Genomic DNA, 282,705 nt, shown 5'->3' with positions numbered 1-282,705 from the left:
TCCCTGCTCCTCAGGGCAGGGTGTTCAATAATATTCTTCATCTTTTATCCTCTAGCCCAGCACAGTGACCGTGCTTCTCCTTTTTCTGCAGAGAAAACATTTGCAAAAACAGGAAGGCAGTAAGTAGTACAGCTTGGCACCAGAAATACTGTGTATATAAAACCTGGCATTGGGAACGGAGAATAACGAGAAACAATAAATACAAAGAGAGAGAGAGAGAGGAATGAGGAATACAGGAGTTTAACACGGGAGAGGGAGCTGAAGATTTGGTAGTCACTGAATCAGACAATTCGTTTACTGGTGCATGGATGAGTTCAGTGACTGATATCCTGCATTCCTGGGGAGATTTTTGCTGTATGAGAATACAGCATGGTATATAGCTGAATTTCTGGGAGGATTTACTGAAGGTAGGAAGCATAAATAAAACAAAGAACAAATAAGCTCTATCAATACAGCAACAGAAGCTCTGTCGGTGCAGTATTCCATCTAGCAAGTACTGCTTAAAGATGCTGGTCTCTGCGAGCAGGTATTCATAAAGCAGCAAACAAGCTTCAGTAGCACTTTCCTTTGGAAGATTGCAAAAGGATGGACAAACATGCATTTAGCATTGTAAGCAGCCTTGCTTGGCAAATCAAACTATTCACTTTTTGCAGACTAAGTAGTTAAGGGCCTTGCTCAGTCTTAGGGCAGAAGCTCAGTGACAGAGCCACAGGAATATCCTGAAGCTGGCACAAATATTTTCACCAACAGCAAATGTTTTGCACCAGGTCTGTTTTCCAGCCCAAATGAGGAAGAAAAAAAGAATAATAAAAAAATGGAATGACGGTGATCAGTGACTCTGAGAGCTGAAGTCAGACATGTCATAGTCAGACATGAAGTCAGACTAGGAATGGGGCATACAACTACAAAGAGGTGACTAGTCATTGTACAAACAAGGAAAATGGCAGCGTTTCTATCTCATACCTTTAGGAAAGTTGTTTTACTCATTGAGATCATATTCTGCCCTATCACAGACACATGCAGACTCCACTCTTGCTAGTTTCAGAAAGACTCGCAGACATAAGAAGATAAAAATGACTCCTAAACCCCCAGTCCTGCAATGCGATACGCCCTGGCAGTCTCTGAGCACATCTGAAGCCTTGCTGATTTCAGTGGTGTTCTGTGCAAGGACAGGGTCTGCCTGTGCTCATCAAGGTGCATGACTGCAACCTTGAATGTCATTAAATAAGCATAAGCTTTTGCTGCAATGCTGAAAATGTGACATCGTGTTTTAAAGCAGATAACTTGCCTGTTGCTTTTCAGCAGCACACACAATGCTGTTCTAGGCAGATTTCTGCAGCACCAGGAATTTTTCTTGATCCTGGTAAGAAAACAGATCTTCATTAGTACTAAATCCATCCATCCTACTTTTAATTTTAATGCAGACTTGAGCTCCATTACTAAAATTATTTGTACCCACTCACAGCTTTACCCACAGGAATACTTCAAATGACATTGGTGAAACCAAGCTTATGCATTAAGCTAAACATGTGAAAATTTGTGTGTAGACTGAGATTCTAATTTTAGCATTTTCTTCTATCTTTCATGAATATAGCCTTTAAAAAGTAATTCTGCCTCCGTATCTAAGTCTGCTTGAATCGCTGAATATATATGAGTCTTGTGTGAAGGGAAAGGATCTGAAATTTTTGTATATTTGGAAGAGATGTAACAAAACAATAGACAAAGGATTTACAGGAAAGGGAGCTGGAATCCTCTGGCAGGATCCCCTGCAGCAAAACCCATCATTCCATAGAATGAGGTTAATTAACTGGCAATTATTTCTGAAGTGCATCTGAATCTAATATATTTGCCACAAAGATGTCATTAAAAGAGTATCAAGTGACTGCTGGAAGTCAAGACTACTTAACACTCATGCCCTCACCACAACTGAGCTGCTACATGACTGAAACTGCTAGCCTCTCGTGCTGAAGCACCTTCAGCCTGGATTCACCCGGAGAAATGTGCTCTTCGCCCAGCACCCTGGTGCTGCAGCCTGTTTACCTGTCATCATGCACTTCAAGACACACCAGTCACACACCTGGAGGACTCTTCCACTGACTTGTAATCATAGAATCATAGAAACAAAAGGTTGGAAAGGACCTACAAGATCATCTAGTCCAACCGTCCTCCTATTACCAATAGTACCCACTAGCCTACTAAATCATATCTCATAGCACCTTGTCCAGGCGCTTCTTGAACACCACGAGGGACGGTGACTCTACCACATCCCTGGGCAAAAATAATATAAATGTCTCTTCCATATAAAATCATATCAATCATACAAATGTCTCCTCCAGGATGGTAGCTCTTCACAGGCTTTAGAGTTCCAGCAAAGGGAATTTCACTTATCAACCACTTGGAAGACAAATACCATATACACATCATCCTTTGATTCCTGTGACTTCCTCCCACTCCAGCAGAGCTGGTTAAGTGGGAACTGTCCCTCCTGACACAGTTCACCTCAGCCTAAAAAAGACAAAGATAGGTTCTAAAAGGTGAATAAAAGCATTTCTCTCTGTTTTTGCACATATCGTGGGCAGGCAGGCTGGCAGGGTTGAGCAGGGAGATGAGGGCAGCCGGTCCCATGGCAGTTGCCCCCACCAAGGACTCCCCAGGCATTTTTCTGGAGATCAGACCCTAGCAGTCACTCCATGCCAGCAGAACAACGTGCCACCTCCTCCAACACTTTGGGGCCAGCTTTTTGAAGACCTGAAGCTGCAGAGAGGACCAAACCAGGCTCTGTTCAGCAGTGCCAACTGCCAGGACAACAGGCAGTGGGGCACAAACTGGAGCACAGGAGGTACCCTTCCAACACCAGGAACCACTATTTACAGTGTCGGGTGACAGAGCACCGCCACAGCCTGCCCAGCGACCCCCCCCTGCCTGGAGACCCGAACATGGCTGCCTCCCCTCAGCGCCCTCCCCCCGCCGCTAGGCGGAGGCCAGGCCGGGGCTCGGGAGGAGAAGGGCGGGGGGAAGGAGGAGGCCGCTGCTGCAAGATGGCGGCGCAGAGGAGGAGCCTGCTGCAGAGTGTGAGTGGCGCCTTCCCCCCTCCCTGCTCCCGCACTCCCCCAGGTGTGTGCGAGGGGGGACCCGCGCCTCCTTCTCGCCCGGCCCCACAGCGCCTGAGGGGGGGGCCCGGGGGCCGGGAAGGTCCCGGTGCCGGCGGGGAGGTGGGAGCCCCCCGCGCTGCCCCCGGTCCCGGCTGGGGGAGGCCCTGTTGGGCTCGCAGCTCTGCTTCCCGGCCGGCCCGGGGGGCTTAGGGGGCGGCTGGTGTTGGTAGCCCTGTGTGAGGGGCCCCCCGTCGCTGTTGGTGGCCCCAGGAGCCCCCCTGTCCCGGGGGAGCGCTGCCAGCCGTGAGGGTCCCATCCGGTGCTGTGCGGTGCGGTGCTGTGCTGCACCCAGGGCAGGACCCGGCTGCGACTCTCGGTTCGGGTTTCTTGCTAGCAAGAGCCGGAGGTGCGGCCGGAGCTTGGCCTCAGAGGGAAAGGCGGTGGTAAGTGATCCAGTTCTGCAGCGAGGGGCAGGGAATAGGGAGTTAGTGGCTGGGGGGTGCGCTGCCCTGTTAGCAAAGGGGTGAGAAGAGGGTGGGCACGGACTTGTAACCCATGCTCAACCAGCATCTTCAGCCTGCTTGGGGTTTACGTGGTCTCTTTCCTCTTTCTGCCCCCCAGGAACAGCAGCCCAGTTGGACAGATGACTTGCCATCCTGCCATCTCTCCGGGGTGGGCTCAGCTCCAAACCGCTCCTACAGCGCAGATGGCAAAGGGACAGAGGGTCACCCCTTGGAAGATAACTGGTTAAAATTCAGGTGAGTGGGTTGTGCCTTGATCACGGATCCCTGCAGACACAAGGGCAGGTGAACGTGATGTTTAGCTCCTCACAGAGGACTCAGACAATGCAGGAGGTGCCTGGAGGAACTTGTTACATATGTCTTTGTATCATGGCCATCTATGACCTCTTTGCTTTTGCTGTCTCTGATAGGAGTGAGAACAACTGCTACCTCTATGGTGTCTTCAATGGTTATGACGGCAACCGAGTCACCAACTTTGTGGGTCAGAGGCTCTCTGCTGAACTGCTGCTGGGCCAGCTTCACGCAGATCACAGTGATGCTGACGTGCGTCGAGTCCTGCTGCAGGTAAAGCGGCTTCGGCTGGGAACAGCTCCTGCTTCTCACACTACCCACCTCCTCTTTTTGCTACCAGGGGAGCAGCATCTGGTTTCTGAGGGGCTTGGAAACATCTGCCAATGGTTGTGATTGTACTCATACTGTGAGCAGCTGTAGTGCTTTGTTTCACTCCCACCTCATACCCATCTGTCCCCCAGCTCTGTCAGCACGCTGCTGAGAGCTCTCCAGGAAGCTGCAGCCAGTCTTCACTGGACTTGTAGGAACAAGTCAGCCTGTAAAGGAGATGACGACGAGTGAAAAGGAGAAGTTAATGCGTGGGGAGATGGATTTGCGAGCACATTTTCTTGAGTGATAGATAAGTTTTTACAATCAACTTACAAAATCAGATAGGTCTCTGACATTGCTGTGATTGTAATTTGTATGTTTTTGTCTCCTGTTTTGAGTAGTAACAGATTGTTTTTACAAGCTGTTAAGTAGCTTCACTAAAATAATTGCATTTTAATATGATGCTGTGATCTCAAGTGTCTGTATGTATAGCGATCAACCACTTTTATGAACTGATCTTACAAGAGGTGAGGATGGGTAGCCTCAGAGGTCTGTAGGTGCTGGATAAATGCTCAGTTTCTCTTATGGCCCTTTTTAGGCTTTTGATGTGGTAGAAAGAAGCTTCCTGGAGTCCATTGATGATGCTTTGGCAGAGAAGGCCAGCCTGCAGTCCCAGCTACCAGAGGTAATGTGGCCTTAAGAATGGAGATTTCTGGAGGTCCTACTTTCCAGACTGCTGGATGGGACGTTAGTCAGTCTGGTCCGAGGGCAGCTGTAATTGAAAATTGTGTCCCTGTAGTTGTCTTCTGGGAGCTTGTGGGAAGTGAAGCAAGTGTCTTGGTCCGCTTCCCAGAGTTCCCAATGTTCTTACTGGCACTACGTAGACACATCATTGGTTTTCTTAGTAAAGAACTAAACGTATTGTGGAAAGGTGTTCAGCCCACGAGGTGTGGCTCTTCCAAGGACAAAGACATGATGTGGGTGAGAGGCAAGGCGTCAAATTTGCATGGCACCTGGGCAGATGTGAATTCTGGTCTTCAGGTGAACTGGGCTGTCGTTTCCAGAACCTTATTAGACCCACGGGATTTGTTAGGATTGAACAAATAATTGTATGTCTTACATAGTCAGCTTCAGGGTTGTGGACTGTGTGTTTAAGCCTCCTCCATAATCTTGGGTTCCAGGGTGTTCCTCACCACCAGCTGCCTCCTCAGTACCAGAAGATTGTGGAGAGATTGAAGGTTGTAGAGCAGGAGATCTCTGGAGGAGCAATGGCTATCGTCGCTGTTGTTCTCAACAACAAGCTCTATATCGCCAACGTTGGTGAGTTGTTCTTTGTATTTCAGCGTTTGTTCTTAGCATTTCAGTCTAGGCATTTCTGAGGATGGCTGCAGCTCTAGGAAGTGAAAGAAATCAGAACGTGGGGGGCAGTTTCTTTGGTCTGTGGCTGAGGAGCGATATGCTTGTTACTTGTAGGCCCAATTGAAATCAGTCCGGGTGATCATCTCTGCAGATATTGACAGATGCAATGTGTGTGTCCAAAGAACAGGGGAAAAATGGGTTGAGAGGCAGTAGTGCAGGTTCGCTGAGGAGTGGAGAGCTTGCTCGTGAGGTGTTGGCTCAGGCCTAAGTGAAGAGCTGCCTAACAGGCCTAGCATGCTGCGGGCAAGGCTACTTCTGGGAGATGATGAAGAGAGAGTACATGAGCTTTTCTCTTCTTTTCTGTCCTTATTCCCCTCTCCTTTTCCTTTCCCATTTGGATATGTTCTCCGTCTTAACGCAGAGCTATCTGGTGCCTCATCTCGCTACTCCCGCTGCAGGTACCAATCGGGCACTGTTGTGTAAGTCCACGGTGGATGGGTTGCAGGTGACTCAGCTCAACGTGGACCATACGACAGAGAATGAGGATGAACTCTTTCGCTTCTCCCAGCTGGGTGAGTGCTTGATTTTTGTCTTCTTATCTGAGAACATCTCGTGCCTCAGTTTATCTGGGGCACCAGGAATGACTCAAGCCACTGGAAACAATAACTGACCACAAAAGAAGCTCCCTGTGGGCTGTGGTTTCAAATTACGAGTTCAGTGCCTTTTTCTGCATGTCTAGCCACAGTGAGGCTACAGAGTGAGTAAGTTCAGCTTGCTGAACCTACAGAAAACTATCTTTTTTCTTTTTTTTCCCCCTCTTTGTTCATTTTGAGACTTAGTTTCATGTCTGACTGCCAAACTGACATTGATTTGCCCTCCAGCTGTGCGATTACTAGAGTCGATAAGGAAGGCAGGAGCAGAAGCACACAGCCAGAGGGCAGAAGCAGGATGGACAGTAGGTGACTGACCCTCTGGAGGCAAACCACAGTTATGCTGGTTAGGTTCTGCCACACCCTCAGGATGGTGCGTTTCAGTACGCCTTTGTACAAGCTGCTACTGCAAAAAAAGCAGGTAGACTTCAGACAGAGTCAGACCAAACACTGATGTTTACTGCTCTCACATCAGTAACCATTGAACTCTGTCTAATACTGACATCTTGCTTCTGGCAATTTCCCTTTTCCTTTACAATGCTTGGCGTGTTTTCTTTCTTTGTCTAGAACTAGCCCAGGCCACTTGTGTGACTGTTAGCACCAGACTCTTCTTGTTGAGGTACTTATGTTCTGTGCCTTTGCTTAGGTAGATCTAACTTGGCATTCTTCATGAGGCTCACTTGGTAGTTATATTCATATCTGGTGAGGCTGTCAGTGTGGTAGTTTTCTGCTGATAGGTCTTGTTTCACTCCATTTCTCTTTTTTTTTTTTTTTTTCCTTACTCACACTTCTGCAGTAGTGGCATGTGCTATGAAACAGAGGACTGAATACAGGAATCTAGGGAAAGAGAGCCTTTCTACTGCCAAAAACACTACCTAGAATTTAGCTGTGGTCCACGGTGGAGCAGGAATCTGCTAGATACACTGACCTTAATCCAACGCAGCAGTGGCCCTCCAGCTGGCAATCCCAACAGAAGGGAGAGCCAGTAGGAAAAAGCCAATGTGCACAGGGTTTTGGGGGCCCAGTGCTGATTGTTGTGAGGCTAAGTTGAAGCACAGTGATAAATTCTATCCCCCAAACTTTTTATCATGATGGTGCCTGTGTTACACCTGTCCGGGGGAAAGGGAGAGAGAGGCCTTACGCCTGTGTGGCTCTTCACCCAGCACATTGCAGCTCGCTCAGTACTCCAGGAGAGTCGCTGTGATTTCGACACAACCTCTCTGGCGTGCTTGGAGCTTCCCCGTGTTTGTGTCTGTCGATAGCTTGTATCCCCCTGCCAGGAGCTGGCAAATGAGCCAGGCCATGTTGATGAGTCAGCTTCGGTCTGCAGCAGATGGCAGAGTTGTGTCTTACTGCTGGGGTAGGTGTGGAGCCATCTGCGCGGTGAGGCTTGGTTTGACTCAGAGGGAGAGTTTCAGTTGGACCCTTGCCTTCACCTTGTACTGAGGACAGTCATCCCTAGATTAAAAATCTCAAAATAACATTTTCTGCCTGTTAGCTCCAGGTATAACCAGGAAGGGGGAATTGCCAGGACAGACCAGGTAAGTGGCTCGTCTGCTCTGAGTCCTGCCTCACGTAGCAGCTATCCCCAGATGGTTTCTGGTAGGACTTTCTTCGAGATGTGATTCCTTCATAGTCCCTACCGGACATGAGTTATACAACAAAGCAGAGGTATATCCCCTAAAACTTAATTAAACTAAATACCTGTTTGTGGATTATCCTTGTTTTAGGAGTAGCTAACGCCAGTCTGAGCACTTGAGCAAATTCAGTCCTTCTTGCAGACAGTTCTCCGTTTCTCCTTCTCCAAGTTAGCATATTAGTGAATTTGTCATATGGAATTTAGGAACATGGATCAATAACAGGGTGGAAGAAAAAATAAGAATCCTTCACATATGTTTTCCCCCTTCCTGCTTTCCTCCTCCCGTCACGCAGTCCAGAGCTGACAGGCGCAGATGTTCCACTGCCTTTTCAGCAAATGCCTGTGCGCTCAGGCCAGCTGCTGCCGGTGGCTTTGGACCAGGGCGTGGGCTTTGTCTCGGGGCCAGCCACTGCATTCGGTGTGAGTGTCGGGCTGTGCGCATCTCTCTCCTCTCTCGTTCCCAGATTACAGCTAATGAGAAGGTGTCCCTTGGAACGGAGCAAACTGCTCTTCCTTTCCTTCCTGTAGGGAAGAAAGATCGTTTGGCATCTTGCTTCATCTTGCCGTTCTCTTTAGCTGTGGATATTTCTTTTCTCCTTCCTGACAGTATGACCACAGGGAGTCCTGCAAGTTTCCCAAACTTTGTATTTTTTTTTTAATCTGGCAGGTTTGGATGCAGGGAAAATAAAACAAGTGGGAACTATTCGTGGGCAGGAAAGCACTCGGCGCATTGGAGATTACAAAGTCAAATATGGCTACACTGATATTGAACTACTCAGGTCAGAAAAACTTGCTTTGTGGTTTTAGTCCCTCTTCTTCATGACCCTCTGTTCTTACCTAGTGTGGCAGCAGTGATTATTAAAAACCCTGTCTCTTTCCAGTGCTGCTAAATCTAAGCCCATCATAGCAGAGCCTGAAATCCACGGAGGGCACTCGCTGGATGGAGTGACTGGCTTCTTGGTGCTTATGTCTGAAGGGCTCTACAAAGCTCTGGAGGCAGCTCACGGGCCTGGGCAGGCCAACCAGGTGAGTGTGCTCTCACAGGAAATGTTCCCTCAGCTATTGACCTCCTGCAGGGGTGTCAGCTCTCTTGCACAGGCCGTCCTCCACATCTGTCCTGTGAGTGCTGCCTGGGCCGGCCGGGTGCCTGTGCCACCCCATTCCAGCCTGTAATGATGGGAGGGCTGCTTTGCCAAGCCAGTTCTTCCAGGCAGCTTCCTGCCCCTTTAGGAGGAGCCCTTTAAAGGGAGTGGGATGATTCTAGGCACAAAGCACATATCAGCAAGTGAGACTGGCAAGGACCCTAGCTGGATAAGTTGCCATAAAAACTCTTAGATCGCTTGGCTGGATAAGATTTCCTCCAGAATCTCCTAAACATCCTTCTGCTTTTTTTTTCCCTCTCTGCCCAGGAAATTGCAGCCATGATAGCCACAGAGTTTGCCAAGCAGACTTCGTTGGATGCTGTGGCCCAAGCAGTGGTGGACCGTGTTAAGAGGATCCACTGCGACACTTTTGCCAGCGGTGGGGAACGGTCCAAGTTCTGTCCCCGGCACGAAGACATGACGCTGCTCGTAAGGAACTTTGGGTACCCCTTGGGTGAGATGAGCCAGCCCACGCTAACACCAACACAAGGTATGCTGCGGAGAGAAATAAACAATAGAGGGTGGAAGATAAGTCCTCTTGATTTGATCTGGCATTGACCTAATGTTGGGAGAGGAGGTGCTCAGTGTAGATTTTTTTATTAAAGGGGTTATTGGGTTCTGAGGTCTAGAGTCTGTAACAATTTACATCTAAGAAAGGCAGTTTGATATAAATTCTTCCCTTGGGATCTTTGACCCTTCCTTTGACCTTTCTTTGACGCTGTGCACCATCGGTCACTGATGTCTCACCTGCGTTTATAATTGTTTTCTCCCTTCGCAGGAGGCCGCGTCTACCCAGTCTCCGTGCCATACTCCAGCTCCCAAAGCACAAGCAAGACAAGTGTCACGCTGTCCCTTGTCATGCCTTCCCAAGGCCAGATGGTCAACGGTGCCCACAGCAGCTCGACTCTGGATGAAGCCACCCCCACCCTCACTAAGTAAATATCCCGCCCTCTTGATACCCGCAGCCCCCCGTACCTCACACTGGGTGAAGTGGTTGGGAAGCAGAGAGATACCTGTCAGTTACCCGTCACTCATTCCTTTATCTGCAGCACAGCCCTCCTGGCTGCAGTACTGACAGCCAGCCGAAGTTGTTAGCTGGAGAGCGATGTGTGAGGAGTGGGAATGAGCAAAGCAGGCGGCACTGAACATGCCTTGGGAGAAGCATCTGCTGCTGTCACCGGAGGGCACTCTGGCAGCAAGCAGCTCTTCTCTTTGGATGTTGGTTGCTAAGAGTGTTGGGTGCTGTGCATGGAGGGCGTATGGGTGCCCTTCATTTTTAATAAGGAAAGGGGGTTGTGCAGGAGAGGTGGTGCTGCACAAGCTGGCTTCCTCAGAGGCTGAGGCCAGGGTAGAAAAAATGATAAAGGTTAGACCTGGATTCTGTTTGGATCTGCTTTGCAGGATCGTACTCGTGGCTCTGGCTTGAATTCAGCCTTTGGCACAGGGTGGAGTGTGTACAAACAGAAAAGTGAAGAAGCTCTATGGTTATTGTGTTCTGGTAGCTCCAAAAACAATGAGGCTGACACACCAGGGCTGCTTTGGCTCTAACACAGGTCATGCAAGAATAGCTTTGCTGCTTCCAGACTCTTCCCGTAAAGGTTGTTCTGAATGGGTATGAGGAGGCCAGCAGAGTGCATGCCCCTTCCCCCTTCTTTCCTTTTTCCCCCTTCTTTCCCCCCTCAGACGTCTGGTTGTACCTAAGGTTGTCCAGTTAAAGGTGAGGCACGTGTCTTTGGCATTCATCAGTTCCACACACTTCTCAGCATACCCAGTACTCTGACAGAGCAGGAGGGCTGCAACTTCTTTTACCTGTTTACAAAGGATAGCTTAATCTGTGGAGAACCGGCACTTGTTCTGGTGCCTTTCGTGTGCAAAGTTGCAGATGGGGGGCAAAAAGATGCCTGTGTTCTCTCTCTCCACAGCCAAAGCCCCACTGTGACTCTCCAGTCTACCAACACCCACACGCAGAGCAGCAGCTCAAGTTCGGATGGGGGTCTCTTCCGCTCCCGACCCACCCACTCACTCCAGCCCGATGAAGACGGGCGCGTAGAGCCCTACGTGGACTTTGCAGAGTTTTACCGGCTTTGGAACATGGACCATGGCGAGCAGGGAGCGCTGACGGTGTCCTAATGTGGAAATGTGCCTCCTCCGACCACCCAGCGCTCGGCTGCGTGAGCAAAGACTGAGGCAGGGATGAGAGCGCTGCAGCTGAGAGCTGTGTTCTGCCCAGAGTTAACTCCTGTCTGGGATGTGCTGAGCGCTGGGCTGGGGAGCGTGTGCTGCGCTCTCGAAACACGTGTTGCCTGGGCCATGCACCTCGTCCTGGCCAACCTCTGCCCCTTGGAAGCCCTGTGAATAAGGGAAGGGGTCTTGAATGCAACCCTCGCTGCAGGTTTTTACAAATAAAGTTGCAGAGAGGGCTCCCTTCTGGATAATGCAAGAGTAGGGGCCTGTACAAAGGCTGTGTGTGCGCGTGGGTAGGTGTACGTGCGTGTGCCTGCGTGTGTGCGTGCTGTCATAATGTTTCCACAACTCGATTCATAATGCTGTGATTCCAGTGTTGAACTCCATAGAAGATACCTCTATTTTGCAGAATAAATAACTTATAGCTACACTCATTGGCACCTGTGTGGCTTGCTCTCTTCCTTACATCACCCGTGGGTGGGTGTGACAGCTCTTCCCAGTGAAACCCTCTATTCCTCCAGCCCACGGGGTTGCAGCTTGCAGCGAGCAAGCTTCTATCATAAAAGTGGTCTGGGCACGCGTAGGTGACTTTAAAGTGTAAGGTCTTCGTCCCGTGCTTCCTTGCAGAGCTTTGGTGCTGGAGTTAAAATATAAATTATTGGTTTTGGTAGACAAAACGCACATCTCTCCCCTTAATGCACTTTCACGGGCTATCTGTGAGGTTGTAGAGGGCAGGAGGAGAGCTTGACGCATTTTTTGAACTGCTTCTGCTAAGGTTCGTGCTGGCTGAACCGAAAGCCATAGCTGCGTCACGATGTGGCTGCCTCGCAGACGAGTTCATCCTCGTGTCAGAGCAGAGGTGGGCAGCGAGGAGAGGAGGTCTGCCGAGTCAGCGGAGGCCTGGAGGGGCTGGCAGAGGTGTCGGTATCGCAGCGACCTTCCCCTTTCAGTTCAGGCTTCTGACGGCAGGCGGCAAGCGCGCCTCTTCCCTGCCTGCTGCAGCCTCCTGCTGCAGCCTTCCCAAAACCTCGCAGCTCGCAAGCGGCACGGGGAGGCCTCTGGGGTGACCGCGGTGCCTGGTGGCTCCCCGGGGAGCTGCGATAAGGCGCTGGGCAAAGCGAGACGGCCGGAGGTTACGGGTGAAAGGACGACGCTTGGGTTCCTGCCCTGATTTATTGTCGTGTCGGGCTGGTCACCTGAGGAAGGAGGGGAGTGGGGAAGGAGCAGGGCATGCGGCAGCAGAGGCCAGCATTCAGCCGAGCCCCGGTGTCTGCAGGTTCAAGGCGCTCGTAGCGTGCCAGCCTTGAAAGGGGCGGAGGGAGATTTATCCCTTCGGATAAATCAAATAATACCGAGTGCCCCGAGGCAAGATCTGAGTTTGCTGAGAAATATGTGGGCAGGATCAGAGCAGGGAGTAGTGCTCGCTTCTCGGGAAGGATTCCCTTGCGTGCTTGTGGGTGGCTGTCCCCTCTCCCTCCCAGGCCCTGCTGACACAGCTTTGCCCCACGGGGCTTCTCGTGAACCGGGCCGGGCTCTTGGCTGCTGCAGATGCCCTTGTTTCTCTGCCCTCCTCGATTCCCAGGAAGTGTGGGTGTGCAGGGCACGGCTGGCGTGCTGGCACGGGCAACCGCCCTGGCGCCCGGGGGAAGAGGCAGCAGAGCCATGCAAGGTTTGGTGCCTTGTCCCTGCATCTTCCCTGCAGGGGAAAGCATTTCTCACTCATCCTGCCTCTGCCCGGCCAAGAGCAGGGAAATCTTGAGCCCAGCCTGGTCTTTCTTAGGGGCCTCACTGAAATGTTGTTTGACCTGGGCTCCTTGTCCTTTCCTCCAGACTGTTGCATGTCTGTTTAGAAGGATGGTGCAATCCTGACATGGACTAAAATGGAGTTGAAGAGGTTTCATCCTCTTCTGCGTTCTCTGACCTGGCACGGATTTCGATAGCTGTATAAACAAGTCTTTCTCGCTTATTCCCCCATCCCATTTATCTATGCTATTTGCTAAATTCTACCAGGAACACTTCAAGTGGGAAATATTCCAGCATGCGGATGCTCCAGACAAAGTTCAAGAATTGCCAAACACACTTATATAAAGCAGATCACACAAAACAAACTTTTCCTTTGACATAATTGCTAGTTTACTAAGTATGAAAAAATGAAGTGGGTAGGAGCGGGTGGATCGCACTAAGCTGTGTCTGTACAGCCACTGGAAAAAAAAGAGGAGAAAAATCACTTTTCTGTGCATGCTATGTATGCTTAGGAGTCCAGGTCAAAGAATTAATGTGTTTGGGGGAAAGAGGCTCATGAGCGCATGTCACTGTTTAATATTGTCCTTAGGGAGCTTTGAGAAGACGCAGGCTGTAACAACAGTGGAAAAACCCGCTCTCCCCTGTGCCTTTAAAGTGAAGTGGTGGATGGAAGGGGACAGGACCAGAGCAATCTGGAGAAACAAGAGCAGGGGCCTTTCTGCAGGGTGGTGAAATTCAAAACCACTAGAAATTTCAAATTCTGGGCAGAAAGGGACAAAGCCAGTGCAGCTATGTAGCACAAGGAGCTTTCTGCAGACCTCCGGAAAGAGGAGGTCATGTCAGGGGCTGGTTTCGCTAGGGGGCTGGGGCTCATGTTGCTCTGGAGCCAAAGCAATGCCTCCATCCCGAAAGCCATCCCCAAAAGCCTCCTTTTAGCTTGCTCATCCCCAAAATGCTGTTACCACCTTGCCAGGTGGATGTGCTGGCGTAGGTGATGGGGTAGCTCCCATCTGCATCTTTCTCATCTGCAATTTTCCATCCCTCCTTGCTTCCACGTGAGGATGCGGGGTCCTTGCCCAGAGCCCCTGCCCCTTGACTGCCATGCTCTGGGGAGGAAGGAAAGTGTTTCTCTGCCCTCTCCCCTTTTTCCTTTCACCACATTCAGCTTTTGAGTGTCAGGAGAGAGTAGAAGTTCTCGTGGCACAGCTGAAAAAAAATCATGTAGTCATTGGCTTTCTGTTGTTGTGGGATAGAGATAGTTGTAGCTGAAGGGAGAAACTGCCTGAAATATATAAATTTAATTCCCTAGCTAATAGATAGTTATTGATTGTACATAATAATCTGATTGCTCCTTCCATAGAAATTCTGAGGAAGGGCTTTAGAGTAATTCCGTGCAGTTCATTACTTGAGTAACTCACCTTTCTCTAGTTAAGAGCATCTCTAAAATGTCAGCACTGTTAACGAGAGTTGTAAATAAACCACTGGGGATGGGTTAGGTATTTTAAATCCTCTAGTTCTCACTGTAAGCGTAGGAATGCTATTCGGAGTATTCTGGCTAAAATTCAATGCGAGCACTTATATTCTGCCAACTCCAATCCCCTCCTGGAGTTTCAAATGGATGCGATATTTATCTTCACTTCCCATCTTAACTATTGTGTGTTGTTGCTGTAGGTTGCTAAACAACTGCTGTCTCATCGGTGGCTGTATTTTGCTAGTGAATAAAGTGATCCCCATGTGCATCCGAACCATAAAGCTATTTGGAGTCCTTGCATAAGAACCCCAAGGTACGTGTAAGCTGTTAATATTTATTATGTGAAGCTGAGAACATGACTGAAGATGGAGGGATTAGAGTAACCAAGTTCAGGCTGCTGAACGGGCAGGCAGAATGGAAGAGAAAGCAGATGCCCAGGAGGAACAAGCGCAGGAAGCACGAGGGCTCCTGCACGCAGGATTAGACGCCAGTGGAGCGTGGAAAGCAAAAGGCTGGGAAGGCTTTGCAGAGCGGCGAGGGGAGCCGGGGCGGGGAGGGCAGATGCAGCACTGCGGCTTCTTGCTCGGAGGCAAATCTAAACCTCTCTGCTTCCCCCAAATTGAGCATCGGTTTAACCACTGGCCGGCTGGGCTGCCAGCAGCAGGAGCCCTGCGCGAGGGGACTTGGCCGCAGCAGGAGGCAGCTTGGGCAAGGTGTTTCTGAGATGCGTTGGAGAGGGCTTGGACTTCTGGGCCATGATGCTTGGCCCTGTCCTCCTCTCTGCGAGGTGTTTGGAGAGTCTCCTAACCTGCTTTCTGCCTCATCTCCCAAGAACAGCATGACCTAGAAATCCTGCGTTTCTTCTGCTGGTTTTGCTTGAGCTGGGCAAAGAGCTTTTTTGAGCCTTGCAAAAGCCAAGTGGTGGTGGGGAGTGACACCAGCTCCTTTCTGAGCAGCAAGAAGCAGCTGCTTTGATTTCCACGATTTGACACGAGTCACCAAACACCTTTGGGACATGCTGGGTTTGACTGGTGCGAGTTGGGAGTGGGGCTGCCAACCCCACGCATCTCCATTTGGGAGCTAGGGAAGCGCTGCTGCAAGAAGCCCTGCTGGTTATTGTGGTGTTCAGGTGGCAAACAGCCACCAAAACATCTCAAATGGTTGCTGTGGTTGGTTTCCAAAAGCCACCACCAGCTCAGCCATCCAAACCCAGGTTCCTAGAGGTGGCCAAGCACTTCCTAACACGCAGCACAGAGCTACCCGCAGGAGAGAAATCAGGCAAAGGAGGCTGCCTCCGACCTCTGGTGGGAGCTGGTCGCTTTGGCAAGTTCAGGGCTTCCTTCAAAGCAGAGGGATCAAAGCTGAGCTGTTGGCGGTTTTGTGCATCAGCGCTTTGGAAAGTCCCTTGCTCCAGCCAACTGGCAGTGGAAGCAAAGCAGGTAGGTGCTGCTCTCAGTCATGGTCTTCTCCTGTCCTCCTCAGTGCCCGAGTCCTGTTCTGGCTGTGGGTGTGCTCAGAGAAGTGGCAGAAAACTTGGCACATCCATCACTGCCAAGGTGAATTTATTGACACCCCCCCCCAGTCCCACCAGATTCTGGAGCCAGCTCTGCTTTTCCTCCTTGCTCCCATCATTAGCTCTCAGCTGCTGCAGAGAGAAATCTCCAAAATAACTTCGCAAGGGAGTTCTTGCAGATCTGAAGACTTGAAAAAAAAATAGACTGTATGGGAAATGGAAAAGGTGAAGAGAAAAAAACAACAGGCAGTCAATAAAAGCTTTCAGGGAAGAGATAAGAGCAACAAAACAGAATGGCTTACTGCTAGCTAAAGGTGTGATGGGAATGAAAAGAGCTTCTGCAAATGTCTGGAGGGGAAAAGAAATTAGAAGAGAAGTGTATCCATTAGTAAATGAGTGTGCGAGTGTATTATTCATGGCTGCAAATATCTGAGCTGCAAAAGTGTGACATTTTTACTCCTATCTGCCTTTAGTGGCAAATTTAAGAATTTCGGATGGCAAGGAGGTAATTAAGACCTAATAAGGCAGCTTTTGGCTGCCGCTGCACCCGCTCGGCACACGAGGGAAGTGGCGGCACCCCTGCTGCGGCTCGCCCCGGTGAGGCCGCTGCCTGCTCGCAGAGCTGCAGCCCAAGTGGGCATGGGGAAAGCCAGGCAGACACAGCACCCTGACCCAGGCAAGGTGCCGTATTCAGTGATTTAGTTGAATTTTTAGTATCACCAGGTGCCCTTCACTGGGGGTCACTGCTTTTCAGCAGGTCACCGCGGCCCTGAGGCCTTGTGGCACCAAGGGGCCTTCACTGGTGCCCATGGAGGGAGTCAAGGAGGGCAGAGCCCGGCGTGCCTCCCGTTTGCGGCTTGCTGCCAGCACCACCACGACACGGGCGTTAATTACTGTGCTTGGCACCTCCCCGCGGCCCGGCCGCAGCCGGCGGGCAGCCCGCCAAGCGCGTGGTTCTGGGGAGACATGCTGTCGTGCTAATGGCCTTACACCGGGCCTTAAGTAGGCCGGGGACCTGCAGCTCTCCAAGCGGGAGGAGCGCTTCGCTCGCCTCTAATTAGAGCAATTTCTCCATCCAGGCATTGCAGCGGGGCTGCGATTCCTGCAGGAGGGGACGGTGCCCGGCTCTGCATCCAAAGCAAAGGCCAGCTGCGCGACCCGGGCGCTTCGTAGCAGAGAAATGAGGGTGGTTTCCAGAAGAGCAGCCACAGCTAGAGCAGATCCAGGGGATGAGAAGAGAATATGTTGTGACAAACTTCGTTCGTGAGGTGGCTGATGTTTATTGAACCACAGAGCGTGGCAGCTTCGATGGGGTATTTCAGCAGAGAGCATAACTATTTCGGTATTTCTGAAAAAAAAATTAAAATTGGCTCGGCTATAAATACTAGCACGCGAAAGCACGCTGCCTGGAGAACCCAGCCTGCAATGATAAATGACTGCTGAGTGCTATTTAGGGCACGGGGGCCTAAGTGCGTGCCAGGGAACTAAATATCTAGTTGAGCCTTGGCACCCTCACAGATGAGTTCAAAGGGGGATGGCAAAGGGAGCCGCCGTGGGCTGCCTCGCTGCTGGGGCTGGTGAAGTCCCCGTGCTTGAGAGCAGTGCTGGGAGCCACACCATGGTCACCACAGCCTCCTTAGAGGGTTTGTTCATTAAACCCCATCAAACAGGACATGGATGTGCGCAGGAGATAGCACAAAAGCCAGATACACCATGTGGATGCGGTGGGGACAACCCAAAAAATGTTAGGAAAACGTAATGGGCATCGAAAACAGAGGGTTTGCTGGGACACCCGGCATTTGACAGCCTGCATTGGGAAATCCCTGCTGAGCTGGGCTATCCAAACAGCCTGGCCCCTGATCTCTCCATGCACAAGTCCATCTCTTCACTGAGGTGGCTGTGCTCTCTTCCCACCACTGCTGCCCGCAGGCAGGGGAGGCTGCAGGGCTGGCAGGAATACGGAGGAGCTGAAGGGATGCAGCAAAGCTCATGCTGCTTTTACCGAGCACATCTAAAGCATGAGGCCAAATCGTTTATTTACGGTCTGGCTGATGTGCAAAACGTTGACCATGGTGAATGCTGCTAGAGAGAGAGCAGGCACCCTCGGGAGGGAGGCTGGCGCAGCGCCTCTGCTTGCCTTGTCCCTCCTGTACCCGTGCAAAAGCTGCTGCAGCCTTGCAGGAGCGGAGCTGCTGCACGCAAAAGCACAGTGCAAAACCACAACGGTCGCTAGCATGAGAAAAAGGGAACTGTGCTTGAAGAAGTGCTCTCGGTTATTTCGCGGGTTGACTGGGACAAGCTTGCAGGAGCTTGAGCCTGTGCACGTGTCCTGCCCCAAAGCATTGTTGCTTATTTTCAAATACCTGCAAAACACCACGCCAGGCCACTGCGTTAAGCAGATACCTGGAGGGAAGTGAGGAAGGTCTGCGTAAGGGGTATGTGGGTGGAATGAGGAGCCATAAATCCACCACCACCATGAATCTCGCTAATTTAGTTAAGCCCCTATATTTATTCAGTGCTCCGTAAGGCCTTGATTAGAGATTGGCTGGGGAGACATTTGTTTTAGATTACATGCAGCAAAGATCTCGTGCCTCTGAGAAGGCTCTGCTGTGTATCACTCCCAGGTGTTCAAATACCACGAATCAGATCCCTCAGTATTCTCATCTTTGGCTTAAAATAAGAAGAAAATAACACCAGCTCCTTTTCCATTTGTGTTTGGCTCTTGCAGCCTCTGAGGTACCTCGGTGGCCACTCCAGGGGTTGCTTTGCAGACCCCATGCTCTGAAGCACCCTGAGAAGCAGGAAGGGCAGAGCAGGGGTGCTGCATGTCACCCCCTCGCCCTCCTTCCCGGCTCATGTTGATGTTAAAGGCAACTCCTTCAGGCCTGAGCTTGTTCTGTCCTTGAGGCATCTGTGGTATTTCGGACCCACACTCATCTCCAGCAGCCACGGCTGGGGAACCAGCAGCCAGCAAAGACTTTTTTTCACTAGAGTCCTCCGGTCCCTCTTAAACCTGGAGGGAAGCCCTTCCACCATCCCTGCCTCCTTTCACCCACAAAGATCGTTCACCACAGGAAAAACAGGTTTAAATAAGCAAAAAGGAAAATAAAAGAGCGCTCAGAAGGGAAATAGCTCTGCAAATTAAGACCCAAAGAATCCCGGAGGTATTTGATGCTTGAGTGGCTGAATGAGATGCCAGGCAAAGCATTCGGAGTCACTTATTTATTTAAATTGGCATGGGGACACTGCTCAAATTTGCTGCCTGCAGCTATCCAGCAGAATGACGTGGGCATGGCAGGCTGGGGGGGCAGAGCCCCATCTCAGGAGGTCTAGGGTGCCTGTGCTATGGGGCTGCCCGCAGCCACCTGCTCCAAATAAATCTGGGGGAGGGAGGTAGCAGCAGCTGGGAGTGGGGGGTCAAAGCTGTCCCTCCTAGAAGTCCTACGGGGCTGTTTTTGGGGTTCTCCTCCAAATACCCCCTTGGAGGTCCCCACCAGCCCTCTCCTGCTCCATGACCAAACGCGAACACTGCAGCACAAAGCTGTCGAACACATGGGGCACGGAGCAGCAGGAAGCAGCGATCGATTGCCTGAGGTTTGATGGGTCCACATACAATCAGACCACCTCATTTTCAGCCACCAGCCTCTTCCTGGCCTCCTGCGGCTCAGGATGTAGAGAGCAGCCCGTGGGTTACTGCAGCCTATTGGGACTGACCTGCAGAAATTCAGGCAGCTATGTAAGCAAGGAGAATTTTGTTTCCCTTCCCAAGCTGGGCTTGAGCTCAGCTGCATTCAGAGTAGAGGTTTGTTGGCTCAAGGTGGAAATGAAGGTGATCTAAACTCAAGCCCAGCTTTGTTTAACTGTGTTACGCTCTGCTGGCATTGTACACTGTTTTCCAGACTAGCACCAGACTAGCATTTTGTGTGGACACATTCCCAATGGCTTTCCAGGCGAGGAGCTGTGATAAAAACCTAACCTATTATGTTGTAGGGCACTTCCTCTTTCCCCTCGCATAATCAGAGAACAGCATTTATTTGGGATATTTATGGTTGCAAGGAATGGTACCTGCGTCGTATGGCTCACCAAACAAAAAGGAAAACCCCACAATTAAAATGCAGCTAAAGAAAACACGCGAAAACCAAGATGTGGAACAAATCCCAGCTTGAATCATCTGGCTCCAAGACCTGCGTGGAGCCCATTGAGCTTGAGCTAATATCTATTCACAACATGCAAGGAGCAAAGACAAATAGGAATGGCCTGGAGCTAAAGTTTCACTGTGCCGCATCCGGAGACAACACCGACCCCTCTTCTGCTCTAGCACCGGTCGGGACAATGTTCCCTCCATGCCCTCCTCGTGCACTTCCAGGAAGGCCTCATCCCCTTTTTGCTCCCTTGCCTTGCATTTTGGGGCACACATACCTGCTGAAACCTTTTTTGCAAGGCTAATTGACCCCGCAGGATGCGATCTGCTGCCAGCACAACGTCAGCGCATCCTCCCGCTCCCCTGACCTGCAGGACTTTGTCACCATTGCAGGCAGCACGAGCTCGGTGAAGGAAACAGACAAAGTTAAGCCAGCTCCCATGAGCAGAACAGGTGATGGAGAGGATGCGTACGGCACTGAGCCAGATATTTTGGAAGTGCTCAGGAGGCTGAAGCTGCTGGCGGGGAGCGTGGTGGCGACAGGTAGCTGGGCTGGGTTACCTTTTAAATCTGCTCAGCTGCAGGCGGAGAAGATGCGATCAGACCTTTAGGTGTCATTTCCTTTCCAGCTCTCTGTTTGCTTCCTAATTTCGTGTTTCTGGGAATCCTTCCCAGCTCCAAAGATGGGTAAATCTTGGCGAGGGCTCTGTGAGCACCGCAGCTCCCCGGCAAGCTGCAGCCCCCCAGGAGCGTGCCCAGGCGCTGGGCAGGGCGAGCAGCTCGCTGCAGCGTAACTGCATTGGCCCTGCAATAAGCTGTCACTCCGAGCAGGGTTTAATAGCTTCGTTAGATTAATGAGCCTGGATGAACCGAGCCTGGGCAGTTCAGCCAGTGCAGCTGGAGCAAGCACCACGGTTAAGCTAACATAGCCAAATTTTGCCAAAGAGGCCGAACACTGATGGCTCTCACGCCTGTCCCAGACACATCCCCAGGAAACCTGACTCGTGGCTGTGCTGCTGATGCTGATCCTGCAAGTGCCTGTCACTGTCTGAAGTGGTATCTCTGGGGTGCTCTGATAAGCCTCCGCATCTCACAGGCACTTCAGAAAAGAGCAATAAAATAAGATGGCAAACAGCTCGCCAGCACACTGCCCCAGCCCCAGGCTGCCCCAGCCGGTCGCTGTTGCAAGGGATGGTTTTTGGGCACTGGAAGCACTCTCTGGTACCTGCCTCCAGCCAGAGCCGTAGCTATGAGAAAACCCTGTCCGACATCGATAACTCCCCTCCGCAGTGTTATCAGAGGCCTTATCAACGCACGCAGCTGGTGCCGGCTGCAATGAAATTGTTTTCAAGCCTGTTTTCTTTGCAATTCCTCAGCTGGACATGCTTGTATCAGTCACAGGGGCCGGGGAAATCGATCTGACCCGAGTGGAAGCGCATTCGATTGGCAGCATTTTAACTCATCGGGCTGAAAATCCCCCCTCCTGCTCTGCTTCCTACACAGGAGTAACCTCGATAGCTAAGCTTTGATGCTGCTGGTGAGCATTTGAAGCCCACCAAAGAGTTAAATCTTCTTGTGCCTCGCCGAGGCCACCGCGAGCTTCCTGACGTTTCTCCCTTCAGCGGTTTCTCACCCGCTTGCTGCAACCCTCTGAGAGCCGCCCGAGCGCGCTGCTTTCGTTGGGTTTGCAGCTGAACGGCCCCGTGGCAGGCCCACATGTGAGATCTGCCTCAGGGACCTGGGCCTCACGCCTTCCCGGGGAGGCCGTGGTGCAGCGCTGAGGTGGGCACCGGACCCCGGGGCTTCTCTTCCTCCGTGGGTGTTGGACCTGGCCGGCATCAGCAGCTCTTGGATGGCCCCAGAAGAGCCCAGTTGTCCTTCTCCTTCCCTCCCATGCCAGCACGGGGGCTCTGAGCCACATCTCGGTGTCCCCAGGCATGCAGCTGCCACCAGGCTGGACAGGCCTGTGGGGGAAGGAGGTGCTTCTCGCCCGGCAAGTGGCTGGGAGAGTTCAGACAGAAGGAGATGGGGCAAATCCCAGCGAGAAGACAACGTGGAAGCAGATGAGCTGGCCCAAGCACACACACTTGGGTTTTCCCCCCCTATGTTGTGATAAGGGGCCCTCGCCACGGATGGGATTATTTGTGCTGCCCAGCGTGACCCGGTGGTACGAGCCCATGCTGAAAATCGCTTTGCCTTTAAGATCGTCAGCTGAAAAAGAAAAACGAAACAAACAAACAAAAAAGCAAATGCATTTCAGGAAATAATCCAGGGAGCAGGGCTGCCAGAAACCCCTAAGTGAGAGCAAACAATCCTTATCTGGCAAAGTTTTATGTTACTTAACAGCAGCGCAAGTTTAAAGGCATTTTGTTGTTGTTGTTGTTTCTGTTGCACACAAGGCATCATTTCTGGGTGGATCCTGTTATTAGTGTTGGTCCCTGAGTATTTCTATCAGGGTGTTTGTTCATCTTCCCCTTGTCTCTGCTATAGCCTGATTGCTAGGAATGGTGATTGCCAGCAACTGTAATTTTTTTAGATCGGAGGCCTCAGAGCACTCAAGGAAGAGATAAATATCCTTGTCTTACCCTGCCGGCTTGGTGACCAATGACAGAAATGTCACTTTGTTGTTTTCCTCCCTGCCACCAGCAGCGCAAAACGAAGAAGGGCATCAGATTTCAGGAGCGCTTGGCTCAAAGGGGGACTTTGTTTGTGGAGTCGGGCTCAAAAAGGCGTTAAAAGGGCTGGGATCCCAAAGGGGGAAACCAAGATGACCTTTTGGTGATTTTCTGCAGAAAGGGCATCAGCGAAAGTTGGGCTCCACGGCCATTACCCGGGCTCTGTAGCTCAGTGCGAAGGAGTTAACCAAATGTCAAACTCCTTGCGCGCAGGGAGCCCAAGAACCACTTATCAGCAATGGCCACATGGTGGAAAAAGATCGCATAACAGCGGCGGAGCAGGAAGCATTTATAGTTAGTTCCCCTTCGCAAAGGGACATGCGGAGTCACCCACGCCTGTACCAGCAAGGAACAGCCCCTCGGATGGGCACCAGGCGTCCCGACAAGTGATGGAGAAGCGCCTGTCCTCCTGCCTCTAGCTGGTACGTCCTAGGGGTAGACCCTGTGGGGGTTTAGCAGTGGGGCTGGGGATTAAAGCCCAGCACCCACCCGACACCCTGCCCGGAGGAGCTTGCCCACGCCTCCCACCTTTAGCATTGCCCAAGAAGAAGGAAAACAAGCCCACCGAAATCTGAAAACACACATGAAAAGGCTTTGCCTTCAAAGCCTTGCACCTGGCTAGGCTCTAGCACGGGGCTGGGGGAGGCACAAATATTTGCGGGGCTGACTGCATCGCCGAGGAGTGCACGCTGCCTTCAGTCGCGAGCTCACAAGTTTCTTAGGTAGCAAATGAGCTGGGCTGAGGCTCAGCTGTGGCTGGGCGGTGTTTTATCTTGCTTAACCCATCGGAATTCATTTGCATGCAGAGGTTTGGATTTTAGACCATTTAAGGTTAACTCATTGCAATATGGTAATCGGCTTCTTCCCCCAGGAGCAGCCGCCGGGGGTTAGGGAACGCGAAGAGCAGAAGTTGCTCTGCGAGTGTGGGGTGAGAGGTTTCTGCCACCTTCGTGGCTGGGCTCGCTGCACCCCCGGGATGTCCCTGCAGCTCCCTTCCTGGCCCCAAACATCGTGCCCAGAGCTCAATCCCTCTCTCCCCAGCAGGAGAGGGGCAGGAAGCGAGCACACAGGGCACGCTCTGCGTTCTCACCCTCTTCCCACTTGTTGGAGAGCTCATCCAAGTCGCTTTGCTGAGAGATATCCTCCTCGCTGCCAGGTTTGGTTGGACTTGGCCGGTGGATTCAAACCGTATTGTGGGCGGCTGATAGACAGGCAGATAGACAACGTGATTGTGAGAGCTTCGTTTCTGTAAGAAATCGGACTAAAAATGACTCCTCATCCCGAGGGAGCTTGTCCAGCATGTCTCAGTCTGAAGTATGCAAAGCAGAGAGAAAACACTACAGAGGCAGCAATGGTTAGGTTGCTAATTCGAGACCCACAGTCAAATTTCTCCCCTACCACAGACTCTCCGATTGGTCTCCAGCAAATCATATAACTTTTCTAATCCTCAGTTCCTTTTATGTAAAACAGAGCCAAAGGTTTGGGGTTTTTACCTTTTGGAGGTGGTACGATGGCTACGTAAATTAAAAATGTTGAGGCGCTTGGATGCTACATCTAAGCCTACAGCCTCGGTCTGGTGCCATCAAAGCACCTAAGATCATTAAAATAATAAAAAAAAAAATAAAAAATACAACTTCTGCTGTCTGGGTCCACAACCCCAGACCCACATGGGTTTGGAAAGAATATGCAGGGTACCCGGGTGTACTGGTGGTGGTATTTCAGCCCACACTGCACCACTTCTGCATCGCTCTGGTCCAGGGTAAGAGTAGCAAAACCTTGTCTTTCCCCACACAAAGGTTGAAAGGAATGGATAAAATTTCCTCCCCCCCCAAGTCTTTGCAAGGGTGTAAGAGAGGTGCAGATGCCCCGGGGAGGCTGAGGGACCTGGCTGTGCAGTTAGGAGTGCTCGGTGTGGCAAACACTGTTTGTCACAGGACAGGGGAGCTGTGGTATTGCAGCTGCCTCTCCGCACGGGGATGCTATTCTAGCTCCCATTTGTGGTCTGATGCTCCTGAATATTTGCAGTCGCTGGGTTAACCCTTTAGTTTTCTTTCTGATTAACATGTAAAAGTACTGGCTGTCTTCAAACTGCTCAGGGAATAATATCTGAAGCAAGAGATAATGTACTGCAAGCTAAGGAGGTCCGAAACTGCAATGCTTTCTTCCCATCAGTGTCAACCTCCCCTTCTGTGATGGGCGTTTGCTGGCTGGGGGAAAGGAGTTGGAAATTGCTGCCCATCCCTAATGGGATTTGTGCTCCCAGAGCTGAAATCACCTACACAAGCAAGGCTAATGCCATCGCTTGCCAGCCCTCCCCCCCCCCAAAAAAAAAGCTGTCATGGACCCGACGCAAATTGAATCATGGCTGCCAAATTCCCCTGGGGCTGCGGGAGCTGAGGGCTCCCTCCAAGCCCAGCTTTCTGCTAGGGACCCCTGGCTGTCCTGGAGAGCATCCTCCCATAGATGAGAGACCTCGTCCCAGTCCCAGAGATGGGGATGTCGTCGTCTTTGAGGTGTGTTCCCACCAACATCACGGAGATGGAGCCTTTCAGGGTCCTCAAGGACTCGCACTGGTGTTCTGCCCCAAAATTATCTCTCTCATATGGTGAGAACTTCACTTGTTGTACCACTGTCTTCCTCCTCCGTCCTCACTCCTCTCCCGCAGTCCTTCTGCAATGCTCCTGAGGCACTTTTGAAGCCAGGTCACCCCCGGGTGCCTGCAGCCCTCCTTCCACCTGGGTTTGCGGAGGGGAAAATTCCCCTTCACTTCTGCAATCTCTTTGTGCGAGCTCTGAGACCGTCTCAACCTTGGCCTTAAAATTAGGATGGCCACTCCTTGGTGCTGGCTGGGGAAGATGGCGAGGACAGGCAGAAGATGGGGCCGTGGCGCCTCTTCTTCCTCAGCCATCTCTTGCGGATCCCCGTTGGGATCCCACGGGAGCGGGTGGCAGCGGTTGGAGAGCCGCTTGCACCCGCCAAGCAGCCCCAGCTCGCCCATCTGATAACCAGCAGGTTGGAGGGGCGTTGGCACCGCCGCTTTGTTTTTGAGGCTCTGTTTTTCTAAATTTCCAGCAAATCGCGAGGAAGGGTGTTCTCTGGCGCTGCTTCCTTTTGACCTTTCGTTAGCTCCCGGTCGCAGGGGGTGAGGTCCCACGCTTGCCTTTCGGCGAGTTCGCAGCCGTGTTGCCCAGCCGGGTTTGTTTTGGTTCTCCTTGCCTTTGTTTCCCTTTCCACGGATCGGCCCGACGAAGAAGAAGGCAGGGAAAAAAAAAAAAGTCGAATTAAGAAAAGGCAGCTTTTTTTTTTTTTTTTTTTTTTTTTTTTTTTGCGGTTCGGGTGCAGGCGCAGGCTCTATTTCTGGCACCGCTGCAAACTTCCTGCATGTCGCCGGGCAAAGCAGCTCGCACATCCCCGCTTCTCCTTGCCTCCTGCATAAAAATGATAAATGAAAATTAAAAAACAAACAAAAAAAAAACACAAACAACAAGGAGCGCTCCTTCCCTCCGCTCGCACGGGGAGGGATGCTGCCGCACCGCCGGGCTGGGAAAGGGGCGGTGGGGGACCGGCCTGCGGGGCTGCCCCGCATCTCGGTGTGGGTTGGGGAAGCCCCCCCGGGGGTGAAAGCCCCCCCTCGGGGTCTCCTTTGTGCGGGGAAGGAGGCGGGGGGCGGCCTGGCCGCTGCCCCGGGGGAGGGGAGCGGGGGGCGGTGGCAGCCCGGGGGGGGGGCCGTCGGGCGCGCCGGGGGAGGAGACAGGCGGGGAGGGCGGCACAAAAGGGGCTGCTGCAGCCCGGCTCGGCTCGGCATCCCCGGCCCCAGCCGTTCCCCGCGGCCGGAGGGAGGAGGAGGTAGAAGGAGGAGGTGGTGCCGGGCCGCTCCGCTCCCTCCGAGGAGGAGGAGGAGGAGGAGGAGGAGGAGGAAGGCGGCGGGGGGCTGCGGGCTCGCCTCGCCCCGTTCCGCCGCGGCCGGCTCCGAGCCATGCCGGGGGGCGGCGGAGGGGCCGGGGGCGAGCGGCAGCCTCGCCCCGCCGGGGGCCCGGCGGGCACCGACGCTGCGCCGGGCGGGGGTGAGTGAGCGGGGGGCTGGGGGACAAGGGAGGGAAGGGAAGCAGGGAGGGGGGGGGGTCGGGGGGCGAGCACCCTCCCCGCTGAAGTTGCCCCGGGGCTGCGGGACCCCCCCGCCCCCCCCAGCGCTCCCCTTTCCCCGCAGCCGCCACCTGCGAGTTGTGGCTGCGGCGTCATCCCCTGCGGGCAGCGCCGAGCCCCCCCCCCCCGCCCCCCTTCCTTCTCCTTATTTATTTATATTATCGTGTTTTTTTTGCTTATTTTTTTATGTTCCCCCCCCCCCCCCCCCTTTCTCATCTCCCTCCCCATAATCCCAGCATCCCCCGCTAGGGAGCAGCGGCGGTGGGGAGGAGGGAGGCGATGCCGCCGGCCCCCTGCCCGCAGCTGCCGGGGACGGAGGCAGCCTCCGGCCGGGGCACCGCAGCCCAGGCCCGGCCTGCCGGGGGGGGGCACGACACGGGCTGGGGCTGCGTGCCAAGCCTGCAGCAAGCGAGGAGTAACAGGAGTGCGTGCGTGGGAGGGAAAACACACAGACAAATACAGCGTGCGGTCAGCATCCAGCGGCCCTGCTCCGTCTCCCCATCTCCCCCCTGCTCCGTCTCCGCCTCAGACCCACTACGAGCCCCCCAGGGTGAGAGCTGGCCGCGAAAGGATGCGGGCACCCAGTTCCTCCCAGCTCGTGTTGGGTTGTTTGTGGGCTGGGAAGAGCTGCGTGTCCCCGCTGGAGTGGCACGGGCTGGCGCAGCTCTGTCCTTGCGAGAGTTTCGCTCCCTGGGCGAGCGTGACAAGGGTGATTGGAAACACGGCATCTGCTGCGGCTTGGGACTTGCTCAGACAGCTCAGCAAGGGAGGGAGCGGGATGGAGAGAGGCACCTCTCGGTGCCTCATCCTGGGGTTTTCCTCCGGGGGTTTCCACAGGCTGTGTTTCCATGAGCCTCGCCTGGGAGCACTGCTCCTTCCCAGCATCGAAGCTGGGGTCTTGCACTTCTCCTCCACCCCAGGGCAGCGCTCGGGCCACGAGAGAAGCCTGCACGGGCAGCTCAGTGTGGGTGCCGAGCACGTCCCCTCCCAGAGAATGGCCTTCCAGTTAATGCCAAATCCCTCCCTTCGAGTGGGAAGTTCAAGCCCGTGAAAACACTCCGTGGCACGGCTGCTAACAAGTACGACTTGAGTCACCAGGAACCCCCAGCCCTGTGCAAACTGAATTTCAAATTCCCACCTACTCTTGTTCCTGCTTGCCCCATCCCAGCAGGATGTGAGTCAGTGGGGACTTTTTGGGCCCCCTTCTCAAAGAGCAGCTACCGTGACCTGTAGGTCCCACCCTCAGAAGTGGTGTTCAAGTCCAGCTGGAGCCTGTGGCTTGTGAGTCACTTGCAAGTCCCAGTTGCTGCCAGCTTCCTCCAAGAAGAGCTGAAATTGCACAGGACCTACCATTGCTTGACCCTTGGACAGCAAAGAGCTGTCCTGGAGGGGATAGAAAACCCAGGGGCTTCCCACCCTCCAGCACACCTCCGGTTTCCAAAGCTCCCTGAGCACAGCTGTAGCACCTGTGCTGTATTTTCAGCCTCGGTAGTAGTGCTGGGAACATCATCTGAGTGAGAAGCAGTCCTGTGAGCTATTCCTGGGGAGCCTGCAGGCTCCCCGTAGCGATATAAAGCAGGCTTTGAACGAAAGCCATCGCGAGCTGCCCAACAGGAGCAAAGCGGGGAGTCCGCCACTGCGTTGTCATAAAAGTCCCTCTAGATTTATGGCCCTTCTATGCCCTCGGGTGATTTTGCAGCAGTGGTAAGCAATCCACTGCGAGGTATAACATTCCCTCCCCGTGAGGACTCTCAGTTATACCTGCACGGCTTGTTTATTAATGCCTTGGATACAGCAATTATATCCTTAGGAGAGGGGAGGGGTTTGGACTTGCTGCAGGTGCGCTTTCTTGCCTCGCTCCAAGTGCAGTTGCCCAGCTGCTGCCTCGCCTGCCTGCCTGCACCCCTTTGCTCTGAGGTGCCCAGAGCGTGGGGAGCCCGAACCAGGTGGGGTTTGGGGCCTGAGCCGCAGCATCCCTCTGTCCTTCCCCACAGATGTCGGTACGCTTGGGAAAAGAACGAGTTGGCTGTGCGGTGCGTGAGGATTGCCTCAGCAAGGCGGTCAAGGAGGGGAGGTAGAAAATTGGGGGTGTATTTGCACTTCAGGAGATGGCCACGACTGCGGTCGTTTATCTAGAGCACTCGTGCCCGACAGGGGACGGGAATAGCAGGTCTGGGGGCTGCTCTGCTGTTGCAGAGCCCGCTTAATGTACCCCAGGAGCGCGGCCGCTGTCTTTGGCGAGTTTGCTTGGGAAACGTCTGTGTGAAGTTTGTGTGCTTGTGCGTTTCCCGTACTCCTTGTGTTTATCCTTCCCCTCCCGTTCCCACGCACAAGTGGTTGCATACGGCGTGACTTCGTGGCCTGCCAGATGGGCGTCACATGCGTATTGCATGTCTTCAAGGGACGGTTGCGTGACAGGCTTAGGTGGGTGTTTGCTAGGTGCACACCAGTCCTGCTGGGTACGCTTACAAGAGAACACCCGCCCTTTTGTAGGGTTTATGGCTGCAATAAATTTGGCATGTATAAGCAGCCGCGGGTGCAGGAGTTGGGAGTTGGTCAGGACAGCAGGCTTGGGTGTTATTGTGCGTGTTCACTGCGTGAAGGACACCGTAGTTCAGACAAGCTCTCTATCTGTCCCTCCCTTGCTTTGACCTGTCAGCAAGCAGAGAGAAGCTCTGTCTCATGGCGGGGTTTATAGCTGAGTTTTCAGTGTGTTGTGTCTGAGCTTCCTCCTGTCTTGAGAATAGCATCTCTAAGGTGCACCTGCTATCAAAAAATTGATGTTTGTGTTTTCCCCCCCCCCCCCCCGTACACTGGATCGTAAAGGTGGAGGAAGGAAGCGAGGGAATTTGGTGATGGACAGATGGGGCGAGCTGGGCCAGCATTATTTTCTGAAGGCTGCTTAGGTTTTAGGTGGGGTTGCTTGCTCTAAAATGAGCCCTTTGTACATTGTTGGAATCCGTGACCCAATCAGTGGGAAGTAGCTGGAGGAGGTGGTGCTAACGAAGGCTGGTACAGCTGACAATAACTCCGGCAGAGAGGGCGGCGGGGGGGTACTGACTGGCACAAGAGGCTTCTTCACATCTTTAGGTCAATATAAGGTGCTCGGAAGGGCTGGTTCAAGTTATCAGCCCTGACTGGAGAGGTAAGAGTGTGTGGCTAGTTGTCACCACCTGCTTTCCCCTACTGTCACCCATCAGTTGTGTGACAAAGTCAGGCCACACTATTTGTTCCGATGACAGGATGGCATCTTGTGGTACTCCAATGAAGCTTAACAGTGGGGTCTGAAATCTAGGGAGGGCGTGTGCAGGGGGCAGTGCAATGCAAGGGGACATGGGGTGCATCCTAGGAATGCCAAGTGTTTCCACCCTGGATGCTCTCAGGGAGGTGGTGACACATCTGCAGCGCACATGTGGGCCGTGCTGTCAGGTTGGTGCTGCAGGCTGGCCGTGAGGAGCCTGAGCAGAGCTGCGTGGCGGGGCTAAGCCTGGATTGTGAGCGGTTCTGGGTCAGGTTTGGGGCACTTGGTTGGTTAGGGGAGTGTGGGGCTGGGGCTGGGCTGTGCTGCAGTAGCAGTGCTGCACGGGGTGCCAGGACCAGGTGCTTCTCCCAGGGATCAGGGCAGAGCTGCAGTCGGAGATGCTGAGCTCCCCCTTCTCCTGGAAGAGGCAGGAAGAGATGCTGCATGTCAGAGCAGTGGTGTAGGCTGTGCAAGAGCACCCCGTGCCTGTATCCCTCTGAAATGGACCCTGCTTGCAGCTCTCAGGAAGAGAGAAGCACGATTTCTTCACCTTCCTTTTCTGATTTCTTTGCGCTCCCTGCAGTGCAAACCCTTTACTTTCCCCAAGCTGCTTCTGAGCGCAACAGGTACCTCCAAATGCCTGGACCAGGGTGGGTATGTTCTTGTGCTCAGAAACGTGCCTGGTAGAGCTGACCGGTGAAAGGGAGTGCAGCTCTGAGCTCTCACCAGGCGGGCTGCAGGAAGAAAAAGCACGAAGGGAACTGGCTGCCTTACAAAAAAACAAGGGCTTGTTCTTGAGCCGTGATTTAGGAAGTGGTTATTCTCTGCTTGAGGATAGCAACAGTCACCTGAGCTGCTTGCTGTGGGGGCCTCAGCCTTTCATACCAAGATAACATTCCCCCCCCTGCAGTTGAATAGGCAGCTTGATGAGCTCGGTTAACGTTTCCTGTTTCCCCAGCTAAGGGAGTGTCCGGGCCAGTGTCTAAATAGGCTTTTTGCAAAAATCCTCCGTGACTGTGGTGTCTGAGCAAACTGAGCTCTGCCAGAAGTCTCTAAAGCAAAACCTGCAAGCAGTGGGAGAGGTGGATGTGACTGTCCGGGGCGGGGGGGGAGAGGCAGTGGGGGCAGCTCCTCTTGCTGAGGATCGTCTTGGTGCATTGCCTTTTATGACAAGGTTTCCTTCCAAGAGCCTCAAAGCAACCTGTTAAGCTTCTCTTAATTAAAAAAGCCCGTTAGTTGGAGGTAGAAAAGTGTTGCTTCCATTTCCCACCTAGGGAAACTGAGGCAAGGAACAAGGCTGGGACATGTCCAGAGCAGCACAGGTAGGGGCTGAGCACGAGAGCGATGACCGAAGCGTGGCATTTCTTGTCCTTGCTTTGCTGCCGGCCGTCTCAGAAATCCTAAAGGATACCCACAGGCTGGTTGCGGGTCCTGAGGGGTTATTGATAGCTTGTAGTCACTGCTTGCACCCTGCTGTCCTCATCACAGCTATCGCCTCCTTGATCTGCTGCCTAATCTATAATCCCAGCACCCTGTCATTTTTCCTTGGTGTGCAAATCCTTGCGGATTGGGCCAGGGTCAGCGAGCATGATCAGACTTTGTCATCCCTGTAAGGATTTGGGGTCATATTTGTCTTGGGGTGTTGCCTTGTGTGTGTTTTGCATGCTACCAAAGCCTCAGCAAGCGGGTTTGAAGCACGTTGAGAGACCTAATGCAAATGAAACCCACTGCATAACGTCTTCGGCAACTGTGAAACCTGTGATCTAAGCGCAGGTATCTGCCGTGCTGACTTTGTCTGCGTTAGGATCCCCTGTTTCGACATTCAGATACTGAAACCGCACAGAAAGCAAGCAAGACAGCGTGGCAAACAGGCAGGAAAGGGAGTCTCTCTCCTAGATGCTGAGCCCTTTAAGAGAGAAGGGGAAGGTAAGCTGGAGCCCTGAGATTTTAAGCGGGTTGTGCTGAGGCTGAAGAGAGGGCTATGGCAGGGCTTTCGGTTCGTGCTCTGCCAGAAGGAAGGCTTCTAGCTGGGCGCCAGGGAAAAGGAGGACAGAGGCCCGCGCAGACCGAGCATGTTGGGCACGGATGCAGCTCGGAGCCTGCGGGAGCTGGAAGAGGTAGGGGCTTTGGAAGGGCTCGCCTGCGATGGTGCTGTGTACCAGGGGGTCCTGAGCTCACTGAGCTGGCTGCACGGGGTAAATCAGGAGAGCGGCACCCCAGAGTGATCAGCACGCAGTTATCAATGACCCCACTGCTAAGGGGAAACCTCGTTGGCCCCGATTTTTGAGGGAGGCAGCATCTCCCTCAGGCAAAAAGAGCGGGGCAGAAAAGCGGGGAGGGGATTCCGTCTTTCGGCTCAGCCTTCCCCACGCGTTATTTGTGCTAGCAAAACTGTTTCCTCTTTGCTGCCCCCGGAGCATGTTCAGTTCCCTTTTCACCTGCCAAGGCAGCCCCTCTCTCCTCTCTGCCTTGCTGTGCCGACGCTGCACGGGCAAGTGGCACCACGCAGCCTCCCCTGGAGGGGACACGAGCTGCTGCTTTTCCCCGGGGCCATGTGAGGTCTCTGGAGAAGAGGTGGCTCAAAGGAATTGCTGTTTCCCCATCGGCCCGGTGTCCCCAAATACCTCCCGTCGTGCTGTTTGGTGCAGGTCTGACCGTAAGCGAGCGGCCATCGTGTTCTGGTAGATGTGCTGTTGGCACAGAGCCTCCGTGGCCTTGAAATCCCTGTGTAGCAGCAACTTTTGGAGCAAGGGTTGACCACACCTGCGTTCAGCCTGGCCGGGGGGGACGACGGGATTGCTTTTGCATAATTTAGTAGTCTCTCTTCAATTATTTATAGTGCAGTTGTGCTCTGGAACAGAGTCTTCTTGCTTCCCATGAGCGCTGGGGGGGGCGGAGGGAAGGGGAGTTTGTCAGGCATCCAGGCTCGCTCACTTCGTGATGAGGAAGTGCTGTGGGTTTCCTTTCTGCCCATGTTTGTCTGCCTTTGTGCAGCTGAGCCACCTCGTAGATGTTTCTGTTGAAAACAACAAAAAAATAAAAATGCAGTTTTGGTTTCTGCACCGTTCAGGTGTGTTGTTCTGCTGAGCATCTCTGTGGCTTGGGCTTCCTGAGTTCAGAGTGCTGTCTTTGCAGCAAAGACATGATGTCAAGCTGGAGACAGTGAATCTAGTCCTTGGATTTGGTCCCTGACTCAATTGCAGGGCTGTGCAATGGATCTAGGGCAGGGATCATCAGCACTGCTCTTCGAAATATTCGGAGGCTTGAGAGCTTTTAGTTTTTGAAGGCCCATGTTGTCCTGCCAAAAAGTTTATTTTTTTTAGCTTTGGCATGACACGGCACATCGGATTTTACAAGAGAACATCAGGACCTCTTGACTTGAAAGACAAGGTGATCGAGCAGCAACCTGTACAAACTGCACAGCTGAAATTCCCATCATTTCTCAGTTATTAAACCCTAAACAGCAACCAGTTGAAGGCAGAGGGGGATTGGGGTGGCTTTTTTTTTTTTTTTTCAGGCTCTTGCAGCGGAGGAGCATCACAAAGATGAATTGCTGCACGTACTGCATGCACTTCATCCCCTTTGGCCCTCTGCCTTGTGGTGGCAGGTTGCTGTGCCATGCAGGTGAGATAATCCTGCTCCTGCTTAGGTGGTCCTGGTGACTGGAACATGGCTGTGGTCTGCTCTGCATTGCACGTCCTTCCTCTTCACCACTGACTCTCATGGGGGGTTTATACACTAGCTCTTAGTGCCTTCCTCTTCTCCTTCATTTCTGGCGTGGCCGGGCAGCTGATTTGTCAGAAACAGAGTTCAAGATAAACGTTTATGTTATTGAAGACGTGAAAGGGGAGGGAAAGGGAAAGGAACTTGGCCTGTAATCAAGAGATGGTGGCAGTAAACCACACTGTCTGTCCTTCTGTTGAACAGAAATGCTTGGCTTCCCTGTTTTTGTCCTCATGCTGTTGGTTTGTGGCTTCTACATTTGGGAGAAGTTGGACGTATAATCACCAGAGGTCCCTCAGCCAAGCTGTGCTCTCCCACCTGACCGTGGCCTGGTTCTCAGCCTGAAACAAACCCCTTTCTTTCATTACATGGCTTTACTTGCTGTCAGGGAAGCTGGCTAAATGCAAAAATTCCTCCTCGTCTTTCCCCGAGAAGTAAGGCAGTGTTAGGGAAGACTGGGAAGAGAAGTGGTATCGAGGTCTGTGTGATGCCCAGGATGACCTGCTCTCAGTCCTGGGTGCTCAGCTTAATCTGGAGATCAGGGTAGTGCTTTGCCTAGTGAAAGGGGATGTTTGCACAGAAGAAGTAAACATATTGTTGAGACCCAGGCCTGCTGCAATGCCTGTAAACAAGATCCAGCCATCTGTGGGAGGCAGAAGAGAGATTTATGTGACCCTGAGTTAAGTGCATTGGGAGGCTTTTGATTTCATTCTGGGAAACTGCCCCTTTTCGTGGTGCCATATGCCTGTTACCGACACAGAGCCACTACCGAAGATTTGATTTGTGTGGGTTTAATCCGAGGGGCTGCGATGCTGCAATCAGGAGGATTACATAAGCAGGGGGCTGTGGCTGCACGCCGGAGCCCGAGGTGCTCTGCAGAGCCCCGTGCCCTTTGCCCACTCCAGAGGTGGGTGTCTGGGTTGGTTCGCTTCTGCCTTGGGGGAAGGCGTTGAAGAGCTCCCTGCCTATCAGCGCTTTCCTTCCGAAAATAATAACCAAGTGAAGCGGCAGCGGGAGATCCGGGCGGCACTGTGTCGAGGTCTTGCCTAAGTCTTGAAAGAGGAAATGAAGAACAAAGGCAGAAGAGACAAATAAATAAGGGTCTGTTCTTGGTCCAAGAAAAATTCCCGTGGGTTGGTGTAACGTCCTCGGGAAGATGCAGTGCTCCCAGGGCTGGGGTTGGTTTTTGTGAAATAAAATGAAAGGGGAAAGAAGGAGGGGATCAGGGGTGGGAAGGAGAGAGAGACACCTTAGGGAAACCTCTCAGCATGGAGCCAGGTTTCTCCGGCTGTTCCCGGTGAAGAGGGGTTAATGCTTTTTGCATGGGGTTGGCTGGTCACCAGGCATTCAGAGAAGAGGGGGACCCGGGGGCTGCCAAGCAGGACCCCTGTGGCCTGAAAGAGGGGGAGGAGGGGAAGGCGGAGTCTGGGAATGCTCTTCCAAACAGTAATAGATGGGCTACTGTGGGAAAATGAGAGCACTGCCAAACCCCAAGTGGTTGGTGATGGATGGGGGAGGAAAGAGGGCGGGGATGGAGGGCCAGCTCTTCGCTGTGGCCGCCAGGATCTCGCTGCTGCTCCATGGCCTCTCTTTATTTATTGTCTTTCTGGGGTTTAATTATTCCCCTCCTCGACCGAACTTGGAGAGCTTTTATCCCGGGGATGCACAAACAACTGCCACCCATTTCAAAATAGCTGGAGGCAACGTGGTTTCTGTCTGGGTCTGTGTGCTCTGCCCATCACTGTAGCATCAAGTGCTTCTTGCTTAATTCCTTCTTTAGTTGTCTCTCTCCAGCCTGCAGGAGATCAAAATCGCCCTCCTCTGGTCTGCTCAACCTGCACCTCCCAGATCCTCGGGCTGTCACCCGGTCCCCAGGAGCTCTCCTGCTTTTCTTTGCTCACTTGCATGATCTGGTGCACGTCTGCTGTGTGCCCTCATCCTCAGCTCCGAGTTTAATCTTGGCTGCTCGTTTTGGTGCTGTTCTCAGGATTCTTGACTTGTATCCCGCTTGCTTGACATATGTGGACTGCCTGCCAGGGTCTGCTTTGAAAGCAGTTGTCTGCTGCTTCTTCCAGATCCCTCCTTGAGATGTTCTTCTTCCCTGATGCTGCCAGGAGAAGTTATCAAGCTCACGGCAGTTGAATGGGAGCCTCAATGGAGACTTGGTTAGATGAACCATGCTTAAAAAATGTCCTGACTCTCTAAGTATCTGAGGATGTAACTGTATGATATGACAATTTTTGTGAGAGAAGTGAACCTCTGAAATCATTTAGGAAGTTTCTGCTGGTCAACTGCTTGTTCCCATCCCCAAGCACTTCTTAAAGTTTATTTTTAACTTAGATTGGCTGCTGATTTGGGCTTACAATGCAAACTTTGATATGATTGTATTGACAACTGAATGGCGGTGAGCTTGATGGTAGTGAGTGAGGGGAGAGAACCTATGAAACCACAGCCTGTGTTTCCACACGCATCACTTGGTCTCTGAAAGCATGATTTTCCTTTATCCTCTGATGCAATGGTTGTGTCCTGCCCAGCTCTGCAAGACACTGAAACTAGCTGGGAGTTCTTGCATACTTCTTTGATTATCCCGTGGACTGTCTGAGGACATAAGCTGCAGTTGCGTAGTCTCATTCCAGTTTCCTTTTGGATTCCTTGTCTCATGATGGAGCATTCTTTCCTTCTAAGACACAAGTCAGAAAGCAACAGAACCAGCAAGCTCCATTTTGCATTGCTATAACCACTGCACGCTTGAAGCAGTAGTACTGCGTTTGGCTGGGTTTCCCATCTTTGGAGGGTTTGTGTGTACATACAGAGTGCAGTGAGCAACCCCTCAGATCACCCTCTGATGTCCTGAGACCCAGTCTTGGGACCAAGAGGTGATGGAATCTCCAGAGCCATCGCAGCACTCTTCAGGGAACTGGGTATTTTGAGGAGGCAGTAAGCACAGTTGAGGAAGAGTCCTTCCAGGATATCAGGTGTAAGTGAAGGAGAAAAGAGGATAGAAGTGCTATTTTTCCTTCAGTGGAGAGTCCTTAGCATAGTGGTGCTAAGAAATTCAAATTGTGGCTTCTGAGAGCATCTGAAGGATCAGAGTGTACTGAGGCATCCCTAGAACCATGGGAATTCCTATGGTGGGACTGGCCTTGGATGGGGAGAGAAGATTAGTTACCAGGGAGCCTGGTACAGCTGAAGGACACTAAGAAGAATATTTGTTAGATTCCAGTGGAGTTAGAAATCGAGATTGAAGTTTCCTTTAGTATGCAGTACTATACCCTTGTGATGTCCAAGTACTTGGATAAAATTAAATTGTGTCTCATAGGCCCTTCTTGGATTTCAGTAGAGTTTTCTAGTCTTCTCTGAGCAGATCTTCTTTTCAACCGGGGGCTGGAGAATTATATAATTATGCTGCTATTAGTATTATGGTAGTTAAAGTAAGAACAATCTGTTCAAGTGAAGGGATTTATAATGGACTCTGAAGGTGTTCAGATGTTGGTTTATTCTGGTGACTTCTGGAAGGTCAGTCTTGAGACAGAACACTGTCAACAAAGATCACTTCATCTCCAGGTCTCATGTGCTCTATACTGAAGGTTAAGAGCTGCATCATCACAGAGCATGTACCTGTCTTGCTGTGGTTGGGGATGTGGCATCTAAAATAACAAAGGCTTACTCCACTGAAGAGCAGGCCAAGACACTTTTTGAGAACAGTCAAAACAGTGAAAGCTCCTGGAAGGTGTGGAATCCAAAGATATTGTTCCTTTACAAGGTGAAGAGGTGGGCAGCCATGGTACTTCAAAAAAAAAGGCGGGGGGTGGGGGCAAAAAAGTTGAGGCATCTGCACTGCATCCATCTTAGTTTCAGTATGTAGCGGATCGTAGCTTCTGGTGTGGAGCACTTTGGTTTCCTACAAAAGTGCATAGGAAAGGAGACACCTTTTTTTCCTCTTTGACCACAGATGATGCTGGTCAGCTGAGGCATTGCTAGGCCTTGGACACAAACCTGATGCTTGGAGTTGACATGATGTATGCAATGTGTCCCCCTTCAGTGGGAAGGGGAAGGCAATGCTTTGGTTTCTCGGTTGTGCTCTGGCCAGCCTCAGCATGGCCTAGTGTAGATTCACCCTTTAGGTTTTTTCTTCATCCAGCTTTCTTCCTGGCTTGATGACACCCATTGGTGAGCGAATGGCAGCTCTGGAAGTCATCTAGATGCTACGGCCACACCTGGTTGAGAGCAGTCACCGTATGTCTCCCCTTCTCTCCTTGTTGAAAGGGAGAGAAGATGCTTAAGACAGAGCCTGGTTCTCCCTTTGCTTGACCTTACTTGAAGGGTAATTGTACTGGATGTCTTGCTCCAGCTGATTGTGCTGGCAGTGAGTCAGTGGCACCTTGTGGTCAATTGCCTCAAAGCTGCAAAGGAAATGCATAGCATGAAGTACTTGCTGTTTTGCATTGGTGCTGCGGGCAGTAACTCGTAATGAAGGTGGTGGAAAAATAATGCGTTCCCTTCCTGAACCTTCCTGAAATTTGGTTGGAAGTCGATATGGACCTGCCTGTGTTCAAACCACCTTGTACTGTGACCCTCCCAGAGCTTCCTGCTAACATCCTCATAGCTTGCAATCTCTGAACATCCTTCACGTGAGAGAAATGCTGAGCACTACCTATGTTCTGGTACATCCTGCTTCTCTCCACTTTCCCTGCTGTTCAGCTTTGTAGGATAACTTTCTCTTCTTATCCTTAAGCAAAGTAAAGTTCTGCTGTCCTTGAGCTAATTACATTTAATTTGTAAACAAATAGTAGTTTAAATATTTTTCTTACTTCTGTGGGTGTTTGCAGATCAGAAGTAATTAGAGATTTTGGTGTGTTTTGAGATACTGTGACCTTGATGTATGATGTGATTCCTGTGCCCTGTGAATGGAAGGTAGACCTATCGCTAAAGAAGTGAAGGATCTGTTCATGTTTGTCTATAGCTAGAGCAGGGAGACGGTTTGGCCCTCAGTGTGGGATGGAGGATGGAGGTCATGCTGGATTTTATTCTGCAGTGTGGAAGTGACTCTGATTTGAATCATTGCATTGTGTTGAAGTGTCTGAGTGATGGGTGATACTGAATGGGTCTTAAGGGATAACTCCAGGCAGAGGAGATGGGCATTTCTGTACTGGGGGCGGGACAACACCAAAAGCTTCTGCTGTGACTTGTCCTCATAAGCAGCTTTTTCCCCTGTCACTACAGGAGAGGTCCTGAGAGGTTTGAGTCCTGTGCCCTAGCATGCCAGAGGCTAGGGTATCGTGCATCCAGCGGCCTCTTGCATGGCCTCTTGCCAGTGTCCTCCAGAAGAGAACATTAGGGTGGGTGACTTGCCAGCTCTTAGCTGCGCATATTATCTCATCTCATCGCATATATCTCTTCTGCTCCTTGAAGTCAGGATATGATTTCAGGATGGTATAAATTAACAGGTCACTTGATATAATGGCACAGTAAAACTGTAACAGGTGCTGGGGAATAAGTCATGTGCACTACTTCTAGCTATCTTCTTTGAAAGCCATTCCCCTGTATGGTAGACACATATCTTCTTCAAGCAAGGAAATATCAAGGGTGGTCCCTTACAAAAAGAAGCTTTCGGCTTCTCTTGCTGAGGCTGAACATTGCTGAAGTTGTTTATAATTGTATGTTCCCTAAAGAGCTTTGTCTTAAAGGAGCTGACTGTCCATGCTCCTCCTGACTTTTTCTTCTACTTGAACATAAAGCCAATGGGGGGGGGGGGGGGGGAAGCTTTAAACCTGACAGCAACTTGATCTCTCTACCTGAGATCAACTTTACTCTTTTTCTCTCCTCATTCAAAATTGTCATAAGGGAAATCTCTTCTTGCTGTTTTCTGTGTTCCTGGTAACTGATGGCTGCTTTGTGACAGAGCAGCTGGGGTTTCTTATGACAAGCTGAGATGTCTCCCTGACTGGTACCTCCTTTCTCATTTCAGCCACATATAAATGTTCTGGATGGGGAAGGTGGGTAATAACGTTTTCCTCCCCTGCTGGCCTTTGTCTCCAATTAGCCACCACTCAAAGACACATCTTTCGCTGCAGTGCTGATCAGAGGATATGGGAAGGGATACGTGACTGATTTTTAGCATCTCAGCCCACCCAAGGGTGGATGAGCTCTCTCTCCACTCCCTGTCAGAGGAATCCCTGGCATGTGAGAATGGAGTGGGTCCTAGGGAAGAGGTTTTGAAGAGGACACAGCTTCTTTGCTTCCCTCCTTTTAGGAGGGGGATAGGAAGTGGGTTCATGTTCCCACTCCCTAACAAAGGCAACTGAGCAGTACAAATTGCCTCCTGGGAAATGTCGGCAGCAAAACAGCAGAGGGTACTGCAGGGCCAGCTTGTTTTGGCAGAGCTGCAGGGGAGGGCTGTGCACACCAGCCCGGCTCTCCCAGACGCAGACTGCAATAGCAGGGAGACAACGCAGCCGTGCACGGGCTGAGTTTTGCTGGTGGGTGAAGAGCTGCAGAGCTGTGTGCTGAGCCTGACAGATAGTGATGTATGCAAATGTCAAGTGAGGAAAACATGCTTTACTTCCTAAAACTGTGCATCCTGCTATGTTGACATGGCACACCGGATCCCAGAAAGCGAAGCAGTTTGTTAAATGCCAGGAGTTAGAACCTCTGTCTGGGATTTCCTGTGGCATGCGGAGCATCACAGCCATCTGGGAAGAAGATGGAGACCTGCCGTGTTTGCTTCCTTCTGCACTCGTCCTCTGTGCTGCTCCAGCCCAGAGGATGCTGGTTGCTGTGCATTTGTGTCCCCCATAGGAACTGGAGTGAAGCCAGCACTACCTGGCAGCCACTGGGATTGCCTTAATAGAACAGGCCAGCTCTTCTTGCCTGAGCCTCAGCAACCTGATGTCTTGAGGTAATGCCTCGGAGGAAGCGCAGGACACCTCAATTGGAGAGAGCTGCACTAATGTACCAGCAAGGGATGTCTTCTCCTACTAGCCTCTGCTCGCTTAGTCTTTTCAGCTTCTTCCCCACACCTTGGGACAGCAAAACTGGTGACGTGCAAGGAAGAGGTGCTGGATACTCCTTGACTCTGAGTGATCTCACTGCTCCAGAAAGACATTAACTGAGCCTTGAAAATAAAAATACCCTGGGCACAATTAGATGCTCTTGGGGGGTGTCTGCAGCCTCAGTTCACCCTCATGAAGAATGGCTGACAGTGAGCACAAGATTGTCCTTTACAGCTTTGAACAAGGGAACTCAAGGCCCTCCATGGTAGGGTCACCACACAGATGGCTGCCCAGGAGTCGGGCTGTGGCAGGTGGGTGTGGGAGGTGAGGGTTTGCCCCAGTGGGACCCTTGAGGAGAGGCACCATTTTCTCCTCCCACCCCAGGCCTGACAAGATGGCTTCCCAGGGTGCACCAAGCCAGGATCCTGCCCTTCAGCCACCCTGTGCTGTGTCGAAATCTATCAGAAGCCTTAACAAACATTAAGAAATAGCAAAGCTGTAACTCCTGCACTGGCTTCAGGCTTGCAGTCCACCTTTTCACACTGAAACAACCCTGTTAACATGGGAGTCCTCATGCCACTGCCTAAGCACAGGGGGCAGCGCCAGTGAATGGCCTTTTCTCACTAAAAAAGCAACTGAAGTATCTAGAAATGCTTGCTGCTGAGCTGAAAGGCATCAATATGGACAACCCCTCTATCAAAGTCCATGCTGGAGCCCTCGGTTGGGAGCCCAGATATGTTTTCCTTTGGGCAGTTGCCATCTGTCTAATTTATGGCTTTTCACTTCAGCATTAAATTCTCCCCAAGTTAATCAGTAAACGCGCCTTGCTGTATTTCACTCGCTCCCCTCGTGTGCAGCAGGAGCGGGCCAGGCACTTCTCCCCACCATTCCCACCCAGGACACACATGGGCTGTGGGGAGTCCCAGAGGGGGCAAGGGGAGCGCCCTGGCTTAGGGCCAGGTGCTTGGTCTGCCTCTGGGTGCCACGCAGGGTTTATAAGTGATGGCACCGAGTGTGGCGTATGCATCGTGCGGACCTTTGGCCTGGAAAGGAGGTGCTGAGGCGTGCGTGTGGGCGCAGGACTGTGGTGGGGAACTGCTATAGAGGAGCACGTCATGTTGAGGAAGAACTGGTGGGTTTCTTGGGTGTGGAGGGAGCTCTGCCTGCCTCCACACGGGGAGTTTCGTGCTTTTGAGGGGAGAGGCAGCCTCTGCTTTGCGTAGGGCATTTAGGTCACCTTGTTCCCCTGCCTGTCTTCGTCCCAGCCTTCCCTAAACAGCAGAATGCAAATGCCTTTCCTTGTTCTCTGTGGTGAAGTATTGAGTGAGGTTGGTTTTTTTTCTTTTTTTTGTCATTTTTCTGGATTGTAGTATTCAATCATTTTTTCTGCCTGACAGCAGCTCCACACTCCCGGCATGGGCTGGAAGAAGGGAGGTGGTATAGGGAGAGGATGAAGGTTGTATTTCTTGCTGTTCAAAGGGCTGAACACCACTGGCTTCTTGCTGGCTTGACATGGATCAATCATGATGGCAGTGTATTACCAGCAGAGACAGCGAGGTGGTTTTTTATAGCTGCCTTGATCCAGATGCAGAAAAACTCACCATCTGGTCCATAGAAAATGAGAAGCTAAGGGAGACATCTGGAGACGTAGTGGACTTGAGAAAGAGGGGAGGAGAGTAAAAGCGATAATCATTTTTTTTTTTTTTTTTTTCCCCTCTCTGTTCCCCATACGGACTCGGCTAGCATTTCCTAGGAACAAGGATTTTTTAGGGTGTGTGTTGTGAGCAAACATTGGAGAGATCTGGGGAGTGTAGGTGTTTTCCTGGTCTTGGCAGCCTGGCTAATGATCTTAGTCCCTTAAGACTGCCTCTCTTATTCTGGTTGAGTTTCAACTGCGTTACCCTCTACTCCCTCTCATCCCTCTTGCTCTCTGCTCTCTCTTTATCTTCCCCTGACCTTCTGGTGATTCAAGGCCTGAGAAGGCCTGTGTTTGTTTCTGTCAACGGATGGGGGAAAATCTGCCAAGAGTGGTGAGTTCACTAGATTGTGAATTCTTGCTTTTCTGAATTTCCTGTCTCTCTAGCCCATCACCAGCACCTTTCCTGTCTTTGTGGGATTATAAGGCTCTAACTGATCTAGAAGAGGCTCAGCTTGGCATAACCCAGCCAAGGCAAGAGGCCCACTGAAGTTGGCAGAGGGTGGGGGGAGTTGTTTTGGATTCAAGTCTTGAAAGATGCATGCTGAGTTTGTACTTGCTTTCTGGCATCCCCAACCTGTCTTCCTATCAACGATAAACTTTTTGCACCCTGGTAATTACTGACCATGACTTTCCTTTTTGTGGCTTTTCCACAGGATGAAGATGAGACGCCATAAGCTCTTTCTGACTCTCTGCATGGCTGGTCTCTGCCTCATCTCCTTCTTGCACTTCCTGAAGGCCCTTTCCTATGTCACCTTCCCCCGGGACCTGGCTTCACTTAGTCCCAACCTTGTCTCCAGCTTCTTCTGGAACAATGCCCCTGTCACGCCACAGGTTAGCCCTGAGCCAGGGGGCGCAGAGCTCCTCCGCACACCCCTGTACTCCCACTCGCCCTTGCTCCAGCCCCTGCCTCCCAGCAGAGCCAGCGAAGAGCTGCACAAAGCCAACTTTGTGCTGCCGGAAGACACGACAGAATATTTTGTCCGCACCAAAGCCGGCGGCGTCTGCTTTAAACCAGGCACCAAGGTGTTGGAGAAGCCACCCACGGGAGGGCGGCCAGAGGAGCGAGCGGATGGCGCGGCCTCGGGGCGGCCCGCTCGCAAGCCGCTAAGCTCCCAGACCAAGCGGCGCAAGTGGGTGGAGTGTATGTGCTTGCCGGGCTGGCACGGCCCCAGCTGTGGCGTTCCCACCGTGGTCCAGTACTCCAACCTGCCCACCAAGGACCGCCTGGTGCCACGGGAGACCCCCCGGCGGGTCATCAACGCTATCAACATCAACCATGAGTTTGACCTACTGGATGTCCGCTTCCACGAGCTGGGAGACGTGGTGGACGTCTTTGTGGTGTGCGAGTCGAACTTCACGGCCTACGGAGAGCCGCGGCCCCTCAAGTTCCGCGAGATGCTCCTCAATGGCTCCTACGACTACATCCGCCACAAGGTGCTCTACGTCTTCCTGGACCACTTCCCTGCCGGCGGTCGCCAGGACGGCTGGATCGCTGATGATTACCTGCGCACCTTTCTCACCCGGGACGGCGTCTCTCGCCTCCGCAACCTGCGCCCGGACGATGTCTTCATCATCGATGATGCCGATGAGATCCCGGCCCGTGACGGTGTCCTCTTCCTCAAGCTCTATGATGGCTGGACGGAGCCCTTTGCCTTTCACATGCGCAAGTCGCTCTACGGCTTCTTCTGGAAGCAACCAGGCACCTTGGAGGTGGTCTCAGGCTGCACTATGGGGATGCTGCAGGCTGTCTACGCTACTGACGGCATCCGTCTGCGGCGCCGCGAATACTACACCATGCCTGGCTTTCGGCAGTATGAGAACAGTACAGGACACATCCTGGTGCAGTGGTCGCTGGGCAGCCCCCTCCACTTTGCTGGCTGGCACTGCTCCTGGTGTTTCACCCCAGAGGGGATCTACTTCAAACTGGTGTCAGCCCAGAATGGGGACTTCCCCCGCTGGGGTGACTATGAGGATAAACGAGACCTCAATTATATCCGGGAGCTGATCCGAACTGGTGGGTGGTTTGATGGTACTACGCAGGAGTATCCCCCTGCTGACCCCAAGGAGCATATGTATGCTCCCAAGTATCTGCTCAAGAACTACCAGCGATTCCACTACTTGTTGGAGAACCCATACCGAAAAGCGGAGGGGGCTGGGTGAGACTACTGGGACTCGTGGGAGATTAGAACTTTTACAACAAAGGGAAAGAGTCGGGTGTTTTTGTCTGTTTCTTTTTTTTGATTCCAGGTGGGGTGTGCTGTTTCTCCATGGTCTGCTCTCCCTTCCTCCCTTCTCCCTGGGTAATGCCTGGGGACACAAATTCCTCGGTCAGCTGAAGGGAGGCCTGGGCAGGAGGAGGGAGAGGTGCAGGACCTACCCTGACAGTAGCATAAAGACTTCCCTGCATCTCCTGGACCCTTCCTGCTGGCTGGGGGGAATCTCTGCATCCAGCTGGTGGGTTTTCCTCCAGGGGGGGCTGGGAAGGTCTGCTGGGGAGAGAGGGCAGCTGTTCCCATCCATCCTTGTTTGTTGTGGATCGGAGCAAGCACAGATGTGAGTCTGGGCTGTTCAGTGAGTGTGTGAGTCAGCAGGCACAAACTGATGTGAGTGGTCATGTGTGTAGATGCGTGTCACAGGCATTTTTTTGGATGAGTGAATGTGCAAAAGCATCTCAATATGCATTTATTTTTTTATATACCTCTATATTCAGAGTACTTGGGGGAAAGTAAAACCTTTGCTTCCAAGGTATTCTCCCCAGTACACAGCCTCCTCCCACAAACTTAATGCGTCTGTCCTGGGCTGTGTCTTGGCCTGATGCTTTACCAGTCCTGGAGCAAGCAGATGGGAAGCAGAGGAGAAAGCTGAACCTTTTTTTTTTTTTTTTTAAACTCCTTTTTCACCCCTGCCCACTCAACACTGCACTGGCTTGGCCCACAGGAGCTGAAGCATCTTCCCTGCTGTATGTGCTTCTTTCAGGGCTGGGATAAGCTGCAGGGGATTAAATCAGATGGTGGGAGTGTATGTTTACAAGTGCATGGTTTCCTATGTGCATGAGTGCTAACATGCATGGTTTTGGTATGCACGTGGGTGTTTGTTACCAGTTTTGGGAGGGAAGGGGGCATAGGTTGGGCTTGGGTGTGTATGTTTTCAGGAAATGGTGAGATCCATAAGCTGTGATCTGTCTTGGCATGGATGACATTTTGGGGAATACATAGGAGAGGTTCAGGGAGAGCATCGTCTCCGCATAGCAGAGTGTGACACGCAGAATTGTTGTGTGCCTCTTTAGCTGCCTCTGTAGCCTGTTGCAGGGCTGCTGTTTACACACGCTGGCTATCTCTTCTTGCCACAGGGGAAAGGAGAGGAGAAGGGCAAAGCTGAGTCAACAATGGGTGTTGTGGGGAAACACAAAGCATGTCAAAGCATGGGACCCATCTGCCTGCTCTTAAGTTGTGAGGGAACTCATGGAGAAAGGGGCCATGGGAAAACTCCCCCTGGGGCCAAAAAACTGTTCTGGGATGATCACGTAATCCAGAGAGCATGTGCAGCCCTCACTTCCAGGCTGGGCCATTCAAATGAGAGGGGATGTAGGATGATGTTACTTGCAGCTGGTGGGCCCGTGTCCACACAGAGCTTGCCACTGAAGGGTCTGGCCTGTCGCTGTATTGGATTGATTCAGCTCATTGAGGAGGCAGATTGGCGTTTCCACCCTTACCACCCTTCCTTAGCAGATGGCTTGACATGGTGCCCAGAGCCTGGTCTGCGGTGGGAAGAGGGTGAAAAACATGAACGTGCTCTGTTAGCCTTACAGTGGAAATATTGGCTCATCTTCCAAGCAAAGAAGTGAGGATTGTGTGGAGGAGGAGAATGTCATCATAAGGATGAATGACCCTGACATCAGGACAGCTGTGCTGAAGCAGGAGAGTTTCCATTGCCATTAATTCACTCCATCAGGGCTGTATTTTCTTGTTGTCCAGTCTGTTCCATCCCGTGTGCTTAAATCCCATCTTTGCATCTCTCTCCCTTCTATTCCCTTCTCTAGAGAAGGGAAAAACATGTGCAAAAATATCTTGATTCCCTAAGAAGACTGAGACTGGAACAGCAAGATGATGAGCATCTTTTTCTGATCAAACTGAGGCAGAGTTCGTCTTAGTTTCTTCCCCATCTCATGTGCCATAATGCCTCTAGAAGAACTGAGGGACCCTCTTTTCATTTGCTGGGTTTTTAATATAACTGCTCTCACTTCTGGCGAGTGTCTAATCTTCTGCACCTCCCAATCTTCTACAGTAGGAGCAGCCTCTCCCTTAGTACCAGCCCTTCCTGTGTACACGGACTCCTTGGGGACTTTTTAGTGCATTGCAAGTCACATTTTCATCGCTGGGGTAAGGCCTTTTGTCTGTTAGGAGCATCAGACAAGCCCACAGCTGCAATATCTGGATCTCCTGTTCCCAAGGTACTGCCTGTTCCCCTCCTTCCCCTCTCCTCCACTATTTGCTCCATCATTCCCCTTCTGAGGGAAGAGAAGGTCCTGCTGGAGCGGGGTGAGAGCAGCGCTGAAGCTCTTCTGCATGACTCTGGCCCTGTGCACCCCCTGGACTTCTTCACTTCCTTATTCTTAGGAAATTAAATTTAAAACAGGCTTCTGTTGTGGAGGGAGGAAGGGACTTTACAGCTGAGATGCATTCTTTTTTTTTTTCTCTTTCTCAAGAATTGTTTAAACATTTTTTGATTTAAGGCCAACCCAGTTAATGTTCCTGTTGTTTCTGCAATCTCTGTTTATTATCCTTAGGGAGTTAAAGTGCTTGGGATTAAAAATCCTCCGTCGCATCCCTTGAGGGATGGGGACTAGCGAGCTGACTTTTGCACAGCGATTTCCCAAGGTGGTGGCTTGCCCTCTGCGCAACTTTGCCCGGAGCATTGCATGGGCTCTGCTGGTGTGCAGGGCAGCCAACGAGCCTGAACCAGGCACTGAAGTTTGAGAAGGGAAGGACTGAAAAATCCCGGCCTTCCTCGGAGCTGGTTGTTATAGCCAGCTGCCAGAAAGGGATGGGCAGAAGAAACGAGGTGGTTTTGTGCCTGTGTGGTTGGTAGGAAGGACAGACACGCTCGAGTCCGGTCTTGCTGTTGCTTTCTCTGATCCTTGTGTCCTGCTGAGGTGTTTGCTGTTGCGCGGCCTGTTCTTCGTGCCTCTGTGGCGGATAAACGAAGGGGACCTCGTGGCCTCCGGGTAATGCACGAGTCAGGCTGGGGGAAGTGTTAGTGCAGAACGGGTATTGGTTCCCCCAGTGACTCTTTCTGGTGTCCTTGTGGGATGGCGGTGTCTTCTCCCCTCCCAAATGCCCCCCCTGGGCTCTGTCCCTGTCCCACTGCTCCTGCCAGCAACCTCCGTGGCTGCTACGCCTCTGCACTGTGAAGCCCCGTGTCTGGAGTCACTCCTGGTCCTGTTAGTGAACACTGGTGGTGAAGAGGGGAGGGATAGCTTGTCCTGGCTGACCTCAAGCCTTGGTGAAAAAAAAAGGAGGGAAGTGAGGGGTAGAATGGATCCTGAATCCCTCCGTTGTTGTGTTTACCCCACCCACCAAAAAAAAAAAAATTACATTTATATATACATCCCTTCTGATTTCTGAGGCATTGGACAAACTTGCTCTTTTTACAGAAAGAGAGGGGGAGCTGGAGGTAAGGGGGGTTCAGGAGGGGCTCGAATCCAGCATCAAGAAAGGAGAGCTGTTTCTGATGCAATACACTGACATTTAAGGCTTTGGGGACTACAGATAATGGTTTAAAAAGGGAACTGAAATACTCTGAAACTGAGAATTCAAACCACTGTTGTTTTTTTTCCTTCCTGTGAGGAGGATGATGCACTATCATCCTGGAGGTGGCCCAGCAGCACTCCCGAGGCTGGGGTCCACCTGGACCTACTGGTGGTGTTGCCACTGGGGTGGCCCCAGAACGCCCTGTTTTGGCAAAAGAACGCGTGGACTTGCCAAAAAAAAAAAAAAAAAAAAGTTAAGAGGAAAAAAAGAGCATCTGCAAAGCTCCTTTCCACTCTGTAATTTATAAACAGCAAGTAATAATGAACTTTTTGTAAGGATAAATCAAATGTACATTCTGAAATCATTTTCTCTGTAAATGGTTGGATTTCATTTCACCCTTAAAGGGATGCTTAAAAGGAGGACAAAATAAAAATAAAAATTAAAAAAAAAAAAGCAAAGTATGAAAGGAAACCAAGGCATGTATGTGTGGCAGCTTTTATTTCTGATTGCATGGCAGAGGAGGGGGGACACTGGAAAATGGAGTGAGGGAGGTTGCTCCTCCTGCTCAACTTGTGTGCCCAAATCAGACCTATTCTTCTGCACGTCAGGTGAGTATGAGCACCCACAGGGATGCGAGTTGGGGAGCAGAGCATCTGCCCAGTGCCTTTCCGGAGAGCTGGTGGCTGTGGGAGCCAGCATCGCTCACAAATGGTCCCTCACCACCATCTCCTCCCCATTGCATCTTCCAAATTAAGCTGTGGAAATCTTGGCGCCCCAACCGAAACCTCCCCCCTGCAGAAATGTTTCTCTGGTGGCTGACTTTCTGCACGGTGTGCGTGACCTCCTTGTTTTAGCTTATTTTTAAACCCACCTAATGTAATTTTGGCTGTTCCCATTATTCTGTATCAAAGCCCAGTCCTGCCCTGAATCCTCCTGAGCACCTGGCCTCAGCAGTATCTTTGGCGAGGGCCATTCACAAGCTCACGTGCAGTCTACAGCTACTTCATTTTTGTGTGTTTTTAAGTGTCTTGTGCTTCAGATTCATTCCTGGTCCCATTTAGAAGTAGCACCAATAAACATTATAGGTTAGTTTCCTTATAATCCTTAGACTGAGCCCATTCCCTCATCTTTTTCTCTTCCATGGCAGTCTGATGCCTTCAATGTCCCCCTTCTGGGAGACTTTCCATCAAAGTAGAGTTTTGCTGTCCGCAAGCAATGCCTTTCTTCTGCTGCTTCTGCCCCCCTTTCTGCAGCAAAGAGCCTGAAACGAACGTGCTACTCAAAATTCACAATTAAAATTTCCTATGAAGAATTTATAGCGTTCTTACTTGATTGCCTTATTTGTGCACTCTAATAGGGCACAATCTAAAAATAGACGATCCCTGAAATGTCTGTGAACTTGCAGTTTTTCAAAAGGGGAAGATAAGTCTGCAATCCTGGGCCGGTGGCGATGCAGCAAGACAGTTTAAGAAATGAGGGTTGACTTGGTCAAAGGTTCTCACTTGTATTCTTCTTGCCTTCAGTACCAAATCTCTTACTGACATTTATATTATTTTAAGAAGCGATGTAAATGACATTTCTTTGGTTTCCTACAAGGTTTTAAAAGAAGGCATTGACAGAAATCAAGACCTTTCTCCCCAGAAAGCACCGGTTTCTGCCGCGTGAGCTGGAAGAGCCTCCGTGAGCGAGGCATTAACTCTTCCATGAGCCGGTCTGCGGTGGGGACCCTTGTTTTGCAGGAGCAGGGCTGACGATCGGCTGGGCACGGGGGCACGTGGCTCCCCCACAAGCCTTGTACACCCTCCTACAGAGTCATCCCCCTGCATCCCTCTGGACACGTGGAAATGGGGTTGGATACACGCCGCGTACACCCTGGTTATGGATACGCAGCCTGAAGTGCTGTATCGAACCAGGAATGTGCAGCGCACGTGATGCTGAGCAAGCCCTGCGTGTTTTGCAGGATTTCAGTGTCCTGACAGATGTTGTACGGGGAGAGAGATGCACCGTGGAGGGGCTCTGATGTAGCCTGCCTGGAAATGAACTGCTCCCCAAATTCTCGCCACGTGTCAGGGATGCCCAGCGCCTACGGCGGGCGCCGTGCAGAGCTGCTCGGTGGGGAGGCGTGCTGCGGCAGCCCCTCCGTCTGGCTGGCTCCCGATCGATGCCTGCAGCAGAGGTTTGCTGATCGGGGGGACAGACAAGCTGTTTCTAAACACCAGGGTGCTTAGAAACAAAATGACTTCAATATAAACTTACAGCATCATTGAAAGAGCTGGAAAGTCAGGATACCAATGCCTGGCTCGCTGGCTGTTTGTTTTTGTTGCTTGGATACATTTGTTCCCTGTGGAAGGGCAAAGCTTAATACGCTGTTTAACAGGGACAGTTAATTTTTAATTATTAGTCTGCTTTTTTTTTTTTTTTTTTTTCCTAAGCCTCGCTGCTTTAGCAGCTGAACTGGGTCCACAGCCGGGTCTCATCAGCCAACCTTCAGCCGGGAGCAAGCTTTGCAGGGCTTTGCTCTGTCCCTGCAAAACAGTCTCCAAGGAGCTAAACAAAACTGTCCCGTCCAGGGAAAGGGCTCCGGGTCCCTGAAGCAAGAGGCTGACATGAGGACCGTAAGCTGCTGGCGCTGGGGAGAGGAGAGGAGAGGAGCCTGGCTGCAGGCCAGGCTGCCACGGGCTTCGCCTTTGTGGCATCTGCAGGGAGAAGCACAGCAGTGAAAGGGGAAAAGGATCAGCCCCTTCCAGCAAATGTTTGGGCCATTACTGTAAGCATCTCTGAGAGCCCCAAGCACAGACGTTTACTTGGAATTGAGGAAAATTGGGAATCTTGACATTTTGAACATTTTTTTTTTTAAAGCAAAGTGAAGAGAGAGAAATCTGTCCTTACTGTTGTTTGAAATACATTATAGTTACATAAAAAAAACGCAAATCTTTCAAGGCCATATCACTCCTCGCCCTGCCAAATGAAATAAAAAATAAAAACCCATTGTTTTACTTCTGCTTATGTTTCCTGTGCCTTATGGCTTGAACCATGAATCTCTTGGCTGAAATCCATTCCAGTAACGATTTAATTTGGGAGCCACGCTTCACCTTTCTAAAAATAAGGAAAACTGAGAAGAGCAACTAAGCTGTGACGAATAAAGATATAAGATAATATTCTCCAGGATCTCAAATTAGAGAAACTACGTTGCTCAGAGAATGCATAAAATCAAACATTACAAGCCCGCCTCGATGCAGCAAGCTCTTTCCTGGCATTTTAGCCCTATTCTACAGTCTGGACCTTTTCCAAGGAGAGAGCAACAAATCATCAGTCATATCTTTTTTTCCCCAGACGCTAAGAACCAGGCACACATGCAAAAATAAAGGAATGTAGAAAACATCCACCCACTTCTGTTTGACTGTCAGTGTTTTTAAAGCATTTGGCTCAAACCGTTGCCCAGAACCGGACGTCAAACTACTGCAAAACCCAAACCAGATAAATGTCCCTAAAAGGGACAGAAATAAATCTAACTAAGGACCCAGGAGTTAATGGGACAAAATGTATGTTAGGTGCCTGAACTTAAAGAAAGGAGAGAAGCAGTGTGGAACAGCAGCGTTGCCTTTCTCAGGCTGTACACGCATGTGGCAATCCAGGGCAGTCCAGGCTCCCCTTAGATGAGCTAAAACCCCACAGTTGTGCTGGGAGGACCTCAACACAGCATGCATCAGGTCAAAGGGTGCAGAAAGGCTGGGGTCAGTGTGTGCAACCCCGCTTGGGGGTCAATGCCAGCAGCTGCGAGATCGCCACGGACGCTGCCAGTGCAGAAAGCCCACGAGGCTGTCAGACTAATGCAAAATTTTACAGCTTACAGCGCTCACAAAAGCAGGATCTCCGAACAGCTCCGGAAACCTGCTGCGGCACACAGCTGGTGCATGGCAAAATAATTGGGAGAGAAATCCTACTAGCCAGGGAATTAAAAAAAAAGGCACCAGCAAACCCAGCCGCGGGGAAACGCGGCTGAAGGAACACAAGTCGTGCTGAGCTTAGAACAAAGGTATGCACGGACCAATTGTAAAAATACTCCAGCAGCATTTTTAATTTGTTAGGTTAAAGCTGAGCCTCCTCAGCCACCATTGGCACAGACCCTCGGAGTGGTGGCAGCTCGGTGGCCGCCTGCGTACCCCCCCTTCGGCTCCGGGGCTGGAGGTTGAGAACCTGTAAAGCTCCACTTCGGAAGCAGCTGGGCTGTGAACTTTTCGTGCCTTCCTCCTGGCAAAAACATACCCCCAGCGTTCCTCCCCGGAGCAGCCGGTTGCTCTGCCAAGCTGTGGCTAAAGTCTGGGTCTGGGCTGTACATCAGGAATGTCCCTTGAGAAGTGACTGCGGCGTACTGGCGGCCTCTCCTGCCTCAGCACCTGGGTTCTTTCTTGGCTGTGTTTGTTCAACATCAAAGCTGCTGGGTTCGGTGGAAAGAAGCTATCAGCAACAGCCCCAGCCATCCTCCGCTCCTGGCATATCACAGAAGCAGGAGTGAGATACTATTTCTGCTCTGTTATCAACAGGTTCCCTTTTTTTTTTTTTTTTCCCCACCAAACAGCAGAAAGTCATTCAAAATGCAGAGCCATGCAAAGCATCCATTTAGGGCCTGATCTGGCACAAATGCTTTTATTGCGTGCAATTGCTCGAGTAAAGATAGGGGTACAATAAAAGAGAGAACCGTTGAACTCTTCCAAGGTCTCTTTACGAGCAGATATGAAGGATATTATGCCCAAGCTCAGATGGCCTTGGCAAGTCGCTACCCATCTTCCCGCTTGTATTTAGGGATTGCTTTCTGGCTCATATAAAAGACCAGCCTTCTGTTTCCAGGTGCAGTCTTTCTGGGGAGAAAAACCCACGCTGCAGCCCCGCTCCAGGACATTATTTGCTTCTCCATGGGTGCCACTGTCACAGTGTGAGCAGCAGGACCAGTTGCAAGCATGAGAAGAGGCTCCCGGTGGGCTGGGGGGGGGGGATATCTGTGCTTTACACCTAGGTAACAACACGGGTTATTGTGCCCTGTAGCCCATGCTGCCAAGCTCACTTAGTCATCTGGGAAAACAAAGGTCATTATTGTTCTTCGGGCATACGGCGAAGGTGTGCTCCCTCCTCTCCGCCTGCATTACAGGGAGTAAATCTTTATTACAGGGATGCAGGCTTGGAGGTGAGGGGCCCCCAGCCCGCCGCAGGGCACCCCACATTCCTGGCAGCTCCATGAGGGGAGAGGAAGGGCAGAAAGGGCACCCTGGGCAGACGCTCTGTGGGTTTGCAGGCAGTGGGAAGACATGGGCCTGCACGTCCCGTCAGGGCAGCACAAGTCCACCCACACAGTGGGGCTGCGGGGGGAGCGAGCGGTGGGGTCAGCAGAGGAGCCGGCCGGGTTGGGAAGCGCCACAGGGGATGTTGCTTCACCGTCTGCAGGCAGAGTTCAAGTTCACAACCCCGGCCCCTTGTCAGCGGGCCAGCGCTCGCACGGATGAAGGGAAAGCGATGGCCGGGGGTCGCTCTGCCTCTCCCCTTTGTAAGGCCAGAGGGGCATGATGAATGTGGCGCAGGCACAGCGAGCACACGGCAGGCCGTGGGTGCTGCTCCAGCGAGGCGCCGGTGGGCACGGCGAGCCCCAGGGTGCTGGGGAGGTTGGAGGCAGGCTGAGCAGTGTGGCCAGAGGAGTCCACAATGCACGCACGCAGCTGTTGGCGAGGAGCCCGGGAGCTGGCGAGCGGCCTGGGGAAAAAAAAATGAACAAAACACTAAAACAGGCGCAACCGAAGGGGGCCAGGCTGGGGAGGGGCGCTTATGGAGGCCTGAAGTCCTTAGCTCCCATGTCGGGAAGGCACGGGGAGCCCCCAAAATCAGCCTTACCCAGAGCATTTTGCACATCCCAAGCAACTCAAAGCAAGGAGACGGCACCTCGGGGGAAGGAGGTCTTACTCCCGTGTGCCACGGTCACACTTTTGCTTTCACATTTATCCTTCACAGCAAATGCAGGGGGCTCTCGAGAGGAAGCACAGCTTGAAATCTTCTCTGGGGAATCCTCCCCGTGTGCTGGCACAAGGCCTGAGCACACCCAGTCCCACGCACGGCCCCAGCATGGGTCGCGATGCCCCAGGGGAGCGTGAGGTGCATATGGCCCGGCGGGGTGAAGGATCGGGGAGCAGGGCTCGGACCAGCCGTGTGGCAGCACTTAAAGCATCACAAGTGCCAAAGCTCACCCCCTTGCTCACCTTCTCACAGCCCGATCCCATTTGTAACACATACGGGGGCTGCTGCACGCAGCTGTGAATGTTTTCATCCAGACTTTGGAGTTTCAAGGACTGGATTTATCAGCGCACCTGTGCAGGGGCTACTGAGCCCTGTTGTGAGAAGCAAAGCTTTTCTGTGGATCAACAACCCAAGGAGGAGACGGGAAGCCGAGGGAAGAGTTCAAAGATCGATTTTCATTCTGGCAAAAGGTTAAGGGTAGGGAATATGGACGCTGCCTCTGAGGTCCTGGATAGCTTGGCGTACGAACGGATAATCTGGAAACAAAGATGAGCAATATGCTAAAAATTTTTAAGAGATGACTCAAAGCTATAGACTCTTGAGGAGATCAGAAAGGACTGTAAATAAAATGCAAATGTGGTAAACGGGCAACAACATGCATTTGCCAAGGTTTGCCTTGGTGCATGCCAAGGAAGAAAAGACCAAAAAGATTGCAACACAAAATTTATAAAGCTCCAGATTGTCTCCAGCAACTCAGGAAAGGGTCTGAATATCACACAAACCCTGGCTCTGTGAGTGGATACAGGTTAAAAAAAAATAAAATAAAATAAAATAATAATAATAATAATAATAATAGCATGCAGAGAAAGAAGAAGGGGAGAACAACATTCAAAATATGATAATGCTGTTATGTAAATCAGCGGTGTGGCCTCTCTGGGAATACTGTCTGCAGTTCAAGCAAGCCTTTCTCGGAAAGGGCTGATTAGGGGCATGGCGAACTCGCTCGCAAAGAGAGATCGAAAGCGATTCGGGGTTGTTTATCTCGGGAAGGAAATGAACAAGAGGAGATTGGCACGGAGCAAGGCGGACCGGGGCTTCTGCTTTTCTTCCCGTCGAATTCTATCAGTGTCATATCTGGTGCCACTGGGAACTGAGCGGGGTGATGTGGCTCTCCTCTGTCACACACAGCTTGCTTTTTCTCTCCCCCTCTCCCCCAGGGGAGGCAAGGCGTTATGTAGTTACATCTCGTGTTTCGTTAGGCTGCAGGGAGAAGGTGGCTGAGGAGGAAGAATGAATTCCCAGAGTAGGTTTGGAGTGGAGAAGGCAAGGATGGGAAAGGGGGATTAGCACCCAGGCGAGGGGGATTTGTGCCTGGAAAGGGGAATATGCCCCTGGAAAAGGGGGAATTGCCCCTGAAAAGGGGGGATTTGCACCCAGAAAAGGGGGGATTTGTGCCTGGAAAAGGGGCATTAGCATGCAGAAAAGGGGAATTTGCCGCTGAAACAGAGGGATTTGCACCCAGAAAAGGGGGATTAGCACCCAGAAGAGGGGGATTTGTGCCTGGAACAGGGGGATTAGCACCCAGAAAAGGGGGATTTACCCCTGAAAAAAGGGGGATTTGCCCCAGAAAAGGGGGATTTGCACCCGGAAAAGGGGAATTTGCCCCTGGAAAAGGGGGATTTGCACCCAGAAAAGGGGGATTTGTGCCTGAAAAAGGGGGATTTGCCCCGGAAAACGGGGATTTGCACCTAGAAAAGGGAGATTTGCCTCTGGAAACGGGGGATTTGCACCCAGACAGTGGTCCTTGTTTGGGGACTCTCCCTCCACCTCCCCAGGAGCCTGCCAGGTGCTGCTCCCCTCCTGCTGCCCTTAGTAATTAAAATTCCCAGACCATGCCCGGGTGTTTCATGACAATAAAGCCACAGAGCGTGAGTTTGATCATTCACTCTGTAAAAAGCGCTCCCAGCCCAAACTGGGACCCCCTGAGGGTGGTGCTGGTGGGCTGTGTGCGTGTGCTCCTCCCCGCCAGCAGGCGGCGCTGTGGGGGCGCAGCGTGGCCCTTCCCGCTCGCCGTCCGCCGGCTCCGGGCCGCCAGGGGGAGGCAGCTCCGCGCCTCCCGCTTCGGGGCCGCTCCTTCCCCGCGCGGCCCCGCCACTCTATGGTGTCCGCCCCCGGAAGCGGGGCCGCCATGTTGCCGGGGGACCCCCGGGGCGGCGGCAGGAGGGAGGCTGCGGGGCCCTGCCGAGGGTCGGGGCTGCGCTGAGGCCCCCGCCGGGAGGAGCCTGGCCCCCGAGCCCCGTCGCCGCGGCCCCCCGCAGGTTCTCCCCGCGGCTCCCCATGGCAGCGTGGTCGCGGGAGGCCGTCCTCAGCCTGTACCGGGCTCTGCTGCGCCGGGGCCGGGCGCTGCGCTACACCGACCGCGACTTCTACCGGGCCGCCGTCCGCAGCGAGTTCCGCCGCCACCGCGGGCTGCAGCGGCCGGAGGACAGGGAGCGGCAGCTGGAGAAGGGGCAGGCTTTCCTGCGGAGCGGGCTGGGGGGGCTGCTCTAGGCCTTCTGGAGGCTCCTCCTGCCCCCCCCCCCCCCCCCCCCCCCCGCCCTCTAATTCCCAAATTGTGCCCGGCCGATTAATGCTTCCTGCCCGCCGCCGTCCTGAAGGAGCCCCGAAGGTGCCTCCGCAGTCCCACCAGGACTCCTGTGCCCTGTACAAATGCTTTAGGTCACAGGTAGGCCGCTTACACACCTATAGCCCTGGTTTTTGTGTTAATAATACACTTAACTTTGTGCAAGCGTCTAATTTTATGCCTTGGGATGAAGAATGATCGTATTCCCTGCCCATTGAGACAGGAACAATCTCTTTGATGCTGTAGCCTGGTCTTAGACAAATACGAAGGTGGTTTCTATCTTGAGCCACGCTGGAAGAGTTTTCTGGCATCTTCATTCAATTTCAGTGAATATCTACCTAGGAAAGCGTGTTTTACATGCGTAGACGACCGCGGAAACTCTCTGGATTTAAAAATCAAGGTCAGAGGTTAAATAGGAACTGAAGGAAACCCACGTGCATACGTAAGGAGACGTTAATGTTCGTGTTATGCATAACTTGCATGGAAATCGACCCCGCCAGGCTTGAGGGCAGGGATAAACGTCAGGTGGAAGTGAGGAAGTTGTTCCTGTTGTGGTGCACTGTGGTTTCTAATGCTGATTCTTGGGTGGCTTTAAAATACCTGGGAGCAGCCTTTGTCCAAAAACTATCTCTTGGGAGGATCCCGGTTTGTCAGAGACAAGCACTTGACAGTCCCTACGTTGCAACGTCTGTGAGCGAAGTTAAAGCATAGGGTAGAGAATGAGAAAATAAACTGACAAAAAGGCCGTGCTGTGGCTGAGAAGCGCCAATTGAAAGGAAAAGACGTAAATGGTCGTAGAGTTTGACAAAATATACGGGATTTCGTTGCAAAGCGTTACTGAAGTAAATGTTACTTTCTTAAAAAAGCATTAGGTGATTGCATAATTAAATCCGCTTAAATGATTAGCGGCCACATCAAATTTGGGTTGTTTCCCTTCAGGTCATGAACAGAGCTGGAAGCAGTGAAACGCTGCCCTTGCAGAGCTTGGTCAGCGCTGCTGTTGTGGCGTGCCTGGGAATACTCGGCTCTGGGGGGCAGATAATGGCTGGAGGGGATGCAGGGTTAGGGGCCGCTTCCTCTGGCTCCGTACAAAGACCCTAAGACTAACGAACGTGGGTTTTTTTGGGTCGCCCTGTTCTGACCTTTTTGTTTGACGTCTTCCAGGTGAGATGGCAGGCGCTGGGCAGCGCAAAGGCAAGAAGGACGACAATGGCATCGGCACGGCCATCGACTTCGTGCTGTCCAACGCCCGGCTCGTGCTGGGCGTGGGTGGAGCGGCGATGCTGGGCATTGCCACGCTGGCTGTCAAACGGGTGAGCGTGCAGGGGGGTGATGGAAAGGAGGAGTGGGAAACCAAAACGCACAGGGCGTTGGCACTGGATGGGGGTGAAACGCAAACGTGTCGGGCCCGTAGCGGCTGAAATTGTGCCTGGTGGTGTCGCTTTAGATGTACGACCGGGCAATCAGTGCTCCCAGCAGCCCCACCCGCTTGAGCCAGTCAGGGAAGAGGAGCTGGGAAGAGCCCAACTGGCTGGGGTCCTCCTCGCGCTTACTGACCCAGGACATGAAGACTAACCTCAGCCGCTCCCTGCAGACCCTTCCCACCGCTCCTTCGGCCGCTGACGCAGGTATGGAGCAGTGTGACACTCCCGCGTTGCAGAATCATCCCGTAAACCCTGTTATTTATTCTAAAGAACATAGGAGAAGAGAATTTAATGTCTAGCTCAGTATTTTCATGTTTTTCTTTTAAGACAGTCTATTGATAGCTTCAACTATTAGAATTCAGTCTGGGAACTAGTGAATAACAGTCATCTGTTGGCACTCCTCGTTTCTCCATGACTTCATGGATTTAAATTTTACTGTCCCTCAGACTTTTCTCCTTCAAGCTGAATACTTACCTGTGCAATCTTTCCTCATAAAAAGCCATTCATTGAAGCTCTTTGTTGCTTTTCTTTGGACCATTCCAGTGTGTTTGCTTCTTTTTAAAGAGGGGAGTATTCAAATGGTGAATAACTAGTAATTTATTACAGTATTCCGTATTTTATTTCTATCATTTTCCTAATAATTCTTGTAAAACTTTGCCTTTTTAGGACTGCTAATCAAGCAGTACTGCTCACCAAGTGTTCATCAAGCTAAAGAGAGGGACTTGCGGTTGTCTTTCGGAGTGTGATAATAAGTAATTTAGAGTCCATCGGTGTTTTTTGTATGAGTTTGTGTTTTGTTTTTTTTCTTAATGGTTTTATATTCTAACCCATGGTCATTTTGGGAGATTCACGCTTGGAGAATTAAAACGAAGATCAGGGACCTTCTCAGACTCTGTGTTTGAATCTGCAAAATGACAGTCAAGCTTTGACTTGACTTCCAGATTCTCTGCAAGAAAGGCAGCTTCGGGATGGTGATGGATATTCTGCTGGGGAAACATTAAATGACTAGACAGCTGTGTTAGAGGGGGTCTAGATCATTTCATTGGACTCCCCAAAGATGAGGATTGAGGCATAAAACCTTTGATAATACTGCCTCACGTTCTTGGCTTAAAAAATAAATCAAAATTCAAGATAGAAAAGTAAGTTGTTTCATGAACAGGCAATAAAGTCTGGTTCCTTGTAGTTTTCTTGGCTGTTTCCTTTACACACAAACCCTGAAATCTGTCCAAAAGACCCCAGTGGGACGAGAGGCAGCAGCTGCGGCGTCTGGGTGAGATGGATCCGTGCGCTGCTCGGTCAGGCATTCTGCACGTGCTGTGTGGTGGCCGCGTGCCTGTTGCCGAACAAATGCGCGACAGCTGGCTGCCTTAACAGCGCCACTGCTCTGGGGGTGTCTCCCCCACCCGCCAAGTTCCACAGGCCTTCCGAAGACTTAGGATCCCGTAGATCTGTAAATCTTCCTTAATTCTTGTGAATAACTTCTGAAATTCTAGGTCCATGTTAAGAGAAGCTTGAAGGATAGGTGGGAAGCCCTGGCTCGTTTCTGTAGGAAAGCAGCCTGAAAAAGAGGGCGTTGGAGATATTGCAGGTTAGCTTAATAATGCAAACAGTAGCATAAAGCACTGTATTGCTGCTATACGCATAAATGTGCTCTCTGCTGCTTGTTCAGTTAAAGTTTGAGGAAGGTTTTCATTAGGGCTATGATTGCCTGAGCCCTGTTGGCCCCAAGATCCATCATCTTGCCATCCTGATACGTGGTGATTAAGGTCCTGACAACTATTTTATTTCCAGATGGCGTGATCTTCTCAGGTCTCTTACCCTGCTTAGAACTGGGTTTTGTTGATAATTTGTAAAAATCCATCATACTGTGCAAAACTTAATGAGGTAGGGATGGTTGTTCAAGGGTGTTTTACTGGTCTGCTGGTCTGGCATCGTGTTAAAAGCAGCTGAGTTCTTGATGAAATCGAAGTGAGGAACTGCCCACATAGCCATTAACATTACTTCATTGTACACGATGTGAGCGTTAGTCTCATTCTGGCTAAATTCCAAATCTGATAACTTGTTTTCATCCCACTTGATTCTCATAGTAGCTTTTTTCAACGATTTTCAACGTCCCCCTTTCGACTGATAACTGCGTAAAGCTTGCAAAATGTCTGCTGAAAGCTTTTTGAGATCTCGGAGGCTGCGCTTCTGCGCTGTAGACTTTTTTTTTTTTTTTTTTTTTTTGCAGATCACGGTGAAACACTGCGGACAATCCAAGTTTTCCTTCTGTCTTGCAGACTTTTTCCGACCCACAAAGCCCAAGCCATCTGCCAAGAGGAGTCAAGTGGAGCTGAAAAAATCCCGCCTTCGTCTGTCTCTGCAAGAAAAGCTCTTCGCCTATTACCGGAGGAAGGTAGCTATCCCAGCAGACGAGCAGGCCCGGGCCAAGCAAGCAGCCGTGGACATCTGTGCCGAGCTGCGCAGCTTCCTCCGTGCCAAGCTGCCGGACATGCCTCTGCGTGACATGTACCTCAGTGGCAGCCTGTATGACGACCTGCAGGTAATTCCTGGGGCCTCGTGACGGGGCATTATTCAGCAGGCTGACGAGGCGGGGGCATTTCGGGCGTCCCTGCCGGCGGTGCTGCCTCAGCACAGCATTCCTCTGTAATAAGGCTCTCGGTGTGGCGTTTCCCACCGCGGAGCCAGGCGTTGATTTCTGCAATGCCATTTGAACAGACCTGACCAGGCTGCTCTGGATTTGTCTGCCAAGCATTTGCTTTTTGCTATTTCGTTTCTCTGGGTTATCTTCGCCCTTCTTTTCTTCTCCTTCTTCTCTTCCTTTACCTGTGTTTCTCGTACCACTTTTCCACCTGTTTTCTGCCTGTCCCTTCTGTCTCCTTCCAAATACGTGATATTCCCTTAGAACTCCTCTGTATTCATGTAGGTCTTCCCTACTCTTTTTTTAATGCATGACAGACCTGGATTGGACAGCAGTCCCTGCTGCATATCTCCCTGATGGAAAGATGCCCATGGCTATAGTGAGTGATTCAGAGGCACGCTTTTTTGCTTTGAGTCAGAGCTCTGGAACGGAGTGTGGAGCGTCAAGTGAAACTGAGATCTGGGGTCTTAATCACGTTAGTGAAAAGAGATCTTTAATGACCGTTTTCTGAACAGCGTGGCAGACCAGGTGAGGGCAGTACCTGGTTGTAGCATGGGATAATTAAACCGTGGCAACTTAAGCTTGTCTGGAAACCTCATGCTCTGCCTCCAGTTTTAAATTATCACACGGTGTTGCTGTGTCCTGGGCCAGCTCCATCTCACAACTTAGAGTGATAAGAGGCAAAATGATTCTTCCGTATGCAGTCCATGTCAGGTCCTGAAGTATTTTTAAATAACCTTTAGATCTCAAAATAGCAATATCAGCATTAGCTTGTGTTATGCCTTGGCGTTATCCCACTGCTGATGGGAAACAGTCCTCCAAAAATGCCTTTTGGCAACGGGAGGCTGTGAATCCCATGCAGAGAGGAGAGTGAGGCAGCCGAATCCATATTCCAAGTTCCTTTGAACAGAAGGCTATTCAAAAGGTGGTGAATAAAGCCGAGTGCAGCGAGAGAAGGCTTGTTCTTACCAACTTTTCTCTTTTGTGAAAGGTAGTGACAGCTGACCACATCCAGCTCATTGTCCCTCTCATGCTGGAGCAGAACCTATGGTCGTGCATCCCCGGGGAGGACACTATCATGAACATTCCTGGCTTCTACTTGGTGCGTCGGGAAAACCCGGAGTACTTTCCCCGTGGGAGCAGCTACTGGGACCGCTGTGTGGTGGGAGGTTACCTTTCCCCCAAAGCTGTAGCAGAGACTTTTGAGAAAGTTGTAGCTGGCTCTATCAACTGGCCAGCAATCGGGACTCTCTTGGATTACGTGATCCGTCCGGCAGCTCCCCCGGCAGATTTGACGCTGGAAGTCCAGTACGATCCCGAACGGCACCTTTTTATTGACTTCCTACCGTCCCTGACGCTGGGTGACATCATCCTCGTGGCCAAACCCCACCGGCTGGCCCAGAATGACAATCTGTGGCGACTGAGCCTGCGGCCAGCAGAAACAGCTCGCCTCCGGGCCCTGGACCAGTGCGATTCTGGCTGCCGTTGCTTGTGCCTGAAGATCTTCAAAGCGGTCTGCAAGTCGAACCCAGCCCTGGGTCACCTCACCGCCAGCCAGCTCACCAACGTCATCCTGCACCTAGCCCAGGAGGAGTCCGACTGGTCCCAGGACGTGCTGGCTGATCGCTTCTTGCAGGCGCTGAAGGGGCTGATCCGCTACTTGGAGGCGGGCGTCCTCCCCAGCGCCCTGAACCCCAAGGTGAACTTGTTTTCGGAGCTCACCCCGGAAGAAGTGGATGAATTGGGCTACACCCTCTACAGCTCTCTCTCAGAGCCAGAGGTCTTGCTGCAGACGTAACGGGGCCTTACCTGGGGAAACATTGCTAGGGTTTAGCCAAGGTGGACTTGGATTACTGCGAAACATGTCTCCTCCACTTCTCTCTCTCTGTCTCCTTTCGGTTCATTATTATTTCCTGCTGTGGAGTTGGTGCTCCCGCTGGATTTCTTGGTGCTACCGGTCCGTTTCCACCATCTCTGCCCCAACAGGTACCCATTGGCTAGGGAAAAGAGGCTGAAACTGCAGCTCTAAGATCTTTGCATAAATTCTACTGATGCTCAAGCATCTACAAAAACAAACAAAAAACCAAACACAATAACTATGCACTTCTTTCTCCTGTAGTGTGCTTACTGCAGCGAGTCCACTCTGGTCTGAAGAAGGTGGAAGTGGGCTGGTGAATCCAGTGACAACTTTAGCAGACTTGCACTGAGGTTTCCTTTCCTCCAGCCTGATTTTGTCCTCACGTTTTTTTTCTTTGCTGTACCACACTGTCTCACTTTTCCTCCTCTTTTTTTTTTTTTTTATTTTTTTTGGTCACTTCGACCCAGTCATGCAGGGCAGGCTGAATGAGATGTTCTAGTTAGGGCTGCGTGTTGTGTTTCTGATTGAAATAATGATTACACTGACAGTATTTAGTGCTCTGGCCCTTGGAAGAGGGGAATGCCTGTGGCTCCTGCCCCTACAAAACCTTCTCATCCTTTGTGATCTGGGTGCGGGAGTAAGGCCTGAGGCTTGTCCAGTCTGCTGCAACAACCTCCAGTGCAGGCACTTCTCACTGATGCTGTCGCAGAGGAGGGAGAAGCTTTTGTGGTCTGGCTGTGCGAGGAAGCCAAAGGAGCAGGGCTTGCCATTCCTGCTCAGCCAGATCTGCTGGGTGGTGCCGGTGGGAATGGCCCTGGGAGTGGAAAAAGGACAGCTCCTCGGGTGTCTGTGGCCTAAAGGAAGAGAGGCTCCTTACGGGGGAGGGCTGGGAGATGCACGTGAGAACAGGGACTTCTCATCTTTTCCCTGGGAGCTTGTCCTGGTTTATAGGAGGTGGAAGCAGGACTGCGTGCCTCACACGGTTTTGTAATGAGCACGTGTAAGCCAGGTTCTGCAAGCCGGTGAAGCCGATAGGACTAAACTGGTGTCACCAGAAGGGTTCTGTTCCGTGTGCTGGTATGAGCAGACGTGTGCAGAGTTGGCATTTAGAGAGGAGCTGGCTTGGCAATCTGCTCTCCCTGTGTTTCAGTCCTTCCCTGTCACCCCAGAACTGAGGCCGCCTTCCCCCTTCCTCGTTCCCATGTGCTGACTCTCCAGTGTTCCCAGTTTGCAATTACTGCTGGAAAGCTGGTGACACCTTCCCATTCTGTCTGTCTGTACCTGTCGGCCGTGCAGTTCTGCCCACACCTGTCCACCGCTGCTACCAGGCCGTTCTCCCTTGGCTGTCCTCTCACCTGCTGCTGGACCATGGTGTGGATTTTGGGGTACTTTTGGTATCTCCTGCACTAGCCACGTGGACTCTTGATGCTGCTTTCAGCCTTTTGGCCTGCTGTCTTCAAAAAGGGGGAGGGAGGGTGTCCGGCTGGGGCTGTGGGCATCCCAAATGGTAATCTCAGCCATTGTTACAGAAACATCCCTGCTTTTCCCCAGCTTCAGCAGCTTTTTCCTCTTGCTGTCCAGCCTCCCTAGCCAAGAGAGGCCAAGTTTGGAGGGAGCAAGTATCCTTTTCTCTTCCGTTCCTCTCAAGACTCAATCCCCTTTGCCAGGGAAGTTTCAAGGTGAGTTTCAGGAGTGGAGCCACAGAGGGGAGTCTTTAGCCGTTGTTTTCTTTTCAGAGGCAGTGCTGGTGAGATGAGGGTGGGAGCATCTTTCTCGGACAATCCGTCCATTTTAGCCGACGTGTCAGATAGTGTTCCGGATACAGTGATAACACGACGTTACATTTTAAATTATTTAATCCTTAGCGTACTGGTACTTTCTAGACTGCCAGATGCATACTTCAAAGTGCGTGTGTGTGTATACAAAGTCTGTAGTGTATAAAAGGTTAACAGGAATTCCGTTTGTATGATTTTGTGTTCTGTAAGTTTTGCAGCAGTCACTGTTGGTCAGTTGTTGATTGCTCTTCACTCTGGTTCCCGTATTTTTTTCCCCTCTTCCTTTCCCTGCCCTCCACTGCCTTTCTGATGTCAGCCTTCCTACCCTAAAAGCAGACAGATGAGACTTGGAGCCCACGGGCTACTTGGGGAAATTCCCCTTTCTCCTAATTACTTGAAGGTCAACGAAAATATTAAAATCTCGGGGTTGTCAGGAGTTCCCCTTAGGTTCACTTCCTCAGTGTGATCTCACCCCTCACTTGGTGCTGACTCCAGTGCTGTGGTCTTCATACAGGGTTGAGTAGCAGCATGGTTTGGAATGCTCAAAACTGTAGATACAAAAAAAAAAAGGAGAGAAATAAGCAGAAGGAAGCCACTGTCTTGAGCTGGCTTAAGCACAGTTGCCCCATACATACCTGTTTATAGAATTTTTTTACATGAATGCTTTTCCTTCTTCCTGGCAACCTAATGAATTAATATTTTATGGCCATTACTTGCTGCTATTGAGCTCAGTTTGTGTATCAAATGGAGACTGAAGCTGCCTTTTTGCCTTTTCTGTAGACTTTGCTCCATTTCACTTGAATCACTACTTCCCTTTGGGTTTTTCCCCCCTCTGAGCTAGCCACAAGCCCGTTGTTCTCGGGAGGTGAACGCTCCCCTCCTACAGGCAGCCACCACAGGGGGCAATAGCTGCTGTGGCAGTCTCAGCAAAGGCCAAAGACGTCATGGGTCGCAGGGACACTGCAACCAGGAGTGTTGCCAGAGCAGGGGCAGGCACAAGGGGCGGCAGAGGCAGGGAAGAAGGAGCAGGGCAGCTATGCAAGCAATTTACACTAATGCTGCACCCAGCTTGTGGACAAAGGGACGTTGCGGAGCCTTTGGAGCTGGCACCTTTCAGTATTAAATGCAGTACGCAGGCTGACATACAGCCACGAGGGCTGTCTTAGAGGTGGGTTCCTGTCTAGTCGGAGCTGTAGCACAGAGCAGGAGGACCTGAAGACGAATGTGAATAGGGCAGCTCCTGGCCACCTTCCTGGCAGGGCAGCTCGGAGACAAATTGATTGTAAGAGGCCCAGGGCGTGCGTTGCCTGCTCGCTGCCCGGGCTCCTAGAATGCTGTGGTGTGTTCTGGTGTAACTTAACTCACACGAGCTTTCCATGAGACCGTCATCTTGTTCCCTGTAACTGCAGGGCGAGGACCAACTCGCTCAGCAGTGGGTTTTTGCCGCTGCCGAGCTCCACCGCTAATCCTTTGACTCAGATTGATTTCTTTTCAAGTGTTCAAAAGCAGTTACGGCACCAAGAGGCTGCTTTCTGCCTCCTGGCAGGCCGCCCTCACGGCCCTCGCTCGTAGCATGTGGGTACCTGCAGTGTGAAGTGAAGAGATGACGCCCCATCTCTCCCAGGCCTGGAGGCTGTGGATCTGTAAAGGGGAAAGTCTCAAGTGCATGGTCTGTGACAAGAGTGCGTGAAATTCTGAAATAAAATGACTTTCCACGGTAACCTGCTCGTCTCTGGTGTTTATAAACAACGGGGTGCCTCTCTGCTTTTCTCTGGGTGCACGGGAGGGGCAGCACCTTGCTGCTGACACAATCCTGCACCACACAGGCGCTCAGGGGCCCAGCGTGCCCCTTTGTTGATTCACTGCTTTGCCTTTGCGGCTCGGGGTGCTCAGCGCTCTGCAGCTTGCCTTGAGAAAGCAGCCAGCTTGGTTCTGCGGCGTGCTTGCTGCTGGCAGCGTTCGCACCAGTCACAAGATGAGGCATAATTACGGTGCTCTGCCTCCCCTCCTTTCCCTGACAGCTCACACGCCCGGACAGGCACCCGCGCTTGATGCGGTTCCCCAGACTTCACAAGCTTCCGTGCATCTTCTGATACTGACTTTCCTGCGCAGACTCCCCCCACCCTTGCTCCGTGGCACATTTGTTTCTACACGCCGATCCTCTCCCCTGCCAAATGAGTTCCTGTCTTATCCAGGCATCAGCCTCGAGGCGGTGAGGAAGCTGGTGTGCCGCGGTCTGGCGTGCTGAAGCTCTCTTCGCAGCAAAAACCAGTTTTATGTGCCTGCTTGGGAGGAGGGGGGGAAGCGTTCGACATAAAGAAAAGCACGAGGTGGTGGATCCCAGCTCCTTAATTCTCGGAAGACTTGCTAAAGTAAAGACAACCCATGAGACTCATTTTAATGAGGACTCAGCAATTAACATTTAACTAGCTTGGAGAATATATTATGTTAGAAAGGGAGTCTCTCCATCTCTATTTTTCCTGATGCCTCTTCTCTATTTTTTTTCCCTTTAATCTGTTCTGTGCTAGAGACAGGTGAGATCGAGCATATTTCACATTGTAAGGACGCTTATGGGAACAGCTAAAACAAGCAGCTCTGTGGAAGCTGTGCCAGGTATGACACCTCTCACACTAATGCCCCTGGAAAGCTTGGAGCTTGCAATACACGCTTAATGTATGTAGCAGTTTGCACCTTTGCATAAAAGCTGTCCTGGCATGAAGAGCGAGGAAAGATCAAAAGGTAGGGGTTTGTTTAACGTAGAGAAGAAATAATTGAGAGGAGTCATGATAATTATTTCATGTATGCAAATGGCTGCTGCTGCAAAGAACAGCATAAATGGTTCTCCAGGCTGCAAAGACTCCGCTTCTCTTTTGTTCTTAGCCTAAGGAACAAAGAGTTCAGGAGAGTGAATTTCGGAAAAAGCAAAATGTTTTGCGCGCTTTTTTATATAACCACAGTCCTGTCCTGGAAATGCATGTAGCCAAATTTACATTTCACTTTTTTTTTTTAATCTCTTCATTTTAAAAAAATAAATAAATTCCAGCCTGACTGTTCTGTAACAAATCTTAAGCTGGGGGTAGAGAGGGCGACTGTGCCCCAACTCTGAGATTATCATGCTGAAGTGTTGAACTGCATGATGAATACTGTCCTCCCCATAGACCCTCTCCCCCACCCAGTCACTTCTGTGGTTTTTCTAGGGTTTATTTTATTATTCCAAACTCCAGAAAAGTTTCAAGCAGCTGCTGCTTTTTTGAATTAGTTTCATGGAAAAAAAAAGGGGGAACCTCTTCCAAACGAGGAGTTTCTCTTCCAAGTCAGATGAAATATGTTGGCCCACTACCCACACTAGGTATGACTGAATGGCTCCAGCGTGGCTCGCTCAATCTGAGACTGGATCTAGAAATGTTGGAGCTTTACGCACAGATGCAGCAAGCAAGAGAAGGGAGAGTCTCCCTCCCACCAGTGAAATCTAGCTTTGGCTTCCATCCCTCATCCCTCAGAGGACTGCTGCAGTCTAGACACTTGGGGAACTGTTTGAGGTATCTGGATTTTTTCTTTTTTACCCTTGTCAGGCCAAGTTTTATGATCTGAGGGATTCAAGAAATATCCTCCCCACCCTTCCTCTTTTTTCCCTTTTATATTTTTGTTTTTTAAAGATTCAAAACCATTTTAAAATAGCCCTCATGTAACAAGTATGCCCTCTACACCATTAGGGATTGCATGGTGTAGAAGTTTTATTAGCGTACTCCGAGAAGGACAGCATTATTCACAAGTCACTGAGCCAGAAATGTGGCAGTGAGCAGGCTAATAATATCTTTATAGTATGTGATCCTGGGGAATAACCTTGCAAATGGTAAGACTAAAGAGGGTAGTCAGACCAAAGGGTAAGGACAAGAAGATCTGAAATCATTCCATATGTAGAAAGCATTCTTGTCATGTTACAGATAGCAGGAGAGCAGGAGATGGAGTTTGGTGTTTGGAACTCAAACTTTTCATCATCTTAAGCTTTACAAAGTACTCACGCAGAAGTCAGTTCTGAACAAAATCACTTTTAGCACACTAAAAGCCACGATTGATTTTTATTTTGCTGCCCTGGTTCAATTTCCCTGGCTCCAGTGGCTAAGTAGCTCTTTGATCTGTCTATTAACACTCAGTGCTAAGCTTCTCAGGGGAAGAATACATATATATGTATAAAATCTATCCACATTCTTCATGAAAAGCCTTCTCTATACAAATAATGGGAAAAAGTCACTTGCTTGAGTTCTCTGGGGTTTGTTTTTGCTTTTCTTTTTTTAAGGCAATGGTTCCCTCAGCTTCAACACAAGCCTACCCCTTCGTTGTAGAATCGCTGCTGTTCCACAGAAGCAAAGGCAGCGGTGATATACTGCCCCATTAAACATCCCACTCTAACAATCCTGGTCCTATACGACTTTCTTGTCTCATTCTGCTTGGCATTGCAAAGGACAGAGGTGTAACAGGCAACAGACAGAAGGGCATAGATGGCAAATGATGGAGTGTGTTGGCTCTTTACCTGTCCCGCGACAGACATTCCTTCAAAACTCGTAATGCTCTAGCAGGCTCCTTCCCCCCTTTGAAAGGCAAGAAGCAATCATTCTTAGAAGGAGTACAGCAGAGAGACGGTTTTGCTTTCAAATTCTTGAATTTATTTAGCACAGGGGGTAGTTACGGCCTTGGACGTAATAACTACCTTCGCTTACCTAGATAACATCATCTGAGTTATGTTCAGGCTCCCGGTGGTTTATAGCAGTGGCGATATGCTGTCAGAGGGCCTGAGATATGCCAAAGCAAAGATAGTAGAAGACGCAGGGATCCCACAGAGTCACGGCTCCCACGTTGCTTGTGAGGGAGCATGCTGGCAGGGGGCCCAGCCTCCTGGCATTCAAGCGGAGGTCGGTTTTTGCTGAGGCAAGCGCGTGACCAAGGCACAAATCTCTTAATTTCCAAATTACCGCCTGTGGCCGTGAGAGACCGTAGCAAGCATCTAGTCCAGTGCCTTTTTTTCTGAAGAATGAACTGGTGATTTGGGTTAAGAACTCCCCACCCACCCCTTTTTTTAATTTTATTTTACAAATTGTCATTGCTTTCTTGCACAAGAAGGGAAAGTTAGTAAGAAGAGAGATCCATCTCCATCATTTCTGCACTGCAGAAGAAGAGGCGTGGTTTCATGGGCAGACTGGACTCTCAAACCTCGTGGCTTGGGACAGACTCAGCCCTTTTGTGGTCAGACAGAGCCTGCCCTGCTCTGGGCAGACAGGTGTTTCTGGTCAGTCTCAGATCAGTCTCGCTGAGACAGCCTGACCAAGATGTTCAGGCATTACCTTCCTGAACAGCGCCTGCTCCTCAGACTCAGAGGAGATGTCTACCTTCATCACAATCCCAGGACAAGGTCTCACTCTCTGAATGCCAAAAGAGCAGGCCATCGATACCTCCCAGCAGAGGCTGGATCAAAGAATCTTCTTTGCAGCATCCTTTGACAAGTCTCCTAACACAGAGACCTTGGGAGGGAAAATGAAAATCATTCAGGAAAAGGTTATCAACTCAATGCCATCCTGGCCATGCTGACATCCGCCAATATTTTCTCTCTCCTTCCCTATAAACAAATACATATATTGAAACAGATTAAAGTTTGCTGCTAAATTCCAGCCACCAAGCAGCTGCTGCCTACAAGCAATGGAAAAATATTACTAAGTAACATCTGCAAGTGTTCCCTATGGAGCTGGGGAGCTACAGCCTCAACACTGATTTATCCCCGGATGAGTTTCAGAGCTTCACCTGATCTACCTGGTTTGTCAGTGCTCCTGCTCAAGCTACCTGACAGCTTCAGAGACAAAGAGACCTCACGCACACACAAGGTATCCCCAGGATCCTGTTTTATTTCATGTATAAGGTATACCCATTTACAGCCTCTCTTCCTGGCCTTGCAAGACCCTCTGAAGTTACACAAAGTTAAAAACAAATCCCTAGACTGAGCACACAGAACATAGTCTGGTATTACCAGCCTTTCATCATGCATCCTCCCTGCTGAGTACAGAGGCCGGTATAACTCAACCTCAGATAACTTTTCCATGTGCTTCAGAAAGCTGCTAGTTTAGGTGCCGGCTTCAGGGAGAGCCAGGTAATTGCTGTTGGACTGATGCAGCAAGGAGTCCTCACTGTGACGAGTCTAAGGGACACTGAGACGGAGAAAGTCGAACCCACTGAAGTGGTGATGGGCTGTTAGCTCACCCACAGGCGTCTGTGGCTGTCTGAGATGCTGCAGCCTCATAATCTGTACCTGCTTTTCAGGCCTCAGCTCCTGCTAACTTTGCACTGCTAGGGAAAAAAATAAATAAATAATAATTTGCATTGCCACTCTCCTTTTTATCTTTTTGCACAGGACACCTGGCACGCATGTGGCTTCAGCAGACGCTACTGATGTACAGCAGGCACCTTCACTTTGAGGGGCACTGAGCGCACACACATCTGCTGCGGGCCTGCATGAACTACAGCCCTGTGAAGAACAAGGGTTGTCAGGAGATATGTTTCTGTTCTTTTATTGTTTGGACAACTGGAAGGCTTTCGTTTGTGTGCTAAACTGCTCCCATATGTGCTAATACACATGAGGGATTATTCTTGACCCCTGAATCCTTTCATCATAATAAAACACGTCTGGAAGATGTGAAAACCAAAAAATTCCCCGATGGTCTGAACAAAAGTCAGCTCCCTCCCCCCATCACACATATTTTTTGCTAAACATCATTTTCAACCAGTTGTAGCTTTGCTCAGGAAATTCATGCTCAGGCAAGTTACAAGCTAAAACTTACCTCCCTCTTAGCAGGATTTGCACAATGTTTTTACTTGTAGCAGCTGGCCACAGCCTGGCTGATTCCGAGTAACTCAGCCTCTGGAGAGCCATATTTTGTGAGCTATCAGCATGTGCTTGGCATGCCCACGTTTGCTCGGTAAGAAAAATGTAGGTGGACAACCAGGATTGTTTCCATATCTGTCTAAAATAATTGAACTGTAAGTTGCAAATGTAACCTGCAGATTTAATCCTTTTTTTTTTTTTTTATTAGTCTCATTTCTAATGTCAGTGATATTTACATAACAGGATGGAAACATAAGGAAAGCGAGGAGGTGGGTAAGCAATGAATGATTTATTAGAGGTTCCATTTGGTGCGCTAGTCCAAAACAAACGAGGCACAGCATATGGCTAACTTATTTTTTGTTTGTATGTAATAAAAGATGGACACTAATACCTCCCAGCTTGATCCTTAATCACATATATTTGCTTCTCAATCTAGTTTTAAAGTGGAACATCTATAAAGCGATCCCTAAAGAGCTTACAATGAGAATCTGGCAGAAACAATCCTTCGGATATCTGTTTGTGCCATGTGAGGAGGGAAGCAACGAAGCGCTGTGAATTAGCCTGAGCTGTAGAGATTGTAGGTAATTCTCCCTTGAAATCTCGCAGAATTTCTAGGCACTTTGCCTCATTCCTCCTTTGTGTTTCCCTCAGCACTTCGTCTCCTGTAAAAATTCCTGCTGGCCTCTGGAAATTCTCTGCTCATTGAAGTGCAGAGTAAAGTTGTAAGCCTGGGTTTTGCTTCCTGTTGTCCTGCCCATCTGATGGACGCTTCAAAGGCCAGAAATTATCACAAGAATCCCCTCCGGGACTTGCCCTCACACTCATCCTCCTGGGAAGCAGGCAACACCCCCTCCTCCCCAGCCACTCCAGCAGGGCCCAGGGGCAGCCAAAAGCTCATCTGCCCATTCCCTGGGGTGTGAGACCCAGCGTTGCCCGCCCAGTGCCCCCATGGGGTTGTGCACCTGATGCAGTGTCTGCAAGCCCTTCTGGCTGTCCCAGCACTCCAGGAAGGAGCAAACGCCTCCATCTCCATTACTTTTGCTGGCTGCCTCTGTGGCCTGGTAATTCATGTCCCCGGTGCCCCCCCTGCCTTGCTTCCCTGCGATGCTGTGCCAGGAGTGCGTCCCTGAGCATCGTATACAGATGGGCGAGACTGTGTGAGGAGATGTCACTATGGAAACATTTACGTCTGCCCTGTCTTCTGCATGCTTAACAGCTGAGCGTTTGGCATGTTTAGCTCCTGTATATTTTCTGATAGAAGAAAACCTCTTTTCCTTTGCAACGTTAGCTTAGAAAGAAAGAGAGAAAGAGGGAAAGAGAGAGAGAGAAAGAAAGAGAGAAAGAGAGAGAGAGAGAAAGAAATAAAGGAAGGAAGGAAGGAAGGAAGGAAGGAAGGAAGGAAGGAGGAAAGAAAGAAAGAAAGAAAGAAAGAAAAAGAAAGAAAACAAAGAAAGAAGGAAAGAAAGAAAGAACAAAGAAAGAAAGAAAGAGCCCATATATTATCCTTCCATCTCAAAGAAGGAGCAGCATGAGTGGAGGAGTATCGGTTTTCCACCTCCTGATGCTTTCTGCAATGCTGTATTTATCTGGGCATTTCATCACTCCCCAGCAAGGTCACTTTGGCCTCTACCCTGCTGTGAGCTCTGCGTGAGCATCTCCTTTTGCCTGCGGCTGTCCCCTTGCTTCTGGATATGGATGGTTCTGACTTATTGCAGGAGCTCTTTTTGCTGAGATATGGTACCCAGGGCAGGAAAATAACATCAGCAGTGCTAAAGCTGTTAACATGTCATCAGGAGTTTATTGACCATACACACAAATTAATCTTCATTCAGGGGCCCCGTTTTTGTGCTGTAAATTCAATTTTCTTCAGAGCTATCAGACTTCTCTCCACAACGTCTGAGCTATAAATAAATATACTCTGCTATACTGGAAAGGGACATATGAGTTAGTGGGTAGCTAGTAGTCCTCTGCTTAGAAAATATTTTCTTTGTACAAAAATTCCCAAGGAATTGTTAATTGGGCTTAAAGAATTATCTTCTTACTCAGTCAAAAAACTCTAGCTACAAAGGAGAAACCTCTGATGTAAAATCTGCAAACACAGAGACACGATTTATAAAGGAATTAGAAATGTATCTCATTAAATTATGTAAGAACAGTTAATTGTGCAGTCCTTCAGAAAATGGGGAAAAATACACTGCTCACTAAATGGCTGGACTTTGGTTACTTGATTTCACTTCTAGGATTAGGGACTGTAGAAAAAAAAAATCTGTCTGGAGCTCAAAACGCAGACAAATTTCTGCATTTACACACAAAATGGAAACCAGGCAGCTAGGGAACAGGCAGATCTGGGTTAAGTTCCTCATTGCATATTTCATTTTTGCTTGCGTGATTCTTGCTCACACATACCCAGAGTCCTTTCCACAGGAATCTGTAATTACCTTTTCAAGATGAAGGATAGGGTGTGTATGTGTATAGCGTTTCTGTTTATTTAGCTACAATTACAGTCGTACAATCACCCTTTTCACTACAAGGAGGGGCAAGCAGGCAAGGTGGGGGATGTGAGAGCTCTCCTTTAGCTAGTCAGGACAGAGAGATGCTGTCCACCCAACCACCCATCCGACCCCCCACCTGGCTTCACTGAAAGCTGCTGCATCCTCTGAATTGTGCTTTGAAGCAAGATCTGCCTGCTTGTTTGTGCATTTGTCAGAACAGTCATCCTAAATCACTCAGTTGCTATTGTGGTGTTTTCTGATGTCGGAAGGCATTTTCCTCTGCTGCCTCCTCCACTTTAATGAGTCTTTTCAAAATCTGTGGTTGATTCCAGAGAAACAAAACAAAACAGAAATACAACAACCCAACACAGAGGAAAAATTGCCCTTTTCATTCAGCTGCCAGTGTTCAGTTTACAGAGGTGAAGTGACCTACCCTGATTTGTAGTGGTGATGGTAACATCTTCCTGCTAAAAGTAGAAACCGGGTCATGTGTCTTCATAAATTATTAGTCGAGCTGTTTAATAAGTTCCAGACAGTTACACCTGTACAAACTCAGTGAAGGCCATGGCTTTACACAAATACCACCGAGCCCTAACTGGAAAACAGTGGAGCCGTTTGCAGAAGTAGCAAGGAGGAGTTTGACCTACAGGACTATGATGTTTGAGCAAGCAAGGACCCACCTTAACTCTCAGAGCTGATGGCATGCTGTGGGGCTGGCAACAAGGAAAAGCAACCGTTTGAAGCTAGATGGCTCTGACATAGTGAGGGAACACATGGAAACTGATCTTCCCAGCTCACTTGAAGCTGTATTTCTCTTGGTTGTGTGTCATGAATGAAATGACGAGGGGACTGAAACCAGCAGAAAATTGTCCCCCTGAATTTTGTACTGGGTTAGCTAGCTGAGCTGGAAGAATTGTATAGGCAGGGTTGGAGGTAGAAGGGTGCAGGGCTGCCTTCTCACCTAGTTGATTTAGGTCAGATAAAACATAATGTGAAACCGTGCATTAAAAACTTTCCAAGGTGAGGCTACCTTTCACAGCTGTGAGGCTATGTAGGTGATCCATTAATGCTCACATGGGTCCCAGTAATGGTTGCACAGAGAAGAGGGAAGCAACTGCGTCAATGTGAGATGGGAGGGGAGAAAGTTCTTGTTTCACAGCTGGGGAATAACTGAATTCAGTGTTAGTTCTTGCGTAGGTTCAGTGCACTAATTAGACTCAGGCTCTCGGTTCCTTGGTAGCACAGCTCTCTTCACAAACCACCCCAGGTCGATGCTACGCCATAGCCGTGAGGATAGCAGTGTCGGGTCAGGGACATGCACGCTGCCACACGTGTGGACACACAACCCGTGCCCCAAAACAACCATAATCTTAATCTCAGCGCAGCATGCGGGGGCAGGCCGGGAGGGGAGGCGGCGCTGCCCTCGTCTCACGCTTTATCAGAGGGAACAGGAGGCCACGGCAGCATGCCACCTCCTCGCTTCACGGGAGCTGTGAGGAGGACGAGAGGGGCCATTAGAAATGAAGGGGACGGTGCTTGGAGAAACTAGGTCAGTGTAGGTTAAGGAAACCAACGAGAGGCACAATAGCAGTGGCATCATCACCTCCCCCCCCCCCCTCCAAGCGCCTCACGTCGCCATTTTGCCGCCCAGGTGCTCCTTCTCCTCCCCCCTCGCCCCCCTCGCCCCCCTCGCCTCCCCATCTGGCCTCCTTCGGGCCCCAGCCAATGGCAGCTCAGGGCGCACGTGAACGAGCCGCCGCCAGCCAATCAGCGCGCCCCGTGCCCGCGTGATGCCTGCTCGGCGAGCGCCCCGTCTTTGTTGGCGGCCGGGAGCGGGAGCCCCCCCCCCGACGGTCCCCGAGGGGAGGGGGGAGCGCCCTCAGCCTCTCCGTCACGTGACTTCGCGTCGCTTGGCGGCGCGGATGTACACCGATATAGTCCCCCCCATTTAGCTGCTCCGCGATGGGCGGCCAGCCCTCATCGGTGGCTCCCGCGACTATTTCATAGCAGGACGGCCGGAGTAGAAGCCCAAAAAGTCAATCTAGGGGCTAGCGGGCGCTGGCGAGAGGCAGGCGACGCTAGGCGGAAGGACACCTCACGTCCGGGTCTCGTTCTGCTTAGCGCGGTTCTATATAAAGGCGGCGGGCGGGAGCTGCCACCTCATTGTGTGGGTGCTCCTGAGGTGGCAGGCAGTGGCGGTGGCTGTGCGCGCAGAGCCTCCCCGCGCGGCGCCGAGCGGAGCAGCCCCCCCTCCCCTGGCCGCCATGGCTCTCTAAGGGCGGCAGGGCCAGCGGCGGCACCGGCCAGTGCACCAGGCGCAGCAGCAGCGGCGGCGGCCTCGGCACATCCCCGGCATCTGCAACCATGGCGTGAGTATCGGGTGTGAGGGGCGGGCGTTCCCTCCCCTGAGTGCTAGACCCCCTTTTTTTTTTTTTTTTTTCTCCTTAAAGTGACGTTCTGGGGTGGGTTTGTCATCCCTATGACAATGAACGATATCGCCTTGGGGGAAAAAAAGTAGGGATTAAGGCTTGAGAGAGGAAGGGGATTCCATCGTCCTGTGGGCTTAACCTGCGGGGATGTCGGGAAAAACAGCAGAATTTAAGAAGGAAATGGGGAAAAAATAATCATGTAGTTCAAGGAAAAAAAGCTTTTTAAAAGCTTATGAATTCCGCATTTATTGGGGGTCTCCGTGGGAGTAAGAGTAGTCCTTCCCAGGAAGGATTTCTTATTTAGCGTGGGGGAATGCTTTTGTAGGTGAGGAAGATGAGGCATCGGGTTTTAGTATAAGCCCTATCCTTGGCGTTATGAGGAGATAAAATGGAGCTATTAATAAGTCGGCAGCAGTACAATAATCCTTTAATACTACAGCTTTAAGTCCGTCCTGATCGTCGGGGGGTGGGGGTGGTCTATGCCATCTAGGAACTGCAAGGCAGCGTGAGGCACTCGATTAGTTTTCCCATCCCCTAGTTGGTAAGTGGGATTATTTTTTTTAAAGGGTTGTTAGCTCCTTCCAAGTTCTCTGCTGGCAGCCGCCCGAGCCACGCGGTGCCCCAGCCCCAGTGGAAACGTGGCAGGCACAAAATGGCGGCCGGGTGGGGAGAAGGAAGTGGCGCGATCGTGAAATGGCTGCGGCCGCCCGCGGGGGGGGGGGGGGGGTGAGTCACGGGGGCGGGGCTGGGCCGGCCCTGGCCATGTCTGAAAACTGCAGTTCTGCAAGTATGTACTGCCGTGCCCCCTGCAGTGACATTTTTTCTGTAAAAGCTGGCAGAACAAGTACTGATGCATTTAAAAAAATGTCTGTCTTGCAGGTTTTTCAAAGCACCACACAGCAGCACTGCTGTAGTCGACGAAAAGACCCTCAGCTTATCCACATCCTTTGACATCAAAGCACTAAAAACTGACCAAGATGAGCCTCTTGAACAACGAGATGCTGTTGGGGGTGTCATCCCCCTTCAGCCAGCCGTGTTCGGTGGCTGAGGAAAGTCTGGGACTCCTAGATGACTACCTGGAGGTGGCCGAGCCCCTCAGTTCGCATGGGTTCTCCAGCGACAAGGCTAAGGCAGTCTCCTCCAATTGGCTCGCTGTGGACAGTTTAGGCAACACCATAGATAGCAGCCAGGGTAAGATAATACTTTATTTGCGCAGGGTGCATCAGTTACGATTGCATATAATAAATTCTGGAACATTCTTATTCAGAAATAAAGTTGCAAGTCTTCTCATTTATGAGAAGGTAACTTCATATACATACCTTGGTTGGGAAACCATGTGTACAGCACTGCTTACACAACACAAAATTGCTAGTTACTGAACTGGCGTATGATAAAATGACACTTCTGTTGCCTTTTTAATAACATACCAACCGTTACAGTAGTCTTCCCTGGAAGAGGTCACAAGAAACAAGCATGGTTGTATGCTTCAAATGAGTTTGAATTCTTAGAGTATTAGAGTAAGAGGGATGGAATGTCAGAACAGCTTAGGGCTTACGTTGTACCCTGCAGCCAGTGTTGGTAATATAATCCTTTGATACTAATAAAAGAAACAAGGGAGGTGTTAAAATTACTTTTGTCCTAGATAAGTTAAAGAAACTTGACTATTGGTTGCCATTTTAATGAAAAGTGTTGTTCTTTTTTTACCCTTATCAGAGGATGCCTTCTCTGGCATGGAGTGGATGGTGGAGAAGATGGATCTGAAGGAATTTGATTTTGATGCCCTGTTAGGTATGGAACATCTGGACGCCACCGTCTCACCAGACGAGCTGATGGCCACGTTGGAAGACACGTGTGATCTCCTATTTAACCCTACCACCCAGGAATTTCACTGCAAAGAACCTCCACTGATCCCTGACCTAATCACCAATCTCCCTGAATCTCCAATTGGAGCAGATCCAATGGCCCCATTGGCTTCCCTCTGGACTTTTCCCCTCTCCCCAGGGTCTCTTACTTCTACTCCAGACCATTCATTTAGTTTAGAACTAGGTAGTGAAGTGGATGTTCTGGAAGGAGAAAGAAAACTGGAGGGGGGCCCCACCTTTGTGGTAGTGATCACTAAGTCTGAGAAGGAGGAGGAGAACCATTCTGATGATAGTGGAATATGCATGAGCCCAGACTCCTACCTGGGAACACCCCAACACAGTCCTACCAATTCACTTGGATCCCTCAATGACAACCAGTTCCCTGCAGATGCCAGCTGTGGCTCTGTGCGGTCCAAACCCTATGATCATCCTGCTGAGAAGGTAGTGTCAGCAAAGATGAAAGGAGAAAAGAAAATAGATAAGAAACTGAAAAAGATGGAGCAGAATAAGACAGCTGCCACACGTTACCGACAGAAGAAGAGGGCAGAACAGGAGGCGCTGTCTGGGGAGTGCAGAGACTTGGAGCAGAAGAATCAGGCCCTGAAAGAGAAAGCAGATTCCCTGAGTAAGGAAATTCAGTACCTAAAAGATCTGATTGAAGAGGTCCGGAAGGCCAAGGTCAAAAGAGCTAGGGTCCCTGAGTAGGGTAGTCAGTAGTTTCTATGTGCGTGTATATAAGCTTGCTGCTAAAGCTGTGTATTGCTGTCTAATAAATTATTTTATAGTAAACTTGCAATTGTGTGTGAGATAAATGGGTTCCTCTAAAGCATAACTTAAACCACATTACCCAGACAAGATAATTTGGGCTCCTTGGTTCATAATGCTGGTGTGGGTAACTGCGCTGCTTGTCCCACGCGAGGGGAAATCGATCAGGTGTGGAAGTGCCTTCAGGTTGTTCAGGCAGCGACTCATAATTCACATACAATTAAGTAAACACACAAACTACTGTTGAACCAAGGGAGATCATACTGTGCTAAACAGGTTTAAAGTAGCAAAGGCATGCTCAATTTAGGATCCTGTGGAAGAACACACAAGTTAAAGATGATTTTTGAAAAGGGGACTTCCAACGTACTTTTCTGTAGATGAATGGTGCATACAAGGTAAAGTGATTGCCAAGTTAGAAACAAAAAGCTTGCTAGAAGGCGATTAGGTATAACGGCAGCTTTGAGCTTTCTTGGTTTCTCCTGGTCTTGCAGTGGGTCTCCAGACAAGCGCAAAATACCTGCAGGGAAAGTTTTCCGTCCCTAGCCAGTGGGGTTTAGGTAGGAGCTGTCCTTGGGCTGGGTTGTCACTGGGCCAAGTAAGTGGGGTTACTCTGAGCACACTGGAAGATGGTTACATGCTTAAGTGTGAAAGTCTTAGAGGCCTCTTCGGGCAGACACTGAAGTGTCAAGTTCTGAGATGTGAACATGAGTTTAACTTTCTAGCATGGGGTGAGCAGATCAGTTGGGACTGTAAGGCCAGCTGAGCTCTACCAAAGCCACGCAGCTGGTGGAAATACCGATGTGCTGGAGCAGCACGTGGGCAGGGGCTGACAGGCTGCAGCCTGGCTCCTGGGCTGGCGTTTCTTGTCGGGGTCTGCAGTAAGCGAGACAATTCTCTGGTCCTGGAGAGTCAGGAGAAAAGACGCAACGGGGAAAATGTGCTGTGACAGTATCTGTTACACAAAAAAGAATGTAAAGATGGCAGGTAGGAGCCTGCATAGCGGGGTGGTTTCAGCCTGTAGGCATTACATTTATTAGTGTGCATACATTTATGGCAGTGTTAGGAAGTTTTTTGTTTGGTTCATTCTGTGAGGTTCTGAAATCCAGTAAGCTCCATGGTCAGTGCAGCTGTATCCTGCTAATAAGAGCTTCGGGATTTGGGACGTACCCTTTACAAGCATTTTGTGTGTGTGATTTTTTTTTTTTTCCCCACTGACACCCAGATGTAGTGATACCAGCAGACTCCTTAATCCCTGCTTGGCCTGCCAGAGGCAGCTTTGGCAAGTGGACACGCTCATCCTTCCCTGGGGAGTTAATATTCCTTCTCACTCGTACTGACATGACCCAGCAAGCTGGCCAGCTCAGGCGCCTGCACGTCCCAGCCTGGCTGTTGCACACACCCTGGGCAGTGGCTTCAGGACCAGCGCTGGAACAAGGGAGGGAGGATGTCTGTGTTACGTAAAACATATTTTATTTTTATTGTTGTCCTGCCTATTGCAGCCTTATGGGGTCCTGTTTCTGGCTCTTAAATCCTCAAGCTAGGACTGCAGTCCTTGAGCCCTATTAATTTCCCCATCCATTAGAGCTGGTGGTTGGGGATATTCAAATCACAAAGTAAAAGGATCCCCATTAGGATTTCAGGCTCATGCCACATGACAAAAGGTGTGGGTTAAGCCCTCACCTTGCGTTTCATGAACCAGTGAGTTCCTTGTTGCCTGAGCAGTCTCAGCTTCACGGGAGCATCTTTCCCTCTTCTCACCTCCCCAGCAAATGCCCTGACCGATACACGCCATACAAAGAGGAGGCACCACAAACTGGCAGGTCCACCTCAGTCCTGCTTTACGTGCCGCTTTGTTCTTCCAGGCCTTAGTGGTGACCACATGCAGGCAGGAGGGACTGCTCTGTTTTGGGAGGTAAAGCAACCTGATGGTTTTCCCTCAGATCAGCTGGGCCTGCGAAGCTGGGGATGGGGATGATTAGAGGCGGGAGAGCCCAATGAGAAGGATAATCTTGCCCTTGATGGGCCAAATCCTTAATGTGCTTGGGCTCAGCTGAGCCACAGAAAAAAAAATGGTAACCTGTATAAGCAAGTGGCTTCTCTCTACAGGGTAAATCCCTCCTTTCCTCCCCAAACCAATCCCCCTACCCAACCGCCTCCATTTCCCTTAGAGCCACTGCAGCTGCTGCTGAAGCTGGGCAGCAGGCTGGGTGGTGGGGGCAGCAGAGCTGCAAGCTCAGAGCTGCTTTGCTCTCTGCTGTGAATCCACATGTGCCTTTTACAGGACTTCTTGCAGGGCACCCAGAAACCTGCCCTCTGAGAGAAGTTGGTGGCTTTGTTTGCCCAGGCTCCGAGCTGGCAGCTCTTCAGAGGCAGCCAACATGGCACCCTTACGCAATGCCTGCTGGAACAAAGCTATGTTTCCATACTTTGGTAAGATTTTGCGCTGGCTAAATATCAGGGCTGACTTTTTGTGTTTTAATTCGTTCTTTAGAGGAACACCGAGGACACTGTCACATTAAAACCCCTTCCCACTGGGGGGAAGCTTCTGAGCAGCTGCGAGCTTCCTACCCGGTGACTGAGTTCAGGCTTTGCAGACTGTAGGCTCTGTCTTCCTTTTCTCACAGCCTCTCTGGACAACCATGCTTCAACCGAATCTTTGTGGTTACCATACAGGATGATACCACATCCAGAAATAGATTTTGGTGCATGTAACGGGGGCTTTATCTGGCTAGAGGAGGCTTACTCGGAAACAGCAGAATTTCCCCAATCTATACCATATAAAAGCTCACTATTTCTAGCTACCTTCCTCTTTGCCTTGCCTTTAGAGAGACCCAGGTGCTCGTGCTTCTCTTTGCGGACATGAAGAGGAAACCACTGCTGCTGACAACTTCATCGCTTGCCCATGTGGAGAACCAGGTGCACCCCTGCAGCACGCTTGCGAAAATAACCCCCCGGCTGCAGCTTCGGGGAAGGAAGAACGAACGATGATAAAAATCTTCTGAAGAGGTTTTGCCCTGGCAGAAAGCCCAGAAATAACAGCAAGGACAGGCTGTCCTTCGGGAGATGAATGCTCCCTCAGCGCTGCCGAGCTGGACTGGTGGAAAGAAAATGTAGGTTATTCCGGCCGAAACAATTTCATGGAGTGGTAGTCACGTCACAGCCTGCTCTGTCCCGGCCCCAAGGCCATGTCATCTCCAGCGATGAATCATGTGCCTCTTGAAAAAAAAATCTACTCCCTGTCTTGCCCATGTTTCCCACAGTCTCCTTAAGTATTGCCTCACCTTTTTATTTTATTTTATTTTTTTGTGGGGGGGATATGGTTCATCTTCTGTTCTTGGCATATCCATATACTTTCCCTGCATTGAGAAAGTGTACTCTCTCATCCCTCCCTGCTGTGTGGCCACCCTTTTTCTCCTGTTACTAAATCTAAGTCAGAAAGCCTTGGCTTTTGGTGGGAAATCTATACGTTTTTGATCAGAATAACACCAGTTTTATCTTTCATAGTCTTAGGCCTTCAGGAACAACAGGGCCTATATTGTCCTTCCTGTCCACTGTCCAACATAATTGCCATCTTGTGTGCACTTATTTTTTCTTAATACAATTCAAGCAGCTTCTGAGACAACCTACTTTCCTCTCTCCTGATATATTCACTGCCTTGCAGTGCAGACCAGCACATACAATCCTGTTACACCGCATTTCCCATGCAAAGACAGTCTTAGGATCTTACCACTTGCTAGGCCAAAAAAGCTCATCTTTGCTGAATTTCCCATTCAAGCCGTTTAGTCGAGCCATGTGAATTAACGCTGACCTAGACAATACTGTTTCGGCTACTCAGGTATCCCAGGTATGCCGGCTTTGCATTATTTTCAGTGCGCTCATGCAGTGTCACGAGCTTCCAAATGAAGCTCACTCTACCCACAAGCTCCTATTTCCATATTACATAGGTGCATGTTCTCAAAGTAATGGCTGTCTGCCTCTCATTTCTCCTTCAGTGGCCCTTTTTATCTCCTTCACGTGTTCACACCCTTCAGAAAAATGGCCGGGAGCAAGATCCAAGCACAGCAACCATGTCAGTTTAACTTATCTGGGGCAGAGTCTTCTCCGAAGCACAAGTTTGCCTTTGGGCTGCCTGTGTCACTCCTCTGCATCTCCACTGCACTGCATGGGCAGGCAGAGAGAGACACCAACCCCTTCCCTCCAATTAAAGGCAAGTTAGCCAAGGAGATAAATAACAGGCCTGCTTGGCTGGGCTATGGGTTAGCCCTGCCAACAGCTTATTCATTCAGAAAAAGGTGCATGTAACCCCGTAGACAGAGGCAGGACAACCTTTGTGCCTTTTATTTTCCCTGCCCCCAACAGTTAGTGGTTGGCACAGCTAATCCTGTTTAATGTAGCTATGGATAGTCGTGCAGACCTTTAATCCATCTCAAACCTACTAACCTTTCAGCCTGCGTTGGCTCGAGTGCCGTATTTTGAGCTGTAAACAGGCATTAGGCAGCTTGCCCCTTGTTACATTCCTCATGTTCAGTTGAATGGATTGTTCTTGTCTTGAAATGAGAAACTTCCACGTGCTTCACCTCTTATTTATTTATTTATTTATTTATTTTGTGAGTTATTCAGGGCAGTGCTGCTCTGTGCCCTTTTTGCAATAACCAGTCCCTTACCCAAGGCGTTTAGGAGCCCATCAGCATTGTAGGTGCTGACACCGGATCATCAGCAAGACCAAAATGGAAGTCAATCCTGAAAAAGTAGCCTAGGACTGAGATTCCCAAAAGTTTTTTAAGATCCCTCCCCCTTAAAAAAGAAGTCAAAAGGCTTTTTCAGCATTTTAAGCCCTGTTTGCTTGAGCGAGTGTGACGGGCTGTCTTGGTTTGTTTGCACCCAGGCTTGTTCTTGCTGTGTTATTTGAGGGAAGAAATTGCTTAGTGTCCCGGGCAGCCCCGTTTTATTAGTTTACATCTGCAGTTCGCACCCCCCCCCCATACACCTATACATTGATATCACCTGTTGTTGCTTTCCATGCTAAAGGAGCGCAGACTTGCTGATACAGCAGAGGCTGTGAGCCACTCGGCTTACACCAGCTTGTACCTGTCCAAACAGATTTTTCTGTTTGCTTTCCACTCACATAACAGAGGGAGCAATAAAGCCATTAACCGGCTTTGTGAATCTTACTCACAACAAGCCAGTCCGACACCGAGCAGCTGGGAACCATTCTTCCTCCTCTAAACCGCTTCCCTGGAAAGGTTCTACCCTATTATTAATGCTCCAGAGCCTGTATTTGCATTTATATTAAAGCTGCTCCTTCCCATCCCGACTCCCTGCTGCGTCTGGGTGGGGATGCGCTGTAAGATGGCACCCTCCCTCCTGCCCAGCTCAGCCACCTCCATTTTTTTGCTGCAGGATGCTCGGCTGGTGTCGCAGAGCTGGGAAGAGAGCCAGCAGCCCGATGAGCTCAGCCTCCCCGCGCTCACAGCTGCGCGGGAGAGAAATGCCGGTCCGAGGGCTGCGGCATCTTAGCTCCCAGACTGGGAACTGCCCAGGTCAGAGGCAGGGTAGGAAAAAAAATCCCTGACCCCCTCTTCTCTCTTCTGGGGGGCAGCAAAGTGTGGCTGCGAGCAACAGAGAGATGGCACGCGCTGCTCTGAGATAGCAACCTCCTGGGGGCCCCGCCTGGCTCTAAGCATCATATAGATGGTTGGGGTGTAGAAGATGCTTTGTTTTATCTTACCACCAGGCACATGCAACTGGCTGGTACCTATTTCCCCCTTTAGCTTGAAGATATTCCCCTCAGGGGCAAGTTCACATCCTTACCTACCTGGTTCGCAGATGGCACTGCTGTTCTTCTTTCCTAGGAGCTCCAGCTCTGTGAGAGAGGGGAAAAACCAAGTCTAGGACATGCCTGATCTTTGCCTTTGGCAAAGATGGTTGTTTATCTAGAACCACTCACTCACTCCTGCTTGCTTTTCCTCCCTCCTGCAAGATAAGGCTTAATTTAGTTGAGGATACTGTTGGCTGTACAACCAAGTTTGATTCCATCTGGCACAATCCGGTCTGACAGGTAGCTTCACCCTCTCAAGCAAGTACAACACCTTGTGGCATATAGCCACAAGTATGATGATTACTTGTGCTGGCCCTAATAGCCTTCCCATCCCGTAACGAGAGCTCCCCTTCAACTTTAAAATTCCACATATCTGGGTGTTGTTATCCTTTGCGAAAACTGCTCCGGGCCCCACTTTAAAGTTCCTCGTTGACTTTGAAAGAACAGCTTTCCTCTTTGCTTATGTTTGCAAGCAAACAAGCTGGGTTTTGTACAAACAGAGCGAACCACGTTACCCTAGTGTTCCTTTCTGTGACAGCAAAGCTTTTGCTTTCCTCGAGCTGCAGAGGGGTGGCTCAGCAGCTGAACAACCACGGAAACGGGTGTGTTGGAGGAGCTGGTAGGGGAGGTGCAGGGGGTGACAGGAAGCACCTCTGGAAGGTCAGAGGAACTGCTGAGGACACGCAGCAGCTGGCATAGAGGGCAGAGGTTTTAAAAAGACATATGCTGCTTACGTATTGTCCTCAACTACTTTTTTAGGCGTTCTATTCCATTCTACGCATCTCTCCATTTTTGGGAGTAGGAACAAAACGAAGAAGAGGGGAACTGGTCTTTGAACTGTTTTATTTAGCTGCAGATGGTTGAGCTGATCCTATTACAAGAAATCCCCTCCCACACGCTGTTACACAACTTCCAGTACACAAACATTAGTATGTTCACTATTTCCCCTGTCTGGACATTGTACAGCTGGGTGACCTTCCCTCTCATGCAAACAAGAGGGAAAGAACACAACAGAGGCGACACAGACTTAACAGGATGCACCAGGAATTACAATCAGATGGCAGGGAAGGGATAGCAAATTCCTTCCAGTGCTAACATCTGAGCAGCAGCTGCTCAGCTCAGCCAAGCCACTTGCAATCAATTCTGGAGCCTAACCAAGGCTTGGCATTAGGCCTTCTCCTTACCTCTGTTTTTTCCAAAGGGCGCACACTTCCCATCTTCTAAGGGGAGGGGCAGGAAAGGGCAGTGGCAGGAGCTTCCCAGAAGCCATTTACAGTGGTTCAGCAAGGAAGGGCGTCTGGAACAACACTCCCATCTGCTGGGCCATCTATTTGTTGCAGCAAGGAATTCAGCAGTACTCTTGATAGAAAAAAAACCATCCCTTCAGTCCAGCACCACCGCCTCTGGTTCAGAAGACTCGATCCTCTGGAGAACCGCTCCTGGCAGCACCCAGCAGCAGCGCGCTGCTGGGGCAGCTGCAACTTCAGTGGGAATGCTTGGGTTGAAGTATCCAAAAAGGCAGCTTTCCCCCATAAGACCTCTGTTTTCGAGAGGGGAGGACTGCGAGCAGGCAGAACAGGAGTCATCTCAGTTCCAACCTGTACTTTTTGAAGACCTGAGCATGTCAGAGAGGACTAAATACGAGTGGCAACATGAATCAGAGAGGGGCCATTCACACAACTGAGTCATCCCAACGACAGGGATGCCTGGATCAGAACAATGACCTGGTCTGTCTTCAGTCACAACCTGTCATAATAATCACTACCGCAAAGGCAAGGATAGGCAGCATCTGCAACAACAACAGTTTAATCATATAAAACATACAAAGTTTTTTACAGTGACAAAAAGCCTGACAGAGGCTGTAATGGTAACAGAAACTGCAGGACTATTTGCGTTTTAGCAGTCTTTCAAAGCAACCTTCCTTTTTCGCGATTTATTTCTGCTGGTCTGAGACATTCCTCCATTGAGATGGAGTCAGGCAGCAGAAGCCTTATGTCCTGAGGATGAGGAACAAGCTTCATTTTTGGATTGGTCCACCCTTCTACATCAAGAACACAAGGCGTGCTGGCTGGAGGGAGATAATTATCAGGACAACGCATTACAAAGCCAAGAGAACTTCCACGTCTCCAGCAACCAGCTCTGTACAGATGCAGTGTTTCCCTGCAAGTCTGACATTACAGTACTCGCTGACAAAGACGCTCATCTCCTGTGTCTCATCTCAAACACACAGAGGAAGCGGTCTGTCCTGTGTTCTGAGCGCTCAGATGTGGAAAGACTGGAGCTGCGAGAGTCCCTTTCACATTGTTTACAGTGTCCCGAAGTATTCTCTCTCAAATTTACGGAAATCTTCCTCTGTAAATACAGTGCCCTCAGGCTTCTTCTTCGCCTTCTTCTCTGGAGGTCGATCTTTGGACTTCCTACCTCTGTTCTGGGTAAGAACCTTCAAACGGAAAGGGAAAAACAACAGTCATTGTTATCCAGACCAAGTCACAAAACAGGGACTTTCAAGCTCACCTTCCACACCCTTGTTATTCTGCTAGTACCCTGCTGTATTCTGGAATGCCTCCACAGAGGAATGAGAGGCAAATACCAATGTTAACCAAAGCAGATCATGGGGACAACAGCAAATATCCATGTAGTATTCAGAGCCAAATACGGAAACCACTCTCTGACAGTAAACTTTTCTGAAACCGGGCTGCTTTTGTCCTGTCTAATCACAGGACAGCCCCAAAACCCAAGAAGTTTGTGGAATTTCCTCAATGTTTTCTAATATACCATTGTGGCCTTTTACAATCTCGTGCCTGAGAAACACCGGACTAAACCACTTCGTTTGTGTAAGTTAAAAGTCCCCTTCCCATAAAAATAGCACAATAAACAAGCAGTGTCAGCTATTTGCCTGTTTGACTCCTGGCACACCACTATCTTTGGGAAAGACCACTGGTTAAATTCTCAGGTTATGAGAAACACCACTCAAGATGCTATGAAATTCCTGCCACGTGAGTCAGCATCATACCTAGACCCTTGCCAAAACAGCCTCTAGCTACAGAGAAGGACACTTCAACAGTAAGGAGAACGTGTGAACCAGTACTTCTTTGCCAGCTGAAACTATGAAACACCTTTGGTAACTAAAAAAAGCCAACAGTCGCAGTAGATTTTAAGTAACATCTAAGAACACTGTAAGGAATAAGATAATGAGAATTTAAAGTTGTTTTGCCTGAGCACACAGAAATTCCTCAAGGTCACTACAAGCCAGACACTTAACTTTTTGCATAGGGTCTGAGCTGGATGATAAAGGGAACTATCCTGAGATCGTCCAGCTCAGACCCTACGCAAAAGAGTTAAGTTTCTGCCTGGTAGTGACCTGCACTCCTCAGGGGATGCAGACCCCTGCTGGCAAAGAAGTGACAGTCTTACTTGTTGGGTGACAGCTTTGTCTGCCACACATCGTCCACTCGTCATGTACTGCAGGTTTTCTCTCAAGTGACTCACGGCCTTCTTCTTGTGATACTCCTCTAGACCAGAGCACAGTGGGAAAAACACATCAGCATACGAGGACTGCTACGGGATGATGAGTAAAGCACCGAAAGAGACGTCGCTGCAGCTCGGGGCCAGGATCAGGCTGTGCTTAAGAGGAGGACACCCTGGAGGACGGGATGGGATGGGCACACGGGGGGAGCGGGGCGGGGGGGCTGGATCGCACCGGGACTCACCTATCGCCGACTTCACGACCCTGCCCTTAATCGTGGCCTTGCTCTTCCCCGGCCCAGGCGCCGCCTTCCTCCGCCGCGTCCTGGGGCCGCCGCTCCCCGGCTGGAGGCCGGGCGGGGCCTTCCCGCGGCCTGCAGAGGCAGAAGGGCACGGTTACTGCGGCCGCACGATGAGATAACCATAACCATAACCCCAGCCATAACCTTAACCATACCCATAACCATAAAATTAACCCTAACCACAGCCCCAGCCCCCAGCCCCCCGCCCCCGCGGCCCCACCCTGCGCCTCCAGCAGCTCCAGGCCCCTCCGCAGCAGCGATGCCGACATGGCCGCCCTCCCCCTTCCGCCTCGCCGCCCGACTTCCGCCCTCACCTGAAGCCGCTTCCGCTCCCCGCGCCGCCGCGCTTCCGCCTTCTCGCCCGGCGTGGCGAGCATGCGCGGGGAGTGCGGGGGGTGGGAGGGGGAAGGGCTGGGCGGGAAAGGTGCGGCGCCATGTTGGGGCGCCATGTTGTGTGGGGTTCCCTCACAGAACATGGCAGAGCCATGGAGCGCCCTGTTCTTGCTGGTGGCTCTTCCCTCTGTCCTCCCTGTGCACTGTGTGGCCTGGCAGCTGCCCTGCGGGCTCTCCATGATAAACCTTAACAGAGCTGCTGCTCAGAGCCCGCAGCTCAGAGGAACCCTTGCCACCATGGTGGTAATCACAGGGGAAATAATTACAGGCTGAGAGGAAAGGGAACAGCCAGGAGGGCTGTCAGGGTTTGTCTCGCTGAGGCCCCCCCCCAAAATAGATTTAACTCCGTGCCCAACTCCTCAGGCGCAGAGCTTCACTCTGCCAAAATTTTCATCTATTATTCAGTATTACTTCAGTCTATTTATTTAAAGCTTTCTTCCCCTGTTTTTGCCTCTCCAGAGACTGGATGCTAATATCTGCTAAATTTAGCTATCATCTGAATAAAGCTTATTCTATTATAGCCGATGCTGGCAGTAGCAAGCTGGTACTGGAGGAGAAAGGTTTATTCTCCCTCAAATATGTCCTGCAGGGAGAGAGAGAGAGGCAAGCAGCGCTCGTTGTTCTGCTCAGTAATGATCTCTAGTGGTGACTGATAACAGTTAAACTGGGGTTCATTAAAAGGCATCCATTCTTTGCAGATTGTTCTCCAGCCTCTGCAGATGTCACCTCAACATGCATCTTTTTTTTATTGTTAGTTCTCTTCTGAATCTCTGGGTGGTTCCTGGCATCTTGTGTCAGTACCTGGCATTGCTATGGTGCTAATACATCTTCCTGGACAAAACCTATTCGGTGCTTATTCCTGGGAAACATTAATCACCTACTTCCTATTCAGTATGTCAATTCTCACTCATGTTTTTCCTTTTACAGTAATCCAAACCATTTTATGATTGATTTGGAGGGACAGTCACTGGGTGTGTAGCGCAGAGCACTTCCCAATTTTCTTGTTTTCTACTAAGCCAGCGAAGACTGAGGTTGCTCAGTTCCTGGTTCTATACCAGGTTTGTCCCAACCAGTCACATGAAAGTTAGCAAATTTATGGGGAGACTATTGTACTTTTTCAAAGCAGATCCTGAGCAAGAAGTGATTTAATAGCTTATTGCTGAAATCAAAGACAGCATTCTATTCACTAAAATATTTGTCACTACTTGTATATTCCGAATCTCTTTATTTTGATCAGAGTGAGATAAATGATAGCTGCCAGTGATATTACTGTGGGGAAAGAATTTCCCCAAATACCTCGTCAGTCAAACGTTCTCTTTTATCCCCTAAAATACAATTTACAGGTTCTTTGTAAGCTGTTCATAGTTATATATCACAAAATATATTCACAATAGCTTATTCTACGGGTTAAACCCTACATTTACATCACTTAACTTTACCAGGCTCACCTAATACATTATGACATATGCTTAGTGTCAAAACTGTAACATCATAAATGTCTTATGAGGGCACCTGATGCAAAAACATCTTCATTACCACCACTGCAAAACACATTTACATTTAACAAATTAGTGTGGTACAAGCTGCACTGATTTATTATCTCATTGTTGGAAAATATGTGCCCTTTTTATCTCAAAAGTAAACCACTGCAAATACTATTGTATTTCTATTTCTGTTGTGCCGATTAATAACACTCTCAATTATGTAGGTCTCTCAGAAAATCTGACTCCCTTCTTATTAAATACCTTCAGGAGCAAGAAACTTTAATACAGACAACTCCTCTTTTGGCCAGCAAGGCTGAGCGCAGACCTGCTATGATTTTAGTCTGCAAATACCTGCAGAATAAAATTTAACAAGCTCACAGGGGTCATTTTGGTGAAAAGGGAAGGCTAGACACTTTCTTTAACTGCATTTACAGTCTCCTGCATCAGAGTCTGGTCAGGCTCTTAGAGCTAGTTAGTGCACCAAGAAGTTAAATGGATATGCTCGATGTTGTGTGTGTTCCCCGGGTTTGGATCTGTTGCTGCCCAAAAACTACGCTAAGATCACCGTTCAACACGGGCCACAGATTTTTCAACACTTTGCGAAACCAAGTACCTATTATTAATACATTATGTTTCTTCCACTCCTCTTAACAGGATCTGGCAGCCTTTCTCAGGGGATGGTCATTAGTGTTTCCCCTAACTGCATTCTGGCTTCAGCTGTGCTTGGTCTTGGCAGACACGGTTATAACAGCATCTGTCATGTCTCTGTCTGGGTGACTTTGGTACGGCTAATACCTGTCGTGCTCCTGCAGTCGCAGATGCAGGTTTTTCCCTTACTCTTTGACTTAATAGAAAATTATGCTTACACCATTTTCCTGAAGTGCTAAACGAGATCAGTTTATTGTCCTATTTCAGGAATGTACTGGATTTTGCCTGTGTATTATATGTCCCTTTAAACCTGTATGTATGGAGAATTTAGGCGTTTGGATCACATAATCTCATCTGCTATATGTCATAAACCATAAAATTTCCTCTGTTGACCTCAGATTAAGTTTGCTAACCTGTGTTTGATAAATCTGCTTTGTGCTGAGCACAGCATATAATATGCTGTATTTCTCTTTGTAGGCGCTTCCATGGCTTTATCACTCTCACAGTGAAGATATGTTCCTTTTTTCATCATGATATATACATTTAACTATCACTTTCTTTTACCCAAATCACTGCTGAGAGCAGATGAGCAGCCCTTACAAATAGCTTTTTCCCAGCTGGTGTGTTCTCTTAAAAATTTAATGTTAGGAGACTTTGTGTCTATGTCAGTAAAAAAATAAATAAATTGGTATTTCATTGTACTCTTTAAGGCCTCTGTTCAAATTAAAATTTCATCCAAGAAAGCTTAATCACTTAGTACTCCCTCAAAAATCACTACAGTTAGCTCTTCGAAACACTTTGGGGACAGAATGAATGTCAAATGGTATTCATTTAAACGTATAACATCCAAATAAATCGCTATCTTAGAGCCTGAATAATCTAACTTGTGATGGCAAAAACCACAGGCACAGCCTTTCAGATGGAGAATGTCTTTGTTTCTGAGAGTTAAGTTATCTTCGAAAGCTTTCTGCTGCTAATGTTTGTGTTTTATAGCTTTCTTTAAATCTCATGCCTCAGTGGGTACCCGTGAGCTAGCTGGCTTTTCAATTACAAATAACAGAGCATACAGATCGGTTTAAGTTTAAATAACTTCCTTATGTGGCTATTATAAGTTCACTTTCTGCTTTATTTCGTACTGCATTGAAAAATGGAAATTTTCCTTGTTTGAATGTGTTGATAGAGTTTCTGGTTCATCGTGGAGTGACTATTCTTCTCCCTATTATTCCAGGCTTTGGAGGATTTTTGAGATTATCATACATCTGGCCTGTGCCACCTTATTATTATGTACTAAGTGGTGACAAAGACATTAATGGTATTTGTGGTTAATCATATTGCTGTCTGTGGCAGCTCATAATAGCTGTTTGCTCTTTTTTATGTTCCAGCGTCTGGATTCAGGGGGCTATGTAGGAGTCTCAGCTTGAAGGAATGTTCTGAAGAATGTTAGAAAACAGAAGCTGAGAGCAGCTTTAGAAGTAAAATACAACAATTGCAAACATTCATTTAGTTTAGGAGTGCTTTTTAAACAGTCTTATGATTTTGGGAAATGGGATCCTGATGTTTGAACACTCGATATTGTCCATACTGACAAATACATCTGCATTTTTTTCTTTCAAAATGAATCAGGCCGATTTTCAAGCTGATTTATAACAGGTTTTCACCTTTGTATGTTCCTTCACACGTGGATTATAGAACGTGCTTTGCTTTAGACAGCTGTCCGGTTTCACCACGTCCAGTGTTCTGTATTTTCCCTGGAACTGCAATACATTATGAGGTCTTATTCAAAGCTCTTGTCATTAATATTTATCTGTGTTTGCCAACCTCTAGCGGTTTGTGTTGTGGTCACTGTTCCTACAAAGAACCATGGATCACTGCCTGCCCTGTACCTCAAGTACATAGGAACCTTTGTCCTTTAACTGTGTGACATGCCTTTGAAAAGTGATTTGACTTTCTGGTCTACTGTGTTTGAACAAGTGCTGGACAATGCTTTGATTCATGTCCTTGCGTGGGTAAGTTTTTAGCTACTGCAGATGGATAGAAAGTCTTTTATTCTGATTTTCTACTGTTTTGTTTTAATCCAGCGCAGACACCTACCTCTTCCATGCACTTTTCATCCTTTTCCAGGTAACCAAGAAACTGGCTCTGCATCGCACAGCTTCTGCAAATAATGTTGTCCCAGGCTGAGACTAAATCAGCTTCCCACTGTACTAGATGCTGCAGTTAGAAATGAACTCTGCCCCTGGAAAAGACAGTTGTTATTCTCCTGTACAGATGAGATAAGGAGGCACAAAGATTAAGCACCTCACAAAATATCTGAGGCTGGTTGTGTTCAAACTAGATCTTCTGAATGACAACGTGGGAGCTCAACCCAAAACGTCTTGTCTCTGTGTGCTGCTTTTTGGCTCCAAATGGGAAGACAGCCAGCATCAGTACCCTTGCTGAAGCTGTAAGAGCCAACATTGTGGACAGAGGTGATGTTTTTAAGAACATAAATGTTAAATTTGGGGAAAACAAACAAACAAACTACAAACATACAAGTCTTTCATTGGAGCTTAGAATACCAGGAGAAAGCACTTTGTTAGTAAATCTTGCAGGTAATAAAGACTTGGTGTCACAAGGTTTTTGTGGTGAGAAATAATGGAAGTTTGCATCCAGAATCACAAAATGACTGAACTTCCAGTGCTCTCCTACTCTTTATCTTTGCCTGAAGGTAAAAATCTCCTCTGAGGGATGTCTGCTGCTGCTTGCCTCCTAGAATGGCGCAGGCAAAGAGGTCTGCAGCTGGAGGTTAACCATTTCCCTTTCTCTTTCCCACCACTCTCCTTAAATGTCAGGAAAGGGAGGAAGCAGTAGAAGGATCTTGACGTTTTTCTTTTGTTTCACCTTTGGTTTGCAACTTAACTCTTTATTCCTCCCTTACATTGGTTGATTTGCTGTTCCTAGCTTGCTTTTGTGCATTAGTCAGAACTACAGATGTTCTGTGCCAGAATCTGTGAAATTTGCCCCCCAAAATATTCCCAGGTTCCCACAGCAAATGGGTAGAAATGGAAACAGGGATTTTGAAACAAGGTATTGAGTGTAACATCAGATTCCTTAACTAGAGAGATTTGTAAAAAGGCTGTAGCTCTCAATTCTGGAAATATAGTGGCCTTTTATAACACAAAGTCTAATTTCTTCCAGGAAGGATGTGTTTTATCCGTGATTACAAAGGAAATAATGATTTCTCATGTAAAGAGTATTAGAGCTGAGCATTCTTAAGTAACCCCATGCTGTGCAGATGTGAAACTGGAGACTGTCAGTCATTGTTGAATGTGTCTGCTTTCAAATAAGTGACAAACAGGTGGAAGGCTGTGTGTTTTGTTCCCAACCTCTCTGCTCCAGGGCCTTAAAATGTTTACAAGCCCCCGAGCTGGCTCTGGATGCAGCGAAGTTTAGCTAGTTATGCTTGTCACCTACCATTACGGGTTCGGAGACAGACAGGAGATGGGCTGGGGTTGTCACAGGCTTTTGCTGCCTTAGGCAGGCCTTGTTAGCTGATTTCTCTGCTGCTTGATGCAGAGCAGGGCTGCAGGAGCGTTGCTGGCTGCTGCAGCTCCTGTCTGCTCCATCCTCTGCTGGCACTAGTCCGACCTCCTGATGGCGGTTCAGTGTCCGAAGGTGTGGCATGTCCCCACTGTTCCCCAGTCCCTTCAGGCTCAGGAAGGAGCCACTTAAGAGATAGCAGGAAGAGCAGGGGGGAGCAGAGGAAGGAAGGGATCAGGAAGGTATGGCAGAGAAGAAGACGGCCCTGGCCAGATCAGTGGGTCCCCTCCTCGGTTGTCACTGGTGTGGGGACTGCGAGCAAGGCAGCATCAAGGAATCGGCTGCAAGCAGCAGGGTGGCTGCCTGCTTGTTGCCACAGTGCACACTTTGTGGTTTCCTAGTATGTGTTTTTTCTTTTTTTTGTTTATTTTCCAGAATTGCTCCAAACCACACAAAATTTCATGTCAGGCTTGCCCAGATCAAGGAGATGTTCAGTCCTGTGGCTGGCATGCTGCATTTTCCAGCATGGTGCCAAACCTCTCCTTTCACCCTGCTTTCACTATTCTTCCGCCTTCATTCTTCTTCTTTCCTTGCTTTGCTCTCTCTAGTAGCTGTATTTAGTCCTGCCTTATGTTATTCCCTGTCTCCCTGACTGCTCTCTCTTTCTAGCCCCCTCCGACCAGGACCAGCGATTTCAGAGGCCGTGGAAAGGTGACAGTTCAACCTGACCTTTTACCATTTGTCTGCGAGTCCCTGCAGTTGAGTCTGCCTAAATTACACGGCTGGGTCTCTCCTCTCCTCTCTTCCTTTCTCTCACTCCTTTCCTTCCCATTCCATCCAGCTCTTCTCCACTGAGTGTTACCGACCTGTGGGGAGGCGAAGGGCATCCCCAGGGAGCTCCTGACACCCTTATGCTCCTAAAACACTGAAAATCCCCCAGCGTGTGCTTGGAAGCCCCCTGCTTTTGGGATGTAGGGGCAATCCCAGAGGCACTGGGTACCAGGCGCCCTTCATCTCACCACACTGGACCCCCTGGGCCAGGCTGCCTTCTCCTCCAGGGCCACATCTCCTGCTCTGCCTCCGTCTTCCGATGTCCGAGGGGCAAAGCAGCGGAGCGAGGAGGGCAGGGAGGCCAGGCTGCCATTTCCAGTGCAGCTCCGTGGTGCCGTGAGGTCTCTCCTCACTAGATGTCACTGTGAGGCTGGGTTTCGCCTGCCTCAGGCGAGGTGGGTGCAGCGATGGGTGCTGAGCTCCAGGAAGGCCCTGCCAGGAGCAGGGGGAAGGCACGGAAGAGGTTTCCAGGACAAATGTCGAGTTGCTGCAGGCTTTACCCAACCTTGGCGAGTTTTGGGCACGGAAGCAGCAAGGTGCAGGAGGGTTTTTGGAGCGCAACTCCGCACCACCTCCTTGGAACACCCCAGCCTGTATCCGTGGGGATCGCCCACCGCGACTTTCATCTCAGGAGTGCTCATCTCCTGCCCGCTGTGGTACCGGTTTGGCAGCAAGTCCCTTGCTCGTGCTCAGCCCTGGCTCACTGTTCACCGTCCCCATCTGCCACCAGCCGTCCTGCGTGCACCTTGCGAGGCCTCCTCCCTGCCCTGGCTGCAGCACACCTCCCTGCAGCAAATGGCCGTGCCGCTGCCTCCCCGGTAGGGCTGCAGGGGGGATCCTTGGGGAGGCACATCTATTGGTGTGGTGGCAGATGCTTTCTAACTTCTTTTACTTCCTCTTTTTTTTTTCCCCTTCTTTCATTTTTTCATTCTTTCCTTCCTTCTTTCTCTCTCTCGTTTACCTTTTTCTGTCTGTTTCCCTCTCTTCTTGACACTCTCTTCTTCCAGCCCTTGCTTCTCCAACTAGGGTCAGTGATTTCTGGGAGGATGACAGTTCAACCTGACCTTTTATCTCTTGTTCTTGACTCCCAGCACTTGAGTTCCTCTAAATTACAAGGTCAGCTCTATATTTATCTTCCTCCCTACTTTTCCCTTACTCTTTTCTTTCTCCCTCTGGACTCAGCAAAAGGTTAGTGGGAGAGTGGAAATGCCAGCTCTGCCCTTCCCTGCCTGGCATGGTTTAATCCCCCAGTCCCTGTTTCTCCACCATCTTCCTAAAGCTTTATGTTGGGAACTGGGCCTCATGATAACATCTCCATCCTCTGAGGGGTCTCTTCTGTACAGAACCTTTACTAGGGGAAACCAGCTGACTGATAAATGCATCATGAACCATGTCATCTGTGCCATAAATGTTTTTTTTTTTTTTTTTTTTTTTTTTTAGGACAGTTATGTGGTTTTAGTTTTAAGTTCATCATGCATCTGCGTTGATGGTGTACAGCCAGTTCACTGGGTGGGGTTTGGATGGCTATAGGTAAATATGTGTATTTCTGTGTGACCAGGGTGTATGTATTTACACAGGCATGTGCATCGGTGCTGTAAAGGACGTGGAAAAGATTGGATGTGGACCCCCAGGACATGCAGCCTTTGGGGCTGGCCAAAGAGGCTGGGAGCTCCAGAGACTCCTCTGGCACAATCATCCTGCTGTGTTCTTCCAGATGGTGGGTTTTTACTCCCAGCAGCCGTATGTTGAAAGATGAGGGAAAGAGGTAGATGGAAAGGGAGAGAGAAAGCTTTGGGGAGGAGTGAACGAAGGCTGGATGCTGGGCATGGTCATGGAGGAGGAGCAGGAGGTTGTCTGAAACCTTTGGGACCTCGTGGCGCAGATCTAATGGAGAGGTCACGGCTGGTTAGCCAACGCAGATAGGAAGCTGCAGTGCTTGAAGGGGTTTGCTAACACCTTGGAAAGCTTTCCACAGGAATGAAGGCACAGATCCGGGCCACAGATGTACTGGGGAGCAACTCGTGTGTCATCTGCTCCATGCATTTGCAGCTAGCGGGTCAATGTCAGCAGTTCCCCTCAGCCGTGCCCTGCCAGTGCCAGCTGAGCAGGACCTGGGGCTGTGTGTGGGGTGGTGCTCTGTTTGGTGTGAGTTATGGACGTCTACTTTTATCATCCCAGCACTGCCTTCCTCCTACTCCTGTCTCCACAGATGCCACAAGCTTGTTGGGGCTTTGCTCTTCAGATGAGCCCAAGTCTTCTGAGCTTCCCTGTTGTGGATCCTCTACCCCCCAGGCTCCTGCTAATGGTTTTGCACCATCCAGGGCCAGTTCAGCAAACACCTGTGTGTTACTCCAGCTAACACTAATTAGCACTTTCCCGTTGGTGTTTCGGGCTTTGCTTCCACATCCCAGGCAGGTGGGATGAGGCTGGGGTGGCTCCATGCCCTCCCCTTCTTCGCAGAGCTGCCTGCTGTCCCCAAGGGCTGGCAGAGCCCTGCAGGGCAGGGGGAAGCTGGGCTGGGCTGGGCTGCTTTCAGCCTCTCCCCGATGTGATTGCCCCCTCCCAAGTAGGCATCATGTCACTTCCCAACTGAAAAGCCAAATGAAATTTCCAGGCGGTTTGCGGCTTTTGTGATGCACTTGTTTGCTTTTCTCCCTTTCTCTCCTTTTTATTTTTTAATTTATTTTTTTTCTTTCTCTCTTCTATCTCTATTCACTCTTGCCAGCTGCCTGCTTTGAATTTAGTTTGTATCAAGGGCAGGAGAAATTAATTTTCTGCTTTCCTGTTTGGTGCAGAGTGGATTCTCCCCCCTCCGCTTCCCCTCCCTGCCTGTTGCTGGAGTAGAAAGAGATGTCTTGGAAATCTTTCCTTTTAAAAAAAATCTCCTTATGCCCTCTTGTAACTCCTTGGCCTCTCTGCTGACAGCGTAGAACAGGTGCTAACACAGTACTCCTTTCCTGATCCAAGAGCTGGAGAAGAAACTCTGGGGCATATTGCAGATAACCAAGCGAGAGCATATCTCGCTACAAACCTAGCTACAAAGGGAAAAAAAAAAATAGGACATTTGGAGAGGGACAGGTTTTTCATCAGCTCTGGGAAATTATCCCTGCTGCTGGGTCCCTGATTGCTGCCTGGATACGGAGCATTTCTGGGTTCAGTGCTGGGACAGCAGATATAGCCTGACCCCGCTGGGACCTGCGATGGAAGGTATGGCACGGCGGCGTGGAGGCCAGGAGGTGGTATGGTCTGTTTGTGGTGGGCATCTGGAAGATCTGTTGTTTCACTCCGGAAATCAAGGTTTTATGCTGCGTACATGAAAGTTCCCGGTTAGGCACAAAGGACCTGAGAGCAACTTCCCAGCTCATCCAGCCCCGCGATGTATGGGCTCTGTGTGTGTCCGTGTACGCGCAATACTTGCAGGTATAGCATATTTGTGAGACGTGGCGTCTGTGTTACCTTTCAGAGAGGAAGAATCGTTTATCTCAGCATTCTAATTATGTCCCATTAAAATGCAAATTTGGGTTTATGCATTGAAATTGTCAGCGCCATTGCCATGGCAACTGGAGCTTGAGGGTGGGGAATTGGAATAGGTGGGACCATGCATCTCTCTCCGAATCCCTCTCAAATGCCTCCAGGTGACAGAAATCACAGCACCCTTCCCCAGGATTTGTGGCACTTTCCCACTGGTGAATGTGGGGCATCACTGAAGTTCTCCTTGAAGTTGTTATAAAAAAAAAAAAAGGGAAATCCTTCCCATTTTACCCCATGTCATGCTTCTTTGGAGGTGGCTGGTTGGAAGGAAGAAGGGGAGGTATGACTCCCACATAGCTCCCCATGGAAGCCCTTAGATGCTCTGCCCCTTACTGGAAGATCTAATTGCTCTCTGTGCTTTCAGAGCCACTCACCTCCAGAAGAACACCTGGCTGAGCTGTCTGTTGGCTATATCCTGCAGCAGTGAGCTCCCCTGGTCAATCATCCTTGGCATGGAGTAAGTAGTCTTCCCCATACCACCTTCTTGGTGGCTCCTTCCCATCCATTTTGCACGGTTAGATGACCTGACTCCGTGGCATCCTCCTCCCTTTACCGAGTGCAACTGGAACTCCTGGAGCTTGTTTCTCTCCTGTTCCAGAATCAAGTGAAGGGGTTTTAGGATGCTGGGTGGAAGCAGATGCTGAGAGAGACTGGGATACGACTGAGGAAATTTTGCAGGGGAAAAATGTGCATCTCTGTTTTGGCTGTTGACAGAAAATTAAACAATTTTGTTGATACATAAAGAATGATGAGTTAATTCCCAAACCACACTGACAGCTGGGCAGGGAAGACAGGACTAGAGTCTTTTTTTTCTGCCTCCCCAGTCCTCTTTAAGAGATTCAAAAAATCCTCTGATTCCTCACTGTGGTATTGCCAGAGGGTTGTCTTTACCTCCGGGCCAGGAATATTATTTACTGATAATAAAATATAGATACAGCCTTATGAACCTGGTGGTCCAAGCTGCGGTTTTGGTTAAGTATCATTGACTCAGAGAGCCGTGAGGCTGTTTACCGTCCATTTAACAGTGAAATAAAGAAGAGGGAAACATTCCAAACTGTTTTTATTTTTGTTCTGAGCTGGTTTTGCACTCACAGGCAAGGAGAGGTAGAGTCAGGCATTGCTCCCCTAGTGCAAGACATTAATTGGCAAACTGGAGTGAGTTCAGTGGAGGGCCATGGAGATGACTGGGAACTGGAGCACACTTGTGGGGAGGTGCTGAGGACACTGGCTTTGTTTAGAGTGGAGGAGGGAAATTTAAGGGGTGTGTGTTTGCTCGTTTCCACTAGGTAATGGGGAGCTTGCAGGGAAAATGGAGCCAGACTCTTTCTGAGGTGTGCACCAAGGAATTGTCTATTGAAGCAACATAGACAAGTTGCAGTGAGGGGAATTCCAAGTCTGTGTAAAGAAAAGGAAAATCATGAGAACGATTCAGATGTGAGATGGTGGCCTGGAGTGATTTTGGAGTCTGCATCCTTGGAGATACTCAAAACTCAACCAGGCAGGGCCCCGAGCAACCTGCTCTGGCTTTGAAGTTAGCCCTGGTTTGAGTGGGGATTTGGGCTGGAAGCCTCCAGAGATACCTTTCAACTCCCGGTGTTCTGCGTACTCCCACTGAGGGCAGGTTCGGTGACGCACGGTGAGGTGGGGAGCCCACACTGTTCTCTCCACTGGGATGAATCACAGCACAAGTGATCTGTGGGCTTCATTTGATGGAAAACACAAGACCTTACCATGGATCCTCAGCTTCTGCTTTGAGGGAGTTATATGTGTGCAGTGAGCACAGAATTGATGGGGACAGGAGCTGAGCAGATACCTAGATCCCATGAAGATGAGGAATAGATCACTTGCAACTTCCACACTAGGCAAGCCAGTAATTTGAAGAGATCGAGTTCCCCAAGAGTGACACTCAACTGGGAGTGAAGGATGGGACTAAAAAAAGCCACCTGCGATCTTGGGCTTTCTCAAGGAACAGATTAAAAATACATGACAGAGAATGTCCTTCCCCTCCAAGTAAAAAAGACGGTGAGGGGAGAAAAAGATCATATATGAGTTTCTGGGTTTGATGCGACAAGGAAAGGCATCCAAGTGGCCGGTACCTGAAAGCAGAGGAATGAACGACTGGCTTCAGTGGGAGAGACATTCACCACGTTCAATATTATCATCATTAAGCCGATCAGCTTCACCAGCAAGGAAGGTGCCAAGAATGAGAAAGCAAATATTGTAAGGGAGAGAGAGGAACAGGCATTCAGAATAGCTGTGCGCTAGAGAACACTTGCCAATAAGTGCTTGCCGAGGAAGAGACAGAAGGTGAGACGGAGACCAGAAGAGAACGTGGAGAGGAGAAAATGACAGGGTGGAGGAGAGTGGGAGAAAAGAAATTTCTTATCATTTCCGTAAATCTCTCCGTCCTTCTATGTTCTCTCACATGTGATTCCCAGCTCCCACCCTCCCCTCCACCCCCCAGCCTAGTCCTCCTCTTTGGGACAAAAGTTGTGCCACATCTCCTTCTGTAAGACACGGTGAGATGTGAGATTCCCTCTGTTCCTGGGCTGAGCTTCTACTGACTGTGAAGATTTAACCCTGTGTTTGGGTTGCAGTGGGGGATCTCTAGAGGAGACATCAGGAAAAGCTACAGGTAGTGAAACATGAGCCTGGATTACCTGGATGTGAGCTGGGGTCTGAGTTTTGAGCCATTGGTGAGGATTTGCTAACATCAGCAAGGGGAGGCTTCTGTCTCACTGATCTGAGAGAGAGGAGACAGACTGGTTGACCCCATGTGGTCCCTTGGCATCACCACGTGCTTCTGAGCTGCTGTGTGAAAGCAGCCAGCGAGCTTCATCCTCACCTGGCAGGTTGGCATTGCAACATCTCCTACCAGAGCTCACCTTTCTAGGATGAGATCCTCTAGCGGTAACCGTAGCAAAGATGCTGAGACCTCTAACAGATGGCAGAGCCAGTGGTGTGTTCCTCCATCGCTGCATTTACCCCATCCCTTCACCTGTAAGCCCTGCCCACGCACCAGCCCTGCCTCCTCATCCCTTCAGAGGACGACAACGCATGTACCCTCCTACAGCCCTTCCCACGCCCTCCCTTTCCCCAGATAAGGGGGTTCCCGCGGGCTGCTTCCCTCTCGCACCCTTGGCTGTTCTAACATATCCTCAGGGAAGGTGTAAGACTGGCTGTGGTGATGAGATTGCGATTTTTCTTTTTTTATATGTATATTGACAGTGGAATTTCCCTTGCCATTTCCAGCAGATCTAAAAAAAAAACCCCAACCCTTCACTGAATATTCAGCATCTTCCCAGAGCAAGGCAGTAGCTGGCGGGGCCCGCGGGTACCACTTGTGAGGGGATGACTCACGAGCCCCAGCTTGCTTCCTCCTCTGGCTGGAGGTCTGTGGGTTCAAGAGCCCAAAGCCCCCAGTTTGAAATCTCCTGCACAGATCTCCCCCAGCTCCCTCTGTCTCCTTGCAGTGCTTTTGGTTCAGGCTCTTTCCTGCCAGCACCTGAGCCAACACTGGCTCATTTTCACACAGCCTCCCATGTAGCTTGGTCATTGACTAAATTAAATTTCAATTACTTTTTATTTATTTATTTATTTATTTTTTTAACCATCGAGAGCAGCAGTGCTCAGTTGGCAGCAGTTGCCTGGCCTCTTGCAGCAGGGACAGGAGCCTGTGGGTTGTTTGGTGGGGACGAGGCACAGGAAGGTGAAGAGCCCCGGGTGTCCCTGCAGGGGTTGGGACGGACAAGCAGAAGGGCACAGGAGCGGGCTCCTGGCTGAGTACCTTACCCGGAGATGTAGGGTGAGCTGCTCTGCTCCTTTCCAAGGAGGGAGCCCCAAACCACCCGCTGGTAGCCCCTCACTTTGGTGGTTGCACCCCCAGCTCTCAGTTCTGGGGAGCAGAGCCTTGGCACCACCAGCAGTCCTCGCAAGCGCATCACCTTTTTTTTTTTTTTTTTTTTTTTTTTTTCCACAACGGCTTTCAGATGTTGCTCTCTTTCAGTTTTTATCCCAGCTCTGCTCCTCGCTGCCCATCTCTGGGAAATGCCACCCGTGACCTGAGCCGTCATACCTGTGTCAGCCGCGCTGGCTGGGAACACCTGGGGCCCCTTTTCTGCTGGTGACATCTTGCGGGCGCAGGCTGACAGGTAGTCAGGACTCATTGTCTTTCTAAGAAACCAGGAAAATAAGCTTGTGCTTGAATCCCAGGTGCAGAGGGGGCCTGCCTGTCACAGCCAATTCAACGCCGCGCTGCCTGGCAATGCTATTTTCTTTTCTACGGGCTCCTCTTCACCTTGCTCTCTTTTCCTTTTACTCGCATTCCCTTTCGCTCCTCTCTTTCCCTCTCCCTCTCCTCCCCAAGCTGCCTCCCAGCAGAGATTGCCTATTAAGCCAGCTGTGCTAGGGCTGCGAGAAGCACACAGGCATTAGGAAGAAATGCCATTTTTCGGGCACTTGCCTCTATTGCCGCAGCAGGGTGGCACGAATCTCCTGGCGCTGAGGCACATGAGCAGGATTGTGCTGGGAGAGCGTGCGACCTCACATGCAAAAAAGTGTGACTACCCTCACCTCTTGCACGAGCTACGATTTGCATCCTGCAAGCCGAGGTGTGAACCTGCACTGCTACACCTAAATGGATGAGTCCTTTAACATATGGGCACATGCGTTTCTTATACGGTCCATGGGGCAAGCAGCTGCTCTGTGTCAGCACAGGTTACATGTGGACTGATGGGGATGGAGGAGATTCCTGGCTTCCGCATGCTGTTCTGTCCCCAGTATACATACTGTGTGAACAGCCCTGGGTTCACCCCACCCGTGGCCAAAATTTAGATGCGGACGCACTTGTGCTGCCTGCTAGCATCGTGGCAGCAGCAGGAAGCCCTGGGAGCAGCGGCACAGGGGAAGCACTACAGGCATGGCTGTGTGTCACAGTGATGAGGGAGGTTCAGAAACCCTGGGATTTGGACTGTTTTCAGCAGCTCTCTGTGTTAGGGAGAAGAAGTAAGGTTGGGTGTATCCTTTTTCTCCTTCGGAAGTTTCTTTTACTTTCATTTCGCCTTTGCAGGTGCCCAGGCTGTAAAGGGTTATTATGGGGGCGATGCGTGAAAGCCTGGGCAAGCCTGGGCATTGCTCAAGCTACTGGAGGAGGGAATTGAGGAGGCAAGCAGGTTATCAGAGGAACTGACTCGAGTGGATTTTATAAATTCATTTTTATCAGAAGGGAATTAAATGTCTTGCCCAGATAGGCAGCAGTGCCCCGGCTGTGTCTAGCGGCCGTGCGGAGGCGGCTGTGGCTGGGCTGGCATCTCAGCACGGCGTGCAGGGCGCTCGGTGCTCGGAGAGCTGGGGAGGGGATGAGACTGGTGCTCGGCATCCTGTGATGGTGGCAGGCTGGGTGTCCACAGCCTTTCTCAGGGAGGCAGGACCAGCCGGGATGTGTTCTCCTTCTTGCCCCCAAGGGTCAGTGCCTGCTCGGCGTCTGTCTCTCTTTATGTTTATTCTGCTTACAGACCCTTTCCCCCTCATTGTGGCTTGTTTGTCTTTCAGAGATTTGCCCAGGAGTGGGTTAAACTTCCTCGTTAATAGCCAGGCAGATAAAAATCACTGGAAAAGGTAAATGAAATGCTGCTCTGACACATCTGATGCAGTGGGGGAGGCAGATCCTCCAGACTGGAAAGCCATTGTCTCCCAGGGGTTTTCAGATATCATATCCTTGGTGGAAGTGAATTGGACATGCCCAGATCCACAAGAGCATCTGGCGAGGTATTGTGGAGGGGAGGTACGGGGACAGCTTTCTCTTCTTCTTTTCTTTTCTTTTCTTTTCTTTTCTTTTCTTTTCTTTTCTTTTCTTTTCTTTTCTTTTCTTTTCTTTTCTTTTCTTTTCTTTTCTTTTCTTTTCTTTTTTCTCTTTTCTTTTCTTTTCTTTTCTTTTCTTTTCTTTTCTTTTCTTTTCTTTTCTTTTCTTTTCTTTTCTTTTCTTTTCTTTTCTTTTCTTTTCTTTTCTTTTCTTTTCTTTTCTTTTCTTTTCTTTTCTTTTCTTTTTTCTTTTCCATAAAAAATGATTACGGAAGTTTTCAGATACCTCTGGCTGTTGTTGTTGAGTCTTTGTAGCAGGTAGAGGTAGGACCAGCAGAAGATGTCCTGGCTGCTCCCGGGCAGGACATCCCAGCATGAGAACATCGTGAAGGAAGTGGTAGACCAGGGTTTGGAGCAGTTGCTGCTGCTGTGCACTTCTGAGTCTTCAACTCCTGCTTGCTTTTGATGGTGACAAATGGGCAATCTGCAGCACACCCCTCCCTTTGTTCTGTGCCTCTTCTGAACCTATTCATAAAGAGAAGGAAAAGAGAAAGAAAAGAGAAAAAAAGGAAAGGGGAATGGGAGGGGGAGGGGGAGGGGAGAGGAAGGGAAGGGAAGGGAAGGGAAGGAAAAAGGAAAGGAAGAAAAGAAAAAGGAAAGGAAAGGAAAGGAAAAAGGAAAGGAAGAAAGGAAAGAGGAAAGGAAGAAAAAAGGAATGAAGGGAGGGAAGGGAAAGAAAAAGAAAAAGAAAAGGAAAAAAAAGAAAAGAAAAAGAAAAAGAAAAAGAAAAAGAAAAAGAAAAAGAAAAAGAAAGAAAAAGAAAGGAAAGGAAAGGAAAGGAAAAAGAAAAAAGAAAAGAAAAGAAAAGAAAAAAGAAAAGAAAAGAAAAGAAAAGAAAAGAAAAGAGAAAAGAAAAGAAAAGAAAAGAAAAGAAAAGAAAAGAAAAGAAAAAAGAAAAGAGAAAAGAAAAGAAAAGAAAAGATAAAAGAAAATAAAGGAAAATAGAGGAAAATAGAGGAAAAGAAAAGAAAAGAAAAGAAAAGAAAAGAAAAGAAAAGAAAAGAAAAGAAAAAAGAAAAGAAAAGAAAAGAAAAGAAAAGAAAAGAAGAGAGAAGGGAAGGGAAGGGAAGGGAAGGGAAGGGAAGGGAAGGGAAGGGAAGGGAAGGGAAGGGAAGGGAAGGGAAGAGAAGAGAAGAGAAGAGAAGAGAAGAGAAGAGAAGAGAAGAGAAGAGAAGAGAAGAGAAGAGAAGAGAAGAGAAGAGAAGAAGGTGTTGAGGGAGGATGTGGTAAAACTGCCTTGGAAAAATAACTCCACTTTAATAAGGGAAAAAGTCTATCTTGTTTTGTTGGAGCAGATGCAGTTTAAAAGAAGGAACATTAAGGAACACTTTGGGGAAATCTTTAATCTGGTAGCAGCATCCAAGAGAAATAGCGTAGGAGAAAAAGACCTGAGGGAGATGAACGTACAGTGATGCATTAGCAGATAAATAACATGCAGCGGGCTCTGGGCACTTCCCCATAACTGTGCCCTGGTCGAGCCACCTGGGTCTTCCTTTCAGAAAGCAGAGGAAGAGAGGGATGCGTCCACCTGCCTCCCCATCCTCAGCTCAGCAGAGGCTTTCTGTTGACCTGGCTTCTAATCGTGGTATCCAGAGCTTGTTCCTTTAAGCATTTACACCTCCAATCAGGCCGCCAGTCCCACTGCCATGTGGAGCCATAAACAGGGATAAACAGTAATTAGTATGGTAAATAGCTTGGCCTTGTGTTTTCTGGTTACAGTATCATGGTAATTATTTCCGGCTCCCTGCCTGCGTACTCCTGCTGCCTGATTTTGTGCTCCGTACATCCTTGCCAGCCTGATTATCACCGGACGCATTACAATCCCCGATTGCTGCCTCCCATCTCCCAGCCGCTCCGCGGGCGCGCTGACCCAGGCCCATTAGGCAGAGGCAGTCGAGGATGGACGATTGAGGGGCGATGGGCACCGTTGCTGTCTTCTGGGGGCTCTCTGCCCTAATGGGCAGGGTGGGGAGCCCTGCTGAAATAACGCAGGACAGAATTTCCAGGGAGCCCACTGCTGGTCGGTTGGCCTTTGTGAAATGCGGAGAGAGAAATGTGTGGTTGGCTCATGCCTCATCATGGTCTCTTGGCCAACATCCCGAGCTTGGTTTCTCTGAAATACAGCGTGGATACTTTGGCGCATGCAGGCTATAAGTTAAGGTTCCTGAGACCTTCTTACCAGCTGTGGGTTCTTCTCTTCACTTTCTGAAGCAGGGCTCTCCTTTCTTTCTAAATTCCCCCCATTAAGAGACTGTTTTGCAACATGTGTTTTCTCCTTGTCCGTGCACTTCCCCAGAGTTCCCAACTCACTTTTTCCTTCTGGATGTCCCTCCTCAGCCACCCTCCTGCAGACTACAGCAGGTAAGTTATGTGTCTGTTGTTTTATTTGCATCCAACCCTTTCTGATATGTATGCGCACAGTTTGGAGGCACTGGAGGCAGCCTGTGGATCTGGGGTAATTGCTCATTCACTGCCTCTCTCGCAGTGGCCAGGATATTAGGGTGAGCAATTTGTTAGAAACCTCTCTCAGGTCCTGTTTTATTCATGGTCTTCTGGATGAAATGTCACCAGAATGGTTGTGTTTTCCCAGTTATATCTGAAGCCTTCCCTCTCCCCCTGTGGAGATACACTGCCTGATAACCCCTGTCTGCATGGTGGGCTGGACATCCCAGCACTGTAGGGTCCATAAGCAAATGCTTTGGCTGCTCCTGATGTACACAAGCATGTGCCTCGGCTGACCCATTTTTATTTTTTAACTTTACTGGAGATATATGAGTGTTATTATTCACAAAGCATTGCGAACATGCTGAGACTCTCAGGAAGACAAATGGGCATGGCTGGGGAAGGAAGGGCCAGGGGAGAGACAGCTGCTGTTTCTCCCCAGAAAGCACCTCAGCAGCAACACTTGGTTGTGACAGTGGCCACATGCCTTTGGGATTAGAGACCCACGGAAGAAAAGCCTGGCAGGGTCTTCAGGACATCACTGAGTTCATGTCCATCTCAGGAGGAACAATGCATGCAGCATTCCCAAGAGGTTTTGGCTGGCCTGATTTTGGAGGCCTCAAGTGCAGGATGTTCCCCCAGGTCCTCAGGCAGTCTGTGCACTATACCGTGCTGTCCTGACCACCAAATGCCCTGTACTGCAATGTCATCCCATTTCTTCCTCTTCTACCTGCTGTGGACACTGAGAATTGAGGACGATGCTCTCAGATATATGGTCTGATTTTTTGGGTGGTCCTTTGGGGACGCAGGAGTTGGACTCGATGACCCTCGTGGGTCCTTCCAACTTGGGGTATTCTATGATTCTATGACTCTAGCAACATTTTATGTATTTGAAGGCCATTATTGTGTCCCATCTCAATCTTCTGTAGTCTAAACAGTTTCATATTGCTTCATCCTTTTCTGGTAGTTCATGTTTTCTGCATCTCTGATCATGTTGGCATGATTCTCCTATCTGCAGGAGAGCTTTGCTCTCCTCCTCCATCACTCTCAGAGTGACAGCAGAAAACCTCTCCCTCACCCCTGGAACCATAAGTCTTGATGGAGACACACGTTATCCTTCACTCCTCAAATATAACTTTGACTACATGTCATTTTTCTAGACAACTGAAGTCATTCATCAGGTTTTCCTCACAGGACTTGGATTGAAGTGCCTTGCTATTCCCAAAGGCAATTAATTCTAGCTGAATCTTGGCTTAGATGTGAGCCAAAAGGGTGTCTAAAAAACTGATGTGTATGTGTGTCTGTGACTCCTTTACATAGTCTCTGTAGAGTTGCTCTAAGGAGTGGAGAACCCTTCAGTTTTTGCAGTGCTGTACCCATGCTGCTTGGAAAACCAGCTCTGCAGTGGAAACCAGTTATTGGTGTGGAAAGCCAGCTCTGCAGCACAGGGAGATTTGTGGTCAGCAGGTGGATGAGCTCTCCCTGGGAGGCTGCCTTTGAAACCAACCTTGGGGGTTGTGATTCTGTTTCCTTCATCCCAGAGTACAAAAGAGTGCACAAGAATGATTTGCCAAGATTCTGCCAGACCTTCCCCAGTTTTTACCCCTTGCAGCTAGGAGATCAGGAAGCCCGTGTGCCATTTGGGCTGGCAGAAGGTCATTGTGCTCCAACGTATTTGCTCCTTGCAGGTGAGACTTGAGCAAATGAAGGGCTGTAACCTGGTCTTCATCTTTAACCTTTGGATCCTATTTCTCTGCCTATCTGTCTTCTGCAACAGCTGAGGGGTGTATCCCTGTCCTGGACAAAGTCTTCTTCTCAGCCCCGGTCTCCTCTCCTGCTGGGTGTCATAGCTTGCATTCCTGAGCTCTTTAGCCACCACGTGCTTGGGATGTGTACAGAACACAAGAGAACAAGGCCTATGTACATGGTGGCTGGGAGAGCACTGCTGTTTCTTGGTGCCTGCTTCTCTCCCCTTGGTCCTGTGCCGTCCCTCGTCTGCCTCTGTGCTCCAAGTTCAGCCAGCAGGCAGTGATGCATGCAGAAGTACTAAGCATGTGCTTATGCTATATAATAAGCACTCAGCTCTCACGGGCTGCTCTTCAGCCTTGGACTCCCAACACACTCGAGCAGAAGGATGCAAATATCACCCTCGCTGTGCAGAGGGGCAACGTGACTCACACAGGGCTGCCCAGAGCTGGGACTAAGACACGGGCAGCCTAAATTTGTCTGATGCTTGTTGTCTAGTGAACGGCCCTACCTGTCTCTGGCTGTGCTGTCCAACCCACTAGCACCTGCCTGCTCTGCCACATGCCCAGAGCAGGGAAAGGAGAAGGTTTTTCCCCCACAGGCTGTCCAGCAGATGTACAGGTAGGGTGGGGAGATGCAGAGCCTGCTCTTGCTGCTGGGGATGCGCACTGCTCTGCTCGCCCAAGGCTCCCAGACACCCCCTGGGGATGTCTAAGGGATGCTGCAGCGCCGTGCAGATGCTGTCTGGGTACCAGAGCTTCAGCAGCACAACAGCCTGGTGTGGCTGGCATGCACGTGTGGCAGGGGCCGGGGCAGTGGCGTGGAGCAGTGGGGAGAGGCAGGCGCCTTGCATCAAACTCACAGGCTGAGGCGAAGCGACAGAGCAGAAAGGGCGAGCGGCAGGGAGGGCGAGAGGCTCAACCCGAGTGATGGAGGAGAAGGGGGAGGGAGCAGGTCGGTAGCCTGCCTGTGGAGCAGCGATTTTCATTATTGAAAGTAACCCCTGTCCCTTTCTAACCTTGCATCTGATAAACTGTTCTCTGATTTCATTTTGCTTTTTAAATTCTCCCTCAGGCACCGCTGTAGCTCAAGTGTGGTCTCCAATATTTATATCTTTCTGTCTCTTCTATTTTCTTTCTTATTTGGGAAATACACCCAAGAGGACTGTGGGACTTGGGGAGAGTTAGAAACAGAGGAGCTGCCACTTTGGATCAGTTGACGTGATCCAAGATCATCCTTTCTACTGATGCTCTATCTCAGCACAAAAGGAGACCAGCCATCCCAGTGAGAAATGCACCCATGCAGCTGTGTGGTGGAAATATCCTCCCCTTGCAGTATGAGGTTTGCTTTCTATTTGGTGAGATGTGTATCCAGGGGACCCCAGCCGGGTGCTGGTACAGGACTACCCACTGTGTGGGTGCTGAGCTGGGGCTGGGCAGCCCAGGCGTGATGTTGGATTGATCATCTTCTTTCTCTGGGCCTCAGGTTTCTCATCTCTGAGCGGAGAGCTAATTAGATCGGTTTCCTTCATCAAGTGCTTATGTAATGCCTCTCCAGCTGAAAAATGCTGGAGAAGATGCCTTGTTTTGTAGCTCAACAAGAGAAGAGAAAAGCACAACAGCTACCTCTGGACCTAGAAAATTCCTCACCGGTAACTTCAAGTACATGGGAGAGTGTATTCCTGTCAACAAGGGGAGCTGAGTGTGTGCTGTGCTTCAGGCAGAGATGCAAACAGATAATGCTGGGAAGAGTCACTGCAATGGAAAAGGTCCCTTTCAGCTTATGTCCTGGGGTCTGATCTTGTTCTGTCTTGCTCTGGAGCCCAGGACCAGGATCGCTGGATGTAAGCAGTCTTCACCTTGGAGGAAGGTGAATCTCAACCCCCCTTTTTTTTTTTTTTTGAGGCAGGGAGCTCCACAGGCTGTCCTAAAATGCTTGTTCTCCTTTTCATTCCTAGATTGTCTTGTGCCTTCAGTGCACAAGCTTCTCTACCACAGCGCATCGTAGGAAGGGAAAGAGTCTGATCCATAAGCATTTTCGGTGTCCCAGTGGAAGCTCTCTTGTTTGCGCTCAGAGTTAGCTACTGCCTTCCCCAGGCTTGCGCTGCTGTCAGCAAGAGCAGCATCTTAACCAAGTTGTGTCTTTCCTGAGCCATCGCAAATGTGAAGGAGCCTCACAATTTGTATCTCTTACTCTTATGGGCTCCCACCTTGGTCCTTTCTGTTCCTGCTTTCGTGCTCCGGGAGGCCCTTGGACCCAGGACTTCTTGGGCCAGGCTATGTTGTGCAAACCTATCACGAGGTGGCACCACAAGATTGCCTTTGTTGTTGTTTTTTTTTTTTTTTTAATTCTTTCTCCATTTTCTTTATTCACCCCAGCTGTTCCCTCAGTTTTCAGCCCGTTGCTGCTATCTGCCACTCAGCTGGCTGTGGACACGGCTGTTTTTCCTCCAAGGCTCCCCTGGGTCCAAAGCCATGGTCAGGGACCATGGGTCCAGGGTCTGCCGGGATAAAGCACCTGGGATAAACGCAGAGCATGGCACTGAGCCTCGAAGAGTTAAGACTGAAGAAGGACTGTCTGCTATCTGAGAGACAGCCTTGCTCTCTTCACTCTTTCAAAGAGCAGGGAAGATGCCTGTGAGGAGACCCCAGTCCAGCCCAGGGTGCTCTTCAACCCTTGTCTTCCTCCTCTGCACCCTGGAGGAGCTGCTGAAGGGAGGGTGCTCTCGCCTGCTCTGCTCTGGCCTCCCTCCAGCTGTGTGCCCCCTGGACAGTCTGTCCTTCTGCAATGGGCATTTGGCAAACACATGGCTGGTGCTGCCCTTCTTCAGCTCTCTGCCATGGTGTTGCGTACGAGGTTATCGGGCTGCTGTGCCCAGGTTCCCCACAGCTGCCCTTTACATGATCAGGTGAAGCAGATCAGAAGGGCTTAGCTGTGGTGCTCACTGATGAGCCGGGAAACTGGCTGTCTGGCCCTTTGGAGAGGAGGTGAGAAGGTTTTGAGCAAGGTGAAAAACTGGCACCCCATGGGTTGTGTGGGACAGCCCCTTAGAGACTGGGCCTGAGCCCATGGGATGCTTTGGGGAAGCCCAGAGCCAGATCCCGTGGATGGATCCCACAGATTCCCATCTAGAGAAAATTCACCCGGGGCTTTTGAAGACAATGCTCCTCTTCCCAGCAGCAGCTTGCCAAACTGTAGTGGTGAGCTTCCTTTCCTAGACTGAGCTGTTGGGTTAAATTGAATTCCATCCCTCGGAGACTTCTCCCTCAAACACACACACCCTCATTACGCTTTTCCTCTCTGCTGCTGTTTTTCCTAACACACCACCTTTTCCTGCATGGTCTCTGTCTCCTGTCTAGAAAACTGTCTGCCACCATACCTCCAGCTTCCCTTTGGGGGCAGGGATTCCTTTTTCCCTTGTGCTCTCTTTGTTTCTCTCCTCTGCCAGAGGGATTCATTTATATTTCCCCTCTCACCCCTTTCCAAGCTGTTCTCTTTCACTATCCCCTTCTCCACTTGTCTCAACCCCTTTGGGGTAAGGAGGGGAGAGGAGAAGGAGTGGCACAGCTTGCAGATGTTACCAGTTCACAGTGGCATTCAGTGCAGCCCAAATGGTCCTTCTGTGCTCCACCTTCTTCTTCAGCCTCCACTCCCCTGCCACATCGTGGGCTGTTTCATGCCCCATCTCCAACATTACACCTCTTAAGGGGCTTCTTCTCCAACATGTATGATGCTCTGCCTTCATCAAGCGATGGGGGCCATCTTCAACCTCCGCTGCCTGCAAAGAGATGCTAAGGACCAGCCTCTTGCTGTGGGTACCTTGCTTTATACGGTGGAGTCTGCAGTAGATGACAGGTAAAAAAAAGCTCAGCACTGAAGCAAGGGGATGAGGGACCTCCAAGAGGGAGCTGACATCCATCCTGGGAGCTGTGTGACCATGGGGATCATGAGCTGCGGATCTGATTGCCAGCACTACGGCTGTGAGGGAGTGCACGGCCAGCTCGGAAATGCTCTGGCAGATCTGTGTGAGGAGCTCTGTTTCAGAGCCACAACACTGAATCACTCCCAGAAATCCCCCGCCAGCCTAACCACAGACAGCGGGGAGAGGGGAAGGTGGGGAGACGTGTGGTGCTTCCATTTCCTACAACAAAGCGAGCGTAAAGGGGATTAGGAAGGCAATGCTAGGGGAAAGAGGCAGAGATTTAGGAGGAAAGGGAACATTAAGACTGAGAGGGATAATATGCAGATTGAAGCTGCTGGGCTAGAACAGAAGAACTTCTCAGTCTATATATTTAGCTCAGTGAGGTATATAAACAGAAACCTACAGCCAGCTCAGCCACTTCTCCCCCAGCGGAGTGAGTCATCAGCCCTTGGATCTAAAGTTAGGTTCACGTCAGAGCTTACACTCTCTCTCTCTCCCTCATTTTATTTTTCTCTTTCTATTTTGAAGGGTGTGGGAAAAGCTGAGCACCGTCTCCTGGAAGCAGCAAACACAAACCCGTGGTGGCAACAGATGCTGGACCTGCTGCCCCACCTGGGAGCGCCGTGGAAGAGCCTGCTGCTGCCTGGCCACTCCTCTTCCCTGCCGTGTGTCTGGGGATGGGCTCAGCCATGGCTGGTTGGTGCCCCTGGGGCTTGGCCATAGGGTGCCTCTAAATCCAGCGCTGCAGGCTCAGCTTCCCCTCTGCCCCCTGCCGCCTGCAGACCTGCTGGGCAGAGGGATGCGTCTCCTCACCCTGCAGCCTCTCTGCTTGGGTGATGCTTCCCCTTTCCTGCCCGTTCCCTTGCACATGGTGCCCTCTCCGGTGCTGTTTGCAGTGGATCTCATACTTACTGATCCACCAGCCAGTGCTGGTGGCCCAGGTGGTGAAAGGTGTGGGCTTTGTTGTTCCTCTCAAAAATTGCAGAGGAGACAGAGAGGGACCCTTGGAAGTGCAGTGGATGCACGTGTAGGACCAGCATGTGCCATGCTCACCTCTGTTCTGTTCTGTTCTGTTCTATTCTATTCCATTCCATTCCATTCCATCCCATCCCATCCCATCCCATCCCATCCCATCCCATCCCATCTCATCCCATCCCATCCCCAGGAGCTGGCAGAAATCCTGCCTGGTGGAAGGGGTGTAGGGATGAGGGCTCTGCTCTGGATTTCTTTCTGTGCAGGAGCACGAGCTGCCCTAGACTTGCTTTTTTTGCCACCAAATTTGTGATGGGATGCACAGCATGGCTCCATTTGCCAACCCAGCCTCTTTCCCTCTCCCCTCCTTCCATGCCTGCCCCATGTTTTTATGGATCTGGAGGGTTTGTCTCAGTGGGAGCTCAAGTGTTACCCGATCCTTGTGGTGTGGGTACACTGGAAAACAAACAGACATGGTCCTGGGGTGTGTGCATCAGCGATGACCCATGGGTTGTCCTTCTTACGTGTTTATGTGCATCCCTGTCCCCCTTTGCGTGTTCCCTGCATCTTCCTTCACAATTTCATTTCTTTTGCCTCTCCTCGGTGCCCTTTCTTCCTCCTCTCTCACCCTCTCCCTCTTTCTCCTGCCCTCCTCCTCATTCTCTTTTTCTCATTTGATATTCATGCATGAATAAATTCAATTGCATTTTTTCCCTGTTCCCCCTGAAGGGGCTTGTTGGTGAATTGCAGGCATCTGAAATCATATAATGCTCAGATTCATCATTTCGGGGACAGAATTGAAGCCCTTCTGCTTCCCAAGAAGAAATAGCAGATGCCTTTTTATGAGGAGAGGTAATGGCAAATATCCTGTGGCTGGTGAGGGGGAAGACAGAAAGCCAAGGGGATAACCTCTGCAACCAAGGTGGACTTATAGGGACGAGCAGACTAGAAGGTCAGCCAGCCCCTCTAGCATCTGTAGGGTTGGGGAAGGCACACGCAGGTGTGTATATATGGGAGTGTGAGTGCCTACATTGCCTGTGATAGGCACCAAAGCATTCAGAGTTCACCTCTGCCTCAGCTGACTTTTGGGATGATTACATGGTCCTGGTGGCATCACACCAAAGCTGGTTTGTCACAAAACCACATCCAGCCTGCACCTTGAGGGGCTTCCCGATGTGTACAGGAACCTGCTTTGTCCCTGCTCTTGCCAGGCAGCCCTCCAGCTGGTGCAGGATGGTGGGCTTGGACTCACCACGACCACCCCTGGTACTGAAGGAAGCTGGACACAGCGTCCTACACCACACAGTGAGAGACAAGGAGAGCTCCCACCAGCACAAATATTTATCCTGGAATTAAATCTCCCCCCACGTTGAGGCTGATGCATGTGCTTACTATATATCTGCATCCCTTTTCAGAAGCTATGAGAGGAAAAGCAGTTTTTCAGGCAGGTTGTTAATCAGATAACTTCTGATGCTTGCAACATTCCCATCATTTACAACACTGTTCTCTCTTCTTTTTTAGCACTCCTGGTGCACCTTAAGGATCCTCTGAGGGCTGAGTTCATCTTTCAGGAGAGGAAACAAGATTAGACACTCCATAAAACACAAGCCTGTTCTGCTGAAAGTGGGCAGCGGCTGCTGCCTCTGATCCAAAGGCAATTCAGGGCCTCGCGAGAGGCCGTGGCAGGGCCAACCACTGTCTTGAGGCTCGAGGGACTTTAAACCTAGGTGGCAAAACCAGCCCTGGGCTCCGTGGCTTCTGCTCAAGGCCTGTGGCAAAGCCAAGCCAAGCCATGCGGGGATGGAGGGTGGTTTTCACTCTAGATCGTGGCTTTAGCAGAAGGTGGGCCTGCTCCGTGTCCGTCTCATGGAGAGTTAACATCAGAGGTCCTGTTTCGCAGTCAGATCGAAGTGCCTGCTTTCCCAGCCATTTTTAGGTCAGAAGTGTTAATTACCCTGACCCAGCTATTCCAGCCGTGAGCACAAAGTCTGCGTCAGCTGGCGCAGTCTTCATCTTGGTGGGGAAGAGACGGAGAAGAATCTGTGTAGCCCTGAGAGGGAGCAGAGGAGCCTCTGGGGTGCAGCACATGTTGTACTGCATCCCAACTGAGAGCCAGGCATTTCTTAGCTCTTTATTTACAACATACGCCCGTGGCAGAAGCCACGTGGCAAGAACATCTCCATCTCTCCTCATATCTTGGGGTTTATTGGTCTGGGCAAGAAAAACCCATGATGAGCCTTGGGGGGGTGACTTGAGACTAACCCTCACTAAGAGGTGGCTGTGCTGGTGTGGGGCCAGGCTGCTTGGCCACGGGATGGGGCTGGTGGGAGAGATGGGGCTGAAGTGCTCCATATAGCCCTCCTATGGTGGGATCCTTGTGGTTTTTGTCCATATCTCTCATTTCCCCACAGCAACACAAAACACAGCAGAAAAGTAATTTTCAGCGAGTTGTGCCCACCCCTGAGCTCCCGTAGCAGTTTTGGGAGCAGGGTGGGGGGCTGACTTTGAGGGAGGGGGTTTGGGTTGCTGTGTTAAATCTCCCCAGAGGGTGTTTGCCCACTCTGTTTGCTTTGTGACCTGGGAGGGACACATGTTCACCAGTGCAGGCAAGGCAAACATGCCAAAGCCAGTGCCTATCAGGGAAGGGAGGCAGAGAGGGCTGAGGGCAGGGGACAAGAGGCTGTCCCGAGACCCCCTGCACCTGTGTGTGCGGGGAGATTTCTCCCCTTCCCCTGAAATCCCTACCTTGTGCGCCTCTAATTGTAGGTTTCCCCTAAAGACATTTGGTGTCACTGTAAGGACGGCGTTTCTCTCTCTCTCTATGCCCGTACAGTTATTCTCACTGTGCAGTCGCTCCGCGAGCCGCCGGTGAACATACCATAAGACACAGATAGAGAGAGGCAGACAGACAGAAAGCACACACCGGCCCTTCCTCCTTGCATCCCCACCGCCGACCAGCCGAACTTGCCCCCACCCACACCTCCATCGCCTTCCAGCACCCCACCGTCGGTTTGACCCTCGGGGCTTTTCGGGAGGAAGCTTCTGTCACTTCTTAACACCACCCGCCTGGAAAACACACACACACACAGCCACACGCAGCCCCCCAAGCCCTCCAGCGAAGGAAGAGGTCCTATTTGTGTGTTTTTTATTTATTTATTTATTTTTTGGACACCGGAGCTTCAGACTCCAGCCTGAGCAGCCACAATTTCTTAACATGTATTCTCCTTTTAAACCATCTCCTTCCTGCACACGCTCAGTACTCGCAGCTCCGGATCTAACACAACTCCCCGGTCCTTGCCTGCAGGTCCTTTGCTCCCCGTCACTCAGCTGATCCTCATCTTTTTCTTTTATTTTCCCCCCCACCCCCCGGGGTGCTGAGGTGTGTGTGTGTGTGTGTGTGCCCGTGTGCAAGGAGGGGGGTGGGGGCGGGGGGGGCTTTTTTTTTTTTTTTTAAAAAAAATATTTCATTTTATTATTATTATTTTTTTTCCCGGTGGGGAATTTTTCAAACCGTCTTCGTTAGTGTTTTATTTTGCTCCTCTGACTTGGACACTTCTCCCTTGGAGATTTCTTTTCCATGCAAAGGTAGGTGAGAAGCATGCACACCTGGCTAACCTTATGTCTGTCTTGTTTCGCTCGTTTTTGCTTCCCTTCTCGTAGGGGACTTGCGCCCACCCATGTACCTGCATCATCCCTCTTTGCTTTCCTACCTGTTTCCTCCCCGGCAGAAGTAAAGGCTCGGGGTAGACATTTCTGTAATGTGAACAATTCTGGCTTTCCGGAGAGGAAAGTTATTTCCCTGTGCATGCCCAGCTGTCCGTGTGTGTCCTGTCCATGTGCGGTGCCCATGTATGTAAGGCTGCCTCTGTTTACCCAACAAGTAGCAAGAATTGATTTCGGTGTGTGATCTGGGCAGGGGTGGTGGAACGAACGTGTGGCCAGCGATTCACGTCCACGGACAATTAGAGGAGAGAACGTGTTTGTCACACATTTCCAGCATCTCTTTCTACGTGGCTATAAATGTTACAGAGAGCATGGATAATCCCAGGAATTTAAAATTGAGCCTTGCTTAGTTTGCGATGTTGTGATGGGGAAGGACGGTGGGAAAGAGTAAGGGTTACAAAACCTCCTCCCTGGAGAGGTAACTGTCTGAGACTTGTATATATATAACTTTTCTTTAAACCATCTCACTGGTTAGGGGCTTCTTGGGTTCGGGATTTTTTTTTTTTTGTTTCTTTGCCAGGTGAGAGTTGGGCCGAGGATTTGGGCTTCATAAATTGCCTTTCCTTGGTTTGTTTGTGATTATTATTGCGTTTGAATCGTGTGTGCAACATCCAAAGTGTCTGAGAAGGGACAGGGAATAGGATGTACTTTAATATAGCAAATGCATCATCTTCTGTACATCACTGGAAGCTGTTGGCTGGAGTCGAGGTGGGGGGGGAAGAGAAATGGAAAATTAAAAAAAGAAGAGAACCAGAAATAATGTCAGACATCGGTGACTGGCAATTATCTGGCATATTTTCTGCCAATACTGTTTTTTGTAACACTCTTGATGGAGACCTTTTTCTTCTTGGTAACAGCAGCTGTGTGAAAAGTACCAGGGGCTTTAAAAAAAAAAAACAGCAGAAAGAAAAAAGGAAAAACAACATGCATCATTTCCTTGCAAATTATTACAAAGAAAAATGGTAAACATCAAAAAGCAGAACTTGCTCTGCATTTTCTCTTTGCTAATAAGGAGTGTTTTTCTCATTGATCTGGGGGTTGCTAGTGGTTCTGTATCTCTGTCGCATGGAAGACTGCGATGTTAATTGTCAGTTGTTTCTGTGTGCTGTTGCAGAGCTCTCGGTCTTAAATTTGGGCTGGTGATTAAGGGTTTGTTACCTTGGGAGAAGGGAGGGGTCTGCAGACCCCCACCTCTTGCTGCTTTCCCTCCAACATGTGAACTTCTCTGGCAGGAGAAGGAAACCCGCAAGCTCCTCATCTTCTCAACACCCCACCTGCAAGAAAACTTTTAATTCAGAGCCTTGGGAAGGTAATCGAGGAGTCCCCTTTCTGCCCCTTTCCCCCTGACATTTTAAGGACACCTCCCGAGCATCTCCCACCCACTCCCTCGGCAGGAGGGCAGCCACCAGCAGGAGATGGCTCCCCGCTGCCTGCAAGGGCTGGTGCTGCTGGGCTGAAAGCATTTATTGCTCTCTTGCCATTAAAATAACACCATAGCTTCATGGCACGTGCACCATGAGGCTCCTAAGAGCAGCAGCAGTACTTGCCTGGTGGTGTGGTGCCACCATTCTCTGACCCAGGGGAGCATGTGGGGGTCAGACAGGGGCTGGATCCGGCCTCTGCCTTGGGTTCCCTTCCTAGCTGGCAGGGAGCGTGCCCTGGCTGGAGGCTGGCAAAGCAGCTTCCCTGCAGATCTTGGTCTGCAGATCACTGGGATGCACACATCTCACCGGGAGGTCTCGGGGTGAACATCCCAGAGGAGAGGGAGGGAGATGATGGGGGAGATTTGATCTGCTGGTGCCTCGTTGGTTTGCCTTATGGAGCCTGGATGTGCCATGATGCAAAGCAGGGGTTGTGCCAACTCACACAAAGTCTCCCCTGGCTGCTGCCCTCAGGGGCTCGGGCAGTGGACACAGCTGGAGCAAGGCCAGCGCCGCTGCAGCTGTCAAGGAGAAGCGCCGCGGGAGGGGGATGCTGATTCACCAGGAGCTCGCTGCTTGTGTGGGTGTTTCTGGATAGGCACAGTGGCCTCCACTGTGACATGAGGAACGTGGCAGGGCTGCTCGTGTGCACCTCTGATGCTGGGTGAGCTTTTCTGTGTCCCCATCCTTGTCCCCTCCAAGAGCTGCGCCTTCCCCACTGGTCCAGCCCCGAGCATCCTAAAAGTGCTAGCAAAACACCTGTGCCCTGAGCTGTGGCCTCTCCCCTCCTCCTGACTCCTTCCACCCTTTCACCAACCCACTTCAGAGCTGGCTGCATCCCTGCTGCCTGGTCTGGGCTTGGAGGATCCCTGTGTCCCTCCCCAACGTGACTCGGTCCTCACCTGCAGCCCTGCGTCGTGTTACAGCCCTGTTCCACCCCGCAGGACATCCCAGACCAAGGGTGGCTCAGGCTGAGCCCTTCCCATCTTTGATTTTGGGAAAATCTTTCAATTCCAGGCTCTGCTGCAAATAAGCCATTTGCTTGGTCAGCTTTTTTTCTTCTTCTTTTTTTTTTTTTTTTTTTTCTGGAGAAAAAATTGTTGAAACCAATTTCTATTCATTTTCCTCACAGGGAACAAGTATCTACAGCTGGAAACTCATGAAATGCACACGCAGTGTTGGCTCTTTCAAAGAGCTGGCCGCTGATTTAAAGTAAATTTGATCTTTTATTAAATCCAAGTTCTAATCCTGCAAATTTAACCGAGCAGGTGAACGGCTGTACTTGCAGAGAGCCTTACTAAAACTGCTGGGTCCACCGATGGGCTCAGAAATCAAGTAGCGCAGGTGAATCTGCAGGATCAGATAGTTCCCTCTCTTGGCTGTTTATTTTTTACAGCCATAAGATGGAATAACATAGGGGGAATTTTACGAATGTTTAAGTTGTACAGAACCCCAGCCTGTTATTGGAAAGTAGAGTGTTGTTTTTTTTTCCCCAGCTATGCAGAGGTGTGTGGTTGTTTGTAATGACCTAATAGAGTCAGCTAATTCAGTTTATTCATCTGTGTCTGAAATGCATACCTTGAAGCCCTTCGAAATCGCATGGTGGCTTGAAAAATGTCTTAGACCAATACCAAATGTATTTAAGCCTTCTAATCATAACTCAGACCACATAAATCAACCCACTAACTTGGTAATAAACTCCTTGCTTTCCTGGTACTCATCAGCCCACCGTGTTTGAAGCACTGCGGTGTGCCCTGAAGAGCAATCAGAGCAGTGCCTCAGGGACTAATTGCAATGAGGAGATCTCAGAAAATGCCTCAGTGCTTGCCTGAGATGAGGGGAGCACAGGAGGGAGCTGGTCCCTTGGCCAAGCCAGGCTCTGTCATAGGGGGCTTTGCAGGTCAGAGCCAGCCCGTGGGCGAGCGTAGGTGCTGGTGGTGGGAAAAGCTGCTCGCTGGTGTTCTCGGCAGCAGCTGGTGCTGCAGGATCCTGCTCTGCTGTTCCCTGATGTAAAACTCGATGGGGCATCCCGGGGAGGGTTAGCGAGTGGCATTTCCACCTGAGACCATTGGAGGTTGGGGTTATGGCTGTGGGGTTGGATGGGATGGAGAGGAGCTGCCGAGCTCTGTGGTGGGAAGCTGGGGAAGGGGATTCTGCAGCTGTGATGTGGATGCTGAGACTCTCTGTGTGGTGTGATTGTTAGAGGGGAAGGGAGGTATTTTATTTTGTTTCTCTGAAGTGTAAGAGTTTGGCTGTGGCTAGAAAAACAGCCTTGTACAGGGAGCACAGGTGGGCTTAGCAGTGTTAAGCATTTCCCAGGTGTCGCGTTAGTGTGCCTTGCTGCCAGGCTCGATGAAATCGCTTGCCATGATGCAGGTTAGGAGCAGACTCTCCTTCAGGCCAGGCTAGCAGGGATGGATGGGACCCTATTCCTTTTGGTGCACTGTGTGCCTTTGCATGTGCAGGGTGTGCAGTGTGTGCTGCCCAGCACCGTCTCTCCTTCCCTCCCAGCATCAGGACTTGGGGCAATCTTGAGGCCCTCAATTACCTGTCTTCCTTGGGCACTTTTTTTTTTTTTTTTTGTATTCTGCCTCCAGAGTTGCTCTAAGTTGGCAGTGGGGGTGGTAGGAAATTTGGGAAGGGGGAACACTGTGTGTTTATGGACTTTTTAGGACTGAGTTTTCTTGTAGGGCTGCCTGCTGTAGAGAGGGATTGGACTTGGACTACAGGGGTCAGGTGTGGCAATCCCTTGCACTGGTGTCTTTGCTGGTTTTCAGTGGTTTCTACTCAAGCAGCCATCTAAGTTTTTATTTTATTTTTTTCCTGGTGCCGGCAGGGAGAGAAGAGGACTTTTAAGGCTCATAAAAATGAGTAGCAGAGCCAGCAGTGAAATCGTGTGGGATGTACAGAGCCATCATAAGGTCTGCCTACTGACCTGCAACTGAACAGCCCATAGGCCTTTGCAGGAAGGCTGCCAGCATTGTCTCCCCTGTGCTTCCAGATGATTCCCATCTTCATATCTCCATTCTTCTCCTGTATCCCCTCTCTGTTCACCAGCAGACGCTGGGGTGTCATAGTACTGCACATAGCTTCAGCTCCCTTCCTGTTTTTGTTTCTTGGCAGAGTTTGCTCCAAATGTGCATCTGGGTTTATGCAGAGTATCTCCTTTGGAGGCAGGAGGGGAGATGGTAATTTATAGGGAAGGGAGAGGTGGAAGTTAAAACTGACTTGATGCTCCCCAAATCCCTTAGTGATGTGTTCCCTATAGATGAGCTCCTTCCTCTCCCCACCTGCCTTTCCACCCTGGAGGGTGTCCTTTCCAGATGTGAGCGGTGGTGTGGGTTGGAACAAAGCCTGGTGGTGGGGCAGAGTGGGAGATTGTGTCCAGCACAGCGCTGTGAGGGGGAGCAGGGGGTCTCATGAGGTCTTCCTGCTTCTTGTGCACTGCCTGCTCACTGCAACATGTCTTGATGGCATGCTGAGGTGGGTTGGGCACTGGGAGAGGGGCAAAAATTTTTGATCCAGGATGGGCAGAAAGGGCAGAGCTTATCTAGCACTGGCCACCACCTGTGCTTGCATCAGCTGCAGCTCTGTCCCCCCATCCCACAGGGGGAACAACCATGGGGGACAACCAGAATATGTGCACATTTTGCCTCTCCTGCAAGCACTTTGTATTCCAGCTCAAGGGCTCGGGATGTGAGGAGAGCTCTGAGGCCATCACTGCTGGGAGCCCACAAGGGTGCTTTCTTCCTCTTCACCATCCTCATCAGACCGATCTTAGCTGAAATCTTCATGGCTGATGTGGTTTAAGTGAAAGGACATGATGGGAATCCACTTGCGTGGAAAGGGCCAGCATCACAGAGGAGGCATTGCTGCAAGCAGGTTGTAATGGGAAAAGCTTCCCCATGGATGGGTCTGCTAGAGTGGGGAGTCTTCTCCAAAAGGTCATTTTTGGGTGCCTGTGTATTTGGGACTGTGCTGCTCCCATGCCTTTTCTTCTTCCATCTCACCAGCAACGCCTTAAGCGACCTCTGCAGCATTTCCTTCAGGCTTGGCCAAGGGTGCCCACTTTGCTGTGGCATGGACAAGGGCCCAAAGCATGGCCAGGACAGGGCTCTACTGGCCATGTGAGGCAGGGATCAGTCCTGTTGGTAAGGGTGGGAGAGCCCAGGAGGTCTGGGCTTGCTCCTCCTGCAGGGCACCATCTGTGGTGCAGGCCCTGGGAGACGTGTTTCGGGCAGTGCACAGGCCCCACAGTGCAGCAGGCCTGCTGGATCTGGGCACGGTTTGAAGTGATTTCTGCTGAATTCTGCCACGTCCCTTTGCATGAAGAGGTGCTGTGAAGACAGAGAAGTAAAAAAATATCTTTCAAATCTTTCCTCTTTCAAATCATGGAGACATCAGAAAGATATCATTAGCCACATGTGGGCTAACTGCTAATAAATCGCCCCGTTCCTCACTGACACGCACACAGATACACCTCCATGCACACATGGGCAGAGGAAAGTGGGCTCTGCCTCCTGTGAATAGGCAGAGAACCATGCAGACACCAGACAAACATGAACACAGAGGGAGCTGTGTACAACTAATTACACTGAAATGCTGCAAACGGTCAAAGTGAAACCTGTAGGCCTAACGCATCCCCACAGCCAGACCCTGGCGTCACAGGTAACACAACCAGTGCTTGCCATCCACAGCAGCAACCAACCATGGGCCCACAGCCAGGTACAACTGACCACCCTGAGGCACATCCACCCGCACTCATAAATACACCACGTGCTCAGAGATGTCCTCAAGTGAGGGGCTTGTGGGATGGTTGGAGCCATCCCGAAGGCAAGATCTGGAGCATCGTAGTCCTGTCTGGTCTTTCCAGTACCTTCCTTTAGCTGGCATGAGCCCTGTCCCACAGTGCTTGTTTTACTGTGGATGTACCAAACTCATCTCACCTGTTTCTGATTTGAAATGGGCTGAAATATTGCAGCAGGTTCACCCTGGTTGCTGCATGGCATGGGAAGGCCAGTAATTGCAGTCTCAGAGAAATGTCAGTGTTGCGTGAGCTGCAGCTTGGCCAAAACAGCAGAAACGTCTCCCTCCAACCTCCGCCTCTGAGCTGGTGGTGGTGAGGACCACAGATCCATCTCCAGCAGGAAAACCTCTCCTTTGCCCTTTTTAATCTGAGACAGGAGGACTGGCTCTGCCTAAAAAGCTTGCGAGTGCCCCACTGCTTGGGTTTCCCCTATCCCTCCTGTGACCTGGAGTATAAGTCCTGCTTAAAGCAGGCAATATACCCTGATCACAGCCTCAGAGCTGGTTTGGAGCAGGATGTAGTCTCGAGAAGGAAAGGGGCAGCTGTCATTCAAAGGCTGTATTTAGTGTCAGGACTCCCAAAGGGATTCACCTGGCTCTGCATCCATAGGACCTCAAATGAGTCACTCTAGGCAGCACAAATTGGAGCAGATAAACTGCTTGTGATGTGGCCATTGCCTGATTTGTGTGTGTGTGCTTGATCTATGATGATCTGTCAGCCCATGCCTTTCTCCACCAGCCACCCCTCTTAGAGGTGGTCTCGTCTGCTGAGGTGCCTTGGGCAGATTTGCATCCCAAAATCCCAGCTGCATCTGGCAATGGTGAGATGGAGAATCAAATGTTTGCTTGGAGGCAAAGCAGGGAAATGCTAATGGCGTTGTTTCTCCCATTCCTTTGCTCAGTTGTATTGTTAATTATGAAGCTTTGTACATTGCATTCTGGAATTGTCATGCCCTCGTCAGCGTGGATGCTCTGAGCACTGTAATAAGTCATTTCTCCCGGCTGTTCCTGCTAACCTTTCTCCTCTGTGTTGTTAATGGGAAAGAAGCTGGGCTCAGCCACAGCATGCTAATAGTCTGCAAGGGAGCCAGCTCAGAGCATGTGATGGGGGGCTGGTGGGAAAAGGGAATGGGAAAAGCGGTATGAGGAGTTGCATGGGTGCTCAGAATTAAAATCCTGGTGAAAGCGAAAACAGAGGTGCTGGATGATGGGAAAGATGTGTTCCTGCTTTTGTCAGAGGGGTTAAAAAATACAATCAACATCCCAAAGACAGTCAGGAGACACTACACATGTTTCTTTCCAATAGCTGCAGGCCTTTGGGGTAATGAATTCGAAGCGTCTCAGTGCTATCCCCTAAGGGACACTATGTCTGCTTGCTAAACCTCTGCACTTGCTACTCTTTGTTCTGACAAATACCAAGCCTCGAAGAACAAGCAAAGCTTTGGATCAAAGTGCCTGTGGGAAGCAGGGGGCCCAGGGAATAGGGTGGGCAGAGCTTGCAGCGTTTTAACCGGGGATAAAGGAGGACTGCAGCCCACAGCAGAAAGATTGGCTGGACCTGAGGATGGTCATGGAGAGCCCTGGAGATCACAGATCCAGCAGGGTGGCCATGAAAGGGGTCTCAGGCTGAAACATCAGGAGTGCAGCAAGGCAAGCCAGAGCAGCACCAGCAGAGGTACATGGAGGTTGTGTGATCCTGAAGTGAAGAAGACTGAGCTGAGTGTCTGGGAGGAAAACCTATGGCCAGGTTGTGGGGGCAGAGAGTGATGAGATGGGCTTTGTGCTGTGGGTCTCAATAGGGACACATCCTTTCAAGCCACTGGTTGTCTCATTCTGGTTTGCAGTGTGTCTCAGGGCTCTTGTGTTGTGTTTAAACCTGTGTTTGTAGCACGGGCACTTGAGAAACTCTGAGCATACCAAGAGGGCAAAAGGTAGAAAGCACCCCTCAGGCCACCGTTGTGCAGATCTTGGGCAAGCAGCCCCTAAGAGTGTCACTGTAACACCCCTCCAAAGCCAGACCCTGGAGTTTATTTCATTCCCCTCACTTTGACAGGCCACTTCCACTGTGTTATTTAATGGAAAAAATTTGGCTTTGCATTTTCCCAGAATAAGGCTGCTGTTAAGTGCACCCAGTCAGCAAAATGATGTTCTTCAGCTCAGGCATGGTGCTCTGCAGCACATAGATGCCACTGACTGAGACCTGTTCTGCTCCTCCTTCACCCACCAGCACTCTCTGACCTTCCTAGTTAGCTGAATAACTTTTGCAGCCCACCTTCCCATTACTTCTACTGTTCTGGTGTAGGAGAGCTCCGCAAGCTCCAGTAAAAGGTGCTTAATGTATAATTCCTGCTTCTACCTTGCATTACAGCTCCCTGTTTGAATGAGTACCTGTTCTGTATGGTTTTGACATATATTTGCCAGTCTTGGTCTGGAGGAGCCTGCTCAAAGCATGCTGTAGTGCAGGGCCAGCCCACTGTCCCCAGGGAAAGGGCATGGCTGGGGCAGCAGGGCTGACGCTGGGGCTGGGAGGATCATCTGAAGGACTGCAAGGGCAGGCTGGCTGTGGTGTGTCAGGAAGTGTCCACGCCACTCCAAAGTGCCGTGCTCTGTTAAGGTGCTCAGGCTGGCTCCAAAGAGTGGACACCATCACCTGAGAAGGACCATGCCAGGGTATCCGAGAGGCTGTGGGGAAGATTTAAATAGTTCTGGAGAGGAGTAGCCACAAGAGGCTTGGCAGAGAAGCGGACTGGCATGTGGTGCCCTGGTTGCTGGTTTCTCATGTGTTTCTTTTCTCTTTCACTCCTCCTCTCCAGGGGTTCTCGCTTGCGGCGGGCATGGCAGAGTACATCCCCCAGCCTCCCTCCACCTGGCCCGCGGGCCCACAGCCCCCCAACGCCTCCACCACCTGCCCGCTGGAGCCTGTGGACCTGGGGGTCTCGGAGCAGCGAACGCCACCGGAGCAGCCCCCATCCTTCCCGGAGCTGGGCGAGGATGAAGAAGCCACCTCCCCGCCAGATCCTGACGTCCCCTACCCTGACTTGGCCCCGGTTGTCTTCTTCTGCTTGAAGCAGACCACCAGCCCTCGGAACTGGTGCATCAAAATGGTGTGCAACCCATATCCTTTCCAAGCTGCCTCTCCTCCCGTCTCACCTCCCGCTCCCTCCTGCCCCATCCCTCCCCTCTCCCTGCCCACCCAGGACACCTGCCAGGTAAGCAGTGAAGTTTCCTTCATATGTAATGAATCGTTTTGTCCATGGCTTGCATTTAAACAGAACGTCAGCTGTTGCAATGTGTGTTCAAAAGAAGCTGCTTATGAAAGAAGGGACTTCAGAGAGAGCTGCTGACAGCCTGGATCTCAGAGGGATGGGTGGGGGAGAAGGAGAGATGGGGAGAAATGCTGTAAAAAGGCCTTGTCTTCCCCTTCCCCACACACAGAGACAGAGAGAGGAGCTGCTGGCCCAGGAGCTTTTGGGCAGGTCACCATGAATGGACAAAGCGTCCCCCTCCTTTGGGCATACCGGGTTAGTAAGAGTTGAGCTTGTCCTTGGTAAGGAACCACCACTCCTGGACCTTGGTTGCAAGGTACCACGGTGACCAATTGCATTTCCCACAAGCAAACATCGTTGCCCTGGAGAGGTCTCATCATGATTTCTGGCCATGAATGAAGTGGAGGACATATTAACAAGTGTGGTGATGAGCCTCATACATCCTTTGGGATGTGATTACATCCTTCCCTTGCAAGGGAGGCCACCAATCACACACATATGTCCCCACTCAATCTTGGTGCCTTAGCTGCAAGGGGAGCCCTGCAAATGATAGGCACCTACACAGCTAATTAGTACCAAGGCCGCTAGGTAGTAACGATATAAAAAGCAGGCGGAGGGCAGTTGTTGCTCTTTGGATTGTGGGACCCTTCAAAGTGGGAGGAAGTGGAGGAGATGATGAATCATCAAAGAGGTTGGTCTGAAATTTTACATAAACCTTTTTCTGGCCAGAAATCTCATGTGGTGGTGTTTTTTTCCCCTGGAAATTTCTTAGCTCTTAGTTAGGTGGCTGTTATACATAAGGATGGTTTTTGTTTTTGATGCATCAGCTTCTAGGTTAAATCTGAGTGTCTGGTCACACAGCAGAGACTTGCAAAATATTGTTAAGAGACTTTTCAGGATGAGGAGCTAAACCCCGAGTGAAGTCTGGAGGTACAGTTAGCAGTAGTAGATGATCTTGGATGGCTGATGAATCTGGAGATTTGTTTGAACTTCAAATGTAGTGAAAGGTTTGGGTTTCAGATCTGAGCTCTTGTCTTAAAGTTCAGAAGCCTTTAAAAAGGTTTTACAGTCTCAAGTGCAGGTTATGACTGAGAATTTATTGGAGATTCAGGGTTTCTGCTTTCCTTTCTACTGGTTGCTCCTTAAAATTTTGAAACTTCGTAGTGAATTATGCATTGCTTTTCAATTACTGCGTGGCTGTGCTAGCTATATGTCCTGGGAATCCTGTCCCAGCGTGTGGTGGGCTCAGAGTAAAGCATGAAAGATCAGTGTCCGTGAAAAGGCTGCACTCAGAAGATGATAGAAAAGTAGTAGGCCAGGTTTGGGATGATGATTTGCTTTTGGGGAGGGAGGCTGTTGGGGAAGAAAAGCATCCATCTTTCTGGCTGAAAATAAATCAATCTAAACAATCCCTGTCGTTTGGTGCATAATGTGGAGTTTGTTTTTAATATCCTGGAGTTGTGTTACTCAAGGAGCTTAGCACTGTATGCTTATATTAGCATTTAAGGGTACATACATGGTGTTTGACTTTGAAAAGGACTGTTTCATAGCAGATTCTACAGAGGGGAGGAACAAGCCTTGCTCGGTTGCCTGTTGATGACTTTCCACCTGGCCACGTGTGACACAGGTGTTAAGGGTTGTGGTGGGGCTGCTGGAAGCCTCTTGAAAGGATTGCTTCATGAATTTTCACCCAGGGTTGCTGGGTGAATTTAGGAGATTATTTGTAAAGCAGAGACTGAGTGGAGAGGATTCTGCTCCTCTGATTTTTGTCCCCTCTTATGGAGGACTATAAGAGGACCTTTGAATGGATCACGTACTAAGTAGTTCCCACATTTATCTTTTTTTAAAGAGGGGATGTTTCTGCAACCTCAAGTTTTCCTGCAAGTAAATATATGTTCTTGGCATCGCGCTTTTATTGACAGTACTGTAGAAATCATATGGTTCCATGATCTGGCTGCAAATCACTCCTCGTGGTCTTATCCCCATGGGGAAATGAGCCCCTTTGTAAGGGATGCTTCTATGAAAGTCAAATATCTTCGAAGAATTTCTGCCAAGAATGCCTGCTTTTTTTCCTATTCTGAAGTTTTTCACCCCTGTTATGTTGGGCTATTAACTCTCCGAGACTCTTGTGCCAAGCAGAGGCGGGCTGAGTCATCATCACAGAGCAACACCTGACCTTTCCTGAAAACTCAGCAGAAAAGGGGGGACATTAATTAAAAGCCTGTTAATCTTCTCATTGGCTTTCTACTAGGGCAGAGCTTCATGATGATTATGTTTGGAAGTACTGTCAATGAGACTTAAAATGGAAGCTCTGATCATTAAGGACTATGTAGTAATTTTTGTAAGCACAAGGTCATTAACTACTAAATTTCAATTTAGGTAATTGCATTCCACCTATTTAAATCCCCCTCCCCTGAAGATAATTTTTTTTCTTCCATGAGCAGTCCTGCAATTTTGTTATGTGCTATTAAACAACTGCCATGCTCCTTTGCTGCAGTGCAGTAAGAGGAAGGGGAAAAAACAAAATTGTGTCAGTGCTTTAAAGTCACTTCTGGTTGTGTATTAGTGTATAAATGTGATGTTTTGGAGGAAAAAAAAATAATCTTAATTTCATTTTAAGATAGGGAATTTGTTCCATGTGAAATTCGTGATGCTTGCTACCCATAGAATGTTTACTGGGCTTTTAGGTGATTACACGTTTCTGGGACGGTTTTATGTACAGTGTGAAAGAATGTTTGAATTACCCTAGCTTGCTGAAAAGCAGACTTTTTCAAAAAATCCTGATTAACCTTGTTAGATGCAGGTAACTGCTGTGTGATCAGCTGGGTGTGTGATGTGATGCTCACCTGGAGCTGGCCTGCTTCATGGTAAATGTGCCTATCTTTGAGGGGAGTTGGGCTTGCTGCAGCATGCTAAAAATCCATCCTGGTCGCAGAACGGTTTATTTAAGTTGATCTCTATTTTCTGTTTTGATGAACAGAAACAAGACTGGCTGCTCTGAATTGCAGATTGCGGGGCTGTTGCAGCCGAAATGTTAACAGTCAATATTTGAAATATGGCTTGGAGAGAGCAGCTGCAAGAATTTTTTTTCTTATATAAAACCTAAACTCCACGTCAAATAGGATTTCAAGCTGAGGTTGGAGGGGAAATAGGGTGAAAAGTGTGAAACGTGTTTCCAAAACAACTGTGTAGCATTTGTCTTATGAATTTATAAAATGTTTGGAACTAAATAAAGGCCATGCCACATGGTGCTTTACAAATGGATCCTGATGCACTTTGCAAATTATGAGAAGATTATGGGAGAGATGCTTGGAAATCTGCATCTCTGCTTGACTTCTTGGGGGTTCCAGAGAGACTTCATGCTTCACCCATCGTAGGGTCAGATGTGATAAATTCAGTTTGTCCTTTTAGTCTTTCTTTAAAAGAAACTCTTTCCAGGAGGCCTAGACCTCCCTTTGCGGTCATATCTATAATATTGACATGACAGCAAGAGCAAGAATGAAGTATGCCATTAAAAAAAATCAATGCTAAAACTGTAGCAGTAAGGAGATAGGCTCTGCAGCTCGCTGCTCAGTCATTTTCTTGTTTTTTGTTATATACCAGTCCCCTTCCCTCATTTGTGAGGTGTGTTGGTCTTTTGGGTTTCTGTTCTGCTCTCATGCAGAAAAATGTTGCTTCCAGTTGATTTCCGTGGTCTAGGAGCAGGAGGTCAGGCCCCAGTTATGCAACAGATCGTGTACACAGTTAACTTTTAGTACTGGTGTCTGTTTTATAGGGTACAAAGCAGGGTGACTCCTCAAAGCTGGTAGGACTGCTTATGTGTACTGAGGGGCTGTCCCATAGCTCATTAACGATTCTCCAAGAAGGGGCTTTGTTATCTTATGTATCTCTAAATCTTCTGTTAATAAGCTTCTGGGGCTACCTTTATTATAAGCTGTCACGGCAATTTTCAGCTTGAACTACGTGCTTGGTGAAACAGTGAACCAGCCTTGGGCACATTGATGGGAGAGCTGGGGAAACCCACAGGTTAAACCCCTGGTGCTGCGGGCATCATGTCCACACGAGCAAACAGAGTGCAAAATGGTTGCAGGTTGCGACAGCGGTGGTTCCTGCTGGTGCTGCCCTGCCTGAACAGAGCAGAAAATCAAATGCCAGAGGAGCAAAGGGAATGATGTGTGCGTGGGTCAGTAATTGGTACTTCTCCTGGAGACGTTAAGCAGGAGATGCTGCGGTGCATGGGGACACCGTTGCCACAGCCAGTGCCTTTCAGGTGACGCGTGTGGCTGAGGGGCTGACAAATCTTTTGCTTATTAATAAGCTTTGGGTGCATAGGTGTGTTACGTTATAGTTTGAGCAATTTGTTCTGTGCAAGGGAAATTTCATCTGCAGTTTCTGTAGTGTGTTGTACCTGTTTTTTGCCATAAGCTGTTGCCTTGTGTGCTGCTAAACCCTGGCTGCAATCTTTATAACAAATGGATGGAGGTAACTAATAAGCAAACACCTGCTGCAAATTTATTGCAACTCTTGTAAGAGTTGATGTCTGTCTTAAGGCTTGAGCTCCTGTAATCCTCTGATTAGGTTTACTTCTCTTTTTACATGTTTACTTCTATTTATATATGTGTATATAGACACTTAATTTTCAATTTTACATGGTTATATGTATACAATTTATATAGTTAAAATATTATGTACTTAATTTTTAATTATATATATATACAGACAAAAAAAAAGAAAGATTCCTACCTCTCTAGTAGGTGGAGGAAAGCTTGGAAATGTGACCAGAAGGTATAACAATGCATCAAAATTTGAGTGTCTTATGAATCCTGCTTAAAATTCATCATTCTTGAGGACCTAGGGATCATGGCTTTCCATTCCTGGGGTCAGCAATATCAGCTTTTATATGCATAGTTGGAAGGCACTGAAATGTGTATGTTATTCCTGCTACTCCATTTTAAAGACAGATGCCTCCTGTCTCTCCTTGCAAATCTAGCTCACAAGGCAGGTGAAGAGTCTGGCACGTATTTGAGGTCTTGGATAGCTTTGCATTGTTCTAGGTAATCAGGAAGATGCTGCTCTGCCCTCAGGCATGGATTGATTTCTGTTGATTACATTTCTCTGTAGACCTTCCTCCAGCCAACAGATAAATCTGTATACCAGAGAACCAACAAGTGCAAGATGCTTTTTTTTGTGTGTGTGACGTTTTGTGAAACCCCTCTGCACACCACAACGTGCTAAATCAATTTTATATTTGCTCCTATTGCATGGGAAAGTGAGCTGATCAGAGCTCTCCAGAGAATGTGGTTTTGGTGGCATCTGTGTTCCCCTGGGCATGCACTGAAGGCTTTCCAAGTTTTAAAAGGGCATTTCTGGGTAGTGGACTGAGCGCTTGCTGACTAGCACCCTGGGCTGCCTTTAGGGTTGATGCGCTTGTTCTTCCCAGATGCTACGGAGGGGAGGCAAAAGGGAAGGTTGGGAGATGTATTTTAGTGTTTCCATAACAAAATCTTGAACACAGACTTTCTCCTGGGGTAGAAACCCTGACACACAGTTGCAGTTTGTGGGCAAAAGCAAGAGGCAGGGGGAGCATTATAGTGCTTAGGACCCGCAGAGTAGTCGGGAAGGAAGCTGCCTCTGCAAAGCTAGTGACAAGGGAACATCATTAGTGTGGGTTGTTTGATGTGCAAGCTTGCAATGGGAAGTTTAGAGGGATCATTTACACAGTCAAATGTGGTGTAAATTGAATTTAAACTCCTGAATCGTCATTAGTAGCACACAGGGGATGGATATGCTTGCAGGGGATTTGAATGCTCGCAGTCCGTAAGAAATTGGCTGGGCTGCGTGCATGTGAGATGTACGAAATTCCAGGCAAGTGGGCAGATATAAAAGGCTGAGGTCTAAATTTGGCTGGCTTGCAAGCTGGCCATGTATATCTGAGCACAAATGCTGAGACAGGATATCTTGCTGCCTCCCATCCCTTCAGCTGATTCTCTGAAGGTTGTTACAGTGAGAAGTCAAAGACCGCAGATTGGAAGTGAAACTGAACAGCACAAACTAAATCAGGACTCGAAGCTCTAATGGCCATAGGGTCTGACAACCAGAAGCAAGGCTGGAAGAAATCGTTAGTGCAGATCTATGTCTTCATGCAAAGCTCCGCGCCTTTTGTCTGTGACTGGAGGATAGATGCCTATTGTTGGAGGAAGGACTGGCTGAAATATCGAGGTGGCTGGTTTGGGAGAGGGGTCATTTTTGCTGTGTGCATGCCCTACTGCCCTGCTTCCCCAGTAAATGCCAGGAGCAATAAAAGACCCACTAATGCTGCATGGCTGGGTGCTTCAGGAAAGTGGGGCTAGGGATCTTACTGCGATTTTTTTTTTTCCAAGCTGTCTCTGTGCAGTCCCTGGACTTCTGGTCAATGTAAGCGAATAGAACAGGGAAGCAGGCAGAGAGGAGAGGATGGAAGTCTTCTTGTATGTCATAAATCAGTGTTCTACTGCACCTAGTGAAAACAGACCGATTTACACCAGCCATTGCTTTTCAGATTAGCTTGGGAAGACTGGTCTTGTCATATTGCACAGTGCTACCAAGTGCAGACAGCGTGGTTGGTGCCATCCTGAGGGGTGTGTGGCAGCATCAGTCCAGAGGAGAGGGATGATGTCTTCTGAGCACAGGGATGGTAGCAGCACCCGCTGCTGGGGACCTCCCCTTCCCTCTGCAGAGCGTGCTGCTGAAACGAAACGCTGAAAGCCCTTCTGGAGCATATTGTGTTTATTCACTGGAATATATTTTGCCTTGGAGATGAGAACCATTTGCTTTCTGAAAAATGGTCAGTTTGCCTTTTCCAGCCTTCATGAACGCTGTAGCAGGGCATGTGAGGGAGCTGGATGGGGCTCTTGGTGTAATACAAAGGGCAATAAAAACACTCATTTTGAGTTAAGGCCTATAAAATACTCTGACCAGACCTCTAATTGCATGTTCTGTCATAACAATGAGAATTAAATAATACAATTAACCACTAACAAATTGACCAGCTGCCTACTTGAGGACTCAGTGCTCTTCCCACCACAGAGAGGAAAGGCTTGCTGCCAGTTGAATTTGTGTAACCTGAGTATAATACTTGATCAGAGCTGCTTCAGGTGAGAAATGGCTAAAAGTTGCATCTCTTCTGCAGCAAATAGCCTGCAGCTGGATGGTTAAGAGGAAAAAAAAAACTTGACCTGTTTCAGACCTGGAGGGAACATGAGCAAAGAATCTGCCAAGCTGTCAACTGCTAAGCTGGGAAGATCTTCATGGTCCTAGAGAGAAGCTGTCTTTGGAGGATGCAGGCGTAGGACTTCCCGCTGCAGGCCTGCAGCCTGGTGGAAGATGGACCAGGCTCAAGCTTGCATCCTCTTGTCCTGCACTTGCTTTGCCTACTCTTTTGGTGGCCCAGTGCAACTTAGGCTGTCCCTTTCCCAAATCCCTTGCATCGCCCTGTGCCACCGCCTCTCTGGTGCTTCACTCTGCCTGCCACAGGGAAAGGCAAGGGAGGCCCTGTCTGAAGTCTCTCTGAAATGGAGCTTGCAGCCCTCTTGTTGGTGGGGGCCATGTGAAGGGGGTTGAGAAGAGCCCCAAGGCTGTTAAAAGGGGCAGATCTCTTTGGTGGGTTGTGGTTGCCACTGCTCTGGATGGAGATGGAGAGATGCTTGTCCCGGCCTTCCTGGTCTCCAGCTCTCTCCCTGCCTGCTGTCAGAGTGGATCAGGACAGGGAAGAGGCTCCCTTGGGCAGGACGGCGGATGCAGACCTATAATGTGGGTGACCATCTGTCTGTCCCCTGAGACAACGGTGCCGTTTACACTTATGTACTGTAGCTTGTCAAAGAGGAAAGATAAATCTGTCCTGGCTCATGATACAAAGCCATACTCTTTGCTTATCTTTTCTTCCTTTATTTTTCTCTCCCCCGGTCTCCCCTCATCATCGCCTACTGTGCCGGAGTCTATAAAAGCTTGCTACTGTTGCTCCCCCTCCTCGAGTGTGACTCGGAGCTGCTGCGTCCCCGCAACTCCCCCGGCAGCCCCTCCTGTCACTAGCCACCCTGTCTCTCCCCTCTCCTTTCTCCATCTGTAGCAGTCTGTCATTTTTCCCCTCTCCTTTTTTTCCTTCCCTGGCTGTCATTCTCGGCTCTCGCTGCTAGCAGCCTGTCTCCATTGATCGCTGATGCCCTCAGATTGGCTTTCCATCCAGCCTGGCTTTAAGAAGAGCACTCTACAGAAAGGTGGGGATTGCTAAGCAGTGACCCAGGCTTGGTGGCTGTGCTGTGGTGGGATTGATGGCTCCTCACCCTCCTCATCCTCACAGGGTTCTTCCATCCCCAATTAGACAATCTTATTTCCAGCCTGGCTCAGCACCTACTCTCCTCTGCCCTCCAATGTGCGAGTGGCATCTCTGACATCTTCATCGCATGTTTGTGACCCCCAAACCTTTGTGGGAGCTGTTTTATCTTTGCTTTAATAACTTGGTATTGTTTACCACTGCCTCCCCAGAGTAGCATAAATGCTGAAATACCACAAGGGCTTCCAGATTGCTTGTAGCTTGAAGTAACTTGGATATCTTGAGGCAGAGTGAACCAAATGCACCTCTTGTGGGATTTCATTTCTTAGTCATGGATGAAAAGGGCTAACATCAGTACAAATTCATCCAAGAGAAAGCTGCTGAATCCAGTGCTTGTAATGCTAGCTATGAGATTTGCCTCAACAGGGAAGGAATGGAAAGAAAACACATGGTAAAATATTAACCTTCCTGTTGAAATGGGCAGCTCATAACAAACAGCATCTGCTCTGTTTTGTGGCATGGAAGAGGCAGGAGTTTAATAATTGGGGGGGTGATATTTTCTTCCATGCAGTGGCTGATAGTCTCTGAAGTCAGAGATCCAAAATCTCTGCTTGCCTTTCAAGCCCTGCTTTTCATTTGGGAGCACACTAACACACCATGAAGATGTACTTAGCAAATCTGCAGGCCTTTTATTCACACACCCTGAGAGGATGCTCCCTATGTTTACCTGTACCTTGTATCTTGCTTCTCAGCCCAAACCTCAGCACTCAAGTTCAGCATCAAATCCCCGTAAGGACACGAGGTCCTTATTTTCTATAAAATGTGTTACCAGCCTGACAGCAGGTGTTGTTATTAATAATTAAGCGGAACCATATTCAAATAAAGTACGCTTTGTTATATATTATCATATTTGTCATTGTTTCTGTTCATGTATTTATCGTCTTGTGATGTAACTTTTGCTGTGAGTGTCCTGGTTTTATGGGTGAACCTGGCAGGCTCTGCTCTGCGTGCGCGTGAGATTTAGGCCAGGCCTTGAAAGTGTTTGTCATAAGTGAATTATATTAAAAAAGACACGCTCAGAAGTGCAACAGTAATAATATATTGCCTTTGTGGTACTGCCTGATGTTCAGTGCCGCTGGCCAACTGTGATATTTCTTAATGAAGGATGTTATTTTTTTTTCCTCACGGCAATTTTTTTTGCTTGCTTTTTTTCTTTCCCCGTGGCTCCTTTGATTCATATCCTTGATGTTGCAGGATCCTTCCCTGCTTTGGAGTTTGCTCCTTTTTTTTCCTCCCCATATGTGTAACCCGCTGCTTAGCAGCCTCTCTGCTGGCAGCTGTTGTTGTCTTATCTGGAACCCTCTTTGGAAATAGGATTTTAGTGACTGGAGGGGCCCTAGATGGTAATCCACTCTCTTACACAGGAAAATCCTCCAGAGGCAGAAGTCTCCTCACTGTTTCCTTGTAGCATTTTGCTCTTCCCGTGCTACTGCTTCTTTAGTTTATCTCTTACAGATTGACCCTGTTGTCTTCCCCTGCATGGGTGACCTCATAATACATGTTCCTCTGCACCCAGAAAGGATGTTTATTCTAAAGTTGCCCAACTTTTCACTCTGTTTATCACTTAATTAAATTTTAATTTGAGGTCTGGGAGACAGGGACCAGGCAAAAGACCTGGGAAGGATGCTGGAATGGGGGACCTAGAAGCTCAGGAGGAAAATCAGTCCAGAGAGCTAAGGTGGGGATAGTGTGATGGGGGAAATGAGAGAGTAGGGGCTGGGGAGTGATGGTGTGAGCATCCTGGTGAGGGGACTGGGCAAGGCTAATGGGGTGGTAGGTAACTGGGGAGAGGGTAATTGGGTGAGAGGGAGCTGGCTGAGGAGGTGAAGGCTTGGGCAAGGAGCCTGGGGGGGCACAGCCTGGGTTCAGGTTGCAGTGAGAGGGGTGGGATGGGGGCATCACATATGGGGGTGACGGGGCCAGTCTGCTCCTGGGGTGTGTTCCTTGCCCCAGGACATGCTTTGCAGTCCTGCTTCTGCTTTTCTGCTGTCAGCAAACTTCTGTAAGACCTGCTGGCTAAATACTGCATCACTGTCTTCACTGAATGCCATCCCTCCCTGTGGATATCCTGTGCAAAAAACATGTCAACATGCAATGAAAGATCGTGGTGGAAAGGGAGAGAACTGAGGTGCCATATTTATCCTTAATTCTGATATCATTTCTTGGATTGAGTCGCAATGAAACAGCCTCTCCTGAGGATGTTTAAAGCATGATTTTTTTCCAATGGCAGCTGCTAATTTATCTCAGCATGGATTATTGCTGGATGAACAAGAGGTCTCAGAGGCTACCATGCTGCCCGGTACGAAAGCAGTATTTCAGAGAACCCAGCAATGAGTGCTAGTCAAAAACCAACCCACCCAAAACTTCTCGCGAATCCTGCATGGACAAAGCAATGCTTGTTTTGGCAACTGCTGAAATTCAACTTTGATTTCCATTATTAAAAAAAAAAAGCCACATCTTTTATGGAAATTTCAGCTCAAAGTGCCAGTCAGGTGAAGCTCTAAGCAAATGAGTGACTGCTGGAAGGGAGAAGAGCATAGGGTGGGATTAATTAAAATTAGTGTTATCAGTGTAGCTGCATACAGCCTTCTGCCATGTAGTTCAGCTCTAACTGAAGCCTTGCGTTCCCCCTACAATACAATGATGAGCTATTAAAGTAGGTACTTAAAAAAAACACACCCAACTTCTTCCAGAGAACCATGACCCAGGATTTTCTCTAAGCACAGAATTAATTGCATCGCTCCACAGTGCGTTTGGGGTGCTGTTATTTCTTTAACATGCGTTTCTAGCATATTGTGATATGTCACACATGCTTTAAATATCCAATAGCTTTTTAACTTTTAAAAATCTATTTCACACTTAGTGGCATGCCTGTAATGCATTTTTCTGGAATGTGTGGCAGATGTCTGGGGGAACTGTTTTCTCCCATATGGGGGTTATTTTACTGAAAAATGAAATAGGATTGGCACTTCACTTGATTTCCCTGAGCTGTCACACCAGGGATTCTCTGTCTGGGTGTGAGACATGAATTCAGATCATAGGTAGACTGCAGAAGGTTAAATGCTCTCCCTTCTCTGGGTGAAGGGGAACTTCCCATGGAGAAACGTGCTTCAGGGTTCCCCTCACCTTTCTCCAAGCACTGCAATGGGAGGAGGGCAGGCTAGGGAGGTCTGCACTGGGATATCCTGCTCCATGGGACTTTCTGCATGCTCTGTACATGCAGAAGTAGCATTAACTGGGTATGTGGACTTTCCTACGTGAGGAGGAGGAGGAAGGTGGTGGCTTGGAGGTTACTCAAACCTTCAGGGAAATCCCAATTTTTGTGAGCCAGGTGCCTGAGGTGGGAGCTAAGCTTGCACTTTGGAGTTGGATGTAAATGAATTTGACTCCTGGATGGAGTCATAAATGCTGGGGTTGCAGTTTTGGCTATGTCAGGCCATAGCTGTATGGGATTATGTGGTTTAGGGACAGAGGATCAGATTGCTGTCAGCCGACTGTTGTTTGCACGGGTCTGGTGGTGTGTTTTGATGCCTCTTCTTCTCTGCCCTGACTGAACGTTTTTTTTGTTTCCCTGTCCTTGCACTATGGTGAATTGTGTCCCTCTGTCGTCTTCGTGTTCCCCATGGACATGGACAGAGCACTGCACTTGGAGCAAGCCCCTCTGACCTTCTGTTTGCAACATGACAGGGGAAGGAGGCAGAGCAGAGAAACTGCTGCAAGCCCGCGAAGCTGGGGTTTGCGCCAATATCTCCCCTTTGAAATAAAGACCAGGTGTCTCTGGAGGAGTGGGTAAATGCATTGATAGTATGTGCTTTATGCTTGGGTAGCTGAGTTTCTTCCAGCTTTACATTTCAGATGTCTGCAATGCTTGGCCTACACCTCTCCTTGTGCTCAGCTTGGGATGAGTTTCTGGGCAATAAAAATGCCCAAGGCTTATCCTGCTGTTGTAGCAGCCTCACTGCTGCATGTGTGGACATGGGCATGCTGCTGTCAAGACATTTCTGGACAGCATTTCCACGGGATGGAGGAGAGTAGCCCTGGGCAAAGCCCTCGTTGAGGGCTGCTTATCACTTGAAATAGAGGTGTGAGTTGTGGGGCTGCTGCTTAAAGGCAAGGGTGTGTGTGGCCAAGTGACCTGGGACTCTCCGAGCAGGTCAGAGGATGTCTGCAGTCCCATCAGAGGGAAGCAGAGGTGTTAAGTTAGGCAGCTGTAACAGGAGAGCATAAAAGTGATTATCTCCTTCCCAGGCCACTTGATTACTTGGGATGTTTGAGTGTGATTAAGCAGACTAACGTTGTGCACTTGAGGCTTCGTCTTGTACCTGTGACATTACACATTCCTGTGCGTGTGCGTGAAAGATTTCCTCATCCATTGCTGTGACACCTCTCCACTGGACGCAGGATTATTCTTTTCTGACGCACTTAGCTACATGCTTGCATTTGGCAATTGCACGGAGGCCACAAATGCACTGTCACGAGACTTACATCTCAATCTCCCTCTCCACTCCTCGACATGCACGTACTGAGAGGCAGGCTGGGGTTAACAGGCGATGCTTGGAGAGCCAGCGTGGCTCTCAGCAGCAGTGTCTGCATGTAAGCAGCAGTCAGATGGTCAGAATGCATTTAGATTTGGACAGAAGAGTGCACAGAATCTTACCCTGTGTATATATTGCTTTTATGTATTAACAACTCTCTTTATTGATGATACATTCAGCATAAATGTATTTGACTAATAATTATACAATTACTACATAATAAATAATCTAAATGAGCTTTTTATTACTCCAATTTACAGGCATCTATATAAATTGGAGGAGTACTCACCATTCTCCTCTTGCCATCCCTGAAAGATACAGAAGGATTAGAAGACATTTGCATTGATGATGCTTAGGTAAATATTTGACCTGCTGGCAAGTTCCTCTTTAATTATCCCTAGGAGAGATGCACCGTGCCTTCCACCGTGTATCTGGCTGGGTGATGTGAGGAGATGCAGAGAAAAGAGGAGAGACCCTGTGATGAAATTCTAAAGTGGACCTTGTTAGTTTTGGACCTCATTAGCTTTTTTTCTAGAAGGTGGTGATTTAAACCTGGTGTTACTGTTCAAGGTGTAAGGGGGAGTGTGGAGCTATGATGGAGAACTGGTCGTCGTGAAGGATACTCTGTGGGATGGTGTGCACTGGGTCAGCTGGAGGCCACTGGTGTGGATGGTAGCGACCAAAGGGCATCAGATGGTTAAAATCAGTGGGCTCCCAAATGTGGCTTGGGTGTGTTGTGGTCCTGGTGTGGATCATCAATGCAAGGAGCTGTTTCGAAGGCAGCAGTAGAGCCCTCTCAGCCCTTCCTTGGCCACCTTGTGGCCTCACTTATTCTGGCAGCCAGGGAGGGATGTGAGATGTGATTTGGTTGAAAAGTGAGCTATGGGAGATAGGGGTTCATACGTAGGAAATGATCTGTGGGGAGACTGTTTTTTGGCAGAGGCAGGGGTGGGGCTGCACACAAGGTGGTCTGAGCCTCCTTGGAAGATATGGAGCTCAGGGCTGGTAAGGACTCAAGTGTGTGAGCTGTATCTTCTGTGGATAATAAACTGACAGCTTCATTGACTTCTGGAGAGCTCTGCTTGTTAACCCCAGCTCAGAGCCTCTTGGGTTTCTCAAACCAGGGTATAAATCTTACAAGAGGGAACGAGCTCTTTCTTGCAAGACTTTGTCCACCTTTTGTGTTCTGGTCAGGCTGAATATACCTTAAAGGACAGCCTTTGTCTGAGCTGTCTTCATGCACTATCTTCCCCAGGCATTTAGTGAAACAATGAAATCTGAGCTGGCAAGTTGGCTTTGAGTTTCAGCTTCGCTTGGTTTGTGATTTATTCAGATCAATTCTCCTTTCCCCAAAATGCTTGTGCCTCACACCCCATCCCCCAGACAGGGAGGCAGCTGTTGAGTTGTCATCTCTCTGCTTTCGGGAGGCCCGGTGGGAAGAGGAGACAAAGCAGAACATCTTCTGCCTTCTCCTCTGGCTGCGAGTGGGGAGCTGAGCTCCCGGAGGAGCCTGTGCTTGGCTGCTGCCTGCGCCATGGTGGGATGTTGCTCTGGGGATGCTCTCGAGGCAGGTGTTGCTAGAGGGAAAGAGAAAGGTCTAAGAAGAGGTGAGAGCAAGCCTGGGAGCTGTGGAGGTTTTTGGTTCAGGTACTTCACTGGTCCTCTGTGTACCCGTCCATCTGTCCATCCGAGGAAGAGACGTTAGGCAGGACCTCCAGGGACAGCCAGGTGAGCTGGAGCATGGAGGAAGCGCAGGAGAGGGGGACCTGGGGAATAAGACGAGGCAGCGTGCCTAGGAGCTGGCATGTCTTTAAACCTGATGTGTTGCCATGGAGTGTGCCTGGCAGTGAAGCTCCCTTGTTGCTTCTCTAATCCCATTCAGGCACAGAAGAGTGGCGAGGAGATTAAAAACAGAGTGAAGCCACCTCATTTCCTGCTGTAGCGTGCCCCCTGTGGCCTCCACACCCTCCACTGCCTGGGCATTTCTGTGACTTCTCTGGGTGAAACAGCCTCTCCGGGACTTCCATCCAAGGCAAATGTGTCGCTTTCCCATGTCGTGGGAGCATGGGAGAGCACCTGCCACTGCTTCTGCACAGATAACGCAGGGAGGGAGATGGGACCTTTCTGGGAAGCCAGGCGAGCGTGGGTGCAGGACTGGAGGCAGCAGAACTGATGGCAGTGCTCCCACTAAGGCAAACAGGAGCAGAGCTGGGTTGGAGGAGTGCTGGTGTTACTTAATACCCTCATTAACAACTGAAGAGGAGGCTAATGGTCCTGTAATGGAAATATCATAAGATCCTTGACTACAAGATATTATAGATAACGTGACCTAGAGAGGTTAGCAACAGGAAAAGATTTTGACCCTGTTTATCATCATGTTTAGCTGTGTGGTTCTTCCATCAGCTCTTCTCCCCATCTGCTACCTCCTGCTGCCTTGAGATCCACCTCTGGCTCTGACTCAGCCCCTCAGCAGGGCAAACGATGCTTCTCCCCATTGCAGAGTGCTGGGCACCAGCCCCATCAGATCTCACTGGTATCCTCACCTCTTGCCCCTCAACATCTGCTCTGGTTGTGGCCCAATGTCTGTCCCTACTGCCTGCTGTGGTCTTTTTGTCTGTGTGTATGGGAATCCCTGCACAGCCAGAATGTTCTTTACTCATCTGTGCCTACAAGCATCCTAATTCTCCATATGAAAAATGGCTTCCATTGTTTGGTAGTAAAACAGTTGAGCCCCAGCATGCCTTGAGCATCTCATGGGGGAATCTCTAAGAAAAGTGTGAAAGGGGGCAATGGAAATAGAGAGGGAGATGGTGCATCTGACCCTCCACATGATGGTGATCATCCTATGGTTGATGAGCTGCAGGTGAGGTGGGGTCCCTTCAGCAGGGTGAAGTCGGTGCAGGGGCTCCTAGGGGAGTCAGCCTCCACCTCTGTCTCCTCCAAGTGGTGCAGGAATGTGTGGTGGTTTTACTCGGGTGGGCGGCCGAGCTCCACCACAACTGCTCTCGCGCTCCCCCTCCTCAAAGAGGAACGGGGAGAAAATGCAATGAAAAGGGCTCAAGGGTTGAGATAAGGACGAGGAGATTGCACAGTAATTATTGTGATGGGCAAAACAGACTCAGCATAGGGAGATAGTAAGATTTATTGCCTATTACTAACAAGCTAGAGAAGTGAGAAACAAAGGAAAGAAACCAAAAGCACCTTCCACCCCCCCCCATCCACCCTCTTCCACCTCCTCCCCCCGAGTGGCGCAGGGGAACGGGGTGAATGGGGGTTATGGTCAGTCTATAGCGCTTCTTCTCTGCTGCTCCTTCTCGGTCACTCTTGTCCCCTGTGCTGTGGGGTCCCTCCCATGGGATGCAGTCCTTGCTGGACTGATCCGGCATGGGCTGCCCACAGGCAGCAGCTCTTCAAGGACTGCTCCAGATATGGGTCCGTACCATGGAGTCCATCCCTCAGGAGCAAACTGCTCTAACCTGGATCCCCCACGGGCAGCAGCTCCTGCCAGGTCACCTGCTCCTGCGTGATCTCTTCTCCACGGGCTACAGGTCCAGCCAGGAATCTGCTCCAGCAGGGGTCTTCCACAGGCTGCAGTCTCCGTCGGTGCAGGTCCACCTGCTCCACCGTGGTACTCCATGGGCTGCAGGGGGACAGCCTGCTTCACCCTGGTCCTCACCACAGGCCCGCAGGGGACTTCAGCTCTGACGCCTGGAGCACCTCTCCCCCTCCTTCTTCACTGACCTTGGTGCCTGCAAGGCTGTTCCTCACTCCTCTCACTCTCCCAGCTGCTGCGTGGCGCAGCGTTTTTTTCCCCTGTCTTAAATATGCTCTCACAGAGACGCAAAACAACATCACTTATTGGCTCAGCTCTGGTCAGCAGTGGGGCCCTTACCAAACATGGGGCAGCTTCTAGGTCCTTCTCACAGAAGCTACCCCTATGGCCCCCTGCTACCGAAACCTTGCCACGTAAACCCACTACAGAATGAAGCAGTTTCTCAGGGTACAGCATATTGATTGTTTTAGTAAGCTGTTGCCTCCCCAGGGAGAGGTTCCTTGTCCCATGCCAGGTTCACTTTCACCACAGCCAGGAATGCTCCCCTCTTATATTCAGGGCCCTTTTGAGGGGGGTGGGGGGAAAAACCCTTTCCCTTTTGTGCTTGCAGGGTTCAGTTCAAACACCCTTCACTTGGGAAAACCAGGACTTGAGCCTGGCTACAGGTGACTTGCTCCAGTGGAGTCTTTCTTGGGGACCCTGCCAGCCTCCTGTAGGGTCCCCGTGCAGCTTTGCCGATGGGTCTTCTGCCTGCACATCTACCTGCCAAGTTCCTTGTGCCCACACACGATTTACTGAGGGATTAACACGTGTCTGAAGTGTGGATTATTAATCCTGACCTCAGGCAAGAATGAAGAATCTTTTCATTAAGAATGAAAATAAAACAGAAAATGAATAAAAAAGGAAACGAAGAGGCTGAAGGTTGAAAAAAAGGAATCCGGAGGAAGTGTGGAAGCAGAGAGAAATAAATTTGGTTTGGGACTTGATTTCTCTGTGGGCAGAATGGAGAGAAGGGAAGATGGGAGGCTTAACAGGGCAGGAGAGGAAAATGAAGGGAGGTGGACTGAGGGAACGGATGGCCAACAGAGCCCTTGCTCAGGCAGGCTGCCAAGGGCCATGGACCTGCTGAGATTTCGGCAGGGCTGGGCTGAAGCAGATGGGGAGAGAAGGATTGCAAGTCTGAAGGCTGCATGAAATATTTAAGATGCTCCATCAAGCTAGCTTCTCAGCAGTGCTGAGATGCTGGACCAAGGGGAGGACAAGAAAAATTTGGCTGATAATGGGAAGATTTAAAAAAAATCTGGCAACTTGCAGCTCTGCTTTACATCTCTCCTTACCTCTTGTTTGCTTTTCTGTAGCAGTGACACTGTCACTAGCTGGTTATGCTGGGCACAAGGACCACCTTCAGCCTCAAGACTTATTTTGCTTTTGTTTTCCTCATTTTGCTCCTCTTTTTTCCCCATCCCCCAAACTGACAGCATCCCTCAAACCATCCTCTTCAGGCTAGCGATGTCTTGCTCCCTCCTTTCTACTGCGGGGGTAGGGCATCCTTCTGTCCCCTTTGGGCACTAACACACCTTCTCCCTCACCCTACTGTGCTGCAGAAAGATACACAATGTATGGGGGTCACCTTCTCCAGCCTTTCCCTTCCACCTCCTGCCTGGTCCTTTTGACAGTCTGCTCTTGGGGGGCAGTGGTGGACTTGAGCAGTGCTCAGTGCAGTGAAGCCTTGGGCTCAGTTGAGGTGATCACAGAACCAGGGGATGATTGAGGTGGGAAGGGACCTCTGGAGGCCCCCTGCTGCAGAAGGGCCACCTGGAGCAGGTTGCCCAGGTGGTTTTTGGAGACCTTCAAGCAGGGAGAGTCCACAGCCCCTCTGGGAAATCTGTGCCAGTGCTCCGTCACCTGCACAGTGAAGATGCAGGAGCAGAATCTGACTGAAACTGTCCACAAGGATTTTTCTGTTGACATGGATGGCAGAGGCAAATCTCTTGAAGGAGTGGATGCCACTGAGTGCCTGGAGATCCAAGCAATGGCAGAGGCCAGTTTCTCCTGCTCGTCCCTGCTAGAGGATGAGCATGCAGTGAGTAGTGCCAGGCACCCACCAAAAGGCTGCTGACCACGCCGCACAGGCAAGACAGTGTTACTGGTCAGTGGGGCTGAAACTGAGTCTGTCGGGGATGGTGTTTTCTCTGCACGTTACTTGGTAGCCTCTCCCAGCAGTGCTGCAGGGACCCCAAAGGAAAGCAAGGGTCAAATAATTTCAGCAGAGATGCTGGAAAAGCAGGCACTGATTGCTTTTCTTGTAAACTTGCCTTGGAGAAGGGGTGAAAGCTTACTCCAGAAAGCTTGGCTGTTTCTTCTCAAGAGATTTTGAATCAATGCATACTGTACTCTGTCTAGGTATAAATACAGTGACTATGTGTGATAGCTTCACCCTTTCTTTCTCCTCTTCCTCCCATGGGAGAAGCAGAGAGGCATTGCCTTCAGAATGGATGTGTGTAGTCACCATGACCTAGTTTGAGAGAGAAATCCAGAACGGGGAGGAACATGGCCATTAAGTCAACAGATACAAATGACTACATTACCCCCCAAAACCCAGTGTTAATTTAGTAATTTAGGTCAAGCTTTTGTTAGGTAAAAAAAAAATAATTAAAAAAAAATCATGATACCCGTAGCAGTCACTGTTCTAAATGTAGACAACAATCCAGGGTTACTTCTGAATCAGTCAGCTCTGGAGACTCCATTTAGAGGTGACAGATGATGCATCTTGCTTTTGTGATCATCTTGTGCGCGGTGCGTTCTGCCCAGCAATTTGCTGCTTCCCCCTCCCCACAAACCACACTTGACCTTTACTAAGAGGGTGGAATTGCCTATTTTTTTCCCCCTCTTGATTCACCCAAGATCTGCAGGTGTCAGGTCAGCAAGTGCATGTTCACCTCTTTTTTTTTTGGTGGTTGGGAGAATATGAAGTACACTTGACATGGTTCACAAAGCAAGTGAGTCTGGATCATCGGTCTCCAGCTTTCTGTGATTGCTCTGTCTGGCATCAGAAACATCACAAAGACAGTTCAATAAACAAATATTACTGTATTTAAGGCAAAATGTGCCATGGGTCCTTTCAACAGAAGCATAGAACTACACCAGCATGAGTTAAAGGAATGAATAAAAAGTAAATGTTCTCAGATGACAAAATAACAGGCTTTCATAATGAACTAGCATCCTTCCCTAGGAGTGATAGCTTCCAATAAGCTTGAGCTGTTTATTCCATTGTTTGGTAATCACAGCCAGAAAGTGCTCAGATTTTTTTCCCCACCCATTTTTGTAACAGAAAACAAGGTACTGAAATGGCTGGTTAAGGCTATTGATAAATTATCCACTGTACAAGTCAGCAGAACACCATCCAATTTCTTGAGACATCTGCATTTGCAAGAGCAGTATGGCAGGCTTCACATCTGAGTAGATTATGTATGGAAAGCCTACGTGTTGGTGCTGTCTCAATTATCCCGTATCAAGACTGATATCAATATTTCTTTAGCTTTCCTCAAGTGTTATTCTTCTTTGGCTGTTCCCATTCACCCCTCATTAGGAGGAATCCACGAAGGGGAAGTGAACGGTGAATTTGGCTCAGGAGCTGGTGAGCTGAGAGTGGCTGGCATCTGGAAGAGTGCCTAAGGGAAGTATTATGCCTGCTGATCCCATTTATTCACACGTCCCTGGGCAGCTGTGCTGGAGCCCAGGCTGGACAGACATTTGGTCCAATTCAAGATGCCCATTTATTTTTGTTATATTCCTCTGACTGCTCCCAGACTATTCCTCTGATACGCTTTCTGAGAGTCTGTGAACACTTTCATTTCCTTTAGCAAACGTTCTCTGTTTAATTCTTGCTGGGACTTTTCTACTCCTTTACTTTCAAGTTTCTTGCCCCTTTTTTGAGTGTTCCCAGTCCAGGGAACACCAGATCTCCAGCTCTGGAGAGAGCAGAGCAGGAGCTGCTCCAGGCTAAATACCTTTTGGTGGGAATAATTTCTGGCTCATGGTCAATAACCAGGAGTGAGGTTGGAGACTGCCATCTCAGCACCCTGAGGTGTCCACACCACGTTTACCTGCTGAGTGGGAGCAGTGAAGTGTCCCTGCCCAGGCTCTGGTGTCCCATCCTTCATCCCTCCTGCTGGAAACAGGTCATGAGTAAGAGCTCCCTCTCAGGAGAGGTAACTACAGGCTCTGACTCTCCCCTGCTCTGTAAGTAGATGCAACAAGGAGATGAGCAGCTTGTTTTAGGAACCCCTGAAGGGAGAGATTACCTCTCCCTTGGTTGGATAGGTTGGCCTGTGACTGGTCTGAGCACAGTATGTCCTACATCATGGCTTGTTTTGTTTGTCTTCCCTCCCTCCTCTTCAAGTGTTTGTGGACCTTTGGTCTAAGAATTTAATTAGTGACCTTTTCCTTCTAGGCTGTGATACAGGCACTGGTTACAAAGAAGGATCTTGACCAACTTACTAACTAGTTGGAGGCTCAGCCCATGTATTGAAGTTCATTTGAGGACAAACCTGGAGCACAGTGAACAAGAGAGCAGGCAATTCATTAGCCTGAGGCTGCTATAAGAAATCACCGGCTGGACTGAAGGATTTCTTTCATTGCACAAAGGCCCAGACCTGTTACATTACTTTTACATGTCCTGCTTGTGCCTTTACACCAAATCTGCAGCATTTTCTGCGTTCTCACAACAGCTCAAGCTCCCACAAGCTGAGAAGTTCTGCTTTAGTCATAACACTCATATTTGTCAGCAAGAGATGCAGGTGTTTCAAAAGGAACTGCTTTTGTTTCCTCTGTTTGCTGAGGGTCTATATGAGAAACAGTTGTTAGTTGTTCTGTCTTTTCTTGTCAAACTGCACTCAGAATTACTTAGGTGTTACTTTCTGCAGACTGCTCCTCCTACCCTCACACCCCAAGGTTTCTCTTTTAATGGGATTAACTTTTGATGTGGTTCTCATGCCCTTTTCTTTAGACTCAGCACAGTTTGTGGTTTTAAGATCTAATCAATTCTCTAAAGCCGTGCTTAATTTGCAGGACTACACTTAAATACTGCAAGAGAGAATCAGCTTGGCAAAGCTGGGAGAAGGAAGGTGGTGTGTTTTATCTTGGCAGGCAGCTAAGCACTGCACAGCCGTTTGCTTGCTTCCCCCAGGTGGGAAGGAAGAGAGAATTGGGGGGAAAGAGCACAGCTTGTGGGTTGAGAGAAAGACAGTTTAATAGGAGAAAGGGAAAATAATAAGAATACCCAAAGCAAGTGATGTACAACACAACTGCTTACCACCTACTGACTGATACCCAACCAGTCCTCAAGCAATGGCAGCTCCCTGGCCGACTCCCAAAAGGATTCTTGTTCCACACAATGCCATGTGTTATGGAATATCCCTTTGGTCAGTTTGGGTCAGCTGTCCTGGTTGGGTCCCCTCCCAACTTCTTGTGCACCCCCTGCCTCCTTGCTGGCAGGGCAGCTGAGAAGTCCTCGACTTCTCAGTTGCTGAGCAGAACATATGCTAAAACGTCAGTGTGTTATCGATGTTATTTTTCTCCTAAATCCAAAAAATCCAAAACATGGCACTATACCAGCCACAATGAAGAAAATTAACTCAATCCCATCTGAAACCAGGACAGATGGTGACTGGTAAGGGTAGGGGTGGATGAACACAGGCTTCAATGGGCATCCAACGTGCAACCTTGTAAAGGACTGAAGGTCATTCAGGAGTGGTTACTTAACTTAATGAAAGGGATGGGAAAATGCTGCTTGCCTTTAGACCAACTGGGTAAAGTTTTTTCTTTCAACCTGTGGGAGCTGATGCTTGCTCATAGGTGTTGCAATGAGAGTAACACAGCGTAATGACCAAGGCTTCAGAGAGGATCATCAGTGAAACCACTCCCCCTTCTTCATAGAAACAGCCTGTGTATCTAAAGAAGTAGAATGGGAAAATGGAAAAAAAAATCTATGGATACAGCTAATGTCAATATTCTTTGGAGAGAAATGGGGGGGTGGGGGGTGTTTGATGGGAAGATACTGAAGGGATGAGACTCAGATTGGAAAAGTGTCTGATTTTTCTTAAAAGGCTTCTCAAAGGAAACGGTAACTTATAAAAAGTATTCTCTAGGCTGAATTTCAGAGGCTGGAAATGACAATTTGGTGGGACAGAGGACTATATGAACCCAAAGAGAGCTCAAGGGGTGGTTCACTCGCCAGTGGGTGGCACAGCCTGATGGGCAGTGGGGTAGGGACACAGTTGATTTTTAGTATCTGCCTGAGGTTTTTTTTGTGTTATTCCTGTCTGGGCAGAAGGCAAGATGAGAAGCCCTGATTAGAGGAGGAGGAGGGATGAATGTTGTGTTCCTCACAGAGGGAGGCTTGTGGGCAGAGTTCTCTGGTTTGTATGCAATGTTGCCTTAAAGTCTCTCTTGTAGTAGCATATACACATATTTGCCCTCTCCCAAAATCAGACTCTCCATCTGTTTAATGATGTAGGCACCTTGGTCCTTACCCAGTGTTTTATCACTTTGATAGCTCTTACCTTAAGTGTGTCTGCTTCTCTCTCAAATCTCTTCACGTTACCTCCTCCGAGTGCTCTCTTCTTTGTCTCTTACTATTCTCAGTGACTCCTCTATCTGTTTTTCCCCTCTCACTGCTGCCTTGCAACCTCAGTTCGTGTTTCTGCTTTCCTTTGGAGCAGTGGTGAGGAGGTGCTGTGAGGGGGATAGGGGAAAGGGATGCATCATATACAGAGCAGTGCCCTGGAGATCTGGTATCCCCTGGGTTGAGAACCCATGGGCAACCCCAGGAGAAGTATTAGCAAGACCTGGGTGTGTAGAAAAGGTGCTGTGGTCAGCCACAGATTCATTGTGGAGCACCTACAGGCTTGAGAGCATGGGTGTCCCCAGCACCTCAGTGTAACGGGCTCTCTCGAGCTGAGGTGAGTGCGGTGCTGCTGGACCCAAGTCCCTTCAGAGAGCCTGCTCCCCTCAAAGCAAGTTTATTTGGCTGAGTCAATTTCTCAAAATCAGGCCTGTTGCTGGGAGTGATATGTGGAAGCAAGCTGTCTAGAAGGCAAGTGCCTTCTCTCAGCTAGTTGTCTAGTTGCTTATGCCCAAGGCAGGTAGGCCGGATGGCCCATAGAGGTGTTGATTTCCCATCAGTGGTTAGAAAGGGAGCCTGATTTACTAGCTTAACCTGCATCCCTGTCTTCCCTTGGACTCCCTGCCTGCTGGCTGGAGCGACCTTTGGGGAATCTGGTGTGTGTGTGGGAGGTATGTGCCATTACACACGTGTGCTGAGCTTGGTTCGGCTCCTGTTTGGCAGCAGGCCGCTCTGCTCTTGCTGACCGCTAATGGCAGCGCTGCACCAGCTTCGTGGATGTCGGTGGAGGCACCACATCCTCGTTTGCTCTCATCAGGGATAAGACTAGTTTTGGATGCCAATAGTTGGGTGCTTTGTTCCCTGGCACTGGTTCACAGCAGGTGACAGGGCTGTCAGTGGAGCAACCTGTGCTTGTGAACACACGGCTGCTCAGGCGTAGGGATGCGAAGAACTTTTTCCGTCTCCTGAGCTCTTCCCGCTGCTGCCTTTTTTCTGCCTTCATTCCGGAGATCCTCTCTATTCTTTTGCCTTGGCAGGAAGAGGTGTCCCAGTGTGCTCAAGGCTCAGAAAAAAACCCAAGCAAAATTGGATATGTTTCAGCTTTTTTGTACATGTTTCAATTTTTCCTTGCAGTTTACATTGCTAGACACACTGGATCTTATTACATAAAGATGTTGTTTCTTGTCATTAATCCAAGGCACGGTGGCTGTTCTTGGCACTTTCCTTCTAATTTGCTGTTCTCCTTGGTGAATAGCTATCTCATAGCACACAGCCCCTCTCTTCTTGAGCCCTATCAATAACATTTGCTCCTTAAGCCTAAAGTCAGGGGCAGCATCCTTTCCTGGTTTTGTCTAATTTTATTTCTGATTTAAAATAAGTCTGTCAGCTGAAGCAGTGGCAGCCCACTGGGACGTGGCCTCCCCTTCCTAGGGAGCAAGGCTTTCCAGGTTTGCTCACTTAGCTCAGGCAAGAGTCACAAAGCTCAATTCTCGGTCCCCTGAAATCAGGCACTGGACCCAGGGACTTGGTCCAAGTGGAAATGCCACTTGAAAATGCTGTAAGGGTGGCTTTCTCCAGCAAGAAAATAAAGTTCAGGCCTCAGCTGTTCATTCTTTTGAGTGTTGCTAGAATATGTCAGTACTAATGTCTCAGCATTTCTTTTTGCCTAAGTCATAATGCAGAAAAAAACATCACGTTTAAAGCTTTCCTGTGCACAAGGGTGGTGAATGAACTGTCCTGCAGCAAAAGTTTAGGGCCAGAATCATACAAATTTTCCCTCTATGCTCCCTGAGGTTAACCTTAGGCATGTCAGTGAACTCTTCTACTAGTTCTTGCTCATCTGAAAATAAAGATCATCATGCTCTGGCACCTGTTGCGATGGCTAATTAAGATACACTTGAGCAACTGAAGAAGCTGGGAAAAAAGGGGAGGATGAAAAAGCAAGGAACTGTTGCAAAACCAAGTGCTCCAGCACTCAAGGTGCAGGATTAAGATGGCCAGTGCCTTTCATGATGTGCTCACAGCCCATATATTTTCCCATCAGTCCCCTGCCTCTGTCAGGTGCTCGAAGGATGGTGCTCACTTAATGAGCAGCCAGATTACACTTTGTTTTCCTGTGTTTGTTCAACGCGTGGCTCTAGGCCTTATTGACAACACACTGTTTAAGCCCTGCTCTGAAGACAAGATTATTGATTTCCTCGTGGTCTTTTTTTATCACAGTAGTATCTGAGCACTCGTCATTATAGAACCCAAGTGCTTCACAAACATTAATTTATCTTTACAACACCCCTGGGAGGAAAGGGCTGCTCTTGGCTCCCTGCTTATACAGAGGGGATGGCAGTGTGCACAGACTGAAATCAGAAGCATCCGTTAATTTTGAAATCCTAATTACAGATACCTGGGACCAGTTTTTTTTCAGAGCATTTGTGTAACACTTCCTGTTTTCTAAGTGTGGAGACTTAAGGTGCAGAAGTGAGCCGTCAGTTCTCCCTTAAGCTGGACTTGGGACTTCTGGTCTGTAGTGCATAATAAAAACTAACATTTGGTGACCACCTGCTAAAAGTGACCTTTTTCATGGAGCAAGGCAGGATCTGGAGATCTGAACTCTGTATTGCAGCTTACAGCTGCAATTTGCTTATCCTTCCCGCAGTTCAGTGATGAGAGCATGGTCACTCTATGTTCTGCAATAAAAGCAGGGGTCCTGCTAATGTCCTTTAGCTGAGTAGTCCTAGTTAGTTTCTGCCTGCTCCTGTCCTTCATGTGAAACAAGGGTAAGATGGCAAAGGAGCTGAGCTGGCACCGCCAGCAATTACTTTTATATACGCAGATTACAAATTGGGATTACACAGATTACTTTTAACACTAGTGTTTCCCTACTTGTGTCTTGGGCATTCAACTCTAATGACAGTATCAATATTAGAATGTATGTGACTATAATTCTGGTTGTCTTATGTGTTTTTTAAATGTCTGCTGAAGAAAACTACAAGCCAATCCATAAGCACTATCCAGGAATGCACACTGTTTGTTCTCGGCTAAAACTTCTAGGTGGCCTCAGCAGACTTGAGCCATTTAATAAAAATGCTGAATTTCCACCTTTTCTGCACCTTTTCTGCTTTATTATTTAGCCAAGTAAAGGTGTGCTTTTTGTCTGTTAGGGCTTTCTAGAAGAGTATTGGAGAAGCAGAGAAAGTTATTGCCTGCTGTGCCCAGAGGCATGTTGGAGGGAGCACAGGTCTTATAGATTGATTTCTCCTTCAGTCTGTCCTTCACTCATCCTTAATTCTCATTCCAATCCTATCTTCTTGCCTGTCCTGTCTGCTCCCTGCAATACCATCCCTTATCCAGATGGAAGGAGGTCTCAGTCTCTCTTCTTCAGCTCCCATACGTATTTCCCTGCTGTTCTTTTCCCAGCCAAATCAGACCCTCAGCATAATCCTTTCCCTCTCCTTTTGCTTAGATGTTGGCTCCTCTCTACTCGGAATGAACTGTCCTTCTCTGCACTTCTAGCCCAGAGTTTGGAGCCTAGGGAGGGACAGATGTTTTCCATGCTCAGCACTCTTCTGACCCCATGGTGACAGCAACAGCTGCTAGAAGACCATTGCTCTGGTCCACTATAGCAATAGGTTACCAGGTGGTGTGGTGCACCATGGTTTTGGGAGAGAATAGGGTGTGCTGGGTGACCTCGGTCATATGTGCTGGAACAGGAGAGTTCCCAAGTGGGAAACTGCCGAATTTCAGCAGCTCTGGGAGCTGCTGCCTCCTTGGGGACAGCTGATTAGTGGGACCTCACCTTGGCACCTGCTGGAGCACCCACCAATTATTCATTTCAGACCCAAGTGCCTGTTTTAAACTCTTCCCAGTTTTGCAGGCAGGGGAATATGGGCCCTGCTGGTGCTGAGGTAACCCTGTTTTGGTCTATCTTGCTGTTTGAACTTCTGTCTTTGTCTCAGGTATTTCAGGTAAACTAGTTATTTGTTCTTCTGTACCTTTTGAATTTTGATCTTTTACCGAGAGCCTCTTATCACAAGCATTTTTCAATAGGAAGTTTTTTTTTGATTTCATGGAAGCTTTGCTATAGAAAATGTCTCACTCACAGAAAATGATGATTTGGAGACAACAAGTGGAACGCCACAGGGCCTGCGATGCTTGCTTTAAACCCTGAACATTCATGGTCTGCTGTATGTTCTGGTTCATTATAACGTGGCAGGTCAGCTGTAGTGTATGACATCAGTGGGACACTGTCTCTTATGATGTGTTATAGCTGTCTGGCTGTCAGGGTTTGCTCATTCTGGTTGCCAAAATAGTTGTCCTGTCTTACGGAAGGGGTATCAACAGGGATCCCAAAGCAGAAAGAGAAGTTTGAATGCTAAGTGACTAAGAGCTCCATGGAGCAGCATTTCAGAATCCAAACAGCTCATCTTTTTTTTTTCTTTTTCTTTTTTTTCCCCCTGTAATAAATATTTTGATTTCATGCTAAAAACTACAGATTTCTCTCTGGGGAGGTGAAGAAACATTTTCTGACCTGCTGCACTTTGCAGTGCGTGATTGCATCTCTGTTGCATGGCTAGCAGCTTTGCTTTTTGACTTCCAGCTGGCATTGTTTGATCTCAGCCATACTGGCTGATTATCTAAATGATGGTTTTATATGTCATAGTAAAATTTTGGTTTATTTTGCCTCTCTCCCAGCTGTATTTGCAACTCTGGTGTTTGCTTGGATTTGGATAACTGATGTATTGCGGGGGGGGAAAAGTCCTTGTTTATCTACTTGTTGGCATCCGTGATAAAAAAGCTAATCCTTCCATTGGTGTGTTCCTAAGATCCAGCAGAGATAGATGTAGCTCTTTATTGTCAATTTTAGCTTCATTTTAGGCATATGTATTTGCTGTACAATGGGATGCCTGCTTCTCTGTGTGCATCTTGATGAGGAGGTAAAAGGATGAAATTAGTGTGTTCTAGAGAAATTCTCAAATTTCCTAGCTGAGAATTGGATTCCTGTGTCTCTATTTGCAGCAAACGATCAAGTCTGCTGTTGGAGCTGTTCTCCCCGTTGCAGAATTGAATCACTTTGTTACCTGCATTTTCTAAGACAAGACTGACTGCTATGCATTTGAGCAAGTGGTTTTTTTCTAGGTGTTGCTTGAGCAATCTGTCTTGCTCCATTTAGCAGAACATTCCCCTCAGATTTCTTCCCTCAGTGGCCAATGCCATTCCAATTTGCTTCTGCTGCAAGCCATCGCTGTGAAACTGCTAATTGCAGCTTATGCAAAATTAGGCGTCTCTTTGTCATTCAACTTGAAGTGCTGCGCGTTTGGATGTGGGGAGAGACAGCTGCTTCGCTGAGGCTGTGTCTGCAGATCGTTTGGAGGCAGGCAGGAGTTCTGCCTGCTTGTGCTCTGAACTGGCCCAGCGTGAGCAAAATCGAAGTCAGTGGCATGATGTGAAGCAATAAGTCACGTTGAGGGCACAGCGTGCATTACTGGGCTGAGTGCTGTATTGGTCTGGTGCTAGGGGTGCGAGCACCAGTGCAGTGTGAGCATTGCTTGCCAGGTACCATGTAAGTATCACTTTTGTGTGAAACTTCTTGGAGCTGAGCATGGACAAGGCCAGAGAAGGCTTTGGTCCTTCCGAAGCTGTCGAAAGATCCCCAAGCGCTAACCAAGGTAGGGTAAGACTATCGTTAATAAATTTGCTTTTCTTAGCTACATTTTTGCAGACCCTTCAGAACGTAGTCCCTAGAGCCACCAAATGCACTTTGTATAGCATTGCTGTACCAAAAAGGCCCAATATTGCAACCTTGTCCGAGATCTGAAAGTGTATCTGTGAAAGCAGGGAGCGACTGTCCCAGCTGGCTTCTGTCCCGGCCCTCTGCCCACGGGAGAACTTGGTTGTGTGTGTCGTAGGAATGTCACTGAAGTAATGCTGGCTTGTTTATTGGCTTGCTTAGCTCTTTTCTTGGCTTCTATTCCACCTGGAAATAAAGGGCATTTTTTTGCTACCCCCTTGCACCACAACGCCGTCATTTTCAGGAGTGCAAAGCGGATTTATTGAACTGTGGGTGAAACAAGCTCCATTACCTTTTCAGCTTTAGAATTGTATATTGTAGTCTAGGTGCTGCTCCAAAGCATACTCTTAAGAGGAGCCTGCAGCAATCTGTTTGATATTTATGAGCTTGTAATTTTATATCATGGAATTTATTATTCTGTATTAACAGGTAGGCATAAAATAAAACAAGCTAAAGGGCACACAACCTTTCAAAAGGTTTTCAACCACTTAAATCTTTCTCTCTCTTATATAATACTGTGTTTGATAACAAGGTAACAAAACACCTGGATGTGGTTTCTTTTAGCTCTTTGTAGAGACTGCTATCCAAATGCAACTGGCTGCTACTCTTGAGGGGGCAAAACACCTGCACATTTTTTTGGGGAAAAAATTGCTGGCAGCACAGCTGACTTATTAAAATTAAAGTATAAAGCTGGCCTATTGGTCGGTGTGTTTAACTGCTTCAGTACCTTTTGACACCTCTCAAATCAGTTGCTGGAGGCAAGCCATGTTCCAGTGCTTTCCTGAAGTGGTTTTACTGCCTAGTGGTAGATTTGCAATGTTTTTAGTCCAGGCTTTATCACACTCACAAATCCTTGTTGATCCCCTTTATGCTGTGGCGTGGTTATTTCCTCCAGAGGTTTTATTTTGTTCATTTGTTTTTCCTGTTAAGCCACCTTCATCCAATGCAAGTCAAATCCCCTGTAAAAGGGGATGACCCAGAGCATGGCTATTGGGTCCTTGGTGGACAAGGGGGGAATGTGGGATCTGCCTGGATTTTGTTCGGAGCTTCTGTGCATGTGAGGCCATCCTTAGCTGGGCTCCTGAAATGAAGGTGAGTTATGATTTCTGTGCAGAGGCAAACCCTTTTTGCACCCACAAGAAAGAGCACTAACAAATGTTCATGTTTTTTTCTGTGCCAAGGTTCTGCTGGATCTTTACAAAATGTATGTTTTAAAGCTTTGCACATAAATACATGCCCAACCATATCAGCTTAGTGTGCACGTTAGGCCATGTAATGGTTGTTTTCATGTACACATACGGATGCTGTACACAAAATTACAAGCAGAAAATGCTTTTCTTCACTTTGATTTTGCTGAACGAACAGAGTCACGATCAGCCCAGAGCTTATGGTTTTTATATGTGGGTTATCTGAGCAGAATGCAGTGTAAGACTTAAATGGCTGTAGGGGAACATTACAGCACAAAAGCACACAAACATGTGAGTTTCTGTGCGTTTGAGGAGATATGTGAATGTTGCTTCATTTTCTTATTTTTTTTTTTAAAAAGCCCTCACAACCCAGCGAAGGTCTGACACCTCTTGGGACCAGAGAATTTTTGCCATTCTGTAGTTTGGAGATAAATGGATAAGTGAAGTATGATAAGCCAGGCCAGTGAGACTTCTTACTGTGGCAGAATACTTTAAAGTCTGGGACACTTATCTCAAAAAGTAGGTTTGCGTGGTCGCAGAAATTAGCAGGAAACTTGTCTTGGGAAACCTGTGTGTCACACTGGGCAGTTCTGGGTTGTGTTGCTGGGTGATTTGCTGAAAGCTGCTTTATCTCAGGACTCTTTTGATAGTGGAATACAGATGCTTTTCTCTACTATAATTATGGTTTTAATATATTTACTAGTTAATACATGTATATTCCCAGCAGAGCTTGTCTGTAGGGTGTTCTTCACCACTTATGTCACTTTTGCAAGGTTCTGCCTTGAATAAAGTGGAATTACACAGGGGAGAATCAGACCTTGTTCTCTAATTGTTCCTTTAATGGATTAGCCTAATTAGAAATGTATTATTAAATAATTAAAATGTACTATTTTGTAATTCTGAAATGATCTAAGCAGTTACTCTGCAAGACCTGAAGAGAAGGTTTAAAACCAGGTAGAGAGCTCTTAGACGACATCTGAAGAATGCATGCATGGCCACTAGCATAAGCTTAACCCATTTTATTTATTTATTTATTTATTTTCCAGAATGATTGTAGGTATATACATATATAATCTCCTGTCTTTTTTGAGACCTTGGATTTTTCTTCAGCAGTGGGTTCTCTTGGGCAGTGTTCACATTTCATGGCTTTGTGTAAATCCCATGAATAGCTGGATAACCATATTTAAGACTGCCTTTCAATAACCAACACAGACTCTGACTTTTTAGGAAGCTTAGCATTTTTTACAACTCCCCAGACTTTCTATATTATGTTTTTTTGCATATTAGGAAAAATTGAGTTTTTGAGTTTCTCTAAGGGAAGAGTATAGGTTTCTGAACTATCCATCTCTTCAACACCTTGGTGCTACTTCTGTCTTTTCTGGCAGGGGAGTAGAGATCTCAAAGTAAAGCCCTTGCAAGGAGTCCATGTAGACTTACAAGATCATATGAAGACACTTGCAGCAGGAATGTACTGTGCACACTTGTCCTTTATCTGACATCAGGGATTCCATGGGGTTGTTCAGCCCTAGGACACATGCAGGAAAGACCCTGCTCCCTGCAGAACCCCTACCTATGTCCTCTGAGCACGGACCTGGACAGGTCAGCAGGTCCATGAGCCTACCATTTATCTGCACTAATGTCAGCTCCTGCTAACAAAAAGGAATCCCTGCCCCTTGGCAGCCCACACAGCTTGGAAGATGAATATTTGGCCGCCATTGAGATGAGGCTATTGCCTCAGGTATTATTTTTGTTTTAATTTTTTTTTCTCGCGGTGCTCTGCCTCTGAAAAGCATCCAAGAGCCGACCTCCAGCCTGGAGGTTACTTCCACCTCCTCTTCCTCCTGCTTGGAGATTACTTTTCCGTCCCGAGGCAGTGACTCAGCAGTGATTACCCTCCATCCTAATGCAGCTCACGAGGGGAGGGCAGCTCGGTGGAGGAGCCCTGTGCTCCTCTGCAGGGCCGTGGAGACAGCCATGCTGTCGCAGGAGACGCTTACTGCCAATCTCCCTGTGCCTGGCATTGCAGCGAGGCAGGCTTTTAGCTGCCATACGTTCATTTGCATGCACTGTTTGGAAAGTTGTCGCTAAGTGCTACTGATGTGGTTTTTTTTGATCAGGGTGGTAAAAGCAATTTGCCCTTGTACTTTGAGTTCTGAATGAGGAGCGAGCTTTGCCTTAGATTTCTCTGCATTTCCCTCAGCTATGCTGTTTATTTTCTAGGATTAACACTGCCTGGCGTAAAAAGATAGGGCTCTTTCTCTATTGTTCAGCTGTAGTTGCCAACCTGAAGCAGCTCATATTGTGGTCACCACAGTTACCAAAAGACACGGATCGATGCCCCGGTGTTCCCCAAGCCTGTATGAGGCTCTGGCTATAGCTGCGATAAGCTTCCAAAAAAGAAGCATTTCTTGCATGTAAGCATCGATGGCATAATTGATCAAATGCTGAGCATGCTCTGGCTCTTTTACTGGTTGTGCAAGGCCTGGTACAGCTGCAATTGAGACACCAGAGGATCCTGGCTGTTCTGGGGTGTGGGATCCGCCGTTCACGTTTCTGGCCTGAAGAGCTGGTTCTTCCAACTGTCGCATTAGTTTTGTGTGGTGTTCAGCGCTGTGCATTTCTTTGTCCTTTTGGGGGGATGACTGATATCACCTGGAGTATCTGTTTTTGCTGTCTCAAGCCTAAATTTGCATTCCACAGAATTTGAAAAAAATCTCTGGATTAGTTTAAGGTTAAATCAGTTTCCCACTTGAGTCTGTGACTTGCTCACTCCTTTTGTATTCTGTGTATGAGCTTAATCTTTTTGTTAAAGAACCATTTTTCCTCAGATTGACACATTTGAGCTTTAAGTCTGTCATATGCATCTACTGATTCATCTTTCCATTGAAGAAGAATAAGGGAGGAAGGTCCCTCACAGGCAACTCTCTACATGGAAGGTGCTTGCTGCCTCTGCATCCATCTGCGCTCTGTGCCTTGCTTTGTCATCCTCCCCTTCATGTACACCTGCTATGCTGGGAGCCTGCTGCAAGAATTAATTGTATTATGTATCTGTAGATACTGCAGAGATAGGACACCCCTTCCACCATAATTTAGTATTTCTACCTCAAATGCCATTGCAGCTGCAGCTCTGTGGTGGATGGAAGAAATCATTGTGTTGTCTTGTGGCATATGGATCCTGACCAGAGCACGAGTGCTGCAATCATGCACATAATTAATAGCACTGATTGCATGCTCTCAGGCAGCAGAGGAACACTTCAGAGCAGGCTGGATGGGAAGAAAGACCTGACTTTGGGAAGAAAGGTGTCCAGAAACAGCAACTCCATCCTGGACACACGCAGCACAGCTTTTTGTGAAGGCAGCTTCTTTTTAACTTTGAATGGGGCTCCTGACGCTCATCACCCCTGGCCTAGGAGGAGCCAGGGCAGGAGGCATTTTGCTTTGGCCTGCACACAGTCTGCATGCTGTCTCTTCCTCAGTTTGGAGTGTCCCCAAATTGGAGCCTTTGCCTCTTGCAGGGGCTCCCCTGAGAATGGGATGGCAGCAGAAGGGCTGCAGGGAAGGTGAACCGCCCCAAAGGGGACAGTAGAAATGATTTTCTGTGTTTGGGTGAGGTCACCTGCTTTCTTACACTTCAAAAAATCAATAATAACAAAAAAACAACTTCTGTCTTCCTCCTTCTCTCTGCCCCCTTTGTTCTACTTCTCAGCTGTTTGCTTTTCCCCCTTTTCAGGCTATCTTTTTTTTTTTTTTTTTTGAAAGCATAGAAAAAAATGGCCACATAATACCTTTGCTCACAGTTGACAGAGCTGCCTCAGCACTGGGGCATGGAGAATGAGTGTGATTGAAGGGGGGAGAAAACAAACGGTGTTCCTGTTCCTCTGAGAAACAAAGGAATGACTTTCTTCTTTCTTTCTTGTTTTAGCAAGTCTGTGCACAAAATGAAAAGGGGGGAAGAGGCAAAACAGAGGAGTGCTGCACCAGGGAAGATCGTGGTGTGTTGCAGTCCCTGTGCACGGTGTATAATTAAACCCAAAATAGAGCAGTGAACCGAGGGAGGGTGGTGGGGTACGGGACCAAGCAGGAGGGGGCAGGGTTGCTTGCTTTAGAAGCACTTATCCAAAAATAAGTCCCTATTTCTTTCTCCTGCTTCGTTTGACAAATGGGCTTGGTCTCATTTCATCCCTTTTTTTTGGTTTTCTCCCTTTCCATCTCCACCTGCCCCCATTCTTTGTGATGTCTCCATGGCTACTTACTGGATGTACTGGGGCATCGTGTCCTGAGCTGAGGCTGGATCCAGCTCCACCTGTAGTGGAGGGGGCCAGTGGCCCTGCCTGGGGAGCAGTGGGCTGCGGGAGCTTGCTCTCTATTTTGCTGTAGCTTGCTTTCTTCCAATTAGCTCAATGTTTTCTCTCCTGGACAGGAGGCTTTTTCTCTCAAAATACATTTTTTTCTCTAAATATATTTTAATGCAACTTTTCTCCTATCCACTGCTCCCCCTACGCCTTTCCCCAGCCTTACACACACTTTTTTTTTTCCTGCTGTCTTACTTAGCTTCAATATCTTCTCTTCCTGATTTTACTCCCTCTTTTTTTTTTTTTATTTTCCACATCTTCTTGTCCTCCTATTAACATTCTGTTTATTTTTGCCATATGTGTATGGCACTGTGGGGCCTCCCCAGCATGTGGCTAACCTTGAGCATGTGCCCAAGTGCTGTGCTTCAGCAGGCATCTGCAGAACAGGAGTTTTTCTCCTGATATATCTAAAAGGTGCAGGAGTTGTCCCATGGCTGAAACCTGTCTCCAGAGCCATGAAACAAATGGTTGTTTTAGCAAATGTATATTGGGTAAGAAAATTATACTCCTGATAATTTCCTTTTCCCTTCTATTTTCCCCATACCAGCGTCTTATACTGCTTTTTCTTTCATGCTCCTTGCTTACCTCTCCCTTTTGAGTTTTTCTAGGGCATCATACTTATAGTATAGCCACAAGGTAGAGGCCAATGGGCTTGCGAAGGAAACTGCTTTGCAGAAAAGTGAGAAATTCAGGTTAATTGGATGCAATCAGGTCAAAATTTAGTTAATCTTTGAGTGGGTGGGTGTGTTAGCACAAGACTCTGTATGCATGCCCGGTCTGGGGGCTGATCCAGGCATATTCATTTCCAACTTTGAGTGAATATGCACATTCCCTTGGAGACTGAGAGTGATGTGCATCTGGGGAAAAACGACAGGAATACAGAAGTGACATCTCTTCGTGTTACGGAAGGGAAACTTTTTCTTTGCCTGGCAAGCGAACAAGGCTGTAAAATCCTCGAGCAAGGGTAGCAGTGGAGCTGTAACCTCATAAACAAGGCTGAAAGAGCAGATGGAGCATCCATCCTCAGAAAAGGACATGGGGGGGTGGGGACATCCCCCATGCGGAGGAAGAGTGGAGGGAAGATTCCCTCTCATTTCTGTATTGATTTTGTTTTACTTTCTGTGATTAAAGAATAGGTTTAATTTTTCAAAGGCATCCCATTTTATCGAGTTACTGAGACACACAGTGTAGCTGAATTTTGAGGTGGGGCTGGAAGATGAGGAAACAGGTGCTGTAGTTTTGAAGGGAGAAAAATGTCAAATCCTTTAGACTGGAGGGGACCTCTAGTCCAACTTTCTGCTCAAAGCAAGATCAACACTGAACTCAGGCCAGGTTGATCTGAGCTTTGTTTGGTTGGGTTTTGAAAACCTCCAGGGGTGGAGACTGCACCAGCTCTCTCAGCAACATCTGCCACATCTCAACTATCTATATAGGGGATATTTTTTTCTTCCCCCCTTCCCTTTAATGACTATTTCACACCAAATACTGCAGTAAAGAGCCTGGATCCATCCTGTATGTGCTGGGGGACTGTTAGATCCCTCAAATCTCCTCTCCAGAGTGAATAAGCCCCAGTCCTTCTGCCTCTCCTTACAGGGCAACTGCTCCAGCACCTGAGCATCTTGTTGGCCAGCCACTGAACTTGCTCCAGTTGACCGTCTTCCTTGTGTTGGTAGGTCCAAAAGTGGAACAAGTATCCATATGTGCTCTAGAAAGTACTGTATGAAGGGAAATAATCATTTAACCTACTGGTTACTGTCCTGTAGATACAGTCCCATGTGCTGCCAGCTGCTCATGCTGCTGGGGCAGTGTATGGACACCCGAACATTTCTTTTATTTAAAGCATGCTGAGCTCTCCAGTTGTGGCATCTGACTGGGGATCTCCCCATCTGGCAGCTGGCTGTTCCCCATCTGTAATCCTGAGTGGAGGGGACATGGCTCAGCATCTCTTCTAGGAATTTGGCACGTGGTAGAGGTGGTACTTGGGGATGGTAAGGGCTCTGAAGGTGAGGTGGAGCTGCTGACCTTGCCAGTGAAGGAGGAGGACTTGGTAGTGGAAGCTACTGCAAAGGGATCTGCAGCTTGGGCAAGGCAAGCTTGCCTCTTCTAGGGAAAAGGCAACAAAAATAACCTTTCATAATCATTCAGTTGGAAATAGTAAAGTTTTGGCATCTATCATTCAGTAGCATTAACTTAGATGCGTTGGAAACACAGCACTTTGAGTTTCTACTCATGGCTGAACGTGTGCCGCCAGGCACCACTAAATTGGTGTTGCATGAGGTAAGTGTCATGCCTGTCTGCCGCATGGGAGGTCACATTAAATGATTGCAGTCCTCCAGCAATCATGGGTCTCTCTGAGCGTGGTCAAGGGCAGAAAACATGCCTGTGAAAGTGCTGCTGAAGCAGTCTCTTTATCCAGACTCAGATGACTTTAAATTCTGAATTTCAGTGTAGTGTGACGGACCTTTGCCATTCATACAAAGGAAGCTTGTCTCCATGCAAGAGACAACCCACCCGTGTGGCATGGCATGACCAGCGAGCTATGGGTTCATGGAAATATAACCTGCATTAGCTGTTCAAAAGCTGTTTTAAATCCAGTGCTGGTTTTGTACAGCCATGCAAGTTGAAAATATTATGGGCTAGAATTATTCACTTCTGCATCTTTGTCTGCAAGTAGCTAAAGTATGATATTAATAAATTATAGGGCATTTCCTAATCAGTTTGAGTATTGAAAAATATAGTGGAAGCTCAGCAAGAGGAATTACAGGCATATTATAAGCAGAAGCCATTTAGAATTGCAAGCTGAGTACCCTTTCTTCTGAATTTTATTATAAATCATTCATGATTAGGGTCTGTAGGAGGATACTAGAAAATGGAGATGCAGAAAATTCCTAGGAAGCTGGAAAAGAGTGTATTATTCTGATATGACCTGAAATGGATAAAACCCTTGATTCAAAGCTCGGGGGCTGGACTTGCTGAAGCTGATCTGCCTGCATTTGTTGCTGGGGGAATCTCCAGTGGAGCCAGGGACTCAGGGATTTCATCTCTTACTACATTAAGAGGAATGGCTCCCCTGATAAATTAGGGAGGCCAATGAACAGTGTGAGTGTGCTCGTGCTTCAAGTGATTTCCCATTTTGGAAATCAGAGAGCAGGGCTTGGTTGACAGGAGAGTTGCTGTGTGAGTTGGGCTTCAGGCCATGGTAAGAGGTAGCGGGGATGAACTGTCCATCCTCAGCAACGTATGTGATGGATCTTGGCTGCATGGCAGCTTGCTTGTGTGGTTGCTTGGGTTAGGATCTTAAAGTTTGTCCATTCCCATGTTGCACCCACTAGATATTTCAGGGCCAGTGATGCTTTACAGTGACTTTTAAGGCTGGCTCAGCAGGTGGTGGACTGCTGTCGCCTTCCAGACCAGAGAGCACCAGCATTGGGTGCAACGAGAAGGAGATCTTGGAGGCAGAGCTGTGACTAGAAGAAGAGATGAGCTGCAGCAGGAGTGGGAGGAAGGGAAGATGGGTGTTGAGAGTGCTCTCTGCCATTGTGGGTCTCCTGCTTCACACCCTGTTGATGTATGTTCTGGAGGGGCTTTCTTGAGCCAGGAATGAGGCGACTTTTTGTGGGATCTGGGCTTTGCTTGAGGAGCAGAGCCCTGGTTCTCTGTCTTCTCCTGGTAGGGCTCTGAAACCCCTGAGGAGAGTGGCAGAGCGTACAGGCAAACAGGCTTATGTGATGCTGGATCAGTCTGTGTACCTTTTTTTTTTGTAGCTATGTAAAGGCAGCCCACAGGCCCCTGACAGAAAGACTTTTGAACATCTTTATCTGTGGCGTGCTAAGTGCTCGTGATTAGTTTTAATTCCAGCTATTTTCAATGATTAAAGCTCTGCTTTCCTATGCTTTTAATTAGCCAAAGCAAACCTGTGTGCTCCAAAATCCTTTCCTTTGTCCAAATGGAGGACAACTTTACTTCTGCCACGGCTTCTCTTGGATGCACAGAGCAGGAGCCAGCAGCAGGCAACTCCGAGAGCAGCCAGGAGCCTGCGCTGCTGCAGGCTGTTCCCAAGGCATGGGAAAGGAGGGATGGGGTGACCCTTTTTGCTGCAAGTGTCTGCTCCACTCCTCGGTGAGCACTGCCTGAGATGGCGGTGACCAAAGACCTGTGATGTACGTGCACCATCTACCCAGTGTTCCCCCTGGGTCATTTGTTCAGGTGACATTTGCAGTGCACACCCCATTGCTCTGGTCCAGGTGCCTTCAGGTTCCCCTCCTCTACCTGCAGTTCCTGTAGATGCCCACTCTCCTCTTTCTTCCTCTGTAAGCACAGATTTTCAGATAAGTGATGCAATATCATCTTATTTTGTGCGCTTGCTGCTGCGCTAGCCGTATTCTCCGAACACAATAGCACAAATTACTTTACATAACAGAAGTAGGGAATTCAATAATAACAACAGTGGAGGGAAGGGGGGAAATCAACCACTGGAAAAACAAGAGAGATGTTCCCAGCTTTGAGTTTTTAATATTCATAGGAGCTAAATTCAATGCAAGACTGATTTCCTGCAGGCTAGTCCTGAAACACCTTGGCGGGGAGTGATGTGTGGGGCAATCCAGATGGCTGGTTTTTCTGAAATGCGATGAAGGTAGAGACGTGGGGAATGGGCTTAGGCCAGATTGATATGGCACCTACAAGAGCTGTCAATGTATCTCCTCCTAAATTGTGCAGTGTGATTGTGCTCATCGCTGTGTTTTACCCACCCTCCTTAGCTCTTTTTTTTTTTTTTTTTTTCCTTTTTGAGATGGTGGCCAATGCTGCACATAACATTCTGGATGCAGTCCTGTCCCTGAATTACAGAGCGCTCAGCACTGTCTTTGTGTCACTTTATCCTGTTCCTCCTATGTTCTGACATCGTGGTTGGGTTTTCTGCCACAGCTGCACAGCGAGCTGAGCTCAGCATTCAGCTGTTCCTATTGCCATCTCAATTCCTTTCTTTGGCTAAGACAGTTATTTCATAAATCTGAAAGATGTGTGAATAATGTGCAGTTTTCTGCTCTTTAGAGGTATTATTTGCATTTACCAGCATTGAATGTAACTTATTATCATGTTGTCTATTTGCCTAGGTCTCACTCAAGTTCCTCCCTGCTTGTTCTGGTCTTGGCTACCTCAGAACAACTTGGTGTTTTCTGCAGTTTTGTCACTCATGGGATGTTCTCATTTCCAGATGATAATAAGTGTGTTTAAGTAAGATGTGACAGCATAGAAATGAATCTCTATCAATCACAAAATTAATTCACTGCCATAGTAAGGATTTTAATTCTACTGTGGTGTATACATTGACCAATTTCATTCATTCACTAGCTTGTCATGTTTAAAAATATTCTGAGGATTTCGTAAGACGTGATTTTCTTGGTGTTTATGTATATACAAAAAAAAAAGTCTAAAGTTCTATACTTTGTCACAACGTGTTCTTTCAGATGTTACAGTACTTTGCTTTTAAAAGTCATTTCATCCCATTTGAGCCTAAATTGAAAACTCTCTTGTCTAGTGTTCTCTGGATTGGAAAGCATCTCAGGAGCCAAATGTATGGTGTGGCCTTTGCTATCTGTAAATTCCCCAGTTTGGATGTTATTTGGACTGATTTTCTAAGTGGTGGAGCTACCTCATCTTACAAGTCATCTGGAGATCATCTGTGTGATATTTGGAAGTTGTGGCTTTTTCTCATTTTTGTTGGTTAGTTCCTGAGCCTCTTCTGGTCCTTCAATCTTCAGCAATATCGCTTCACTTTTAGTGCTGAAAAGATGGGAAAGAGGCTGGAGCAGAAATTCTAAAAAGGGGAAATGCTAAACTAGTTTCTTTTTAAATGATCTGGAGATTAATAAAGCTATTGTAGTGCAAGAAAGATGATAGGTTTTCCTTGTGCAATGTGAACAGTAAGCGTTATTGGGGGCACGTTAGAGTGAAGTGGGACTTGAGGCAAAGTAGGGAAATGGGTCAGGCTAAGAGGAAATGAAAGCATGGATGAAGGTTGCAGTGGAAGGGAGACAGGGTAATTGTACCAATGATTAATAAGGCTCTTCTACTAAATGACATTTCCCATCTGTACATCTGAAGGCAGTTGAGATGTGTGGCACAAGTTTACAGAGTCCTACAGGTAATAAAGGTAAGTTATATACAAATCACTGTACCAGAAAAGTTCAGTGCAGTCTTGGGCTGCGTTGTCAGTGTTAGGGTATTGTTATTTTTAGCTCCCTTTCCTAAGGAAATAAGTGGAGGTGATTGATGCCCCCTGTAAGAACATCTTGGCCAATTCCAACCTTGTAATCCATCGTGGGTGGAAGGAGGAGAGTGGTCCTACTGGTGTCCTTATTAAAAGAAGGAGGGGCGAAGAAGAGTCCCCATCTATTTTGATGGTCTGCCAGCCACTGAAAGGCAGGGACCACCCGGCTAGCCAGGTGGCCAGCCAGCTCTCGTGCAGCACAGGAGTGGCCAGGGAGTGGGCTGCTGCTTGCTGAGCTGCTGGGACACGGCGCTGGGTGAGGTGTGCTGGAGGCAGCGAGGAATGGGCTTGCACCCAGCGGGGGGTAAAGTGTTGAAGATGCTGGGACTGTAAGGTAGGGAGGAGGTAAAATGTTGTAGGGCAATGCAGCATGTGGATTTGTGGAGAAGGTTGACCCGGGGTTATATTGTGAGGTGTGAGGAAGATGGGTGGGTCTGGAGAGGCTGAAGGGTACTTTTATGAGCGTAACTAACGATGACTCTTGTTTGCATCTCATCACTTGCAACCCTCTTTCTGGAATGGGAAGGGGAATCCTCAGGAGCACTAGGGCAGAGATGGGTTCCTGAAAAGGGTGGGGATTTTTTTGAGGAGTAAGACAAATCTTTGAAGCTTCACTAATTTTGCAGTTCAGAGCACCTTGCTCTCACCACTCTGTAGGAGCATCAGGAACTGGTTGTGGTAGGCCCTGTATAAACGTAGGAAGAGAAGACGGTCCCTGCTTTAAAGAGTTTGCTGTCAAAGTGTAGAACAAGATGTCATGCTGTAGACTTGAGATGTAGTTCTCCTTTTTCCTGTGGGATTGGGTTCTTTACAGCGAGTGCTCTGCGGGGATTCTGGAAAGAGGGAAGAGAGAAAAACAGTGAAAGGAAACAGATTTTTTTTATAGATTGTTTTTTAAGTAGGAAAGATTAAAAGTGGCAACCATGGATTGTTTGACTTAGCAACAAGCCGAGGGAGAGCCTGCAAGGAATTCACAACAATAGCAAAAATTTCTGTCCTGGGGAAGGGGAGGGTTTGCTTTAAGAGAATAGAAATACAGGAGGCTTATGAGGGAGGAAAAAGATAAAATATTTTGAATATTCAGAAGAGCTTTGTGCCTGTGAAGTTGTTAAGCTGATGAATGACCCATGGCCTGTGACACTTGCAACCTAGCTCAAATGCACCAGAAATTGTGTTGCTAGGATCCTTCTAGTAGGAGCCCAGAGAAAATGCCTGACTGCTGTGTGTGCCTCTGTTGTTGCTGACTCGCATGTTTCTAGGGAAAGAAGCATCATTGCAAGGACAAAATTCAGAAGGAATATGGCAATTATCAGTCAAACAAGCTGGAAGCCCTGTTGTTGCTTCCCTGGCTGTATCCTAAACCGACAAGTCTTAAACGAGTGTCCTGGACTTAACTGGTACCGTCATCAGGAGTGATAAAGGCTGGGGTACCCCCATGAGCGATGGCAGCAGTTTCCAGATATTGCTGAGTCCAGGAGGGACCACTTACTGTTTCATTTCAGAAAAGGTGATCAGAAGGCCATGGCAGACAAGAGCATGCTTGGAAATTGTGCTACAGAAACGGAGCTGCTGTCTCACAAACAAGGAGAAGCCAGGCAGGAGCAAGAGATGTCAACGCTGAATTCCAGGAGGATGCAGCAGCTCAATATTTAAGGCTATGCTAAGGTCAAAGAGAACGAGCCAAGAGAAAAGCTCATGGTTTGCAGAAGATGAGATCATTAGCTATCCCAGGCAGCTTCAGTGCCCTGGCTCTGCCAGAGCCTGATCTAAAAACAGGCTGGGTCCATGCTGTATACACAAGTGAGAGGTGGCATTTTTTCCCCTCACTTTCCTGAGAGGAGGGAGGGCTGCAAAGTGAGAACGTGTCAGGGCAAAGGTGGGAATGTGCAGCAGCATCTTTGAGCAAGGTGACAGGAGAGTAATGGAGGAGAAGAAATTCAGTATTGCAAAAGTGGGGCAGGGGAGCCGGGAGGAGGGTGGAAGGAATGGGAATTGGTGCAAAAGGAACGAGGGATGAGGAATGCCCAGAGGGATGAAGGAATAAACAATGTCCTGGGAGGAGTGAAAGGCAGCAGCAGGCAGGGAGAAACACTGCTGAGTTGGATCTTACTTTGAATGTAAGCGACTTGTACTACAGCAGCTCATAATACACACGTGTAAGCTGCAATCCTGCATGCACATGCTTTTTCAATGATAAGAAAATGAGCAGCAAGTTAATTAGGAATTGGGAGCACTGTTCAAATTGGCTGGCAAACCATAGAGGAAAGATGGTCAAGTGCCATGACTGAAAAGGAGCTTGGAGCTCAGAGAGTGCTTGGGCACTTGGCACTCAGGCTGAGTTAGATAAAACACTGCAAAAAATTTGGCTGGCAAAGCAACCTACTTATCCTGAAACTGGCTTGTGTCGCTGCAGCATCCCAGGGCAATACAATCTTGTATCTGCATCTTCTGTGGACTCAGAGCTAAGCAAACACTCCTCCACCTGCCTATCTTGAAGCTGATGTGAAAAGAATTAGGATGTTGGGCATCTCCAGTGCTGGGCTGGAGTCTGAATCACTGGTCCTGCCTCTCTGACAGTGACTGGTGTGGAAAGTGACAGCTGTCTGAAGGGTGTCTCTATCTTCTGGGATATTAAGGAGCATGAATCATAGCAGCTGTACTTGTACCGCTGCAAAAATGATTTTTTATGAATTGAAAATGTGGTGTTGAGCAACGCTTGCTTGGCCTGATCAGTGTGGTGTTGTATTACTTGCTCCATGCCTCATTTTGGACCCGTTGTGTGTCTGCCTATGGCCCCCATATGCTTGGGTACTTCAGAAAATCAAGTGGTAAATGTGACTGCCTTAATTATAAATGTTATCCAACTCAGGAGAAAGAGGAATGCCTGGGCTGGGGCTGGTCAGTGTGTAACTGCTGGTGATGGACTGGCAGGGAACATCTCTCAGGAAGGCACCCAGACCTCGCTGCAGGCATATGTGGATTAACCCCAGAGGTGTGGGTTAGACCTTGGTGTAAGTTCTGGGGTTTTGAGTCTCTCTAGTGATGATAACTCTGGGTTATGGTTTTATTTCTCTGTGGATTGCTTGGTCACTTGTTGCATGTTGTGGGATCGTGGTCTTGCTACCGTCCTGTGGCAGTGAGTTCTGCTGTGGAATCAGATCTTGAAATGGAGAATGGAGAAAGGAAAAAACATTTCCTATCTGCCAGGTTTGGGTTTGCCATCTTCTAATGTCACCGTACAACCTCTTGTCACTGTGCTGGGAGTTCAGAAGTTCCCCAGTTACCTTCTGTGTTATTTGATACACTTCTCTCATTTGTCTTGTTTGGAGGAGCTTGGGACTGAAAGACAGCTGGAATTGCCTCATCCAGCACCCTGCAATCATGAGCCGCTATGCTTTTAAATCCAGAATGGGCCACCAAAAATGTACTCTCATATATCAGAGTTCATGAAATATTTCCCTGCACTCTACAGGAGATGTAGGACCTCTGTAATAGTAGATCAAAAGCTTCCAACAAGCTTCCAACAATAATATGCTGTGGTGACAGCCCTGGGAGGAATCAAAGAGATTGCTAATGTAATTGGTGCTTGCAGCAGGATTTACTTAGTAAAAGGGCCTAGAAGCTGGCCCAAAATTTCCCCTCTCCTCACAGAGTGTTCCCAGGCTGTCCATCAGCTCTGTTGTCTTTCCCTGAACCCCCTGAGTTCTGCAAAATCCTTCACAACCTGAGCCAACCAGATCATTTTGTTTTTATTGATGTGGTGTTGCTTACCATTGTTGGCCATCTACCTCGCTTGGTCAAGTCTCCCTCTGGTATGCAAGAGCCTTCTCTGGTCTTGAGAGGCTGTTTTGACCCACCCAAAATAACTTGTACCCTTTGTATATTCTGTGACACCTCCAAGAGCTCCCTTTCTACATCACTTATATATTATTTAAACCATCTGCACAGCATTTGCTTCCTTTTCTTTGAACTAATGTCCTTCTGAAAGACTCTCTCATGCTATAAACACTTTCCTAAAATCTCATGTCACTTGCATATCTCTTCGTCCACTGCCTCTTCCTAGGCCGTTATACTTGATTATGTTGTGAACCCTATTACTTAAAGGCTCGGCTATTGTCACTTCTTGAATTAGTTCCTGTGTGTTACAGAAAATGAAGTCAAGAATAGCTGCTTTTTTGCTTGTGGGTGCTAGAATTAGCTGTTCCAAGAAGCAATTGCTTAAAGCGCCAAGGAGCTGTTGTGTTCTTTGTCTCAGCTTACAGGTGAATTTCCCCGTTTTCCTTTTTATTAAATTGTGCCTCTACTTCTTGCAAAACTGCACACCCAGTTGTCTTTATCTGAAGTGCTGATAAATGTGCAGCATGGGATTATAAATATATTACAGCTCCTGAGGTTGTGAATTTGCACAGGGTTGATGGTATGATCCTTTGCATTTAGAATTTTCCCCCTTCAGAGTTTTAAGGTTTCTGAGCTAACTCTACAGAGGTGTTTAAAAAAATGCATTATTCCTCCAACCCTTTGGCTTAATCCCACTTCTCTATATAACTTGCAGCCAGGTATTATAATATCCCATTTGCTTTTTAGCGTTCCACCAAGTTTCTGTCATTCATAGTATATTAGTCATCATCCATTGCCAGGATTTCTAGTTCACCTTAAAGTCAGCCCATTTTGAGATGTTTGAAGCTAGGCTTGGTTAAAAGAAGAAGAAGAAAAAAAAAAAAAGAAAACGGAAAAGCCAGTAGTAGAAATATTAATGCCTAACCTTCCTCCCTTGTTTAAGAGTCTATGTAAGATGTGACTGTCTTTCCTGCTCCTGTCTCCTCTGAAGCTGCACGAGTTGCTGAGGGAATGTGATTTCTGGGTTTGCATTTGCCTACTAACTGGTTTACACTTTTATCTGCTGTAATGAAAGCAAGTGAGCTGGAGTCAGATACGTGTGAGGCGGGACCTTCAGTAGTTCCCCTTACTCCTCCCTCCCACTTGAACCTGGTAGGTTTAAGGGGCTGGGGGCTATGGGACTTTGCTCTGCATCTCTGTTAGTGTGGGGTGCTGCTGTGTGCTGCACCCTGTGCCTCCCCATGTTGTAGTTGGACTGCTACCTGGGCAGTCCCCATGCTGGGCATCCCTGCAGTCCCGGCTCATGCTGCACATGGGTCCCAGCACACATCAGCTCCAATGATTATCCGCGGGGTGCCAAAAACAAGCTATGGCCATGCTGGAGCAGGGCTGCCAGCTCCAGGGTATGGAAAATCAGGGTGCCTTCTCCTGCCCCATCCCACTGCAGCCCCTCACTTCAGGCTGGCCCTTCCTTGGAGGGGATTTGGTGTCCTGGGGAATGGGATAGCATCCTCCAGTGTCATCCTGGGGGTAGTCACACACCGTAGGCTGTGAGATTATGCCAGTTCTTTGCTTGTAGGGCTCTGCAGGGAAGAGACTGATGGGATCTCCCACAGATTAATCTGGTTAAACCATTCTTCACAGGGCAGATAATCCTGTGTCAGCATTCATGAGCTTAGACCCACTGACGAAAGCTCCTCTGCAGGCAGCTGGGAGCTGGGTAAATAGGGCAGATACTGCCTAATGGAATGGTTTTCAGCACTCTGCGAAACTCTGAGAGCCAAAAAGGAATCCTATGGAGAAAAAAGGGACCAAACCTTGGTCTGTGACTCTGTCTGTGCATGCATATATATCTCAGATGTTCGCTGGGGCCAGCGCATGAGCTCCCGTTGGTGCTTCTGGAGATGTTTGCCCTGGAACAGATTTCAGCTGGAAATTGCCGATTCAGTGAAATCAACTTACATTTATTATCATCCCCTGAAAACTATGTGCTTGTTTTAATCAGCTCAGTGTGTTTCCTTTTGGCTTTGTATGGTAATGTGGAAGTCAACATGGTAATGGGCAATAGACAAAACCCTTAGGTCAAAACAACATAATTCAAACAAGTTGAAGCAAAATATAATTTTTGAACATATCACTTCAGTCCATTGCAAGCTAGGAAGACCCAGGCTTATGGCACATGGCACGACATTTGACTTTCGAGAGCCTATTAGGAATCCACGGCCTTAATGTCCAAACAAATACTCAATATGGTTCAGTTTGTTTCTTTTTTTAATGGAGTTTAGTTCTGATGATGGCTGCGGGGCTGACAGCTCTGAAGAAGGAGCTTTAATGCGTTTCTGCTACTTACATCTTTAAAGCTTGATGTGTCCTGGCAACTCCTCCTCCGTTTCTGAAGCTATCTTTTTCTTTCTTTCAAGGCTCATAGTTTCCTAGGTGGACATCAGCTACATCCATCTAAGCAGACACAAGCTGAGCCGTAAGGTGGATACTAGGGGCTGCACTGCAGACCCTGTGTTTTCCTACATTGCTGGCTTGAAGCCCACCCCTCATGCAGGCTCAGAGACCTCATTTGGAGCTTACGCTGCCCGTGACAGCCCATCCAGGCTGCATGAATAAGGGGCGGTGCAGAGCCTGGGCTGACACAGGTGCACTGTGGCTGCCGGGGTTTGCAGGAGGGGTAAGGATGAAGCCTTGGACTTCTGCTTAACCCACTTGTCCAAGACGTCTGCTCTGCTCTCAGTTTATTTTGCATAGGGGTCTGCTTGCGAGCTGTCTGTCAGAACAGGGACAGCCCTGCAGGAGATGAGGGAGGGATGAGTCCTCTGGGGTTTCGCTATCGTCTTCCTGCTCCTGCATGAATGGAGAAGGCAGGGGTGAGTCACCTGCTGGGGAAAGCCTGCACATATTCAAGCCCTTCCTGCTCCTTTTTTTGGCTCCTGTTTCACAGAGAATACGTAAGCAAGCGGGGACCCATGTTGGGACCCAGGCACGACATGGGGCTGCTGCTTTCCCCCTCCATCACTCCAGCATGAAGGAGAGGGGTGAGAAACAGGACCAAATGTGCCAAAGGCTCTTGTTGGGCACACACAAAGATCTTGCTGGAGATCTCAGCGACACGAGCTTGTTTCCATGGAGCATCACCTGTTCCACCTGCTCCTGTCTCCTCCCTGATGCTGGGGCTGCGTGGGGCAACTGGGGCAAAGTGGGGCACGAGCTCCCTCCCCGGGCTGCAGTGCTGTGGGGAGAGGTACAAGTAATGGAAATTGAAATGCAAATTCTTCTTCTGAGTGGAGAAAAGGCCCCCATAAATCAGGAGTGACAGGAACACAAAGACACCATCAGGATGCATTTGCACAATCAGGGAATGTTTCATATATCAGAGAGAACCAAGGCACAGCCTCCGCTCCTGAAATAAACCAAACCCATTTTTTTTTTCTCATCAGTGAAGCAGTCTCTAAAATTCCCTGTTTGAAGAGCAACAGAAAACAGAAAGGAGATTCGAGTTAAATTTTACTCAGATGTGGCATGTTTTCCTAATCCCAACAGGAAAACATTTGTCTTAAAGGGTCAGTGGAAAAACAAACAATCCCTCCCTTTCCCCACATCTAGAAACATAAGGATCTGCTTTTTTTTTTTTTTTTAAAATCTAGATTTGATCATCTGCAAATAAACAATACCACAGCTGAAAGCTTTCATAAATGACCCTTCATAACATGATTGTGTAGACTAGAAACAGCAGCCTCATGGCAAAGAGAGCAGCAATGCTTGAACAGAGATCCTACCCACGGGATGCCAGCACAAGGAGCCTGGCAGCATAGAAAGCATTTTCCTAGGCTTGAAACTATATCCACAACTAAACATTTCTCCAGCCTGTTCGTACGGCTAGGCCAGCCAAAGGTGCTGCTAGAAAGAGATTAAGTTTTAATCTGAAATCAGAAGTGGCAGAGCTGAGGGAATGAATTGGGACTTGCACGCCCTACCCTGGATTTTAGTGTGCTCTTCATCATGCTGCCACAAGCACCAAATCCATCCAGCTTTCAGTCTGTAGCAACTGATAAACACCCCATGTCTCGGTATCTTCCATGTTAGAGTTGAGAAAGGTCTTTCAGGCTTACCAACTGGCTTCCCTACTACGTAGCATGTGCTGGATGTTTCTCTACTCTCATTTAACAATTCGTAAGGAGCCCAGCTCCCATAGGTGTGAGATCTTTATCCCAAGCCTACTACAAGGCAGGTTTTTGTGCAGACATCAGTCTGTGTTCGGTCTCAAAACCAGGTCAAGGAAGTCCAAAGCTATCTCTGCATTGCAGAAAATGTGATTTATGTATGTGCAAGTAATCTAGTAGATTGACTGTAATAAATTTTGAGCTCTTCTCTTGACTGCAGCTGTGTGGTCTTGTCCCATACACAGCACTGGTTAAGGGACTACACTGGCAGGACTGAGGCCGTTGCCATCTCCTGCTCTCCTGGAGGTTTTCCCCCAGCAGGAAGGGGTGAGCAGGATGTGTGCCTCCACTGCAGCAGTCTGCAGGCTGTGCATCGAGATACATAATGTGTTAGAGAGCTCTGATGGCTGACAGGGTTACAGGCTATTGCTTCTCAGATACAAAGATATGGCCCTTCTTTTGAAAGCCATTGCGTGGTAAGCACTAGAAATGTCCTGGTTTATACTTCTTCAGGCTGAGCCACCATCCTGTGCTATTTGGCTGTAGAAAGGGGATTAGACAGATGAGATTTATTGATGTGATTTGGGATGGATTAAAGTTTGCAATTGAGTTATACAGGTTCTCTGTTAATACAGGTTCTCTGTTAATAAAATGCTTCCATCACACCACCACATGCTCCGATGCACATTAGAAATCACCTGCATGAAGAAGGGTTTGGGGAATTCAGATTTTTTTTTTTCCTGCAGCTGTTTTTCCAACCCTGCCAGGGTCAGGTGTGTAATTTGCCATCAGCCATGCTCTACTGGGACTGGAAAGATCCATCAGCTTTTCTAAAAGATGACCCACCATGTCTTCTCCAATGCTAAACTGCTCTATTACTTCAGTGTTTTTGAACAATTTCAGAACTAGAGGGTAACCAAGAGCAATGGTAGAAGGTGGGAGGCTCCTTTCCATGGGAGGGCAATGCTCTCTCCAGTGACTGGGTGCCAAACTGGCTGGGTTTCCTAGGAATGTATTGTTTCATGGGTTCCTGCTCCGTGTCTCACCAGTCTTCTGGTGGAAGTATCTGTGGGGACGTTGATGTGAACTGAGAAACAAAAGAATCCAGTTAACTGGCATAAAGTAGTCACAGAGCTTGGAAGATAGATCCAGCCTTCCCCACCACCCCCTTCCCTCAAAACAAACATTTTCGTACTCATCCGTGCTGCTCCTGCTTTACATATCATGAAACAAAATGTTTCTAAGTGCAGATACACAGAATTACCTCTAGCTATTAGTGCCATTAGGGTTAGAGGTGTGGTGGCCAACAACGGGACCCTGAAAGGGGAGCTGGAAATGGGTGTGTAGCCACACCTCAAATTGCGAAGGGCTTTCCCTGTGTTTGGGAACATTCACTGCCTCTGTGCTGGAGGCTGAAAGGCAGTTGCTTTACCCAGGACCTTGTCTGTGAAGTCTGTGTGGGTTTGCTGACTTCAGTGGGTTTATTTTGGACCTTGGTGGTCCTTGGTGGTGGTAGGCATAGAGGAAGATGTTAAAGAGTCACAGCAGTTCCTTCTGCAGAGTTTAGGGTTTCAGTGTAAGGAGAGAAAGGGAATAATGAGCTCCTTTATTGCCCTCCCCTCTTTTTAAAAAATTAATCAGAAAAACTAGGGGAATTCTCAGGCATGGGAAGAAAAAGCCTTCTTGAGAGGGATAGTGTCCAAATAGATATGACTAGCTTAAAATAGAAGAGTTTGACCATTTTCAAAAAACACTTGCATCAAACATGTCTTCAAAAAGCCTGGTTATGCTGGGTAAGGAAATAAAACACTAGACAAACCATCAAAATCTTTGAAAGTATGTACCTCCCCCATGTCAGCCCAGTTTCAGTCCCATGCCTGTGGCCTATATCCTTGTGTATGTTACGTACACATAGGCATACATCCTTTGGAAAGCTGTCACGCAGCAGCCTATAACGGGGCCAACGCAAGTCTATCATTTCTTTTTTATGCACCTTCAGACAAAACCCTGAAAGGCAGCATCCAGGAAGCTGAAAGGAGGAGTGTGAGATGTGTGACTGCTGATGGGGGAGGAAGGGATCAGGCACGGGTGTGTGGGGAGGCTTCATGGAAACAGCTTTAAAGCGCGGGGAGAGAGAGAGAGGAGAAGCAAAGAGCTTAGTACATGACAGTGCAGCTCTGCGTGATGACTGTCACTTGGAAATTTATGGCTCAGTGAGGCTGAAAAGTACATTTGAAGGGTCACTAGAACTAATTACATTGGAGAAATGAAGTTGGGCTTAGACAAACAAAAAAAATTATAGTAAGGGTCACCAGGCACAAAATATTGGTGAAAACATGTGACTTTTCCTCCTTTGTGATTTGCAATTTTGACCCTCTTCCCCAGTTGTGATGGCAGGTGGGTGGGAAGGGTGCAGGGCAAGAGAGAGGGGAGGAAAGCCTTATCAGCCCGGCGCAGCATGCGGCTTGGGTGCGTGGCTGACACCAGGGCTGGCACAAAGCCTCCGCCTGCCTGGCCAGGCTCCCCTGCCCCTTGGGGACACGGGACCTCAGCCACCTGGCTCTTGGCTGGCAATTTGTCATCCTTCCCGATGGTGGAGGGACAGGCTGTTCTTTCTGGGTTAGTGATGGGAGCTCGTTTGTGCTCATTTTTAGAGATTTACTGCAGGTCCTCGCCGGCTGGCTCTTCCAGCTGTGTCTTTAATATCCTTACCTAAGCTCTGGTTTCTCTTTTTCTTCTGCTCACTCTCCTAAATCACGTGAAAGCTTTTTAAACACGGCAAACCCACGGCACATTGTGGAGGGGCAAGTGCCTCCCCATCAGACCACTGCCATATGGATGGGCACAGCGACCTCTCTTCCAGAAAATGGGTGGTGCCAGAGGGGTTTTCTCCTCTCTTTGCTCATAGCAAGAGGTGCTATGTCAGGACCCTGCCGTCTCTTTCTCCCTGGTAAGTGGTGACTGCAGCCAACAGAGGGAAAATGTTTTGGTCCTATACCTGACTTAGGCCAAAGTAGGTGTCCTTCCTGCTCAGTACAGCATCCCATAGGAACAGACATGGGAAACAAAGAACATGCTGGCAGCAAAATGGGTGGATGCTTGAGGCTCTGGTCACAGCAATAATTTCTCATCCCTCAGGCCTCTTTCTGCCTCCTGGCTCCCGAAGAAAACCATTACCTTCTGCATTTTTCTCATGTCTCTTGTCAAGTCCTGTCATCGCTGAGTAAGCTGAGGTAGGACAGACCAAGGGCTGTGGTCTACCACTCTTTGGAGAAACATATGCAGGTAGTCAGCGTAGTATTAGATGTGCAATCAGAGGAAGAGACTCTTTTTCATCTGACTCCCATGCTCATTTTCCTCTCCAGAGCTCCCATCAAGGTCAGCATTACCTTGTTGGCAGTGATGATGAGGATGCACTTGGTACCACCACTTTGCAACTGCTCTCCCAGCCAAGTAGCATTCTGGGTTTGAGAGATTTCAGCTTGTGCAGGAGCACGGACAACAACTGGTTTGGATTTGATAGTTCTTACGTTGGCTGCATAAGCTGAGTAGACGTGTTGTGCAAAATGGGCTATGGGGAAAGGAGATAATTCTGTTGTCTGCCACGCAGACAGCTGGATGTGTGATGACCACGAGACCCGTAAGATAATTTGCCAACTGGATATAAGGGTGTCAAATCCCATGAGGCACATAAGTATGTTAGAGACAGCTGTGAAGGAGCCTATGGTCATGCTACATTTTAGTATAAATGATACAAGATTCTGCAGGAAAGAACTAGGAGTAGATTATTAGCAAGAAAGCTTAAAGCTAAAGCTTCTGTGGTTGTATTTTCCGATACACTGCTAGCTTCATGTTCGATCACATCTAGACAGGAAGAATTACTCTCAGATAAATGAAAAGATTGTGCAGAAAAGACCTGAGCTTTGCTAGTCCCTGCTAAACCTTTTTGGAAAGGGATACACTGCATATAAGGGGTAGAAGAATAAATTTGCAGCAGGTGATGGGTCTGAGAGCTGCAGGTATCCTGGGTCTGGTAGTAGCTGCTGTGTTATCTCAGAGAACAGCATAGAAAGCTACTGCTCCTGATGGACCCTTGGCAGGGCTGCAGTGGGCATAAAGCAGCTGTCCTAATGTATGGAGAATGAATTTATCACATATAACAGGTCACTGGCACCCACCTGGCTTCCACTGTCTTGGCTTGCTGAGCTGGGCATGTTATCAGTAATTTGAGGTCTCCCTTTAAAGTCCAAGCAGTATGATTTTGGTTGGTAATCTTTTGATCTAGGGGGTTTCAGAGGTGAAATGTCCACGTTATGGGGCAGTCTTACCTGTGATGGGCCTTTGAAGGCTGCCTGTGACCCCACTTCAGCCCTGTCTTCTGGGGCAGGAGCTGAATTTTTTACTTTGTTTAGCAGCATTTTGCCATGTCCCGGCTAAACAGTCATTTTTGTGCCATCTTTATAGTGAAGTCACTCTATCATTACAAGAGAAAGGAAAGTAGATTGCTGGAAATGAGGTGGTTAAGTGGGCAGTGCACATGCAGTGCATGTACAAAGGTGGAGGGAGGAATATGAGGGTAACTGACTAGGAGAGGAGGCAATGAAACCTGCATGGGACAAAGGAAACACAAGTGGTCCTTCAGCGCTAAGTAATTAACATGCTAGAAGATGGATGGCTGTAAAACAGTGAAAAGTAATCTAATAGAGCGTCAGCTCCTGCAGTGTCACACAAAAATGGGGATGGTGGTTAAAAATAAAAACCCAGCAACAATAGGCTCATAGGAAGATCTCTGAAAAGAGAAAGGGATATACTTGGCATGGCTGGAAAGCGTGGGGTAAAGAGCTAGGGTGTAACTAGTATGTCCAAAACGAAACGAGATTAATGCACATCCACAGTTTCAGACTGGGAACTGTACAGGAAAAATAAGTTAGGCTGTAAATAAGAGGAGGAGGCATATATTTCCAGAGGCTGTCAAAAACTTGAGAATAAATAGTGTGTGAAGTTGAATCTATATGAAAGGAAATAGGTCACAGGAATCTGAATGTGGTAATAGCAATGTACTACTAGTCCTAAATCTGAAGAGAAGTGATGAATACAACAGGCAGAAAGACATCAGAGAGGTAGCCGAAATACACTGTGCTGCTGATGGAGATTCCAGTTAGCTGGTCCTGTTGGCATCGTGCTGCCATAGGAACCGCCTTTTTTGGAGCTGTTCCTTCTGCAGTCAAATGTGTTGATAATTAGTGCTTACATAGCACATTTTTATTGCAGGGACCTGGAGCGTGCTTGGAAGGTAGCTAATACTTTTGGCAGATGGAAAAAAAAAAAAAGTTAGATGCATGACAATTAGTTGGAATTTGGTGTTACATTATCATAAATATAGGCTGAATTTGGTCCTGAGATTCCAACGAGAGTATCAGCAGAAGATGGAGGTGGAGAGCATATGTCTTCTGGCTCCAGCCTGTCTGTGCACCATGCACTTGAACAGCCAGAGACCTCTCTGAAAGGGTGAAGGGAAACATACTTTCACAGTAATTTAAATGCAAGTGGAACTTGGAGATTTTTTTCCTCGTTGTTTGCAAGAAATATTTATGGGACAATGCTTCTCCCCATGGGTACTACCCTTATCAAATGCAGTTATAGATGAGATGGAGAACAATCTTAGGTCAAAGACACTGGAGAACTAATTGGGAGACTCTTGCTTGGTTCCCAGCTGTGCCCCCTGTCTCCTATCTACCCTGGGGCAAATCTGCTCATTTCTCTGTGCTGTGGCTTCTTGTGTGCAACGCTGAGATCGTAATGCATCGCTCGCCTGTCCTGTTTGGTTAGATTAAAAACTTCTTTGGAGAAGGCAGCATGTTTTACTGCATGTTTATGTAACATTTTGCATAATTTGTATTTGATCTCAGCTCCTGTCATCTAAGACGTGTGGAGATAGCTCATAAATAATACTAATAATATTTTAATATTGATAATGCTTAGCGCATTCACGGCATTTAACCCCCCCCTAAAACAGCACTCAATACTGTCGGCATCACGGTGATCAAGCATGAGTCATATTGGCTCCTTTCCCTGGCATGGTGCTATCTGTCAGCTAGCCAGAAAGCTGAGGGGTTTAGTGAATACGTACTGGGTGTCAAGAACTGCTGAATTTTAATGCAATCCGGGGCAGTGACTTGCTGTGCAATCTCTGGGTAATGTTTTTGCTGATACGGGACTCTGATCTTCAGCCATCCAACTTGAGGCGGTGGGAGACTGGCTTGGAGCATCACTGTACTTGTTGGCCGTGTTAGAAATGACAAGTATTACATGCTCGTGAAAATCAGGCTCTAGGAAGCTAATGTATTAGAGAATCCTCATCTCAGGCTCCTTTGGAAAAACCTGCTCCTTTCCTGCTTGCTTTCTCATCAGTAACACAGGGAAAGTATTTCAGTAACTTAAGAGAGGTGCTCATGGAAATTAGCAAAAGTTTATGTAGCGTTTTGAAGGAAACAAGAAGCTGAAGTAACGAGCATCTCCCCCACCTCACAAGTACCTCTGTTACACGTACACATGAGGAGCCTCCTTTTTGGGAGGCCATCCACAGCCTGTTTGCCTCCTCGAGGAGGTGCCAGCAGCTGCTGTGATCCGGCTGGAGCTCCGAGCCTCCAGTTATCTGCTGAGGCAGATTGGCTTACTTGTTTGCAATCAGTCCTTCCTCCAGGCACGTGTCCTGCAGGCTGTCGGTGCCAGTTCTTCCAGTGTACCCTCTGGGAACCAGGGCAAAGGGCCCTGGGATGCATCCAGATACAAGTCTTCAGAAAAATAAAAAGGAAAATAGTGAGGGGTAAAAAAAAAAAAAAAAAACACATTCAAAGCGGAGGGGATGGCATCCTGAAACCTTGAAAATAATTAGTTTTAGTTAATTACAGCCAAAAAATTAACTCATTGAAACAAACTGGAGCTCATACCCAGCTCTTTTTGTTACTGCTTTGCATTTTGCTTAGACCGTATGCAATTTCTTCTGAGTGACCTTACTGAGCACTCCCTACACTTCTGAATTAATCTTTATTTACTTTGCTGCAAAGCTTTCTGTCACCACATGACTTTCTTTTCTGTACTGAAGCACTCCTCAGAAAAGCCTGCTAAGCTAAGCACCAAGCACATGATTTCGTGATGCTATATGCACTGAAAGCATTGCCTAGATGGGAGAAAGGAGAAAGGCAAAGTGACTTTATCCCATCTTGCTGCCTCTCTAATTCAGGACTGCTAGCAGAGTCAGAGTACCCTCTAACATCAGATAGCCTTGGAAACTGGCTGCCTGGAGGAACAAGGTGCTCATTTCTGCGTCCTTCAAGTGATGTGCTGGAGTACAGCATGCTGCCCTGGCACCTGCAAAGAGTAGAGCCCCCCCTTTTAAACTGTGAAAAGGTCTATAAACCATCCTTTGTGCTTTTATTGTCTTTCCCACACTCCTGCATAGTGAGAGGGCCTTTTACCAAAGTGCTTTGAACTCCTTTCAGATGGTACTTATAGTGTGTGCCTGTGAGTTCAGCTTGGACCCATGCGACCTTTGCCAGACACGGGTGGGAGGTTGCACAGAGTGGGAGAATAAATCTGCAACATCTGAAAAGAAGGATGGACTAGAAAGATAGCAGAGTGATGAACAGAGACCAGTGCAAGAACAAGGAGCAAGAACAGAAAGAGAGCAAGTGCTTGGGTTTGTCCTATCTCCACGCCTTCAGTGTTTGTGAGGTTCCTTATTCTTGTTTTCCTCTCCAGGGAAACAGCTTTGTAGTCAAAGACAGGTATTTCTATCATCCCTTTGGAATTGCTGTAAAGTAATGGCATGGGGGAAATCCACAACTGCTCAAAAGCTACACCCAGGACCCATTCCTGTCTGTGAGCTTCCATTTCAGGACGTTTGTTGAACTACCTACCTTGTGCACCACGGACCATTTCCCAAGGCCCCCTGAGCCTAAAACCCATAGTAAGAGGAAAAACGCCCCACCAGTAAAACACCAGAAAGGAAGCTGAGACCTCCCTTTACTGGGAATGGGAAAGATGTGTGAGAAATGGAAGGAACTGACCACGCGACCCTTTGCTTTAGACTCTGCTCAACACTGTGCAGCCAACTCCTTCCACCCTTAACTTGCATTCTCATTTTACCATTTTGCTTTCATGAGGTACTAGGCTGCTCATCTGGTGGGCTTGAGGGGCACAATGTGGTCTCAACAAAATCAGCAGGAGGCAGAGGTTGGTATGCTGTAAAAGGTCCCGTAAAATGTTCTGGTGTATCCTTACGGGCTTGCATGTCTTCCAGAATCTGGCACTCTGCTCCTGGTTCCTGAAGAAACATTTATTCCTTCATTAATTTATTTTCACTCCAAACATTTAAGTTTCCATTAGTGTGGGGGAAGGAGAGCTCTGGAAAGCAAAAGAGAAGACAGTGACAGGGGAAAAAGGAAAAAAAACAACAAAAACACACAACAAAGTAAAACAGAAAACATTGGGAGCAGTAGGGAGAGAAAGAGAATGTATTCATTTTTTTTAATTTTATTTTTTATTTATTTGTTTTGCTTTCTCTGCCCTCCTGAATCCATCATCACTAGTTCTTTCCTTCTCCCTGTCTTGAATTACACTCACATAGACACTGCTGTCATAGTGTTATGTTTATCTGGTGGATATGTCTAGTGGTCCCACCAAAGGTAAAGACCCTATTCAGACCCGTTGCTATACAGAGGCCAAAGAAGGGACTGCAGTACTGCCAGACACATCAGGACTCTTACATTGGTTTGAAAGGTGCTGGGGAAGACTTACATGACTTGGGGTGGCGTTTCTGGGAGGCAGGCCAACAAAGCACAGAAATGAAGGAGGAGGAGTTTGGGTTTGTTTGCAAAGCACTTCATGTTTTTACACTTTGGAAGGAACTTTCTGCCAAATAAGCTCAGATACATCCAGATTAAATCAGATAAAATGCTGACAAACAAACAAACAAACAAAAAAAAACCAACATGCCATGTGTCTGGCTCTGGTTTGATAGCAGTGACTCCACCAGTCTCTCCTTCTTGTTTCCTCACTTCCCAGGGTCATGCATGATGAGGGCTTGTGTTTCAGAGCATTCAGATACCCAGTTCAAATTCAGATTTTGTAACTCTGGAGCACATCGTTAATTCAAATCATTCTTGGACTGCAAAAGCCTCCATGCCTTGGCCTGCCCTTATCACAAATTGAGGTCCTCTCCATCCGAGTGCAAAAATAAAGACCAACTCTTTTAAGGTGCCTACTTTGCCACTGATAGCAGTGGTGAATTGACTCCACAGAGTGAAATCTTAATATAATAAGCAGTAAGAGCTTTAAGGTTTGGATCCCAGTCTGTGTTTAAGGGGGCTTCCTCTGGTGGTCCTTCCCTGCTGTGACACCCCTGCAGATCCAGCTGCAGCAGGAAGAAGCTGCTGTACCTTCTATTAGGAGCTTTTGGAGCAAAATTCTTTCAACTGTCTTTTACTATAATAACATTCCAAGCTGCAGTCATATTACCTCATGCTGTGACCTTGTTGATGCTCCTAATGTGAAGCCAGGTCAGATTTTGGATGGAGATCTCCTAAGGCAGAGCCAGAATGCTGCAGGAGGCACCATTTGGGGGTCAGCAGGAGGTGCGATTTCTCGAGTCAGTCCTGAACTGATCCCACAGCATGGTGGAGTATTGCTTTGCTGGCAAAAAGACCTGCAACTGCAGTCCCAGCTATCTAAGGATATTAAAAAGCTCTTTCTCCAGGAACAGTCATTACCTCTAATACCCTGCTCAAGTTTAAATTTGGGTAATTACTTTCTTCTGACCTAAAAAAAGATCCTTGGGTGTTGTTTTTTTGTTTTGTTTTTATTGTTTTCCCATATGCTACATTTTTTTTTTCATGCTTCCTATAGTAGCTTCCTATAGTAAACAGCTTTGTAGGAATGTTACACACCGTTAAACAGATGCTCTTTTGCACCCTAAGGGCTAGATGCAATTCGGAGGTGGGTCGTTATCAGTAGAGAAGCTCTAGGGTCCAGCTGCTACAGGCAGAATGTAATCATTAATAGTAGGGGTGTAGCAACATTGATGAAGAAGCATGGTATTTGTGAGGTATTTGAATAATTATAATAATGAATAATAAATCTCATCTGTACACCTCGTCTGAAGAAAACAACAGGTTGATTTAGAAGACCAACTTATATCCATCAGGTTGTTGTGACAGCCAGCCAGATTTTTTGGTGCAACTCACTCTAGGTCTAGGAACAATGGGTTCTCCTGTGCTTGCTGTGGTAGAGCATTGTAAACAAGTCTTGCTTTCTCTCTGCAGTCTCCCATTTATTTGTTGCCCCTCTGTGGCCTGTGGTGGCCTTATGGTAGGTCAGAGCTCGCCCTTTGCCTTCCTGTTCTTGGAATATCTGAAGATTTGTCCCATTGTGTTAATACCTCTGTCTATTTGCTCTTCAGATTCCATCTTACCCCTTAATCTCAATTGTATATTTTTCCTGTCAGAGGTTAAATTTCTTTCTATTAGTTTTGGTTTTGCGAGACTTGAGAGTTTAATGGACACAATTAGCAGGTCTGAATAAATCATTACGGAAGGAGTTTTAAGAAATGAGAAATTTGCTCCATTTTGTTTCTGTAATGGGGGGGAAAAAAAGCCATCTGCAGTGTATTCACAGTGGATATAATATGGTGAATGAGATACAACCACCTTAGTTCTCATTAGTCTTTAAGCTAGCTCTGAATTTGAGCTGTGCAGCCAGAAGCCTGTGCAGCCTGCTACAGGGACCACTTTTCTGAGCGATCCTGGGAAGTCAGACTGATCAGAGAGGTTCACCCACGGTACTTCCTTTTGCAGGTGTTTATCTACCTTAATGTGGATGCGACCGAGCTTTTTCCTCTTCTGATAAATCTGTTTTTGGTGGAAACTCCCTTCCAAGGAGCAGAAACATGGAAGTATTTGCCAGGTATTTAAAATCTCTCCATCTCCTCCCTCTTCTGGGCTCCATTGCCCTGCCTCCAAGGAACACCATCACAGGTTGTGTAAGTCTTCCCTAGTGCCTCTCAAATCAACATTACAATCCTGCTGTGTTTGGCAGTACTGCAGTCCTTTCCTTGGCATCAATATTGCAAAAGATTTGAAGACCTCAATGATGTATATGTCAGATGCTCCTCTTTCATGAGAAGAATGTATATATGACGATGTGATACATACAAGTGTGTATACATACAAGAGATTACATTGATATCTGAAGACCTAGAGCATGTCAACCTTGAGAATTTGCAGAAAAGCCTTTATAACTTGTCTTTAGTGGCTTGGCTGCCATGAAATCCCAGCATTTGGTATTGGCATTTAATTTCCGATTGACTCAGAACTCAAAAAGTGAGAGTTCTAAGTCAGGTCAAAAACCCACAACCTTTTTTCTGTAGTGTTGAAACATTTCTCTGTGCTAAAAAAAAAAAAAAAAAAAAAAGGCAGAAGAAATGTTTCAGCCTTTCCAAGATAGATTTTTTAAAGCTTTTTGTTCTGAGAAGTGTTTTGATTGTTTTGATCTAATTGAACACAAACACATTTTGAGATGTATTTTCCTTTGAATGTAACATCTGATGTTCACTCAACTCCTTCTACTGGGCTAGGTTAGCAGATCGAGGCTGAAGTGAAAGAACCCTGTTGCTTCTGTTGGCTTGTTTTGTAGAGAAAAGACCACAAAATTCCAAAAACATCAGCATAAAATAAGGAGAAAAAAAAAAAGGAAGTGCTGATAAGAAAAAAAGTGGGAGAGAGAAAAAAATGAGACCCACCTATGAGGGTATCTGCAAAAGCCAATAGCACTGAAGGAGCGAAAATGAGAACTTCTTTCCCCAGAGCTACTTGTCTCTCTGACCTTCGCAACACAAATCATTCCTTCCATTATAAATGAAATATTAACTGTCATGTAGCAGTTACAGCATCCTACTGGCTTCTTGCAGGAGGGTCACAAAGCAGTAGTGGAAAACAGGGAAGAAACACAGTGCTGTCCTTACAGAGTTTGTTTCAAAAGGAGAGAAAGAAAGTGCAATCATCGCAAATGGGAATGACAGGGTGCAGCTGTCTACCTGGTGGAAAGTGTGGTTAGAAAAGAGGGAGGTGGGAAGGATCCTAAAGGGGAGGCAGAGAAAGGAGGAGTGATCATGGAAATGTGATGTCTCATCTCAGGGCGACCATGGGATATGCGCACTTGGTGACAGCTCAGAGGTGGGAGGCCACAAGAAGTTGTGTGCATGGTTGTCCAGTGTTTGGCTGGGAAGCATCGTGTGGGGCTCCATCTTTCCATCTATGTTTTTTTTGCTGGTGATACCTGCTGCTGCTACTTCAGTCATTGAATTTCACTGCTGCAGCAGGCCCTGCTCTCTGTTTTGGGGCAGGAGCAGGGGTTACCATAACCATTCACACTGTAGAGCTAATTTCTTCCTCCTGTTGTAAGCCCTTTGTAGCCAAGGCATTTTTACTGCAGGTTCAATGGGCCCAAGATGTTCAAGGCATCTCTAGGAATGGGTATAATCAGAGATTATAGTCAAAGCAACTCTAGGAATGGGTATAATCAGAGATAGCAGCAAGGCAGACTGAGGGAAAGTCACACATGTAAAGCTTATGTATTTTCTGTGCTGTTAGGAGCACCAGCAGCTGGGTTTGGTGTACTCTTAATCTCCAGATGAAGATGAAGGAGGGAAAGGAGAGAGGAGCCCAGAGTATTGCTTTGTTTTGCTTTGTTCTTGTATTTTTGTCAGCGAGAAGAAGCAGAGATTGAGGCTGATCCCAAGAACACTAAGTAGCGCCCAGTTTTCCCATGCACAAGCTAATTACAGCTCTGATGCAGAGATACCTCGCTTCTGCTGTTTGTCACTTAGTAATCGAGCCTGAGGGCTTTGCCTGCATCTCATCACCTGTTTCTAGCATCATCTTGCATTACGCATAGTCATGTTATCAAGCACTACGGCAACGTGTCCAGGTCCCAGAAACACCTGTAGATCTCCTTAATTGTCCTGCAACTTGTGGCTTTCAGCTAAGGCTCCGTCTCAGACGGTTTAGGGTGGTTCTCCCCTGGTGTGTGCTGGTGATGGATGTCCCTCTTGAGTCTCTACCCATCCCCGCTGGAGAACATGGTGGAGGGTCAATGGATACGTGGTGTCTGCCTCTGGCCACCACCTGGACGGGCCCGCACTCAGGCTGTGTAATTAGACGCCTTGAACTTCGGAAGAAGTTAATTAGGAATGAAACTTCTGACCGAATGATGCATATTGCGAAGACGGGCTTTGTCAGCAGCTGAAATTAATTACAGGCTCAGGCACAGGGAAAAGCGGGGCGGGGGAAGGCTGCGGGGAGGGGGAGGCCTCATCGCCGAAAGGAAGCTGATGAACCTGGCTGCAGGCTGTTGCCGTGGTGACGGGAGGCCGTGATGGTGTTTGACAGCGGTGACACATGGAAGGCCGCAGGTACCTCTAATTACCCCCTCCGCCGACCCAAGCTGGCAGCAACCCCTCCTGACTCGGGGCAGGAGATGCTCTGCTTTTCTCCTCGTGCTTTCTTCCTCTCCGCTGCAGGTGGGATCTGCCTTTTCGGGGGCCCCTGCCTGCTCTGAAAGGAAAACCATGTGGCGGCAGGAGGAAGGCTTTTCCTAATGTCGCTTTAATCGCCCAGGAGCCGCCAGCGATTCAGCAGCGTCCTCAGGAAGCCTGGACGAGGCTGGCAAACTTTCAGAGAGCTGTTATCTGAAAGACGGGGGAGGAGAAACTGAGTGCAGCCAGCCTCACATTTTTGAGAAAGAAGATTCAGGGCCTCCTGCACCTGGCCCAAATTGCTGGGTTTTGGGGTGTGCTTGCTGTGGCTGGCTGGGCCTTGAGTTTCAGGGTCTCACCAGCTGTCTGCAGGTGCCTCGCCAGGGTCTGTGTGGCCCTGGGGGCTGCTGCAGGGGGAGCGAGAGGAGAAAAGTTACCACAGGAGCATCCTGGCCACCCATATGATGCCACTGCCGAAGCACACACAAAAGCACAGATATTTGCAAAATAAACCCCTGACTTCAAGCCCTGAACTCCCTGAGGCTGGTGGTGATTGGAGAGTACTCCCTGCTGTCAGGTCTCTCATGTCATGTTTTCTGGTCGTTTCCTAAAAAAAAAAACAACCTTCTAGCTTTTAAAGCGATTTCTGCTCTTTGTTTTCTATGTATTTATTTCAGCCAGGACTACTCTGAGTGCTGATGGGGATAACACATGCCTGGGGGATTAAAGATGACAGCTGGATTGTGCTCAGTGGTGCCCAGTGACAGGACAAAAGGCGATGGGCATAGACTGAAGCATGGGAAATCCCATGTAAGCAAACACTGCATAAGTAGTCAAAGGCTGAGGCAGGCTGCCCAGAGAGGTTCTAGTGTCTCCATCTCTAGAGATATTGAAACGCAACTGGACATGACTCTAAGCAACCTGCTGTAATCAACCCTCCTTTAAGTAGGGGGGTTGGACAAGATCACCATAGGAAGTCCCTTCCAGCATCAGCCCTTCTGTGGCTCTGTGATTCTGAGAGATGGCACAAAACAGTTGTTGGAAAGTCCAGAAGAGAACTGTAGTCATACTTGAAAGGCCTGGGAGAGGTAATGGAAACCTCTCCAAGTGCTTTCCTGGGCTTTGAATTGGGTCATTATACAAATACACAGGAGACAGAAAGGTGGGAAAATGAAATTGTGTTGTATAGACCTCAGGGGATAAACATTTTACTCAGTCCCTTTTGGCTTGTTTCTCTCCAAAACCAAAAAGGCCTCTGTTTCTGAAGCCCATTGTGAGGGTAGGCTCTATGTACTTGTTTCATAGACTGCTTGGGATTAACTTTGTGAGGGAGAGTGATAACACGTTCTTGAAATCACCTCGTAGCATGATTGGCACAGTTGAGCTGGTTCCCTGTTCTTGTCTGATTTTGCAACTGAAGGTAGCTCACTGAAAACCAGGTGGGGGAGAAGAGAAAGAATTAATAATATTCTAGATCAGATTATGTGGGTTAGTCATGAATCACTGTCAGAGAACAAGCAAGGAAAAGTTGCTCAGAACAAACCATGGATTTTGAGTGTCTTTCAGAAGTGACCAGAGATACAGGCCACAGTTTTGGATTTGGTTCTGTGAGGAGTGAAAACGGGTGCACTTAGTGAGTTGTATTTTTAATAGACAATTTCTCAGCTCTGTTAGTTTAAATTAAGAAAAAAACTGAAACAAAACTTTGAAAATGGAAACTGAGCAGGGATGCTTGTGAGGCGTGTTAAATTACACAAGTGATGTTTCTGCCAGAGGTTGGAGGTCTATTCTCATTAGATCTACATCGCTGCTTTGCAATGCCAATACTGGAAAGAAATCACAGAAATGTGTGCCCAATTTTAGAGTTAAAACACTGTAAATGAGTCCTTGGATAAGTGAGAATTGGGTCCTAAGCCTCCTTGATTTGAAAGAGTGGGATGGTGAAAACGAGGCAGATAGAGGCTGTGAAGGGCTCAGAAAAGGTTGCTCAACTACACCATTTTTACCCTCTGTTGTAACATATAAGTGAAGTGGCACTTGATGAAATTAAAAGGCAACAAATTAAGTATAATAGGAGGAAACACTTTTTAATGTAAAGTATAATTAGCCAATGTAGCTTACAGCTGCCAACTATTATTGAAGCAGATATTTTAGAAAGATTCTCAACAAAGGATTCAAATGAATAAGCAAAGCATCTGCAGGGACACCACTATAGCTGAGAAAACAATTATAAGGGCTATCAATCCTCATGCTTTAGGGCAGAAACAGATCACCAGCTGGGGTCAGAAATGCAATTTCCCCCCATGGTTACTGAATAACTTAATTAGGCACATGGTGAAGTTTTATCCTGCATGGGTCACTGCTGGAAGCAGAATAACAGATTAGATGGACCATTGACCTGTTCCAATATGGCAACTCTTTATCTTCACTCCTCACTTCTCAGAAGTGAAGAGGGAGACTTCTAGCCTTATGCTGCACCCCCTTCCCAGAAGGGCTGTAATCGCTGGGCTCATGCAGAGACCCAGCTGTCCGTTTCATTGCATTCGATATAGCCTTTCACCAGATCTCAGAGATCTCTGCTGCCTCTGAGTTTTGTGGCACCATAGAAAGTCTCTTACCACTGTATTTGTAAGATATGTAAGTCAACAAGAGAGGAGTCAGTGTGTGTTTAATTATGGCAACAATTTGACTTGTCTAAGTACCTTAGGGCTCTGAGCTGCCTGTACGTTCACTTTTTCAGAAGAGTTTTGGCTTAACCAAACAGTGGAGAAGTGAGGAACTGAGGGAGAAAAACATAAGAATGTAATATATCAGCTTCCCAGCAGTTATTTCCCTTCATCCTCCTATTTTGACATCCCAAGTCTAGATCAAACTTACCTCGGCTGTGATACTTTTGCGGAAGTTTTCCTTGACTCTTTTCCACCTGGTTTGAATGTGTCAGCATGATGGTGATTTTGCTAAACTGTGTTACCCTGGGGATGTACCAGCCATGTGAGGATATGGACTGCCTGTCTGACAGGTGTAAAATCTTGCAGGTAAGCAGACTTCCTTCCTGTCACGATGGTGCATCAGTACAAGTCATAACATTTCACACATGTTTTCCTTCAGTGTGCAGTCAACACCTTATCAAAAAGGTTGGTGAGAACATCCCAGCCAGCAAATTAGTAAAGTGGCAAGAACTTGCTTTGATGAGGAGGTAAATGGGGTTAGAGAAAGATAATTAATGAAGTCTATATGTGACCAGGCAGTACGGAATAGTTGCTAGCCTGATCCTGTGCATAAGACAGTTTTTCCCGACACGGGCAGTTACAAGATACATAGCTCAGGGAGAAATAACTGTGGTTATGGCACCCAGACAGGAGGGAATAGCAACCCCCAATGCATTTGCTACTCTGTTGAGGAGCAAGAGTACTACCGAGTCCACAGGTAACATGGCACTCAAGGTGCCCACGAGGAGAACAAAGAACAGGCACGCTAAGAGGGGCCATTGGTACCTCCTAGGTGGCCAGGAATGTCTGTGTGTCCCTAGCTGGTCTTGGATCTGCTGGTTCTGAGCCAACACCTTCTTTCAAGTCCATGTAAGGAGGCCCTGAGTCTACGTCAATTATTTCATCCATGGAGAAAAAATAGAGCCCCTTCTTGCTTGCTTTAGAAGCAGGTAGCTGTGGTGCCAGTGCTGAGTGGAAAAAGCTTGTCCAGCCCTGCCCCTAACTCATTTTCAGAAGCATTGAAATTGACATTTATTTCACTTTCTGTATTTTAAAGCTGAGAATGCTTGTCAAACTTGTTCTTGGTTTTCTGGCAGGTATTTGATGATTTCATCTTTATCTTCTTTGCAATGGAAATGGTTTTAAAGATGGTGGCCCTGGGGATCTTTGGCAAGAAGTGTTACCTCGGGGATACCTGGAACCGCCTGGACTTCTTCATTGTTATGGCTGGGTAGGTTGGCAGTTTCTGTGCTTATTTGTTCTGTGTTTGTTGGAGTCTTTTATGGAACTGAAAAACACTCCCCATCTGAAGAGCATATGAAGGTTGTTGGCAACTATGAATGCTTTTCCCTAAGCGTATTGAGCAGGGTTAAGGCCCTCATATCCTGATGGAAGGTAAAAGTAAATCCTTGCAAAGCCAGTGATGCTACTCTTGATTTGCCATGGTATAACTGATGGGAAAGTTTCCACTCTGGTGCTACTTCAGGAAATTTGCAAAATTGAATCTGATGTGCTGGGGTTAGTCTATGGAATAAACAGTGGTCAAGGTAGCTTAGCTCTCCAGCTGACATGCAGCTGTCTGTCTCACAACTTCAGTAGATGGTGTTAAGTTGTACCAGCTGAAGAGCAAGCCCAGAAATGTTTTTGTTAATGTCTGAGTGGAGGAGGTACAACCTTTAACAGAACCAAGATGCCTTCTCTGTTTCCAGCAACAGCATTTCAAAGGTAGGATTTTTTAAAATTATTTTTATTTATTTATTTATTTATTTTTTAACTCTGGGCCTTTTGTCTTTGTTTTGCATTGGCCTAACCCATGATACTATTGGGATAAGTTGACATTTGAGTGTTTTTTATAAGAAAGTTACTATGGAGAAGCTCTGATTTCCCCTCTGCACGTATGAAGTGGAAAGCCTACCAGGACGTGCCTGTTGCATCACAGCAAAATGTCCTTCTCGATACCAGTGGTCATGTGCTTTTTGGGATTTGACTGTTTTCAATCAGATTGCTTTGTGCTATGATAAAAAATAAAAAGTCAGAAAAAATTATGTAATATTGCTGTTCTTACGGCAAAAGAATGGAAATCTTTTCAGAGAGAAACCCCCTACTTTCCTCTCCCTCCCAACAAGGTATTACCAGCATTCACTGTCACCTGGAAGTGTGTGTATTACTGACAGAGCCAGCAGTGAGTTCAAGCTCTCTTTGCAGAGCTTTTCCCTCAGGTGCAGAACAGCGCTGTCTTTACATTTGCTTTTGACACAGTTGTTCTACAGAAAGACTTGAAAGCTGTTCCCTCTGGAGCGGTGTATAATTGTTTGCTTCTGGGGGGAGCTGAGATTTTCAAACTCAGTTCAGTTGTAAAAGTTTGAAGGTTGATCCTCAGCTGGCTTGTACATGGAAGGAGGACAGACAGATGAAAGCTGTGGCTTTTTGTGAATTAAAGCAATGTGCATGAGATGGGAAGACCCTTCTTGTGCCTGAGTCTGCTGTGATTAGAATGTGATTTAAAATGGGCTCACATTATGAGGACTGTGAGTTCATCAGGAAAGGAAAAGTTAAAGCATCTGACACATGCCAGTGAGAAAAAACAGACCATTGAATGTTCTAGCCTGAGCTTCTGGTGGCAAAAGGTGCTGGTGACCGGGTGCAGGGAAAATGAGATATTGAGGAGGAAAGGGAAGAATAAGTGTGTTTGAAAGGGGGACCTCAGAGCCCACGGTGCTCCTCTTTGGGATGATGTGCTACGTACACAGGATGGGAGGACGGCTCTGCTCCAGGTGGGAACAGGATAGGCAGCACATTGTTGGGTTGCAAAAGGTTTGGGAATGGGGGTCTTGCTCTGCCTAGTACCCCTGCAAGCATGTGTGTGAGAATTGCTGTCTGGAGAGATGAAGAAATCAATGGGGCAATGCTAAATGAAAGAGAGTGAGCTCAAATGCTTGTTTCACGCAGGAAACAGACAAAAATGAATGTTGTACAAACTGCACCACAGGAGGTTCCATCTAAACATCAGGAAGCATTCTTTGATATGCAGGTGATGGAGCACTGGCACAGGCTGCCCAGAGAGGCTGTAGACTCTCCCTGCTTGGAGATCTCCAAAAGCTGCCTGGATGTGGTTCTAGGCATGCTGCTCTGGGTGGCCCTGCTGGAGCAGGGCTTGGAGCAGGGGGCCTCCAGGTCCCTTCCCACCTCAACCTGTCCTTGGTTCTGTGAAATCCCTGCTGCCTAGATCAGAAGCAAGTAAACCCCATTTATACCTTTCATCTGCCATCATTTCTGGAGAAATCTGAGAATAGAGAGTCATTCGCGCATCTGATATTGGTGCTAGAAATGAAGCTCGTATCTGAACTCCTTTCAATGCCGAAGAGACTTAGAATCAACTCCTTAGATATAAAATAATCAGTGTGGAGGACTTTTCATTTCAGGTCCAAAACCGAAAGAAATTTGTTTCCTGATTTCTATACAATTGTCCTCATGAGGTGTCAGGCTGAAATGATAGTAATCTCATTAGAATATCTGATCTCAAAAGACTTCTTCTGCTAAAGAAAGATTTTCCCATTTAGTTATATAGAACTAATGACTGTATAATGTATTTTGAGTTATAAAAGCTTGTGGTTATTAATTCATTATTCTTTGAAATTCATTAAAATTGTCTGCACTGTTTAAACCAAATCCAAGTAGAGGCTCAAACATGCCCTTGCATACAGACTGTAGGCTTTGTATTTAACCTCAGATTTAAGCCCCAGGCTTTATCCTGACTGGTCCCACACCTGGATCATGGCTTCACCTTGCTCCCGGTCCAAATGCTGCCTTAGCCTTCTGACTAAGGGAAGACAGCCTGCATCAGGTCTTGCATATTTTCTCCATGCCAGTGAGTTAAATCCCGAAAATAAGCCAATCAGTTTAATCTAAAGGCCTTCTCTTTTTCCTTGTCCTGGGCTCTCAAGGACTACAAGGGAAGTCATAAATTTGACCCTTAAGAAAACATCCATGATGTTGAAAAGTAATGCACTGCCTAGAAGGCATTTGAGCATCTCTCAAATTCAAGAATAAGGACTGTATTTCCCAGTCTTTTTTTTCTTCCTTTCTCCCTTTGCAAATACATACATAAGTGGTGCTCCAAGCAAGGCATCAAAGGTTCAGAGAGTGAACTGCAGCCTGGAAAAGCCAAGTGCAAGCGAGGGACTGTTCTGTCGGGTGCTCCTGGGCGGCTGAGATACCTCCATCTGCCTAGCTGCATGACAGCATGTTTTATCAAAGAGCATAATGATTATTTGCCGCTATTGCCCCAGACAGTGCTTTGGTTACATAAGCCATGCATTCAGGCGTTCGTTTGTAGTTTTCTCCTCACTTCCTTGGAAAGCCAGAAACTATAGTTTTAGTTAGCTGAATTCCCTTGTGTGCCCCTGCCCTGCTTGCCCCTGCTCCCCACGCAACCCAGCAGCTCAAGGAGGAAGACTCCATTGTCACTAAAAATGCTCAGTTTCCATGGTGATAGGAGCTGACATCACCAGAACTTTCTCCCCTCTCGCACACTCCCTCCCCCAACCACCTTCAACACGTTTTTTTCAGAAAGGATTAAAAAAACAAGCAAACAAAAAAAAAACCCCACAAAACAACAGTCCTAAGTCAATGTTCTCCTTCATTGTTACCTTCAGAGTTCCTAAAACGGAGAGAGGGAATTTGGGTTGAATGGCCATACCCTTGTGTGCCCAAGCAACAGGGGCTGCAATTTTGGCTTTCCAATACTCCGGCTCCCAACTGCTTGCTGGTGATGGGAGGTTGCAGGTTCCCAGACGTTTCATGCAGGCTGTTTGTCACCAGCTGTCCCAGTGGGAGTCCCTCTTCCCATGCGTTTGTGTTCATGTCTTGTCTGTCGTCATTTTTTTCCCACAGCAATGGGTGCTTTTGGAGAGCTTGATCTGCAGCAACTCAAAGGGCAGCTTCCTAAAGTTGAGATCCTGCTATTTTTTGAAAACTGAGATAATCAGTCACGCTGAAAACTTAGGCCAGACTCTCTACATGAATTTAGAAGTCACTTATTTCTGGGATAATGCTCATCACCTTTTAAAGTTAGGCATTTCTCTAGCAACAAAGAGGGAGCAATTTCTACTGCCTGCTCTACTCTGTGAATAAGAGTTGTGTTCAAATGTGGTTGGAGATGTCCCTCTCGGAGAGAGGTGTTCCTTTACATGACTCTGTTGTGAGTGTCCTTGTGCGAGGAGTGAATTCATGCAACCTGCCTGGCCCTTGGGGCATTAATTCCACCAGGGAGTGTTTGTTATGCCTCTCTTGAGCCATAATTAGAGATCTGTGGTGGGAATTATGCCTGTCTGCCCTGTTCTGCAGCATCCCCCCAATTGTTCTACTATGGAATATACTTGTATGGATGGTAGTTAGTTTAAGGGGATAGGGCTTTATTGCATGACCAGGGGGATGCTTATGATTACAAGTTTGTGCACAGAATATATCCAAAATCTTTCCTTAACTAGTTCAATAGCTGGGGAGAGGCTGGTATATCTTTCACAGAATATCCCTTCTTTGCCTCTCTCCTTCATCACACCGCAACGTAGATCTCATAAACTGGTCAAATCCCATCCTAACCTTGCCTTTGATGAGAATGGTGTGACTTGTGTACTTTGTAATTTTAAGACACAATTGCAGGTTTGTTTAACAGCTTTTAAAAAAAAGCTGTGGTGGACAGCAGAGCAAGACACTCAGAGCAAGTCGTCACTTCAGTGCCTTATGCATTGGTAATATGGTCTCATTTTTCAGACCCAAATTTTCCTACTCCTACAGCTAAGGATCTCAGTAACCCACCTAGTCACAACACCTCCCTATTAATTTATTCAGCTACTTTCTCCAGTGGCTCCAAGTTGTTATTTATTTGTAGATTTTATTTATTTATTATTTATTTTTTTCCACCTCACAATCATGTCTTCTGAAGAATGAAAATTCCTTCCTATTAGTAGGGACAGCAAACTTTGTTCCCAGATATGTGGTGTTACATTTGTTCATGCTGGCATATATATTATTTGCATTTCCAAAGCAGTTCATACTGTTCTGTATTGCTGGCTTATCCTCTTTGTTTCTTTTCTGTTCTCTCAAAAATATGCTTCAACTGCAAAATCCATTAGTGTTTTTTTTGTTTGTTTTTTGAATTTTCTGCCAGGTTGTAATAAATAAACAAAGAACAGAGTGGCAAGAATTGTACATTACAGAAGTACATCTGCTCACAAATAATCCCCATTTACTGTTGCATGTGAGGCTTATTACTTAGCCAGTTTTTCTCCGGCTAATGTATGTCGTGATGATTTCATATCATTCCAGTCATATCAACATAATTACTTGTGTGAACCAGACTTGTAATCTCATAAGAAATTATAGCACATTAGTTTGATGATGTCTATTTTTCCTTAAACCTGTGTTGATTATGGCTAATTTCATTATCCACCTTTAATCCGTAATCTATCAAAGCCACGTATTGACGATTTCATTACTGTACTGTGATCAGCATCAGTCCAGTCAGCCTACTGAGATCACTGTGTAGCTAAAGGACTGGCACAGCATCAGAATTTCTCTGACCTTTGGATGCTTTCCCAGTTTTCTGAGACTAACCAAAAATCAACAGCACTGGTCCAGGACGTTTTTGGCCAACTCTTTTAAAACTCTTGGATGTAAGTTGTCCAACCCTGCTTATCTTAGAGTATCCCCGTTTTGATAGGTACAGGTAAAATACTTGGTCACAGCCGTAATTGAAAGCAGCTCATTATCATATTTGTTAAAAAAAAAAAAATATCATCTGACCTTCCCCATAGGACTTTTCTTTTTAATTGATGTTTCTGCCTTTTTACACTGTTCATGACAATTCTGTTTTCTTCTTCCAGTGATTAACTTGTACCATTTTATGTTTGTCCAGTTCTCTTACAAATTTTCTGGATTTTTTATCTCTTAATTTATATTCATTGGTATCAGCTTTCCCTCTCTTGCTTTCATTATATTGCTGCTTTTGTTCATTTTGTACTATCTTTTTAACCAGTTCAGCTTTCTTGTCTCTCTTGTAGCTTCTTGGATACCTGATAAATGTTCTTAAGTAATACTTGTTTGTTGTCCATAGTTCATGAATTAAATTCTTTACCCTGTTTTGACTGATGGCTGTTTCCATGTGTTTTCAACTTCATGAATATGGGCCCTCTAATCCACCAAGTATATCTAGTAGTGTTGATGACCCTACTTGACATGTACATGACACATGTAATTAAATAGTCCTAGCTTTAAGTTCATTGATCGCTCACACACACACACACAAAACAACAACAACAAACCAAAATATCTTAATAGACCATCTCTGCATCTTTGGTTCTAAAAATCAGTTTTTAATTTATGCTGCACTTCATTGTAAATGCTGGGAAATTGTAAGAATATTTAGTTGTCCCCAGCACATTGTCCAAATCCAACTCTTGCAGAATGGATAAGTGGAGGCTGTTGTTTTTTTCTGTTTGTTTGTTTTTTTCCTTTTTCCGATGAGTTACAGAGCAATACCAAGAGAGCTGTTTTCAAGTGTGATCTGTATATACCTAGTTATATTCATAGGCTAAGAATATAATAAAGGTTGGAAAAGGACCTTATGAGGAGTCCAGTCCAATATCTTGCTCAGGGGTAAATAACAAACTCAGATTAGGTTGCTTGGAGTTGTCCAGTCTGGTCTTGGAACGCCCCAGAGATGAAGACTGAACTACCTTTCTGGGCCTCTGCCCTGCTGCTTATTTATCTGTATATTCAGTCTGAGCCTCCCTTCCCTGTTGGATTTATATCTGTTGTCTTGCTCTCCTGCCATGCACCATTGCAGAGGTACCACAGAGCAAAGGAGGTGATCCCTTCCTGCATCTACTGGCTGCACTTCTGTCGGTGCAGCCTGGTATGGCATCTGCTTTCCTTTCTGCAAGGGTACACCACAGGCCACATGTCACCTGCTGTCCCCCAGGTCCTTTCCAGCAGAGCCACTACCCAGTACTAAGGCAGTGGGTCAGCCCAGCCCAAGTGCAAGACCTTGCGTTTGTCTTGGACTCCATGAAGCTCCTGTCAGCCCATTCCTCTAGCCAGGAGGAATTCTCTGCTTTAAATAGCAGAAAATTAATCCATAACTTAACTCTTAATTTCCAAATTGTCACGGAGTCTGTAGTCGAAATTTGTCAAAGAGCACTACACCCCCTCCCTTTCTGTCCACTTGAGTCTCCCTTGCTAGGTTAAAATCATTGACTTTAATATTCCTCTCATGCGAATCTTCCCACCAGGCTTTCCTATTGCCATTTAGTCTGTTTATGCTCATAAAATGAACAATTCCTATTCTCTTTATTACTCGGGCCCCTGGCACTGGTGTACAGACGATACAATTTTTCTCTTCTCTACATCTTTTAGTGCCTTGATTAGTTTTGTTCCTGACATGCAAGCCCTGTAAGGATTTACATTTTTCCTAATTTTAACGCTTTCCCCTTTGGTTCTTCATTTAACAGTCTACTGACTGGTCTCTCTCTCATTTCTCTATAAACTAATTCATTTCTAATGAAATGCTAGTTAATGTTTTTGCTTCTCCAGGGGTAGGTCGATGCTTTGCAAGTCTCCCATCCTACCTGGCTGGCCCAACCAGCAGTTCATTGCCAGATTCCTCCATCTTCTCCTTTTATTTTGGGTCAGGTTGCTCAAACTCGAGGAGCTCAGATGAATGTTTCTTGTCCATCTGCTTTAGAAATTGTCTATAACCTGTACACAGCATAAGAAACAGTTAATTTCAAAACACATCATAGGTGATGTATTGCCCTGGAAGTTTGGAAACCTTCCTAGGTTTGCCTTTTTATCTGTTGTTTCGGTCACAGTACAGCAGCAAAGCTCTCCTGATATCTTCATTTCCCTTCCAAAGCATCCTTTCCATTCTGGATAATTATCCAGCCTTTGGAGGAGGTTTTCTGACACCTCTGTACTGCTGGAGATCCATTCTTGGCCATGTCTGGTAACCCCTTAGACTGAGCAGAACATTTCTCCTTGCTCCCTGTGCCTCTTAGCAAGCTGTTTTTTTCCAGAAATGTTTTATGCAGCTTCCACGCTGGGAGTCTGGAACACATTGCTCTCTATTAACTGAGATTATTACTATTATTGTTATTATTATGACCTTATCTCAATGGTGCTTATCTACAGTCCTTGATTTCTGCTTCCCCTAAATCCTTAGATATTACTTCCTTTCTTCCATAAACCTGTAGTGATGCTGCTTCCCGAATTCGTCCTCCTGATCAATTTTCACCCCGTTTCTTACCTGTGCTGTCCAGTGTCAGCGCAAGTATGTCTGAGCAGCAAGTCTTTCCTTACAAGGAATCCACCAGCTCAAACTTCTAGGACCTCAAGTTCATCCCAAGGCACTTCAGCCTGGGCAAAGGGGGCCAAAGGCTGAGAGGTATCAGCCCCCCGCCTCAAATGCCTCCCCATCCTCAGGCAACAAAATTGTCCATGCTGGGAAGATGCTGCTTGGCCTGAGATGCTGATAGACCTTAATCTCACGAGACAGGGGAGTGTGCTGCCAATCTTCCGTTTTCTCTTTGTTTTTAATTAACTGTGGTCCTTCAGGGACCTGGCCGGAATCTGCATAGCTCTGACTTTAAAATCTCAGACCATTAAATACTTATTAGCAGCAATGTAAACAGCAGAATACTCAGAAAATCTTGGTTAGCTAGTCTTCGATGCCAAATGGAAGTTTCTATAAAATTATGGCAAGTTAGAGAAAACTGTAATAAATACAGCAATTAGGTGTTTCAAGCAGTGATCAGAGAAAGATGGAAACCAGCAAGCAGCAGGCTAAATATCATCTTAACCAAAGGCAGAAATATCAGAATTGCTGCCCTCCCCCCCAACGCACACTCACTTTTTCCTCCTTAATGATACTAATTATTTCATTTGCTTTCCCCTAGTAAAGCTATCCATAGATGTGCAACATATTGAAATGAAGAGAGTCATCACAACGAAATGAATCACACCAGAGAAGAATCAAAACAAGGAGGCAGCGATACCCTGCGTGTGTTATGTGTAGCTCTCAATTATTGCCTCTAACTCTCTGTCTCCCTAAAAACTAATTCCCTACTGCACAAATCCTTAGCTTCACTAAAAAGAATTAAAGGGGGCACCACCAGCAGCCTTGCAGGATCAAGATGCAAATTTTTTTTTTTTTTTTGGCTAAGCAAAGAAATGCAGATCCAGAAGCCTGTGCTCAGTCTCCTGGTTTTCAAAAGTGAGGCCTCGTCACTTGTCTTCAGTCATCTGAGCTTGCCCAGTCCCTCTGGCTTTCTTATCACAGTGTGAAAATCTGCTTATGTCTTTTCATATCACGTCTCTGAAACTGTTAAGAAACTCTGACGTTTTCTCTTAGTGCTCAGTTTGGAGAGAAGTCTGAGTGTTCAGGGGTGTGAAATAATCACATCCCAGGCAGCCAGGGAGCAGTCTCACAGGCTTTGGAAACCTTCAGCAAGATTTTGCTTGTAGAGGAACTTTAGAAAGTAATAAAAAAAAAAGAAAGAAGTTTTATACTGGGGGGACATTTGTGTTTTATATTTTTTTTAGGAATACTAAGCATTGTAGCTCTGTAGCTGTGTAATTAGTAATTTATTACTCCGTGAAAAAATATCTTTTTGCTAACAGTTACAGTCTCTTTATTTTTATTTTTTATTTATTTTTTATTTTTTTAAAGGGTGGAGGGAGATGGGAGATGTAATTTTTTCAGTCCTTGTTTTACTAGCAAGGCATTTTTTCCCATTTGCTTCTAACTTCCAGCTTTTATCTCAGCAGACAGTTGCCTTTATGCAGCATGATGAGCTATAACTTTAAAAGAGATAAGCAAGTCTACTTAGCTGAGTACACTGTGGTTTGCAGAGCAATTTAGGGGCCCGCTGTGTAATGTCTGGCCACATCCCATATGATGTTATCCCATCATTTCTGCAGCAGGTGCCGAAAGGACTTCGGCTCATTTATTTAGGGTGCATTTTCCTGGCCTTGGGAGCACCGAACTGTGCAAAATGCTTGCCACACCAGCATTTGCACGCTCTCAGAGTATTTGTGCAGAGTGCTTGCTGGCGTTTGCAGCCAGTCAACAGTGGGTTCAGTGCTGGGCACCGCCCGGCAGCCCCATACCTGCTGCATCACAGAGCAACCCAAGGCCATAGAGCAGATGATCAGGTCCAAATAACCAGTTAACAGGGAGCCAGGGTAGATGTGAAGGTTACGTTTTTGAAGAGGAGCTCATGTGTACCCGTAGCAGGCCCACGTGGATGGTGCTGCCTGAAGACTCTGCCCATTCCCAACCTGTGTCTTCTTGCAGCTGTGAGCAAGTGGAGGAAATGGAGGAACAACACACACCAATAGGTTGAGGGGCCCTGCTAACAAGGTAGCCCTGGGCACCAGTAAGTGGATTTTGCTGCCTGCCCTCTCTTTTGTGCACACCACAAATTCAGCCAACAGAGCACCTGTGGGGCCAGCCCCCTTCCCCACGTCCCCTGGCCACTACCGTATCTCTAGCCACAGAGGGCCAGAACAGGGTAGATCTAGCACTGCACGTGCTTTTTAATCTCCTTTAATCAGAAGAGCTCATTAATATGAGTCTGGAGAGGAGCTACGAAGACCGTCAGGGTGCCCTGTCCTGCGAGAGGACCAGCTTTGCTTCACCTTTTCACTGCAAGCCACAGTCTCTGCAGCCAGAGCAGAGGCATCTAAACCTTCTAGAACTCTCATCCTGGTGCCTACCACAGCAGTGAGAAGATTTAGGGGTAAATCTGCCCCCCACTGCCACCCTACAAACTGCAGGCAGGAGCTTTGAGCTCTAGGATTCCGCACCTCCATGGGCTCATGTGTCAGGGGAGCACCTGGGTAAACAGAGCAACATCAGCTCCAGCTTTTCGTATCAATATTTGAAGTAAAAAATCAGGAAAAAGGTGGCATACTTAGTTGAAGGAATTCAAAGCAGAGAACAAACAAGCTGTCTTCTGCCATGGTCACCCCGGGTGCTCACAGATGCAAGGACTGAATGGCCAAAGTCCCCTGGCAGCAAAAGCTTCGCTTTGCGCAGAGACTGACAGCAAGCCTGGTGCTGCAGCTTGGAAGTCACAGTCATGAAGTTTCTTGCTTCAGTGCCAAACCAAAATTTATTTGACAAAGAAATATGAATTGATTAGACTGCAGTTAATTAGATTTCAATTGAAAACCCCTATCAGAGTAAGGGAATTAGACAGCTTTTGAATTTAACAAAAACATATTGGCTTTGTGTCATAAGAAAAATTCTGCCTCGGTATTTTCATGAATACTTCCAGAATTCATTTTAAATATTAATTTTTGGGTGCTAATTTTCAGCAAATAGAAGTTCAAGAGCAAAGATTAGGAAAGCTAATAAGTATTTAATAAAGGTATAAGGAGATGTAAATATAAAGAGGTAAATGGCAATGTTTGAACTGTTTTAATCATGGATTTCATTGAGTGTAATTGCGGGGAAGCTGCTATCCAGACACTGCATGTGTACATTATCTTGGGTTATGCGTACACCAAGATAAAGTCTGATTTTTCTGGGATCCTCACATGGCTCTCATATTCTTGCTAAGTCTGCCTTATGGGGTGTTTATTCCTTGGGTCCTGCTGGCCAGCCTGCCCTCCTGCACCTGGCCCAGAGCCACACTGGCTGGGCATTGCTGCTGCTGCTGGGCAGCGAGCATTGCTCTTCTCTCCTGAGCTTCGCTGCTGCCCGAGAAGTGAAGAGTGCCAAGGCAGGCCTAAACCTGCTTGCGGGTGCAGAGGAGCAGAAGAAGTGCCAGGCTGTGGGTGATGAAGCCCTTCTGCTGAGGTTGAGATCTTGTGGGTAGCATGGGCGTGCGGTGCTGGCACTGTGCATGCCCCCTTGTCCCCGTGTGCTTGCTCTCTGCTCCAGTGGCTTGGCATGGGATGGAGGTACGCCAGGCCAGGCGCTTTCTGGACAGGGTCAATGCGCTAACAAATTGCTTGCTTGTTCCCTTGTGCTAGTTTGGCCTCAGCTCTGTTAAACTCGAGGTCTCTTGTGTGTTCAGCTAAGCAGAGTTGCCTGGGCATAGGCCAATGTTCATCAGCAAGACAGAACCTAAGTGGGAGGAGGAAGCAGGTAGAAGATTGGTAGGGAAAGGAACAAAGAGGGAGATGGATGAGGAAAGAAAAGATTGGGAAGGGAATTGAAAGACGTGAGGCAAAGTGGAAAAACATGAGGGACAGGCGAATGGAGAATGGAAATTAAGGAGGGACAGAAAGATGAAAAAGAGAGGTGGAAATGTTGTAGGCAGGCACGAGTCAGAGAGATGGGGTAGGGAGGGTGTGGGGTGCTTTGAGAGTGAGGGGAAGCAGAGCTCAAGTGGAGAGGTGCTGCCTGCCAGGCATCCCTCCTGTTCTGCAGGGCGAACCCCACGCGTGCAGCTGGTGCCCCTGTCCCGTTCCCCACCCCAGCAATGCTCCCACCATGCGTGCGGTGCAGGGACAGTGTGTGCATCAATCCCCTTTCCTTCCAGAAGAGTTTCTCGCGGAAAGTTTTGAAGAAGAAAATCTCTACTGAGGGAAGAAGAATTACTGTATAAATTCAATTATCTTGACAGCTCACTGCTCAAATTCCATCACAGATCAGGAGCTTCTCTCTGATTTCGCATAGTTCCAGCTTTGTAACCTGCCCCTGTGCTCGTCCACCCACGCCAGAGGCCACAAAATACTTTAGCAGTGCCAGAAATGAGCTGCCATTTCCCTTGGGAGAGATGCGTTCCCTTCTGCCCCGTCATGGTAAGGGGAAAGGACAGCTCACAACCTACCCAGGCTTTTCTACATCCAAGACTTTGTCCAACAACCTCCAGATCTTAAAGAAACCAAGTTTTTACAAAGAAAGCATGTCTAAAGAACCCAGGAAAAAGTGGAGAAAGGCAGTTGGATGGAGGGGACTGCCCTTGTTCACCGCGCTGATATGCCATGAAACCAGGATGAGGAGCCTGGAAAGCTTGTGGGATTTAATAAGGAGACAGTTATTTTGTACCACCTTTAACGTTGTTTTGCTCTTGGTTAAGGAACACCCAGCAAACGCGTGGTTCCCTGTGTTGCTAGCACAATAGGGATCGAAGCACCAAAGTTTGGTACCTGCCGGAGAGTCCAGATAAGCGCTGTGAGCTTGAAATGTACTATCACGAGACCTTGAGACACAGATATGCCACGTATGCCAGGGAAAATGCCACTGTCCTGCCATAAATTTGCTGCCAGTTTCTGGCTGATCTCTTTTTGTGACGTCCTCTTTTGACTTTGTTAACCCATCGCACATCCAACAGGTGACAGTAGGACATCAGGTACAGCCCAGCCCTAGAGGGCTTGCATGAACTGGGTTTCCAGGGAGTGGGGAGCTGGCTGGAGATGGGTAAGAGCAAAAACAGCTGGGCTGGCAATTTCTGAAATGTTGCAGGTGCCCAGTGACTGCAGCAGGGTCATTTAGAGATCTTGTTTCAACAGGGGAAGGAGGCAACAGGTTTTGACTACAGAGAGGTTTATTTATTTATTTATTTATTGTTAATTGCTGTTTCACCCTGTTCACCTGCAGTCCATTGTGGTACAGACACACTGCCCTTGTGCAAAGGGAAGTGTGAGTAAGCTGATGCTAAAACTATTACTAGGAATAAAAAGGGGAGAATGAGTGGCCCTTGCTGCAAGAATTGCACGAAAGTTGAGCTGGAGTTTTTTGGGGTATGATTTACACGACTACAACAGGCATGCCTCTGATATGTCTCTGTTATTAGAGCCAAGACCAGAGGCCTTGGAAGACCTGTGGGCAGAATGGGTCCGCTAAGCAAGCCAAAGCCCTGGGGCCTGCTAGGGCTGAGCTCATTTTTGTTAGAAGTTGCTCTCTGAAAAATTTATCAGTTGCCCTTCTCTGACCCATCCTTGGGAACAACCTGCTGTTTTCATTGGCAGAGTGATTGACCGTTCTGCATTTTTTTTCTAGCTAAACTGGAACGTTTTTGCAGCAAATCTGCAGCCACCAAGGGGTCCAGGAGGCTGGCTCTCTGTCTGAACTGCATGGCTGCAGCTAGGGTAGCGTTCATCTTGCTCCACAGGGACCTGTGCTTTCTATTTCAATGATTATTACTTTTCTAGTAACACATGGGCTGTGTTACACAGGTGGAAAGCTCATTCCACCTGGTAGAGTTGGAACATGCACATGGTTCAGGATTCTCCCACAGCAATAGCAGGAACATGGTTGTAGCTACAAGAGGATAAAAACCAAACAATTTCTAAATGAACGTTTCATCTTTAACTGAATTTTGTATTGCTTAATCTAAGAAAAGATATCACCTCTGTCTACTGATTTCGTCTCAGTTCTAACCCAGTGCTGTTCCCTTGCGCTCATTTTTTGTGAGGGTCATGATGTTCTTCAGGACTTCTCACTTGTAGTTCAGAGAAGACCACGTCTCAAAATTAGACATATTTTGGGGTCATTTGTTAATTTGGCATCTGACCAAGTGTGTTTCAAATTGTTCTGCTACTGCTCAAATATACATATATTTGTATTTGCCTTCATCATTCTGACCCCAGTCCAGTGCTCCAGGTGACATGCTTTTCCAGGAGAGGGAAGGAGGTTTGTGAGACCTCACCAAGTTGGAGACCTTTATGTTTCTGTGCATGTATCTACCCCTTATAATGGACTGCAGCATAGAGACTTCTTCAGCCCGAAGCTTCCTCTACATACTAGGTCTCTGTGCTGAGACAAGATGTTAGCCCACGTCCTGGGAGCAATACAGCAACGTGCATATCATGCTTGGCTTGTAAGTGTAGTTCCAAAGTTTCAGCAGGTCCATCTAATTCTGGACAACGTCACACTGATGAGGCAATTTTGTTTTATGCTTTTGGAGTGAGGTTGATCAGTGCCCACTCAAGGGCTGTGCTCTTTTGCACAAGGCCATTATGTCCTTTGTGTGTGATGCCCTGTAGTTATGTCTGTGTGTGTATATTGCTGTGTGTTCTTCCTCCTTTAAACCCACTTTCCAGTTTCAGCTGACTGGCTCCTGAGCCTCTTGACTATCACTAATGCCTTCTGTAGGCTATCTGTATGTTGCTTCTGGGTTTGGTACTTTTTTTTTTGGGTTGCATCTTGTGTGTGTGTGTGTATTTTGATTACCTGCATGAAATCCCTCCTCTCTCCTTCTGCCTCTGGTATATGTGGAACTGACAGCTCCGGGGAGGTAAATGAATGCCACTGCATTTCAGAGAAAGAATTATTTAATGCAATTACCCTAAAAGTGTATGAGAGAACAGAGTGAAAGGAATGAGAGAGGGAAAGAAAGAGAGCATGAGAGAGAATAATCACAACACTTCGACAGGTTTACCCTATTGTGTTTGAAAATCTATCACTCTGACAGGTCCCTTTTGTGAAGGGTGTAGACAGATAACTCGACACTTGCTCTTCAAGGTCCTTTAGAGTGAAGAGGGTGATCAGTGGAAGGATCAGTCCTTCAGTGCAGTCTGAAGAAATGTAGGAGTCAGGGTGTATGGAAAGGCTGGGAGGAAGTTGTTTTGTATTTGAAAAAGGAGGGAGATCAGAGCTTGTGAGAGAGGGGAACTGGCAGCCCCTGGACATGGGGGACCACATCCACATAGTGACAGGTTTCACTCAAGTCCTCTTCTTGATATTTCTTAAGGACTAGCTCTCACCATCACTAATGCTCTCTCATTCACCCTTCAGTGGTGCCTGGGCAGAGGGATTGGGTGGACTTCAGGCTACTGGACTATGGACTTGTGGGTCTTTCTGTATAAATTGTAATGTTTTTGGTTTGAGAAGGGGTGCGCTAACAAAAGGCTGTGTTTCCTCCTCCCTCCTCCATCTCTTGAGCACCTTGAAAGGCTGGAAAAAGAGCCTTGTGTAGCTTCATTAGTCGTGTCTGAGAGAAGATTCAGGAGCAGCACTTTCTGTCCCTAACTGCTGCTGTCTCACCTGTCAGCTTTGTCACTCTTGATCCCCTCTTCATGTCTTCCCAGAGGTCTCAAGCACCCGTGTTCAATAAAACATAAAATACTTTGAGATCCTCAGGTGGATTTTGCTGGCCAGGGTGTATGGTTACTATAATTCAGTGTCTCCCAGTGCTTTCCCAGAGGTAGGCAAGTTACCTGGGCATCTGCCATACTGGGCAAGGAGAGGAGTGATGGGCTAAGGTATGCTGGGCCAGGTCACTTTTGTAACCTGCACCTGCTGCTCTTGCGGCAAAGCCAACGCATTAGTCATAGCTATTTGCACCTTGAGGTTATTTAGGGAGCATGCTGTTGGGTTAGAAAAGCTGAGGTCTAGCATATGTCCTAAAATTAGTATTTTTCTCTTTTGGTTGCTGTCAGAAAGGAGTGATTCACAGCTATGGGAGAAGCCTTCCCACCTAGCTGAAAACGTTACAGCTTTAAGTAGTTTGCCTCTACGCAAGGTAAAACATCTTAACATGAGCCTCCTCCAGGGACCTCATCCTGCACTGGGAGAACACCTACAACAGAGCTTTACAGAGCAGTAGTGAGGTTCAGCACCACACTGACTGCGTGAACAACCCTACCCTGTATCTCAAGCCGGGATTTTGGATTGTTTTAAACTCTTTCTCTCTTCTTCTGCAGGATGGTGGAGTACTCCCTGGATCTCCAAAACATTAACTTGTCTGCAATCCGTACTGTCCGCGTCCTGAGACCCCTGAAAGCTATCAACCGTGTGCCTAGTAAGTCATGCTTGCCTCTCATACCTGGCCAGCTTGGGCTATACATGGTGAATACACGATCAGTAAGGCTGTGTTGTTCTCTGGGCTGGGATCAGATACTAAACTAGTGGAGGCTGCCACATGGTGTGTGCAGGTTCTTTCCCCATTGTGGAGGAACTCTGGTTCTTCCCTTACTCTGCCTCTCTTTTTTTTGTTTGTTTCTCAAGTCAGCATTGCTCTCCTTGCAAGCCTGGGAGGGGAATAAACAGGCATTGCCATCATTATTTAACCACGGGAGATATCGACAGAGGTGGCTCAGGCTTTGGATGTCTCTGAGTGGATGGAGGTGAGCTGGCTGGCAGGTTGCATACCGTTGGGCTCCAGGGGTTGCAGAAGCTCTGAACTCAGCTAGCTGTCTCACTCCGATGTTTCTGGCTCTTTCCTGCTCAAAGGCAGCAGCTGCCACGTACAGCCCCATGAGACTTTCAGCATTTCTTCCATACATTTTTCTGTCTCACAGAATAGCAGGAAGTCTCTCTGCTCTTCCCCATAATCTCCTTAATCAGGCTGTCTGCAGTGGCTAAGACCTTGCCAGAGCTCTCTTAATCCTTATCTTGAGCTCAGATTCTCCCTTTTCTTTCCCACATCTGAGGAAGTTTGCACAGTTGTCCTCCTCCCTCCTCCTTATATGCTTTTGCTTTGTGCCAAAGTCACTTTCATGATGACACCTGTTTGGAGACAGATGTCAGGATCTGTGGCTCCATGCAGAGCCCTTCTAGAAAGTGGTCGTGTCCCTCTTGCTGGGTGTGTTTTTTGTCTCTTGGCAATAGCCAGGGACAGAGAGGGCCGCAAGGTGTGACTGAGGAGCTGAGGTTGAGTTCTGTGTGCCCAGCGTGGCAGGAAGGGGTCAGGCAGAGAAACAGCTGTTTTGGGCACTGACCATACACATAGCATTTAACATGTCCATCGTGGGGGAGACAAAGATGAGAGCATCTCTGTTGGAAGCTGATACTGAGGCAAGGGGGATGCCCTGGAGGTCATGCATGGCTTGCTCAACCCTCTGGGATGTATGGCCAGCCATGGCATGGCAGCTCCCTTTCTCCCCTGCTTCCTAAGCAGTCCTGTAAATCTGCGCTCAGAGACTGCTTGGAGGCTGATCCCTCTTATCAGTGCAGACTTAACCTTTACGATGAGTGGGAACATCTTGAATGATACCCAACTGACTCCTGTAGATGCCTGCCAAAGGCATGTTAATTGCCAGGCCCTGGTGTTCAGGAGCAAAACCTGACTAACAAAAATCTGAGGGCTTGTTTTATTTTTATTTATAGCCCGCAACAGCTGGAGTCGGCCCCCCATTTTCAGGAGTTATGCTGGGGGACGAGTGGTGTAGGTGAGACCAGCACTGGCCCATCAGAGACCCTCTCTGTAGATGCAGAGGCCCTAGGGAGGCTTTCAATCATCTTGGCTGACCTCCGCAGAGCGCAAGCCATTGAATTTCCCCTGAGCGTCCTGACCATGAAGCTGTCTGTCTGCTCCTTTTATCAGTATAAAACTCCACCTGTATGAAATTGATGCTGTTTTAGTTTCCACTTTGTGGTTAAACCTTTATGTATCTTCCTCGGTACATAAATCTGTGGTTATATAGAGAGAACTTTTTGGAAGAAAGACATCCTGCTATTAATTTAAAAAAAAAAGAAAAAAGAGAGAAAAGAAAAAATGAAATCTGTCCCCCTGGAAGAGGAAGCACTGACTTGCAGGTTGAAAACTGGCAAAGAGGCTGTAAACAAAGTCTTATGATAAATGGGAATGTGCTGCATTGGAAGAAGGTGCCCAGTGGGGTACAGCAAACATAATTAATAGGACCTTTGGCCACAAATCTTTTTTTAATGTCTTTTTAAAGTTCTTCATTACTGATCTGCAGAAAGAGCAAAGTCTATTAGTGAGACGTGATGATGATACCAAACTGAAGGAGTTGCAGGTGCTAGAAAACAAAGAAGGAAATAACTCAGCCAGAGGCAGAGGGTGATTGAGTCCTTGATGGAAGTGCCAGAGATGTATGGGGAGAAGCAGGGTGTTAATCCCAAATACAGATATGCAGCCGTGTTCAGAAGACCACGATGGGACAACATGGCCCAGTGCTCGACAGCAGCCAGTCTCAAAGGCTTCCGTGTGGGCACCTGGATAGGGACTGTTTTTTACAGAGCCTGACGATGTGGACGGAATAATTAGGAGGGAGCAAATATAGAATGACTCTAAGGAAATTCTAGCAATGTGGAAGAGGAAAAAGCATCACCTGCTTGATAAATTAGATATACTTATTTTATATTCTTGACAGGAAGACAAGGCTGACGTTTAAATGCCCAGATTGGATATGTCTAAATTCTTCTTGCCTGTGTTCATTCTTAACTTGTTACTGAAAGCTCTTCCATACAGTGAGACTTGTGAGGAGCACAAGGAGCTGACAAATGGATGTGCTGTAATCATTACATATAGCATAAAGGATGCATGGTCTCTACTACTTGAATCATGACAGAAGAAGAAAAGGACAGCTAGTGTAAACAAAAGGGGGCAAATATAATGTCCATTAAGGTATCATAATGTCCATTAAGGCAAACGTCCATTAAATAAGAGGTTCTCCACACAGTTCATAATTAGACCTTGAAACTCACTGCCAGGGGCAGTCCTTCCAGCCCTAGATCAAGGGGCACCGTGGACCTCTTGCAGTGAGTAAAAGGGGATTGTCCAAGGAATGAGAGCTTATGTAAGACACTTGTGGATTTCAAACTTGCCCATTTCAGGGTTAGACCTGATCTTTAGCTACCAGTTATCAGTAATTAATTGCATTTTTTTGTAATTCTCAGCAGGATGTGCTACTGACTATTTCAGACTACACTCATGGATGGAGTAGTTTGCGGATCTGACTTGTCTGATCATTCCTACATTCACCTGTAATTATTAAAGAGTACTAGAGAATACACGAGGTGCCCTATTTTTGTAATATGTATCATACCTTCATTAGCATTCCTGCATATCTCTTTCTTTCCTGACTATAGCCCCAGGAGTGCTGCCTTTTGGGGTTTTGTCTGAAAATGCATGAAACAAAACATTACAGATTGCTTCTGGTCCTGTTACCTTCTGATTCAATTCTGGAGCAGCAAGCTGGTGTGACAAGCCACCGAACAAGTGTGAAGAGGCAAAATACCCTTTGGGTGTGTGTCAGAGGCAGTTGCTTTCTGCTCTGAGCATGCCTGTGTCCTGGGCTTGGGGTGAAATTCCACCTCCATTTGTTGTTATTGTCCTCTTGCAATTGCGTGGCAGGTTGCTAGGTGAGACGTCGCTGTTACTGCTAGCTCTTTCATCCCTTCTTCCCATAGCAAGGCACAAGGTTTGGGAGTGGGGGAGTGGTGGCTGGTTTTGTTTTATTTCTGCCTGCTTTTGAGCAGGGAGTCTGTAGTCATTTCTGATCATCTGAATTTCTTTCACTTCTTTTATTATGTTTTTCAACATTGAAGCAGAAGATGTTTCTTCAGTTTACTCTTCTTGTAGTGTTGGTCTTATGCAAAGAAGAGTCTTTGCATTGTGTTTGATGCCTTCCAGTTTCCACTTACAATTTAGTAACTGATTCATCATTTGGAAGCAGATTACTTCAGCTGAGCACACTGTACGGAAGTGAAGGAGTCTGTTGCAGAGTGTTGCATAGCAACTTTATTGAATAGAAAGTGTATACATGTGCTAATACTTGGTGTGTGAGTGCAGTAATACTTATGTGGAGGTATAGGCATCAGAAATATAATGTTATATTCTAATTTCTAGCTGTGCAGGAAATAGAATTTCAGATTTGTGGGAAGTTCTGCTTTTTATATATGTTTTTTTTTTCTTCTCAGAACAAGAATAAGCATTTCCCATGCATTTTAATATGGTTTTATTCTGCCTAATTTTAGGTAGCTTGTTTGACTTTTTGGTCTCTTCCTGTATTTAGTCATGACAAGGAAGTTTCAAAACAAAAGAATTTCAACTATGTCATTCTAAAAGTATTGAAATAGAATATTTCAACTTTAGCAAGATGCTTTCCCCTATCACCCTCCTTATCTTTTTGCTAGATGAAGTATCAGTAGCTATCACAACATCCTTCTCAAAGTGTTTCTATTTCAATGAAAAGGCATTTTTACTGGCAAAACTGCTGTGTAAGAAAATCTTGGTCTAGCCCCATTTTTCTTTATTATTATCATTATAGTAGCTCCATGGGTCCAAATAGATGAGATTTCACTACTTTTCTTCTACAGATATAAGAAATACAAACGAGGGCTTGTTAGTTTAATCTTCCTCATGCTTCAGACTGGGTGAGTGAGACCCAGTTAGTGTCACCAGCAATATCAGGAATCCAGCTGATGTCTCCTAATTCTTAGCCCTCAGTTTATCCCACTAGACCAAAGCTGCAATATAAAAATAGTCTGTAGCAGCTGAACCCTGGAATGGGAAAAGCAGGTGTTTTGCATTTATATGCTTTAAATCTGTATTTCACCCTGAGCTACCTGTGTTCGGTGCCGTGACAGTGCCTAAGACGGAGTGATCTGGCTATGAACCCCACACCTGGCACGGGGAAAAGTGATGACATTTACTTTTCTAAATGTGTTTTTGAAGAACTAATTTCACTGATGAGCATGTGTGAAATTAGTTTCTGACTAAGATATATTAGGCTGTAAAACAGTCTCATTTACAGCTACATCAGACAAAAAGGCGAGAGCATTTGATGGGCATGGTCCTGTCCGAGAACTTGGAAATGCAAAGGGGTATGAGAATCCTCTTCTAAGACCTCACCTGTGCATGGTCTTTGCTTCAGATGCTTCAGTCTTTTTGAAGGAAGACTCACGCACTTGTTCTCTGCCAATAGTGGTTGCCTTTCAGAAATGTATGGTTTCATTTGACCATTATGGATTTTTATTTTTTTCTTCATGGCTTTGTTTGTGAAGAGGTAACTGAAACTCAGATGTTATGTTTCCCAAGCATTTAAACTTAGCCCGATTTCACTTCATATAAGATGCTCAGTTAATATCTATTATTGCATCTCAGTGACACAGAAACTGTACTTAAACCACACAAATTTATCCACGTACAAGCTCAATCCTGAGCAGGGTTAGCCTAGGGACAAGAGTGTATTCCTTTACAGCATCCATACACCTGAGTTAAGAGGCCAAAGAGCCCTTTTCATGACCAAGTCAGTCCATGTGTGACTTAAATGCATCTGAAGACAAGGCTGCCAGCTGTAGGCAATGCTGACAGGGTCGAGTTCAGCTGATATCCCCCCTTCCCAACCCAATCTTCTAGCCAAGTGAAGCGAAGCACTGAACAGAGCAATGATAATTGTGCCTGGAGCAGGCCAATAGAGGATGCCTTTCCTTGGAGATGGGTCAAATCAGTGATGGAAAAGTAACTCAGAGCCCCTTTCCCCCTTGTGCGCTGCTCCTTGAGCAGCACAGCTCTTTATCAAGTCAATTGAGCCCTAAATCAGATGGGCATGTTCAGGAGACAGGAAAACTGCACAGGATGGAGCAGAGCAATGTGAGGACCAACAGAGCAGGGAAGGAGCTAGGGGTGTGGAGATGTGCACGAGAGGCAAGTGGCAGGGTTTTGGGGTACAAGATGTGCAAAGGCTTTCCCACCTTAGTGGTGTGGTGCACCTCTGCATGTAGGGTAGCACAGAGAAATTAAGGATGGGGAGAAGGGGAGGAATCAAAACTGAAAGAAGTGCAAGCACCAATATAAAGTCTGTCAACTCACAGACAAATACACTGGGTGGGTTTGCAAATCAGAACTTTTATAGGGCCTTTTAAACCAACTGACCAGGCTGCGACAGACCCACCTCTTTTAACACTGGAGGAAGTCTTCAGTCCCTGAAAACAGGCTCCGCTTTTATCTACTTGTTGTCCAACCTTAGCACTGTTTTTCACGTGTATTCCACAGTGTGCAGCACACTGCCACATGTTTAAATGGGTAATCAAGTTAAAATTGGGAAAAAGCAAAAAGAAAATTATATTCCTTTGTTAGTGCAGTGTCATGGCAGAGACCTGGGGAACACTGAAGTGCAGGAAATGTACAGCTGGTAATGCCTTGTTTTGTACCACACATTGTTCAGTCTTTTTTTTCTTTTGGTGGTCACAGATCATGGGAGAAAGCAATTTTTCCCTCTCTGAACTAGTCTGCTCAATTTCACTGTTATTACAAACAAGTATTCAAAAGTCTTAAATTGTGTCCTTTTAAGTCATCAGCCGGGTTTGATATCAAGATATCTGAATAAAAGGAAAAGGAAAAAAATCACAGATTATTATTATTTTTTCTTGTGGCTTTCAGACCTTTAGACCTGTGATTCAGACCTCGTGTTTCTCTTTCTCCCCATAGTAGTGAGGAATAGAAATTTTCCTGCTTTTTTTCTTAATGTGATCTGAGATTGTCAAACCATAGCAAGATTTCACATCTGAAAGTTAATGCCACACATCCCAAGACTTCTGATAAAAATCACAAGAGTTAACGATAGCACTTTGGAATTTGTGTTACTGGAAGTAAAGCAAGCTTGGGAAAACCAAACACACAAAACAAAAAAGAAAATAACAACAAAAAACCACCAGTCATAAAGAGCCCTTCGCTAGAATCTTTATTTCTTCCTTCTCCTCTAGGGGAACCTGCACAGCCAGAATTTAAAAAATGCGCAGAACCTTGCAGCTCCCATTGTGCCAATTCTGCTGCCTTTTCAAACAAGCTCAGCCTTCAGTGTACACGGTGCTCTCGAAAGCCCAGCCACGTAGTTTGCTGCCTAAATGGGAGCTGAGCTGTTTTGCAGAATCTGTCCCATGGGACCTATCAAGCGATGGATACCATGGAAATGTGAGCAATAATGACAATGTATTATCGGGTAAAAGATAATGTCATATACACTAATGCAAATTGCACTCTGTGTGTGTGGGCAGGGCAATTTACAACCACAAGCCTAAGTTTCTTGATCTTTGTGTATTTAGGGCCTGATTCTTCCCTTCGCACACGTTTCACCTAATGTCACATCACTGCCTGCAGTAGAAAGAAACATGATTCATGCTAGTGACAGCAAGAGGAAATTAGCTCTGTTAAACCTTAACCAGAAGTTGCATTAACATTACTTTACATAATATTTTGCATTTTTCTGTCCTACTTTGCTGTGCTAGGTATATGTAAAGAACTTCAGGGTATTTATAGAATCGATGCAAGTGGCTTGAAACCACGGCATTGGAGTTACCTATTGTCCCCAGTGTTATGTGACCTATGCAGCTCGGAAAGAAAAGCTGATGCTGTACATTTCTAATGGAGTTTTCACTGAAAATGGATGCAGTCATCATTGCAGTGATAACTGGAAAAAAAAGAGATGATCAGTGAATGAACAACAGCAGCAGGTGGTAGTAGGTGTTGCTTATTAGATGTGCAGTATTAGAAAAAGAAACAGAAAGGCAGTGATTCCCCCAAAGAGCCACCTCTCTAAGAAATAATCTGGTACCTGGCATCACTCTCCAAGACAAGGGTGCGTAGCAGCCCAAAGCTTGCAAGGGTTAATGGGATGAGAGAGCGAAAGGGGAAAGACAGGGGGACTGAGACCTTAGCTGGTGTCTCCATTTCTGCTCATGTCACCGGTTATGTGGCTACCAACAACGTTAGGGTGGCACTTAGTGCATGTGAGTGCCAGTGATGGAAGGGCTTTGTGCTGAACTCGCTGCTATCTGTGGGACTTAGCTGGGCTCAGAGCATCCCTGGTAGGATGCACAGAGCACCTCTAATAAGGTGCAGCCCACTGCAGAGCTGAGGTGTCTTCATCTCATCCTTGGACAAAGCTGAGAAATACAAGAGCTTGGGACTGAGCCAACACCGCAGGGGTTGTTCAGACCACCTGCCCTCTGTGAAAGACTTGAAAGGTGCAACTCATGCCTTAAAGCCATTGTTCGTTTTTGGCATTGTTTATGATCTGGTGAGAAGTTAATTTTCCCTGACCTTGCTGTGTACTTCTCTTAGCGTTTTCCTACTTGTTTTTTTTTTTTTCTTCTTTTGCTTTTGACAACTTGATATACTCTAAAAAAATAAAAATCCCTTATAATGAGATCTTCACTACCCTGTGTTTGAAGCTGGGCCTGTTCCTCTGTAAGGTTCGCTGCAGATCTCCAGCAGGGGAATGTGGCATTTACTACTTGTGGTGTGAGCCAGGCCATGGCTCTATGGGACTTGTGTCAATAACCATGCTAACGGGAATTAACATTTTCAAGGCTGCTGACACTTCTGCGTGCTAAGTCTCACTAGGAGGGGCCTATTTCCCTGATGTGCCTATGGTATTTGATGGGTAGGTAGGAAGGAAAGCTTTGAGGTGTTCAGAATATCGAGATTCAGTCCTAGCACCTGAGCACTCTTCAGCAGTGCTCTGAGCATCCTAGCTATGTGTTTTTCTCATATTCCCCCCAAGGGAAATAGAAAGAAAAAAAAAAAAGGCCGGGGGGGGATGTTTTGGAGAGGGTTGTCTTGGATTTTGTTTGTGCTCTCTTTTTCGTGGTTGTTTTAGCTCTGTGTATGTTGGGGGATACGTTGTGTATTTTTTTTTCCTTTTCTTCTTTCTTTCCTTTTTGATGCCCACGTTGCCCTGACCTGATCCATCCTTGCTAAGTATCGTACTCTCAGAGTGAAAGGCACTGAGGTCTGTGCTAGTCCCTGGCTCCAAAGGGAATTGTTTCTACTGCCCCAGAGCAAGCTTCAGAGTGCTCTTTCTCTCACATCTCTGCACTTTAAAACTGTTCTGGAGAGCTCCCTTGTCCCAGCAGGGTGAAGTTCTGACCACCAATTCTTTCATGGAGCTTTAGTCTCTATTTTGGCTACCTCAGGCTTAAGCTGAGGAGTGCTTTAAAGGTAAAGAGTGAGGACACTTAATGCTTGAACTTGATTCAGGGTCCTAAGGGAAGTCCGTGCACAGAGGCAGGTCTTGATGTTCCCATGCTTCTGAGAAAATGAACAGCAGCTTTTTGTACTAGTTGAAGCTTTATAAGTGCTGGAAATGTCATGCTTTGATATTTTCTGCGTCTGTGGTCAAGCTGAGGAGGGACAAAGATTTGGATAACTGAAGCTTCACTCATCAACAGGCTGAGTGGGACAAGGTCTCTGGGCCAGCCAGAAGTGCTAGGTAGCTTTGCTTGCAGCAAGGCACGAGCGGGGTGTCAGTGAGGGACCTAGTGCCTCTCCTAAACCATGGATCATGCAGACCACCTGCAAGTGCAAAACCCCAGCCCAAATGTATGCTAAAACACACCACAAACCTGACAGAGAGATCAATGAAAATACTTTTTTTTTTCCTAAATGCAACCAATCCTTCACGTTTGTGTCTGGGGCAGCTGCCTTCTCCTTAGCAGCAGAGCTGGCTTAAGAGCTCTCCCTGCCCTGTGCTGTCAAATGGGCCTGTGTCCCCATGGGGTTCATTTAACCTGGGTCAGGCCAGGCATCTGGGCAGGTCTTCTATGGCAGTGGTGCAACCGAGGTTATTTTAACTACAAGGGCTGGCCACAAAAAAAGGTGCAGCTCTGTCCACGTGCTCCCTGCACAACCGTCCATCTCTTGGAGTGGTTCCTCAGCACTGACAATTCCCCTAAAGGAGCACGCACAGGAAAATGCTGCCAACCTGGTGCTAGCTGGGTGGACTGCCATGTGTCCTGGGGCAGGGGAGGAAGGAAAGAAGGCACGCTTGGGCAAGCTGCCTGGCTGAGGGATGGAGAGAGGTTTCAGGCTCCGTGCTCTGCAAAATGTCCTGCCAGATACAGTCACGAACACTGATGGGGAAGAGATTTGCTTATGTTCCAGATAAAATGACAATTGGAGGCTTGGCCCATGATACAATTGGGATGGGTGCTGAGGATTAAGCTGTCGTCCATCTGGTTTACTCCAAGCAAAGGAAGGATTGTCTAAACCTGTTTGGGAAGGACTCAAAAAACTCAGAGATGGGTGAGATAAAAGAAAGCAAAAGGAAAAGGGTTTCTCACCCCATCCTGATCTGGTCCCCCATTCAGATTGTGAGGTAGTTAGTGCTAGGGAACAAATCAGACCAGCTCTTGCTCCTCACTCCTGTGAAGAGGCAGGAGGAGAGAAAGCAAAGCAACAGAGGGGTGCCTCGGGAGCAGGGGGAGGTGGTGGTGAGCAGCCAGGCGCACCTGCCAGGAGTTCGCCTCCTCCCTAGCCCTACCTGGGCACGTGCTGGGCGAGCCTGCTTGGGGAGGCTTCAGCTGTGACGGCCGAGCTAATCAGGGCTGGCAGCAAGTGTCTGGGGGGAGCTACGGTCACTGTAGCATCTGCAGAGTTTGTCAGGAAGGGCCTCTGGATGCCGGCACTCTTCTGCCTCCCACTACATCTCACCCCTGCAGCCGATGTCCTCTGCTGTGTTGGAGCCGTGAATGCATCTCTGCCATGCCTGTAGCCTTGCTACAAGGAGTGGTCCGCTGGTGAGGTCCCATCACACACCCTTCCCCACTCCTTGCCCCTGTCTGCGGGCACAGGGCAACAGGGAAGCATTATCTGAGGCTCATTTTCAGATGCTTGGCTGTGAGGATCCTTCCTCGGATGCCCACAGCAGATGTCATTTTATTTTCTCCTTTCCCCTGGCCTCCTCATGAGGGTGAGCAGGGAGGACAAAAGGTCTTTCAGAGCCCACACCTGGCACTCATGAATATTTCATGTTTCTAGCTTTTCTTCCCCTTGAAGAGCAAAACCTTTTCATATTTGATGCCCTGGGAGCCTGTTTGGTTGCTGAATGTTGCTTCATCAGTGCTTACCCTCCCTGCTTTTCCTCTGGACTACGTGGTCCCTCTTCCTTTCTCTTTTCAGTGAACATCTCTTTTTTTTTTTTTTTTTTGCAAAGGCTGCTTCGGAAAAGGTCATTGTCCCTTTCATATTCCTTCCTTGCTGTGAGCCAGCGTGGCTTCTGCTCTGCCAATGGTAAAGGACACACAGGGACTGGGGACGGGCAGTGGTGGGGAGAGGGGGGAGGCAGGCTGGGAGAGGTGTGCATGGACACTGTGGAGCAGTGGAAAGGCGGAGATGAGATCTCTGTAGTCACAGCAAGAGAAAAGGGAAGGGGGAGAGAGGCAGCAGCAGGACTTTGCTGAAGAAGCAGTTTTCTAGCACCTTCTAGAAGCTGTTGCACAGGACACACCAGTGTCCATGGATGGGGGCTGTCCAGCAAAGGTACCTTGGGAAAGAGAGGTGTCATGGCTCTCCAGGGCAGGATGCACCCAAAGATGCACTGAAAAGCATCCTGCTACCCCTGCCTTGCCTTCTGGCCATTTCCATTGCCTTTTGGTTGCTTTGGAGACTTCAGTCCCAGCCAGGGTCTTGAGTAAATGACCACGCTCCGTCCTTAGGCTCTTCAGCCTTTCTCCTTCTTTCCCCCACACTTTTTGAGTGCTTGAAGAAAAAAGGACCACTTGCAGAGACACCTGCTCAGGCTCTGCAGACCCCCAAAACGTGCTGCTCTGCAGGGGCTGATTCCCTCCTGCCTGTGAAAGCATTGAGATGCCTGGCAGTGAGCCTCCTTCCTTGGAGATCTGTAGCAGGTGCTTTATAGCATGGCTGCCAGACCAGTCTGCCCTTTCCCAGGGCCAAGGGACTGCAAAATGGGTTCCCAAAGCAATTGTTTTGCAGTTTTAGGGCAGGAAGCAAAAGAGCCTTTGTTCGAAGTGAGGCAGGTGTTCCACAGGAGAATTGTAATTGCTGTTTGCATGGATGTAAGTTCAGTGTTTTTATTCATATCCACAGTGGGCATCGATGGCAGGGAAGGATGATGATTTTCAACTGGAGGATTTTTTAAAATCAAAATTGGGTTTAATTTGGACTCAGAAATGGAACCTACCAATGCTGAAATTCTTTGTGATGTGGGAAAGATGCCATGCTCTGGGGCCACCTGCCTGATGCTGGGGGCCCAGGTACCCCAGCGTGCCTAGCATGAGTGCAATCGCTGTGATCCTGGAGCTGTGGACAATGCTGTCCTGTATCCTCCTCTGAGAGTCAGGAGGGAGAACGTATGGGCAGGCAAGAGGCTTCCAAGAGAAAGGCAGGCAAGTTTTGCAAGCCACTCGTCTTCTTGTGGAACAAAAACAAAATCAGTTTTTGCAAAATCAGCAAATTCTGGCTCAGCAAGTGTTTTGTCTGTGAAATCCCTTGTGGGACAAGTGCTCTGCATTTCAGCTGAAGGGCAGTCTAATTGTTCCTGCTGCCACTGCTCTGAAATACATCACCCCCTCTTGCAGCGTTGCTGGTATAGCAACACTGGTATATATTCCTGTGTTGCTTGGCTCTCCCTAACGTACTGACCAGGGCAGTTTATGGGCACTAGGGAGCTCGTGCTGTGTAGTGGCATTAATGCTGGGAACACGCTGCGCTGCAGTGAGGGCATGTGGCTTCATAGCCAAAGTGATGCACAGAGCGCTGCTGCAGAGCTTGGGAGGTCACGGAGACAGGCAGCAGGGCACGGTGCCTGTGCTGTTGGGCTTTGTATGGTGACAGATCAGAGAGCCAGCAGTGACTCATGGCGTGTCCGCGATCCCCAGCGAGCGGCTGGACTGCTGAGTTACTGATGTGCTGTCTAGAAAGCGCCTTAGCTGGTGGCTGGAGATAGAGCTGGGCAGTCAGGCAAGCAGGGCTTTGCAGCTGCTCCACAGCCTGGAGTTAGTCATCCCCTGGAAAAGCTAACACCATCGTTCCTTCTCCTTCGTGATCCACCCTTAAGCATCTCCCACCTGCAAATACCACTCCCGCCTCTCCTACCCATCCCAAAACATTCTCCCCTGAGCTAAACCAGGCCGATGTCCCACACCAGGCTCCCTCCTCCCTCTCTCTTCAGTGCATGTGCCCTGCTGACACCACTTCCATTCCTTCTCCACGGCACGAGCAGCTGGGGAATGGAGGCAGCCTAATGCACAGCATCATGTGGCTAATTACTTGACACTGGGCATACAAAGGGGATTAACTTGTGCCTCAGAGGGCTGTCAGTGAATCCTAATCTTATCTTCTGCTCCTCTTTCCCCTTCTGCCATCTGAAGTAATGGACTGGTTATAAATACCTAATTAGCTAATTATTTGCTGGCCTACATGGAACATCTTCAGTGAAGGAACTCTCTGGGCCCCTGGGGGAGAGACCTCTGTGGTGGTGAGGAGAGAGAACTGCACAGGGTTAAAGGCGGTACGGTGATGCTCAGAAGGATTTCTGGGTTTTCACCATCCCTGGAGAGCAGAGAAAAAGTCATTAGCTCTATGGAGAAACAAGTCTGTCCTTACCCCTGCTTGTAGCTGCGTGAGCTGAAGAGCTGGGAGAGAAATAAAACCAGAGAAAGAATTCATTAAGTGATTTAACAAAAGAAAAAGTGGGGAGGATTTTGGATTTTGTGCTGGCCAGAGGTGCTGTGCCAACAGCATTTTGGGCTGTGCCCACTACCCATGTGCTCTAGGCATGCTGGGGAAGGGTGACTAGCCAAGAGAGGAGAGTGTGGTCTCTAGGACCATCCCTTGATGAGACTGCCACCGAGAAGACCAATTAATTCCAGTTGTTTGTGTGTTGGAGATGTCCATCCCACTAGGCAGGCTGGCCTTGGACCGTCAGTGCAATTCTCCCAGTTTGCGGCGTGCAGTCATCAAACTGGGGTGACTTTTGGTCCAAGCCATCTGAGGGATGGGGTCGCTGAGCTGCTGGGCACCTTTGGGATAGAGTTTTCACTCGGTTGCCTTTCTGCAGGAAGGGGGAGGGGGAAATATCAATCAGATGGCCGATGGTGCTGAAAGTCTTATTCCTTTTTCTTCTCGGTGCTGCAGACAGAGGCCTAGGGTTAAGAGATCGTGGCATCACAGCAGCTCTGCTGGCTGCCTGTCAGTGGAGGTTAGGACAAGAAAGGGCAACGATCATAAATCTAGCCCGACTGGGGCAGTAATTAATTTCCGACACTCTGCTTTTTATCTTTATGTGGCTTTTTTTTTTTTCCTGTCTCCTATTTTTTCCTTTCTTTTCCTTTCCTTTCCTCCTTTTTCCTGTCTCTTCTCCCTTTCTCTCTCTCTCCATCCACCCCACACTTGCTCCTTCTGGTTCTCTTCCCCCCCCGCAGGCATGCGCATCCTTGTGAATTTGCTCCTGGACACCTTGCCCATGCTGGGGAACGTCCTCCTCCTCTGCTTCTTTGTCTTCTTCATCTTCGGCATCATCGGGGTGCAGCTGTGGGCTGGGCTGCTCCGCAACCGCTGCTTCATGGAGGAGAACTTCACAATGTGAGTGCTTGGGAGGTGATGTCCCTTCTTTTCTTCCAAGGGTGTTTTTCTTTCCCCGTCCCTGCTCTCTCGTCTTCCGCTGCCTGGCTCTGTGTATTGCTTCCTCCAAACAGCTGTAGGGGAATATGGTGCAGAATATTGGCCGTGTCTTGCAGTGACTGAACAGGGAGGGAGGGTAAAGGCAGGTGCAGATGGATTTCAGCCCATTTTCACAGTACACAGATGCCTGGGGTCATTGGGATTCAGCTAGGCATAAGTTAGCGTAGCGGTCTCCTCCAGCTGTGCCCACAGATTCTGCTCCTCCTCCCAGAAATAGCTGAAACTCAGAAACATCAGCCATGTTGTCTTTCTCCCAGAAGAATGAGTGCTTGAAGGGAACAAGCAGATGCACGAAAAAGTGGGCACAGTTCTGGCAAAGAGCCTGGAGCCACACAGGAGTTGGTTACAAGTGTCTTGAGGTTCATCCTGGAGGGGTTGGGGGAACCTGCAGACACAGCTCTCCTCCTCCCTGGAAGCAGTGGGGTAGAAAAGCTCCTGCCCACAGCAAACTTTCCAATTACCCTCCCCATGAGCAAAGCACAGCTCCTCCTGTTGACTTTCTGGCTTTAACTGATCTCCAGCTTTAAAATGTCTTCTTATAACCATATAGTAACTCCAGACCTTTGATCAGTTTAGACTGCTTTAAAAAAGCTAATGCCATAGATCAGTTTAAACTGATTAAACAATTCTGAAGCTTTAGATCATCTCAAATTGGGAAAACAAAATAAGTGCGAAAATGCAATCTGCAGAACAGCAATGGGGTTGGAGAGTAGGAGCTACTTAAAACAGCCATTTACAGAGTTTATATATTCCTTGGGGAGAAACGGATGTTTAGGATGATTGGCCTTTATGTAAATCACAGTAGTAGTACTTTAATGAGTGTAATTAAATCCAAGCAGAGTTGATGTAACTGAGAAGTGAATTGGGGCCACAGCCTGTAAAGTGACAGATACTGGATAATCTTTGACTGACCATTAGAGAAACAAAGTCTGCAGGCACCTAGTTCATCAGTGACGCGGATGTGTAATGACAGAAGCTTGTGGTTGAGTCCCAGTTAGCTTAGAATCGGAGGCTTTTTCTCTTTCCTTTTTCATCAACACCTGTCCCCTTCCAATGACACATGGAGAAAGAGTCTGCATTCATGCAATGTGAAAGCTGTGTATTGTAGCACTGCAAGAAATGCAAGTGTGCCAGATAAAGTTTAATGGAAAATTTTAAATCTCTACCTTTCATATATCCTTATCATTATCTCATCTCCAGCTAGGCAAGCATAGATGATTTTAATTATTCATGCATTTGGAAGGTGTCTGCGTTATTTGGGAAAAAGCACGTGAACTTGTCATGAAACATTATACCCATAATGCCAACTGTCAAAGAAGAGTCAAAATTAAGGTTAAGTCAACTTTAACTTTGCAATTCCTGATTTTAAGGCTTAGCTGAGCAATCTTAATTATGCATAAACTGGATTCTTTTTTTCTTTCTTTTTTTTTTTTTTCTGGAAGTACAGAAGGTTCGGTGCCAAATGTTATAAAACTTGTCCATCAACAGTTACATACATGAGTACATCACATTAAAGCCTGATGAACTTCCTTAATATCATTGCATCTGATTTAGCTTTGATGCAAATGGGAAGAGTGATCAGAATGCAAATGTCTGCATTCCAGCTTCTCTCAATCTCCATGCAAGCAGATTGTGTAATTTGGGTTGGGGTGTTCTAACGGAGGACAAACCTCTGAAAACTGGGGACAGACCCCTGGAAATTCCTTGTTTTCCAGGAGCCCTGTGCTTCCATAAATATGAAGAAATAAACCTGGAAATCCTTTACTCAGTGCCATCTCTGTCAGAATGGCAGCTCCACCAGCTCCAAGCTCCACCAATATCACTGATGGGAAAACATCTGCTGCAGGAAGATTATGACTGTGTTTTTTATCCTTGCAGACAAGGTGACATTGTCCTCCCACCTTATTACCAGCCTGAGGAAGATGATGAAATGCCCTTTATCTGCTCGCTGTCAGGAGACAATGGAATCATGGGCTGTCACGAGATCCCGCCCCTGAAGGAGCGGGGCCATGAGTGTTGTTTGGACAAGGACGATTATTATTATTACAACTCAGTCCGGCAAGAGTTCAACATCAGTGGCATGTGTGTCAACTGGAACCAGTACTACAACGTGTGCCGTACAGGAAACGCCAACCCGCACAAGGGTGCTATCAACTTTGACAATATTGGGTATGCCTGGATTGTGATATTTCAGGTAAAAACAAAGCTCAACTATTTTTTTTCCATTTCAGTCTTTCTTTGATCTCGTGATGTTTTCTGCAGGGTGTGATACAGCTGCAGAGAGAAAGGGGCATTGCAACTATCCTGGAAAGTGAGACCAAATGCTTACCGCATAGAGTGTTCCTGAAGATGGGTAGGGATGCAGAGCTGTTCTAGGCATCCTTCAGGCTGACTTGTACCTGTTTTATTTTTATTTTTTTCAATCCAGATAATTATAGCAAAGGAGTCTCTTATTTATTTGTTTATTTATTTATTAATTCCCAGCATTTGTTGCAGATGGGAGCTAAAATCCTTGCCTTTTTTCTTTTCCACTGGCTGTACGCAGTGTCCAGTCCAAGGGACAGGACACTGCTGCAGGTTTTCCCCCGCTGTGATCCAGGGAAATGAACTATTTTAATGAAATATTCCTGCTGTGGGCTAGCATGATCTCACAGGCTTTGACAGTATGCCAGTGTCACCAAGCAATACCATGCTGATTTCCTGGAATGGAAATTTGGCCTTCTTGAAAGGAATTTTTATTTCTCACCTTCCTTGGTTTGCAACAGACTCGCCAGTATCTGCCTGTGTACACTGATAAATGAACTCTGGAAGCCCACTTCCCTCCTGATTCTCTTTTTGTTGCTTGTCTTTGCAGGTGATCACACTGGAAGGGTGGGTGGAGATCATGTACTACGTGATGGATGCCCATTCATTCTATAATTTTATCTACTTTATCTTGCTGATAATTGTAAGTATAAGACTCAATGAGTCTCAGCATTGCAAGCTAAGAGCCTACAAAAGGTCAGGCATTAGGTCAACACATATACTGAGTAGCAAACTACTGTACCTGGATTTCTTCTTGGACTCTCAGGAATCCAGTTCAATGATTTTCACCAAGAGTCTGTGGCGGGATCACATAGTTGTTAGTCAGGGTCTTCTCTTTTGCTCAAAGAATATGCTCAGGATTGATTCCTAGAAAATCAGTACCCAATGTAGGATAATGTGTTCATCCAAACATCTTCTTTCGTAGTAAATTCCTCAAAACAGTAGGCCCAAAAGTACAGAAAACCATTTCTGCACCTTTTCTCCTATTTTGTCTTTTGCACATTTGACACTCTTGAATCATTCCTGTTCTATGGCTACTGACAGCACCTGGATTTCTCAGATTCAGATTTTGTCAGATTCAGGGTCTGTCATGCTGAATTACTTCCTTTCTGAGAACAAAAAGGAGCTGCTGCTCCCAAAGTGTCATCAATCCAACATAAACTGGCTGTGTGAGATCACTTGTGGCTGGTGGGGATGGAGGGGAGAGCAGTGTGTCAGTGATGAGAACTTCATAAGCAGTTTTTGAGCCCTGTGGATTTATACATGTGAAGGTTGAAGGTGATTGTTTTGTTGTAAAGACGTTTGTTGCCTGTGCCTGGAGGGAGAGGTGAGAAAAACAATGCCATTGTCTGTTCCATTCTTCAGGCCTCCTCCCACTTATAAAAACATTTTTTTGGAGCGAATGTCCTGTTTCTAACAAGGAGGCATTTCCTTTGTTTCTGAAGACTTGCAGCTTTCCTATGTGGGGACCAAAGTCTAAAGTAGAAGGGAAAGACCTAGGATGTATTATGGGAAGTATTCAGTCTGTACATGGTAGGTGTTACTTAGCCAGTAAGGACCTCGGTATGTATCTCTAAAGCCCACATGCATTTGGATAGACTGTTGAATGGACCTGGCTAAGATTCTGCTCTGCACCTACTACTTGTCCTATGTGGTCATGCCCTCCTAGAAACAGATCTCTAGAAGCAGCCACCAAGTAACATTAACAGACTTTCCTGGCACAGGATCTGTTTTAAATTCAGATTGGCATGCAAGGATTTGAGAGCAAACAAACCCTAGTACAATTTCTGGGAGAAATTCTGTCGCCTGTATGTATGGGGAGTAGCACAAAGAAAAATCTGTTGATCCATTCAGGTTAGAGAACTTAAGAAAAAGATGAATCTTCATGGTATTCCATGTTTCTCCCTCCCTTCTGGTCTTCTATCAGCACAAGGGTAAGACAAGGAGAGACGAACAGAAAGGTGACCTGTTTCCTTGGGCTGAAACACAAGCCAGGAGAGCAGAAGTGAAATACACTTTGAAGAGTGCTGCTCTTACTTTGAGGCTGGAGAGTCCCAAGGAAAGTCAGTCTAGAAATATGACTGCACAGGATGGGAGGGGAGCTCCTCACAGCTCTATCCCCAGAGCCAAACCAATCATCCACTGCTTTTTGTGAATCCAGAAAACAATAATTTCCCATATTGTTTGTTCAGATCTCCCATCATGCAACAGATATTTAGGACCTACCTGCATTATCTCTTTGAGCAGCATGGCCAGATACCCATATTTGCATAATGAGTAGTTCAGCACAGGATTTACTCCCAGCCTCACACACAGCCTCTCCCAGAGCCAGGAAGGGCTGTGTCGAGTCAGCGTTCAAGCTTTGAGGTGGGCATACTGATCTCCTATGGGCCAATTCCAAAAAACTGCCCCCTCCGGCCCCAGCTCCAAACTACATAAATTCTGTCAGCATATTTTTGGTTTTGAAACAGGATCATCCTTCCGGAGTTGGCTCGTCTCATGTGGATTTCCAGTGACTCAAACTTTGTCTCTGAATTTGCAGGCAGCTGAAAACCCTCAATTAAACCCTCCACCTGAGATTTTACTGCAGAGTGTCATTGACATTTCTAGACACGCCCTCCTCATTTGCAGAAGCCATGTAGGTTTATTTCCACCAAACACGGGAGCACACGAACCTCAACTTACTCTGGGGACTTCTCAGAACAGAGGAGCCTTATGCTAGATAGGATATTTCCTCTGCCTTTGGTGGAATTACACCAAGAAAGGATTTAGCATTTCTGTTACTTTCTTTGCACATGTAATGCATCTTTCCAGGGTGCTGTTGCAGCAGTTAGCAAAACCACAGCGTGAACTTGCTGTCACTTGGTGTCATTTTCCTTCCAATTCTTCTTATAGCAATTACATTTCCTCTTCAAGTCTTATGAAGCACAGCCCTTGTGGCCTTTATCCTGCCCTCTTTCTCTGTGGTTGAAAGGCCTGGCTTTCTAAACTGGATTGCTCTGACAGTCATACTTCAGGTCTTGGCTCTCTGCGTTTCGACACACCTCTTAGCTTTGGCTCGAACTCATTCTTCTGGGGCTGGATCTCCACAGACAAATCCTTAGAGTTATGCTTTAATCTACGACTTCTCCATCCTTCACAGCGATATCTTCAAACACCTGTGTAAGGGCATTACCTGTTATGGCTCATAAGGAGGGAAGAAGGCTCCACCACCCGGATACATTCCCAGCATTTTCTAGGACTCCTGCACTGACATGGTTCCTGAGGGGAAGAGCATCGTCTGACCCTGGCACTCTGAGTGGTCTTTACAGAGCAACCTGGTAAAAACATTTCGTGTATTCAGCAAATTGTAGACAGCTTCTGGCTCTGCTGGAGACTAGGGAGGTGGCATTAAAGAAGGCCTGCTTTCACTTCTTGTGTCAGTGCTCCACTTGGGTCTTCCTGCTTGAAGTCTAGCTTTCTCTGTGTCACCACTTCAGCTACTTGGACACTGGTGTTGCTCCTGGACTAGAGAAACCTTCAGGCTCTTCTGAACTCTCAGGTTTGCATCCACATTGCAACACTTAGGCCTCCTGGAAGTGCCCTGTTCTTACGTATGTGAGCTTTGGAAGACAAGTTGGATATTCCAGAATAAACAATAAAAATAATGGGCAAGTAAGTCAGCATCTCCAGCACCAGTCAGATTTTATTAGATATTGTAGAAACAGGGATCAAGCCTTAGGCTGAACAAGGCCAGGATTCAGCTTAATCAAAGTACAGCTCAGTACAAAGTTCAGGCCTGGGACTGAACAGGACTCCTTGTGTCGGGGCTTTGCATCAGTGGTCTCCTTCTGGCTCTGTCAGATACTTTGTCTGACTCCATGTCAGACACTTGTGGTCTCGCCGCTCAGCTGGCTGAGATGGATAGCTCAGTCACAAGCCATCTGGGACCTTTCCTGTCATAGTGCTGGTTGGGAGGCAGAGACAAGCTCAGCAGATCTTTAGAGTCTGTGGACTTGTGCCTTAAGGATTAAGAAAGCTTTTTTGTGTTTGATGTTCTAGCTAAGAGGTTCAAGGACTGGAGGCCAGTTCCATACCCAGTCCTTCCACTCCTCCCCTTTTCAGTCGTCTGATCACAGCAAACAATTCCCTGCAAGAACAGAGCTCAGTGATGTGAAACCTGCCCCCCCCCCCCCTCAGGATTCAGCCCCATGCTTAAAGTATGACCCTGCTGAGGGCATCTTGTTGCCCTCAGCTTCTCTGCTTGTCTCCTAGAGAGAAGGTGTTGAGTGTCTTAGTCGTTTGTTGCTTGTGGAGACTTTGGAAGTACCAGGCAGTGTCACAATTTGCATTTCAGAAATGCACAACAGGTATCCAGCTCCAAGCCCTGCCTCACTCAGGGCAAGCCGAGGGAGAGAACTGAACAGACAAAGCCTGTGAGGGTCATGTGTTGCTGAGGGGAAAGAGGGCAAGGGAGCACATCGGACGAGAATTCGGATTCCCAGTCATACCCTCAGCAGTGAAAACATGTAAGAGATCACGGACTACAGAACTCCTTGGGGGCAGGTGAAGGGATCCGAATGAGGCATTGTTTTTCGTTTCAAGGCCACGTATAGAAGCTGAAGGGAAAATAGGTTTCATCACTGAGAAGGGCTCAGTGATGAAGGGAAACAGAATTAGAACAGCTTTGAAGGGTGCTGAGAGGTTGAGGAAAAAAAAAAAAGCCCATTATTTTGAAATGGTGTATTGTCCTTATGCTGAATCTGTTTGGGAAGGGCTTCATGTTTCAAAGGCTTATTCAGATGCTAGCAGGGACATCTCCCCTTTGAAATACTGAGAACCACTACATTGAGGATGGAGCTGCTGGGCACCTGTGTGCAAGAGAAAGGGATTTATAAGGAGACAAGCTTGTGTGGAGAGTGGCAAGGGCTGTGCACTGAGGGGAAGGCTGTTTGGGTAGGTACTTGGGTAGGTACAAGCTGGGGTACTTCCTGACAAATAATTCCACCTTTTGGTGGAATGACTTTTTGGCTTCTGTAGGGACAATAGCAAGAACTTGGGATTTTTGTTTCATTTCTGAGAAACTGGTGGAGTGAGCTGTGGTTGTTTTTGTATTTGACAAGGAAAATCCACCTAGGCTGGAGGACAAGTAAAATAAGAGCAATTATAAAATGTCTGGTCTCAGAAGAATCAGAAGAATAGAAATTGAGCAAAGAAGTACTGTTTTGACAGACTATTTAGAGTCCTTCTCAAAGTCATTAGTTTTTGTAAACTCCAATTTCAAGAGCTCATTCATTTCAGCAAAGTGCCATCTCCCTTTATGGTGTAAATGATAGAAATAAATAAAATGCCCCAAGAACACTGACGTGTCCTCCAAGAGTTGAAGACCGTAAATGACAGTGCATGATTTTTCCGGTAGTAAATGAGCAAGAAGAGGATAAAGCAACCAAAATAATCCTCTGTTTCCCATCTTCTGTTTAACACAAAGGAGAGGGAAAGAAAAAGTCCAATTTTCATCAAACCCTTTGTAGGTAAGTTCTACGTGACTTGCTAAAGGTCCCAAACCCTGCCAAAAGAGCCAAAATTAGGATTTGTGTTTCCCGAATTTCCGTTCAGAGCTCTAAATTCTGCAGGGAAACAACAGGGAGTGAGTTCCCAAAAACAAGCTCAGCCAATCCTGGCTTTTCCTGAAATCCCATCTCCATATGCAGACTGGTGGTAGCTCTAGTTCCTGTGTTCACCTTCCCCTCCTCTCTCTTCTTTCCCCCCTGCCATATATCCTTGCTCACACTGACATCGCCTGTCCCTCCTTCTCTTTTGCTACTAGGTGGGCTCCTTCTTCATGATTAACCTGTGCCTGGTGGTCATCGCCACGCAGTTCTCAGAGACCAAGCAGCGGGAGCACCAGCTGATGCAGGAGCAGCGGGCCCGGTACCTCTCCTCCAGTACTGTCGCCAGCTACATGGAGCCGGGAGACTGCTACGAGGAGATCTTCCAATATGTCTGCCACATCGTGCGCAAAGCCAAACGCCGCACCCTTGGGCTGTACAACAGCATACAGAGCCGGCGCCAGGGCCACGTGGAGCCAAGCGATGCCAAGCTAGGGATGAACAGGAAAAGCCAGAGGCACTACAGTAAGGATTGTATGGGTAAATCTGGAGATGTCGGTAGTGGAAACATGAGCATAACTGGGAGCATCTCCATGTGCTAGCTTGCCAAAGGATCTTTGCCTACAAAGCACAGAGTTAGAATTAACATTGGCCATTGAGCGTGGAGCTATGGCCAGTGCGCCAGACCAGTAAGGTGGAGGTGATCAGCATAAGTGGGAATGGAAATTGGGGTGACTAACAGGCAACACAGATCTGAAAACAAATTGTGACAACATTAAAGACACTGACTGAGTCTTGGAAAGGACTCCAGGTCTGGTATAGCAGGGGGGTGATGGCAGTTTGGGGGAGAGACGTATTAGGGAAATATGAGGCAGTGGGACTAAGGATTGGGCTGGGTGATACAGCTGGTCCCCTAGAGCTCTCTCTCCTCCCAAACTGAGTTGCTATGGGACCTCAGGAGAGAAGCGAAAGGGAGTAGAACTGCAGTAAGGTGTCCCCTGAGCCAAGAGAAAGAGTAACACTGAAGAAGTCAGTTTGACGTGCAAGGGCAATGGAGACAATTTCTCTTGATGGGAACACATCCTGTTGTGTAAAATTAGACATGAGATACCATTTAAATTGGATTCCTGGCCTGAAAAGTGACTGTAAAAATGGTATTATAGAGTTAGTATTAACTGCCTGCTGATGCCTTTCGTAAGAAATGCTCTCAGTTAACAAGCAAAAAGACAGATTTTCCTTCAGCTAGTCTTGCACACTCAGTCTTTCATTTTCTTTACTTGCTGAGAAGATTTCTGCAGTTCTCATGCACTGTGTTAATTAATTGATTCATTCCCACAAGTGTCCATTTGATCTTCCAGGTGCGACTGGAGATTTGGGGAACTTGGTTTTCTCACTGAAGTCAGCAGATCATTCTGATTCAGAGTGCATGGACTATCAGGAAGAACTGTTCTTGTGCTACCTCTTATGTCTTCTAGAGATGCTTTGCTAATGTAGCATCCCTAATTTAGAGAGTTCAGCTCAGTGTCTGGGTTCTTGGACCCCACTTGTGTCTGTTCAGGCCAAAGGCAGCCCTCATGATCATTTTTCCCTCAGTTCCCACTTAATACAAGTGACTGAGTCTCAAGCTATGATTTCTGCATCAGACAAAACAGTTCTTCCTCTGATGGACATGAACCCCCGCTGAGCCTAATCACTGGCAGATGAACAGTACCATGCCTTCTGGTGACACAGCCAGTCAGTGTAAAGCACCCAACGGCAATGGCTTTTATTGCTGCCCTTGAGATGATTTGCCAGTGTTTAATCATCCTTACAGCTAAAAAGCCCTGTTACACTGTCTAAAAACCCGAAAGCCAAACAGGTGCCCAGCTTGAATGCCTTTTCTGGAGGAAACAACACTTTCTCTTTTAAGCACAATCATTTCTCTCCCCAGGGCTTTGCCAACAGCACAACTCTCTTGACTGCCCTCCTCAGGGCTTGGTCCAGCCCATTGCTGTGACAGCAACCTCTGATCCCACCAACTGTCCCCGATGCCACAGGGGGGAACATGACACATCCCGAAGACTCTCTGTCCTGGGCAGCGCTGATTCAGACCAGGAGGACGGAGGAGCCAGTGAAGAGGAGGGAGAGGGCAGCGGAGGGGACCAGGGTGCCTCAGCACCGGAGAAGGAGGAGGAGGAGGTGGAAGAAGGTGGACGGCTGAAGCTCTGCAGTGACATGTGGCAGGAAGTGAGGGTCAAGCTTCGAGGTATTGTGGACAGCAAGTACTTCAACCGTGGGATCATGATCGCAATCCTCGTGAACACCATCAGCATGGGCATTGAGCACCACGAGCAGGTAAGACATGCAGGGTGGGCGGTGGGGAATGGAGAGTTGTGCTCAGGGATATGGCCTGGCTAAGCAGCAGGTGCAACCCGCTGGAGGCAGAGATTGAGCAATTTGGACCCCAGGCCATAGCACAGATGGTCCCAGCATGGCTTTGAGAAAGCCTCAGGATGTTGCAGGGTCATTTTTTCCCTATCCCTGCACTTAATCACTTTTTCTGCCTCCATGTATTTTCCACTCAATTCCCTTCAGTCCCTCTTTTTCCTCATCCCTTCTCACTTTTGTAGCTCTGTTTTTCTTTTCTACCCTGTCTTCTCTCTCCATCTGCTTCTCTCTCCTTCACCCTTGCCTCTTCCATCTTCCTCATCTCTCTCTCATTTCTCTCTTCATTAGCTTACTGAATCCTTAGTCTATTTGGTTAATTTAATTTGCCCTCTGGGAATGTCACAGGCACTTCACCAGCATCTCAGTTCAAATCCATCAGCTTGCTAGCCTTTCCAGCTTAATTAAGAGATGCCTGAGCACAGTCTATCTGCACAAGAAGGCTAGGAAAGACACCACCTCCCACCTCCAGTCATTTTAGCACCATCCAGTCAAGATGGCTTGAGCCTTTCCTTTCCCCTCACAGCAAGAAGTGATAGATATAGGTCAAGGCACAGACAGAAGGTGTGGGCACAAGTTTGCCTTTCGTGCCAATAGTTTTCAGGCAGCTCTGAGTCAGCAGTGCACTTTATCCTAATGACAGACTTGTAAGATGGAGAAGGATTGTGCGCCCTTATTTTACAGCTGGGAAACAGAGGCTATGTCTACTCTGTTCTGTGCAGAGCAGTCTTGAGAGGGTATTAAATATGTCCATGACCTTGCATCTGCGTTGCTGGCTGGTAGCTCTGTTGCACTTCGGGTTAAAGGAGTCTATGATGTACATCTATGCTTCAAATCCACACCACCAGTCTGAATGTGGCCATGATTCACCCCACATATCTGTCAAGATCACAAAAATAGGAGATTGGTCCACAGCTGAGATGCTGATTGCATCAGGGAGCTTTAGAGCCAAGTCAAATTCTGGCCCTGAATACAGTCTCAGGTAGCAATGAGACAGGTAGTGAGACTGGTTTAAGCAGGCACTCAGACTTGCCCTGTGCTGTAACAGGATAGAGATATCCTGAAACCCAGAGCATCTTAATTTCCCTGTTTGAGGCAACACAGTGGCTGAGCCAGTATTTGAAGCCCCAGATGTCTGGATCCCACCCATACACCAAGCATTAGACCATTTTTCAAAATCCAGCTGATTTCTGATAAGAGGATGGGGAACCTTAATTTGATCCCAGAATGCAAAACTGCTCTGTATGCTTCAGTACCAGAAAAATACTGGCAGGAGCTCAGAGAAGAGGAGAATGAAGAAGAGGCTGGAGGGGTTGACTCATGAAAACAGATAAAAAAGAGCGATGTATTTATCACGTAGCAGAAAGATGACTAAGGGTTGAAGCCCAGGACAATGTGAAAACTGCCCACTGATGCTTTAAAGATGCAAGCACCAAACAGGGAGAGTCATTGTTCATTTCGGGTTATTGGAGACTGCGTGAATTAAGAGTTTAACAGAAGAGTATTTGAGCTGGAGGTAGTGAATTCACTCTCTGGCTATTGTGTGTGCGAATTTAAGCCCTTCTGGGCTGCCTCTGCTGTGTTTGTACAGCCCTCAGCAGAGCAGGATCTGCCTGCAGCCTCAGGGTTTCTAGTAGCAGGTTATTAATGACATATCCTTAAAGTTATGCTACCACTTTTTATCCATAAGTACCTAGGAAAAGCTCACGGCCCTGTGGGCTGTTTCTACTAGAAACCGCATTGATCATAACTGAAAAATGTCGTGCAGCCTGTCTATTTAAAATGTGTGTGCTGAGCCCTGTTTACCTGGTACAAGAAAATAAAAAATAAATAAAAAAGTAGTTCATAACATTAATTCCAAGCATTTTTTGGTCTGCAGTTAACTCAAAACCACAGAGGCATGTGTGTGCACTTCCCTTTGGTTTTTGATTTTTTCTCAAGCCCTGCTATTGGTATATCTCAGACTGGTGCTTCACTGTCTCCTTTACTCTCCTTCCTCTCTCTTTTTCCTGATACTTTTCCATCTAGAAACACAAATTTTCATAGAAAAATGTCTAGGAAACCCCTCTGCTCCCAGAGATCTATGATTTGCAGGACGACACCAGCTTATGACTGAAGTAGTTTCTGTTGTTTCAGCTACTTCATCATGTGAATCTCTTCCAGTAGAGAGCTAACGGGAATGGAGACCCCTTGAGCTTTGATTTTCTGGTGCATGAGAGATCACAATCCCAGCCTCTCACTGGGACATATCTGTCTCGGCAGGAATGTGTATGGAGGCATTGCAGGTTTGAGTGGTCCTGTGAACAGCTCACAGCACATCCATCAGCTCTGTGCTGCTCCACTTCCTCAGGGACTATACGGATGAGGTGGCCCACAGACCAATGCACCCACCAACCACCAGGGTAATGGGGGAGAGAGGCTGCAGGAGCTGGGCCCAAGGCTTAGGCTGAGAAACAGAGGAATCCTGAGGACAGAGCCAGTGTGCAAGTCTAGCCTTCAATTCCTGAGCCTTGACCAGTGGAAAGAAAAACGTAAATTTAAATGATCTGTGTGTTGAGTGAGGGGAGGTTGGACCAGATGGCCTCCAGAGGTCTTTTGCAACCTCAGTCATTCTGTGATTCTGTTACAATTCACATTTTTAACATTCACAATGTTTTCTGTTTGTTTTCCTGCCAGGAAACTTAACCTCAGCAATTCAAACCATTTTACCTGCATCCAAATCACCTTTAAATTTTGTCTCATCCATCAAGTTCTTTCTCCTGTCCTGCTTGTGTGGCCAAGGCACTTTCCCACCTCCTTATACATTTCTTGTGAGGGAAATCAACTCATTTTGGGACAAACTGTCTGCTATGAGTCATGTTTAATCCTTAAGCTTATCACAAGTTATCACTTGCAAATAGATAAGTTCATACAAATCCATCATTGCATTATACCATGCAATACCCTCAGTATTAGGTCTTCAGATATTGCTGGGACATTGCACAAGCTGAAATCCATCATTTCAAGATTTGTCCTGCTTGAAATAGTTTTTGCAGTTTTTCAGATCTGCTTCTGCTTGGAAGTCCTTATTTTTAAAATCCAGTGTAGAAAATCAAGATATTAAATGCTTGTGGCTGTCCAGAAGGATCATTTAAATAAGCTTATTTTTTTGGTATTCGCAGAGGATCTGGTGCTGTTTGCTTTTTTCCCTTAATCAGCGTGAGGATAAAAGGCTGGTCCCAGCTGAATGTCCCAGGCTGCCTTTCTCATGCATTTCTTTAAATGGTCTGTTGGACTTGCACATCTTTGCCATTAGTAGCCAGCAAGACAAATACAGAGTAACTTGGTTTCTCTCCTGTAGGATCTACTTTCAGTATTTCTTTGTGCGTCAGATCAATACTTTATGAGGTGTGGATCAAGAGATGATCATGTTTCCCAACTAGACCAGTCCTGTGAATTGGCACCTTCATATCCTTTAGCCTGCATGATTTCCCTTTATACCAGCATTTATTGGATACACTAGTTCATATTTTACAGTTATTGCTTCTCTTTTTGCTATTTGCTGCTTGTCAGAAACATTCAGCAAGTGTCCAAGCCAGCTCATCATACTGACATTTAGTAAATGATGGAACAGTCTCCCCAGGGTGGTGGATGAAACGACATCACTTAAGTCTTGTAAAACTAGGGAATAACAAAACATTATGAAATCCTGCATCGGTTGTGGTGAGTAGAGAAAGTAAAAGCTGGCTGGTATGTTTCATGGCTGATTTCCGTGACTTTTCTGATTATTGTCAAGTAACTTTGAAATGATGTATAAAAATGGACAGACTGGAGAGGCGTCTGTATGGAATTTTTCTGTCATGTTTTCAAGGGTAGTGGCGTGCAGGTAGAATTTGGTAGGGCTGGTCTACATAGATTACATCAATCACTCTTCAGTTTCTAAACAGTTGCCAATTTAGTCCTGGTTAGAAGAAACTCCTCCTGCAGTGGCTTCATGGTGGTCTGCATATTCCTAACTTTTCTGATAGTGTAGGAGTTTCTGGCTGCTGTCAGATATTGAGCTAATTACATTTTCAGTCTAATCTCAGATAAGAATTCTAATGTTAATTAGTAAGAAACTGAAAAGGGGAAAAAAAGAAGGCTGAGCCGCTGCTCTCTACTGCCCCAGTTCTAGTTTTTGATCACTCGTCTGGAGTCCTGAAGACTTTAATCATGCAAATACTCCCAGTGTTTGATCCACACTGATAGGGATGAAGGATTTAGCACCATGGAGAGCTGAATTAGGTAGCTGTGTGGATTTGGAAAGAGGCAGAACAGGCAAACCAACTGGTTAAAACACTGGCTCTGGGCATGCTTTACCCCCTGGGCTCGGTCCCCTTCAGGCCACCCTCTTCACCCCAATCCTTATCTCCCAGAGTTGTGTTTAAGTTTCTCTCCCAGTGTGATGGCTAAACCAATCTATTCTGGCTTGGCAATATGAACGGACTTTTGCTATTTTTTTGTGCTTTTGTTTTGTTTTGTTTTGTTTCTTTTTGCTACTTTTCTCTCTGCTCATGTCTCCTTTCTTTCCCTACCCAGTCCTTCCTGCCCCTCTCTCTAGGAAGGATGCTTTGCTGGGTCTGATTGATGGCCCATTAGAAAAAGATTAACAGGTGGAGGCTTGACTAGAGAAACAGATGTCAGGGAGGGAAGAAGAGACAGGGGAACAGGTGACCTTTTCCATAAGTGAGATGCAAGCACGGCTTTTCAAACATCAATTGCTCCCTATGACAGCACAAGAGAGAAAGCATGGACAGCAGAGAGGAGGATAATCCACCATCATAGCCTGTTGCTTTTTTTACATTGCTCATTCTCACTGACATAATCATTTGATTCAAGCTGAAATTGGCATCTCTGTTTAGCATATGGACCTCATGTTTCCGGCGGGTGTCATTAGCGCCAGGCTCTCAGTGAAGTGATCTTCATTTCTCCCTTCCTGTGTGCACTTGCTCATTCTTTCTCTCTCTTCACTCTAATCTCCCCATCCTTCATTTTCAGGATGGTTTTGTTATTCAAATGTAATTATGGATATAAATTGAGCCATCTCCACTTTTTTTGATTTTCAAGAAATGGACTACTTCAATAAAAACCTGCACCGAGGAGTGCAAGAAATTAGCAAAAGACATGGGAAGTTACAATATGAACTGTGAGAGGAGCAGTTTCCAGTCCATTTATTCATCTTGGAGGAGGACAGCCGGATTTGGACCCCAGAAAAGGGGTTAAAGCAGTTTCCAGCTTTAGGGGGAGGTTCGGACCTAGAACCAGAAGGTGATGCTTAAGAGAGTGACAGGGTATCCAGGCATAGCTCACAGCAGTGTGAAGGAAGAGGGGAATCTTTGGCCACCTTTTTAGCATGGGTAAGCGAACAGTGAGAGTACTACTGCCCGCTAGCACAGAGCCTGGGTCAGACTCACCTTGAAGGCTTGGAGCTGAGGCTCAGAGGCACAGTAAGTTAATATCAAATAGATAACCTTGTCCGATGTGTGACATACCTGCCCCAAGGTAAATGTGGAAAATTGGGCCAGAGGAGCCCTGAGGAAGTGCCTTGGATCTGCTGTGCCCTGTCCCTTGGGTTGGGAAGGTGACATACCTTCATCTGAACAGGTTCCTACCCGCTGCTGCTTGGGAAGGTGATGACCAGCAATGTGCTGCAGCCGGATGAATCACTGTAACAGTCTCGTGTGGTCTGAAGGTTGTGGGTTGTGCAGCCTGGTCTCAGGATGCAGCCCACTATACTGGGAGGAGGTTTTTCTCTCACTTAGGGAAAATTTGATACCTGGCCATTGCATGATGGTCTCCATGGGCTGTACATGTGTGTGTCTGAGTATGTGTAAGCATGGGCAATCTTGCACACATCTTGCCCCTCATGCATCTGGCCTTATTGGAGACCTCAGCCCTTGCTGTTTGGCCTGCTGCACTCCCAGTCCCTGGGGTGAGAGGTGCTTTGTCCATCCCAAATTCAGCACAGGGAATGCCTCTCTTTCACACAGGGGGGCAGCAAGAACCTGACATCCCTCATCAATGACATCAGTGCAGCCTCTGTCTCCCTCTGAAGCAACATTTCATCATTCCTGAGGAAACAGTCTAGACCCTTTGCTAACCTTGTCAGAGAAGTTTCCAAGGCTGCACGCAGTGAAAAAAAAGTCATTAATTCAGAAAACAAAAGGAGGAGTAATTTAATTTGCTCAGTCTTGTTCCACTGATGGAGTCATTAAAACACTTTCTCTCTTATGCACAAACACATCGGTCTCTGCTGGAGGAGGCTGTTTCACAGGGGCTGAAAGATGTGTCAGAGATTCAATAGAAGAAAGCGCCTGGGGCAGGGTCAGGTTGCCTTTTTTTTTTCTTTTTTTTTCCTTTTTCCTTTTTTTCATTTTCCTCTACACAGTCATCTTGTGTCATCCCTGGAGATTTTCACCTTGTACATCTGTCTTTCTCCTCTTGCTCTCTCTCTTTTCCTCACCCTGTCCTGCTCTTCCTGTCCCATACAGGGAGGTGTTAGCAGTGTGCCCCTCCTCACAGTTGTGTTATTCATCCAATTTGATATTTACGTAGGTAATTATTGAAACCACTTATAGGACAGAGACATGAGAAAAGAGTGCCGGAGCAAGACCAGGAAAACTAATGCACATCAAGGATTTATTGGGGGGTGGGGGAAGAGAAAATGAGGAAGGAAGGGGAAAAAACAGTGGAAAAGTAACAAAAAAGTACAGTGAGGTTTAGAGGAAAATGGGGAACTGTTTTCTGACATTCAAATGTTTTGCGAATTTCAAAAACAAATTGTGCCAGGTATGCCAAAACCTCAGAGGAAAATCTTGAGATCACAGATCAGGCACTTTTGCCTTGCTTCAGAAGTACTCAAATTCTTTGCACGAAGTGAAACAGCCTTTAGCCAGGGGGCCGGTGAATTTGGGAGATGCTTGGTCAGCCTCATGTGCGTGAATGTCTTTGGAGCTCCCTGCCATACAAGATTTTGTTAGAGATGTAATCTATGATGAAGGTAGTAAATGTGGAAAGGAATTGGAGTGCAAAGGTGGCTGTATCCTGTCCCATTCAAATCTCACCCATGGTCCTTCACAGTTCCCTACAGAGCCTGTCCCCTGGGAATGGTGGCACTTTATTTCTGTTCTGTTCTTTCAGTTCTGACTCTGAATTTGCCTTCTCTCCAGCCAGAGGAACTGACCAACATCTTGGAGATAAGCAACGTTGTCTTTACAAGCATGTTTGCCCTAGAGATGATCCTGAAACTCGCTGCTTTTGGTCTCTTTGATTACCTCCGCAACCCCTACAACATCTTTGACAGCATCATCGTCATCATCAGGTGACAAGGGCCTTGGGGATCAACTGAAATATACATAGTAAAAAGCACCATAAAGCTTGCATGTTTTCATATGCCTTTTTCAAAAGGATTTAGCAGCTTTAACAACAACAACAACAACAACAAAAAAAGAGTTGAGCTGATGCACAAGGCAAAGGATTGAGTAACTGAGATGTAATTTCTCAGCATTTTTGGTAACCCCGGGCAAACCAAGTAGCATTTCTGCCCCTCTCTTCTCTCCTCTGTAGAACAGAGGCCATCACAATTTTCTTGCAAGTCCACAACAAAGATTAGCTGTGAAATATGTTTTGAAATGCACAGATGAAGGATGCTGCAGAGGTTTAATGTGTGCTAGAAGAACTTGAATTGCTAGGGCTTAATGCTGCAATCCTTTCCTCATTCCTGCAACATGCAGTGCCATGTTCATGAAGGGAGAAATGCAGCTTTCTACACATAAGTATAAACCTGTAGCATATACCTCTAATTACATATTGTTCAAGAAGATTTTCTCTCTGACCCCTCTGTACATGCTGCCCATGCGGAGGTGATAACTTGGTTTAGCATTGTTATTCTGTCTCTGCTTGTTCACCTCTCTTTTTATATTGTCCCTTGCACTCCCTGTGCCTCTCTGGGTCATAGCATCTGGGAGATCATCGGCCAGTCGGACGGAGGCCTCTCTGTGCTGAGGACTTTCCGCCTCCTGCGGGTGCTGAAGCTGGTGCGTTTCATGCCCGCACTGCGCCGCCAGCTCGTGGTGCTGATGAAGACTATGGACAATGTGGCCACCTTCTGCATGCTCCTTATGCTCTTCATCTTCATCTTCAGGTGAGGAGTCAGTTGCCTCACAGAGTTCTGGATTCGTATTGACAGCAACTTCAGTGCACAAGCACATGGCTCATCTTGTCTGTTGCTCTAGGCTTAGGCAGCACTGACAGACATTTATTCACCCAAAGGGGCTGAGGATCCTGCTGCCCTAAATCTGGTTCAGTAGCTGAAGATTTGTCCTGGACGGGGTGGAGAAATGCTGCCACCAAATGCATGCACTGAGCATAATGCCCCATTGCAAGACAGGTGGCATCGCTTGGCAATCAGCAGTGGCTGCAGGAAGAGTTCAACCTAGGAACTGACTGACAGAAGGGTTGCAGGAAGCACCCAAGAAAATTTGTCAGTGTACTTTGTGGATGCACTGGTCGGACAGGCTGGAGGCAATATGTGATGGGAAATGATGTTTTGTGGTGAGCTATTGGTTTGTTACACATAAATCCTTCATGGATAGGTCCCAGTGGTCTGGCTGCGTTGTTCTCTAGCACCTGTGTGCTACGTTGGATTGCTGGGGGGAATCACTCTGAGAAGCTCACAGTAATGGCAGAGAGATTTAAATGTAGCACTAATTCCTCTTCCTGTGCCAACAGCATCCTGGGAATGCACATCTTTGGTTGCAAGTTCAGCCTCAGGACGGACACAGGAGATACAGTTCCTGACCGGAAGAATTTCGACTCCCTGCTGTGGGCCATCGTCACCGTCTTCCAGGTGAGCCAGCTTTGCTTTCCATGGCTGGGGCTGTAATCTGTAAGTTCGTGCCCTGTGCTCCCACCAATACAGGACAAGGTAAAGTGAGGGTCAGGAGGTGTTTTTTTCTCATTGTGGAGAATTGCACTCTTCTGATGGCATAAAAGGCTCCAGCATTTGATGTCAAAGGAGGAAGACTGATTGTGCATTGTACCGTGGTGACCGGTATTTCTCAGACAGAGGGACTCCTTCCTTCCTTCCTAGGAGACAGTTTGTAAAGGTCACTTCTGTTGTGGCAATGTCTGTGTTTAACACTGTCACCCGAGCACGTGGCTGCCCTCATGTTTGTTTCTTCTTGCTCAGCTAGCATTATTGGGGCAGTACCACAGCTGGACAGTAACAATGGCCAGTAGGTGTGTGGTTATGGAGAAATAAAGAGGCCTGGTGTGTCCTGAAGTGTACCCTTTCACAGTCCTTTTCTGGGAATCCCTTCCATGTTCTTTGTTCATGTTTATGTCGCTTCTTCTGCTGGTTGCAGATCCTAACCCAAGAGGACTGGAATGTTGTGCTCTATAATGGCATGGCCTCCACCTCACCATGGGCATCCCTTTACTTTGTGGCTCTCATGACATTTGGCAATTATGTGCTCTTCAATCTGCTGGTGGCCATCCTTGTGGAGGGATTCCAGGCTGAGGTAAGTTGTCACCAAAGCTTCTTCCATGGAGAAGAGGAAGAGGTGCTAAAAATGGTTTGAAACATTTGGAGGGTACCGGGGTGGAGGACTCCCAAAGTATCACGCTTTTGTCATTTCCCTTCTTAAGTTCAGGGTGGGTATCCCTGAAAAATAGATGACAGTGTTAATTTTTGCAATGAAAGAGACAAGCCCTCTAGAAGGGAGTTCATAATTTCCATCCCATGCAACACCTGGTAAGGTGAGTCTTTTCCACCTCCTGAAACAAAAACACAGTATTTCAGCCATCCCAGGTCACACTGGACTCCCCAGTGCTCATGCTGATGCATGGCTACCAAGGAGGACTTTACAGTTGTTCCAACAATGAAATACAAGAAAAAATGGTCTTTTCCGTTTATGAGTTCCCAGCTTCTTAATTTGTATGTTCCAGGGTGATGCCAACCGGTCATACTCGGAGGAAGATCAGAGTTCATCAAACATAGAGGAGTTGGATCAGTTCCAAGAGGTCCAGGAAGGCTCAGGTATGATAGCTCAAACTGCCTCATTTGCCTGCATCCTGTTGCTGTTTAGTGAGAACTTCGAAAGCAGATTCAGCAGAAACTTCACTCCCATCTCCAAGGCAGAATTTACTGGGTTTAATTTTGAACTTTATGCTATTTTGTGGTGTTATTGGTGGAAACCTGGTGCTATTGGAATGCTTAGGAGAGCAGTTCCCGAATGACCTGAAAAACAGCAAATAGTAGTGAGAAGATGACACCGTCTCTGCTCAGCTTCAGGGGCACCATTTCAAGGAACACTGTGTTCAAATCTGGGAACCACATTTGGAGAGGGGATACCAACACATTAAAAAGGACTCAGACAAATCTGGAAGCCCTGCCTCATGGTGAGAAGCTAATGAAGCTTAGAGAAGCTGGAGAAGTAACTTGATCACACACTCTGTAAGTGCCGACCATAAGGATAGATTTCTGATGGTAGATGGCTCTTTAATTGAGCAGAAAAAAGCATAATGAGATTGTAAAGGTTGGAAGCTGAAGCTAGACAAACTCAGGCTGAAAAAAGCCACATATTTTTGAGGAAGGATAATTAACTGTTGGAACAGTCTGCCTACAAACTGCCGGTTAAGGTCTCCACCCCTTGAAGTCTTTCCTTGAAGACTGCAAGTCTTTCTACAAAAGATGTTATACCTCAGATGGGACTTGGTGGCAGGGAGAAGCAAGAGTAGCCTGCTCTGCAAGGGATGGTGAGCTGGGAGCTGAGGAGGGCATTCAGGGAGGCAGGGCAGGGACTGCACCAACAAAGGTACAGTACTTGCACGAGGTGAGCAGGGCAAGTCTGCTGATGGTAGCCAGGGACTAACAGTGGTTCAGTGACTGCCAGGCAAGTCCGCAGTGATGAGGCAGGTCCAAGGTCAAGCCAAGAAGTTCATTCAGCAAGAAAAGGTCAGGATCCACAATGTGCAAGGACAGGCACAAACATACTCACAGCATAACCCAGGCAAGGACTACAGATGTGGGGCTGAGCTTAAATGCAGCTCCCGTGGCAAGAAGTAGTCTCCAGACCTGGCTTGTCACAGCCCTTTCTCACAACTTAGCTGTTTTCACAGCAGTCTGATCCTGGGTTACAATGCTGTGCTACATCAGAGCTCACTTTGAATGTAGGCAGCCAATGCACCAGGAGGACAGGCGGGGAAAAGGTTGCAGAGCCATGATACTGAGTGTAGGCAAGGATATATGACCTTCATTATTCAGTAGGTCAAATAGAAATGATTATTCCAGTCCTTTCAGGTGTTAAAGGCCAGTACCCCATCCTTTCTACCCATCTTGACAAATGTCAATGGTTTTTCACAGAAGCTAACACAGCCCTCAAAGGTGCCCTGGATCTTCAAGGTCAGCAATCAGTCATTTGAAGAGGCCCAGTGTAGGACAGACTGGGATGAAGAGTTTGATCACAGGAATTTAAAGCAGAACCGAAAGCACGGATGGCTGTGGGTCTCCCCACATCTTACTCTCTTGCTCAGTGTCTCAGCCTAACAGCTTTAAATAGCCAGTGTCTGCCTGTCTGACAGTTGGCGGTATCTGTTCAGACCTGGAGATGCAGGTGTCTGCTCTTGGCATACAGAAGCACACTCTCCTCCCCTTGCTGACGGGGTTCAGCCTCTTGCTCTGCCTATCTGCCTGACCAGCACTCTGCTCATCCTTCTGGCCTCAAGGACAGCTGCTGTCATTTTTGGGGATGGAGGAGAACGAAGTCTTTCTAGCTTGCATCACTTTTGCTAGAGCACCCTAAAAGAGAAGTAATCAATGCTGACCACAGAGCTAACACACTGCCAGCTGCTGCTAATATGCTAAGCAGCTTAGACATTGAAACAGTCACTGGATGGGGAGGAACCAACCTTATTTGTTTCTCTTTTTTTCCTCTTTTTTTTTTTTTTTCTTTCTTTTTTTTTTTTCCCAGATCCCAAGCTGTGTGCAATTCCTGTGACACCAAATGGACACTTGGACCCGTCCTTGCCCTCCTCCAACCCACCAGTGGCTGCTGGGGGGGTCACCAACTCCTCGCGCAACTCCCTGCAGCCTGACCAGATCCGTGTTGCTGTTGGCTCCCGGAAGAGCAGCGTGATGTCCCTGGGGAGAATGACCTATGACCAGCGGTCCTTGGTGAGTGAGCGAGCAGAAACGTGTGATAGCCTTCTTTTGAAATCCAAGGACTCCGTTGCCTTTCTGTCATCAGCAGGGAGATTGCTATGGAGGATTGCATTGCTGCTGTAGACTTCTAACACAAACACATTGCCTGCCCTTAGGAAGCCAGGACAGTTCACATTATTTACCTATATTTCCAGGTTATTTACCTATATTTCAAGGTTATTGATCAATATTCCATTAAGTGTAGGATTCAGCTCTTATATTCTGCTGGTAGGAGAAGGGGAACGCCAAGAGGACAGGGTCTTCCTCTTAGAGTGAAGTATGTTTTGTCCTCTTGCCCTTCCCTGTTTTCCTAGAGCACCATGTACAAAAACGATGCCCCGAGTGAGTTGAGAGCATAGGAAAGTCTGGGTGCTGTCAGAACTGCCAAGTCCTATAACAGATGGCTTTTCTGTGAGCTTTTTTTTACAATGAGGAGAGAAATCTTGACTTGGAGCTCCTCACAGAAGATCCTGCTGCCCCTTAGCACTGTGCAGCCAACATATCTCAGACCTGTCCACCTTGTAACACCAGTCTCTGGGCTGTCTGCACACTGACACACACAGGTTTTGAGGGGGATGCATCGATGCTAGAAGTATTCATGCCCCTGTTATTTTTAAACAGGGAGAGCTGGCAGCCATGTGCTACGTGATAAGTTGCTGATGCAGTTGGACTAGACCATAACCAACAAGCCTGTTTGTCTCATTTCTTCCTTTTACGAAGACTGTATTCAAAGATGGTGTGTCAGATTATCCATCTCCCCGTACCTTGTATTATCTTTTACCCCAGGGCAGTGTCAAATGCTGCCAATCAGATTTTTGGGAAGCTTTATTCTTGCTCTGTGCTGGTGTAAGTAACAACATCAGGCACCTGGCCTTTGGCTTTATTGTTTACCTTCCCTGTAAGTACCTTGCACACAGATGGTGCTATAAAGCGATCTCAGCCAACACCATCACTAGCTCATTATCAATTTGTCGTTAGATTTACAGCGATTACCTCTACCTTCCCAACACGCACCTTCGTCGAGGGTTAAAAAAAGTCCACCTGGGGAAGTCTGCAGCCTGAAACAGGGCGGCATGCTCCCTCCCTGTGCCCTCAGTGGCTGAGTCCCTGTCCTGCTCTCTTACAGTCCAGCTCTCGCAGTTCCCACTACGGGGCCTGGGGCCGCAGCGGGGCCTGGGGGAGCCGTCGCTCCAGCTGGAACAGCCTGGCCCGAGGACACAGCCTGAAGCACAAACCTCCCTCTGCCGAGCACGAGTCCCTCCTGTCTGGGGAGAGGCACAGGGCAGGAGATGGGGAGCCAGATGGGGCAGGGAGGGTATTTCATCACCGCCGGACGCTCTCCCTGGACAACAAAGGCTCCTGTGACCTGCTGGAGTTGGCCTCTGTCCCATCCAGCCACAGAGGGACCCGTAAGCTCGGGACAATGTCAGGGGCCAGCGAGCATCAGGACTGCAATGGCAAAATGCCCAGTATTGCCAAGGAGATCTTCCCAAAGATGAACAACCGCAAGGAGCGGGGGGAGGATGATGAAGAGATCGATTATGTGAGTACTTGGTGCAAGGAACCTGGGGTTGTACTACGGTGCTGTGGGAAACCCCAGCTCCATCCTCAAGTGCTTTAAGTACAAGCTGGAGGACATCACTGAATGTAGGCGGGATCTTCTGGGCACAGATAAGCACACACCATATCATCAGGCTGCCCATAAGGTAGTTGTGCAGGTGGGTGGTGGGAGGAAGGCAGAGGCGATGGACATGCATGGCCATTTGGAGGCTGTTACTTCAGATCAGTGCAGCCAGTGATCTCTACAGGTTAGGATAGGTGAGTCTTTGTGAGAAGCAAGAGCTTTGCCTTAGGAACATCAGCAGACCAGAGCAGGAAGCAGAGGAACAAGAGAGAAGGCAAGTGGATTTTGCTGTGCCAAACTTGGAGACTGCAATGCCCAGTTTGTGAGCAGATCAAAGGGTGGAAAAAGTGGAGGGAGGGTCAACAGAAATTTAAGCAGACCTACATGCTGTATGAAAATGAATCACCTCCGATCCCGAGTGCCAACAGAAGGCCATCTTGTCCTGGCTTCTCATTCAGCTGAAATAAAAAGGGAACACTACCCAAGTAACAGAGCCATTCCAACAGCTCTGAGAAGACATCATGGACAACATCCTTCTCTAGATAGGATACTAGGAGTATTATTTCTAACAATGTGAAAAGAAAGAAATTAGAAGCTGAGAGGTAAACAGGCCATGGCAAAGTATTGCCTACCTCCTCTTCTGTGTTCTTTGGGTCCATCTCCTCTTTCAGGTGGTTAAGAAAGGCAGGTAGTGCACCTGGGAAAGAACAGGTAGTGGTGTTTTGGGATCATATGAGAAAGGAAAAGTACCTTTGTCAGGCAAATGGGAAGTTAACCAGTGACACTCGCTTCTGCTGCATCTCTCCAGAGCCTGTGCTTTCGCATCCGGAAGATGATGGAAGTCTATAAGCCAGACTGGTGTGAGCTCCGGGAAGACTGGTCCATATATCTCTTTTCTCCTCAAAACAGGTTTGTGCAGTTTTTGCCATGAGAGGGTTGAGGAGGGGGGACAGATTCTGTTGCCACGCCAGCAGCTTTCCCTGAGCTGGATGTTAGGTTGCAACTTTAAACTTACCAGTTGGGAAGGTGTTTTTTCTCCTCCATCTCTCCTTCTACAGTCAAACAATGTTTCTCTTCCTTGATTCTGGAGATGAAAAGGAGGATGTGAATCCTAAATGGCTATTGTGATTTCTCCTCCCTTTGGAGCATTCCATTTTTCTTCTGTGTAATCATAAATATTTATAGCCAAGTGAGGTAGGGAATACTGACATTAACTCAAAAAGGAGAAGGAATGTATTATTAATGACTCCATAACAATGGTATTTCCTCCCCTGGTACCAGAACAGCCTCTCCATTCCATTTTCAGTCCCAGTGCCAACTTATCAGCAGTCATATCACACCTTTTAGGGCAAAGTTAAAATTCTCCATGCCTGAAAAACAAAACAACAACACGCAAACATTTTGAGATATATTCTTCCTGCTAAAGGACTCTTCCCACCGGGCCAAAATGCTCATGTAACCCAGACAGCAGTATTCTCACCAGTGGGTATTGCCCCTTGAAGTGAAAGGCCTTTTGTCACAGCCCATGGAGGACAGCTCTTTGCTTTGTGTGACACCTGTGCTAATGGGCAGTGTCCTTCAGAGCAGGCAGAGGTGTGTTCCCCGTGACAGCCAGCCTGCCTGCCTGTCCTCAGCTTTCAGCATGTGGCCTCTTTGCACTGGTGTGAGTTTGGGAGGGAAACTGAAACTGAACCTTTCCTTTACAGGGCAAGAGAGGAGCACAGAGTCGTAGTGGTTAGACTGCTCTGGCACTGGGGCGATGGATTAAAGTTCAGTTCCTTGCTCTGCCCCAGGCTCCCAGTGTGGGCTATGCCAAAATACTGCCATGGCAAGAGACATCAGTATTAGCAATAGGAAAGTCGCCACATCAGAGCTCAGTTTTGGCCAGATCACTCAGTTTTCTGTGCTCCTAGCTCCTAAACTCTCTCTGCCCAAGACACAGATGCCTACTGGAACTTTCTTGCAGGTTTCGTCTACTCTGCCAAACCATCATTGCTCACAAGCTCTTTGACTATGTTGTGCTGGCCTTCATCTTCCTGAACTGCATCACCATTGCCCTGGAGAGACCACAGATTGAACACAGAAGCACGGTGAGCACCATTCCCTCCCACCTACTTTTTAACACAACGGTTGACAGAGGTGCACAAGTCTTCCTGGCACCAAAATGGCTTCTGGACAAAACCTACCGTTAAACACTAACTCCCGTTCATCTACTCAAATGTCCATGTATTAGCAATTCACATCATACATGCTTCTCCTGTGGGGTCTTGCAATGCAGCAATCCTCTTTGTAATAGGCTCATCCTAGTTCCCTCCCTAACCATGGTAAGAGCCCCCATGGTTAAGAGATTGTTTGACAGAAGGGTGGGGACTCAGAAATAAAAAAACAAAAGCGGCTTACATGTGCAGCAAAGCCTCTGTAGGAATGGTATGCTATCATTCATGTACACTGCTTTTGAGCAATATAGGAGGTGGCTCAGACTGGTGTGTCAAAGGGAAGAGAGACTGCGCTGGCAAGTGAAATGTTTTTTTTTTTGTATCTCTGCCTTAACTGACCCCCAGCTCTACTGCACTTAAACACAATTCCAGGTCAGTGCTCAGAAACCCTTTGGGAAGGAGTCCCAGGGTAGTGCAATAGATCAGGAGACTGAGCAGCACTGGAAGACTGGGGCAGTGAGCACCTTGAAACCAGATTCATAGGATGCATTACAAATCCCACCCACTGTGCTTTTGGAGAGCTTTGTGGGATCTATCCTGGCTGTGGCACAGGGCAGAGCTACGGTGTGCAAGCTGAAAGCTGTCTGGCACCAACCTCTGCCAGGGGCACCTCTCATTCCTCCCACCTTCAGACCCCTTGCAGGAAAGTAAAAGATATCAAGGTCATCAAAGAGGCCTCACAGAGTAACAAGAAAAAGTCAAGATGCATTTAAGGCCTTTCTCTGTTTTGCTGTTGTTGTTTTATGCTTGTTTGTTTTCTTTTATTTTGTTGGTTTTATTTTGTTTGTTTTCTAGGAGAGAATCTTTCTTACTGTGTCCAACTACATTTTCACAGCAATTTTCGTAGCTGAGATGACGCTGAAGGTAAGTTAATGGAGCTGAACAGCTCAGAGTCTTTTCCCAGTGTCAGGAACAACACGGTTCATGTTTGCTCAGCACCCTTCTAAAATCTCTGCATCTTTTCAGTGTGCCAGTCCTTCCCCCTACCTTGATAAAGGCACATACTGCCTGGGGTGTTTCCCTTCTGAACATGCATGGAGGGGATGCTTATCCTGGGTTTTAAAACCAAAGGGATCTTGATGTCTGGGAGGAATAGCTGGCCTCCAGGTATGCATTTTGTAATAATGTCAAATGTCCATTCCCTTCCTCCTGGAGCAAGAGTGGGGAAAATTACAGTGATGTTAACGAATTGTTCTTAGCCGAGATAATTATTCAACAGGTGTCTTTGCAACAATAGGAAAATCTTGTTAATCCTCTCGTGTTGAGGAAAGAGTCTCAAAGCTGTGTAAAGAGAATCTCTAAACTGGATGCCTGAAGCTAAACCTCCTAAAATTTGTTTCTAAATTACTGCCATGATTTTTAGAGTGTTCAGTTCTCCCTCAGGGCCAGTGATGTTTGTAGCACATGCTGGTGTTGAGAACTGCTGTGAATGAAACCACTCCCTTAGGAGCCAGAGTATGGGTTTTGGTGCCCCATTTTATCTGCTAAAACCAAGGTGATGTCTGGACTGGGACCCTTGCCCCAGATCTGTGGTATGGTAGGGAAAAGTTTTCTAAATGTTCCCATGTCCTGTTGCTCAGGGAGGCAGAGGAGAAGTGAGAAGGCAAACGTAGTGAAATGCTACTCCAGAGCACGGTTGTTGTTTCTAGAGTTATGTGCCACCGCTTTCGCCAAGGACATTTTCTTTTGTAGCCTTCCAGCCAAAAGAAAAAGGTGATGAGATTGATTGTGGGGTGCAAAATGGGTCCTTGCTGCTTCCTTAGGAAGGGTCATATGGAGTTCATGGAGTTGACAGCCATTCTCCATCCTTCCTCTCTCTCTGTGGCTGCCCTCTATCAGGCAACATGAAGGAGCCATTTACCCGTCTCCCCTCTCTTGCAGGTGGTTTCTCTAGGCCTGTATTTTGGCGATCAGGCTTATCTCCGCAGCAGCTGGAACATCCTGGATGGCTTCTTGGTCTTTGTGTCTCTCATCGACATTGTGGTCTCGGTGGCTTCTGCTGGTGGTGCCAAAATCCTGGGGGTGCTGCGGGTCCTCCGGCTGCTGCGCACCTTACGGCCCCTCCGGTCAGAGCCCAACCACGTCCTGCTCTGCCTCCCCTTCCCACTGGACCCCCAGGAAGGGTCTCAGAGTCAGACCCCACTGTTACTGGTCAAAGTGTCATCTTTGATAAGCCACTAAACAGAGGGAGGTTCCCCTTAGCCGTATGGCTCTGGCCCTGGAGATACCTCATCAGACAACCAAACCATGGGACAAAAGAAGCTTTTTGGCCCTGGTAGGAGTGTTCCCCACTGAAAAGTCACTGCACAGGGAGAGCAGGGGCCCACTTCTGCTGAAAATACTTAGCTGGGGTTGAACATTCCTGCTCTGTCCCTCTGTCACCCCTCCCTTTTCTTCCTTTCCAGAGTTATCAGCCGAGCCCCTGGCCTGAAGCTGGTGGTGGAGACACTCATTTCTTCCCTCAAGCCCATAGGAAACATTGTCCTCATCTGCTGTGCTTTCTTCATCATCTTCGGGATCCTGGGTGTGCAGGTAGGGTTGGTATTGCCCTCAAACAGCCCCTGTGACCCCAACAGAGCAGGAGGGGCAGGCAAGCTGGGAAACCTTCTGTAGCTTCCCACCTCCGTTAGCTGTCTCCCACCGAAATGTCCCCATGGCCTTTGTCAAGGGCGGCCAGCTGCTCAGCAAGTGCAAGTGTTGCTGGATGTGCGAGACAGGAGTTAATGTTCGTGCATGCATGGCAGGAGTTGGATCAGGGTTTGGGTCAGTGTTACAGGGACAGCCCAGGGCTGGCTCACTGGGCACATTCATGCCATGCAGCAAGGGCAAGCAGCTCCATGCCTGCTTGCACAAACCCTGCCTCCAGTCAGCTCTGTTCCTCCCCCTCACTCCCAGCCTGAAGTCCACCCACAACCTCCTTTTATTTTTTTATTTAATCCTCTTTATTTTCGGCTGTTGCGTTGCAGAGGAGCAAGGGCGTGGGCGTTACTTCCATCTCAGGGAATGCGCTATACTTAGTCTGCTCTGATGCATCTGTACAAATGCACAATCCAGTACCTTCCATATGGGGAAAGGAGCCCTGGGCAGAAGAGATACAGCAGTGCAGATTTGCAGGGGGAAAAAAAAAAGTATCTAAGAAGCAGGGGATGTTTTTTCTGGTTCTTTACCCCCTCAGATGATATATTTTTTTCCCATCAGCTAACTGGGAGGCAGGGAGGGGAGATTGGTCTCAGTGGCTGAAAATATTTTTTTTTCCTTTTGGGCCAGTGGTTCTAATTGGGCCCCAAAAGACTGCCCCAACAGCTATCAGATGGTGAGGGACTTACAGTCACTGCTGGTCTGGGGCAATACAGGAGGCTGAAAAGCCAGATCTGAGTTTACAAGTGTGGCCCTGGCTCCTTACCAGTACATCATCCAGGGCTGTACAATGTGCTGGTGTTCCTCCATGCTTGTCCTGTGCCGCCCACCTGGCTTATAGCCAGAGGGAGCCAGGCAGCCCCCCTGCCATCTCAGGAGCTTCTGTACGTCCCAGGGAGCATGAGGGGGACCCTGGTACAAAAGGGGCTGATGGTGTTGCTCCTCTCTTGCAGCTCTTCAAAGGCAAGTTCTACCACTGCCTGGGGGTCGACATCAGGAACATCACCAACCGATCCGACTGCGTGGCTGCCAACTACAAGTGGGTGCACCACAAGTACAACTTTGATAACCTGGGACAGGTGAGTGTGCCTGCGGCCCAGCTCTGATGGGAACTCAGCTCAGGGTTTGTCTCCTCATATATGTACCTCTCCCTGGAGCACAGATGCCTTGTGCCTGAAAAGCCTTATCCCAGGGCCAGGAAGAGCAGTTATTTGGAATGGGTATCCATGCAGAGACTCCGGCACTCATGTTTTGGTATCACAATGATGCTTACAGGTTGTGGGGGAAAGAAAAGGGTGGCAGCAGCGAGCTTGATTTTCTTTTTTCCTCCTGCTGTGAAACAGATGTTCTTCATGACCTCTCTCCTCTGGTGGGTCTGACTTCCTGTCCCCCCGCCCCCTTCTCGACAGAGAAAGGAGCAGGTTTTGATGTGTGCAGAGACACAGGCAGGAAGAGTATTTCAACACTGTGTGTGTTAGAGCATAAACTACGCTTTCTTTTTTTTTTTTCTTTTTTTTCCCAGCCTGCCAGATGCACCTGCTCCACATCTGTTTTGCTTTTTCTGTTACAGGCCCTGATGTCTCTCTTTGTTCTGGCTTCCAAGGATGGCTGGGTCAATATTATGTATAATGGACTAGATGCTGTGGCTGTAGACCAGCAGGTATAAAGAATTTGCATAAGGACCTTTCTGACTTTCCTTGGGCCAGAAAGGTGGGAGCATGCTCTAACATCCTGCTTTGAACACCTCCCTCAAACCAGGAGTCCCTTTTGAATCCTTTTGGTCAAGGCTTTGCCAAGTAGACGTGGGGAAGCGCAGCTGTGGCTGGGCAGTGGATGTCTGTAGTAATTCTCACCGTCTAACCAGTTCGGATCACATAGCAGGTCTTTATTTGTAACAACGGAGCAACAAAGCCACGTGCATTTCTGGGCATGCTGGCTCCCTCCTAGCCCACAGATGGTTGTTTTAACACCCCATAAGCAGGGGCTGTTGGGCTACTGCCCACTGCAGTGCTATTCCTCCACTGCTAAATCAATGACCTTGGTAGTGCTAGTGTAGGCACCTGCCATAGGTTGCACATCCGCAGGCCTGAACCTTGGGGATGATGCTCCATTTACCTCTGAAACTCTACACAAGATGCACCACTGTTGGCTTCGTATGCGCTTTGTCAGTAGATCCAGTCAAAGGCAGGGCCCCCTTTCTTCTCTGAGCCTGAATGGCATTTCTGTCTGGGTCTGGCGGCTGTCCTGGTGGTGTGTGGATGTGCCCTCTACTGACCCTTGAGCCAAAGGTGTTTCCAGTGCCTGGACTGTCTATTTTACCACGTATTGGGGTTATACCTGATCTGTGGATGGGGTTGTGTCTGAACTGTGGGTGACTCTGTACAGGTGGGCCCTTGCCCTTCACTGTCACCCACTCCATCAATGCAAGCTATATTTTCACCAACTGATGCCAAAATCCAGTCAGCCAATCACAAGTTACCCTGCATAAAGCCCCAGCTCTTCCCAGCCCATTCCCCTCATTTTCATAATCATGTCCCCCTCCCCAACATCTAATCACCGCAGTGGCTTCCACCCCCATCATTTCTATACCACCGCCCATCTGACCACTGTCTCTCTGTTCTCCTCCCTCCTCCAGCCGGTCACCAACAACAACCCGTGGATGCTCCTCTACTTCATCTCCTTCCTCCTCATCGTCAGCTTCTTCGTGCTCAACATGTTTGTGGGGGTGGTGGTGGAGAACTTCCACAAGTGCCGGCAGCACCAGGAGGCTGAGGAGGCACGCCGGCGGGAAGAGAAGCGCCTGCGGCGCCTGGAGAAGAAGAGAAGGAGTAAGGCACAGCCTAAGTGTTTGGTCGGTTCGTAGGCCAAGGTTTTCTGACAAAAACCTTCTCCTCTTCTTTTTCTTTCTTGATGGGCCGGTCTCTGAAATGCATTGCTTGTGGCCGCGCTCTGAGCCTTCCTCCCCGTGCCATTGCCGCGTCGCTACACACCACACAGGGGCGGTCTGGGGGAGAGGGGGTGGTTTACGAGGTCTGTAGGGAAGCTGGGGTGTCAGGGAAGCCATGGGGGTTTAGCACCCAGCCCATGGGGAAATACCATGTACCAAAATATACCTGTGCACATGCTGGCACACACTGTCAACGCAGGACATGCACACATCAGTAGACCTCCTGGGCTTCCTGCAGCCCCAGCTGGTGTTAGGGGGAAGACCTGGACAGGCTATTGTGTTTAACCCAAAATTTAAAAAAAGGGAGAGGGAAAAAAAAGAGGAAGACTTGCGTTTTGTTCTTGGCTGTTTCCATCAGTGTTGCAGTGTCACTCCTTGGGGTCCCAGACCCTTCAGGGTGAAGCAACCCCTCATCCTGGTGTTTCTGTCCTCTTCTGTATTACTTTTAAGCAAAAATTGCAAAAGCATACTTGCCCCTGGATATCTTCCCTACTACCCCAGACTGATGGTTTTCTTCCATTCACAGCCCATGGGCATGCTTTCCCTTCCCGTGCTCCAGTTTTTTCCTCTCTCCTGTGATACCCTGGGGCCTCTCCTGGAACCATCTGCTCCCTTTTATCATTTGTGATCTTAATTTGTCAAGGCATGAAATGCTGATTTAGCACCATTCCCACAAACATGGACTGACAGATTTTCGTTTAAGCATTCCTTTCCTTTTCTTTATTCTATTTATTTTTCACCCCACTTCTACTTTCCTCTTCTTTGCATTTCATTTTTCTCCTTCCTATGGCCCCTATCTTTTATCTATCCTTTGCTGTTCTTTCTCTCTTCTGCCTTCATCTCCTTATCTTTCAACCCATCACCACGTTTATACCTGCTCACTCCTCAATGTTTCTTACCCATCTCTTCCTTTCTTCCAATTTCCTTCTAACTCTCCCCATCTCCCTCTTTCCACTGAAGAAGCGCAGCGTTTGCCGTACTATGCTACCTACTGCCCCATACGCCTCCTTATCCATTCGGTCTGCACCAGCCACTATCTGGACATCTTCATCACTTTCATCATCTGCCTCAACGTGGTCACCATGTCCTTGGAGCACTACAACCAACCTGTGGTGAGTGAGATCACGCAGATATGCGCTGTCTCTAGTAATTATGCTATTTTGCTATGGCTCTCTGTCTACCAGAAGAGGTAGGACACTTATGTGTCTCTAAAAATACTGTTAAAGTGTGGCAAGAGTTAGTGTACTAAGCAGAGATACGTGAGGAGTTTGGTATGTACCCAGAAAGGCAGCCCCTACACAGACATATGTTATTACCTGAACTCAATAGAGATAATGCATATAAGCAAGAGTTGGTCCACTAAAATGCTTTGTGCAATTAGGTCTTTGTGCTTTTTATTATTAAGGGTTTATATGGGTCATCCAAATTTAGCTGCCTGGCCTGCTTTGTGTCTTCCCCTGGATCCTAACAAGAAGAATGGTGGAAGTTGCAGTGTCCAGGGAGCTTCAGGCTTTGCATCATGTTTCCAAACGTCAGACCAATTCTCCTGTCGTATGGCCTGCCTGAGCTGTGGGGACTGGATTGTCTGGTTGTGTGTCACAGGAGATGATCTCTTCACTCAGCCAACTGTTTTCTGTAAGAGAAACTGAAGGGGCAAAGCACTGAGCAGGGCCTCTCTCAGCTGCAGGGAGTGATTCCCAGCAAAGGGCTCTGAAGGCTAAAGAAGTTTTATACTTAGGCTGTAGAAGACCAGGTACCTCTCTCAGTTCCTAGCAAAGCTCTAGATGTCTCTGATACGAAAAAAATATATATGCTGCATATATCAAAGGAACTTTCTGCCTCTATATGCAGACAAAGCATTCATTATGATATCTGCCCAGTGGCATTTCAGTTTATTTTTGAGGAGATTGTTGGTTTAGATAACAGTTGTGGCGCCTGAGCACATGCTGTTCAAGGTATCTCAGGCTTTGATCAGAAGCTGAATCTGTCTCTTATCATTCAAATCGGCTGCCACGTTCCTCTGTTTCTCACCCATCTTGCCCAGCTGCCCACCTTTTATCTTGCCCCTGGTGGTACCCAGTTTTACTCTGCAGGAACTCTCAGTCCTTACTTGTAGTCACCCTTGTGTCAGGCCTTTGCTCATATCAGAACAAGTCACTCTTCTTACTCCTCAGCTCCTTCCCCTGTAACACTCTGGTACAGCCATGCTGTCAGGCTCTGATAATAAATCCTGCCAAAGCGCTTTGAACACTCCCAGTATGAGGTGCCACCAAATGCTGCCCACTGATCCCATTGATCCTTGGTGGTGGTGAAGGGGCAGCACAATGACCAACCAGAAATCCACAGCTGAGAGGTGACACATGCCTGTCTCAGAGGCCAAGGCATGGAGGGATTTCCTCCCATCAGAGATGGCTTTTATCCACAACTGAAGTAAACTTCTTGCCTCACTCTTGGTCCATAGCTATGCCAGTGTCATTAACATGGTGGCATGGGCTATTGGCAGAGGAGGAGGCTGATAGTACTTAGTGGATTCTCCTTGCAGTAGCCTTCTCCTCCCTCTTGTACAGAGAAGTACAAGAGAAAGGAGCAATAACTGATCCCCAGAACAACATGGGGCAGAGGGGCCAGCTGATGGTTGCTCGTAGAAGGTGGCCTCTATGTTCAAGATCGTAGGAGGCATGGGGCAGCTTCCCCATCTACTCTCAAATTCCTGGTGCTCAGGAGAGTCTCCCACAGGTTATGTACTTGATACTGCTCTTGCCTCAATTATTTCACCCTTTCTTTCTGCTGGCAGTCCCTGGAGACAGCTCTTAAGTACTGCAACTACCTGTTCACTACTGTCTTTGTGTTGGAGGCAGTTCTCAAGCTGGTGGCATTTGGTCTGCGGCGATTCTTCAAAGACAGGTGAGCAGAGGGTTCTGTCAAATGTGGCTGTGGGACAGTTGGGCTTTGGGTGGACGTTTTGAGGATGGATCCCTATCTGGAGTGTGAGGCAGGAGCAGAATGTCCCGACTGTCTTTCAATTCTGCACAGCAGAGCTGCAATGCCTAGGCAATAATAAGAATTGTCCAAGAACTGCTTCTTGGCTGGCATCTACTAGTTAGGCTAGAAAGTAAAGGAGGTGGGCTCAGAAACAGCCTTTTTTTTTTTTTCCTGCCCTTGAGGCAAACTGGGAGCATGCTGAAGCAGAACGTATATAATGAAGCTGATTCGAGGTAGTAAGGCCATAAAAAGCTGAGCCCATTAGTCAAAGCATAGCACCATAGTAACACAGCTCCATGCTTTCAGATCAGGCTGGCTTGCCTCTGGCTGCTCGCAAAGTGAATCTCTGTTTGTCTGCAAAAGCCCATATAGGCTGACTCAGAGTGGGGCCTTGGATTCACACGTAAAGGAATGTTTAGGTTAAAGTGGAAACAATTCACTTTCTTTTTCGGGGAAGTGGAAAAATTCTGTCTTCCCTAACTCTCTTCATTTTTTTCTTCTTAAGGTGGAACCAGCTAGATCTAGCCATTGTGTTGCTGTCTGTCATGGGCATCACACTGGAAGAGATTGAAATCAATGCTGCTCTCCCAATTAACCCCACTATCATCCGGATCATGAGGGTGCTGCGCATTGCCCGGGGTGAGAAGGACACTGGCTGGAGGCAGGGGTGTAGGTGGTCACTGGGTGGGACCAGTACAAGCAGAGGCTGTAGAGGCTGAAAGGAGGCAGAGAACGGAAAGGACAGCCTAGACGCTAAGATTTTCCGGTTTATTTAAGCCAGGTATTTAGATGCAGTGGCTTTAACAGGAGGTGAAGGACCAAGAAGGTGAGCAGATCATGCAAGAGCTGAATTTTTCCTGTTATTCTTCTATGGCTCGAGTATGGCAGCAGTGTTTGGAGAAGGGATCACCAAGCAGGTTAAAGTTCGCACAGGAAGAGGATTGAATCCTCCTGGTTGCCACCAAGATGTGCTAAGCTGCCTTAACAGATGGTGGCTGGAGAAAGGGAAAGTGGTGGAAAGCACGAAAATTTGGAGCAGAGGGAGAATTATGATACAGATTGCTGGGAGAAAGAGGGTTCTTGGACAGACCATGTCTGGGTGAAGCAGAAGAAGCATGGGTGGCCTATGGGAAAAAGGAAAATGGGGACACGAGGGACAATCCAATTTTTCTAGGGCAAGGGGAAATCAACATCTGTCTTGTGCTACTGACATTAGTAAGTTACATAAAAGGATGGACCTTCTGAGTGTCTGAGTGACACTTTTATGTCTGTTGTGGCAGTCCTGAAGCTACTGAAGATGGCCACAGGAATGCGAGCACTCCTGGACACAGTTGTTCAAGCCCTGCCACAGGTAAAACACACAAGCTTCCCCCAAGACTCTCCTTTTCTGCACCTTTTTTCCAAAGGGTCACTTCTCTGCGTGTCTCAAAGGTGGTGTTGACTGTGTTGTGCAGGCAACTGCCTGAAAGCAGTGCCCAAGTTTTCATGTCATGGGGATACAGCTCAGCTCGCATCTCTGTTCTCCAGCGGGTGAATGAAATAAGGCTTGATTTTTGGGTAAGGGCAGGTTTCTTCACATCATGTCTAGCTAGTGTCTTCCACTTGTGGCTAGTCCCCAGCTCCTCTCTCCCCTCTCTGTAAGAAGGGGACAGTGACTGGCAGCCATTTCGGGAGGAAAGCAGGTCTTTGTATCTCCGTCCCTCTCACCCTTCCCTGCATATTCCCCCTCTCTCACTCACATTCCTGTCACTCCTTTTCTTATCCAGTGCCTCCCCCTTCCTACTTTCATTTCTTCCTTTTTCCTCCTGGATCCCTTCACGTTTCCGAGCCTCTCAAGTATGAGAAGCAGTGACGCGCTCTGTTGTGGCTCACGCAGCCGGCAGTTAAGTGTCTACCACAAGACAGCTAGACAGAAGGATTTCATGAGCTGTGAGCGGCAGCTGTTCCCGAATGAGATGCTGACATGGTGCTTTACACAGGCACCGAGCCTACTGAGAGGATCCTCCGTGATGGATGAGCAGCCTGGGAGACTGGTCCCTTTCCTTTTGGATCCTCAAGAGAGAATTGTTAAGCAAGGAGTAATGGCACCAAGTTGCTCTACTGATCATACATCAGTCGTTCCCCTGGCAGGCCCCGAGCAGGCAGCTATCTTGGATGATATCAAAATGCATGGGCATTTGTCAGTTGATTTATCAGCTAATGTGCCAGTCTTGGTGAGTGATGCAGAGCTGAGAATCAATCTGAAAACAGCATGAGTAGTTACACAAGGAATTTACTTCCGATGTTAGTGACAATAAATGATGTCAATCTGAATTAGGGGAATCTTATGGCACAAAAGCCAGGGGGATGGATCCTGAGCTCTGACTGATCTCCCATTTTTTTTATTAAGCAGTAATAATTTATATTAAGCAGTATAATAATAATAATTTATATTAAGCAGTAATAATTTATATTTTTATATAATAATAATGATATAACTCATATATAGGATATATAATAATATCCTATGTCATCGAGGATACTTTGGGGCTGAGGTACATTAAACAATGTGAAGAATGGGAGATTAAGGGTGTTCTGGTAGCAGGCAGCTTTGGGCCACTGAAGGGTATTAGTTCTGTCTCTGCTGCCCCAGGCTGGCTCAGTGCAGCCCCTCTGCACCTTGCTCTTTTTCTGTTCTAGCAGCCACAAGTGATTCACTCAGGCAAGGATCTGAAACGGAGCAGGTCTCCAGATCCAACATCTGCATGTCTGTGACATGTTTATTCTGCAGCCCAGATAAATGCACACTGATATGATGAGCTTGCTGAAGTAGTGTCTAGAAGCCCTTGGTAAGAGGACTCTGCAGTATATTTGCACTTAAATGGTGAGACTGGACTTCTATCCCCAAAATATTGTGAATAAATAGGAGAAGGGGAAATGTTCATATCTCTGCAATGCAGATGGAGAAACTGAGTCATTGGGCAGAGAAGCGTTTTGCTCAGGATGGCAAAGAACACAGCTGGGACCTCAATTCAAGCCCAGCTCTCTGGTCTTAGCCACAAACCACAAGCATATTCTTCCATTCTTTACAAATTCTTTCTTTTCTCTCTCACACTCACCCACAGACCCTTTGCTAACCGAGATGATCTGTCGTTTGGAGGTCATTAATATCTGCCACAATACCTTCACAAGCAGATGTCTAAAGGTCTGGCTTCTAGGTATTCCCTAGAAGGTAATAACAAGCACTGCTTAATCCTTCCAGCATCAAGGTCTATGATCAATCCACTTGCTATTGACTGGCTGTTGCTTTCCTCTGTAATGGGTTGGCTTCACTTAATAAAGTTACATAACAGAGGGATCAAAAATCATTCCATAGTTAAAGTTGTGTCAAAATCTGCTCTCAAAGCGGGGCTAAAATCCCCCAGTTTCACTGTTAAAAATTGAATTTAGTCTCCATATTTTACACACTGAGTCTTCAGGGGACAATTGAATTATCTGTAATATTATTCTCCAAGATTTATTGGCTTTGCCAAAAGAAGTAGTTTAAAATAAGCTGTCCTTTCCCTTGTGCTTTTTCCTCCTCTCGACCTTTCTCTTTATGTTCCTAGAGCACAGATTCACATCAGGGATTTTGGCTTGCTAATGGCATATAAGGTGCCTCCAGTTGTCCTGTTTCAATTCTCTTTCTTTCTTTGTTATACAGCAACAATTCTAAATAGTGAATAGAGCTTTAATTTTCAGAGCCCCTTGGAAATTTAGCCCTTAGCTAAATTTTATTAGCTTCTCTTCTTTTAATGCCCGATAGACACAGGCACAGAGGTGTGTGTTCAGAGCATTAACTATGGGGTCCAATTTAGTCGTCAGAAATAATTCCTTCCACTGCATATGTAGGGAGCCAGGTTCTGGCAGCCCAGTGGAGTGGGTGGGCTGAATCATTCATTTCTCTCCTGAATTTGGATGTCACAGCAGTTGCAATGACTAAATTAGGCTCCTGAAGTAGATGATCCTAACAAAGGCCCAGTGACCACATGCACTCACAAGCATTCGAATCAGACACTGTTCAGTTTTTCAAAAACAGCTAAATACCAGGTCCTTAACTCATCCCTGCCTCCCCTTGCTCCACAAATGGTGTGGTAATCATTACTGGCATTTTCTGTTGCTGTTCAGCCTGCATATTCCAAGCCCCCTCCTGCTTCCCATATATAATCCATATGCCCCACATGCTGGGATGCAGGAGAGTCAGAAGCAGAGCAGTGATTTGGGAGAGTGAGGATGTGGGGGCAGAGGACTGGGGGGCAGTGCACACATTGCTGGTGATACTGCTGCCTTTGTGCGCCATGAAGCAGCAATCCTCCCATTGTGGGGTTTTTAAACAGCAACTGCTGGAAGCCCAGAAATCAGGCTTTGCCCTCTTATTCACAGGATGCAAAAGCCCCTCTTGGCTTATTCAGTGTCTTCCCCTCTTCTCCTCTCTTCGCATTTTAAAAGGGTCTCTTCACCCATCTTCCTTCCCACCTGCCTCCCCAAGCCCTGCTCAGCCCTCCACCTATGGAGGGTTCATTGCAGGAGCTGGGGTACCTATGCCCCCATCCCTTTGGAGCCCTGTTGTTATGCTTCAAAAAGCATAATTTCAGGGGATTTAGGCAGCTTGGTGGGGCAAGTAACACTTCAGCACATGGCTGTATGCTGTAATACATAGTTTGGCCCTCACCCAGCCAAATTGGGTTCGTTTCTCTGTGCCCCTGCTCCAACATGCCCGTCTTCATTTGGCCCAGAAATTGTACAGTTTAGTCAGCCCTGGCCAGAGTTTGTGCTACAGTAGAGGCAGATAGGAACAGAGCATCCTTCGAGTCTGCTGATGGCAGTTGTGGCATGGATGGTGCCATCACTAGTGATTTCCCATGCACTGAGTAATTGTTTGGTTGCATTTGTACACTGGTAATTTGCTGCTCTTGTCTTCTGACTTTGAAAGAAACCAGTCTGTGTATGATCCACACTCGCCTGTTCAGATGAGGTAGGCTTTGGGATAGTCTGACTATGTGGTTTGCTTTCAGGTGGGGAACCTTGGACTGCTTTTCATGCTCCTCTTTTTCATCTACGCTGCTCTAGGAGTGGAGCTCTTTGGAAAACTAGGTAAGTCTCAATCAGCTTGTGCTCCAGTGTGAGCTGCAGACCTGCTGGGAAAATGAGGTTTCTCAAGCTCAGTACTCATTCAATAACAGGACTGAATTATTTGGTGTCCTTTATTCTCCTTTTTGCATACTTGATATAAGCGCAATTTCCCCTCTAAAATTTTGTTGTTCTAAAAGAATAAAAACAATTTCTGCTTTCTCTTTCATTCCTAAACTTTTTTTTTTCCTGCACTGCCTTCTTTGATGCTGCTTTAAGGTTACAGAAAAGAACTCAGAGAAAGCTTATTCATGTCTCTTGCCATGGAATATTGATCAAAAAGAAAGGCAGCCCAGTGACATTGTTGGAAGGATACTCAAAGCAATCGAGTTACATTGCTATCAGTGATTTTTCTGTATTGCTGGGCAATTTCTGTATTGTTGGGCAACAGCCTGCTGTCGGACAGGGTGCTGAGGCCATTAACTGAGATGTCCAGGTTGTGAGAAGCCTGAAGTGCCCTTCCCTAGTTCCTGCTGTTGATCTCAGGGCAGGCAGTGTGTCCTCCACTGATAGCTGTGATCCCCTTCCTTTCAGTATGCAATGACGAGAACCCCTGTGAGGGCATGAGCCGTCACGCCACCTTTGAGAACTTCGGGATGGCCTTCCTCACGCTGTTCCAGGTGTCCACAGGTGACAATTGGAACGGGATCATGAAGGTAACTGGGCCTCAGTGGTGTGGGTGTCCCTGCTATGGGGAAGGAGAAATCCTGACCTGTGCTCAGTTCAGCAGTGCTTTGGTTGGAAAGGGGAGAGGAGCCCAGGAGCTGAGTCGCTAGGTCAAGTCCCAGCTCTGGCCAGAATCTCCCACCTCAACATGGTAACTTAGACCCTGGGCTCATCTGGTCCTACAGCCATCTGGCTGAGAGAAGTGCAGATTGTCCTTGGAAGGAGCGAGAAGGCCATCCCAGCAAAGAGAATATCTAATGTCATAAGGCCCATTACTGAAGTTAAAAGTAATGAATTTTACATGGCACCCGTCTACAGAGCTACCAGAGCAATCCAAATTAATACTTCCTTCCTTCAGAGGATGGGAAGAGAGGAGAAGATGAGTTCTTTGAACACATATGGTGCTTTTGAGCCTGATGAGAGAAGGTAACACCAGACAGCATCAGTTCATACACATGGGGCTACAGTGGCAGCAACATGCAGTGGTCTGTAAGGAGTTTGTTCTGTACACCTTTGGCACATTTGCTTTGAAGCAGAGAGCACAAGTTGTGTCCCATGATCAGATAATGTCCTTGGTTCTTGGGGGACTTCGTGATCCTAGAGGGTGTGGGGTGATAGAAATGTTGGCTCTGTTCTTTCCAGTGGCATCAGTGTTTTTTTGACAGAAAGAGCAGCTAAGCTTATATTCTTACTTTAGTCCTTCCTTCCTTCCATCATTCTCTCCCAAACCCAACTTCCCCTCAAGGATACCTTACGTGACTGCAGCCATGATGACCGGAGCTGCCTCAGCAACCTGCAGTTCATCTCCCCACTGTACTTTGTCAGCTTTGTGCTCACAGCCCAGTTTGTCCTCATCAATGTGGTGGTAGCCGTGCTCATGAAACATCTGGATGACAGCAACAAGGAAGCCCAGGAGGATGCGGAGATGGATGCTGAGATTGAGCTGGAATTTGCACATGGGCTGTGCTCCCGCAAGTCAGGCTCTCCGAATTCAGGGCAGGGAAAAGGAGCAGGAGCAGGAACAGGAGGCAGTGGTGGGAGAACAGATCCTGAAGGACGTCTGTGCATGAGATGCTACTCTCCGGCACAGGTGGGTACACTTTTGAGCTTACCAACCAGACTGTAGCAAGCAGCTGTGGGGAGAAGACAGGCAGCCTAGACAACTGAAGGCTTAGCAGCAGCAGGCAGACTCTTCCACCTCAGGGTGAGGGGTTTGCTTTCAGCAGTAGACATCTGAGTTGGTAGCACTGTGCAGGGAAAGGGAGGTAACGGCAGTAGGTCCTGTAGCACTGCCTGGAAGTTTTGGCATCGTGGTGTAGGATCCTGAAGGCCAGCAGAAGAGGGATGGAGCAGATCAGCTGAAGATGTGTTAGGAGGAATTCGAGAGGGGAGCTCAGGAGAAGAGAGCAGGGGAAATGGTAGATCAAGAGTGAGGCATGCCAGCAGAGCTGGAACGGAGATGTGAGCAGTGCTGTGGTGCAGACAGTGATTGAAGACAGTCCATCCTTTTTTTTTTTTTTTTTTGCATTGGACTTTGGCACCTTTACACACCCTAAGGAGCACATGCTCCCCCGGTGATCCTGTGCAGGTACCTGCAGAACAAGGTACTGCTCCAGATGAGTCAGGGTGGAGAACCCAGCCCCAAATTCACAAGAAACTTTGAAGCAAAAATCTCGGCATTCTTAAAATGATTTCTCCCATCCTCCCCCCTTTCTTGTCCCCTAGGAGAACTTATGGCTGGACAGTGTCTCTTTAATTATTAAGGACTCCTTCGACGGGGAGTTAATGATCATCGATAACCTATCGGGCTCCGTCTTCCATCATTACTCCTCGCCGGCCATGTGCGAGAAGTGTAACCATGACAAGCAAGAGGTAACCTGCGTACGAGGATGCGTGAGGGGACTGTCCCCCCAAGACCTGCACACCCACACCCACATGCCCGCAGGTCATCCAACGTGTGCTCTTAGCTGTAGATTGTGTAGACAGAGAGCTTGGACTGTGTTTTCCATCCGTCATGTGTTGCTGATACTGCCTCTGGTACGAGCCTGCCCTCCTTAGTCTTGGGGGGATGTCTGAGGTGGCAGAAAGCTGAGATGTCCCAGGATGTAGGTCAGGAGGTATGAAACGAGATGTAGAGGAATGACTGTGAAGGCAGTGTTGTGTTCAGTTCTGCAAGAAGAGCAGAGGTTCAAGCTCATGTACAAAGGACTGGAAGGTTTGCACCCCAATAACAGCACTTGGGGACAATTCAATTTAAGCACAAGTTTTGCCTTAATTTGAAGCGTGTGCTTGCTTATTCCCTGTTGAGATTGGTGAGTTAAGCACATGTTTACATGCCTTGTTGAACTGAGTCACTGTCTGTGAGCGAGGATTGGTTTGTGATGAAAACTGGTTAATTAGTTTGAGCAAAAAATAAATAAAGATGGGCCCACTGAGAAAGTTTTAGTCTCTTTTCAGATGTAGAACCTGTTAGCTGACAAATGGGTTGTTGCTAAGAGCAGGACATCAAATGGCTTAGACTTGTGCTCCTAAAGTTCATACGTGCTTTGGAAAACCACTTTGTAGGCAATTAGTCCTTTAATGTTGTAAAACTTAAGGAGCAAAGTAGCCTGTGAGAAGTTAGGTGACAAGCAGAATTATTTTTGTTTCTGAAACAGGTTTGTTATATTTAAGTACTGTGATCATAGTTAGACTTGTCTCAGTAGCTTGTTTCATCTGTCATCAGTGGCAATCTTCACCATCTCCTTCACCATAATTAGCCTGATAGGTTGTTATTGCTTTTAAAGAAACCAGGAAAGTTGGGAAGAGAGCTCTCATTGGCAGATTACTCTATCCATATTTGAAGACAACAATATTTCATTCAGCTTTGGACCCCTAGTTCTGATGCTTTTATTTTTTTCAGCCTTTCAGCTACCTACTTGTCCCAATAGCTTCCCTTTGAAAATACCAGAATGAGAAAATCGCTGCGGTTTCTCAGTGCTGCAACACTTCACCCATGGATACTGCATTAATACAGCCAAATAACTAGTTTTCAAGTCACTGTACTTCCCAACGCCTTACATAAGTCCTTATATTCAGCAGTCAGTGCTCAGCCTTCTCAGAAAAATCAGGTCTTCTAAAGTGTTCCGGAAGGATTACCCCCAAATCAAGTAATTTGCAGCTAGTTTGGTGCATTTGAAAACCTTCCAGATAGTGTTCAGTACCCTGCCTGGGAATAAAGACAACAGCAACAGATTTTCTCACCTTCCCAGCAAGGGAACTAGACAGCAGAATCTTCAAGTGCAACCCACAGCCACAGCAAAGAGTTTAACAGAATGATCACCACCAAATAATTATTCTTAGACCATATTTTCTAATGGCTATTATATAGCCATAAATTATTTTTCTAAATTGATATTTCAGTACATCTAAAATGTGGAATTGGAAAGAAATTATCTATATCCACAGGAATACCTTTAATAATGAAATGTAGATCTTTTATTTCTCATCATATGAATCAAAATTAAAGCTCAGGATTTTAAGTCACGGTTGGTCATGACCTTCCCTTCATATTTCATAGCAGGAAAAACAATGAGGAAATTCCAACAGGAAATCACTGCACACTGTCACAGCTAGGTTTGAATCCAGCACTAACACCAGCAATGCACATAGCAGTATACATAGTCATTAATTAACTAGTGTACTAAGGTATACCAACATAACCAGAGTTGTACATTAGTACTAGCTGTACATTGTACACAAAGATTCGTACTGTCTCAGAAACAACAGCAGTTTATACAGGCAGAGCTGTTTTTGTCTAGTCCTTTTCAGCACATGTGCCTTTGAACAAAACAGTCTGCTTGCTGCACACCAAATCACCCTTAACTCTGCCCTTGTGAAAACAATCACATATCAGACAAAAATGTTTGCTCCCATTTCATTTGTAGTTTAATCCAGGAAGATACTGAGCAAAGCAGATAAATACAACACTTAATGTAGGCTCAAAGTTATTAATATGTGCTAAGCTTTCTACTGTGTTGAGTAGAAGTGCTCAGCATCATTACGAGTCAAACTCCTGGCATCTTATTTTCAAACCAATTCTTTGGACAATTAAGGATTTTCCTAATCATGGCTCTATTTTAAAGATAGCTTATATCTGAAACTAGTTATTTTCTAAGGGCTATATGTGCATGTTTCAGTGTCTGTGGTTGATACCCCAAGCATTTTTTATAGATTGTACTCATCCCCTCATCCCCACATTTATTTTACTTTTTCGTCCCTCCATCTTTAGTCAGAATATTTTTAAATATTCTCCAGTAATGGAAACTATAAGAACAAAACAGGAAAACATTACTTTTTTCTCATATCATTAACCTATTCTCATTTCATCTCTATCCTTTCACTTTTGGGCTGGCTGACTGTTAGACATCTGTGTATTGGTGGCTGATAGCATAGCTAGCCAGCGGCAGGAGTTTGTCAGTGAGCAGCCGTGAACAGTGTTTTTGCACATGCAGTTTCTCTACTCGTGACTTTGTTGATTATGCTTTTTTTGAGCACCCCAAGGTGATGAGAATTTGTGAGCAAGTGGTTCAGTGAAGAACAGATGATTCTGGCTTTTGTTGAAACCCTTTTTTTATGATCAGAGAAGGTAGTCACAGATGTTATCACATTTCACACTCACGTCTCTACGAGCACAGCTGTAAGGCTGTTGTGCTGTAACAAGCACTTAGGCGAGTAATGGATGAGTACGCACATTAAGTGGGACTAGATGAAGACAGTGTGTCTATACACAAGCAGTTGCTGACTGGTGGCTGTGTAGTATGCTTGACACAATGTCCTTGTGGGTTCTCCGGTGTGTCTGCACTCCAAGCAGCAGTTGTTGGTTTTGAGCTCTTTTCATGGTTGAATGGCACCAAGTTTGTATGTCAAAATAACAATCCAAATGCGGATGCTGTTTGTGCCCTTTATTTAAATCCAGCTCAGGTTTTCCCTTCTGTATATTTGAAGTGCCTTATCCAAGGATGGAGACTTCCAGTCTCTGGCATTGGCCCAGGCCACTCAGCTCCCAGCTCGAAGGAGTCATCTCTCCAAATGTTCCACCTGCTCTTAGAGCACAAAAGCTGTACCTACTTCTTGCAAACACAAAAACAGGGGAGGACAAGATAACTGCCCAGGAAGCAAGCTCTCCTGACTGAGACAGCCCAGAATATAACTATTGAGTCAGGTGCTGGTGGTGGGAACTGATGGGACTCTAGAGACCAGCAACAAAAAGTCAAGCACAAGAGGGACAGAGCAGCTGCTTAGGCTACTAGAAAAAGGAGGGTACTTTTCAGGCATTGTAGGATGAGATGAAGTCAGGCTGAGGGGAATTAAAAGCTTGGCGGAAAGAGGATGGGAGAGGGGACATATGCTATGAAATAGGCTGAATGATGAAGCAAGCTCAGGCATGGGACTGGAGCAGAGCTGAGCCTCGAGGACAAGAAAGATGCAGTAGTCAGACTTGGTTTCAGAAAGCAAGAGAGCTGAGCATGGGAAGGCTGGAGGGGTGAGTTTAGGGATGGAGAACAGGAGGGAGGGTGGTGTTAGCTGAGGTCTTGGGTAGGTTAGAGGTGAGGGGAGATAAAAGATGCAGGAAAGATGGAGGGAGATGGGGTTTCAGTGGCGAAGGTAAGAGTATATGAAAAGCATGATACTGGCATGGACTGCAAGAGGCATGACTACCCCTGGAATGAAAGCACCTTCATGTTTAAGCAGGGCTGTCCTTGGCGCCTTCAGAGGGATGGGTCCCGTCCTCATCCCTCAGCAGAGCAGATTGCCTTATCATCAGCCTGAGGGAGCCCTTTTTCTGCCTGGCTTTACTTGCAGGGCCTTGTGCTAGCCGTATCGCTGGGATGGATTCAGGACTCCTTTCTGCAATGCTGGCACTAGGGGAGCATGGACTGGCGGTGGGCTGCTTGCAGATCTTACATTCAAGCTTCCTTAAAATTGGATTCTCCTGTCCAGCCCAGGTCTGGGTTAGGCAGTACCTGATAATATCCAAGGAATATAACGTAAAATTCATCTCAGGTCTACAGGCTCTTACTTATCCAACATAAATGGTGTGAGTGCTTGAAATGTGGGCTCCAGACGTTCAATGACAGCTCCTTTCCCTTCCTGCAGGTCCAGCTGGCCGAAATGGAAGCATTATCTCTCAACTCAGACAAGTCCTCTTCCATCCTTCTAGGAGATGAGTCAGATAATCGCAGCACTTCTCAGCTGAGTCCTAAGGAGACCAAGGTTAGCCCCAGGTGGTCATGGGCATGTTGCACTCTGTATTTCTGTGCCTCCTTTTCTGAAGTGTTTAGTATTCATCCAAGTGTCCCTGCTGAGGAATACAAATGCTGGTCACTTTTCAAGAGCTTCTCCATAGAAGAGAAAAAAAAAAAAGGATGTACATTTTTGAAAGTTTTCTTCACTGCTGTCAGTAACTGCCTCTGAACGAGGCTAAATTTAGGGGATTTGGGTGGGAAATCTGAGCATCTCTCAGCTAACTTGAAGATACCTTCAGAGTCAGGCCTTTCTGAGGCTTTGACAAGTCTACTCTGTTGTCTGCTGTTAAATTTCACCAGGCTTTGTCTTCACTTATTTTTTTCCAACAGGATGGCAAGGACAGCCCTGACTCCACTGGGGTAGGAGATTTAGGGGAATGCCTCCTCCCAATATCCAGCGCGGATGGCTCTACAAACCCAGACAGTTACTTGTGTGAAATGGAGAAAACTCCTTTCAACTCAGTCCAGTCTTGGCTAAAGCATGAAGGTACCAAAGGTAAGGACAGCTTTCATCATTCTCCAGGTTTGCTGAGAGTGTGGGTTGGTGCAGCTCATCTGCTTTCCTCCTGCCTTCCCCCATGCCAGGAATGGAGGTAATCTGATGTGGGGTTACGCTAACCAAGAACTAGCTTTCAGTTTGCCAGTCCTCAGGAATGGGGTGAGGAGCATTTCCTTCTTCAATGCTATGTCTTCCTCCCTCCCTCAGACTTGCCTACGTGTCCCCTGAGACCAGGCTCCTCAGATATAGACATAGGGAACATGTAGCAGGTCTGCCCTTTGTGGAAGTGCCCCTATTCTACTCCTGAGTGCTCTCTGGCCTCCTGTGGTCACCAGATTTCCTAAATCACCAGTTAATTTATCTCCCTTCATCCCTTGCTTTGTAGAATCTGGGATGAAAGTCCTCTGTCAGTGATTGACAGATTGGTTGAATCAAGGCCTTATGGCTCAGCCTTTCCCTCCAAGAGCAGCAACAGGAGAGGCAAGCTGGGCTGTTGCTTTACAGCTCTGTGCTGTGTTAGATCTTCAGGGTCTGGCGCAGGTTTTGGTTGTTGTGCAGAAAGAGGGACTCACGGTGTGAACAGTAGACTGAGGCTCCTTGGCCAGGAGTGCATGTAACCGAATACCCTCCATGTACTGGACTTGCAGGACCCTCAGTGTAACAGCAGAAAAGACACCAAATCAAATTGGAGGACTCCTAAACTTTTTTTTGTTTGTTTTCTCTTTCTTTGTTTCTCTTCTTGTCAGTCCCTCCCAGCCCCTTTTCTCCAGGTACATCTTGCCCTCTGTTACCTGTACCAGCAGAATTTTTCCACCCAGCCATCTCTACCACCCAGACAGGGCCTGAGAAGGTCACGTCTCCACGCAACCTTCCTAAGATCTCTCTGCAAGGCTCATGGGCATCACTGAGATCTCCGAGTGTGAACTGTTCACTTCTTCACCAGGTGAGGAATCCTCTTTCCTCTCTGAACGAGAGAGGCCAGCTGTGGTCAGAGGCTGTGTGACCTGGATCTGACCTGCTGGAGGAGCACAGGGGACTACAGGGTACAGGAGGGTTGGGGAGGAGAGAGATTTGTACACCAAAGGAGGGTTGCATAGCTCTATCCCCTGAAATTATATGCTCTTCTGCTTTGGATCAAAAAGTAGTTTGACAGCTGCAGCTAGCCCCACATGAAAATGAAATATCATCACATTTTAGCTTACCCCTGAGCCACTGGACCAAGTGCAGTGCAGACACCTGCATGCACAGCAGCCACAGTGTGAGCACAGATGGCAGCCGCATAGCCACTGCAGTCCCTCCAGGCACCATGACTCTGGATCACACACCTGCTTTCTCCCCACCTACGTCCTCCACATTCTGTCGTGCCACATCCATACTCCATGTCCCAGAGCTCACTGATTTCCCCTGCCCACTTAGATCTTGCATTCCAGAAAGGTGCTGTCTTTTTCTGAAAAGGCAGCTATTTCTCACTGAAGAGAAGAATAAAAGCATTGAGGAAAGATCAAGTGTCTCTGAAGAGCAGAGGAGACAGAGAGATGAAAGCACAACAGAGATCCCTGTTATTGTTCTTGGAAGATACTCCATGAACAATTCCTGTTTGAAGTGTACAGGGACACTCTATTCCAGACAAACTAAAAAAATAAAAATAAAAATAAATTATGTTATCCAGTTCTATGTGATAGACACAGTTGGCACAATACAAATGTGTATAAATTCACCAGGGATAAATTTAGCCTTGAACTGAGGCCACTGAATTGTTGCAGCATTGGAACTTCTCGTAGAAGTTTAGACATGAAGGGAGAGAGCTCTGGAGCTGGCATAGTGCTGGGGCAAAAGTACTGAGCCATTGTAAAGGAGAAATTGGTAAACTTCTCATTATGTGAGGTAAACTGTATTGAATAGCTATGGTTTGGGAGACTGGACAACACCAAGTTGAGTAGTGCAGTTGACACACTGGAGGGAAGGGAGGCCATCCACAGGGACCTCGATAGGCTTGAGAGGTGGGCCTGTGTGAACCTCATGAAGTTCAACAGGGCCAAGTGCAAGGTTCTGCAGCTGGGCTGGAGGAAGCCCAAACATGAACACAGGTTGGGTGATGAGTGGATTGAGAGCAGCCCTGTAGAGAAGGACTTGGGAGTATTGGTAGATGAAAGGATTGGTGGTGATTGGACAAGGAGAAATGGCTTTAAACTAAACGAGGGTAGGTTGTTTAGACTTTTAGCATGTTTCAAGTGGATAGTAGCTGCCATCCTCAACAGCAGGGAGAGAGGGAGGAATTAATTTATTTCTTCACACCCTAAATCATTTAAAAAAAAAAAAGTGTCTTGTCTGTCTTCTTGCCTGAGCTCAGTATGTTTTCACCCCACTGCTCCCTAGGCCCCTGAGAGTGACACCTCGCTGGACAGCCGGAGCAGCAGCTCAGCGGGCAGCCTGCAGACCACACTGGAGGACAGCCTCAACCTCAGCGACTCTCCCCAGTGCACCCTAGACCTCCCGGTGGGCCTGTGCCCCGTACCAGCCGCCGGCGACCAAAGACCCCTGGCGGCCCCCCTCTCCCCGGCCTCCCGTCGCCGCAGCTTGCGGGGCCGGGGGCTCTTCAGCCTGCGGAGCATCCGCCGGCACCAGCGGAGCCACAGCAGCGGTGGGAGCACCAGCCCCGGCTGCACCCACCACGACTCCATGGACCCCTCGGACGAGGAGGGGGCAGGCAGCAGCCTGCGGGGGGGCGGCAACAACAGCGAGCCCTCGGAGACCCTCAGCAGCCTCTCGCTCACCTCCCTCTTCTCGCCCCCGCCGCCGGGGCTGACGCTGGGGAAGAAGTGCAGCAGCACCAGCAGCCTCCACGCCAGCCCCTTGCCCCGCCGCCCTGCTGCCCACCACGCCAAGCCCTTCTACACTGTCGACCCCCGGGGCTTCCTCTCCATGCCCTCGTGGGTGACGGACTTCTGCAAGGACACCCCCTCGCCCGGGCAAGGAGAGGAACCGGACGGCCCTGGCAGATTGGGGACAGGGGAGCGCGGCTCCCCGCTGCCGTCCGAGCTGGAGCTGGGTGACGGGGTCAGCAAGAGGAACAGATGAGGGTCCCTGGGGTGCAAGGGGGGGAGCGTTCGGCCGCCAGCATGGGGAGCGCGTTTCGCCAGCTGCTCCCCAGCAGTGATTCCAAAGGATTTGCGGGAAAAAGAACCAGGCAAACAAAAAATTATAAATATATATATATACATAAATATATATATATATATATAGAATAAATACTCTGGTACCGTACCTCAGAGGCGTGGGAGAGTGCAAGCAATACGGGAACAGTCCTGCCCGAGGGCAAGACCTGGACCATCACTGCAGAGACTACAGTGACTAGAAAAGGCCATGGGGCTGGGAGGGATGGGACCCTCCCGCCAGGTGACTGCTGCCTGGCAGCCATTTAGTTATATACATATACATATATAGAGAGAGATCGATTTATTTATTTTTTTTACCGAGAGATTACGAATTTCAGAAAGTGCTAAGGAGGAAGGAGCAAATGGGGGCTGAAGGAGGTGCTATGCAGAATTAAGGGGGGTGGGCAAGCAGGGTGGGGTGAAGGGAAGTGGGGTGAGCAGCAAGGGAAGAGTGTCCGGGGCTTGCCTCGCCTGTTTCTGGGAACTTCCTTATTGTTCATGCTTCCATTTCAAACATTAAAAATTGTGGGCCAGGTCTTCAGGTCTAGCGTAAATTGGCCAAACAGTGATTGTGCACTTCTGTTGGTGTAGTGCAGCTGAGCTCTGGCTTGAAGTGAATTCACTGCTGAAAATCGCGGGAAAATCTAGCCCTGGTGGCGGGGAAAATCAAACAGCTGTGGAGCACGGGAAATGTTTTGAGGTGAAAAGCCTGGCTTTGAAGGGAATGTGCAAGCACAGAGGGGGTGCTCATGGGTGGAGGGGATGGGGGCTCCGTGGTGTATTTTTGTAGCTGTTTTGTTGGGTTTGTCCTTTGCATTTTGTTCTAAAGAAAGAAAACTGCTAAGGGGAAAAATGTGCAAGGTACACAAGGAAATTTGGAGTGGGACAGGCAGGGGAGGAGAGGGAGGGAGAGGTAAAAAAAAAAAAAAATAGGGAGAGGGGAAACTGCACTTTTCCCCTTTCATTTGCAGTAATTGTGATATTTTCTTTTAGAAGCCCAAAGGTGCAAAAACCATCTCTAGAGAAACCTATCTGTTATTTTTGTATCTATAGCTATATATATATATATATATATATATATATATTAAAAGATGACAAGAATAGAATTTTAAAAAGGACAAATAAAAGCAAAGGGGGCTTCAACACAAAACGTAGTGGACCCCCTGACTGGATACCAACCCTGCACTACGTCCTGGCAGGAAGACCCTACAAGAGCATCCTTGGCTTGGTGATGGCTCTGCCTCTTCTCCAGTGTCACCTCCATCCTCTGGTGTTTTTCCAATTTCCATCAGTGTAGCTGGGATCAGGGGCCTGCTCTGTGTGCATCCGTGGATGTGGGGAGCAGGAACATCAGTGTGTATGTCTGTGTGTGTGTGCGTGCACAGATGTGAGGGTGCTTGTGTGCGTTGTGTCCTGGCTGGCTCACCAGATGGTGAGAAGGAGGGAGCTGCGTCCAGCTGTATCACAGGAGACCATCCATGTGCTGCGGGGTGGTGGGAGAGGGCAGACCGATTCCTCAAACCGAGCCTTGCCTCAGGACCCCAATCCAGAGATATGACCCTCTCCCACGTGGCTGCAGTGAGGTCTCCAGGGGCTGTGTCCCCCATTCCTCTTCCAGCAATGTGACCACACACGTCTCCTTCCTCGCTGGGGTCAGCCCACATCTCCCCTGGTTTTGTGCCCCGGCCAGATTTACAGGTGGATAGGAAAAGGCATCAGCCAGCCACCCAGGGGGCACTAAGACTTTGGGATGTTTCCTCCTGACCCAGGCAAGACCCACCAAGGTATTTCAGAGGAAGCAGAGAAGGGCAGCAGAGGGAGGACAGCAGCCCTACAGAGATGGGGAGGCTGATGCACTACTCAGAGAAAGAGCAGGGCTCACTGGTAGATTCCCATCTCATTTTTTTTAAGCTGCTGCTGCATTTTATGAACTGGAGTTGTAAACAGCAATCACGTCAATTGGGACAAACAACAGAAAGGAAAAAGATAATTACTACACGGACTTGACTTATTTGCTGAACGGAGTGTTTGTTGTCTCGGCAGTGTGCACGCTGACTGCAGGGAGGTCAGACCTGTGGACAGAGGACAGGAGAGCCCAGGTCCTCCTTGCAGAAAGGTTTCCAGTCCAGATTAATTAAAGCAATAATAAGGGTCTTTAAATGCCTTTTTTTTGCGCTCGTTGTTCTTTGGGTGAGTTGCCCCTGCCCGCTCTCCCAGGGGCAGAGAGGAGAAATGAGACGTGGTTCCTTGTTCTTGGGGAAGGAGGGCAGTCAGACCCCAAATGGCCAAACATCAAACTCAGGCTACACAAGGCTTAAACTCAAACCCAGAAGCCAGAGGTAGGGTTAATAAAACAAACAAATGGGGAAAAAATATATTAATTAGTCCAACCCCCTCACAGACCAATGCGTAGGGTGTTTCCTGCAAAGAGGCCATAGGGGACTTGGAGGTGGGCTTCCACAATGCTAGAAGCTATATGGTCACGATAGGCGCATGGCCTTCAGGTGAGATAGCTGAGAAGGAAGAGGGGTCACACTCCAGGAGGAGCTCATTCAGGTTGCCAGCAGGAGGATCGCTACTCCTCCCTCAGTAAAGGAAACACAGGCCTGTTGAAGGTGCAGGTGACTGTGGATCATATCACAAGTCTAGGTGAGTCTGCTCACCTGGTTGCTTTCACCTCCCCAGTGAGAGCAAGCAGTAGGAACTATGGGCAGATGGACAGGCTGGATTTCCCCCCAGGGCTGAGGAACGGTTTTGTGGGGGATGAATGCTGCCTGAAGGCCCCAATTCCTCCTCTGAGGAGTCCAAATCACCTGCTGCCTCTGCAAAATCCTGCCCACTCCTTCTGCAGAGGGTGTCTGCCCCCCTGTCCCACACCACTCTGCAGACCCTGCTCCAGGGCTGCAGCTCCTGTGTCAGACCTCCTTGCCTCCATGCCACAGTGGGCAAGGCGGTGGTGGAGGCCTCGCAGGGCGACTAGCAGGCCCCAGGGTGGACGTGCTCTCAGCTTATTCTCACTTCCTCCTGGAACTGACTTGCAAGGGAAAAATCTTTGCTTCTCTGGTGGTTGGGGGTTTGTGACAGCCCTTGTGCTCTGCATGAGGTCTCCCCTTCACCTCCCGACGGGGTCATGCCACTGCTTCTGCCTCACCACGAGAGGACTTTCACCCTGCGTCATACGACTCCAGCAGAAGGCTTCTGGCTTTGGAAGGAGGTTGCCATGGAAACAGAAGAGTAGGTTATCTTTAGAGAATATTTTGTCTCTCTCTTTAAATTATTTACTAACTGTTTGAAGAGGAAGGAGGAAACATCCATCCTTCCCGAGGAGGACACAGGATGCTAACACCCAGCAAACACCTTGTGTATCTGCTGGGGCTCTCTGCAGCGGGGCAGGTTGCGCGGTTTCTCCTGGTGAGAACTGCCTTTCCCAGCTGTCAGCACCAGCAAAAACCTCCATCATCACCCGCCCACCTCCCAGACAACACCTGAGGGCAGCCCAGGATCTGCCTAGCCTCTCCTACTCCCCGCTTCCCACAGGGGAATGCTTTGCAGCAGCTCCTGCTAGGAAGCTCCTTGCTGTTGCCAGCCCAAGATTGCTCCGTTGTGTCAAACTGCCTCACCACCTTCACACCCTGCTCTTCCCCACACTTGTCACCAAAATCATCTCTTCGCCCTGCTTGAAGCCAAGCTCCTCCACGTGCCCTCGCACCACTGCTGCGTCCTGCTTTACCAAGCTGAATGCATTTAGCTCTTTCTACCTTGCCTTGCCAACCAGTTTCTCCACCACTTTCATCACTTTTTCTGTCCTCCATGTACATTTTCCTCTCTTCCCACATCCTCCAGTCCAGCTCCAGAGCAGCACCCAAACTTCTCACCTTCTCTAAACTGCCCATGGAAAACACACCAGTATTTAGTATTTTTTCTGCACCCAGAGTCCCTTTCCCAGCACTGCCACACGAACAAGACGTGCCTCTGGAGTTAATTCTCCTGGCTTCTCCATCTTCATCTGTCTTCCTCATCCCCACTACCATAAGCTTCCTAATGAAATTAGAAACATGGAAAGCAATGACCAGTGTGCAGGCTGTCGCCTTTCTTAGGAAGTCAGCATTGCTGTGCATTTGGGTCCCCAGCCAGTGAGGTGCCCACAAGACACCACGGGAGATGTCCCTGTTACCCACACAATGAGAGCAAAAGGCGTTATGGCAATGGTTTGGAAGCAGAGAGTTATTTTGGCCAATGTGCTGCCAGTTGCCAACTTGAAAACTCAAAATTTTATTACAGAAGATGTGGAGGTAGGCAGCTTCGATTTTCTTGTTCTCATCACCAGCACTTCACAGAGAGGAGGAAAATTAAACCCCGCTGATTTTCTGGTGGGCTGAAATACAAAACGTGCAGCACACCTTGTAGGAGGTGCTCAGTGCTTTGCAAAGTCAGGCCCCTGGATGTATGCCATCTAGTTCAGTTTAGCTGCATGTGATCTGACTTTCCAAATATTCACTTCCCTGGTCTTCATGAATACTTTATTTTATGAGCTCTGCCTTACTTCTCAGTTTTTCCATGTTATTTTTGTTCCTTGCTAAGCACTGGCTTCCAGTAGGAGCTCAGTATGTCGGTATCTTTGAATTATCATTCATTTCTTCCCTCTCATTTAGATATATATATATTTCTTCTCTAGCACTTTTCCCTTCTTCTGCATATTTCCAAGCCCCGTGTTTATTTCTGCTAAGATCCTGACACACTTTGAACAAGAGCTGGCAATGCGATATTCAATATTTATGCCTCCCGGCCACTTCCAGAGCAGATGTGCTCAATTTACAAGTGAAGAGCTCTCACCCCCACCAAAACCAGCAGCCCAGCCACCGCTTTGCAGCATGCCTCTTCTGCTCCGGCAGCCGTCACAGCAATAAAGGCTCTGCCCTTTCACTTGTGCCTGTGACGGGATCGCACAGATGGCAGGGTACATCCCCCATGTTGCTGTATTTCCAAGGATGCTTCCCTGGAGGCCAGCGCACATCAGCCCCCACTGTTTCAGTCAGATGTATTGTTTCTGAAAACTTCAGAAGATGCTGTGGCTTCTTGTTGTTGTTTTGCTTCTGGTTTGCATTGCACCACGCAAAACACCAGCAGCCCCTCCTGCAGCTCTTCCTCTCCCTTTCCTCCAGCACATTCACCCTGGTGGGAATCTTTGTGCCGTAAATTAGGTTTCTGTGCTGACCATGGTGCAGTGGGATTTGCCACCTGTCACTGCCCTGCTGCCATCACTTCCTTTCTCTTCCTTCCCATGAGTGATGCTAAGGAAGTAGTGCTGTCCCTTTGCAGAAGCTAGCAGAGCATTTCCAAGAGAGGGGCAAGCAACCACCAGCACGAGCAAGCAGGGCGGCTGCACCTCCTTCGGTCACAAACACCCATATGGGTGCAGATGTCACCTCAAAACAAACCATCAGTGATGGATGGCAAGCCAGAGAGAAAATATTTTTCAGTGAAGCAACTTTAATCCAAGCTTTTGGTCTTAAATTGTGAAGTGCCTTCTTAGGAGAAAGCTGCCAACCTGCGCATGAGGGGAGACATTACCCAAGAACCCAAGGTACATGGTATGTGCACAGGCAGGCATCTTTATTACCCTGCCAGTCCTTGGGAAAAGCCTTGCCCTCGAGCTATCACAGCTTTGGATATGAAGTACCAGGTGGGCTTTCCTCTAAAATAACTGCTCTCACCTTTAGCTGCTTCTAATCTTTGCTGGGATGATAGCAATGAAAGCAGATGACCCCATTTCTCCTCTCAATTAAGACGTCACAGTTAATTTATGTTCCCATTTACACACTTCTTCACCCACGTCCTTATCTGAGCCTTGTGAGGGTTTTGTTTCAAGATACAATCTACGCACAGAAAGGCTACATACATGCTGGATAATAATAGGTATTTCTAAGAAAGAGTCAAGAGCAATGTGAATGGGTGGCCTGGATAAAAGTTCTGCATTGGGGTGTGTATTCCCTCTACTTACATATTCCCCACACACTCACACATACAGGTACACTTATCTTTCTTGCCACAATCTTTAAAAATGACTTTCTATCAAACAGAAAGTTAATAACATGGGAAAGACTGTTAATCAGTTGGCCACTGATTAGTTTCTGATGTTACAGTAAGCCCAGGCGTAGGAAATAAATTGGAAAATTATATACATATATTAAAAAGAAAAAGTAACAAATAACATTTAATTGAACTAGAGAGAGAGGGAGAGAGAGAGGCTATTTTGAAAATACATTGGTGTGTTTTTATTCCTTCGGGTCTCATAGCTACTGTTGCTTTGTGCGTGTGTGTGTACGTTTGTAGGCACAGGCATGTATCTGTTGCACAGTGGCTGTGGTTTGTAAGCAGATCTGCCACTGTTTCTGTTTTTAAAAGTGCATATTGAGGCAATAAAGAGCCCAAACTGTTATTTACTGCAATTACTTAGGATCTTAATTACAGATCTCACAGATTCAGAGGGGCAGTTATCATCCACCTGAGCACCCACAGGGGTCTGCATGCGAAACGGAGAACGGAGGCAGCCAGCGGGAGCCTCTGCCCCAGACCCCGACACCCTGGAGCCTGCTCACAGTCTGACCCATAACGCAGCATTTTGCTTCCAGTCCCAGGCACTTCTGCCATGGGTAAGGCTGAACAGCCCCAAATCCCTCCATGGCTCACCCACAGCCCCCCCCGCTCCTGATCACTGCCCACTGCCCCTGCAAAGCCCTCGCCTCCAGCCCCCAAGCTGCTGGGACCCCGGGGCCAGGGCTGCTGGCTCCATCCCAGCCTGGGCAGTAAACAGCCTTCCCTTTTGTGCTTGTGATGTTTATTTGTGTCCAACCAGGCAAAAATACAGCCTGCGTAACAAAGAGGTGAAAAGGCCCGAGGGGAATTTGCAATAATGACAGAGAAAGCTAGTTAAGGGTCTGGAGGAGGTGAAGATCTGAATCCGGCTTGAGACTGGGCTGATTCACCCTGAGGGACACCCTGCAGGTGCAGGTTTCTTCCCTCCAGCCTCCCACTAGCTGCCACTGCATTTTTCTTGCTCTGAAAACCCTGCAGGAATCAATGCAGCGGCTAATGTGGCACTTCTGACATTTGAGGGAGGATTATCTCAGAAGTGAGTGTATAAAATCTGATTCATCACAAGTCCAGAGGCGGAAAGCGGATGCCGGCTTGCTGAGTCCCTGGTAGCAGCCCTGCAAAGGCAGCACCCATGGGTGCGGGAGGCTGTGGGGCCTCGGCAGCACCCAGCGGCTCCGAGCGTGCAGGTAGGGTGGCAAGGAGGCAGCCCGGCTGGTTGTGGTGTTTGCTTTGCGCTGGTGATGATGCAGCAGTATCATTTCACGCTAAATGCTAATTTTCTGCTTTGCTGGCCTCAGGATTGCCTACATCCGTACCCTTCGTGGCAGCAATTAAAGGGCCAGGTGCTTGAGCTGAGGCTCTCTCGCTTAGCATATGCAGGTTGGGTATAGAGCACAGTTATGGAAGAGCTATTTTTGCTGAGCATGGGCCACTAGACACATGTACATGTGTTTTTGACCTGCTTCCCAGCCAGGGGCCAGCCTGCAGGATGAGGGGGTTGAAGCATTTAGAGAGGATGTGGTTTCTCCCCTCCACCAAGCTCCCAGCTCCTGCCCAGTGGGACTTTCTGTCAGACCCCAGAAGTGAGGATGAGCAAGAACCTGGCCAGGGTGGACATGGGCTTGGACACAGAGGTTTCTCTCTCCTTCCCCCAAAAACCCAGGTGAGAAGGGAGTGTTTCCCCACATATTTTATACGCAACCTCTTC

The 282,705-nt window shown here is 48.0% G+C and overlaps 7 protein-coding genes across 11 annotated transcripts; 6 read left to right on the top strand and 1 right to left on the bottom strand.

Annotated features, from left to right (window-relative positions):
- The first annotated feature begins 3,000 nt into the window (after positions 1–3,000).
- On the top strand, positions 3,001–11,617 carry TAB1 (TGF-beta activated kinase 1 (MAP3K7) binding protein 1). The gene is made up of 11 exons (XM_035551883.2): positions 3,001–3,071; positions 3,714–3,850; positions 4,024–4,177; positions 4,812–4,898; positions 5,395–5,533; positions 6,031–6,144; positions 8,529–8,640; positions 8,743–8,887; positions 9,271–9,493; positions 9,782–9,938; positions 10,926–11,617. Exons 1-11 carry the CDS (start codon positions 3,039–3,041, stop codon positions 11,131–11,133), a joined length of 1,509 nt encoding a protein of 502 aa, XP_035407776.1. The 5' UTR covers positions 3,001–3,038; the 3' UTR covers positions 11,134–11,617.
- A 14,917-nt stretch (positions 11,618–26,534) lies between these two features.
- On the top strand, positions 26,535–51,648 carry MGAT3 (beta-1,4-mannosyl-glycoprotein 4-beta-N-acetylglucosaminyltransferase). 5 transcript variants are annotated; one of them, XM_050708420.1, is made up of 2 exons: positions 26,535–26,576; positions 43,182–51,648. In XM_050708420.1, exon 2 carries the CDS (start codon positions 43,183–43,185, stop codon positions 44,686–44,688), a length of 1,506 nt encoding a protein of 501 aa, XP_050564377.1. In that variant the 5' UTR covers positions 26,535–26,576; position 43,182; the 3' UTR covers positions 44,689–51,648. The 5 variants fall into 5 exon arrangements, with proteins under 5 accessions (XP_050564377.1, XP_035407779.1, XP_050564375.1 ...); XM_035551886.2 differs by having other exon boundaries at positions 26,536–26,794; XM_050708418.1 differs by lacking the exon at positions 26,535–26,576 and adding an exon at positions 31,946–32,231.
- Positions 51,649–56,496: 4,848 nt separating this feature from the next.
- On the top strand, positions 56,497–66,318 carry MIEF1 (mitochondrial elongation factor 1). The gene is made up of 5 exons (XM_035551888.2): positions 56,497–57,003; positions 58,066–58,214; positions 58,349–58,529; positions 60,605–60,867; positions 61,958–66,318. Exons 2-5 carry the CDS (start codon positions 58,071–58,073, stop codon positions 62,762–62,764), a joined length of 1,395 nt encoding a protein of 464 aa, XP_035407781.1. The 5' UTR covers positions 56,497–57,003; positions 58,066–58,070; the 3' UTR covers positions 62,765–66,318.
- On the top strand, positions 56,616–56,828 carry LOC126913158 (MIEF1 upstream open reading frame protein-like). The gene has a single exon (XM_050708417.1). The coding sequence runs from the start codon at positions 56,616–56,618 to the stop codon at positions 56,826–56,828; it is 213 nt and encodes a 70-aa protein (XP_050564374.1).
- A 9,073-nt stretch (positions 66,319–75,391) lies between the features above and the next one.
- ATF4 (activating transcription factor 4) lies at positions 75,392–79,046 on the top strand. Its single transcript, XM_035551731.1, has 3 exons — positions 75,392–76,328; positions 77,268–77,579; positions 78,102–79,046. Exons 2-3 carry the CDS (start codon positions 77,366–77,368, stop codon positions 78,953–78,955), a joined length of 1,068 nt encoding a protein of 355 aa, XP_035407624.1. The 5' UTR covers positions 75,392–76,328; positions 77,268–77,365; the 3' UTR covers positions 78,956–79,046.
- A 7,577-nt stretch (positions 79,047–86,623) lies between these two features.
- Positions 86,624–88,910, bottom strand: RPS19BP1 (ribosomal protein S19 binding protein 1). The gene is made up of 4 exons (XM_035551732.2): positions 88,821–88,910; positions 88,544–88,672; positions 88,248–88,345; positions 86,624–87,273 (listed from the first exon to the last, which is right to left on the bottom strand). The coding sequence occupies exons 1-4, from the start codon at positions 88,867–88,869 to the stop codon at positions 87,139–87,141; spliced, it is 411 nt and encodes a 136-aa protein (XP_035407625.1). The 5' UTR covers positions 88,870–88,910; the 3' UTR covers positions 86,624–87,138.
- Positions 88,911–126,731: 37,821 nt separating this feature from the next.
- Positions 126,732–274,824, top strand: CACNA1I (calcium voltage-gated channel subunit alpha1 I). The gene is made up of 36 exons (XM_035551630.1): positions 126,732–127,012; positions 192,294–192,405; positions 193,176–193,309; positions 209,737–209,834; positions 223,946–224,105; positions 226,083–226,398; positions 227,059–227,151; positions 232,315–232,621; positions 234,027–234,430; positions 241,708–241,859; positions 242,496–242,681; positions 243,269–243,386; positions 243,904–244,059; positions 244,487–244,577; positions 246,511–246,713; positions 247,867–248,283; positions 249,173–249,273; positions 250,331–250,454; positions 251,376–251,444; positions 252,462–252,646; positions 252,986–253,112; positions 254,171–254,296; positions 254,788–254,877; positions 255,853–256,072; positions 257,125–257,276; positions 258,959–259,068; positions 259,652–259,785; positions 260,427–260,497; positions 264,180–264,258; positions 264,829–264,950; positions 265,706–266,050; positions 266,686–266,832; positions 271,099–271,215; positions 271,578–271,743; positions 272,493–272,689; positions 274,123–274,824. Exons 1-36 carry the CDS (start codon positions 126,732–126,734, stop codon positions 274,822–274,824), a joined length of 6,612 nt encoding a protein of 2,203 aa, XP_035407523.1.
- The last annotated feature ends 7,881 nt before the right edge of the window (positions 274,825–282,705 follow it).

Source organism: Cygnus atratus, chromosome 1 (assembly GCF_013377495.2).
Source record: "Cygnus atratus isolate AKBS03 ecotype Queensland, Australia chromosome 1, CAtr_DNAZoo_HiC_assembly, whole genome shotgun sequence".
NCBI classification, from domain to species: domain Eukaryota; kingdom Metazoa; phylum Chordata; class Aves; order Anseriformes; family Anatidae; genus Cygnus; species Cygnus atratus.
This window is presented reverse-complemented; position numbering and strand designations above follow the sequence as displayed.

Coding starts and splice junctions, on each gene's coding strand:
- TAB1 (XM_035551883.2), top strand. CDS start 3,039: ATGGCGGCGCAGAGGAGGAGCCTGCTGCAGAGT. Junction 8,888..9,270: donor GGCCTGGGCAGGCCAACCAG/GTGAGTGTGCTC, acceptor CTCTCTGCCCAG/GAAATTGCAGCCATGATAGC. Junction 9,939..10,925: donor GCCACCCCCACCCTCACTAA/GTAAATATCCCG, acceptor CTCTCTCCACAG/CCAAAGCCCCACTGTGACTC.
- MGAT3 (XM_050708418.1), top strand. CDS start 32,200: ATGCAGCTCGGAGCCTGCGGGAGCTGGAAGAG. Junction 32,232..43,181: donor GCCTGCGGGAGCTGGAAGAG/GTAGGGGCTTTG, acceptor GCTTTTCCACAG/GATGAAGATGAGACGCCATA.
- LOC126913158 (XM_050708417.1), top strand. CDS start 56,616: ATGGCAGCGTGGTCGCGGGAGGCCGTCCTCAGCCTGTACCGGGCTCTG.
- MIEF1 (XM_035551888.2), top strand. CDS start 58,071: ATGGCAGGCGCTGGGCAGCGCAAAGGCAAGAAGGACGACAATGGCATC. Junction 58,215..58,348: donor CCACGCTGGCTGTCAAACGG/GTGAGCGTGCAG, acceptor GTGTCGCTTTAG/ATGTACGACCGGGCAATCAG. Junction 58,530..60,604: donor TCCTTCGGCCGCTGACGCAG/GTATGGAGCAGT, acceptor TCTGTCTTGCAG/ACTTTTTCCGACCCACAAAG.
- RPS19BP1 (XM_035551732.2), bottom strand. CDS start 88,869: ATGTCGGCATCGCTGCTGCGGAGGGGCCTGGAGCTGCTGGAGGCGCAG. Junction 88,673..88,820: donor GGAGCTGCTGGAGGCGCAGG/GTGGGGCCGCGG, acceptor CTGCCTCTGCAG/GCCGCGGGAAGGCCCCGCCC. Junction 88,346..88,543: donor GGTCGTGAAGTCGGCGATAG/GTGAGTCCCGGT, acceptor GCTCTGGTCTAG/AGGAGTATCACAAGAAGAAG.
- ATF4 (XM_035551731.1), top strand. CDS start 77,366: ATGAGCCTCTTGAACAACGAGATGCTGTTGGGGGTGTCATCCCCCTTC. Junction 77,580..78,101: donor CACCATAGATAGCAGCCAGG/GTAAGATAATAC, acceptor TACCCTTATCAG/AGGATGCCTTCTCTGGCATG.
- CACNA1I (XM_035551630.1), top strand. CDS start 126,732: ATGGCAGAGTACATCCCCCAGCCTCCCTCCACCTGGCCCGCGGGCCCA. Junction 127,013..192,293: donor ATCAAAATGGTGTGCAACCC/ATATCCTTTCCA, acceptor ACTCTTTTCCAC/CTGGTTTGAATGTGTCAGCA. Junction 226,399..227,058: donor CCTGGATTGTGATATTTCAG/GTAAAAACAAAG, acceptor TTGTCTTTGCAG/GTGATCACACTGGAAGGGTG.